Genomic DNA, 224,665 nt, shown 5'->3' on the forward strand with positions numbered 1-224,665 from the left:
CAATTATGTGGTTGTCTATTTTGTTTATGCATTCTTTAGATTTTTAACCCAGATTTTGATTTTTCTTACATTAAACCTGTATTTACTTTAAGTACCAGTCTGTGTTAGAATCAGGCAATGGGTGCTACATCATTTTTCCCAATTTAGTCATTTTTGCCTAGAATATATTCAGTACATATAGAAAACAACAAAGAAGCTGTTTAAATTAATCCTGACGCGTCTGTGACATAGATAATTTTTGACTACTCAAAAAAAAGTGCAGGAAAATTTTCACACCATTTTTCAACAGTGCATTTCAACTAAATTTGACCTATCAATATCTTAAAAAGGCAAACTTGACGAACTCTTTGATGGTTGTTTCTGGAGGTTATGAGGTATAAATACTTGAATAATGCAATACAATCTCTACATTTTTTTCTTCATGTGCCACACCTTATACACATCTTGCCTGATTCTTAGACAGAGAATACTGAAGTTTCTTGCATTTTGTTATTGGAATATCCAAATTTTGTTGCTAATAACTAAGAATCAATCTTTATACATAGACAAATACTATCACATACAATTCATGCCAATTGAGATTAACATGAAATTCACAGGGAATTGATGTGATTTTCACATGAAATTCACTTAAGATATAATTTACATGATAGCTCCATTCATATGAATTTCATATGAACTTATAAATTGTATTTATTCAATTCAAGTGAAAATCATGTGAAATAATTTTGCCTCTGTATGAGATCAAAAGCAAAAATGAAAGCTTTTAAGGAGGTAGACCTAGGGTAAGGGACACAACCCAAAAAATCATTGGAACGTTTTATGCAGCATTTTACATCACTCTTATGTAAGCATCTAATTAACTTGGATTCATTTTATTCTGCTTCAAACGAATGCTTGAGAGCCTTCGGTCAAATTGAATATAATACAAACATATCACTGATTCTATGAGTTATGTCCCTTACCCTAGGTCTACCTCCTTAAAGTATATTAGTATAGCTAGACTAGAACCCTATTTTATGTTTATTTATCATAGCATGGGCTGGTACCACTGCTTTTATATTTAAAAAAACACCAAAGGTGTTAAGAGGGTTTTGCTTTTGTTTCTTGTGATAAATTTCGTCCAGTTCTCAGGAACAATTATGACTGTGATATTTGATGATATTGTTTAAATCCTTTTGTAGTAAAAACAATTTAAAAACAAGTTCGTGTTTGTTTTTTATCTGATCAATGTCATCAAACTCCCTGTCTATAATGATAATATAACCATGTACTGTTAAAGTATTATTGTTCATGGGGTACAAATTTTCGTGGGTTTGGTAAACCACGAAATTTGGTTCCCAATGAAGAAGAAAATTTCCATTTGTTTGTATGATAAAGTTATCCAATCCACAAATTAAAGAATCACTTGATAATTTTCCTTAGACCAAGAAAATTGGTATCCACAATGGAAAAAGTATAAACTAAAACATTGTGACATGAATTAAAGCACACACACACACACACAAAAAAAAATACAACAAAATTTACAAAAAGTGAATGAGTCCAGGGACATAACATGTAAATATGTGATACTGTGAAAGTACTATTGTTTGTGGGGTGTTAATTTTTGTGGTTTTGTGGGTAGGCCAAAGCACGGAATTTGGTTCCCAAATGAGAGGGGATTTCCTTTGATGTGTATACTGAAAACTTCAAAACCATGAATTCAAGAATCCACAAACTTGTGTTTCTTCCTTTCACAGTATTACATTTTCTTAATTATAAGTCTGGTAAAGATCTCTTCCTTAGACCAATATTTTATGCATTTCAAAAAAATAAATTAGACTTGTTGATAAATTTCATTACAAAAATCTGATATTAATCCCTATGAACTTAACTTATAGAGCTCTGGTCAATTTCACAGAATGATGAAAGTGTAATATTAATCCTAAGTTCTGAGTGAACAATGTTTTTTTTATTGATTAATGTTTAACGTCCTATGGCAGATATTTCATGCATTTTAGGACAAGAATGATTTACCAATCAAACAGACCCTGCTTTGTTCTAGTCAAGCACTCTGAGCCAGATTTTTATTGTGCCAGCCCATAGAGGAAAAAGCCAGGAAGCATGCTACCCTACTCAACACCATTACTGTGAAATTTCTTTAATTCTTGAATACACAAGTTTGTGGATTCTTGAATTTGTGGTTTTGTGGTTTTCAGTATACACATAATGAAAATCTCCTTTTCGTTGGGAACCAAATTTTGTGGTTTGGCCTACTCACGAAAACCCCTAAAATTGATATCCAACGAACAATAGTACTTTCACAGTATTCTGACTCCAAGCTAACCAGTTGTCACTCTGTTCCTTTAAATAATACATGCTTGGGGAAGAACCAGTGACAACCAATTTTAAAGTCTTTCATGGTACTCAGCCAGGGATTAAAACTATTTACCTAGTGTACTCAAGGCCAGCATGCAACCATAAGACCAGAAAGAGAAAGAGAACAATGGAAAATGTATTGTGAAGTTCAAAACTTACATTTTGTGAAACTAATTGTAGATTTTCCAAATCCTTGTAGTGTTTCCATAATTTACTTAGGTTCAATCTCAACACTTTTTGTTCTAACTAGGTGTCTTACTTGAAAGTGAAAAGGTATTGGATAAATGTAAAAACTAAAGGCTATAGAAATACTTACAACTTCAACCAAACAACTTTATTAAAATATTTCTAAACGATTCTGTATTTTTTTAACATCCTTAGCAGACCAAGTCTGTTTTACTGACCTGTGAAAAATGGAAAAGAAGTAAAATTAGAATATAGTATGGCTCTCCTTTAGAAGGTCACATAACAAAGATTTACATGTAATAGCACTGGTTACAGAAAGTCTTTTCTTTTGGATCAATATCTACCAAATTTGCATGTAGATTAGACACACTGTAAAGCAAAAAAAGTTTCTTGTTTCTAAAAATACCCATCTAGTTCTTCTAATATCAGATAATGATCTATACAAGATGTTGTTATACTGAATTAGTTAATACATGTACATGCAGCCAATGTAGGTTAGTGTTTTTCCCAGAAATTTGTGAAAACATAAAACTTCATGTATATTTACAGCACTAGACCATAACAAAAGGGGCATCCCACCTATAAATGAGATCCTGCAATAAACAGCCTTCACCGTTGTGTGATGTTGTAAAAGTGTTGTTACATGTGAATGCCAACACCACAGAAGTATATGTTTAATTGCAAACCAGGAAAAATGAAATGCTTTGCTGGCACAGCTTATTACAACCACAGAGGTCGAACCCTGAACCGTTGAGGCCTGTACGGACACACAATTCAAACTTGATACGGCTTTGAATTTTGATTATGATTAGATATTTGACACAGTATAAGAATTTCACCATAATTGAAGCAATTACTTTTTGGCTCCCTTTTTTGGCCTCAAATTTCTAAAATGTTCACGTCTTAACCCCCAAATCAATACCAGTCTGACCATTGTGGAATAGAATGGATATTGTGGAACAATAACATAGACATTCCTATGCTTTCATTGGAGTTATATATTTAAATTCTATGAAACGCTTGTTTTTTGGTCCCCAATTCTAAAACAGTTGTGGCTATAACCCCCAAAAAAATCAATACCAACCTTCCTTTTGTGGTTTTGAACCTCGTTATAAAGTTTTATAAAGATCAAACAAGTAACATTCAAGTTAAAGCATGAATACAAATGTCTTTGGATAACGACAGGGACAAAGACGACAGCACCATACCATTATAATCTATTGTGGTCATATATAAATGATAAAATCAATCTAAAACTGAAAGCAAGGTTTGGCCAATGGGGCAGCACATGGTAAAATTCATGATGAGGGTAGCATGGTGCTTGAAGATGAAGGTACAGTGCAGTGCCATGCTAAATTGGTCTAGGGAAGCCTCTATAGGTATCAACTTTCATTATTTGTGCTTTGATGCACCTTGTTTCATGATTAACCCCCTCACCAATCATGTAAAATCAGAATATATTATGTGCATTTATTATTGCAATTTGTAGCTTTTGCTGAAAATTTGAACTTCAATTTTTTTTTAAATTTAAAGAAATATTATCTATAATGTATTCCATAATGTGATTTTATTATAAATTAAGCCAGCCCATTTTCAGCCAAAATAAAAACATTGCAACAATTTATGAATTTCCTCTTTATAAAATAATTTCCTGGCTTTCTTCCTATTCAAAACCATATTCTGCTTTTTATCTCAATTTTAGTTACTTTTTTTAATAGTATTTTTCTACTGAATTCCCCATCTTTGCCTCTAATTAAATCATGTCTGAGTAACCAAGTGAGTCTACATTAACAGTTTACAGTGTATTAACCACTTACTCTGTATCTTCAGAGTCCTTAACTTCCTCCAAGTATTCCTCCACCTCCATACAACCATCACTTGAGTCTCCTATGCAGTCATCTATTTCAGTTTCTGAATTATTACTATTCAATCTGAGGTTGTTATATGTAACTGAACTATTAGGACAACTACCCAAAGGAACAGTATTTACTTCTGAAATATACATGTATTTTAATTTTAACAATGGTTTGACCTAAATGTACTGTTGTGAGGTGCTAATTTCCTGCATTACAAGATTTGAGGTTTAACGCCCGAGCAGCAATATTTCAGCTATATTCAGGTGATGAAAAATGAAAGTGATGATAAAATGAACATGAAATGATGATGTTAAAACGAAAAAAGAGACGGGACGAAAGGACAAAAGGGTCAACAAATTTTTATTGTCAAAAGATAAGAGGCAGGGATGGGTAGGATTGGGCAATTTAGCCTCCTGTGGCGGAGCGCAAAGGTTCCTACTCCTATTGAATACCATAGCAGGATTCTTTAATGTGCGAGGAACATGGCATCTTTCCCAACATGGTGCACCGCTATGGTTTGTGGTCAGGTTTTCCGTATTATAGCCTGACAATCCCAGCATGTAAAAAGCCAGGGGTACCCCATTCCACCACCTGGGGCACACATCCCAGTTGCTCTGTGGGCAGAGCGCCTAGCCCCGGTTAGGTTTCTGAGCACTATTTAGTCGCCTTTTACGACAAGGTTAGCGGTGTTGCAGGCCTATTCTTTTAACAAGCGGACCTGCATGGGACGGATCTTTGCAGATAAATTGGTGTCCATCCCTTTGTCTGTCCACTCCCTCCATACTCTGTACAATACTGAAGGAAAACTATTATTTGGGTACAAATTTTTCAGTTTTTTTCAGTTCAATCCAAAAATATCTCTAACAATATTTTTACTTCCAACTGGAAACAGACTAATGAAATCTACAGAAAATCTGTAAGAGGAAACGGAAGAAGGTCTGTGACCGAAACGTTTTTCCAAGAGGTTGAAAAAAGACAATTGTATACTGTAAATGTTCCAATAGAGAAATTTAAACACAATGATTAAAAAAATTACAACATAACAAAGTTTTGATACGCAATGAAAAACTAATGCCCACCAATTAAAGTACCTCAAGAGTAACTCAAGTGTTTTGAAGGGTTTCAATAAACTACACCTTTTACAGATCTGACAAGGTATCAACTAAGTAATCATTTATATAAACAGTACCTGTAAGAACTTTCCATTCAAGGTTTGGACAAGATTGTACTCCAACATTCAAATCTGAAATTAAAAAAAAATCATGATGGCTCATTCTTTTTTTAGGTTTAATTACTATGTGACAATGACATCACTTAATGTTTTGAATGATTAACTAGTTAAATGGAATTGTTATACATTAAATGACTGTAATATAATTCCTGATGATTTAAAGCTTATGATTACAAATTAATTGACCATAATCACAAAAATACAAAACAGTAGCACCTAATTATGATTGCAATTTGAACATACAGGCATAAGTGAAACAACGGCTGTGATACCAATGTCTAATGCTTGTATTCCTGAGACAATGTCAAAGCAAAGAAAACTGACAGTGAAACAATGGCCAGTGTGATAGCAATGTCTAAAGCTTGTATTCTAGAGACAATGTCAAAGCAAAGAAAACTGACAGTGAAACAATGGCCACTGTGATAGCAATGTCTAAAGCTTGTATTCCGGAGACAATGTCAAAGCAAAGAAAACTGTCAGTGAAACAATGGCCACTGTGATAGCAATGTCTAAAGCTTGTATTCCAGAGACAATGTCAAAGCAAAGAAAACTGTCAGTGAAACAATGTCCACTGTGATAGCAATGTCTAAAGCTTGTATTCCTGAGACAATGTCAAAGCAAAGAAAACTGACAGTGAAACAATGGCCAGTGTGATAGCAATGTCTAAAGCTTGTATTCCAGAGACAATGTCAAAGCAAAGAAAACTGTCAGTGAAACAATGGCCACTGTGATAGCAATGTCTAAAGCTTGTATTCCAGAGACAATGTCAAAGCAAAGAAAACTGACAGTGAAACAATGGCCATTATGATAGCAATGTCTAAAGCTTGAATTCCAGTGACAATGTCAAAGCAAAGAAAATTTACAGTAAAACAACAAACAAAATATAACTCACAAAATGTATAACAGTAAAAGAGCAACCCTTACTAAAAAAATGTGAGCATGGACCAGTTGTACCGGTAGGGTATATATATTCATCCTCTGCATTTTTACAACCACCCAGCTAGTTTCTTATGTTAAGTATGATATAATTTATGGTATCATTCAACTTAATGGTTAAAGCAATGTCATCCTTTTTAAAAAGGTTATTTGCACCCAAGCAAATTTTATACCTCTAATGTTATAAACGTAATGAGAATTCATGCCAGTGTACTGTGAACAATCTGATGTATGAATACCAATGACTTTCTCCAATAGATCAGCTTTGTCCTCAGATAAAAGGTAACTGAAATCTAGCTTACCAAACCTGTAAAATTTAAGTAAACATTAATAGCTACAGACCAAACAACATGATAAAAGGCTTTTACTATTGAGTGTTTACTTGATAAAAAAACTGAACACATTCAGTTATTTAAGACTTGACATACTACTAGAGAAACATCAAACATAGTGAGCACATAAGCCTGATATAGAACCAGTTTTAGCAAACGTCTTGTGGTTTGAAAGATTAGAGCACAAATACCCATAATAGTTGTTTGGCAAGAATAAGAAAACCCTATATATGCTATAGCAATCGAAAATCACTGAACAGCAAAATCTGTCTTAACTATAGAAAAGGGAACAGATATGGTGAAATGCAACAAATGCACAAACACATAAACCCTATAAATAGTACCTGCAGAGATCTAAACTTTTGGACTGAAGTAATGGATCTATTTACACGGGCATTTAGTTTTTATGGTTTTAAAAATGAGCTGGAACAGATAAAACAAGACTGCTGAAGGCAGGTTCCCAGTTTGGTTTACACAGCGGTAACCTGGAAGCCCAAGTAATTTTTTGGTTTCACAAGTTTCTCTCAAATATAATCCCAGGTCACTAGCGACATCTTCTGTCTTTTGATTGGCTGAGTAAATATGAAATTATTTCATTTACTTTTATACGCTTTTAATTTTTAAATTTAAAAAAAGAAATGTGTAAACACTTTTTTCAAATTACTTATATCATCTTTCAATATGAATGCCCAATGATTATGTTAATTTAGATAATCTCATCTTTTTTTTTTTAATTTTATTTCCTAAGCAGTAATTTACTCATATATTGTGCAAATCAGAGTCTATATTCTTAGTGATCCTAGCGTTGCTCATGATATTGACCTGGCAACCAGATTAACACGGCAGTAACTCAAACCCACCTCCTTTTTATTTGGTTGAACATATAAGTATCCATTGGTCCAGGAGAGCTAATAAAACAGTTTGTTGGGGTTTAACGTCCGAGCAGCAATATTTCAGCTATATTCAGACGATGAACATGAAATGGATGATAAAATGAACATGAAATGAGAAAAAAAAACCCAAAAAAAACGATGGGACACAAAGACAATAGGGTCGACAAATTTCGATTGCCACTGGAAAAAGGGTGGGGGGGGTGGGTAAGGTCGGCAATTAAGCCTCCTGTGGCGGAGCGCAAAGGTTCCTACTCCTATCGAATACCACAGCAGGGTTCTTTAATGTGCGAGGAACGTGGCATCTTTCCCAACACGGGGCACCACTATGGTTTGCAGTCAGGTTTTCCGTATTATAGCTTGACAACCCCAGCATGTTACATGCCAGGGGTACCCCATTCCACCACCTGGGGCACACATCCCAGTTGCTCTGTGGGCAGAGCGCCTAGCCCCCGGCTAGGTTTCTGAGCACTATTTAGTTGCCTTATACGACAAGCTTAGCGCTGCTGCAGGCCTATTCTTTTAACACCCGGACCTGCACAGGGCCTAATAAAACAGAGAATGGTTGCAAGCTCAGAGGAATTTTGGACAACACTACTATATTCAATCTATTGTAACTGCATGTATTGATATCTAGTTAAAAATGTTCAGAAGTAAAAATTATATATGATATCATATATAATATTTACTGCTGAACATTTTTATGATATCCATTTACAATCACTAAACTTACAACTGGCCAACATTGTAAATGTCTGGGTTTTTCAGGAGATGGTCCATGCATTCCACTACTTTTTCTTTATTTCCTGTGTAATAAAATTGTTCATGTTGTAAGATAACACATTAAAAAGACACAAATAAGTATTTCCTGAAGTTATCTTTAATGACACAAATTCGACTAATTTTTATAGTTCGTTTTATTGTTGTAATTTCCCACCACTGCCCCAGGTTAGGGGAAGGGTTGAGTACTCACAAACATATTTAACCCCGCCACATACTTTATATGCCTGTCCAAAACCAAGAACCTTTAGTCCAGTGGTTGTTGTTGTTTTATATTCATTGTTATTTGTATTATGTTTTTTTTTCTATAGATTATCGATTTTCATCTTTTATGAATGGTTTCACATCATTTACTTTAGAGCCTTTTACAGCTTGCTTTATGGTATGGGTTTTGCCCATCACTGAAGACAGTGTGGTGATCTGTAGAAGTTTTAATTGTTTGTTGCTTGGTATTTGGTGGATGACTATCTCACTGGCAATCATACCACATCTCCAATTTTTATAATACATTGATAGGACCACAGCTTTTTTTCACATATTTTAATTACTTAATCTTTAGAAATCAACAAACTTGAGGGTTAAAAACTCCACAAGGAGGTTAAGTTTATCTTCTCTTTAAATGGACATTTACATTAAATCAGAGCAAGTAGATATGGCCAAGTGCACTTTTCGTACATGGGCAAAGGATATATAAAAAAATGATTTAAGTACCAATTATTTCCCAATGTTAAGACTCCAGCTAAAAATCATGCAAAATGTGATACATGGTTGGAAAGCCTACATATTTTTATTTTTGATATTTTGTTTAAAATGCTTTAGCAAACAGAAATTAATATTTGGTTTTTCATAAAACCCGTGCTCATAGGAGATAAAAATTATATAGAATACACTGTGGATTTCCAAATTAAGGGAGATAACTCTATAAATGACGCTGAAATACAATAGAATCTACTGGATTTTCAATGTTGATTATCTCCTAAGAGCAAGCATATTTGAATGAATAATTACACATTTCATAATATAGACCCATAAAACAAGTCAATTACAAAAATAGAAATATGTAGCCTTTTTTGGGGTGTATCACATTTTTCAGATTTTGCATGATTCTTACAAAGACAGCTACTTAATAATTTTATTTATTTATTTTCTTAGATATAACTACCAACGTCAGACGGACAGGTAGCTTAGATATAACTACCGGTCCATATAACGTCATATGGACAGGTAGGTAATTATATGGACCATTAAGAGCACGAGGTCATGATGTAAGAAGTTGTGTATATTTTCTCTTAAAGTATAAATAGCAAATAGTTCATGTAACTTTGGGTCAAATTGCAATATATGGACTGGTTGTTCACCCCAAAAAATTCAATGGACCTACGCTAGCCTTTGGTTCAAATAATTTTTTTGGGGGACCAACCAGTCCATATATTGCCATATGACCCTCAGTATGATGAACTATTTGCTAATTAGTTTTTTCTCAATGGTAGATATCCAGGTACAACATCAAATATTCTTACAGTCATGTCTATTGCTGGTTATGTAAATTCTGTACCTCTCATTTTTGAAAATGACTTCTGAAAAAATATTCAGATGTCACTCACTGGATAAAACAAATCAGTATTACGTTTTTTTTTATAATAGTGGCACTGAATGTTAGTATTCCTTAATATGTAATTTAATCATGTTTTACATACCACAATCAGCCAAATGGTAGAGGAATGTTGATATGATGCTGTGATAATTCTCTGTAATAGGAAGACACTTCAACACTGACAATGTCAAACCACACTGGTGATAAATATTAAATACAGCATCCCATATGGACAGAACATCATCTGAAAAATATAAATAATGAGGTATTAAAATCATATTTTACATACAGTATCTAAACAGGATTTTACAAAAAATGACTTTGATATATAGGCTAGCAAACATTTCACAAGCATAACTTTAATGAATGGAATGCCTTCACACTAAACTAAATAAAAAAAAAAGAAATTTAGAAAATTGATCATACAGAAAAGTAAGTGTAGAATGAAGAAATCAAGAGTAAGACAATGGAATTAAACCATCATTACAAACAAGGGTAGGTCCTTGGGGAAAAAAAGGACATCTAGTAGGTCAATAAAGGATCTCCTATCTATAACTATTACCCTACATATACATTCACTCCAATTAATTTCAAGAATTATTACAAGCAAACATTTCACAAGCATGACTTTGATGAATGGAATGCCTTCACACTAAACTAAATTAAAAAAAAGAAATTAAGAAAATTGATCATGACATCTAGTAGGTCAATAAAGGATATCCAACCATGTAGCAAACCATAAAACTTAAAAGGCAATAACTTTTGAGTAAATAATCCAATCAAACTGAATTTGAATGCAATCTTTATTTTATGATACTAAATAACTATACAAAGTTTTAAAAGGATCCTTCAATATCTTCAAAATTTATCATCTGGAAACTGTTGGGGGACCAGCAGATGTTTGGACAGACATGCAACTTTTAACTTTTGAGTAAATAATCCAATCAAACTGAATTTGAATGCAATCTTTATTGTATGATACTAAATAACTATACAAAGTTTTAAAAGGATCCTTCAATATCTTCAAAATTTATCATCTGGAAACTGTTGGGGGACCAGCAGATGTTTGGACAGACATGCAACGTACATAATAACTTGCCTATTGCCTGGCTGACTATAACATTGCAGGAACACCAAAATGACCACATACTTACATAATAACTTGCCTATTGCCTGGCTGACTATAACAATGCAGGAACACCAAAATGACACATAAATGAACTAAGAAAGTATACACAGAAAAATAATTGGCATGAAACTATTTGGATATGTGGAAGATACTCAAATGTGAAAATTATTCTTCTGATTTTTATTTCCCAGAAATTATTAACTTAATGGAAGCTGGACGTTTAGCGCACTGGTTTAACCCAACAGTTCTATCTGAAATGTCTGAACCAACTTAGGACCATTTCGGTGGTTTCCAACTTTCCATTTGTTATACAGACTTCCTTTTGACTAATGCCTACAGTTTATCAGTTTGGTAAGTTTGTTATTACTCTTCATGCAAAACATACTCTTACCTTCATCCACATTTTTGCTGATGTCTTCCTTTATAAGGTCTGTCAAAATCTTTATTGAACTTTTTCTACAATTCAATAAATATTCATTTTTGACATTTAAATGAAAATAAATTAATTTGAGATAAATACTGTAATCTGATTGGTTAAAATAGTTTTGTTATATCTCAATGAATAAAAAAAAATATTGACATGCCCCTATTCAGTTAAATTCAGTGCTACTTTTCTCATGTTTAAAAATAAAAATATGTTTTAAAATTAATTTATAAGAATTGGCAATAATAAAAAAAATTGTCGATAGAAAAATAACATAAATTTTCCATGTGCATATTTTGTTTACTGCACTTCGCGCAATAAACAATATGCACATGGAAAATTTATGTCATTTTTCAATTTCAATTTTTTTTATTATTGCCAATTCTTCAGGATTTTAAAACTATAACAAGTATGTCAAAGCAAAAACTATGTCAAGAACATGATGAAAACATGCAATTAAAGTTTTTAAAGGAAAAAAAATGACCACTTCACATTGTTTCATTATTCTTAAACTTTGCTTTTATGACATAGATGTCTGCTATTCACTGTATGTTTAGGAAATATCTGTTCAATGAGTAATGAATGCATTTTGTAAATTATTCTTTGTACTGATATCAAATTTACCTATTATGACACTATATAATGGAAATGCCACCTAACAACCACCAGCATATTCACGCCACAATAGAAGACGGAGGTTTGATGAACTGTAAAACCTAGATTTAAGCTACCGTTTTGTATGAAATGCCTAACCCAAGTCAGGATCATTGCGGTGCCAGCTACTCTAGAGATGTAATATCTATTTTGTCAGATTTATTTTGAACTTGACTTGATTATGGATTGGATTAATGTTTGGTAATTTTGTTGTTACCCTTTTTTACTAGAGAACACAATCTTTAAAGAAGTTACAAATAAATAACTATACCTATCTGACAGCACCAAGTTTTCTATACTATGCAACATTTTATTCTGTTGTTGTCTCTTCTTACTCTTTACCTTCTAAACACAAAAAAGTCTTTCTTGTAAGTAGCATTTTATATTTTCATTAGATCCAGTATACGATTCACTTTTATGTATTAACCCAACTCAACTGCAAGGCACTGAGCAGTTCATTTGAAAATGATTCTTTATCTAGATATGATCTGCTTAATGTTTTGTTATTTGCTGAACACCACAAGATGTAAGGAGATCCATAAAAACTTGGTCAAATGTGCAATAAACAAAAAAGACAATATAGTATTACAATTAACCAGTACAAATGCATCTAACCATATTTTGCAGTAACTTCAACATTTCTCATTTGTTCAAACAGACTGCTCTTTTCTATCTCAGAAAATTCTAATAAATAATTATGGCAATTTCCAAAGAAAAATCTTGTGTCAATATAAATGATATTGTCGATTATCAGAGTATTTAATGTCTCCGCAAAACAATACAACTTGCCAGGTCAGTTTTTTTTTACAACAATTCCTGATTCAACTTAAAAAATTATTCTGAATGTACCTTTGAACCAGAGAACTGTCTCAGGATATTTTTCAGACTTGTTTTAGCTTTACTTTCACTTATTGATGATGAAGTTTTCACCTCCTGTGAATCCATCCCCTGCAACTGTTTGTCCCAATACTCATCCTACAACACACATTTAAGGAGGTAGACCTAGGGTTAGGGTCACAAGTCTTACAAATCATTGGAACGTTTGTATTCAGCAATTTACATCAGTCTCATGTAAGCATCATAGTAACTTGGACTAATTCCATTCTGTTTCAAATGGAAGCTTCATAGGCTTTGGTGAAATTAAATATGATACAAACATATCACTGATTTTTAGTGTTATGTTCCTTACCCTAGGTCTACCTCCTTAATGCACACTGATTATGAGGGTTTTTTTTTTCAAAATGGTAAACTTAAGAATAAAGTATAGGGAAATAATGATATACCACAATGTATTACATGTTCCATTGCTAATTATGTTAAATTCAACCATTTTCAAGGTCAATAGCTCTTCTAAAATTTGTTAAAATAAACTTTCAACAGCTTTCATTACAGTAGCGACCCCTTTAAGACACTCTCATTAAAAAAATCAGTTTTACTGTAATGGTGTCCAAGAAAGAATGCTATAGTGAAAGTAGATAGGTACTATAAATACTATTTTTGTTTTGAAAATTAGAAATATTAAATTAGTTAAAGGTTCTCATACAAACATTTATCTCAACATCTAAGTTGAAAAAGATAATTAATGTAAGCATGATACTAAGTTTGCATTTACTGGCTACCCAGTTATCCAGAATCAAAAACAGTCCCTGAACCTATACGCACAATGATTTGACAGATTGATGACTGCTAACTGATTGATCACTGACAGACTGATAACAGATGACCTGTCACCTATCTGATTGTAGTTTTGTTATGTAAAATGACTGATGATCTCCTTTAAATAAAACAAATGAGAAATAAAAGTATAAATTAATGTATAAATCTACTGCATTATGTAAATATGTGAAAAATTGACAAATGAAACAACAGAATCCATAAACTATATTAACCGCTCTTCGGTCACATGATACAATCACAGGTTTAATGGATCAGTTTGACAGATCGATGACTAATAAAAAACTGATTGATGATCGATGACAGATAGCAATTTTTGTTGCACAGATTGGTTCAGGTACTGTATTACGAACAGAAACATTTTGAATTTACAAAGTAGGCATTTAATCTGTCAACTTTTGTCATCCTCTAAACCATCTTTTAATATCTAAAGCTTATTTCACCTATACCAACCTTGAGCCATTGGATACAGAAGTCAGTGGCTGTCTTTAATAGATCCATTGATGGGAGATTTCCATGTGTGGCATCATGTCTTATGTTGACTATCCACTCGGGAACACCTAGCTACAAACACATAAGTAAACAGAAATCTATTGTGTTAATATGATGCTGGATCTTCTTGTTTTTATAACACTACCATGAGCTGATAAAAACTTGATAATGACTGACCAACCTAATTTTGGGAGCGATTGAAATTTAATAATTTTGCAAGAAAAAAAATTTGGTAATTTTGCAAGAAAAAAATTTCTCTTTAGAAAATAATACATATTTGAGAGAGTGTTAAACATGAAATTAAACTGGATTGAAATTCTTGTGAAAATAAGTATTAACGGAAATAGGTTTACCGTCCATCACAATTTTATAAGTTTTCCTAGAGTTTTCAAATAATTCTTAAAGTGGGGATGAACTATTAGATCCTTCCTCAAATAACAAATACTTTACCAACATACAGCACAAAAATAATACAAACTTAACCCTCTGTTTGGTGGCCAATAAGTTTTAAATTCCTTTTTCTATGGTTTATAATTTGTAGTGTGTATACTAAAGAAAAATTAACTCTTACCTCTCTAGCTAGAATATGAACAGGCTGTATTTTTAATTTCACTTGGCTTCTCTCTGTTATATGGTTGACAAATCTACATGTATACAACATATGGGTTAGGTCTAATAAGAAATGACCAGTTTTTCTGCATACCTAACCAACCCTATTTTTGTGCCTAACCTAAAGATTTTTGCCATTTTTGACAAGCACTAAAACATCTGAATGTGTTTCCAAAGCAAACCAGTAATTACCTTTGGAAAAATAACAAGTTTTGCCTGGTACTTACCAAAGCATGTTTTTTAAAGCAAAAATTTAGGTATTTTTTTCTTCACCTTAATGATCTAATGTCTGAAAAAACTCAAGAAGCTGGTAACATGACTCGTATTAAGTTTTCCGAAAATGTTTAAAGGCAATTTTTCAATAAAAAATGAATTACATTACTACAAACACTTAAGGCTAAAAATGTTTGGAAATTTTTATGAAAAAAACACAAAATTGAATGCAAATTCTTCTGTTCTTTTGATCTGTGTGTTTTTATTATTCACATTTAAATAGTGAACAGCCTGACATGATAGTAAAATGGTGACAAATATCAATTATTCAAACATAGTAAGAATTGCTCTGTTGTTTTTGTTTGTTTGTTTGTTTGTTTGTTTTTTCTACCATTACTTCAATCTCAACTTTTCTTTAAACTTTGACCCTTGAATTTTAAACTTTCATTAATTAATTCACCTTCACTGGCCATATCTACCTGATAATTGCTAAACTGTATGCATTCCTGAGAGATTCTCCTAAATTTTGTCCAGATTTTATCCCATCAAAATGTCTGATTATAACATTAAATAGTGCAGCAGTGCTGTCTACAGCTACAGGTAAAACACACCTGCAAAAAAACATAATATTGAATTCATTTTCATATGCTAGGTATACCCCCTCTTTGTTCCAAGTGGTGAAAAACAGATAAGTCCTATGAGACACTAAGTTGGCATCGGACAGCAACCAAATCTCTTACAATCACAACGTAATAACTATATAAAGCCATATACCAGATTTGAAACCAACCCATCCATTGGGAGTTGAGATAATTGTGATGACAGATGGATGGATGAAACGACAGACAGAATGACTGAATGAAGACTAACAATGTGGTTCCAATATATACCATACACTTGTTGAGTTGGAGTATAAAATATACAATAGATTTTAACAATAATCTTTACAGTAATACCAAATGCTTTAGAGATTTCTTAGAGTCTGTCTGGAATAAAGAATCTATTTTTCAAAGTGGGAAATTGTTTGTACATTTTCGTGATCATCACATCAGAAAAATCAAAACCATGAGGGGCAAGATCTTATAAAATAATTTCAAATTTCTCATGAACTCTAGATTAATAGTGATATTTTTGTTTTTATATGGATATCAACCTAATAGACATTGTGTAACATAGATGTACACCATACATGTATACATATATACACAGGCAAATATTTTTCACGTGAAATTCATGTTAATCGAGCTTCACATGAAATTCATGTGAAATTCACATGAAATTAACATGATTTTCATGTGAAATTAGCTAAACACAAATTTTATGTGAATATTTCGTGTGAATTTCACGTGAAATAATTTTGCCTGTGTAAATTGTATGCTAAATAGTTCTTTAAAAAAATGATTTAATTAAAGATAATGTAAAAAAAGTAACATAAAGAAAGAGGAACTAGTGGAAAAGGACATATCAGCATTCTAAATTAAAGAGCAAAGAAAAGGGACCATTAGTCCTAAATTGTAAATTCAAAATATATTCACAACTAAACTTGAACTGTATCAAAGGTTTAAGTGTAAGTATCTGTAAGAATCAGGCAAAATGAGGAAAATTCAAAACAGTCATATCAAAAAACCATGGATATGGCAATATTTTTCACTGTAGGATGTCTTGTTTTTTTTTAAATTGCCACTATTTGATCTCTGCATCACTGTATTTGTTAAGAATCTTAGAAAAATCAGGTTTTGACAGAGTTACCTGCCCTTGAAATGCTCATTTCTAGTTCATTTCAATGAAATTATAACTCAATTTACCAAAAAGGATAGAAAATCATCTGTTTTTCCCTGATTCTAATGGTGCAAGTAGTCAAATGGTGGATATTTTCATACCATGTTTCACTCACTGACTGCATCTTACAGAGAAAAGATTTGATTGTGAAATGGTTAGGTGGAGGATCAGAACAACTGCACCCTCAATTCGTCCATCAGGGTTATGAAATACAATGTGACTTATATTTGGTTGATAGGATACCTGCTTTTCCAGGTACTTATTCTAGCTGCAGCCCTCTTCTGTCGTGATATCTCACCACTAAATAACCCATTGTACACAGCCTCAAACTCAAACCTGTAATAAAAATGGATATGATTGGATCTTTTTCATATATATATTTATCATATAGTGTAGATATCAGCATGGAAACATATAAGTTGTCTGTTCAGGCTTCTTTCCCTTTTGAGCTAACAAATCGGTAAACGGACGGAAAGTCACAGGACAAAAAGTCACAGGACAAAAAGTCACAATTTCGGTAGGACAAAAAGTCACAGGACAAAAAGTCACAATTTTAGTAGGACAAAAAGTCACAATACTTTATATAGCACCATAGACATTTTATACAAAACAATAAACAAACAACAATATAAGCACAGAAAGTCAATAAATAAAACAATAATAACAAATCCTAGTGCAGTATAGAAATGAAGGTTCTGTTGGATGTGTCATGTCATATAACAAAAGACAATTAAATGTCACATTCACTTTCAAAGAGAGATGAACTAGATAAAATCAGATAAATAAAAAAAGAAAGCAAATGGAACAGGAATTTGAATTGATTTTTTTTCAAAAATTTGTTTAAACAGACATTGATATGGAAGCAAATAAGATATCTTTAATTTATTTTAAGCGTGCTTAAACTGATCTTGCAGTCATAAAATCCAAAATCAATTAGAACTGTATACCAGTTTCAAGTAAATTTCAGGTAAATGACAAATATACAATTGGTCTATCAAAAATAGTCATAAATGTGTTGAATGACTGTACATTACAATTGAAACAAATTTAATCAAGAGCTCTGCAGAGTGCAGCATGATACAAATGTACAATTGCAGTAGTCGAACCCTGCACAGTTGGAGTAAATGTGGACAGTTTTTTCTGACACACTTAAGCATAGGGGCTTATAGTTCATTATGGACAAAACAACTGGTTTGGACACAATAAAGCACAAAATTTGAAATTAATTGTAAGTTTACAAAATGAGACAAAAAATAAAATAGTTGATTTTTGGGGTGTACCTTAGACCCCTTATGACTCAAAATCTGTAAGAGATATCTGAAATGCAGGCGGGATTTTCATGAGGAATCCCAAAAATAAAACAAAAAAATTTGAAATCAGACCAAAAATACAAAGGTTATTTTTTTTTGGTAAGGCTGAATTTTGTACATAAACTGTCAAAGACAAGCCTACCCTGAAACAAATTTCAAAAAAGAGTTTCAAAAATGATAGATTGACATCTAAATCATAAAAATCAGATCAACAAAAAGCTTTTCCTATCAATTTTAATGATAACATATATTTTCCCCCTTTTAGCCCCTCATTTCCGAAAGAGTGAGGCAAAACCCCTTCAGCATGTCTCTACGATATGTTAAAATTTAAGAGAGATTAGATAAATTCACTGAAGTTTTCGTAAATAAGCAAAAAGTTAACAGATGCCAACAAGACAACTACAGTACAGCTCGCAGCATAGTCTGATAAATACCTGGCATCCAATGCCAGGTATTTATTGCTTATTGGCTGCTAATTAACATGACCCCCATCCCCAAGCATCACCTGTATTCAATATACAACAGGAAATGACTAATTAACTGAACAGGTACATGGACCTACCTGTTCAGTTAATTATCACACACAGGTGGCTTACCTCAGTATTTTAGAATATAGAATAAGTAAAAAAATGTGTTAAAAGCAATTTTTTTTTTGTAATTTTCATAATTACAAAATTTTTAAATATAAATCATACCATTTTTTTTCTTAATGTTATTCTTGAGTAAATATCCAATTTGGCATTTAAGTAAATATTGTTTTTTTTTCTGAAAAAGGCAAATTTTGAATATACGAACACAATGTGTATTGGTCTCCATAACATTATATTGACTTCTTTCCTACATAGTTTGGTAACATTTCAAAGTCATTAGGTTTATTGATAAAAACATCAAATCTCTTGTTAAAATTATAGTTTTTCATTATTATTTTTTTAATTTACTGTTTAATGTTAATGTTTTATGTAAATTCATTTTTAAAACTTTTATTCTGGTCTACTTTATCAATTTCATTTTTAGTACAAATTTGAAAACCAAAACTGTGACAATTGTAACTTTTTACTTCACTTTTCACTTTTCCACTTTGAAATTGAATAAATAAAAGCATTGCATTGGAAGAACTGAAAATAACAACTTTTTGCATTTTATGCACTATCTTTCTAAAGGAAAAACCATTCTCTTGAATGAAAATATATAGATTTATTTTTATAAAACTAAAAATTTCAATATTGTTGTTGCTCTTATTATGATAAACTATCACATTAATTACTTCAAGTATTTTATGTCATGAAATAATAATCATCTTATTCCTAATACCTATTTAACTTAGCCACTCGTACCTGGCCAGGTGAACAGGTAAAATTTACCTGAGATACCAAAATTTACTTTCAATTAATTAATGAATTGTATATTAGAAATAACTGAGATAAACTTCTAAGAGTTATACCAGGTATGCCAGGTATTGGAGGTATACATGGCATTTATCAGACTATGCTGCGAGCTATACTGTATGACTGCTGAAAGGGTTATACCCTTAAATGACCAAATAAAAATTCACTTTTTAAATGGTTTACATTTGTATGAAGGTTTACTTGTCATTAAAAAAAAACTATAGCTACTACATGTATTAATTTAAAAATAAAATGTTATGAATTATGACCAAAATGTGAGTAAATAAAAAGTTATTTGTACCCCCACGTATTGAGAAGGAAATATAAAAATTTCCATTATCAAAAACTACCTTCCCCGCTTTAGTTCGTCCTGTATGACTTTAAATTTACATAAAACTAAAGATAAATGAAACTTCTTTCAATTCTTATTGCATATTAATGACTTAGATACCTAATTAACAGTTAGACTTTAACCGTATTCACAAATTTTCCCTAAGGCAATTACCCAAAAATGATTTTTACAGGTAAATATGGATATTTATATAATACTTTTGTCTTTTGAGAACCCACCCTCTATTTTGCTGTTAAATAATACTCCTTACTGTTAATTGGTATCACCTTTTAAATTAACTACTACTATTAAAGATAAAAGAAACCAGTACTTTTCAATTATATAAATTTTATAGCATTTTAATGAGTTTAAAATGTTACAAGAAATTTCATACGAAATACAAGATTTTAAAAGTAAGAAATTGACCATTAAGGCATTTTCACTAGTTTTTCTTGGGAAATTACTGATAACTCGATCGTAAACAACTACTGATTTACTTTATATATTAATTGATTTATAAAATATATTTATTTTGTTTTGAGAACACATTTTTTCCTAGTATTTCCATAAGAAATTTCTTACTACTAATTTGTTAGTTTCATAAATAAGTTATATAACTATTTATTCCTAAATAATTTTTATTTCTTGCAGGACAAATGTATGTAAATTCCAAATTATAGTACACAAGTTTTAAGTTGATCCATCTTTAAGACCAAGGCGGTGCCAATACTTAAGTACATATTATAGATTTATGTGTGATCAGTTTTTGTATTAAAGTCTTTAGTCAAATAAATACGATCTACATGTACATGTGTCTATCATATACATTTAACAGTGAAATAGAATTTACATTTACTGAACATAAAGACTGAAGAGGAACTGAAGCTTTTCTACATTTTGTACACATTTTCAGTAATGAGATCTCTGCTTGGGTACCTATAGTTCTAACTTCTACATTCCTGATACTAATATAGAATCAAGATTTCAAGTTTGTTTTTTGCAGGATAAACATTAATTAAAAAAATTTGATAAAGGCACCAAAACCAAAGACTAAATAAATGGAATTTTAAAAAGTATAAAATGTTGCCAAAACAGCTTTAAAATGCTTTAGTTGGCAATATTGCTGTTTTAACCCATTCTGACCCGCTTGAGGGTGTTTTATCCTACTAGACTGCCCACAAGGCTATCGCATGGACAGACTTAGGCTAGTTATCACATATTAATCGTCACTGTAATCACTCTTGAGATTCACTGTTCAAGCTATTTTCAAATATGACCAAACAGAAAATAGCTTGGGACACAGAATTCCTAAAGGAATTACATGGTATGGTCTAAATGTGTAACCCGTACCTGCATAATGTTTTGCTAAAATATTCATTCTTACGGTATGTTAAGAACTGAAAATTGCATGAGATGTGAAAAAGTCTGTTTCAATTCATTTCTCATCAAGAAAATGATGTATATTTTTTCTGATATTTTTTGTTTACTCCGTTTTCTGAGGTCAAAAGGTCTAAAATGTGTAACCAGAAGTTACCATATCCAACTATTTATTGATTATTTCTAACTATTCTGTCTGTTTTTACATTTTTCTACAGTCTTTAATAGGTTAAAACTGCACCTTAAAACTTTGGATAAAGTTTTGTAAGATTTTATATTGTTTTAAAAAAGAAGTGATTGTGTTTGGTTTCCGCGTCGTACCTAGCGTCAATCCCATACCAGCAAAGCTTGGATACAATCTTATCCTGAATGAAAAACAAAGTCTCAAAAACAGAGTCTGATGCGATTTTAATTTAACGTCAATTAAAATTTTGATAATATTATACTGTTCTAATGTCAAATATGCACTGAATTAGCAAAGATAACAAAAATACCGGACTTTGATTTTTGGGTATGGGAATTACGGGTTACACATTTTTTAGACCTTTTGAATACTTAAATTCGAATAAAATCAATTTTTTCGACGAACATTTCACAAACCGAATTACATGCAATAGTAATTGTTTGAAATAGAAGTTCACCTGTTTATCCATGGAACAACTGTGCTCATTTTGACAATATACTGTTTTAACGAACTCGTGAGAATTAAAAGGGAAATATAATACCAGGGAAAGAAACGATCATTTTTATTTATAGGTGTACCTAAATTCAGTAACTTTGTTCCGCAATTGGTCATCGCCCCAACATACATGACAAATCAGTTCACGTTGGTGGAGCCAAAGGGAATTGAACAATTAAAAAATATATTATTTACTGTTAAAACATATATGCATTCTTAGAAAGCAATACATATAAATGAGTAATCAAACAAGTCCGTTATCAAGTTATCCCCCCACCTTTCTTGGATAAAAAAATTTAAACATCTGGGTCTATCAATAGTTCTTCCTAAAAATTCCCGCTTATCTCACACCTTTCATATTTTAAGATGAATTCTCCTATGCTTCAGAAGTGTTCATATGATACTATCTATGCAGACTTATATAGCTTTATTGTTGAAAAGTTAGAATTAAAATTTTCTCGTGTGATTGGTACTCTCATCTGACAAATAGCACGTGGAGCAAAATACATATTACCCACAATACTACTAGCAAATTCACAAACAATTGTTCTAGAACAGGGACTGTATATTAGTTTAATATAAAATCCCTGTCTACAACAATAATAAAAACAGAACTTTTATTCTTAAAAATAACCCTCATTACAGTCATGGAATTTATTGAGATATTAAAAATCGAAATTATGCATGTGTTTTTAAAATGATTTGTGGCGTAATTTTGGTGTTTTACTAAGTGTTTTATGAGACATTCTTAATGTAAAATAATCGCAATACCGAAGATCAAATATTCAACAAAATTTCACCAGATTTTTTTTTAAGTTTCCATTAAAAATATCAAATCTCAATAGAAAATATGTTTTTTGTGGTATTCTGTGGTATTTGTGATGTTCTAAGTTGAGTATTTTGGGGTATTCTCTATATGGACCCTCGAAACGCTAACATTACTAAAATACTTTAATCATCCTAAATATGTAGCTGAAGTATTGGTGCACTTTATAGTAAATCTATTAATGATGGGTCAATGGAAAGGGATTGGAGCGCCGAGGTTATACCAAATTTGTTCTAATTTATTTTTAAAAAATTATCTTTATTCCCATAGAAAAATGTTAAGGCTGAGTACTGCTTAACCAAATTGTGATTTTTTTTATAATTTTCTTAAGACCAGAAACAAATCTATAAAACAAGCACAAGTGAAAATCACAGCTTCTTGGTAATGGCACGGTTGGTAACTAATAATTCATACACAACAATTCAATCCTACACAATAAAAAAAATCCAATATATATGTAAGACTCGGAAGTGCGATGGGGACGCCGAAGTGCGATGGTCAACGCTGAAGTACGTTTGATGTTTAACGCAACGGCGCGGAAGCGAATCATTGAGCGTATTCTATAGTTGAAAGGCGAAATAGAAACTGCAATATACGAGTTAAAACTGTAATAGAATGTCGAAGTTCCGGTGGATCAGACTGACACGTTTCTCTTCATATTACGTATAGTCCGTTAATCCATCAAATCTAGTAAGACCTCTGATAACCTTAGCAGTAATGTATATGATGACACACATGCAGAAAAAAGCACCGTCTTATACAACATTACATTTGTATTTGCAGATTCTGCAGGTACAATAGATAAGTTTTTATGTAGTACATGTAGTTTATACGCTAATACAGATGTCTTAAAGCTATCCACAACCATTCTATAGCTGAGCTAGTCAAGAAACATTTTCATATTAAAGAGTACTCGTCCTTCTAAGAGACTGCCAGTTTTATTCAATTTTCAACTGGGTGTAGGAAAAAAAAAATGGAGAAAAATTATTAAATTTGTTTTTATAATTTCCTCTATAGTTGCAAGTATGAACGAAATGAAAGCAGTTTTTTTTCTGATTGCATGTAGACTAATATCATATCAGAAGAAATTCAAGATAATCGTATATTTACGGTATTGATCAAGGGAAAAAAATCTACATGATAGTCAAAACATTTCAGCGAAGTACACAACAAAACCGCACATCCTCGTAGTGACCAACGCATTTATGCATTGCTATTGGCAGAAAACAATCATGTCTAACCATCGCAGTTCATAAATGCACTTCGGCGTACTACCATCGCACTTCCGGGCGACCATCGTAACTCCGCGTCTCATCTCTCATCGCGGTTCCGAGTCTTACATATAAGTCATATTTTATCCACATTTATCATATTAAAAACTTGAAAATTGTTACCTTTTTAAAACGATCAATCTTCTTTCTGTTATAAAACAGAGAGTTTAGAAGTGCTTCCCCGAAAAAAAAAAGTTTTTTTATGCTTCATTTCCGCCGTATAGCTTCATCTTACTTTAATATCAATCATGGAATTGATTGTATAAGGAACTCCATCAACTAATTACATGAAGTTGTTTATCGTTGAAAACGCGTTAATTAAACAGGATATACTCGTGAAATGGAGTACAAGCAATATATGTTATAACACAGAAGAAGAATAGTTCAAATAGCAATAAACAAGACAAATTCACACAGCAAATTCACAGTCTAGTCAATTTGATGTTAAATGTTGGTTTTAGTATATGGCAAAATTCTGTCTGTTCGAGACCGAAAGAGTAGTCAAGGACGTTAAAAACCCTCAATCAGACAAATTCACATACTCGCTATGTTATATACGTGATCCTGAGGATTCACTATTTGTGAGATTATACAGATATTTGGACTTGAAATTAATAGGTATTCATGACGTCTCTCAACTTCAGAGAGTGAGCTCATTTTGTTTGGATAACCTCTCGGTTACAAAATGTTCCGATACTACAAGTTAGAGCTATGCAGAGATCGGTGTTTCTTAGACGTGTATCGTAAATTAACATTTGAAAAGAAACTTTTTCATAAGTAGTAGTGAATGATCTAATAAGAACAGCTAATATTTTAGGGGTTCATTAAGTTATTCTGAATCTTGAAAGAGTAGGTAAGGCACTTCAATTAGAAGTTTGTACATGCCATTTTGAAGTATGGTGGAATTGAAATCTCAATTCATACTTTGTAGGAGCAAGGCCAGGGATACAAAGCGTACAGATAGTTATAATATCTTATATGTACATCAGGGCATATGTGTACAGCGGAAATTTATTATTTCTGAAGATTTTTTTCTTTTTATGTTGTTTTTAATGCAGAAATTCAGAGACATAAACACATAGAATATATTTATGTCTCCGAGAAATTTTAGTTAGTCCGGATAAAGTTAATTACTTTGGTATTTTATTTGATATGACTCCTCAGGAGCGGAAACAGTCAATTTTACTCATGAAAACGACAAATTTTCCAAATAAAAGTGGGTGCCAAACCCCTGCACCTCCTCTTGAACTGCAATTGTTCCTTTGGTTAAACAAATGTTTAATTTTTATAGTTGCTTTCAAATCGGTATCTATGTTTTTTACGGGACTGATAAAAAGGAGTTAGTCAGCCTATTCGTGCTCACAGAACAATATTCATGTCTCCGTCCGAATGCCTGTTCGACTTGTAGTAAATAGTACTGTATAAAGGATGTAAAAAAACTCCCGATCATCGGTATATGTATATATCTATCGGTTGGAGGAGGAACGAATTTAAGACATCTTGGATCCCACGGAACATTTTTTTTGTGTGGAAAAGATGACAATGATAAACTCTGTTAATTTTTTGAAGTATAAAGTGAAACGCATCTACAAATGTATATGTATATGAATCCCTTTGGATATTTTTTAATTATGTTAAATCGAATTTCAATTTCTGTTGTTGATTGTTTTACATTCAGATTCTTCACGTGTTCACTGCCCTTATTTGTTGTAGTTCGATTTGAAAATGATTTGGCAATCATTTTCTTCAAAAAGAAACTAGTTTGAAGCATAGTACAAACCATATGTCCTCACAATGAATTTAAAATAGATGTAAAGGTTAGGTAGGCATAGAGAAAAAAACTATGTTACATTAACACTGGATCCAGATGAATACAATTGGGGGTGAGGGTGGATTGGGGCTCCAATTTGTCTTAATAATAAATGTGGAAAAAATTGCATCATAATCTCTTGTGTTAAATAATGAATTTGACTGATTGGTTGATGAACTTTATTTCTGAGTGTTTTCAATCTTTGAAAAAAGGATATATTTAAGTAGCAGTCTTTGTAAGAATGACGCAAATTCTGAAAAATGTGATACATCCCAAAATAGGCTACATTATTTTTATTTTTATGATTAAGTTGTCTTATGGGTTTATATTGTGAAATGTGTAATTATGCATTCATATCTGCCTGTTCTTAGGCAATAATCAACATTGAAAATCCAATAGATTCTATTGTATTTGAGTGTCATTTACAGAGTTATCTCCCTTAATTTTGAACTCTACAGTTCATTCTATATAATTAGTATCTCCTATGAACATGGGTTATATGAAATACCACATATTACTTTCTGTTTACTATGAAATGTTAAACAAAATATCAAAATAAAAAATGTAGACTTTCCAACAATGAATCACATTTTGCATGATTTTCATCTGGAGTGCTACTTAAAAACTAGAAAAAGTGATGCCTCTGCACTCTTTATGGACCCAATTGTTTAGCCAAAACACTCAAAGTAGGATTACTCTGGAAAATCATTGTGTCTGGGAGAAACAGATGAATACACAGATACCCCTGCAAATGAAATACTGAAGCAACACAATAAATAAACAACTTTCCACCAAGATGATAAGCTGCAAAGTAGAGTTAGGACCAATCCTCCATAAATACATATAATGTGCAAAAAACTGGATAACACTCCCTTTCTTAGGAATAAATTTCCTTAACTCCAAAAAGAACAAAATGGAATTTTTAAAAAATTAAAGGGATATTTCCACTATAGATATATTCACTTCCCCAAAGTTTCAACTTTGTTGGTGCAAGCATTTCAGAGTCAATGTGCAAAGCTAGAAAAACCACTTTCTAAGAATTTTTCAGGGTAAAAAATGGAAGTATTAAAAAAAATAAAGGGAGATTCTCACTGAAGATATACACACTTCTCTGAAGTTTTAGTTGAATTTGTGCAAGCATTTTGGTGCAGAAACTTGTGGAATGGACAACTTTTATTTGCAGGGTATAAAAATTAGATTTCATATGGGGACAGCTCTCCAATCTTTTGATTGGTCAAACTATTAATTGTCAATTTGCAATGAAAATGTCCTTTGAAGTACACATCTACAACAAACTAGTCGATCTAGGCTAAAATACAAAACAAGACATTTCTACGAAAATATATTATTTATTCCCTCAGATAAACATACAAATTTTATAACAGTCTGCTGTAAACAGTACATTGTCAATTAACAATTCCACTTAGAAATATTTTAATTCAATTTTTAAAAAAAAATGAAAGGCTGGTAGTCAAAAGGTCACAATTATAGCAGCATATAGCTTAATAAACTGATAAGAAACAAATACTCAAGATATATATATATATTTTTCTTTTCAGCAGTCATTATATAAATATGTTACATTTCAATTAAACTAAAAAATACAAATGTTTTGAAATACTGTTAATAATTTTCATAAAAATAGAAAAATAAAAGATTTCTATGCAAATCGTAAATGGCTACTTCATGATTTTTTTTAATGATTTTGTATGCATTGTACTAAAAATTTCATCCCCAATTGTTTATAACATTTTTTTTTAATTTTGGATATGATAAAGACACACAGTATCTTTGAAAATTATGGTCGTGAAACTTGAAGAAAAAAAATACAGTGATTTCAAAAGATGAGGGTATGACGATTAAATTTCAATGTAGCCAAAATATAACAATATTCAATATGTTAAACTGACCTTTTCAAGGTAACTTAAAATATTATAACACCTGCTGCCCATAGTACTAACTCAAAATAACTTACTCAACACAATGATACACAAATCCATAAAACTTAAATCATTAAAAACTTTTAAAAAGAAAAAAAAATTACAATCAATTAATTTTCTGATGTCATCAGTTGATAATAACATTAATAATAAAATACAAATACAGTATCACAAACAACATTTCGTTACAGATTGTCTTCCTTTATTTTAGAATTCATGCATCATACATTAGTTTCATAAGTGGAATGTTTAAAGAAGTCTTATACTTAAATTCTTATTCTTAACGATGACTGATTTTGTTTGCCTTTCTCCAAACAATGTTAATGAAATAGAAATATGATTTATTTTGATAATTGTTATATTTTTTTAACATCAATATCATAAAATTTAAAAACGAAATTTCCTTGAATAATAATAACTATGTTGCCCTCTTCATTTAATTCAAAATATGTTTACTTAAAAAACATATAAACCAAACAAATGCATCTGTGAAGAATTTTTTATCATATAAACATTTCATATTTACGATATATTTCCTTGAATAATAATAACCATGTTGCCTTCTTAAATTAATTTAAAATATGTTTACTTGTATATTAAAAAACATATAAACCAAACAAATGCATCTGTTGAAGAATTTTTTATCATATAAACATTTCATATTTACGATGTATTTTATAATTAAAAAAAAATATTGTTTAGTATTACATATACATTTTGTTTATTCTTTGATGTGAAAGTTCTGTTGAATGGAGAAAGGCAATCAAACATGGTAAACAAATGTAAATAATATAACATTAGAAAACTAACTTATTATAAATGCCCCTCTTTTCATAGTAGGCAATATACATTTAAATAATATTCTAATTTTGAAGACAACAAATTAAAAGCACTATAATCCAAAATACAAAAAAAAAAAAAAAAATACCCAAATATTCATATTGATATATAAAAAAAATGAATTCCCTCACATTTATCATTATATAAAAAAAGCCAACACAAGTTCAAATAAAACAAGATTTAATTCCATTTAATGGAATGTTATGGGGATAAAATAATATACTGTAAAACATCCCCACATTTTTTTCTCAAGAAATTCGTCAACAGCATCAAGAACATCAACACAATTAAATGAGTAATTCATAAAAATGAAGAAAAAAAAATCATCACATTGTAAAAAAGGTACAGTGTGTATCAATAAATATTAGTCCTGAGTCGTGTCCCCAATCAATTCACAAGTTAAACAACCTGATAAATTGGGGGAAGTGTGGGGTAAAGCTTATAATTAGTCTTATTCACAAGCCTATCCATTATAGACTAGTAGATTCTTACCTCTAGTTCATAATCTTTCCTTTCATGATAGGTTAAATATCACAGATTTTTTGTCAAATGTTCAGTGACCTTTATTTTAATCTATTTTTCAGGCTATGATCTCAGATCTTCAATACAAGATTAATGTACAATAGTCTGGGTTTGTCTTACATTTCAAAGGCATTTTAATGCAAGTCTGTATATATATGTTTGTTAACTTCCTAGGCCTGTGTTTAAATTTGTCATTTCTGAAAATTATGATCTGTTTTACATTATCTTCAGTACAGTATACAACTATAATATTTTCTCTTTTCCTTCTTTCATCTCCTTTTATTACATAATTTGGGAAGACATTGTCATAAAAATCTTACGTTGTTTACTTTCTTCTTTGAAAGTATAAAAATAAATCAATGCAAGGAAAATTCATAACTGGGCAGTCTTGACTAAGTTACATGTAATGTTGATGGTTAAACATGTGCTTTATGGGTCATAAAGTAAAACAAACATCAAAACAGCACTTTGATTACATTACAATTTTTTTCACTTATATTACAAACAAAACCAAGTAAAGTTCATCTTTATTTTCCTCATTAAACCTACTCCAAATGGTAGATTTCAAATAGGGAAATTAAGACAAATATTACCATGTCTTTGCTTTATCATATGAACAATTTATGGTATCTTTGATTACATTTTTTATACTGACCACTTAGGAAAAAACAAAATGGTTTGACACATATGTATTTTAATTAAGTTAAAAAGAAAAGTTTTAATCATAGTTTTCAAAATTTGTCATATTATCTAGTATTTTTTAAAATATATTCATTCATTTTTTTGGTGTAATATTATCTATGCTTTCAAACAAATGATTCAGAAACAAAATTCTATAATTTCGAATTGTGCCTTTTTTTCAAATTTCTTCCAATTCATTAAATTTTACTGGTATAATTTTTTAAAACCTATTTAACAAACAGAATATCAATATCTTTGAAATAAATATTTAACTACTTGTATTTTATACTCTTATTGTAGAGTTTCTAAAAGTTTAAAATAATAGAAAAATATCCCTAAGTGGTCAGTGCAAGATTTAATATGTATATAACTGAGAGTTATCATTTCAATTTTTATAACAATTAATTCAATAATTGGTAAAATTGTCTTTCTTGTTTAATGCAATGTAACATATCTTCTTTGTCTTTTGTTATTATTCTTAATCTGTATTTATCTGAAAATATAAAAAAAAGATACATGATTTTATAGAAATCTCACTAATTAGTCCATGTACAAATTAAATAAATAATAAAAATAGAAATAAAAGAGACAATAATAAACAATCTGATATAATAATTTTATGATTTAAACAAACAGAATAAGGTTTTTATTTTACAATAAGATGAAGTGAAAATTTTTTTTAGGGGTATATAACTCAGCAAAAAGCATAATTTTAAACATTATGATTTATTTAAAGACAGACCATAAATAACACTTTACAGCAATAGGAAATATTTTGTTTGCATGGAAACATGTTACATTGTACTTTTTATAAAGCAAGATTTGATCAATTCAAAAGTTTAATTAGACTTATTATCTCAAACTTACATCAGGGAATACTGGTATGTTTGAGAAGTTTGGCCTTGGAATGTTGAACTGAAAAAAAGGTCAGAAGAAAATGAAAAAATAAATACTATCCATTAGCAGCTAGACATACAATTATACTGTAATTTTTAAAAGGCCATTAAACATGAATTATCTCCCTTTAACAAAAAAAATTTAAAAAATGATATTTTTGATTAATTAATACAGTATTTCTTTTAAAATGATCCAGCTTTCTGTTCTGGCGTTTGATTTCCATTATGATGCTGTATAGTTTAACAATATAATGTTTTTCCAATAATTATTGCGATTATGTAATTTCAGTGAATATTACTACTTCAATATTTGCAATTTTGAAACAATATCATATTAGTTATGTTAAAAATTCTACAATGGGAGTTTCAATTGCTATGTCAATCACATTTTCCACATCAATAAACACATCTCTAAAATGCCCAATATTACAGTACATGCATTTCATCTTTCCAATAATTGGTGCTACATTAAAAGTAACAAAGACAAGTTAAATGAAATACTTACATCTGGTTCATTAGTAAGGGCATCATTGAACCAGTCTGCATCTAAACCTATAAAAAGAAACATACATTATATGTAAAACTGCATTGAACAGGTACATGTATTATCATATCCATGAACCTAAGGTTTAACTCTCAGTTTTTAGAGGAGTCTGGGTTGATCACTTTCTAGTACTCTTTAGTTTCTGTGTGTATTTTAGTCAATTTGTTTAGTGGAGTATGGATAGCTCACTAATACTAGTATTTTTTAGTTTCTGTGTGTATTTTATAAGCCAATTTATTTAAAGCAGTGTGGGTTGCACACTTACTAGTACTCTTTAGTTTCTGTGTGTTTTATATTAGCCAATTTGCAGTGTTTTGTGTTTTATTGGTTTGATCTTTGTCCATAAATTATGAGTAATACCTTGTCCTTAGTTCTAACCTCTGACCTTTCTCAAATGAACTTACTTATATTATCATCAAGGCTGTTGTCATCATCATCATCGTCATATTGGGCCATTTCCTCCATATCATATGGGTACGTAATGGGGAATTCAAAAAGTCTATCATCTGGGGGTTCGTTATCATCAATTTGACTGGATGAGAACGGTGACAGGGCTTTGGTGTAGTGTGGCAAATACATGGTTGATGGCATGCCAAATACTGGGATTCCGTCGCTGGAATTGAGAAAAAAAAATGCATTAAATGCAATCATGTAAGAATTAAGGCCATTCAAAGTTTTTTTGGGGGTTCTCTGATCATTTATCCAATGAGTGAGGTAGGGATTTTTCCTAGCTCTTTTATTACCTTAATAAGATAATGAGGTTGCTTTATACATAGTTTGTAGCCAGAAAAATTATGGGTCTGAGATCATAGAAATATTCTAAATGGGTCTAATATACACTCAATAGATTTTCGTTTTAAATGCAGGTGTTAATAGGCAACTGTTAAAAAGTGTTTATTTGGTTTATTTTGTTCAATAAAAGCTTAAAAAATTGAAAAAACAAATATAATACAGTCTGAAAAGTATACAAAACTTTGTCATAGTGACAAATTTTCGACTACATGGTAATCATACATATATAGAGTAGATATGCTAGATGTCTGTGAAATTATCTTTTAAAACAAACAAAAAATAATTGTAACAAAACTCTTAAGGTTCATTTATAGTAAAAAAAACTGTAAAAGACTAGATGTGCACCAATTATTCTTTACTATTAAATACCTTGATGTTGAGGGCTCATCTTCCTCATCCTTGTTACCTCTTCTAAGTGCAAGAATGAGGCATGTCAGAGCGGCCAGGGCTGCAGCAGCAGCAAGAATTGGTACCCCTATGTTAAGTAGATCATCCTCTTCAGTATCGGCTGCCTGACGTTCATACTGACAATATTCTCCTACATATCCTGCAGCACAACTAAAAAACAAAAACAGTGTTAAATTCAAAGAGTAGTCAAACCTGCCTAAAATGAAACCTGAATAATCCCAAAATCTGCCAAAACTATAACCTGAATAATCTAAAAAACCTGTCTAAACTGAACCCTAAATAATCCAAAAACCTGTCTACACTGAAACCTGAATCATAAAAAAACCTGTCTAAACTGAACCCTGAATAATCCAAAAACCTTCTAAACCTGACACTTTATAAAGTATCTTCATATCAAAATCTTACTGCTGTGATACTAAAAACACTGGCAATTTCCTAAGACAATGATACATCAAACTGACTGTAATATCACAGATAAACAGTATAAAGCCATTTTTGTCTTAAACCGCTTGACAAAACATCACTTATCCCCCTATTGAATTTACTGTGAAATAGTCTGTCTTGCCTTCAATACTGCCATTATTTTGCATGTTAAAATTATCCTATATTACTTACGAGCAGGTTGGTTTTCCTTTACTATCTAACACACAAGGCTGTCCATTTTTACATGTTCCTTTGGTATTATATATATCACATCCATCTGTTGTACTGTTTATACCGAGTGGAACTGAAAAAAAATCAACAAAACTTTCTGATTACCAATCATGGCACTATATGCATTCATAACTTTTATATTACATATAAACAGTGGCTTCCCCATATCCTATAAAAAATCTGACCTCCTGACCTTGACAAAACTTAAGGTTCTAGATTTTCCTCAGGACTAAAATTACACATGTACATGCAAAGTTTCCTTGAAATTCATTGAAAGAAAGTTCAGTCTACATGGTTCACAAGGATGTTACAGACATATAGACAGTGGCATTACTATATCCAATCACAACCGTATTGACAAGGGGTTACTAAGATTTTTAACATCCCACTTTGACAACTACTGTGAAAGTATTATTGTTCATGGGATATCAGTTTTCATGGTTTTCGTGGGTGTGGTTAAGCATGAAAGTTGGATCCCAATGAAAAGGAAATTTCCCATTCATTTGTTTGATAAAGTTTCAAATCCAGGAATTCAAGAATCCACCAACTGATATTTTCCCCCTAAACCACGAAAATTGGTACCCACGAATAAAAGTATCTTCACAGTACTATCTCATTCATTAAAAAGTTGATTTTTTTTTCAGCTGAATCCAAAAAGACTAAAGCAAATTCTGATGACCTATGGAAATCAAATTTTCTCAGTAAAAAAAGATATCCTTGATCTCTCTGTAAGGACTGTTCCATTAAAAGATATCAGGTACCCAGGGAAGGCACTTTCTCACCAGGGGAGCCACCCATAGAAGTTCTGTTGATGTTTTGTATTAAACTTTATATTTTGTCAAGAGACCTGAACACCCACTCATATACAAAGAATAAAAAGTGCTTTTCCCACCCCTTACATGTTTCACTGGAACAGCCATAACTATTCTTTCCATCTGACACTACTCTATACTAAATATAGCGAAATATGTCTGAACCAAACCTTGAAAAAAATTGTCTAAACCAGACACTTTTTTAAGTCCTTTTATATCATTTAAAATGTATTTGAACCTTCTGTCTTTACTGAACCAATTTTAAAGGGCTTCAGTTTAGACAGGCTTCAATGTATTGCATGGAATTGTTAAGAATAACTTACCTTTGACCTCTGTTCCATTAGGAGCTTGAATGTAAATATAGGGAGAATCCTGTAATACAGGAACTGTCACTTCATCTACCACCAGAGGAGTGTTTTGTAGTACTGCTTCACTCATGGCTCCAGCAATCTTTTCTTCATCCTTAGGTTCAACAGGCGAGTTCAGGGTTACATTGAAGTTTACTTTGGTCTTGTTGGTTTTTGGGTCAAACCTGAAAAATAATTAAAGTTACTTACTATTGAAAAAATAACAATTGTTCCTCCAAAACTAAATTAATCTGAGGTAAAAAATTAAGTTTTGTGATATAATGAATAAAGGCAGAGATCAGACCAAATGGGCCAAATAAACCATTTAAAGAAACATGGAAATGCTTTTTTGGCTTACCGTTTAGCCATGGTGTCATTTCCATTGTCAATAGTATGAAAAGATGCACTCCCCTTTTTACCAAATTATGGGAATATGACCCAAACTTCCTTCAAAATGATCCCTGTTTAAGTAAGGAAGGGCACTATAACTTTTAATTACCAGTATATACAGTAAAAGAAGTTGATGAAGTAATTTTACCTGATGGCCTCTGGTGGAATTTTCACTGAGTCAAGATCCAAGTCAGTTACATTTCTGAATAATTTTGTTAACTGAAATAAACAAGATATAAATGTTTAAAACTATATACTGTGTTTTTAAAATTTTAGAAAATTATACAGACAGTAGAGCAATACACAAAATATAATTCCTGTACTGAACAAATATATATCTAAATTTTAAGCAAACTAACCGAATGGTAGTTAACATAATACCGGTAATTGGAAGAAAAAAGGGGTTGATATACATTGAAGCACTAGATTTTTTCATAACGTCATTGAATAATAAACAGTAATAAACTATTACCAGTAACTGTTTAACAACTTAGCACCTCAAGACAGACCAAATTTTCAGTAAAAATATATTTAAAAATAACTTGAGATATCAGACATTTGCCTAAATGTTGATAGAACTACTTACAGCATCAGCAATACTTTTGTTGTCAGAGCCAGAGAACTCCCCGTCTAATGACAGTTCTAGTTCTACATCCTTATCTATTGGTTTTGGTTTTATTACTGTAAAATAAAAGAACAAAATATCTTAATAGCTTGTATGTCATACAACTTGGTGTTTTATTTATTGACTCTGTTTTTAGGCATTATTTTGTTTATAATAATTTAAATTTATCCTCAATGTATATTTGTATCAAAACTTGTCAAATCCTTAAACTGTATATTTAATCTTAGGTTCAAATTTACTATGAAGAGTGAAAAGTCCTTGACATTTGCAAGTTTCAAACCAAAGCTTCACTTGAGGCAAAGCAAAAGTCTACATTGAAGTGTCAATTTAAGTGTTGATGGTCCAGGATCCATGTAAATAAAAGTTCAAAGTCATAAACTGAGGGTCACAGACAATAGACCACCATCTTTTTTTGCACCACTGAATATAACATATTGGTATTTTTTTCTGATGCACAATTTTTTATATTGTTTTACCTTTTGCACACTGGCCCTTCTCATCAGTGTTGTATCCTTGTTTACATTCACATTTGTGTGTACCCTTTTTGTTCAAACAGTTATGTATGCCACACACACCACCATCTTGGAAACATTCATTTATGTCTGTAAAAAATAAAAGCACAAGTATAAATACACTGTAAGCAGGGTTGCAAAATTTTTTTTTCTCCATGACTTCAACTTGAACTTGGAACTTTAGGCTGGATTTTAATCTTTTTTAAGCATTTGACAGTTTCTATCTTTACTCATGCACATTTAATTTATTATGCCTAACCGTCATACGAAGTTTCATGAAAATCCATTGAACAGTTCAGGATGATTTAGGCTACGCTGATATAAGGTACATAAATGGATGGGTAGATAGACAGCTAGACACAGTGATTTCTAAATAGCCCTGAAATATGGTTGGTTTAATCAGGGTAATGGTTTAGTCTGGTTTGGATTAGAGACAATTTTTAAATTTGAAATTTTAAATTAAATCAACTTCTTAAAGAAAGATAAAATTATGAAAAGAACATACACTGGCAAAAATGCCACATATATGTACAAGAGTTACATGTATATGTGTATCATATGCACGTTAACACATGTGCACCATGCATTATTCCATGTATGGCAAGAAATGTGCATCATGCAAATGAAGCATTTTTACCCTTAAGTATACCAAAATAACAACATTAGTGTCTCTTCATCGTAAAATAAATTAAAAATCAAACAAAACATATCATAGATGTTAGGAGCAATTCTACATACAGAACTATGAGTTAAAACAACTTAGATACAAGCAACTTGTAGCCAGCCATATGTATCCCTCCCCCAAAAAAGATGAAGTGCAACAGTCCCATAACTCCTGTAAACATTGTCAAATCATAATGATCACCTACAGATGGTGACTAACAATCCTACAAAATTTGAAGAAAATCAGTCCAGTGGTTTCCAAAGTGTGACCAGACGGACACTGGTATTTCTATGTCCCCTTTCGCATAGCAGCAGGAGACAAAAAACATTTGTCATGTGGAGCCAGTCTTGGTATGCAGTTAAAAAACTTACCATAACATTTGGTCTTGTTGATACCACCATGTTGGTAGCCTTTACCGCATGCCCTACATTTGTAGGGGTATTTGTTAGCCTTGTGTGACTTTGGATCTAGATCTTGACAAGTGGTTCCTCGTGATTCACAGGGAGCACCTTCACAACCATTGAAGTCAAGATCACAGTGGGTACCTGGAAATAGAAACAATTTCGTAGCTTTATGATATCTACTTTTATGGTGAAACCTACGTTATTGCAAAATTTTCAATTGAGCGATATTTGGTTTTAGTTGTAAAACCTACGAATTATTGCAATGTTTTTATTTGCGCAAGAATAAGAAACAGTACAATGAGACTAGAATTCATCAAGATCAAGTGGAAAAATGTTCCAAAATCATGTTAGAATATGATTTTCCACCAAGGTATGGCCAATTTCACTAACAATCAACTCATCAAAAATATTGCACACGAAATTTGAACCTTCCACTTAAAATATACATCTTACACAAAGAAACATAACTTCAACCAATGAAAATTGAGTTCGGAGAAAGTTCATGCAGTCTTCTCCACAAATAAGAATTTAATAACTAATATTATTATGATAATTAATATGCCATACCTGTCCAACCCTCCTCACAAGTACACTTGACTTTACGGAAGTAACTATTAGGGTTCTGATCATACAGCAGTTTGTTGAAGTCACATGTTCCATGGTTGTTACAATTACATATGTTAATTACAATGTCTAGTGCCTGACTTACGCCTTCCAGGGCGTCCTCTCCAATAAATCTGAAAAATGTACATTAGATCAAGTTTACTTCAGACGATCACTTTCATAATTCATAGTGAATATAAAGGGTGACTTGTACAAGAAAAAGTAAAAAAAGTCATCTTTTTTGACTAGATAGGCTAAAACAAAATAGTTTTCTTATTAAAAATAACCATATATTTACACTTAATTGGTTAAATCACTATTTGTGTGACTGCAATATACTGTGAAACCCATATAAATGAAACCTCGAATAATCGGAAAACCTTTAAACCAGACACTTCTTACAGTCTTTTTATATCATTTTAAATGTAATTAGAACCTTGGTAAACCAAACACCTGTCTAAACAAAACAGCTAAACCAAACATCTGCCTAAACTACACCTGTCTTAACCTTTGTCTAAACCCAACACCTGTCTAAACCTAACACCTGTCCAAAGTAATTATTGGTCAAAATCCAGTTCTGCTATGACAGGTTTCACTGTACTGAATGATTTTCATGCTTTTATTACATTGCATAAGAATGTGACTGGCTTAATACCAAAATATTCAAACTAGCATTGTAAAATTTTGAACTTTTACTAAATATCCCTAAAATTCATATGATATTTTGTCTAAAATAATAAAATCACAACAATAGATGTATACAATAATTTTAGAGTTTACTGTTTAGTTATTAATTATATCAAGATTGATTACCTTAGCACAGTTTTGTCAAAACTTGTAGGAGTCCATACAACTGTGACAGAGGAATTGGTTTCATTTACACACTGGGCATTGTTTGGGAGCTGACAGAAGATGGACATCCCTGGTATAGATTTGTCAACTTTAAATCGTATTTCTTCATCAATGGTGACATTTACTACTGGTGTTCCTTGGGGTGGAGGAACATAGTTATCTGAAAAATAAGATAGAGGGTGATAGGTACATTTTTCTAAGGGCTTTTAATCTTTAACCTTGAAATTTTATCAGCATTTGTTGTGGAAATCATTTTAATAATAGTTTCATTATTACTATACTAAAAATTGTGATTTAAGTATATGCAGCTGATGTTTGATCAATTCAATGAACAAAATCCAAATTTGCCAGCCTTTTGTTAATGCGCATATAAGAACTGAATTAAAATGGCTACCAATGAGTAATTATTAACCTCAGAATAGAGCACAAAACAAATAATAGATTTATTACAGTTTAATGTCCTAAATAATGGTAGGTATTCCATGCATTCCAGGTGAATCATTTTATCAATGGAACATTAAACCCAGTTTTGTACTTGAATGACAAGTAAATGAGACTTAAATGTTCAATTCCTACAAGGGAACTCATAAGTGAATGAAATAAGTGACCTACCTAAAGATTTTTTGTGAAGCTTTGATTATTTTGATAAAATAATGGCATTCAATCTAAAATCAAAAGCCTTTTCATTCCACAACACCCCTTTTCTAATATCAAAACAAATATATCTGAATTACATGAAAACAGCTAAAAATGAAAAGGGTTCATTAAAACACAGAATCCTTTTTTGATAATTTTGCTATCAACAAATACCCAGTAGTATTAGCTGAAGTTTCCATAGAGATATATAAATACCTTTGACCTTCTCTTTCTCTGTAATATCATCTTTCTGTTTCTTAGTATTAGTTCCTACAACATCTGATATTACATTCGTGTCATATTGACAGAGTTTGTTGTCACCACATGTTTTGTTTACTCGTGCAATATCTGCATCCGAAATGTCATCATAGAATTTGGGAACAAATTTATCATCCGTGAAATTTACATTGGAATAACCATCAGGGTACCAGAATTTTGTGTTGTTTGGATTTACTTCCCCTGTAACAACATAAAACACAACTTTTTAATATTTAACATTACCAACTGACATAGAATCAGATCACAAATCAACCAGTTTTACATTGTCACAGTTTGTCAACTAATGTCAACTAACATTACAACAATTTGTCATCATATACCAACTTACATTATGAAAATATTATTGTCATTACATAACAACTTACCCTACCAGTGCACCTGGTCCATGCTCCCAGTTTTTAGTGGAGTCCGAGTCGCTCATTTCCTTTTTTATACTTTGTATGTATGATTTTAGTAACTGTACGTTGTGTATGTCTGTTTTCTATGTCTGGTCTTTGTCTCTAGATTACATTCTTTTGATTACCGTTATAACCTTGGTTCCCTTGATTATTCTTATATTTTGACAATCAACTTACATTGTGACAGTTTGTCAAACAGTTCAGGGTTAGTAATGTTTGACGGTAGTTGTTCGATTGGGGTCTGCCAGTCATCATCTTGGTTATCATTAGGTGTTCCCAGTAATCCTGTTGTACCATTGATAGATTTGGGGTCAGAACACAAGGTCATTTGCATAGTTTTGGCAGCATGGCAAAACTCAGCTGAAAAGCCTGTATTATCCATGAAATAAAAAGTAAAAAAAAAACAACTATACAAATGAATTCAATTTTGCCAGCTAACAAAAAAAATCTCTTTTTACATAGAACACATCATATCCTTCACATAATATCTTTTCTAGAACTTTTAAATTTTTAAATTATTAAATTTTGTTATCACAGATTCAAAGTGTCTTTCCTCTCTGTATTTCACCATTTGTGAAAAAAAATTACAACCTTCACTTTGTTGAATTTCTGATTGCAACAATTAAGTATTGCAAAGTTGTCAACTGATAGCCTCACTAATTATTACAATAAAAACACTGCAGTATTAAGTACTATAGACATTAGCTACAATTCACGACTTGGAATGAACAGGAAATAAATTCAACACTAAAAATTGGAAGGTCACAGATTTCTATATTAAAAATCCTTAAAATCCTGCAACCATTGGAAATAACTGTAATCATATTAATTTCATGGTTGGAATCGTATGCAGATTCTCTCAAATGAATGTATGTGTTGATAATGATTTTCCTTGTTTTGAAAAAAATATTCTTTTTTCCAACCCCAGGACATGTGGGAGATTCTCCCAAATTGTCACTGTCTCATGTGGGAGATTCCCCCAAATTGTCACTGTCTCATGTGGGAGATTCCCTCAAATTGTCACTGTCTCATGTGGGAGATTCCCTCAAATTGTCACTGTCTCATGTGGGAGATTCTCCCAAACTGTCACTGTCTCATGTGGGAGATTTTTACATAAAAGAAAATTTTGGGTGTAAAAATTCAATTATTTAGTATTTTTCACAAAAAAATATAATAACTTCAACCTAAACCTCTCCCAAATCTTACTAGTACATTTTCTATATGGGAGATTCTAACTTTTTTATTGACTTTGTGTGAGTCTTCTCCCTAATGTGGAAGGGTTGACAGGTATTAGGACCCCCGTCCCCAATTTGGATTTTAAAGTTTCCTTCTACTGACCAAAGTTATAAGTTACGATATAACAGTCTCCTTCCTTCCTTACTGCTCCCTGTGTAAAATCATATACATCTCCTGAAGCTAGCTGACTGGTAACTTGAACACCATTAACAATAACTTCAATTCCTAATGAAAATTAAAAATGTAAAATGTAATGATACATGTTTGAAAGGATTTTTAGCTACCATTTATTGAATCCAACTATTGCTCAAAAGCTTTTATTTTGATGCATTGCAGCCTTTTTTAAGTCTGTACATTTGAGATATCTTTATTCTGGTAAATACTTTGTCTGTACCACCTCTGTTTGTATCCTTGGTATCCATGTATCCATACACCCAAATGTGTGCCTGTACACAGTGTGTATGCATTTAAGACTTTAAAAACAAAATTCAGCAAGTTTCTAAAAACACTTACACTCTAAAAATGGCTGTGATACCAAGGAATAGAAAAAGATAGGCCACCCAAAGTTTATTTCTTTGTTCCAAGCCATTTTTCCATGACAACCAATACAGAAAGGAGGTATTACTTTTATCAATTTATTGCAATGAGGAAGTGATAAAGGTGTCTTTTTACATTGTTTACAGCCAGAATTAAAGATTAGGAAGGGGCATTTTTTCATTTTAATGTTATCAATATGATGATAAAAATGGGAAATGAGGGCTCATTATACTATGAAGCACCCTTAAAATAGACCACAAAGTGCCTGAGATGCAAGAAATTAATTATGGTAGGCTTTAATGAGTTAATGTACCTGTTCTCTTCTCATTAAACATCATAGTAATATTTGCTGACCCCTCTTGGTAAAGAGAATAAGCTGTGAATACAGTTGTATTTGTATTTTGTTCAGTAGGTGCCCCGTTCAGCCAGGGATGCTCCATTCTTCCCTGGAGTTGTAATCCTGAGGGTCCTGTAGCCAGGATAAATTCTCCTTTGTTGCTGAAGGTATAGTCTAGTCCATCAAATGTGGTGATATGTGGAGAGCCATACACATGTGCTGTATTAAAATAGAGCATACATATATTGTTAATAAAGTATTTTATGGTGTAGTTTATTGGCTTTTTTATCCTTATATTAACTTCAAAAATTATTCAATAAATATTTTCATTTACCAAAAAAAAAAAAGACAAAAATTACTGAGATAACTGATAAGTACAGTTGCAATACACAATATTGTTCCAAAACCATCTGAAGAAGCATGTGTACCTAGCTGGACATAACCAGCTTATTTTTCTGTTTTCCTGAACATAACTTATATATTTTAGTGTTTTCTTGGACATAACTAACACATTTTAGAATTTTCTACATAAACAATTAATCCCACTCAGGTTATATTACAACCAAAATACTGTCTCTACTATAGTAATAGGTTGAATCACTAGTACAAACCCTTTTGATGGAACAAACATTTGGTGCTAGCCAGATAAAGTATTTAATCAGGCCTGATTTTTTCTTTTTTAAGTACTGGTCCATATAAAATTCAGACACTGCCTATGGTAAGTGGTGATTCATTGTGTAGAAAAACCCATGGATCAGACAATGCTTATTTGGTCTAAATATGCTATATTTTTACGTGACAATAGTCCTTTCTGTATTCGGATCTGTACTTTTGAGAAAACTATACATTAACCTCCAACTAAAATCAACCAACTCAAGAAGGATAACTCATGAAAAGTGTTAATTTCATGGACAATCCATATGACTATTATCTCAAAACTGCAACAACCCACAAATGAAAAAACTGAGACTGGTTATGTGATCGTATAACAGTCAAGAAATAAAACTGAATTTGATGGGTTTTTGACATGCATGAATCACTTCCTGTCTGATTTTATAAAGACTGCTACTAAATTACTGACCTGCGATTTTTTTTCATTTACTTCTGTCCTATATTTATATGTAGGGTTGAATTCTATAAATTATCTAAATTTTTTTTAACAAAAAATTTCTGATATTAGTTATTTTGACTGGTGGCAAATTGATGCTGCCCATTTGTGTTAAATAAACCGGACCTGTAATGGAAGCAGGAGATTTAGGGCGCCATAAAACCAGGTTTAACCAACCTTTCATTTTAAAATGCCGTTCCAAGTCACGACCATTACAGTGGTTTTTCAACTTTATGGTTTTTGCTCTGTTTTATACACTTTCCTTTTAGACTATTTCTTTTGACTACTACCTAGATTTTATCTGTTCAGTTATTTTGTTATTACCCTTCATTTCGGTTAACGAACAGAAAGTCACAGGACAGAAAATCACAAGACTAAAGTCACAAATCATAATTTGAATATCCGTAGGAAAAAAAATCACAGGACAAAAAGTCACAGAATCAGAAAGTCACAACAATTAGTTACTGAAATCTGATAGGATAAAAAGTCAGACAGAGTCATAAGTTTTAAGCAAACTAGAGGCTCTTTAAGAACCTAAATTGCTCACCTGGCTTGATTAGCAGCATTCTATTTTTTGTAAAAGTGTTTCTCTTGGATAAAATTTCTAATGCTCAAACCTCAGAAACAATCAAATCAATTTTCTCTCCAGTAGTTTTTGAGGAAAAATAACATTAAAAATAGCGAAAAGACGTCATAAAATGCCAATAATTCCAACATGGCTAAACAGATTTACACAAAATTTAACCACAGATAGATCTCATGATGTTGAACACTTTCATCTTGTCAAAATTTTGATGAACTCAACAGTTATGAAGTTATATGCAAAAAGGTTCTGTCTGACACCTATGTTCTATTTTTAGTAACAATGATCATGCATTTAGACATATCAGAAATCTCCAAATCAGTTCTATGCAGAATACTCTAAGAAACATTCATATAAGTTTAGTTCTAATTGGTCCAGTAGTTTTAGAGGAGAAGAGCTTTGAAAAATTGTTAACAAACACAATGATGACAAACAAACAAATAAGCAAAAAAATAAACTTTTTTTACTGGATTTTCCCATAAAAATGTATTTGCAAAGTTAGATAAGTTTTCTATAAAACAATGATAAAATAAATATTGAGATTTATGATATAAAAATCAATAAAACAACACAATTTTTATAAATGGATCATCCCCCAAAATATTATTTGTGACTTTTTGACAAGGACATGTAAACAGAAGATTTTTGAATTTATGACCAGATTATAACCTGTTTAATAAATAAATATGATAAATTGCCATATTCAATACAATAAATTTAACAGATTAGGGTAGTTTTTTGTTTTTCTTTTTCTTTGAAATTAGGGGGGGGGTATGCCCATTACCCATTATACCGTCACCTGGACCCGCCTCTTTGGACAGGCACCTATAAAAGGTATATGGTATTTACCACATTTCCTTGGAGCGTAGTCAGTGCATGTTGGAGAAGGTCTATACTGATAATAATCATCACATGTTTTGTCCAGTTTACAACAGGATGTTTCTGGTTCAAGGTCATTCTGCTGTTGTTGTGCTGGGAAGAGTCTAGGGTGGTATCGATATACTTTACTAGTTCCTCTCAAACCTGTTAGTAGGGCTCCAGTACCTGGGTGGTCATAGCAACATTTCTGAAATACAAAACCAAGCACATTTTCAACAAAGAAACCACAAACAGCAAATAAAACCTGATATTTTGTACATACATTGTAAATAAACTGAACTGGTCTATAGATTAAGATATGAATTAAGCTACAGAACTTCAAGATGCATGATATTCATACTTATACTTTTATTCAATCCTTATGTGAACCTTATAATTATGAGAGAGATACTTAACTGCTTCTCTTCTTCCATGAAATATATTTTTTCCATGGTAGATTTTATTTTTGGCTTGAGCAAGTTCACAAAAAAAATAATATCCTTGCTTCAATTGGATTGATAACATCTAGCATACATTTATTTACTTCCATACAACAATATTGCATACATTTTTCATTTATCTTCTTTCTTCATGCATTAATATATATAGGAAATTATACATTCCTATGAAATGTCATTGTAATTTGTTGACTAGTTTCATAAAAGTTGCTGCATGAGTGAGATTAATCCCAAAAGGGATTAGAGTGAGATACAAGATGAGAACATGTAAACCCTAAAATTGAACTATCTTCCTGTACAGGGATCCACAAATATTTTTCTACTTTTAGGCACATCTAACAGCTTAGGCTAGTATATCTGATGAGTTATCTGCCTAAGAAGATGCATCAAAAACCAACAAGCAAGTTCAGAGAAGTTGGCCTTACAAGATGTGTGAACAAACAGACAGACAGACAGACAGACAATCTGAAGTCATTTAACCCTAATATTTTGTTATTGGTGGCGTAAAAATAATTCCTGGTCTAAGCAAAATAGGATAGAAAAATAGAATAGAGAAGATCATGCTTTATTTTGTGCCTAAAATTTAAATAAAAGGTTTCTATGTTAAGTCTGTTCCCCCTTTAACCTCCATCACATTTAAGTGGGCCAGTTCAAAGAAAATTAGTGGAGAACCCTGCAAGGCAGTGTTGCACATATTTTTAAAGAAAGTTTTTCATCTTCTTCAGGGAAGGCATGATTATATGTAAGTACTTACCATTCCATAGCCCTCTTTTGTTGGAGATACCAAATCAGCACAAGAACTTGATGAATCCATGGCCATTGTTTTGTCTAACAGTGCTTGGTTGTAGTTACAAGGACAAGATAATTTGGGTACATCTTTTGACAATTCAATATTCTTCCATTTCCGACAAGTTGCTGCATTTGTGGGAAGTGGTTTACTCTCATTAAACAATGGAAATACCCATATTCCTTTCTCTCCTGTGTTTCCAATTTGATCGAAGATTTTAACACCATCAGGACTGCCTGACAGTGGGGTGTGGAAGCTGCTGTTTTCAGCTGTATAACCAATGAAAATATCTCTTGCACCATCAAGGGGTAGTGAAGTACCATTGTAGTTGTATACTGCATATGTTCTGTCACCATCAGAAAATAAAATCACTTGGAAGCTGGTGTTCTGAAATTTGAACAACAATCAAACTAAATTTTTATTGTTTCTCTGAGTATCCAACTAAGGATCAAATTTTTTGTGTCCTGTATTTTTCCATTATAGCTTCTGAGTCAGATTTTGATTCTAGCCTGTTCTTGATTGATCATAGTGACCTAAAAATCAAATGGTAACTAAGTTGCAGCATAAAGAAAATCTTGTACTTGTTGGAAACTCTTTTTGGGAAAATGTCTGTAAATATCTGGGCTGAACTGAGCAAGCATTTAATAGGCAGGAACACCCTTACACAATCTCTGGGTCTGGGCCTGCATGAGAAGCGTACGGGGACAACCATTGGATTCTTATTTTAGGGCGTGGAGAGAAAGTAAATATTCATTTAACAAAACAAAACAAAACAAAAAAAAAAAAAAAAAAAAAAAAACGTAGACCAGAATGTTACTCCCAACATATTTAATTTCAAAACTTAGTTCAGTTTCACCCAAAGTTTCAATATGTTTATGCTGGACGTGGATTGTGAACGATTTGGTTATAGCAAGGGAATGAAACGACAAGAAATGATACACTTACTTGCGAAGATCCATATTTGTTGGACGGAAATGGTGACACGTAATTCCAAGAAATTTCGACTGCCCATGTTGGATCGAACGATGGATCTAGGAAAGGTCGCCATTTCCTAGTAATGTTAGTTGTAGGTTGAAGTTTGTCGTAGACAGTGTAGTAAATAGACGAATCGTCAAGATTCGTTGTGTCCATATCAGTCCAGTAAGGTTCTAAGAGCACAGTATCGTCCATTTCAATTTCCGTAGAATTCTGGGGAGTATATCCAATTGTGTTGTTTCCAAATGTCACCAAACCATTACTGCTGACCTGGAATAAAAGTTACGTAAACATATGTTACATCATTTTACTTAATTTTCAGAAATATTTTATCCACTTTACTGCCACATCCCATTGATTTGATTGAGAATACTTGTGGTAAGGAAGCAAACCACCCCAAAAATAAATCCATAAAAAGCAACCCCCACAAAACAAAAACAAAAACAAAAACAAACAAACAAAAAACAAAAAACAAAAAAGCAAAACAAAATTAAAAAAAACCCATAACCTCCATAAAATAAAAGAACAAATATAAAAAGCAAATGACAAAAACACTATTAAAAACTCACATGAATACACTGATATTGCTGGTCAAAAGCAGGTACAGAACTGTGGATTGGAACTGAGTCGGATACAATATCATCACCTTGCGGTAATGCAAACGAAGATATCACTGATGTTTCCCCGGATACGCCTGTTGTAGTTATACCAACTTCTGTAGTTTGTATATTAATTATTACTTCGCTGGTGGTCACAGGAGTGGCTGCTGTGGTACTTTCCGATGTGCCAGGTGTGGGAGTGCTTGCCGCGGTGCTTGTCTCAGTGGTACCAACAGTAGGTGTGGTGCCAGGAGTCTGAGTGACAATTGTCCCTTCGCTGGTGATCACAGGAGTGGCTGCTGTGGTACTTTCCGATGTGCCAGGTGTGGGAGTGCTTGCTGCGGTGCTGATCTCAGTGGTGCCAGCAGTAGGTGTGGTGCCAGTAGTCTGTGTGACAGTTGTCCCTTCGCTGGTAGTCACAGGAGTGGCTGCTGTGGAACTTTCCGATGTGCCAGGTGTGGGAGTGCTTGCCGCGGTGCTTGTCTCAGTGGTACCAACAGTAGGTGTGGTGCCAGTAGTCTGAGTGACAGTTGTCCCTTCGCTGGTGGTCACAGGAGTGGCTGCTGTGGTACTTTCCGATGTGCCAGGTGTGGGAGTGCTTGCTGCGGTGCTGATCTCAGTGGTGCCAGCAGTAGGTGTGGTGCCAGTAGTCTGTGTGACAGTTGTCCCTTCGCTGGTGGTCACAGGAGTGGCTGCTGTGGAACTTTCCGATGTGCCAGGTGTGGGAGTGCTTGCCGCGGTGCTTGTCTCAGTGGTACCAACAGTAGGTGTGGTGCCAGTAGTCTGAGTGACAGTTGTCCCTTCGCTGGTGGTCACAGGAGTGGCTGCTGTGGTACTTTCCGATGTGCCAGGTGTGGGAGTGCTTGCCGCGGTGCTTGTCTCAGTGGTGCCAGTAGTACGTGTGGTGCCAGTAGTCTGAGTGATAGTTGTCCCTTCGCTGGTGGTCACAGGAGTGGCTGCTGTGGTACTTTCCGATGTGCCAGGAGTGGGAGTTCTTTCCGCAGTGCTGGTCTCAGTGGTGCCAGCAGTAGGTGTTGTGCCAGTAGCCTGAGTGACAGTTGTCCCTTCGCTGGTGGTCACAGGAGTGGCTGCTGTGGTACTTTCCGATGTGCCAGGAGTGGGAGTGCTTGCCGCGGTGCTTGTCTCAGTGGTACCAGCAGTAGGTGTTGTGCCAGTAGTCTGAGTGACAGTTGTCCCTTCGCCGGTGGTCACAGGAGTGGCTGCTGTGGTACTTTCCGATGTGCCAGGTGTGGGAGTGCTTGCCGCGGTGCTTGTCTCAGTGGTGCCAACAACAGGTGTGGTGCCAGTAGTCTGAGTGACAGTTGTCCCTTCGCTGGTGGTCACAGGAGTGGCTGCTGTGGTACTTTCCGATGTGCCAGGTGTGGGAGTGCTTGCCGCGGTGCTTGTCTCAGTGGTGCCAACAACAGGTGTGGTGCCAGTAGTCTGAGTGACAGTTGTCCCTTCGCTGGTGGTCACAGGAGTGGCTGCTGTGGTACTTTCCGATGTGCCAGGTGTGGGAGTGCTTGCTGCGGTGCTGATCTCAGTGGTGCCAGCAGTAGGTGTGGTGCCAGTAGTCTTAGTGACAGTTGTCCCTTCGCTGTGGGTCACAGGAGTGGCTGCTGTGGTACTTTCCGATGTGCCAGGTGTGGGAGTGCTTGCCGCGGTGCTGGTCTCAGTGGTGCCAGCAGTAGGTGTTGTGCCAGTAGTCTGAATGACAGTTGTCCCTTCGCTGGTGGTCACAGGAGTGGCTGCTGTGGTACGTTCCGATGTACCAGGTGTGGGAGTGCTTGCCGCGGTGCTTGTCTCAGTGGTACCAACAGTAGGTGTGGTGCCAGGAGTCTGAGTGACAGTTGTCCCTTCGCTGGTGGTCACAGGAGTGGCTGCTGTGGTACTTTCCGATGTACCAGGTGTGGGAGTGCTTGCTTCGGTGCTGGTCTCAGTGGTGCCAGCAGTAGGTGTTGTGCCAGTAGTCTGTGTGACAGTTGTCCCTTCGCTGGTGGTCACAGGAGTGGCTGCTGTGGTACTTTCCGATGTGCCAGGAGTGGGAGTTCTTTCCGCAGTGCTGGTCTCAGTGGTGCCAGCAGTAGGTGTTGTGCCAGTAGCCTGAGTGACAGTTGTCCCTTCGCTGGTGGTCACAGGAGTGGCTGCTGTGGTACTTTCCGATGTGCCAGGAGTGGGAGTGCTTGCCGCGGTGCTTGTCTCAGTGGTGCCAGCAGTAGTAGTTGTGCCAGTAGTCTGAGTGACAGTTGTCCCTTCGCTGGTGGTCACAGGAGTGGCTGCTGTGGTACTTTCCGATGTGCCAGGTGTGGGAGTGTTTGCCGCGGTGCCTGTCTCAGTGGTGCCAACAACAGGTGTGGTGCCAGTAGTCTTAGTGACAGTTGTCCCTTCGCTGGTGGTCACAGGAGTGGCTGCTGTGGTACTTTCCGATGTGCCAGGTGTGGGAGTGCTTGCCGCGGTGCTTGTCTCAGTGGTGCCAATAACAGGTGTGGTGCCAGTAGTCTGAGTGACAGTTGTCCCTTCGCTGGTGGTCACAGGAGTGGCTGCTGTGGTACTTTCCGATGTGCCAGGTGTGGGAGTGCTTGCTGCGGTGCTGATCTCAGTGGTGCCAGCAGTAGGTGTGGTGCCAGTAGTCTTAGTGACAGTTGTCCCTTCGCTGTGGGTCACAGGAGTGGCTGCTGTGGTACTTTCCGATGTGCCAGGTGTGGGAGTGCTTGCCGCGGTGCTGGTCTCAGTGGTGCCAGCAGTAGGTGTTGTGCCAGTAGTCTGAATGACAGTTGTCCCTTCGCTTGTGGTCACAGGAGTGGCTGCTGTGGTACTTTCCGATGTACCAGGTGTGGGAGTGCTTGCCGCCGTGCTGGTCTCAGTGGTGCCAGCAGTAGGTGTTGTGCCAGTAGTCTGAATGACAGTTGTCCCTTCGCTGGTGGTCACAGGAGTGGCTGCTGTGGTACTTTCCGATGTGCCAGGTGTGGGAGTGCTTGCCGCGGTGCTTGTCTCAGTGGTGCCAACAACAGGTGTGGTGCCAGTAGTCTGAGTGACAGTTGTCCCTTCGCTGTGGGTCACAGGAGTGGCTGCTGTGGTACTTTCCGATGTGCCAGGTGTGGGAGTGCTTGCCGCGGTGCTGGTCTCAGTGGTGCCAGCAGTAGGTGTTGTGCCAGTAGTCTGAATGACAGTTGTCCCTTCGCTGGTGGTCACAGGAGTGGCTGCTGTGGTACTTTCCGATGTGCCAGGTGTGGGAGTGCTTGCCGCGGTGCTTGTCTCAGTGGTACCAACAGTAGTTGTGGTGCCAGGAGTCTGAGTGACAGTTGTCCCTTCGCTGGTGGTCACAGGAGTGGCTGCTGTGGTACTTTCCGATGTGCCAGGTGTGGGAGTGCTTGCCGCGGTGCTTGTCTCAGTGGTGCCAACAACAGGTGTGGTGCCAGTAGTCTGAGTGACAGTTGTCCCTTCGCTGGTGGTCACAGGAGTGGCTGCTGTGGTACTTTCCGATGTGCCAGGTGTGGGAGTGCTTGCTGCGGTGCTGATCTCAGTGGTGCCAGCAGTAGGTGTGGTGCCAGTAGTCTTAGTGACAGTTGTCCCTTCGCTGTGGGTCACAGGAGTGGCTGCTGTGGTACTTTCCGATGTACCAGGTGTGGGAGTGCTTGCCGCCGTGCTGGTCTCAGTGGTGCCAGCAGTAGGTGTTGTGCCAGTAGTCTTTGTGACAGTTGTCCCTTCGCTGCTGGTCACAGGAGTGGCTGCTGTGGAACTTTCCGATGTGCCAGGTGTGGGAGTGCTTGCCGCGGTGCTGGTCTCAGTGGTGCCAGCAGTACGTGTGGTGCCAGTAGTCTGAGTGATAGTTGTCCCTTCGCTGGTGGTCACAGGAGTGGCTGCTGTGGTACTTTCCGATGTGCCAGGTGTGGGAGTGCTTGCCGCGGTGCTTGTCTCAGTTGTACCAACAGTAGGTGTGGTGCCAGTAGTCTGAGTGACAGTTGTCCCTTCGCTGGTGGTCACAGGAGTGGCTGCTGTGGAACTTTCCGATGTGCCAGGTGTGGGAGTGTTTGCCGCGGTGCTTGTCTCAGTGGTGCCAGCAGTACGTGTGGTGCCAGTACTCTTAGTGATAGTTGTCCCTTCTCTGGTGGTCACAGGAGTGGCTGCTGTGGTACTTTCTGATGTACCAGGTGTGGGAGTGCTTGCCGCGGTGCTTGTCTCAGTGGTACCAACAGTAGGTGTTGTGCCAGTAGTCTGAGTGACAGTTGTCCCTTCGCTGGTGGTCACGGGAGTGGCTGCTGTGGTACTTTCCGATGTGCCAGGTGTGGGAGTGCTTTCCGCGGTGCTGGTCTCAGTGGTGCCAGCAGTAGGTGTGGTGCCAGTAGTCTGAGTGACAGTTGTCCCTTCGTTTGTGGTCACAGGAGTGGCTGTTGTGGTACTTTCCGATGTGCCAGGTGTGGGAGTGCTTGCCGCGGTGCTGGTCTCAGTGGTGCCAGCAGTAGGTGTTGTGCCGGTAGTCTGAATGACAGTTGTCCATTCGCTGGTGGTCACAGGAGTGGCTGCTGTGGTACTTTCCGATGTACCAGGTGTGGGAGTGCTTGCCGCGGTGCTTGTCTCAGTGGTGCCAGCAGTAGGTGTGGTGCCAGTAGTCTGAGTGATAGTTGTCCCTTCGCTGGTGGTCACAGGAGTGGCTGCTGTGGAATTTTCCGATGTGCCAGGTGTGGGAGTGCTTGCCGCGGTGCTGGTCTCAGTGGTGCCAGCAGTACGTGTGGTGCCAGTAGTCTGAGTGATAGTTGTCCCTTCGCTGGTGGTCACAGGAGTGGCTGCTGTGGTACTTTCCGATGTACCAGGTGTGGGAGTGCTTGCCGCGGTGCTTGTCTCAGTGGTGCCAGCAGTAGGTGTGGTGCCAGTAGTTTGAGTGACAGTTGTCCCTTCGCTGGTGGTCACAGGAGTGGCTGCTGTGGTACTTTCCGATGTGCCAGGTGTGGGAGTGCTTGCCGCGGTGCTTGTCTCAGTGGTGCCAACAGTAGGTGTGGTGCCAGTAGTCTGAGTGACAGTTGTCCCTTCGCTGGTGGTCACAGGAGTGGCTGCTGTGGTACTTTCCGATGTGCCAGGTGTGGGAGTGCTTGCCGCGGTGCTGGTCTCAGTGGTGCCAACAGTAAGTGTGGTGCCAGTAGTCTTAGTGACAGTTGTCCCTTCGCTGGTGGTCACAGGAGTGGCTGCTGTGGTACTTTCCGATGTGCCAGGTGTGGGAGTGCTTGCCGCGGTGCTGGTCTCAGTGGTGCCAGCAGTAGATGTGGTGCCAGTAGTTTGAGTGACAGTTGTCCCTTCGCTGGTGGTCACAGGAGTGGCTGCTGTGGAACTTTCCGATGTGCCAGGTGTGGGAGTGCTTGCCGCGGTGCTTGTCTCAGTGGTGCCAACAGTAGGTGTGGTGCCAGTAGTCTGAATGACAGTTGTCCCTTCGCTGGTGGTCACAGGAGTGGCTGCTGTGGTACTTTCCGATGTGCCAGGTGTGGGAGTGCTTGCCGCGGTGCTTGTCTCAGTGGTACCAACAGTAGATGTTGTGCCAGTAGTCTGAGTGACAGTTGTCCCTTCGCTGGTGGTCACAGGAGTGGCTGCTGTGGTACTTTCCGATGTGCCAGGTCTGGGAGTGCTTGCCGCGGTGCTGGTCTCAGTGGTGCCAGCAGTAGATGTGGTGCCAGTAGTCTGAGTGACACTTGTCCCTTCGCTGGTGGTCACAGGAGTGGCTGCTGTGGTATTTTCCGATGTGCCAGGTGTGGGAGTGCTTGCCGCGGTGCTGGTCTCAGTGGTGCCAGCAGTAGGTGTGGTGCCAGTAGTCTGAGTGACAGTTGTCCCTTCGCTGGTGGTCACAGGAGTGGCTGTTGTGGTACTTTCCGATGTGCCAGGTGTGGGAGTGCTTGCCGCGGTGCTTGTCTCAGTGGTGCCAACAGTAGGTGTGGTGCCAGTAGTCTGAATGACAGTTGTCCCTTCGCTGGTGGTCACAGGAGTGGCTGCTGTGGTACTTTCCGATGTGCCAGGTGTGGGAGTGCTTGCCGCGGTGCTGGTCTCAGTGGTGCCAGCAGTAGGTGTTGTGCCAGTAGTCTGAATGACAGTTGTCCCTTCGCTGGTGGTCCCAGGAGTGGCTGCTGTGGTACTTTCCGATGTGCCAGGTGTGGGAATGCTTGCCGCGGTGCTTGTCTCAGTGGTACCAACAGTAGGTGTGGTGCCAGGAGTCTGAGTGACAGTTGTCCCTTCGCTGGTGGTCACAGGAGTGGCTGCTGTGGAACTTTCCGATGTGCCAGGTGTGGGAGTGCTTGCCGCGGTGCTTGTCTCAGTGGTGCCAACAGTAGGTGTGGTGCCAGTAGTCTGAATGACAGTTGTCCCTTCGCTGGTGGTCACAGGAGTGGCTGCTGTGGTACTTTCCGATGTGCCAGGTGTGGGAGTGCTTGCCGCGGTGCTTGTCTCAGTGGTACCAACAGTAGATGTTGTGCCAGTAGTCTGAGTGACAGTTGTCCCTTCGCTGGTGGTCACAGGAGTGGCTGCTGTGGTACTTTCTGATGTTCCAGATGTGGGAGTGCTTGCTGCGGTGCTGGTCTCAGTGGTGCCAGCAGTAGGAGTTGTGCCAGTAGTCTCTGTGACAGTTGTCCCTTCGCTGGTGGTCACAGGAGTGGCTGCTGTGGAACTTTCCGATGTGCCAGGTGTGGGAGTGCTTGCCGCGGTGCTTGTCTCAGTGGTACCAACAGTAGGTGTTGTGCCAGTAGTCTGAGTGACAGTTGTCCCTTCGCTGGTGGTCACAGGAGTGGCTGCTGTGGTACTTTCCGATGTGCCAGGTGTGGGAGTGCTTGCCGCGGTGCTTGTCTCAGTGGTGCCAGCAGTAGGTGTGGTGCCAGTAGCCTGTGTGACAGTTGTCCCTTCGCTGGTGGTCACAGGAGTGGCTGCTGTGGTACCTTCCGATATACCAGGTGTGGGAGTGCTTGCCGCGGTGCTGGTCTCAGTGGTGCCAGCAGTAGGTGTTGTGCCAGTAGTTTGAGTGACAGTTGTCCCTTCGCTGGTGGTCACAGGAGTGGCTGCTGTGGTACCTTCCGATGTACCAGGTGTGGGAGTGCTTGCCGCGGTGCTTGTCTCAGTGGTGCCAACAGTAGGTGTGGTGCCAGTAGTCTGAGTTGTCCCTTCGCTGGTGGTCACAGGAGTGGCTGCTGTGGTACTTTCCGATGTGCCAGGTGTGGGAGTGCTTGCCGCGGTGCTTGTCTCAGTGGTACCAGCAGTAGGTGTTGTGCCAGGAGTCTGAGTGACAGTTGTCCCTTCACTGGTGATCACAGGAGTGGCTGCTGTGGTACTTTCCGATGTGCCAGGTGTGGGAGTACTTGCCGCGGTGCTGGTCTCAGTGGTACCAACAGTAGGTGTTGTGCCAGTAGTCTGAGTGACAGTTGTCCCTTCGCTGGTGGTCACAGGAGTGGCTGCTGTGGTACTTTCCGATGTGCCAGGTGTGGGAGTGCTTGCACCGGTGCTTGTCTCAGTGGTACCAACAGTAGGTGTTTTGCCAGGAGTCTGAGTGACAGTTGTCCCTTCGCTGGTGGTCACAGGAGTGGCTGCTGTGGAACTTTCCGATGTGCCAGGTGTGGGAGTGCTTGCCGCGGTGCTTGTCTCAGTGGTGCCAACAGTAGGTGTGGTGCCAGTAGTCTGAATGACAGTTGTCCCTTCGCTGGTGGTCACAGGAGTGGCTGCTGTGGTACTTTCCGATGTGCCAGGTGTGGGAGTGCTTGCCGCGGTGCTTGTCTCAGTGGTACCAACAGTAGATGTTGTGCCAGTAGTCTGAGTGACAGTTGTCCCTTCGCTGGTGGTCACAGGAGTGGCTGCTGTGGTACTTTCCGATGTGCCAGGTCTGGGAGTGCTTGCCGCGGTGCTGGTCTCAGTGGTGCCAGCAGTAGATGTGGTGCCAGTAGTCTGAGTGACACTTGTCCCTTCGCTGGTGGTCACAGGAGTGGCTGCTGTGGTATTTTCCGATGTGCCAGGTGTGGGAGTGCTTGCCGCGGTGCTGGTCTCAGTGGTGCCAGCAGTAGGTGTGGTGCCAGTAGTCTGAGTGACAGTTGTCCCTTCGCTGGTGGTCACAGGAGTGGCTGTTGTGGTACTTTCCGATGTGCCAGGTGTGGGAGTGCTTGCCGCGGTGCTTGTCTCAGTGGTGCCAACAGTAGGTGTGGTGCCAGTAGTCTGAATGACAGTTGTCCCTTCGCTGGTGGTCACAGGAGTGGCTGCTGTGGTACTTTCCGATGTGCCAGGTGTGGGAGTGCTTGCCGCGGTGCTGGTCTCAGTGGTGCCAGCAGTAGGTGTTGTGCCAGTAGTCTGAATGACAGTTGTCCCTTCGCTGGTGGTCCCAGGAGTGGCTGCTGTGGTACTTTCCGATGTGCCAGGTGTGGGAGTGCTTGCCGCGGTGCTTGTCTCAGTGGTACCAGCAGTAGGTGTTGTGCCAGGAGTCTGAGTGACAGTTGTCCCTTCACTGGTGATCACAGGAGTGGCTGCTGTGGTACTTTCCGATGTGCCAGGTGTGGGAGTACTTGCCGCGGTGCTGGTCTCAGTGGTACCAACAGTAGGTGTTGTGCCAGTAGTCTGAGTGAAAGTTGTCCCTTCGCTGGTGGTCACAGGAGTGGCTGCTGTGGTACTTTCCGATGTGCCAGGTGTGGGAGTGCTTGCACCGGTGCTTGTCTCAGTGGTACCAACAGTAGGTGTTTTGCCAGGAGTCTGAGTGACAGTTGTCCCTTCGCTGGTGGTCACAGGAGTGGCTGCTGTGGAACTTTCCGATGTGCCAGGTGTGGGAGTGCTTGCCGCGGTGCTTGTCTCAGTGGTGCCAACAGTAGGTGTGGTGCCAGTAGTCTGAATGACAGTTGTCCCTTCGCTGGTGGTCACAGGAGTGGCTGCTGTGGTACTTTCCGATGTGCCAGGTGTGGGAGTGCTTGCCGCGGTGCTTGTCTCAGTGGTACCAACAGTAGATGTTGTGCCAGTAGTCTGAGTGACAGTTGTCCCTTCGCTGGTGGTCACAGGAGTGGCTGCTGTGGTACTTTCCGATGTGCCAGGTCTGGGAGTGCTTGCCGCGGTGCTGGTCTCAGTGGTGCCAGCAGTAGATGTGGTGCCAGTAGTCTGAGTGACACTTGTCCCTTCGCTGGTGGTCACAGGAGTGGCTGCTGTGGTATTTTCCGATGTGCCAGGTGTGGGAGTGCTTGCCGCGGTGCTGGTCTCAGTGGTGCCAGCAGTAGGTGTGGTGCCAGTAGTCTGAGTGACAGTTGTCCCTTCGCTGGTGGTCACAGGAGTGGCTGTTGTGGTACTTTCCGATGTGCCAGGTGTGGGAGTGCTTGCCGCGGTGCTTGTCTCAGTGGTGCCAACAGTAGGTGTGGTGCCAGTAGTCTGAATGACAGTTGTCCCTTCGCTGGTGGTCACAGGAGTGGCTGCTGTGGTACTTTCCGATGTGCCAGGTGTGGGAGTGCTTGCCGCGGTGCTTGTCTCAGTGGTGCCAGCAGTAGGTGTTGTGCCAGTAGTCTGAATGACAGTTGTCCCTTCGCTGGTGGTCCCAGGAGTGGCTGCTGTGGTACTTTCCGATGTGCCAGGTGTGGGAATGCTTGCCGCGGTGCTTGTCTCAGTGGTACCAACAGTAGGTGTGGTGCCAGGAGTCTGAGTGACAGTTGTCCCTTCGCTGGTGGTCACAGGAGTGGCTGCTGTGGAACTTTCCGATGTGCCAGGTGTGGGAGTGCTTGCCGCGGTGCTTGTCTCAGTGGTGCCAACAGTAGGTGTGGTGCCAGTAGTCTGAATGACAGTTGTCCCTTCGCTGGTGGTCACAGGAGTGGCTGCTGTGGTACTTTCCGATGTGCCAGGTGTGGGAGTGCTTGCCGCGGTGCTTGTCTCAGTGGTACCAACAGTAGATGTTGTGCCAGTAGTCTGAGTGACAGTTGTCCCTTCGCTGGTGGTCACAGGAGTGGCTGCTGTGGTACTTTCTGATGTTCCAGATGTGGGAGTGCTTGCTGCGGTGCTGGTCTCAGTGGTGCCAGCAGTAGGAGTTGTGCCAGTAGTCTCTGTGACAGTTGTCCCTTCGCTGGTGGTCACAGGAGTGGCTGCTGTGGAACTTTCCGATGTGCCAGGTGTGGGAGTGCTTGCCGCGGTGCTTGTCTCAGTGGTACCAACAGTAGGTGTTGTGCCAGTAGTCTGAGTGACAGTTGTCCCTTCGCTGGTGGTCACAGGAGTGGCTGCTGTGGTACTTTCCGATGTGCCAGGTGTGGGAGTGCTTGCCGCGGTGCTTGTCTCAGTGGTGCCAGCAGTAGGTGTGGTGCCAGTAGCCTGTGTGACAGTTGTCCCTTCGCTGGTGGTCACAGGAGTGGCTGCTGTGGTACCTTCCGATGTACCAGGTGTGGGAGTGCTTGCCGCGGTGCTGGTCTCAGTGGTGCCAGCAGTAGGTGTTGTGCCAGTAGTTTGAGTGACAGTTGTCCCTTCGCTGGTGGTCACAGGAGTGGCTGCTGTGGTACTTTCCGATGTGCCAGGTGTGGGAGTGCTTGCCGCGGTGCTTGTCTCAGTGGTGCCAGCAGTAGGTGTTGTGCCAGTAGTCTGAGTTGTCCCTTCGCTGGTGGTCACAGGAGTGGCTGCTGTGGAACTTTCCGATGTGCCAGGTGTGGGAGTGCTTGCCGCGGTGCTGGTCTCAGTTTTGCCAGCAGTAGGTGTGGTGGCAGTAGTCTTTGTGACAGTTGTCCCTTCGCTGGTGGTCACAGGAGTGGCTGCTGTGGAACTTTCTGATGTGCCAGGTGTGGCAGTGCTTGCCGCGGTGCTTGTCTCAGTGGTGCCAGCTGTACGTGTGGTGCCAGCAGTCTGAGTGACAGTTGTCCCTTCGCTGGTGGTCACAGGAGTGGCTGCTGTGGAACTTTCCGATGTGCCTGAAGTGGGAGTTCTTTCCGCAGTGCTGGTCTCAGTGGTGCCAGCAGTAGGTGTTGTGCCAGTAGTCTTTGTGACAGTTGTCCCTTCGCTGGTGGTCACAGGAGTGGCTGCTGTGGAACTTTCCGATGTGCCAGCTGTGGGAGTGCTTGCCGCGGTGCTTGTCTCAGTGGTGCCAGCAGTACGTGTGGTGCCAGTAGTCTGAGTGATAGTTGTCCCTTCGCTGGTGGTCACAGGAGAGGCTGCTGTGGTACTTTCCGATGTGCCAGGTGTGGGAGTGTTTGCACCGGTGCTTTTCTCAGTGGTACCAACAGTAGGTGTGGTGCCAGGAGTCTGAGTGACAGTTGTCCCTTCGCTGGTGGTCACAGGAGTGGCTACTGTGGTACTTTCCGATGTGCCAGGTGTGGGAGTGCTTGCCGCGGTGCTGGTCTCAGTGGTGCCAGCAGTATGTGTTGTGCCAGTAGTCTGAATGACAGTTGTCCCTTCGCTGGTGGTCACAGGAGTGGCTGCTGTGGTACTTTCGGATGTGCTAGGTGTGGGAGTGCTCGCCGCGGTGCTTGTCTCAGTGGCACCAACAGTATGTGTGGTGCCAGGAGTCTGAGTGACAGTTGTCCCTTCGCTGGTGGTCACAGGAGTGGCTGCTGTGGTACTTTCCGATGTGCCAGGTGTGGGAGTGCTTGCCGCGGTGCTTGTCTCAGTGGTACCAGCAGTAGGTGTTGAGCCAGTAGTCTGAGTGATAGTTGTCCCTTCGTTTGTGGTCACAGGAGTGGCTGTTGTGGTACTTTCCGATGTGCCAGGTGTGGGAGTGCTTGCCGCGGTGCTTGTCTCAGTGGTGCCAGCTGTTCGTGTGGTGCCAGTAGTCTGAGTGACAGTTGTCCCTTCGCTGGTGGTCACAGGAGTGGCTGCTGTGGAACTTTCCGATGTGCCTGAAGTGGGAGTTCTTTCCGCAGTGCTGGTCTCAGTGGTGCCAGCAGTAGGTGTTGTGCCAGTAGTCTTTGTGACAGTTGTCCCTTCGCTGGTGGTCACAGGAGTGGCTGCTGTGGAACTTTCCGATGTGCCAGCTGTGGGAGTGCTTGCCGCGGTGCTTGTCTCAGTGGTGCCAGCAGTACGTGTGGTGCCAGTAGTCTGAGTGATAGTTGTCCCTTCGCTGGTGGTCACAGGAGTGGCTGCTGTGGTACTTTCCGATGTGCCAGGTGTGGGAGTGCTTGCCGCGGTGCTTGTCTCAGTGGTACCAACAGTAGGTGTTGTGCCAGTAGTCTGAGTGAGAGTTGTCCCTTCGCTGGTGGTCACAGGAGTGGCTGCTGTGGTACTTTCCGATGTGCCAGGTGTGGGAGTGCTTGCCGCGGTGCTGGTCTCAGTGGTGCCAGCAGTAGGTGTGGTGCCAGTGGTCTGTGTGACAGTTGTCCCTTCGCTGGTGGTCACAGGAGTGGCTGCTGTGGTACCTTCCGATGTACCAGGTGTGGGAGTGTTTGCCGCGGTGCTGGTCTCAGTGGTGCCAGCAGTAGGTGTTGTGCCAGTAGTTTGAGTGACAGTTGTCCCTTCGCTGGTGGTCAAAGGAGTGGCTGCTGTGGTACTTTCCGATGTGCCAGGTGTGGGAGTGCTTGCCGCGGTGCTTGTCTCAGTGGTGCCAGCAGTAGATGTTGTGCCAGTAGTCTGAGTTCTCCCTTCGCTGCTGGTCACAGGAGTGGCTGCTGTGGAACTTTCCGATGTGCCAGGTGTGGGAGTGCTTGCCGCGGTGCTGGTCTCTGTTTTGCCAGCAGTAGGTGTGGTGGCAGTAGTCTGAGTGACAGTTGTCCCTTCGCTGGTGGTCACAGGAGTGGCTGCTGTGGAACTTTCTGATGTGCCAGGTGTGGCAGTGCTTGCCGCGGTGCTTGTCTCAGTGGTGCCAGCTGTACGTGTGGTGCCAGCAGTCTGAGTGACACTTGTCCCTTCGCTGGTGGTCACAGGAGTGGCTGCTGTGGAACTTTCCGATGTGCCTGAAGTGGGAGTTCTTTCCGCAGTGCTGGTCTCAGTGGTGCCAGCAGTAGGTGTTGTGCCAGTAGTCTGACTGACAGTTGTCCCTTCGCTGGTGGTCACAGGAGTGGCTGCTGTGGTACTTTCCGATGTGCCAGGTGTGGGAGTGCTTGCTGCGGTGGTGGTCTCAGTGTTGCCAGCAGTAGGTGTTGTGTCAGGAGTCTGAGTGACAGTTGTCCCTTCGCTGGTGGTCACAGGAGTGGCTGCTGTGGTACTTTCCGATGTGCCAGGTGTGGGAGTGCTTGCCGCGGTGCTGGTCTCAGTGGTGCCAGCAGTAGGTGTTGTGCCAGTAGTCTGAATGACAGTTGTCCTTTCGCTGGTGGTCACAGGAGTGGCTGATGTTGTACTTTTTGATGTGCCAGGTGTGGGAGTGCTTGCCGCGGTGCTTGTGTCAGTGGTACCAACAGTAGGTGTGGTGCCAGGTGTCTGAGTGACAGTTGTCCCTTCGCTGGTGGTCACAGGAGTGGCTGCTGTGGAACTTTCCGATGTGCCAGGTGTGGGAGTGCTTGCCGCGGTGCTGGTCTCAGTGGTGCCAGCAGTAGGTGTTGTGCGAGTAGTCTGAATGACAGTTGTCCCTTCGCTGGTGGTCACAGGAGTGGCTGCTGTGGTACTTTCCGATGTGCCAGGTGTGGGAGTGCTTGCCGCGGTGCTTGTCTGAGTGGTACCAACAGTAGGTGTGGTGCCAGGAGTCTGAGTGACAGTTGTCCCTTCGCTGGTGGTCACAGGAGTGGCTGTTGTGGTACTTTGCGATGTGCCAGGTGTGGGAGTGCTTGCCGCGGTGCTTGTCTCAGTGGTGCCAACAGTAGGTGTGGTGCCAGTAGTCTGAATGACAGTTGTCCCTTCGCTGGTGGTCATAGGAGTGGCTGCTGTGGTACTTTCCGATGTGCCAGGTGTGGGAGTGCTTGCCGCGGTGCTGGTCTCAGTGGTGCCAGCAGTAGGTGTTGTGCCAGTAGTCTGAATGACAGTTGTCCCTTCGCTGGTGGTCACAGGAGTGGCTGCTGTTGTACTTTCCGATGTGCCAGGTGTGGTAGTGCTTGCCGCGGTGTTTGTCTCAGTGGTACCAACAGTAGGTGTGGTGCCAGGTGTCTGAGTGACAGTTGTCCCTTCGCTGGTGGTCACAGGAGTGGCTGCTGTGGAACTTTCCGATGTGCCAGGTGTGGGAGTGCTTGCCGCGGTGCTGGTCTCAGTGGTGCCAGCAGTAGGTGTTGTGCGAGTAGTCTGAATGACAGTTGTCCCTTCGCTGGTGGTCACAGGAGTGGCTGCTGTGGTACTTTCCGATGTGCCAGGTGTGGGAGTGCTTGCCGCGGTGCTTGTCTCAGTGGTACCAGCAGTAGGTGTGGTGCCAGTAGCCTGAGTGACAGTTGTCCCTTCGCTGGTGGTCACAGGAGTGGCTGCTGTGGAACTTTCCGATGTGCCAGGTGTGGGAGTGCTTGCCGCGGTGCTTGTCTCAGTGGTGCCAACAGTAGGTGTGGTGCCAGTAATCTGAATGACAGTTGTCCCTTCGCTGGTGGTCACAGGAGTGGCTGCTGTGGTACTTTCCGATGTGCCAGGTGTGGGAGTGCTTGCCGCGGTGCTTGTCTCAGTGGTACCAACAGTAGATGTTGTGCCAGTAGTCTGAGTGACAGTTGTCCCTTCGCTGGTGGTCACAGGAGTGGCTGCTGTGGTACTTTCTGATGTTCCAGGTGTGGGAGTGCTTGCTGCGGTGCTGGTCTCAGTGGTGCCAGCAGTAGGAGTGGTGCCAGTAGTCTGTGTGACAGTTGTCCCTTCGCTGGTGGTCACAGGAGTGGCTGCTGTGGTACTTTCCGATGTGCCAGGTGTGGGAGTGCTTGCCGCGGTGCTTGTCTCAGTGGTGCCAGCAGTAGGTGTGGTGCCAGTAGCCTGTGTGACAGTTGTCCCTTCGCTGGTGGTCACAGGAGTGGCTGCTGTGGTACCTTCCGATGTACCAGGTGTGGGAGTGCTTGCCGCGGTGCTGGTCTCAGTGGTGCCAGCAGTAGGTGTTGTGCCAGTAGTTTGAGTGACAGTTGTCCCTTCGCTGGTGGTCACAGGAGTGGCTGCTGTGGTACTTTCCGATGTGCCAGGTGTGGGAGTGCTTGCCGCGGTGCTGGTCTCAGTGGTGCCAGCAGTAGGTGTTGTGCCAGTAGTCTGAGTTGTCCCTTCGCTGGTGGTCACAGGAGTGGCTGCTGTGGAACTTTCCGATGTGCCAGGTGTGGGAGTGCTTGCCGCGGTGCTGGTCTCAGTTTTGCCAGCAGTAGGTGTGGTGGCAGTAGTCTTTGTGACAGTTGTCCCTTCGCTGGTGGTCACAGGAGTGGCTGCTGTGGAACTTTCTGATGTGCCAGGTGTGGCAGTGCTTGCCGCGGTGCTTGTCTCAGTGGTGCCAGCTGTACGTGTGGTGCCAGCAGTCTGAGTGACAGTTGTCCCTTCGCTGGTGGTCACAGGAGTGGCTGCTGTGGAACTTTCCGATGTGCCTGAAGTGGGAGTTCTTTCCGCAGTGCTGGTCTCAGTGGTGCCAGCAGTAGGTGTTGTGCCAGTAGTCTTTGTGACAGTTGTCCCTTCGCTGGTGGTCACAGGAGTGGCTGCTGTGGAACTTTCCGATGTGCCAGCTGTGGGAGTGCTTGCCGCGGTGCTTGTCTCAGTGGTGCCAGTAGTCTGAGTGATAGTTGTCCCTTCGCTGGTGGTCACAGGAGTGGCTGCTGTGGTACTTTCCGATGTGCCAGGTGTGGGAGTGTTTGCACCGGTGCTTTTCTCAGTGGTACCAACAGTAGGTGTGGTGCCAGGAGTCTGAGTGACAGTTGTCCCTTCGCTGGTGGTCACAGGAGTGGCTGCTGTGGAACTTTCCGATGTGCCAGGTGTGGGAGTGCTTGCCGCGGTGCTTGTCTCAGTGGTGCCAACAGTAGGTGTGGTGCCAGTAGTCTGAATGACAGTTGTCCCTTCGCTGGTGGTCACAGGAGTGGCTGCTGTGGAACTTTCTGATCTGCCAGGTGTGGCAGTGCTTGCCGCGGTGCTGGTCTCAGTGGTGCCAGTTGTACGTGTGGTGCCAGCAGTCTGAGTGACACTTGTCCCTTCGCTGGTGGTCACAGGAGTGGCTGCTGTGGAACTTTCCGATGTGCCTGAAGTGGGAGTTCTTTCCGCAGTGCTGGTCTCAGTGGTGCCAGCAGTAGGTGTTGTGCCAGTAGTCTGAATGACAGTTGTCCCTTCGCTGGTGGTCACAGGAGTGGCTGCTGTGATACTTTCGGATGTGCTAGGTGTGGGAGTGCTTGCCGCGGTGGTGGTCTCAGTGGTGCCAGCAGTAGGTGTTGTGTCAGGAGTCTGAGTGACAGTTGTCCCTTCGCTGGTGGTCACAGGAGTGGCTGCTGTGGTACTTTCCGATGTGCCAGGTGTGGGAGTGCTTGCCGCGGTGCTGGTCTCAGTGGTGCCAGGAGTATGTGTTGTGCCAGTAGTCTGAATGACAGTTGTCCCTTCGCTGGTGGTCACAGGAGTGGCTGATGTTGTACTTTCCGATGTGCCAGGTGTGGGAGTGCTTGCCGCGGTGCTTGTCTCAGTGGTACCAACAGTAGGTGTGGTGCCAGGTGTCTGAGTGACAGTTGTCCCTTCGCTGGTGGTCACAGGAGTGGCTGCTGTGGAACTTTCCGATGTGCCCGGTGTGGGAGTGCTTGCCGCGGTGCTTGTCTCAGTGGTGTTAGCAGTAGGTGTTGTGCGAGTAGTCTGAATGACAGTTGTCCCTTCGCTGGTGGTCACAGGAGTGGCTGCTGTGGTACTTTCCGATGTGCCAGGTGTGGGAGTGCTTGCCGCGGTGCTTGTCTGAGTGGTACCAACAGTAGGTGTGGTGCCAGGAGTCTGAGTGACAGTTGTCCCTTCGCTGGTGGTCACAGGAGTGGCTGCTGTGGAACTTTCCGATGTGCCAGGTGTGGGAGTGCTTGCCGCGGTGCTTGTCTCAGTGGTGCCAACAGTAGGTGTGGTGCCAGTAGTCTGAATGACAGTTGTCCCTTCGCTGGTGGTCACAGGAGTGGCTGCTGTGGTACTTTCCGATGTGCCAGGTGTGGGAGTGCTTGCCGCGGTGCTTGTCTCAGTGGTGCCAGCAGTAGGTGTTGTGCCAGGAGTCTGAGTGACAGTTGTCCCTTCACTGGTGATCACAGGAGTGGCTGCTGTGGTACTTTCCGATGTGCCAGGTGTGGGAGTACTTGCCGCGGTGCTTGTCTCAGTGGTACCAACAGTAGATGTTGTGCCAGTAGTCTGAGTGACAGTTGTCCCTTCGCTGGTGGTCACAGGAGTGGCTGCTGTGGTACTTTCCGATGTGCCAGGTGTGGGAGTGCTTGCCGCGGTGCTTGTCTCAGTGGTGCCAACAGTAGGTGTTTTGCCAGGAGTCTGAGTGACAGTTGTCCCTTCGCTGGTGGTCACAGGAGTGGCTGCTGTGGAACTTTCCGATGTGCCAGGTGTGGGAGTGCTTGCCGCGGTGCTTGTCTCAGTGGTGCCAACAGTTGGTGTGGTGCCAGTAGTCTGAATGACAGTTGTCCCTTCGCTGGTGGTCACAGGAGTGGCTGCTGTGGTACTTTCCGTTATGCCAGGTGTGGGAGTGCTTGCCGCGGTGCTTGTCTCAGTGGTACCAACAGTAGATGTTGTGCCAGTAGTCTGAGTGACAGTTGTCCCTTCGCTGGTGGTCACAGGAGTGGCTGCTGTGGTACTTTCCGATGTGCCAGGTCTGGGAGTGCTTGCCGCGGTGCTGGTCTCAGTGGTGCCAGCAGTAGATGTGGTGCCAGTAGTCTGAGTGACACTTGTCCCTTCGCTGGTGGTCACAGGAGTGGCTGCTGTGGTATTTTCCGATGTGCCAGGTGTGGGAGTGCTTGCCGCGGTGCTGGTCTCAGTGGTGCCAGCAGTAGATGTGGTGCCAGTAGTCTGAGTGACAGTTGTCCCTTCGATGGTGGTCACAGGAGTGGCTGTTGTGGTACTTTCCGATGTGCCAGGTGTGGGAGTGCTTGCCGCGGTGCTTGTCTCAGTGGTGCCAACAGTAGGTGTGGTGCCAGTAGTCTGAATGACTGTTGTCCCTTCGCTGGTGGTCACAGGAGTGGCTGCTGTGGTACTTTCCGATGTGCCAGGTGTGGGAGTGCTTGCCGCGGTGCTTGTCTGAGTGGTACCAACAGTAGGTGTGGTGCCAGGAATCTGAGTGACAGTTGTCCCTTCGCTGGTGGTCACAGGAGTGGCTGCTGTGGAACTTTCCGATGTGCCAGGTGTGGGAGTGCTTGCCGCGGTGCTGGTCTCAGTGGTGCCAGCAGTAGGTGTTGTGCGAGTAGTCTGAATGACAGTTGTCCCTTCGCTGGTGGTCACAGGAGTGGCTGCTGTGGTACTTTCCGATGTGCCAGGTGTGGGAGTGCTTGCCGCGGTGCTTGTCTCAGTGGTACCAACAGTAGGTGTGGTGCCAGGAGTCTGAGTGACAGTTGTCCCTTCGCTGGTGGTCACAGGAGTGGCTGCTGTGGAACTTTCCGATGTGCCAGGTGTGGAAGTGCTTGCCGCGGTGCTTGTCTCAGTGGTGCCAACAGTAGGTGTGGTGCCAGTAGTCTGAATGACAGTTGTCCCTTCGCTGGTGGTCACAGGAGTGGCTGCTGTGGTACTTTCCGATGTGCCAGGTGTGGGAGTGCTTGCCGCGGTGCTGGTCTCAGTGGTGCCAGCAGTAGGTGTTGTGCCAGTAGTTTGAGTGACAGTTGTCCCTTCGCTGGTGATCACAGGAGTGGCTGTTGTGGTACTTTCCGATGTGCCAGCTGTGGGAGTGCTTGCCGCGGTGCTTGTCTCAGTGGTGCCAGCAGTAGGTGTTGTGCCAGTAGTCTGAGTTGTCCCTTCGCTGGTGGTCACAGGAGTGGCTGCTGTGGAACTTTCCGATGTGCCAGGTGTGGGAGTGCTTGCCGCGGTGCTGGTCTCAGTTTTGCCAGCAGTAGGTGTGGTGGCAGTAGTCTTTGTGACAGTTGTCCCTTCGCTGGTGGTCACAGGAGTGGCTGCTGTGGAACTTTCCGATGTGCCTGAAGTGGGAGTTCTTTCCGCAGTGCTGGTCTCAGTGGTGCCAGCAGTAGGTGTGGTGCCAGTAGTCTGTGTGACAGTTGTACCTTCGCTGGTGGTCACAGGAGTGGCTGCTGTGGAACTTTCTGATGTGCCAGGTGTGGGAGTGCTTGCCGCGGTGCTTGTCTCAGTGGTGCCAGCTGCACGTGTGGTGCCAGTAGTCTGAGTGACAGTTGTCCCTTTGCTGGTGGTCACAGGAGTGGCTGCTGTGGAACTTTCCGATGTGCCTGAAGTGGGAGTTCTTTCCGAAGTGCTGGTCTCAGTGGTGCCAACAGTAGGTGTTGTGCCAGTAGTCTGAGTGACAGTTGTCCCTTCGCTGGTGGTCACAGGAGTGGCTGCTGTGGAACTTTCCGATGTGCCAGGTGTGGGAGTGCTTGCCGCGGTGCTTGTCTCAGTGGTGCCAGCAGTACGTGTGGTGCCAGTAGTCTGAGTGATAGTTGTCCCTTCGCTGGTGGTCACAGGAGTGGCTGCTGTGGTATTTTCCGATGTGCCAGGTGTGGGAGTGCTTGCACCGGTGCTTGTCTCAGTGGTACCAACAGTAGGTGTGGTGCCAGGAGTCTGAGTGACAGTTGTCCCTTCGCTGGTGGTCACAGGAGTGGCTGCTGTGGAACTTTCCGATGTGCCAGGTGTGGGAGTGCTTGCCGTGGTGCTTTTCTCAGTGGTGCCAACAGTAGGTGTGGTGCCAGTAGTCTGAATGACAGTTGTCAATTCGCTGGTGGTCACAGGAGTGGCTGCTGTGGTACTTTCCGATGTGCCAGGTGTGGGAGTGCTTGCCGCGGTGCTGGTCTCAGTGGTGCCAGCAGTAGGTGTTGTGCCAGGAGTCTGAGTGACAGTTGTCCCTTCGCTGGTGGTCACAGGAGTGGCTGCTGTGGAACTTTCCGATGTGCCAGGTGTGGAAGTGCTTGCCGCGGTGCTTGTCTCAGTGGTGCCAACAGTAGGTGTGGTGCCAGTAGTCTGAATGACAGTTGTCCCTTCGCTGGTGGTCACAGGAGTGGCTGCTGTGGTACTTTCCGATGTGCCAGGTGTGGGAGTGCTTGCCGCGGTGCTGGTCTCAGTGGTGCCAGCAGTAGGTGTTGTGCCAGTAGTTTGAGTGACAGTTGTCCCTTCGCTGATGGTCACAGGAGTGGCTGTTGTGGTACTTTCCGATGTGCCAGGTGTGGGAGTGCTTGCCGCGGTGCTTGTCTCAGTGGTGCCAGCAGTAGGTGTTGTGCCAGTAGTCTGAGTTGTCCCTTCGCTGGTGGTCACAGGAGTGGCTGCTGTGGAACTTTCCGATGTGCCAGGTGTGGGAGTGCTTGCCGCGGTGCTGGTCTCAGTTTTGCCAGCAGTAGGTGTGGTGGCAGTAGTCTTTGTGACAGTTGTCCCTTCGCTGGTGGTCACAGGAGTGGCTGCTGTGGAACTTTCTGATGTGCCAGGTGTGGCAGTGCTTGCCGCGGTGCTTCTCTCAGTGGTGCCAGCTGTACGTGTGGTGCCAGCAGTCTGAGTGACAGTTGTCCCTTCGCTGGTGGTCACAGGAGTGGCTGCTGTGGAACTTTCCGATGTGCCTGAAGTGGGAGTTCTTTCCGCAGTGCTGGTCTCAGTGGTGCCAGCAGTAGGTGTTGAGCCAGTAGTCTGAGTGATAGTTGTCCCTTCGTTTGTGGTCACAGGAGTGGCTGTTGTGGTACTTTCCGATGTGCCAGGTGTGGGAGTGCTTGCCGCGGTTCTTGTCTCAGTGGTGCCAACAGTAGGTGTGGTGCCAGTAGTCTGAATGACAGTTGTCCCTTCGCTGGTGGTCACAGGAGTGGCTGGTGTAGTACTTTCTGATATACCAGGTGTGGGAGTGCTTGCTGCGATGCTGGTCTCAGTGGTGCCAGCAGTAGGTGTGGTGCCAGTAGTCTGTGTGACAGTTGTACCTTCGCTGGTGGTCACAGGAGTGGCTGCTGTGGAACTTTCTGATGTGCCAGGTGTGGGAGTGCTTGCCGCGGTGCTTGTCTCAGTGGTGCCAGCTGCACGTGTGGTGCCAGTAGTCTGAGTGACAGTTGTCCCTTTGCTGGTGGTCACAGGAGTGGCTGCTGTGGAACTTTCTGATGTGCCTGAAGTGGGAGTTCTTTCCGAAGTGCTGGTCTCAGTGGTGCCAACAGTAGGTGTTGTGCCAGTAGTCTGAGTGACAGTTGTCCCTTCGCTGGTGGTCACAGGAGTGGCTGCTGTGGAACTTTCCGATGTGCCAGGTGTGGGAGTGCTTGCCGCGGTGCTTGTCTCAGTGGTGCCAGCAGTACGTGTGGTGCCAGTAGTCTGAGTGATAGTTGTCCCTTCGCTGGTGGTCACAGGAGTGGCTGCTGTGGTATTTTCCGATGTGCCAGGTGTGGGAGTGCTTGCACCGGTGCTTGTCTCAGTGGTACCAACAGTAGGTGTGGTGCCAGGAGTCTGAGTGACAGTTGTCCCTTCGCTGGTGGTCACAGGAGTGGCTGCTGTGGAACTTTCCGATGTGCCAGGTGTGGGAGTGCTTGCCGTGGTGCTTTTCTCAGTGGTGCCAACAGTAGGTGTGGTGCCAGTAGTCTGAATGACAGTTGTCCCTTCGCTGGTGGTCACAGGAGTGGCTGCTGTGGTACTTTCCGATGTGCCAGGTGTGGGAGTGCTTGCCGCGGTGCTGGTCTCAGTGGTGCCAGCAGTAGGTGTTGTGCCAGGAGTCTGAGTGACAGTTGTCCCTTCGCTGGTGGTCACAGGAGTGGCTGCTGTGGAACTTTCCGATGTGCCAGGTGTGGAAGTGCTTGCCGCGGTGCTTGTCTCAGTGGTGCCAACAGTAGGTGTGGTGCCAGTAGTCTGAATGACAGTTGTCCCTTCGCTGGTGGTCACAGGAGTGGCTGCTGTGGTACTTTCCGATGTGCCAGGTGTGGGAGTGCTTGCCGCGGTGCTGGTCTCAGTGGTGCCAGCAGTAGGTGTTGTGCCAGTAGTTTGAGTGACAGTTGTCCCTTCGCTGATGGTCACAGGAGTGGCTGTTGTGGTACTTTCCGATGTGCCAGGTGTGGGAGTGCTTGCCGCGGTGCTTGTCTCAGTGGTGCCAGCAGTAGGTGTTGTGCCAGTAGTCTGAGTTGTCCCTTCGCTGGTGGTCACAGGAGTGGCTGCTGTGGAACTTTCCGATGTGCCAGGTGTGGGAGTGCTTGCCGCGGTGCTGGTCTCAGTTTTGCCAGCAGTAGGTGTGGTGGCAGTAGTCTTTGTGACAGTTGTCCCTTCGCTGGTGGTCACAGGAGTGGCTGCTGTGGAACTTTCTGATGTGCCAGGTGTGGCAGTGCTTGCCGCGGTGCTTCTCTCAGTGGTGCCAGCTGTACGTGTGGTGCCAGCAGTCTGAGTGACAGTTGTCCCTTTGCTGGTGGTCACAGGAGTGGCTGCTGTGGAACTTTCCGATGTGCCTGAAGTGGGAGTTCTTTCCGCAGTGCTGGTCTCAGTGGTGCCAGCAGTAGGTGTTGAGCCAGTAGTCTGAGTGATAGTTGTCCCTTCGTTTGTGGTCACAGGAGTGGCTGTTGTGGTACTTTCCGATGTGCCAGGTGTGGGAGTGCTTGCCGCGGTTCTTGTCTCAGTGGTGCCAACAGTAGGTGTGGTGCCAGTAGTCTGAATGACAGTTGTCCCTTCGCTGGTGGTCACAGGAGTGGCTGGTGTAGTACTTTCTGATATACCAGGTGTGGGAGTGCTTGCTGCGATGCTGGTCTCAGTGGTGCCAGCAGTAGGTGTGGTGCCAGTAGTCTGTGTGACAGTTGTACCTTCGCTGGTGGTCACAGGAGTGGCTGCTGTGGAACTTTCTGATGTGCCAGGTGTGGGAGTGCTTGCCGCGGTGCTTGTCTCAGTGGTGCCAGCTGCACGTGTGGTGCCAGTAGTCTGAGTGACAGTTGTCCCTTTGCTGGTGGTCACAGGAGTGGCTGCTGTGGAACTTTCTGATGTGCCTGAAGTGGGAGTTCTTTCCGAAGTGCTGGTCTCAGTGGTGCCAACAGTAGGTGTTGTGCCAGTAGTCTGAGTGACAGTTGTCCCTTCGCTGGTGGTCACAGGAGTGGCTGCTGTGGAACTTTCCGATGTGCCAGGTGTGGGAGTGCTTGCCGCGGTGCTTGTCTCAGTGGTGCCAGCAGTACGTGTGGTGCCAGTAGTCTGAGTGATAGTTGTCCCTTCGCTGGTGGTCACAGGAGTGGCTGCTGTGGTATTTTCCGATGTGCCAGGTGTGGGAGTGCTTGCACCGGTGCTTGTCTCAGTGGTACCAACAGTAGGTGTGGTGCCAGGAGTCTGAGTGACAGTTGTCCCTTCGCTGGTGGTCACAGGAGTGGCTGCTGTGGAACTTTCCGATGTGCCAGGTGTGGGAGTGCTTGCCGTGGTGCTTTTCTCAGTGGTGCCAACAGTAGGTGTGGTGCCAGTAGTCTGAATGGCAGTTGTCCCTTCGCTGGTGGTCACAGGAGTGGCTGCTGTGGTACTTTCCGATGTGCCAGGTGTGGGAGTGCTTGCCGCGGTGCTGGTCTCAGTGGTGCCAGCAGTAGGTGTTGTGCCAGGAGTCTGAGTGACAGTTGTCCCTTCGCTGGTGGTCACAGGAGTGGCTGCTGTGGTACTTTCCGATGTGCCAGGTGTGGGAGTGCTTGCCGCGGTGCTGGTCTCAGTGGTGCCAGCAGTAGGTGTTGTGCCAGTAGTCTGAATGACAGTTGTCCCTTCGCTGGTGGTCACAGGAGTGGCTGCTGTGGAACTTTCCGATGTGCCAGGTGTGGGAGTGCTTGCCGCGGTGCTTGTCTCAGTGGTGCCAACAGTAGGTGTGGTGTCAGTAGTCTGAATGACAGTTGTCCCTTCGCTGGTGGTCTTAGGAGTGGCTGCTGTGGTACTTTCCGATGTGCCAGGTGTGGGAGTGCTTGCCGCGGTGCTTGTCTCAGTGGTGCCAGCAGTAGGTGTTGTGCCAGGAGTCTGAGTGACAGTTGTCCCTTCACTGGTGATCACAGGAGTGGCTGCTGTGGTACTTTCCGATGTGCCAGGTGTGGGAGTACTTGCCGCGGTGCTTGTCTCAGTGGTACCAACAGTAGGTGTTGTGCCAGTAGTCTGAATGACTGTTGTCCCTTCGCTGGTGGTCACAGGAGTGGCTGCTGTGGTACTTTCCGATGTGCCAGGTGTGGGAGTGCTTGCCGCGGTGCTTGTCTGAGTGGTACCAACAGTAGGTGTGGTGCCAGGAGTCTGAGTGACAGTTGTCCCTTTGCTGGTGGTCACAGGAGTGGCTGCTGTGGAACTTTCCGATGTGCCAGGTGTGGGAGTGCTTGCCGCGGTGCTGGTCTCAGTGGTGCCAGCAGTAGGTGCTGTGCGAGTAGTCTGAATGACAGTTGTCCCTTCGCTGGTGGTCACAGGAGTGGCTGCTGTGGTACTTTCCGATGTGCCAGGTGTGGGAGTGCTTGCCGCGGTGCTTGTCTCAGTGGTACCAACAGTAGGTGTGGTGCCAAGAGTCTGAGTGACAGTTGTCCCTTCGCTGGTGGTCACAGGAGTGGCTGCTGTGGAACTTTCCGATGTGCCAGGTGTGGAAGTGCTTGCCACGGTGCTTGTCTCAGTGGTGCCAACAGTAGGTGTGGTGCCAGTAGTCTGAATGACAGTTGTCCCTTCGCTGGTGGTCACAGGAGTGGCTGCTGTGGTACTTTCCGATGTGCCAGGTGTGGGAGTGCTTGCCGCGGTGCTGGTCTCAGTGGTGCCAGCAGTAGGTGTTGTGCCAGTAGTTTGAGTGACAGTTGTCCCTTCGCTGGTGGTCACAGGAGTGGCTGTTGTGGTACTTTCCGATGTGCCAGGTGTGGGAGTGCTTGCCGCGGTGCTTGTCTCAGTGGTGCCAGCAGTAGGTGTTGTGCCAGTAGTCTGAGTTGTCCCTTCGCTGGTGGTCACAGGAGTGGCTGCTGTGGAACTTTCCGATGTGCCAGGTGTGGGAGTGCTTGCCGCGGTGCTGGTCTCAGTGGTGCCAGCAGTAGGTGTTGTGCCAGTAGTTTGAGTGACAGTTGTCCCTTCGCTGGTGGTCACAGGAGTGGCTGCTGTGGAACTTTCTGATGTGCCAGGTGTGGCAGTGCTTGCCGCGGTGCTTCTCTCAGTGGTGCCAACAGTAGGTGTTGTGCCAGTAGTCTGAGTGACAGTTGTCCCTTCGCTGGTGGTCACAGGAGTGGCTGCTGTGGAACTTTCCGATGTGCCTGAAGTGGGAGTGCTTGCCGCGGTGCTTGTCTCAGTGGTGCCAGCAGTACGTGTGGTGCCAGTAGTCTGAGTGATAGTTGTCCCTTCGCTGGTGGTCACAGGAGTGGCTGCTGTGGTATTTTCCGATGTGCCAGGTGTGGGAGTGCTTGCACCGGTGCTTGTCTCAGTGGTACCAACAGTAGGTGTTGTGCCAGTAGTCTGAGGGACAGTTGTCCCTTCGCTGGTGGTCACACGAGTGGCTGCTGTGGTACTTTCCGATGTGCCTGAAGTGGGAGTTCTTTCCGAAGTGCTGGTCTCAGTGGTGCCAGCAGTAGGTGTTGTGCCAGTAGTCTTTGTGACAGTTGTCCCTTCGCTGGTGGTCACAGGAGTGGCTGCTGTGGAACTTTCCGATGTGCCAGGTGTGGGAGTGCTTGCCGCGGTGCTTGTCTCAGTGGTGCCAGCAGTACGTGTGGTGCCAGTAGTCTGAGTGATAGTTGTCCCTTCGCTGGTGGTCACAGGAGTGGCTGCTGTGGTATTTTCCGATGTGCCAGGTGTGGGAGTGCTTGCACCGGTGCTTGTCTGAGTGGTACCAACAGTAGGTGTGGTGCCAGGAGTCTGAGTGACAGTTGTCCCTTCGCTGGTGGTCACAGGAGTGGCTGCTGTGGAACTTTCCGATGTGCCAGGTGTGGGAGTGCTTGCCGTGGTGCTTTTCTCAGTGGTGCCAGCAGTAGGTGTGGTGCCAGTAGTCTGAATGACAGTTGTCCTTTCGCTGGTGGTCACAGGAGTGGCTGCTGTGGTACTTTCCGATGTGCCAGGTGTGGGAGTGCTTGCCGCGGTGCTTGTCTCAGTGGTGCCAGCAGTAGGTGTTGTGCCAGGAGTCTGAGTGACAGTTGTCCCTTCACTGGTGATCACAGGAGTGGCTGCTGTGGTACTTTCCGATGTGCCAGGTGTGGGAGTACTTGCCGCGGTGCTTGTCTCAGTGGTGCCAACAGTAGGTGTTGTGCCAGTAGTCTGAGTGACAGTTGTCCCTTCGCTGGTGGTCACAGGAGTGGCTGCTGTGGTACTTTCCGATGTGCCAGGTGTGGGAGTGCTTGCACCGGTGCTTGTCTCAGTGGTACCAACAGTAGGTGTTTTGCCAGGAGTCTGAGTGACAGTTGTCACTTCGCTGGTGGTCACAGGAGTGGCTGCTGTGGAACTTTCCGATGTGCCAGGTGTGGGAGTGCTTGCCGCGGTGCTTGTCTCAGTGGTGCCAGTAGTCTGAATGACAGTTGTCCCTTCGCTGGTGGTCACAGGAGTGGCTGCTGTGGTATTTTCCGATGTGCCAGGTGTGGGAGTGCTTGCCGCGGTGCTGGTCTCAGTGGTGCCAGCAGTAGGTGTGGTGCCAGTAGTCTGAGTGACAGTTGTCCCTTCGGTGGTGGTCACAGGAGTGGCTGTTGTGGTACTTTCCGATGTGCCAGGTGTGGGAGTGCTTGCCGCGGTGCTTGTCTCAGTGGTGCCAACAGTAGGTGTGGTGCCAGTAGTCTGAATGACAGTTGTCCCTTCGCTGGTGGTCACAGGAGTGGCTGCTGTGGTACTTTCCGATGTGCCAGGTGTGGGAGTGCTTGCCGCGGTGCTTGTCTGAGTGGTACCAACAGTAGGTGTGGTGCCAGGAGTCTGAGTGACAGTTGTCCCTTCGCTGGTGGTCACAGGAGTGGCTGCTGTGGTACTTTCCGATGTGCCAGGTGTGGGAGTGCTTGCCGCGGTGCTTGTCTCAGTGGTGCCAGCAGTACGTGTGGTGCCAGTAGTCTGAGTGATAGTTGTCCCTTCGCTGGTGGTCACAGGAGTGGCTGCTGTGGTATTTTCCGATGTGCCAGGTGTGGGAGTGCTTGCACCGGTGCTTGTCTCAGTGGTACCAACAGTAGGTGTGGTGCCAGGAGTCTGAGTGACAGTTGTCCCTTCGCTGGTGGTCACAGGAGTGGCTGCTGTGGAACTTTCCGATGTGCCAGGTGTGGGAGTGCTTGCCGTGGTGCTTTTCTCAGTGGTGCCAACAGTAGGTGTGGTGCCAGTAGTCTGAATGACAGTTGTCCCTTCGCTGGTGGTCACAGGAGTGGCTGCTGTGGTACTTTCCGATGTGCCAGGTGTGGGAGTGCTTGCCGCGGTGCTGGTCTCAGTGGTGCCAGCAGTAGGTGTTGTGCCAGGAGTCTGAGTGACAGTTGTCCCTTCGCTGGTGGTCACAGGAGTGGCTGCTGTGGTACTTTCCGATGTGCCAGGTGTGGGAGTGCTTGCCGCGGTGCTGGTCTCAGTGGTGCCAGCAGTAGGTGTTGTGCCAGTAGTCTGAATGACAGTTGTCCCTTCGCTGGTGGTCACAGGAGTGGCTGCTGTGGTACTTTCCGATGTGCCAGGTGTGGGAGTGCTTGCCGCGGTGCTTGTCTGAGTGGTACCAACAGTAGGTGTGGTGCCAGGAGTCTGAGTGACAGTTGTCCCTTCGCTGGTGGTCACAGGAGTGGCTGCTGTGGAACTTTCCGATGTGCCAGGTGTGGGAGTGCTTGCCGCGGTGCTTGTCTCAGTGGTGCCAACAGAACGTGTTGTGCCAGTAGTCTGAGTGACAGTTGTCCCTTCGCTGGTGGTCACAGGAATGGCTGCTGTGGTACTTTCCGATGTGCCAGGTGTGGGAGTGCTTGCACCGGTGCTTGTCTCAGTGGTACCAACAGTAGGTGTTTTGCCAGGAGTCTGAGTGACAGTTGTCACTTCGCTGGTGGTCACAGGAGTGGCTGCTGTGGAACTTTCCGATGTGCCAGGTGTGGGAGTGCTTGCCGCGGTGCTTGTCTCAGTGGTGCCAACAGTAGGTGTGGTGCCAGTAGTCTGAATGACAGTTGTCCCTTCGCTGGTGGTCACAGGAGTGGCTGCTGTGGTATTTTCCGATGTGCCAGGTGTGGGAGTGCTTGCCGCGGTGCTGGTCTCAGTGGTGCCAGCAGTAGGTGTGGTGCCAGTAGTCTGAGTGACAGTTGTCCCTTCGGTGGTGGTCACAGGAGTGGCTGTTGTGGTACTTTCCGATGTGCCAGGTGTGGGAGTGCTTGCCGCGGTGCTTGTCTCAGTGGTGCCAACAGTAGGTGTGGTGCCAGTAGTCTGAATGACAGTTGTCCCTTCGCTGGTGGTCACAGGAGTGGCTGCTGTGGTACTTTCCGATGTGCCAGGTGTGGGAGTGCTTGCCGCGGTGCTTGTCTCAGTGGTGCCAGCAGTAGGTGTTGTGCCAGGAGTCTGTGTGACAGTTGTCCCTTCACTGGTGATCACAGGAGTGGCTGCTGTGGTACTTTCCGATGTGCCAGGTGTGGGAGTACTTGCCGCGGTGCTTGTCTCAGTGGTACCAACAGTAGGTGTTGTGCCAGTAGTCTGAGTGACAGTTGTCCCTTCGCTGGTGGTCACAGGAGTGGCTGCTGTGGTACTTTCCGATGTGCCAGGTGTGGGAGTGCTTGCCGCGGTGCTTGTCTCAGTGGTACCAACAGTATGTGTGGTGCCAGGAGTCTGAGTGACAGTTGTCCCTTCGCTGGTGGTCACAGGAGTGGCTGCTGTGGTACTTTCCGATGTGCCAGGTGTGGGAGTGCTTGCCGCGGTGCTTGTCTGAGTGGTACCAACAGTAGGTGTGGTGCCAGGAGTCTGAGTGACAGTTGTCCCTTCGCTGGTGGTCACAGGAGTGGCTGCTGTGGAACTTTCCGATGTGCCAGGTGTGGGAGTGCTTGCCGCGGTGCTTGTCTCAGTGATGCCAACAGTAGGTGTGGTGCCAGTAGTCTGAATGACAGTTGTCCCTTCGCTGGTGGTCTTAGGAGTGGCTGCTGTGGTATTTTCCGATGTGCCAGGTGTGGGAGTGCTTGCCGCGGTGCTTGTCTCAGTGGTGCCAGCAGTAGGTGTTGTGCCAGGAGTCTGAGTGACAGTTGTCCCTTCACTGGTGATCACAGGAGTGGCTGCTGTGGTACTTTCCGATGTGCTAGGTGTGGGAGTACTTGCCGCGGTGCTTGTCTCAGTGGTACCAACAGTAGGTGTTGTGCCAGTAGTCTGAGTGACAGTTGTCCCTTCGCTGGTGGTCACAGGAGTGGCTGCTGTGGTACTTTCCGATGTGCCAGGTGTGGGAGTGCTTGCACCGGTGCTTGTCTCAGTGGTACCAACAGTAGGTGTTTTGCCAGGAGTCTGAGTGACAGTTGTCCCTTCGCTGGTGGTCACAGGAGTGGCTGCTGTGGAACTTTCCGATGTGCCAGGTCTGGGAGTGCTTGCCGCGGTGCTTGTCTCAGTGGTGCCAACAGTAGGTGTGGTGCCAGTAGTCTGAATGACAGTTGTCCCTTCGCTGGTGGTCACAGGAGTGGCTGCTGTGGAACTTTCCGATGTGCCAGCTGTGGGAGTGCTTGCCGCGGTGCTTGTCTCAGTGGTGCCAGCAGTACGTGTGGTGCCAGTAGTCTGAGTGATAGTTGTCCCTTCGCTGGTGGTCACAGGAGTGGCTGCTGTGGTATTTTCCGATGTGCCAGGTGTGGGAGTGCTTGCACCGGTGCTTGTCTCAGTGGTACCAACAGTAGGTGTGGTGCCAGGAGTCTGAGTGACAGTTGTCCCTTCGCTGGTGGTCACAGGAGTGGCTGCTGTGGTACTTTCCGATGTGCCAGGTGTGGGAGTGCTTGCCGCGGTGCTGGTCTCAGTGGTGCCAGCAGTAGGTGTTGTGCCAGGAGTCTGAGTGACAGTTGTCCCTTCGCTGGTGGTCACAGGAGTGGCTGCTGTGGTACTTTCCGATGTGCCAGGTGTGGGAGTGCTTGCCGCGGTGCTGGTCTCAGTGGTGCCAGCAGTAGGTGTTGTGCCAGTAGTCTGAATGACAGTTGTCCCTTCGCTGGTGGTCACAGGAGTGGCTGCTGTTGTACTTTCCGATGTGCCAGGTGTGGGAGTGCTTGCCGCGGTGCTTGTCTCAGTGGTACCAACAGTAGGTGTGGTGCCAGGTGTCTGAGTGACAGTTGTCCCTTCGCTGGTGGTCACAGGAGTGGCTGCTGTGGAACTTTCCGATGTGCCAGGTGTGGGAGTGCTTGCCGCGGTGCTGGTCTCAGTGGTGCCAGCAGTAGGTGTTGTGCCAGTAGTCTGAATGACAGTTGTCCCTTCGCTGGTGGTCACAGGAGTGGCTGCTGTTGTACTTTCCGATGTGCCAGGTGTGGGAGTGCTTGCCGCGGTGCTTGTCTCAGTGGTACCAACAGTAGGTGTGGTGCCAGGTGTCTGAGTGACAGTTGTCCCTTCGCTGGTGGTCACAGGAGTGGCTGCTGTGGAACTTTCCGATGTGCCAGGTGTGGGAGTGCTTGCCGCGGTGCTGGTCTCAGTGGTGCCAGCAGTAGGTGTTGTGCGAGTAGTCTGAATGACAGTTGTCCCTTCGCTGGTGGTCACAGGAGTGGCTGCTGTGGTATTTTCCGATGTGCCAGGTGTGGGAGTGCTTGCCGCGGTGCTTGTCTGAGTGGTACCAACAATAGGTGTGGTGCCAGGAGTCTGAGTGACAGTTGTCCCTTCGCTGGTGGTCACAGGAGTGGCTGCTGTGGAACTTTCCGATGTGCCAGGTGTGGGAGTGCTTGCCGCGGTGCTTGTCTCAGTGGTGCCAACATTAGGTGTGGTGCCAGTAGTCTGAATGACAGTTGTCCCTTCGCTGGTGGTCTTAGGAGTGGCTGCTGAGGTACTTTCCGATGTGCCAGGTGTGGGAGTGCTTGCCGCGGTGCTTGTCTCAGTGGTGCCAGCAGTAGGTGTTGTGCCAGGAGTCTGAGTGACAGTTGTCCCTTCACCGGTGATCACAGGAGTGGCTGCTGTGGTACTTTCCGATGTGCCAGGTGTGGGAGTACTTGCCGCGGTGCTTGTCTCAGTGGTACCAACAGTAGGTGTTGTGCCAGTAGTCTGAGTGACAGTTGTCCCTTCGCTGGTGGTCACAGGAGTGGCTGCTGTGGTACTTTCCGATGTGCCAGGTGTGGGAGTGCTTGCACCGGTGCTTGTCTCAGTGGTACCAACAGTAGGTGTTTTGCCAGGAGTCTGAGTGACAGTTGTCACTTCGCTGGTGGTCACAGGAGTGGCTGCTGTGGAACTTTCCGATGTGCCAGGTGTGGGAGTGCTTGCCGTGGTGCTTTTCTCAGTGGTGCCAACAGTAGGTGTGGTGCCAGTAGTCTGAATGACAGTTGTCCCTTCGCTGGTGGTCTTAGGAGTGGCTGCTGTGGTACTTTCCGATGTGCCAGGTGTGGGAGTGCTTGCCGCGGTGCTTGTCTCAGTGGTGCCAGCAGTAGGTGTTGTGCCAGGAGTCTGAGTGACAGTTGTCCCTTCACTGGTGATCACAGGAGTGGCTGCTGTGGTACTTTCCGATGTGCCAGGTGTGGGAGTACTTGCCGCGGTGCTTGTCTCAGTGGTACCAACAGTAGGTGTTGTGCCAGTAGTCTGAGTGACAGTTGTCCCTTCGCTGGTGGTCACAGGAGTGGCTGCTGTGGTACTTTCCGATGTGCCAGGTGTGGGAGTGCTTGCACCGGTGCTTGTCTCAGTGGTACCAACAGTAGGTGTTTTGCCAGGAGTCTGAGTGACAGTTGTCACTTCGCTGGTGGTCACAGGAGTGGCTGCTGTGGAACTTTCCGATGTGCCAGGTGTGGGAGTGCTTGCCGCGGTGCTTGTCTCAGTGGTGCCAGTAGTCTGAATGACAGTTGTCCCTTCGCTGGTGGTCACAGGAGTGGCTGCTGTGGTATTTTCCGATGTGCCAGGTGTGGGAGTGCTTGCCGCGGTGCTGGTCTCAGTGGTGCCAGCAGTAGGTGTGGTGCCAGTAGTCTGAGTGACAGTTGTCCCTTCGGTGGTGGTCACAGGAGTGGCTGTTGTGGTACTTTCCGATGTGCCAGGTGTGGGAGTGCTTGCCGCGGTGCTTGTCTCAGTGGTGCCAACAGTAGGTGTGGTGCCAGTAGTCTGAATGACAGTTGTCCCTTCGCTGGTGGTCACAGGAGTGGCTGCTGTGGTACTTTCCGATGTGCCAGGTGTGGGAGTGCTTGCCGCGGTGCTTGTCTGAGTGGTACCAACAGTAGGTGTGGTGCCAGGAGTCTGAGTGACAGTTGTCCCTTCGCTGGTGGTCACAGGAGTGGCTGCTGTGGTACTTTCCGATGTGCCAGGTGTGGGAGTGCTTGCCGCGGTGCTTGTCTCAGTGGTGCCAGCAGTACGTGTGGTGCCAGTAGTCTGAGTGATAGTTGTCCCTTCGCTGGTGGTCACAGGAGTGGCTGCTGTGGTATTTTCCGATGTGCCAGGTGTGGGAGTGCTTGCACCGGTGCTTGTCTCAGTGGTACCAACAGTAGGTGTGGTGCCAGGAGTCTGAGTGACAGTTGTCCCTTCGCTGGTGGTCACAGGAGTGGCTGCTGTGGAACTTTCCGATGTGCCAGGTGTGGGAGTGCTTGCCGTGGTGCTTTTCTCAGTGGTGCCAACAGTAGGTGTGGTGCCAGTAGTCTGAATGACAGTTGTCCCTTCGCTGGTGGTCACAGGAGTGGCTGCTGTGGTACTTTCCGATGTGCCAGGTGTGGGAGTGCTTGCCGCGGTGCTGGTCTCAGTGGTGTCAGCAGTAGGTGTTGTGCCAGGAGTCTGAGTGACAGTTGTCCCTTCGCTGGTGGTCACAGGAGTGGCTGCTGTGGTACTTTCCGATGTGCCAGGTGTGGGAGTGCTTGCCGCGGTGCTGGTCTCAGTGGTGCCAGCAGTAGGTGTTGTGCCAGTAGTCTGAATGACAGTTGTCCCTTCGCTGGTGGTCACAGGAGTGGCTGCTGTTGTACTTTCCGATGTGCCAGGTGTGGGAGTGCTTGCCGCGGTGCTTGTCTGAGTGGTACCAACAGTAGGTGTGGTGCCAGGAGTCTGAGTGACAGTTGTCCCTTCGCTGGTGGTCACAGGAGTGGCTGCTGTGGAACTTTCCGATGTGCCAGGTGTGGGAGTGCTTGCCGCGGTGCTTGTCTCAGTGGTACCAACAGTAGGTGTGGTGCCAGTAGTCTGAATGACAGTTGTCCCTTCGCTGGTGGTCTTAGGAGTGGCTGCTGTGGTACTTTCCGATGTGCCAGGTGTGGGAGTGCTTGCCGCGGTGCTTGTCTCAGTGGTGCCAGCAGTAGGTGTTGTGCCAGGAGTCTGAGTGACAGTTGTCCCTTCACTGGTGATCACAGGAGTGGCTGCTGTGGTACTTTCCGATGTGCCAGGTGTGGGAGTACTTGCCGCGGTGCTTGTCTCAGTGGTACCAACAGTAGGTGTTGTGCCAGTAGTCTGAGTGACAGTTGTCCCTTCGCTGGTGGTCACAGGAGTGGCTGCTGTGGTACTTTCCGATGTGCCAGGTGTGGGAGTGCTTGCACCGGTGCTTGTCTCAGTGGTACCAACAGTAGGTGTTTTGCCAGGAGTCTGAGTGACAGTTGTCACTTCGCTGGTGGTCACAGGAGTGGCTGCTGTGGAACTTTCCGATGTGCCAGGTGTGGGAGTGCTTGCCGCGGTGCTTGTCTCAGTGGTGCCAACAGTAGGTGTGGTGCCAGTAGTCTGAATGACAGTTGTCCCTTCGCTGGTGGTCACAGGAGTGGCTGCTGTGGTATTTTCCGATGTGCCAGGTGTGGGAGTGCTTGCCGCGGTGCTGGTCTCAGTGGTGCCAGCAGTAGGTGTGGTGCCAGTAGTCTGAGTGACAGTTGTCCCTTCGGTGGTGGTCACAGGAGTGGCTGTTGTGGTACTTTCCGATGTGCCAGGTGTGGGAGTGCTTGCCGCGGTGCTTGTCTCAGTGGTGCCAACAGTAGGTGTGGTGCCAGTAGTCTGAATGACAGTTGTCCCTTCGCTGGTGGTCACAGGAGTGGCTGCTGTGGTACTTTCCGATGTGCCAGGTGTGGGAGTGCTTGCCGCGGTGCTTGTCTGAGTGGTACCAACAGTAGGTGTGGTGCCAGGAGTCTGAGTGACAGTTGTCCCTTCGCTGGTGGTCACAGGAGTGGCTGCTGTGGAACTTTCCGATGTGCCAGGTGTGGGAGTGCTTGCCGCGGTGCTTGTCTCAGTGGTACCAACAGTAGGTGTGGTGCCAGTAGTCTGAATGACAGTTGTCCCTTCGCTGGTGGTCTTAGGAGTGGCTGCTGTGGTACTTTCCGATGTGCCAGGTGTGGGAGTGCTTGCCGCGGTGCTTGTCTCAGTGGTGCCAGCAGTAGGTGTTGTGCCAGGAGTCTGAGTGACAGTTGTCCCTTCACTGGTGATCACAGGAGTGGCTGCTGTGGTACTTTCCGATGTGCCAGGTGTGGGAGTACTTGCCGCGGTGCTTGTCTCAGTGGTACCAACAGTAGGTGTTGTGCCAGTAGTCTGAGTGACAGTTGTCCCTTCGCTGGTGGTCACAGGAGTGGCTGCTGTGGTACTTTCCGATGTGCCAGGTGTGGGAGTGCTTGCACCGGTGCTTGTCTCAGTGGTACCAACAGTAGGTGTTTTGCCAGGAGTCTGAGTGACAGTTGTCACTTCGCTGGTGGTCACAGGAGTGGCTGCTGTGGAACTTTCCGATGTGCCAGGTGTGGGAGTGCTTGCCGCGGTGCTTGTCTCAGTGGTGCCAACAGTAGGTGTGGTGCCAGTAGTCTGAATGACAGTTGTCCCTTCGCTGGTGGTCACAGGAGTGGCTGCTGTGGTATTTTCCGATGTGCCAGGTGTGGGAGTGCTTGCCGCGGTGCTGGTCTCAGTGGTGCCAGCAGTAGGTGTGGTGCCAGTAGTCTGAGTGACAGTTGTCCCTTCGGTGGTGGTCACAGGAGTGGCTGTTGTGGTACTTTCCGATGTGCCAGGTGTGGGAGTGCTTGCCGCGGTGCTTGTCTCAGTGGTGCCAACAGTAGGTGTGGTGCCAGTAGTCTGAATGACAGTTGTCCCTTCGCTGGTGGTCACAGGAGTGGCTGCTGTGGTACTTTCCGATGTGCCAGGTGTGGGAGTGCTTGCCGCGGTGCTTGTCTCAGTGGTGCCAGCAGTAGGTGTTGTGCCAGGAGTCTGTGTGACAGTTGTCCCTTCACTGGTGATCACAGGAGTGGCTGCTGTGGTACTTTCCGATGTGCCAGGTGTGGGAGTACTGGCCGCGGTGCTTGTCTCAGTGGTACCAACAGTAGGTGTTGTGCCAGTAGTCTGAGTGACAGTTGTCCCTTCGCTGGTGGTCACAGGAGTGGCTGCTGTGGTACTTTCCGATGTGCCAGGTGTGGGAGTACTTGCCGCGGTGCTTGTCTCAGTGGTACCAACAGTAGGTGTTGTGCCAGTAGTCTGAGTGACAGTTGTCCCTTCGCTGGTGGTCACAGGAGTGGCTGCTGTGGTACTTTCCGATGTGCCAGGTGTGGGAGTGCTTGCACCGGTGCTTGTCTCAGTGGTACCAACAGTAGGTGTTTTGCCAGGAGTCTGAGTGACAGTTGTCCCTTCGCTGGAGGTCACAGGAGTGGCTGCTGTGGAACTTTCCGATGTGCCAGGTCTGGGAGTGCTTGCCGCGGTGCTTGTCTCAGTGGTGCCAACAGTAGGTGTGGTGCCAGTAGTCTGAATGACAGTTGTCCCTTCGCTGGTGGTCACAGGAGTGGCTGCTGTGGAACTTTCCGATGTGCCAGCTGTGGGAGTGCTTGCCGCGGTGCTTGTCTCAGTGGTGCCAGCAGTACGTGTGGTGCCAGTAGTCTGAGTGATAGTTGTCCCTTCGCTGGTGGTCACAGGAGTGGCTGCTGTGGTATTTTCCGATGTGCCAGGTGTGGGAGTGCTTGCACCGGTGCTTGTCTCAGTGGTACCAACAGTAGGTGTGGTGCCAGGAGTCTGAGTGACAGTTGTCCCTTCGCTGGTGGTCACAGGAGTGGCTGCTGTGGAACTTTCCGATGTGCCAGGTGTGGGAGTGCTTGCCGTGGTGCTTTTCTCAGTGGTGCCAACAGTAGGTGTTGTGCCAGTAGTCTGAATGACAGTTGTCCCTTCGCTGGTGGTCACAGGAGTGGCTGCTGTGGTACTTTCCGATGTGCCAGGTGTGGGAGTGCTTGCCGCGGTGCTGGTCTCAGTGGTGCCAGCAGTAGGTGTTGTGCCAGGAGTCTGAGTGACAGTTGTCCCTTCGCTGGTGGTCACAGGAGTGGCTGCTGTGGTACTTTCCGATGTGCCAGGTGTGGGAGTGCTTGCCGCGGTGCTGGTCTCAGTGGTGCCAGCAGTAGGTGTTGTGCCAGTAGTCTGAATGACAGTTGTCCCTTCGCTGGTGGTCACAGGAGTGGCTGCTGTTGTACTTTCCGATGTGCCAGGTGTGGGAGTGCTTGCCGCGGTGCTTGTCTCAGTGGTACCAACAGTAGGTGTGGTGCCAGGTGTCTGAGTGACAGTTGTCCCTTCGCTGGTGGTCACAGGAGTGGCTGCTGTGGAACTTTCCGATGTGCCAGGTGTGGGAGTGCTTGCCGCGGTGCTGGTCTCAGTGGTGCCAGCAGTAGGTGTTGTGCGAGTAGTCTGAATGACAGTTGTCCCTTCGCTGGTGGTCACAGGAGTGGCTGCTGTGGTATTTTCCGATGTGCCAGGTGTGGGAGTGCTTGCCGCGGTGCTTGTCTGAGTGGTACCAACAATAGGTGTGGTGCCAGGAGTCTGAGTGACAGTTGTCCCTTCGCTGGTGGTCACAGGAGTGGCTGCTGTGGAACTTTCCGATGTGCCAGGTGTGGGAGTGCTTGCCGCGGTGCTTGTCTCAGTGGTGCCAACAGTAGGTGTGGTGCCAGTAGTCTGAATGACAGTTGTCCCTTCGCTGGTGGTCTTAGGAGTGGCTGCTGAGGTACTTTCCGATGTGCCAGGTGTGGGAGTGCTTGCCGCGGTGCTTGTCTCAGTGGTGCCAGCAGTAGGTGTTGTGCCAGGAGTCTGAGTGACAGTTGTCCCTTCACTGGTGATCACAGGAGTGGCTGCTGTGGTACTTTCCGATGTGCCAGGTGTGGGAGTACTTGCCGCGGTGCTTGTCTCAGTGGTACCAACAGTAGGTGTTGTGCCAGTAGTCTGAGTGACAGTTGTCCCTTCGCTGGTGGTCACAGGAGTGGCTGCTGTGGTACTTTCCGATGTGCCAGGTGTGGGAGTGCTTGCACCGGTGCTTGTCTCAGTGGTACCAACAGTAGGTGTTTTGTCAGGAGTCTGAGTGACAGTTGTCACTTCGCTGGTGGTCACAGGAGTGGCTGCTGTAGAACTTTCCGATGTGCCAGGTGTGGGAGTGCTTGCCGCGGTGCTTGTCTCAGTGGTGCCAACAGTAGGTGTGGTGCCAGTAGTCTGAATGACAGTTGTCCCTTCGCTGGTGGTCACAGGAGTGGCTGCTGTGGTATTTTCCGATGTGCCAGGTGTGGGAGTGCTTGCCGCGGTGCTGGTCTCAGTGGTGCCAGCAGTAGGTGTGGTGCCAGTAGTCTGAGTGACAGTTGTCCCTTCGGTGGTGGTCACAGGAGTGGCTGTTGTGGTACTTTCCGATGTGCCAGGTGTGGGAGTGCTTGCCGCGGTGCTTGTCTCAGTGGTGCCAACAGTAGGTGTGGTGCCAGTAGTCTGAATGACAGTTGTCCCTTCGCTGGTGGTCACAGGAGTGGCTGCTGTGGTACTTTCCGATGTGCCAGGTGTGGGAGTGCTTGCCGCGGTGCTTGTCTCAGTGGTGCCAGCAGTAGGTGTTGTGCCAGGAGTCTGAGTGACAGTTGTCCCTTCGGTGGTGGTCACAGGAGTGGCTGTTGTGGTACTTTCCGATGTGCCAGGTGTGGGAGTGCTTGCCGCGGTGCTTGTCTCAGTGGTGCCAACAGTAGGTGTGGTGCCAGTAGTCTGAATGACAGTTGTCCCTTCGCTGGTGGTCACAGGAGTGGCTGCTGTGGTACTTTCCGATGTGCCAGGTGTGGGAGTGCTTGCCGCGGTGCTTGTCTGAGTGGTACCAACAGTAGGTGTGGTGCCAGGAGTCTGAGTGACAGTTGTCCCTTCGCTGGTGGTCACAGGAGTGGCTGCTGTGGTACTTTCCGATGTGCCAGGTGTGGGAGTGCTTGCCGCGGTGCTTGTCTCAGTGGTGCCAGCAGTACGTGTGGTGCCAGTAGTCTGAGTGATAGTTGTCCCTTCGCTGGTGGTCACAGGAGTGGCTGCTGTGGTATTTTCCGATGTGCCAGGTGTGGGAGTGCTTGCACCGGTGCTTGTCTCAGTGGTACCAACAGTAGGTGTGGTGCCAGGAGTCTGAGTGACAGTTGTCCCTTCGCTGGTGGTCACAGGAGTGGCTGCTGTGGAACTTTCCGATGTGCCAGGTGTAGGAGTGCTTGCCGTGGTGCTTTTCTCAGTGGTGCCAACAGTAGGTGTGGTGCCAGTAGTCTGAATGACAGTTGTCCCTTCGCTGGTGGTCACAGGAGTGGCTGCTGTGGTACTTTCCGATGTGCCAGGTGTGGGAGTGCTTGCCGCGGTGCTGGTCTCAGTGGTGCCAGCAGTAGGTGTTGTGCCAGGAGTCTGAGTGACAGTTGTCCCTTCGCTGGTGGTCACAGGAGTGGCTGCTGTGGAACTTTCCGATGTGCCAGGTGTGGAAGTGCTTGCCACGGTGCTTGTCTCAGTGGTGCCAACAGTAGGTGTGGTGCCAGTAGTCTGAATGACAGTTGTCCCTTCGCTGGTGGTCACAGGAGTGGCTGCTGTGGTACTTTCCGATGTGCCAGGTGTGGGAGTGCTTGCCGCGGTGCTGGTCTCAGTGGTGCCAGCAGTAGGTGTTGTGCCAGTAGTTTGAGTGACAGTTGTCCCTTCGCTGGTGGTCACAGGAGTGGCTGTTGTGGTACTTTCCGATGTGCCAGGTGTGGGAGTGCTTGCCGCGGTGCTTGTCTCAGTGGTGCCAGCAGTAGGTGTTGTGCCAGTAGTCTGAGTTGTCCCTTCGCTGGTGGTCACAGGAGTGGCTGCTGTGGAACTTTCCGATGTGCCAGGTGTGGGAGTGCTTGCCGCGGTGCTGGTCTCAGTGGTGCCAGCAGTAGGTGTTGTGCCAGTAGTTTGAGTGACAGTTGTCCCTTCGCTGGTGGTCACAGGAGTGGCTGCTGTGGAACTTTCTGATGTGCCAGGTGTGGCAGTGCTTGCCGCGGTGCTTCTCTCAGTGGTGCCAACAGTAGGTGTTGTGCCAGTAGTCTGAGTGACAGTTGTCCCTTCGCTGGTGGTCACAGGAGTGGCTGCTGTGGAACTTTCCGATGTGCCTGAAGTGGGAGTGCTTGCCGCGGTGCTTGTCTCAGTGGTGCCAGCAGTACGTGTGGTGCCAGTAGTCTGAGTGATAGTTGTCCCTTCGCTGGTGGTCACAGGAGTGGCTGCTGTGGTATTTTCCGATGTGCCAGGTGTGGGAGTGCTTGCACCGGTGCTTGTCTCAGTGGTACCAACAGTAGGTGTTGTGCCAGTAGTCTGAGGGACAGTTGTCCCTTCGCTGGTGGTCACACGAGTGGCTGCTGTGGTACTTTCCGATGTGCCTGAAGTGGGAGTTCTTTCCGAAGTGCTGGTCTCAGTGGTGCCAGCAGTAGGTGTTGTGCCAGTAGTCTTTGTGACAGTTGTCCCTTCGCTGGTGGTCACAGGAGTGGCTGCTGTGGAACTTTCCGATGTGCCAGGTGTGGGAGTGCTTGCCGCGGTGCTTGTCTCAGTGGTGCCAGCAGTACGTGTGGTGCCAGTAGTCTGAGTGATAGTTGTCCCTTCGCTGGTGGTCACAGGAGTGGCTGCTGTGGTACTTTCCGATGTGCCAGGTGTGGGAGTGCTTGCACCGGTGCTTGTCTGAGTGGTACCAACAGTAGGTGTGGTGCCAGGAGTCTGAGTGACAGTTGTCCCTTCGCTGGTGGTCACAGGAGTGGCTGCTGTGGAACTTTCCGATGTGCCAGGTGTGGGAGTGCTTGCCGTGGTGCTTTTCTCAGTGGTGCCAACAGTAGGTGTGGTGCCAGTAGTCTGAATGACAGTTGTCCTTTCGCTGGTGGTCACAGGAGTGGCTGCTGTGGTACTTTCCGATGTGCCAGGTGTGGGAGTGCTTGCCGCGGTGCTTGTCTCAGTGGTGCCAGCAGTAGGTGTTGTGCCAGGAGTCTGAGTGACAGTTGTCCCTTCACTGGTGATCACAGGAGTGGCTGCTGTGGTACTTTCCGATGTGCCAGGTGTGGGAGTACTTGCCGCGGTGCTTGTCTCAGTGGTGCCAACAGTAGGTGTTGTGCCAGTAGTCTGAGTGACAGTTGTCCCTTCGCTGGTGGTCACAGGAGTGGCTGCTGTGGTACTTTCCGATGTGCCAGGTGTGGGAGTGCTTGCACCGGTGCTTGTCTCAGTGGTACCAACAGTAGGTGTTTTGCCAGGAGTCTGAGTGACAGTTGTCACTTCGCTGGTGGTCACAGGAGTGGCTGCTGTGGAACTTTCCGATGTGCCAGGTGTGGGAGTGCTTGCCGCGGTGCTTGTCTCAGTGGTGCCAGTAGTCTGAATGACAGTTGTCCCTTCGCTGGTGGTCACAGGAGTGGCTGCTGTGGTATTTTCCGATGTGCCAGGTGTGGGAGTGCTTGCCGCGGTGCTGGTCTCAGTGGTGCCAGCAGTAGGTGTGGTGCCAGTAGTCTGAGTGACAGTTGTCCCTTCGGTGGTGGTCACAGGAGTGGCTGTTGTGGTACTTTCCGATGTGCCAGGTGTGGGAGTGCTTGCCGCGGTGCTTGTCTCAGTGGTGCCAACAGTAGGTGTGGTGCCAGTAGTCTGAATGACAGTTGTCCCTTCGCTGGTGGTCACAGGAGTGGCTGCTGTGGTACTTTCCGATGTGCCAGGTGTGGGAGTGCTTGCCGCGGTGCTTGTCTGAGTGGTACCAACAGTAGGTGTGGTGCCAGGAGTCTGAGTGACAGTTGTCCCTTCGCTGGTGGTCACAGGAGTGGCTGCTGTGGTACTTTCCGATGTGCCAGGTGTGGGAGTGCTTGCCGCGGTGCTTGTCTCAGTGGTGCCAGCAGTACGTGTGGTGCCAGTAGTCTGAGTGATAGTTGTCCCTTCGCTGGTGGTCACAGGAGTGGCTGCTGTGGTATTTTCCGATGTGCCAGGTGTGGGAGTGCTTGCACCGGTGCTTGTCTCAGTGGTACCAACAGTAGGTGTGGTGCCAGGAGTCTGAGTGACAGTTGTCCCTTCGCTGGTGGTCACAGGAGTGGCTGCTGTGGAACTTTCCGATGTGCCAGGTGTGGGAGTGCTTGCCGTGGTGCTTTTCTCAGTGGTGCCAACAGTAGGTGTGGTGCCAGTAGTCTGAATGACAGTTGTCCCTTCGCTGGTGGTCACAGGAGTGGCTGCTGTGGTACTTTCCGATGTGCCAGGTGTGGGAGTGCTTGCCGCGGTGCTGGTCTCAGTGGTGCCAGCAGTAGGTGTTGTGCCAGGAGTCTGAGTGACAGTTGTCCCTTCGCTGGTGGTCACAGGAGTGGCTGCTGTGGTACTTTCCGATGTGCCAGGTGTGGGAGTGCTTGCCGCGGTGCTGGTCTCAGTGGTGCCAGCAGTAGGTGTTGTGCCAGTAGTCTGAATGACAGTTGTCCCTTCGCTGGTGGTCACAGGAGTGGCTGCTGTGGTACTTTCCGATGTGCCAGGTGTGGGAGTGCTTGCCGCGGTGCTTGTCTGAGTGGTACCAACAGTAGGTGTGGTGCCAGGAGTCTGAGTGACAGTTGTCCCTTCGCTGGTGGTCACAGGAGTGGCTGCTGTGGAACTTTCCGATGTGCCAGGTGTGGGAGTGCTTGCCGCGGTGCTTGTCTCAGTGGTGCCAACAGAACGTGTTGTGCCAGTAGTCTGAGTGACAGTTGTCCCTTCGCTGGTGGTCACAGGAATGGCTGCTGTGGTACTTTCCGATGTGCCAGGTGTGGGAGTGCTTGCACCGGTGCTTGTCTCAGTGGTACCAACAGTAGGTGTTTTGCCAGGAGTCTGAGTGACAGTTGTCACTTCGCTGGTGGTCACAGGAGTGGCTGCTGTGGAACTTTCCGATGTGCCAGGTGTGGGAGTGCTTGCCGCGGTGCTTGTCTCAGTGGTGCCAACAGTAGGTGTGGTGCCAGTAGTCTGAATGACAGTTGTCCCTTCGCTGGTGGTCACAGGAGTGGCTGCTGTGGTATTTTCCGATGTGCCAGGTGTGGGAGTGCTTGCCGCGGTGCTGGTCTCAGTGGTGCCAGCAGTAGGTGTGGTGCCAGTAGTCTGAGTGACAGTTGTCCCTTCGGTGGTGGTCACAGGAGTGGCTGTTGTGGTACTTTCCGATGTGCCAGGTGTGGGAGTGCTTGCCGCGGTGCTTGTCTCAGTGGTGCCAACAGTAGGTGTGGTGCCAGTAGTCTGAATGACAGTTGTCCCTTCGCTGGTGGTCACAGGAGTGGCTGCTGTGGTACTTTCCGATGTGCCAGGTGTGGGAGTGCTTGCCGCGGTGCTTGTCTCAGTGGTGCCAGCAGTAGGTGTTGTGCCAGGAGTCTGTGTGACAGTTGTCCCTTCACTGGTGATCACAGGAGTGGCTGCTGTGGTACTTTCCGATGTGCCAGGTGTGGGAGTACTTGCCGCGGTGCTTGTCTCAGTGGTACCAACAGTAGGTGTTGTGCCAGTAGTCTGAGTGACAGTTGTCCCTTCGCTGGTGGTCACAGGAGTGGCTGCTGTGGTACTTTCCGATGTGCCAGGTGTGGGAGGGCTTGCCGCGGTGCTTGTCTCAGTGGTACCAACAGTATGTGTGGTGCCAGGAGTCTGAGTGACAGTTGTCCCTTCGCTGGTGGTCACAGGAGTGGCTGCTGTGGTACTTTCCGATGTGCCAGGTGTGGGAGTGCTTGCCGCGGTGCTTGTCTGAGTGGTACCAACAGTAGGTGTGGTGCCAGGAGTCTGAGTGACAGTTGTCCCTTCGCTGGTGGTCACAGGAGTGGCTGCTGTGGAACTTTCCGATGTGCCAGGTGTGGGAGTGCTTGCCGCGGTGCTTGTCTCAGTGATGCCAACAGTAGGTGTGGTGCCAGTAGTCTGAATGACAGTTGTCCCTTCGCTGGTGGTCTTAGGAGTGGCTGCTGTGGTATTTTCCGATGTGCCAGGTGTGGGAGTGCTTGCCGCGGTGCTTGTCTCAGTGGTGCCAGCAGTAGGTGTTGTGCCAGGAGTCTGAGTGACAGTTGTCCCTTCACTGGTGATCACAGGAGTGGCTGCTGTGGTACTTTCCGATGTGCCAGGTGTGGGAGTACTTGCCGCGGTGCTTGTCTCAGTGGTACCAACAGTAGGTGTTGTGCCAGTAGTCTGAGTGACAGTTGTCCCTTCGCTGGTGGTCACAGGAGTGGCTGCTGTGGTACTTTCCGATGTGCCAGGTGTGGGAGTGCTTGCACCGGTGCTTGTCTCAGTGGTACCAACAGTAGGTGTTTTGCCAGGAGTCTGAGTGACAGTTGTCCCTTCGCTGGTGGTCACAGGAGTGGCTGCTGTGGAACTTTCCGATGTGCCAGGTCTGGGAGTGCTTGCCGCGGTGCTTGTCTCAGTGGTGCCAACAGTAGGTGTGGTGCCAGTAGTCTGAATGACAGTTGTCCCTTCGCTGGTGGTCACAGGAGTGGCTGCTGTGGAACTTTCCGATGTGCCAGCTGTGGGAGTGCTTGCCGCGGTGCTTGTCTCAGTGGTGCCAGCAGTACGTGTGGTGCCAGTAGTCTGAGTGATAGTTGTCCCTTCGCTGGTGGTCACAGGAGTGGCTGCTGTGGTATTTTCCGATGTGCCAGGTGTGGGAGTGCTTGCACCGGTGCTTGTCTCAGTGGTACCAACAGTAGGTGTGGTGCCAGGAGTCTGAGTGACAGTTGTCCCTTCGCTGGTGGTCACAGGAGTGGCTGCTGTGGTACTTTCCGATGTGCCAGGTGTGGGAGTGCTTGCCGCGGTGCTGGTCTCAGTGGTGCCAGCAGTAGGTGTTGTGCCAGGAGTCTGAGTGACAGTTGTCCCTTCGCTGGTGGTCACAGGAGTGGCTGCTGTGGTACTTTCCGATGTGCCAGGTGTGGGAGTGCTTGCCGCGGTGCTGGTCTCAGTGGTGCCAGCAGTAGGTGTTGTGCCAGTAGTCTGAATGACAGTTGTCCCTTCGCTGGTGGTCACAGGAGTGGCTGCTGTTGTACTTTCCGATGTGCCAGGTGTGGGAGTGCTTGCCGCGGTGCTTGTCTCAGTGGTACCAACAGTAGGTGTGGTGCCAGGTGTCTGAGTGACAGTTGTCCCTTCGCTGGTGGTCACAGGAGTGGCTGCTGTGGAACTTTCCGATGTGCCAGGTGTGGGAGTGCTTGCCGCGGTGCTGGTCTCAGTGGTGCCAGCAGTAGGTGTTGTGCCAGTAGTCTGAATGACAGTTGTCCCTTCGCTGGTGGTCACAGGAGTGGCTGCTGTTGTACTTTCCGATGTGCCAGGTGTGGGAGTGCTTGCCGCGGTGCTTGTCTCAGTGGTACCAACAGTAGGTGTGGTGCCAGGTGTCTGAGTGACAGTTGTCCCTTCGCTGGTGGTCACAGGAGTGGCTGCTGTGGAACTTTCCGATGTGCCAGGTGTGGGAGTGCTTGCCGCGGTGCTGGTCTCAGTGGTGCCAGCAGTAGGTGTTGTGCGAGTAGTCTGAATGACAGTTGTCCCTTCGCTGGTGGTCACAGGAGTGGCTACTGTGGTATTTTCCGATGTGCCAGGTGTGGGAGTGCTTGCCGCGGTGCTTGTCTGAGTGGTACCAACAATAGGTGTGGTGCCAGGAGTCTGAGTGACAGTTGTCCCTTCGCTGGTGGTCACAGGAGTGGCTGCTGTGGAACTTTCCGATGTGCCAGGTGTGGGAGTGCTTGCCGCGGTGCTTGTCTCAGTGGTGCCAACATTAGGTGTGGTGCCAGTAGTCTGAATGACAGTTGTCCCTTCGCTGGTGGTCTTAGGAGTGGCTGCTGAGGTACTTTCCGATGTGCCAGGTGTGGGAGTGCTTGCCGCGGTGCTTGTCTCAGTGGTGCCAGCAGTAGGTGTTGTGCCAGGAGTCTGAGTGACAGTTGTCCCTTCACCGGTGATCACAGGAGTGGCTGCTGTGGTACTTTCCGATGTGCCAGGTGTGGGAGTACTTGCCGCGGTGCTTGTCTCAGTGGTACCAACAGTAGGTGTTGTGCCAGTAGTCTGAGTGACAGTTGTCCCTTCGCTGGTGGTCACAGGAGTGGCTGCTGTGGTACTTTCCGATGTGCCAGGTGTGGGAGTGCTTGCACCGGTGCTTGTCTCAGTGGTACCAACAGTAGGTGTTTTGCCAGGAGTCTGAGTGACAGTTGTCACTTCGCTGGTGGTCACAGGAGTGGCTGCTGTGGAACTTTCCGATGTGCCAGGTGTGGGAGTGCTTGCCGTGGTGCTTTTCTCAGTGGTGCCAACAGTAGGTGTGGTGCCAGTAGTCTGAATGACAGTTGTCCCTTCGCTGGTGGTCTTAGGAGTGGCTGCTGTGGTACTTTCCGATGTGCCAGGTGTGGGAGTGCTTGCCGCGGTGCTTGTCTCAGTGGTGCCAGCAGTAGGTGTTGTGCCAGGAGTCTGAGTGACAGTTGTCCCTTCACTGGTGATCACAGGAGTGGCTGCTGTGGTACTTTCCGATGTGCCAGGTGTGGGAGTACTTGCCGCGGTGCTTGTCTCAGTGGTACCAACAGTAGGTGTTGTGCCAGTAGTCTGAGTGACAGTTGTCCCTTCGCTGGTGGTCACAGGAGTGGCTGCTGTGGTACTTTCCGATGTGCCAGGTGTGGGAGTGCTTGCACCGGTGCTTGTCTCAGTGGTACCAACAGTAGGTGTTTTGCCAGGAGTCTGAGTGACAGTTGTCACTTCGCTGGTGGTCACAGGAGTGGCTGCTGTGGAACTTTCCGATGTGCCAGGTGTGGGAGTGCTTGCCGCGGTGCTTGTCTCAGTGGTGCCAGTAGTCTGAATGACAGTTGTCCCTTCGCTGGTGGTCACAGGAGTGGCTGCTGTGGTATTTTCCGATGTGCCAGGTGTGGGAGTGCTTGCCGCGGTGCTGGTCTCAGTGGTGCCAGCAGTAGGTGTGGTGCCAGTAGTCTGAGTGACAGTTGTCCCTTCGGTGGTGGTCACAGGAGTGGCTGTTGTGGTACTTTCCGATGTGCCAGGTGTGGGAGTGCTTGCCGCGGTGCTTGTCTCAGTGGTGCCAACAGTAGGTGTGGTGCCAGTAGTCTGAATGACAGTTGTCCCTTCGCTGGTGGTCACAGGAGTGGCTGCTGTGGTACTTTCCGATGTGCCAGGTGTGGGAGTGCTTGCCGCGGTGCTTGTCTGAGTGGTACCAACAGTAGGTGTGGTGCCAGGAGTCTGAGTGACAGTTGTCCCTTCGCTGGTGGTCACAGGAGTGGCTGCTGTGGTACTTTCCGATGTGCCAGGTGTGGGAGTGCTTGCCGCGGTGCTTGTCTCAGTGGTGCCAGCAGTACGTGTGGTGCCAGTAGTCTGAGTGATAGTTGTCCCTTCGCTGGTGGTCACAGGAGTGGCTGCTGTGGTATTTTCCGATGTGCCAGGTGTGGGAGTGCTTGCACCGGTGCTTGTCTCAGTGGTACCAACAGTAGGTGTGGTGCCAGGAGTCTGAGTGACAGTTGTCCCTTCGCTGGTGGTCACAGGAGTGGCTGCTGTGGAACTTTCCGATGTGCCAGGTGTGGGAGTGCTTGCCGTGGTGCTTTTCTCAGTGGTGCCAACAGTAGGTGTGGTGCCAGTAGTCTGAATGACAGTTGTCCCTTCGCTGGTGGTCACAGGAGTGGCTGCTGTGGTACTTTCCGATGTGCCAGGTGTGGGAGTGCTTGCCGCGGTGCTGGTCTCAGTGGTGCCAGCAGTAGGTGTTGTGCCAGGAGTCTGAGTGACAGTTGTCCCTTCGCTGGTGGTCACAGGAATGGCTGCTGTGGTACTTTCCGATGTGCCAGGTGTGGGAGTGCTTGCCGCGGTGCTGGTCTCAGTGGTGCCAGCAGTAGGTGTTGTGCCAGTAGTCTGAATGACAGTTGTCCCTTCGCTGGTGGTCACAGGAGTGGCTGCTGTTGTACTTTCCGATGTGCCAGGTGTGGGAGTGCTTGCCGCGGTGCTTGTCTGAGTGGTACCAACAGTAGGTGTGGTGCCAGGAGTCTGAGTGACAGTTGTCCCTTCGCTGGTGGTCACAGGAGTGGCTGCTGTGGAACTTTCCGATGTGCCAGGTGTGGGAGTGCTTGCCGCGGTGCTTGTCTCAGTGGTACCAACAGTAGGTGTGGTGCCAGTAGTCTGAATGACAGTTGTCCCTTCGCTGGTGGTCTTAGGAGTGGCTGCTGTGGTACTTTCCGATGTGCCAGGTGTGGGAGTGCTTGCCGCGGTGCTTGTCTCAGTGGTGCCAGCAGTAGGTGTTGTGCCAGGAGTCTGAGTGACAGTTGTCCCTTCACTGGTGATCACAGGAGTGGCTGCTGTGGTACTTTCCGATGTGCCAGGTGTGGGAGTACTTGCCGCGGTGCTTGTCTCAGTGGTACCAACAGTAGGTGTTGTGCCAGTAGTCTGAGTGACAGTTGTCCCTTCGCTGGTGGTCACAGGAGTGGCTGCTGTGGTACTTTCCGATGTGCCAGGTGTGGGAGTGCTTGCACCGGTGCTTGTCTCAGTGGTACCAACAGTAGGTGTTTTGCCAGGAGTCTGAGTGACAGTTGCAACTTCGCTGGTGGTCACAGGAGTGGCTGCTGTGGAACTTTCCGATGTGCCAGGTGTGGGAGTGCTTGCCGCGGTGCTTGTCTCAGTGGTGCCAACAGTAGGTGTGGTGCCAGTAGTCTGAATGACAGTTGTCCCTTCGCTGGTGGTCACAGGAGTGGCTGCTGTGGTATTTTCCGATGTGCCAGGTGTGGGAGTGCTTGCCGCGGTGCTGGTCTCAGTGGTGCCAGCAGTAGGTGTGGTGCCAGTAGTCTGAGTGACAGTTGTCCCTTCGGTGGTGGTCACAGGAGTGGCTGTTGTGGTACTTTCCGATGTGCCAGGTGTGGGAGTGCTTGCCGCGGTGCTTGTCTCAGTGGTGCCAACAGTAGGTGTGGTGCCAGTAGTCTGAATGACAGTTGTCCCTTCGCTGGTGGTCACAGGAGTGGCTGCTGTGGTACTTTCCGATGTGCCAGGTGTGGGAGTGCTTGCCGCGGTGCTTGTCTCAGTGGTGCCAGCAGTAGGTGTTGTGCCAGGAGTCTGTGTGACAGTTGTCCCTTCACTGGTGATCACAGGAGTGGCTGCTGTGGTACTTTCCGATGTGCCAGGTGTGGGAGTACTTGCCGCGGTGCTTGTCTCAGTGGTACCAACAGTAGGTGTTGTGCCAGTAGTCTGAGTGACAGTTGTCCCTTCGCTGGTGGTCACAGGAGTGGCTGCTGTGGTACTTTCCGATGTGCCAGGTGTGGGAGTACTTGCCGCGGTGCTTGTCTCAGTGGTACCAACAGTAGGTGTTGTGCCAGTAGTCTGAGTGACAGTTGTCCCTTCGCTGGTGGTCACAGGAGTGGCTGCTGTGGTACTTTCCGATGTGCCAGGTGTGGGAGTGCTTGCACCGGTGCTTGTCTCAGTGGTACCAACAGTAGGTGTTTTGCCAGGAGTCTGAGTGACAGTTGTCCCTTCGCTGGTGGTCACAGGAGTGGCTGCTGTGGAACTTTCCGATGTGCCAGGTCTGGGAGTGCTTGCCGCGGTGCTTGTCTCAGTGGTGCCAACAGTAGGTGTGGTGCCAGTAGTCTGAATGACAGTTGTCCCTTCGCTGGTGGTCACAGGAGTGGCTGCTGTGGAACTTTCCGATGTGCCAGCTGTGGGAGTGCTTGCCGCGGTGCTTGTCTCAGTGGTGCCAGCAGTACGTGTGGTGCCAGTAGTCTGAGTGATAGTTGTCCCTTCGCTGGTGGTCACAGGAGTGGCTGCTGTGGTATTTTCCGATGTGCCAGGTGTGGGAGTGCTTGCACCGGTGCTTGTCTCAGTGGTACCAACAGTAGGTGTGGTGCCAGGAGTCTGAGTGACAGTTGTCCCTTCGCTGGTGGTCACAGGAGTGGCTGCTGTGGAACTTTCCGATGTGCCAGGTGTGGGAGTGCTTGCCGTGGTGCTTTTCTCAGTGGTGCCAACAGTAGGTGTTGTGCCAGTAGTCTGAATGACAGTTGTCCCTTCGCTGGTGGTCACAGGAGTGGCTGCTGTGGTACTTTCCGATGTGCCAGGTGTGGGAGTGCTTGCCGCGGTGCTGGTCTCAGTGGTGCCAGCAGTAGGTGTTGTGCCAGGAGTCTGAGTGACAGTTGTCCCTTCGCTGGTGGTCACAGGAGTGGCTGCTGTGGTACTTTCCGATGTGCCAGGTGTGGGAGTGCTTGCCGCGGTGCTGGTCTCAGTGGTGCCAGCAGTAGGTGTTGTGCCAGTAGTCTGAATGACAGTTGTCCCTTCGCTGGTGGTCACAGGAGTGGCTGCTGTTGTACTTTCCGATGTGCCAGGTGTGGGAGTGCTTGCCGCGGTGCTTGTCTCAGTGGTACCAACAGTAGGTGTGGTGCCAGGTGTCTGAGTGACAGTTGTCCCTTCGCTGGTGGTCACAGGAGTGGCTGCTGTGGAACTTTCCGATGTGCCAGGTGTGGGAGTGCTTGCCGCGGTGCTGGTCTCAGTGGTGCCAGCAGTAGGTGTTGTGCGAGTAGTCTGAATGACAGTTGTCCCTTCGCTGGTGGTCACAGGAGTGGCTGCTGTGGTATTTTCCGATGTGCCAGGTGTGGGAGTGCTTGCCGCGGTGCTTGTCTGAGTGGTACCAACAATAGGTGTGGTGCCAGGAGTCTGAGTGACAGTTGTCCCTTCGCTGGTGGTCACAGGAGTGGCTGCTGTGGAACTTTCCGATGTGCCAGGTGTGGGAGTGCTTGCCGCGGTGCTTGTCTCAGTGGTGCCAACAGTAGGTGTGGTGCCAGTAGTCTGAATGACAGTTGTCCCTTCGCTGGTGGTCTTAGGAGTGGCTGCTGAGGTACTTTCCGATGTGCCAGGTGTGGGAGTGCTTGCCGCGGTGCTTGTCTCAGTGGTGCCAGCAGTAGGTGTTGTGCCAGGAGTCTGAGTGACAGTTGTCCCTTCACTGGTGATCACAGGAGTGGCTGCTGTGGTACTTTCCGATGTGCCAGGTGTGGGAGTACTTGCCGCGGTGCTTGTCTCAGTGGTACCAACAGTAGGTGTTGTGCCAGTAGTCTGAGTGACAGTTGTCCCTTCGCTGGTGGTCACAGGAGTGGCTGCTGTGGTACTTTCCGATGTGCCAGGTGTGGGAGTGCTTGCACCGGTGCTTGTCTCAGTGGTACCAACAGTAGGTGTTTTGTCAGGAGTCTGAGTGACAGTTGTCACTTCGCTGGTGGTCACAGGAGTGGCTGCTGTAGAACTTTCCGATGTGCCAGGTGTGGGAGTGCTTGCCGCGGTGCTTGTCTCAGTGGTGCCAACAGTAGGTGTGGTGCCAGTAGTCTGAATGACAGTTGTCCCTTCGCTGGTGGTCACAGGAGTGGCTGCTGTGGTATTTTCCGATGTGCCAGGTGTGGGAGTGCTTGCCGCGGTGCTGGTCTCAGTGGTGCCAGCAGTAGGTGTGGTGCCAGTAGTCTGAGTGACAGTTGTCCCTTCGGTGGTGGTCACAGGAGTGGCTGTTGTGGTACTTTCCGATGTGCCAGGTGTGGGAGTGCTTGCCGCGGTGCTTGTCTCAGTGGTGCCAACAGTAGGTGTGGTGCCAGTAGTCTGAATGACAGTTGTCCCTTCGCTGGTGGTCACAGGAGTGGCTGCTGTGGTACTTTCCGATGTGCCAGGTGTGGGAGTGCTTGCCGCGGTGCTTGTCTCAGTGGTGCCAGCAGTAGGTGTTGTGCCAGGAGTCTGAGTGACAGTTGTCCCTTCGGTGGTGGTCACAGGAGTGGCTGTTGTGGTACTTTCCGATGTGCCAGGTGTGGGAGTGCTTGCCGCGGTGCTTGTCTCAGTGGTGCCAACAGTAGGTGTGGTGCCAGTAGTCTGAATGACAGTTGTCCCTTCGCTGGTGGTCACAGGAGTGGCTGCTGTGGTACTTTCCGATGTGCCAGGTGTGGGAGTGCTTGCCGCGGTGCTTGTCTGAGTGGTACCAACAGTAGGTGTGGTGCCAGGAGTCTGAGTGACAGTTGTCCCTTCGCTGGTGGTCACAGGAGTGGCTGCTGTGGTACTTTCCGATGTGCCAGGTGTGGGAGTGCTTGCCGCGGTGCTTGTCTCAGTGGTGCCAGCAGTACGTGTGGTGCCAGTAGTCTGAGTGATAGTTGTCCCTTCGCTGGTGGTCACAGGAGTGGCTGCTGTGGTATTTTCCGATGTGCCAGGTGTGGGAGTGCTTGCACCGGTGCTTGTCTCAGTGGTACCAACAGTAGGTGTGGTGCCAGGAGTCTGAGTGACAGTTGTCCCTTCGCTGGTGGTCACAGGAGTGGCTGCTGTGGAACTTTCCGATGTGCCAGGTGTAGGAGTGCTTGCCGTGGTGCTTTTCTCAGTGGTGCCAACAGTAGGTGTGGTGCCAGTAGTCTGAATGACAGTTGTCCCTTCGCTGGTGGTCACAGGAGTGGCTGCTGTGGTACTTTCCGATGTGCCAGGTGTGGGAGTGCTTGCCGCGGTGGTGGTCTCAGTGGTGCCAGCAGTAGGTGTTGTGCCAGGAGTCTGAGTGACAGTTGTCCCTTCGCTGGTGGTCACAGGAGTGGCTGCTGTGGTACTTTCCGATGTGCCAGGTGTGGGAGTGCTTGCCGCGGTGCTGGTCTCAGTGGTGCCAGCAGTAGGTGTTGTGCCAGTAGTCTGAATGACAGTTGTCCCTTCGCTGGTGGTCACAGGAGTGGCTGCTGTTGTACTTTCCGATGTGCCAGGTGTGGGAGTGCTTGCCGCGGTGCTTGTCTGAGTGGTACCAACAGTAGGTGTGGTGCCAGGAGTCTGAGTGACAGTTGTCCCTTCGCTGGTGGTCACAGGAGTGGCTGCTGTGGAACTTTCCGATGTGCCAGGTGTGGGAGTGCTTGCCGCGGTGCTTGTCTCAGTGGTACCAACAGTAGGTGTGGTGCCAGTAGTCTGAATGACAGTTGTCCCTTCGCTGGTGGTCTTAGGAGTGGCTGCTGTGGTACTTTCCGATGTGCCAGGTGTGGGAGTGCTTGCCGCGGTGCTTGTCTCAGTGGTGCCAGCAGTAGGTGTTGTGCCAGGAGTCTGAGTGACAGTTGTCCCTTCACTGGTGATCACAGGAGTGGCTGCTGTGGTACTTTCCGATGTGCCAGGTGTGGGAGTACTTGCCGCGGTGCTTGTCTCAGTGGTACCAACAGTAGGTGTGGTGCCAGTAGTCTGAATGACAGTTGTCCCTTCGCTGGTGGTCACAGGAGTGGCTGCTGTGGTATTTTCCGATGTGCCAGGTGTGGGAGTGCTTGCCGCGGTGCTGGTCTCAGTGGTGCCAGCAGTAGGTGTGGTGCCAGTAGTCTGAGTGACAGTTGTCCCTTCGGTGGTGGTCACAGGAGTGGCTGTTGTGGTACTTTCCGATGTGCCAGGTGTGGGAGTGCTTGCCGCGGTGCTTGTCTCAGTGGTGCCAACAGTAGGTGTGGTGCCAGTAGTCTGAATGACAGTTGTCCCTTCGCTGGTGGTCACAGGAGTGGCTGCTGTGGTACTTTCCGATGTGCCAGGTGTGGGAGTGCTTGCCGCGGTGCTTGTCTCAGTGGTGCCAGCAGTAGGTGTTGTGCCAGTAGTCTGAGTGACAGTTGTCCCTTCGCTGGTGGTCACAGGAGTGGCTGCTGTGGTACTTTCCGATGTGCCAGGTGTGGGAGTACTTGCCGCGGTGCTTGTCTCAGTGGTACCAACAGTAGGTGTTGTGCCAGTAGTCTGAGTGACAGTTGTCCCTTCGCTGGTGGTCACAGGAGTGGCTGCTGTGGTACTTTCCGATGTGCCAGGTGTGGGAGTGCTTGCACCGGTGCTTGTCTCAGTGGTACCAACAGTAGGTGTTTTGCCAGGAGTCTGAGTGACAGTTGTCCCTTCGCTGGTGGTCACAGGAGTGGCTGCTGTGGAACTTTCCGATGTGCCAGGTCTGGGAGTGCTTGCCGCGGTGCTTGTCTCAGTGGTGCCAACAGTAGGTGTGGTGCCAGTAGTCTGAATGACAGTTGTCCCTTCGCTGGTGGTCACAGGAGTGGCTGCTGTGGAACTTTCCGATGTGCCAGCTGTGGGAGTGCTTGCCGCGGTGCTTGTCTCAGTGGTGCCAGCAGTACGTGTTGTGCCAGTAGTCTGAGTGATAGTTGTCCCTTCGCTGGTGGTCACAGGAGTGGCTGCTGTGGTATTTTCCGATGTGCCAGGTGTGGGAGTGCTTGCACCGGTGCTTGTCTCAGTGGTACCAACAGTAGGTGTGGTGCCAGTAGTCTGAGTGACAGTTGTCCCTTCGCTGGTGGTCACAGGAGTGGCTGCTGTGGAACTTTCCGATGTGCCAGGTGTGGGAGTGCTTGCCGTGGTGCTTTTCTCAGTGGTGCCAACAGTAGGTGTTGTGCCAGTAGTCTGAATGACAGTTGTCCCTTCGCTGGTGGTCACAGGAGTGGCTGCTGTGGTACTTTCCGATGTGCCAGGTGTGGGAGTGCTTGCCGCGGTGCTGGTCTCAGTGGTGCCAGCAGTAGGTGTTGTGCCAGGAGTCTGAGTGACAGTTGTCCCTTCGCTGGTGGTCACAGGAGTGGCTGCTGTGGTACTTTCCGATGTGCCAGGTGTGGGAGTGCTTGCCGCGGTGCTGGTCTCAGTGGTGCCAGCAGTAGGTGTTGTGCCAGTAGTCTGAATGACAGTTGTCCCTTCGCTGGTGGTCACAGGAGTGGCTGCTGTTGTACTTTCCGATGTGCCAGGTGTGGGAGTGCTTGCCGCGGTGCTTGTCTCAGTGGTACCAACAGTAGGTGTGGTGCCAGGTGTCTGAGTGACAGTTGTCCCTTCGCTGGTGGTCACAGGAGTGGCTGCTGTGGAACTTTCCGATGTGCCAGGTGTGGGAGTGCTTGCCGCGGTGCTGGTCTCAGTGGTGCCAGCAGTAGGTGTTGTGCGAGTAGTCTGAATGACAGTTGTCCCTTCGCTGGTGGTCACAGGAGTGGCTGCTGTGGTATTTTCCGATGTGCCAGGTGTGGGAGTGCTTGCCGCGGTGCTTGTCTGAGTGGTACCAACAATAGGTGTGGTGCCAGGAGTCTGAGTGACAGTTGTCCCTTCGCTGGTGGTCACAGGAGTGGCTGCTGTGGAACTTTCCGATGAGCCAGGTGTGGGAGTGCTTGCCGCGGTGCTTGTCTCAGTGGTGCCAACAGTAGGTGTGGTGCCAGTAGTCTGAATGACAGTTGTCCCTTCGCTGGTGGTCTTAGGAGTGGCTGCTGAGGTACTTTCCGATGTGCCAGGTGTGGGAGTGCTTGCCGCGGTGCTTGTCTCAGTGGTACCAACAGTAGGTGTTGTGCCAGTAGTCTGAGTGACAGTTGTCCCTTCGCTGGTGGTCACAGGAGTGGCTGCTGTGGTACTTTCCGATGTGCCAGGTGTGGGAGTGCTTGCACCGGTGCTTGTCTCAGTGGTACCAACAGTAGGTGTTGTGCCAGTAGTCTGAGTGACAGTTGTCCCTTCGCTGGTGGTCACAGGAGTGGCTGCTGTGGTACTTTCCGATGTGCCAGGTGTGGGAGTGCTTGCACCGGTGCTTGTCTCAGTGGTACCAACAGTAGGTGTTTTGCCAGGAGTCTGAGTGACAGTTGTCACTTCGCTGGTGGTCACAGGAGTGGCTGCTGTAGAACTTTCCGATGTGCCAGGTGTGGGAGTGCTTGCCGCGGTGCTTGTCTCAGTGGTGCCAACAGTAGGTGTGGTGCCAGTAGTCTGAATGACAGTTGTCCCTTCGCTGGTGGTCACAGGAGTGGCTGCTGTGGTATTTTCCGATGTGCCAGGTGTGGGAGTGCTTGCCGCGGTGCTGGTCTCAGTGGTGCCAGCAGTAGGTGTGGTGCCAGTAGTCTGAGTGACAGTTGTCCCTTCGGTGGTGGTCACAGGAGTGGCTGTTGTGGTACTTTCCGATGTGCCAGGTGTGGGAGTGCTTGCCGCGGTGCTTGTCTCAGTGGTGCCAACAGTAGGTGTGGTGCCAGTAGTCTGAATGACAGTTGTCCCTTCGCTGGTGGTCACAGGAGTGGCTGCTGTGGTACTTTCCGATGTGCCAGGTGTGGGAGTGCTTGCCGCGGTGCTTGTCTCAGTGGTGCCAGCAGTAGGTGTTGTGCCAGGAGTCTGAGTGACAGTTGTCCCTTCACTGGTGATCACAGGAGTGGCTGCTGTGGTACTTTCCGATGTGCCAGGTGTGGGAGTGCTTGCCGCGGTGCTTGTCTCAGTGGTACCAACAGTTTGTGTGGTGCCAGGAGTCTGAGTGACAGTTGTCCCTTCGCTGGTGGTCACAGGAGTGGCTGCTGTGGTACTTTCCGATGTGCCAGGTGTGGGAGTGCTTGCCGCGGTGCTTGTCTGAGTGGTACCAACAGTAGGTGTGGTGCCAGGAGTCTGAGTGACAGTTGTCCCTTCGCTGGTGGTCACAGGAGTGGCTGCTGTGGAACTTTCCGATGTGCCAGGTGTGGGAGTGCTTGCCGCGGTGCTTGTCTCAGTGGTGCCAACAGTAGGTGTGGTGCCAGTAGTCTGAATGACAGTTGTCCCTTCGCTGGTGGTCTTAGGAGTGGCTGCTGTGGTACTTTCCGATGTGCCAGGTGTGGGAGTGCTTGCCGCGGTGCTTGTCTCAGTGGTGCCAGCAGTAGGTGTTGTGCCAGTAGTCTGAGTGACAGTTGTCCCTTCGCTGGTGGTCACAGGAGTGGCTGCTGTGGTACTTTCCGATGTGCCAGGTGTGGGAGTGCTTGCCGCGGTGCTTGTCTCAGTGGTACCAACAGTAGGTGTTGTGCCAGTAGTCTGAGTGACAGTTGTCCCTTCGCTGGTGGTCACAGGAGTGGCTGCTGTGGTACTTTCCGATGTGCCAGGTGTGGGAGTGCTTGCACCGGTGCTTGTCTCAGTGGTACCAACAGTAGGTGTTTTGCCAGGAGTCTGAGTGACAGTTGTCCCTTCGCTGGTGGTCACAGGAGTGGCTGCTGTGGAACTTTCCGATGTGCCAGGTGTGGGAGTGCTTGCCGCGGTGCTGGTCTCAGTGGTGCCAACAGTAGGTGTGGTGCCAGTAGTCTGAATGACAGTTGTCCCTTCGCTGGTGGTCACAGGAGTGGCTGCTGTGGTACTTTCCGATGTGCCAGGTGTGGGAGTGCTTGCCGCAGTGCTGGTCTCAGTGGTGCCAGCAGTAGATGTGATGCCAGTAGTCTGAGTGACACTTGTCCCTTCGCTGGTGGTCACAGGAGTGGCTGCTGTGGTATTTTCCGATGTGCCAGGTGTTGGAGTGCTTGCCGCGGTGCTGGTCTCAGTGGTGCCAGCAGTAGGTGTGGTGCCAGTAGTCTGAGTGACAGTTGTCCCTTCGGTGGTGGTCACAGGAGTGGCTGTTGTGGTACTTTCCGATGTGCCAGGTGTGGGAGTGCTTGCCGCGGTGCTTGTCTCAGTGGTGCCAACAGTAGGTGTGGTGCCAGTAGTCTGAAAGACAGTTGTCCCTTCGCTGGTGGTCACAGGAGTGGCTGCTGTGGTACTTTCCGATGTGCCAGGTGTGGGAGTGCTTGCCGCGGTGCTTGTCTCAGTGGTACCAACAGTATGTGTGGTGCCAGGAGTCTGAGTGACAGTTGTCCCTTCGCTGGTGGTCACAGGAGTGGCTGCTGTGGTACTTTCCGATGTGCCAGGTGTGGGAGTGCTTGCCGCGGTGCTTGTCTGAGTGGTACCAACAGTAGGTGTGGTGCCAGGAGTCTGAGTGACAGTTGTCCCTTCGCTGGTGGTCACAGGAGTGGCTGCTGTGGAACTTTCCGATGTGCCAGGTGTGGGAGTGCTTGCCGCGGTGCTTGTCTCAGTGGTGCCAGCAGTAGGTGTTGTGCCAGGAGTCTGAGTGACAGTTGTCCCTTCACTGGTGATCACAGGAGTGGCTGCTGTGGTACTTTCCGATGTGCCAGGTGTGGGAGTACTTGCCGCGGTGCTTGTCTTAGTGGTACCAACAGTAGGTGTTGTGCCAGTAGTCTGAGTGACAGTTGTCCCTTCGCTGGTGGTCACAGGAGTGGCTGCTGTGGTACTTTCCGATGTGCCAGGTGTGGGAGTGCTTGCACCGGTGCTTGTCTCAGTGGTACCAACAGTAGGTGTTTTGCCAGGAGTCTGAGTGACAGTTGTCACTTCACTGGTGATCACAGGAGTGGCTGCTTTGGTACTTTCCGATGTGCCAGGTGTGGGAGTACTTGCCGCGGTGCTTGTCTCAGTGGTACCAACAGTAGGTGTTGTGCCAGTAGTCTGAGTGACAGTTGTCCCTTCGCTGGTGGTCACAGGAGTGGCTGCTGTGGTACTTTCAGATGTGCCAGGTGTGGGAGTGCTTGCCGCGGTGCTTGTCTCAGTGGTACCAACAGTATGTGTGGTACCAGGAGTCTGAGTGACAGTTGTCCCTTCGTTTGTGTTCACAGGAGTGGCTGTTGTGGTACTTTCCGATGTGCCAGGTGTGGGAGTGCTTGCCGCGGTTCTTGTCTCAGTGGTGCCAACAGTAGGTGTGGTGCCAGTAGTCTGAGTGACAGTTGTCCCTTCGCTGGTGGTCACAGGAGTGGCTGCTTTGGTACTTTCCGATGTGCCAGGTGTGGGAGTACTTGCCGCGGTGCTTGTCTCAGTGGTACCAACAGTAGGTGTTGTGCCAGTAGTCTGAGTGACAGTTGTCCCTTCGCTGGTGGTCACAGGAGTGGCTGCTGTGGTACTTTCCGATGTGCCAGGTGTGGGAGTGCTTGCCGCGGTGCTTGTCTCAGTGGTGCCAGCAGTAGGTGTTGAGCCAGTAGTCTGAGTGATAGTTGTCCCTTCGTTTGTGGTCACAGGAGTGGCTGCTGTGGTATTTTCCGATGTGCCAGGTGTTGGAGTGCTTGCCGCGGTGCTGGTCTCAGTGGTGCCAGCAGTAGGTGTGGTGCCAGTAGTCTGAGTGACAGTTGTCCCTTCGGTGGTGGTCACAGGAGTGGCTGTTGTGGTACTTTCCGATGTGCCAGGTGTGGGAGTGCTTGCCGCGGTGCTTGTCTCAGTGGTGCCAACAGTAGGTGTGGTGCCAGTAGTCTGAAAGACAGTTGTCCCTTCGCTGGTGGTCACAGGAGTGGCTGCTGTGGTACTTTCCGATGTGCCAGGTGTGGGAGTGCTTGCCGCGGTGCTTGTCTCAGTGGTACCAACAGTATGTGTGGTGCCAGGAGTCTGAGTGACAGTTGTCCCTTCGCTGGTGGTCACAGGAGTGGCTGCTGTGGTACTTTCCGATGTGCCAGGTGTGGGAGTGCTTGCCGCGGTGCTTGTCTGAGTGGTACCAACAGTAGGTGTGGTGCCAGGAGTCTGAGTGACAGTTGTCCCTTCGCTGGTGGTCACAGGAGTGGCTGCTGTGGAACTTTCCGATGTGCCAGGTGTGGGAGTGCTTGCCGCGGTGCTTGTCTCAGTGGTGCCAACAGTAGGTGTGGTGCCAGTAGTCTGAATGACAGTTGTCCCTTCGCTGGTGGTCTTAGGAGTGGCTGCTGTGGTACTTTCCGATGTGCCAGGTGTGGGAGTGCTTGCCGCGGTGCTTGTCTCAGTGGTGCCAGCAGTAGGTGTTGTGCCAGGAGTCTGAGTGACAGTTGTCCCTTCACTGGTGATCACAGGAGTGGCTGCTGTGGTACTTTCCGATGTGCCAGGTGTGGGAGTACTTGCCGCGGTGCTTGTCTCAGTGGTACCAACAGTAGGTGTTGTGCCAGTAGTCTGAGTGACAGTTGTCCCTTCGCTGGTGGTCACAGGAGTGGCTGCTGTGGTACTTTCCGATGTGCCAGGTGTGGGAGTGCTTGCACCGGTGCTTGTCTCAGTGGTACCAACAGTAGGTGTTTTGCCAGGAGTCTGAGTGACAGTTGTCACTTCACTGGTGATCACAGGAGTGGCTGCTTTGGTACTTTCCGATGTGCCAGGTGTGGGAGTACTTGCCGCGGTGCTTGTCTCAGTGGTACCAACAGTAGGTGTTGTGCCAGTAGTCTGAGTGACAGTTGTCCCTTCGCTGGTGGTCACAGGAGTGGCTGCTGTGGTACTTTCGGATGTGCCAGGTGTGGGAGTGCTTGCCGCGGTGCTTGTCTCAGTGGTACCAACAGTATGTGTGGTACCAGGAGTCTGAGTGACAGTTGTCCCTTCGTTTGTGTTCACAGGAGTGGCTGTTGTGGTACTTTCCGATGTGCCAGGTGTGGGAGTGCTTGCCGCGGTTCTTGTCTCAGTGGTGCCAACAGTAGGTGTGGTGCCAGTAGTCTGAGTGACAGTTGTCCCTTCGCTGGTGGTCACAGGAGTGGCTGCTTTGGTACTTTCCGATGTGCCAGGTGTGGGAGTACTTGCCGCGGTGCTTGTCTCAGTGGTACCAACAGTAGGTGTTGTGCCAGTAGTCTGAGTGACAGTTGTCCCTTCGCTGGTGGTCACAGGAGTGGCTGCTGTGGTACTTTCCGATGTGCCAGGTGTGGGAGTGCTTGCCGCGGTGCTTGTCTCAGTGGTGCCAGCAGTAGGTGTTGAGCCAGTAGTCTGAGTGATAGTTGTCCCTTCGTTTGTGGTCACAGGAGTGGCTGTTGTGGTACTTTCCGATGTGCCAGGTGTGGGAGTGCTTGCCGCGGTGCTTGTCTCAGTGGTGCCAACAGTAGATGTTGTGCCAGTAGTCTGAGTGACAGTTGTCACTTCGCTGGTGGTCACAGGAGTGGCTGCTGTGGAACTTTCCGATGTGCCAGGTGTGGGAGTGCTTGCCGCGGTGCTGGTCTCAGTGGTGCCTGCAGTAGGTGTTGTGCTAGGAGTCTGAGTGACAGTTGTCCCTTCACTGGTGATCACAGGAGTGGCTGCTGTGGTACTTTCCGATGTGCCAGGTGTGGGAGTACTTGCCGCGGTGCTTGTCTCAGTGGTGCCAACAGTAGATGTTGTGCCAGTAGTCTGAGTGACAGTTGTCACTTCGCTGGTGGTCACAGGAGTGGCTGCTGTGGTACTTTCCGATGTGCCAGGTCTGGGAGTGCTTGCCGCGGTGCTGGTCTCAGTGGTGCCAGCAGTAGGTGTGGTGCCAGTAGTCTGAGTGACAGTTGTCCCTTCGCTGGTGGTCACAGGAGTGGCTGCTGTGGTACTTTCCGATGTGCCAGGTGTGGGGATGCTTGCCGCGGTACTTGTCTCAGTGGTGCCAACAGTAGGTGTGGTGCCAGTAGTCTGAATGACAGTTGTCCCTTCGCTGGTGGTCACAGGAGTGGCTGCTGTGGAACTTTCCGATGTGCCTGAAGTGGGAGTTCTTTCCGCAGTGCTGGTCTCAGTGGTGCCAGCAGTAGGTGTTGTGCCAGTAGTCTTTGTGACAGTTGTCCCTTCGCTGGTGGTCACAGGAGTGGCTGCTGTGGAACTTTCCGATGTGCCAGGTGTGGGAGTGCTTGCCGCGGTGCTGGTCTCAGTGGTGCCAGCAGTAGGTGTTGTGCCAGGAGTCTGAGTGACAGTTGTCCCTTCACTGGTGATCACAGGAGTAGCTACTGTGGTACTTTCCGATGTGCCAGGTGTGGGAGTGCTTGCCGCGGTGCTGGTCTCAGTGGTGCCAGCAGTATGTGTTGTGCCAGTTGTCTGAATGACAGTTGTCCCTTCGCTGGTGGTCACAGGAGTGGCTGCTGTGGTACTTTCGGATGTGCCAGGTGTGGGAGTGCTTGCCGCGGTGCTTGTCTCAGTGGTACCAACAGTATGTCTGGTGCCAGGAGTCTGAGTGACAGTTGTCCCTTCGCTGGTGGTCACAGGAGTGGCTGCTGTGGAACTTTCCGATGTGCCAGGTGTGGGAGTGCTTGCCGCGGTGCTTGTCTCAGTGGTGCCAACAGTAGGTGTGGTGCCAGTAGTCTGAATGACAGTTGTCCCTTCGCTGGTGGTCACAGGAGTGGCTGCTGTGGTACTTTCCGATGTGCCAGGTGTGGGAGTGCTTGCCGCGGTGCTGGTCTCAGTGGTGCCAGCAGTAGGTGTTGTGCCAGGAGTCTGAGTGACAGTTGTCCCTTCACTGGTGATCACAGGAGTGGCTACTGTGGTACTTTCCGATGTGCCAGGTGTGGGAGTGCTTGCCGCGGTGCTGGTCTCAGTGGTGCCAGCAGTATGTGTTGTGCCAGTAGTCTGAATGACAGTTGTCCCTTCGCTGGTGGTCACAGGAGTGGCTGCTGTGGTACTTTCCGATGTGCCAGGTGTGGGAGTGCTTGCCGCGGTGCTTGTCTCAGTGGTACCAACAGTATGTGTGGTGCCAGGAGTCTGAGTGACAGTTGTCCCTTCGCTGGTGGTCACAGGAGTGGCTGCTGTGGTACTTTCCGATGTGCCAGGTGTGGGAGTGCTTGCCGCGGTGCTTGTCTCAGTGGTGCCAGCAGTAGGTGTTGAGCCAGTAGTCTGAGTGATAGTTGTCCCTTCGTTTGTGGTCACAGGAGTGGCTGTTGTGGTACTTTCCGATGTGCCAGGTGTGGGAGTGCTTGCCGCGGTTCTTGTCTCAGTGGTGCCAACAGTAGGTGTGGTGCCAGTAGTCTGAATGACAGTTGTCCCTTCGCTGGTGGTCACAGGAGTGGCTGGTGTGGTACTTTCTGATATACCAGGTGTGGGAGTGCTTGCTGCGATGCTGGTCTCAGTGGTGCCAGCAGTAGGTGTGGTGCCAGTAGTCTGTGTGACAGTTGTCCCTTCGCTGGTGGTCACAGGAGTGGCTGCTGTGGAACTTTCCGATGTGCCTGAAGTGGGAGTGCTTTCCGCAGTGCTGGTCTCAGTGGTGCCAGCAGTAGGTGTTGTGCCAGTAGTCTTTGTGACAGTTGTCCCCTCGCTGGTGGTCACAGGAGTGGCTGCTGTGGAACTTTCCGATGTGCCAGCTGTGGGAGTGCTTGCCGCGGTGCTTGTCTCAGTGTTGCCAGTAGTCTTAGTGATAGTTGTCCCTTCGCTGGTGGTCACAGGAGTGGCTGCTGTGGTACTTTCCGATGTGCCAGCTGTGGGAGTGCTTGCACCGGTCCTTGTCTCAGTGGTACCAACTTTAGGTGTGGTGCCAGGAGTCTGAGTAACAGTTGTCCCTTCGCTGGTGGTCACAGGAGTGGCTGCTGTGGAACTTTCCGATGTGCCAGGTGTGGGAGTGCTTGCCGCGGTGCTTGTCTCAGTGGTGCCAACAGTAGGTGTGGTGCCAGTAGTCTGAATGACAGTTGTCCCTTCGCTGGTGGTCACAGGAGTGGCTGCTGTGGTACTTTCCGATGTGCCAGGTGTGGGAGTGCTTGCCGCGGTGCTTGTCTCAGTGGTACCAACAGTAGATGTTGTGCCAGTAGTCTGAGTGACAGTTGTCCCTTCGCTGGTGGTCACAGGAGTGGCTGCTGTGGTACTTTCCGATGTGCCAGGTCTGGGAGTGCTTGCCGCGGTGCTGGTCTCAGTGGTGCCAGCAGTAGGTGTGGTGCCAGTAGTCTGAGTGACAGTTGTCCCTTCGCTGGTGGTCACAGGAGTGGCTGCTGTGGTACTTTCCGATGTGCCAGGTGTGGGAGTGCTTGCCGCGGTACTTGTCTCAGTGGTGCCAACAGTAGGTGTGGTGCCAGTAGTCTGAATGACAGTTGTCCCTTCGCTGGTGGTCATAGGAGTGGCTGCTGTGGTACTTTCCGATGTGCCAGGTGTGGGAGTGCTTGCCGCGGTGCTTGTCTCAGTGGTGCCAGCAGTAGGTGTTGTGCCAGGAGTCTGAGTGACAGTTGTCCCTTCGCTGGTGGTCACAGGAGTGGCTGCTGTGGTACTTTCCGATGTGCCAGGTGTGGGAGTGCTTGCCGCGGTGCTGGTCTCAGTGGTGCCAGCAGTAGGTGTTGTGCCAGTAGTCTGAATGACAGTTGTCCCTTCGCTGGTGGTCACAGGAGTGGCTGCTGTTGTACTTTCCGATGTGCCAGGTGTGGGAGTGCTTGCCGCGGTGCTTTTCTCAGTGGTACCAACACTAGGTGTGGTGCCAGGTGTCTGAGTGACAGTTGTCCCTTCGCTGGTGGTCACAGGAGTGGCTGCTGTGGAACTATCCGATGTGCCAGGTGTGGGAGTGCTTGCCGCGGTGCTGGTCTCAGTGGTGCCAGCAGTAGGTGTTGTGCGAGTAGTCTGAATGACTGTTGTCCCTTCGCTGGTGGTCATAGGAGTGGCTGCTGTGGTACTTTCCGATGTGCCAGGTGTGGGAGTGCTTGCCGCGGTGCTTGTCTCAGTGGTACCAGCAGTAGGTGTGGTGCCAGGAGTCTGAGTGACAGTTGTCCCTTCGCTGGTGGTCACAGGAGTGGCTGCTGTGGAACTTTCCGATGTGCCAGGTGTGGGAGTGCTTGCAGCGGTGCTTGTCTCAGTGGTGCCAACAGTAGGTGTGGTGCCAGTAGTCTGAATGACAGTTGTCCCTTCGCTGGTGGTCACAGGAGTGGCTGCTGTGGTACTTTCCGATGTGCCAGGTGTGGGAGTGCTTGCCGCGGTGCTTGTCTCAGTGGTACCAACAGTAGATGTTGTGCCAGTAGTCTGAGTGACAGTTGTCCCTTTGCGGGTGGTCACAGGAGTGGCTGCTGTGGTACTTTCCGATGTGCCAGGTCTGGGAGTGCTTGCCGCGGTGCTGGTCTCAGTGGTGCCAACAGTAGGTGTGGTGCCAGTAGTCTGAGTGACAGTTGTCCCTTCGCTGGTGGTCACAGGAGTGGCTGTTGTGGTACTTTCCGATGTGCCAGGTGTGGGAGTGCTTGCCGCGGTGCTTGTCTCAGTGGTGCCAACAGTAGGTGTGGTGCCAGTAGTCTGAATGACAGTTGTCCCTTCGCTGGTGGTCACAGGAGTGGCTGCTGTGGTACTTTCCGATGTGCCAGGTGTGGGAGTGTTTGCCGCGGTGCTGGTCTCAGTGGTGCCAGCAGTAGGTGTTGTGCCAGGAGTCTGAGTGACAGTTGTCCCTTCGCTGGTGGTCACAGGAGTGGCTGCTGTTGTACTTTCCGATGTGCCAGGTGTGGGAGTGCTTGCCGCGGTGCTGGTCTCAGTGGTGCCAGCAGTAGGTGTTGTGCCAGTAGTCTGAATGACAGTTGTCCCTTCGCTGGTGGTCACAGGAGTGGCTGCTGTTGTACTTTCCGATGTGCCAGGTGTGGGAGTGCTTGCCGCGGTGCTTGTCTCAGTGGTACCAACAGTAGGTGTGGTGCCAGGTGTCTGAGTGACAGTTGTCCCTTCGCTGGTGGTCACAGGAGTGGCTGCTGTGGAACTTTCCGATGTGCCTGAAGTGGGAGTTCTTTCCGCAGTGCTGGTCTCAGTGGTGCCAGCAGTAGGTGTTGTGCCAGTAGTCTTTGTGACAGTTGTCCCCTCGCTGGTGGTCACAGGAGTGGCTGCTGTGGAACTTTCCGATGTGCCAGCTGTGGGAGTGCTTGCCGCGGTGCTTGTCTCAGTGGTGCCAGTAGTCTGAGTGATAGTTGTCCCTTCGCTGGTGGTCACAGGAGTGGCTGCTGTGGTACTTTCCGATGTGCCAGGTGTGGGAGTGCTTGCACCGGTGCTTGTCTCAGTTGTACCAACATTAGGTGTGGTGCCAGGAGTCTGAGTAACAGTTGTCCCTTCGCTGGTGGTCACAGGAGTGGCTGCTGTGGAACTTTCCGATGTGCCAGGTGTGGGAGTGCTTGCCGCGGTGCTTGTCTCAGTGGTGCCAACAGTAGGTGTGGTGCCAGTAGTCTGAATGACAGTTGTCCCTTCGCTGGTGGTCACAGGAGTGGCTGCTGTGGTACTTTCCGATGTGCCAGGTGTGGGAGTGCTTGCCGCGGTGCTTGTCTCAGTGGTACCAACAGTAGATGTTGTGCCAGTAGTCTGAGTGACAGTTGTCCCTTCGCTGGTGGTCACAGGAGTGGCTGCTGTGGTACTTTCCGATGTGCCAGGTCTGGGAGTGCTTGCCGCGGTGCTGGTCTCAGTGGTGTCAGCAGTAGGTGTGGTGCCAGTAGTCTGAGTGACAGTTGTCCCTTCGCTGGTGGTCACAGGAGTGGCTGCTGTGGTACTTTCCGATGTGCCAGGTGTGGGAGTGCTTGCCGCGGTACTTGTCTCAGTGGTGCCAACAGTGGGTGTGGTGCCAGTAGTCTGAATGACAGTTGTCCCTTCGCTGGTGGTCACAGGAGTGGCTGCTGTGGTACTTTCCGATGTGCCAGGTGTGGGAGTGCTTGCCGCGGTGCTGGTCTCAGTGGTGCCAGCAGTAGGTGTGGTGCCAGTAGTCTGAGTGACAGTTGTCCCTTCGCTGGTGGTCACAGGAGTGGCTGCTGTGGTACTTTCCGATGTGCCAGGTGTGGGAGTGCTTGCTGCGGTACTTGTCTCAGTGGTGCCAACAGTAGGTGTGGTGCCAGTAGTCTGAATGACAGTTGTCCCTTCGCTGGTGGTCACAGGAGTGGCTGCTGTGGTACTTTCCGATGTGCCAGGTGTGGGAGTGCTTGCCGCGGTGCTGGTCTCAGTGGTGCCAGCAGTAGGTGTTGTGCCAGGAGTCTGAGTGACAGTTGTCCCTTCGCTGGTGGTCACAGGAGTGGCTGCTGTGGTACTTTCCGATGTGCCAGGTGTGGGAGTGCTTGCCGCGGTGCTGGTCTCAGTGGTGCCAGCAGTAGGTGTGGTGCCAGTAGTCTGAATGACAGTTGTCCCTTCGCTGGTGGTCACAGGAGTGGCTGCTGTTGTACTTTCCGATGTGCCAGGTGTGGGAGTGCTTGCCGCGGTGCTTGTCTCAGTGGTACCAACAGTAGGTGTGGTGCCAGGTGTCTGAGTGACAGTTGTCCCTTCGCTGGTGGTCACAGGAGTGGCTGCTGTGGAACTTTCCGATGTGCCAGGTGTGGGAGTGCTTGTCGCGGTACTTGTCTCAGTGGTGCCAACAGTAGGTGTGGTGCCAGTAGTCTGAATGACAGTTGTCCCTTCGCTGGTGGTCACAGGAGTGGCTGCTGTGGTACTTTCCGATGTGCCAGGTGTGGGAGTGCTTGCCGCGGTGCTGGTCTCAGTGGTGCCAGCAGTAGGTGTTTTGCCAGGAGTCTGAGTGACAGTTGTCCCTTCGCTGGTGGTCACAGGAGTGGCTGCTGTGGTACTTTCCGATGTGCCAGGTGTGGGAGTGCTTGCCGCGGTGCTGGTCTCAGTGGTGCCAGCAGTAGGTGTTGTGCCAGTAGTCTGAATGACAGTTGTCCCTTCGCTGGTGGTCACAGGAGTGGCTGCTGTGGTACTTTCCGATGTGCCAGGTGTGGGAGTGCTTGCCGCGGTGCTGGTCTCAGTGGTGCCAGCAGTAGGTGTTGTGCCAGTAGTCTGAATGACAGTTGTCCCTTCGCTGGTGGTCACAGGAGTGGCTGCTGTTGTACTTTCCCATGTGCCAGGTGTGGGAGTGCTTGCCGCGGTGCTTGTCTCAGTGGTACCAACAGTAGGTGTGGTGCCAGGTGTCTGAGTGACAGTTGTCCCTTCGCTGGTGGTCACAGGAGTGGCTGCTGTGGAACTTTCCGATGTGCCTGAAGTGGGAGTTCTTTCCGCAGTGCTGGTCTCAGTGGTGCCAGCAGTAGGTGTTGTGCCAGTAGTCTTTGTGACAGTTGTCCCCTCGCTGGTGGTCACAGGAGTGGCTGCTGTGGAACTTTCCGATGTGCCAGCTGTGGGAGTGCTTGCCGCGGTGCTTGTCTCAGTGGTGCCAGTAGTCTGAGTGATAGTTGTCCCTTCGCTGGTGGTCACAGGAGTGGCTGCTGTGGTACTTTCCGATGTGCCAGGTGTGGGAGTGCTTGCACCGGTGCTTGTCTCAGTGGTACCAACATTAGGTGTGGTGCCAGGAGTCTGAGTAACAGTTGTCCCTTCGCTGGTGGTCACAGGAGTGGCTGCTGTGGAACTTTCCGATGTGCCAGGTGTGGGAGTGCTTGCCGCGGTGCTTGTCTCAGTGGTGCCAACAGTAGGTGTGGTGCCAGTAGTCTGAATGACAGTTGTCCCTTCGCTGGTGGTCACAGGAGTGGCTGCTGTGGTACTTTCCGATGTGCCAGGTGTGGGAGTGCTTGCCGCGGTGCTTGTCTCAGTGGTACCAACAGTAGATGTTGTGCCAGTAGTCTGAGTGACAGTTGTCCCTTCGCTGGTGGTCACAGGAGTGGCTGCTGTGGTACTTTCCGATGTGCCAGGTGTGGGAGTGCTTGCCGCGGTGCTGGTCTCAGTGGTGCCAGCAGTACGTGTGGTGCCAGTAGTCTGAGTGACAGTTGTCCCTTCGCTGGTGGTCACAGGAGTGGCTGCTGTGGTACTTTCCGATGTGCCAGGTGTGGGAGTGCTTGCCGCGGTACTTGTCTCAGTGGTGCCAACAGTAGGTGTGGTGCCAGTAGTCTGAATGACAGTTGTCCCTTCGCTGGTGGTCACAGGAGTGGCTGCTGTGGTACTTTCCGATGTGCCAGGTGTGGGAGTGCTTGCCGCGGTGCTGGTCTCAGTGGTGCCAGCAGTAGGTGTTGTGCTAGGAATCTGAGTGACAGTTGTCCCTTCGCTGGTGGTCACAGGAGTGGCTGCTCTGGAACTTTCCGATGTGCCAGGTGTGGGAGTGCTTGCCGCGGTGCTGGTCTCAGTGGTGCCAGCAGTAGGTGTTGTGCGAGTAGTCTGAATGACTGTTGTCCCTTCGCTGGTGGTCACAGGAGTGGCTGCTGTGGTACTTTCCGATGTGCCAGGTGTGGGAGTGCTTGCACCGGTGCTTGTCTCAGTGGTACCAGCAGTAGGTGTGGTGTCAGGAGTCTGAGTGACAGTTGTCCCTTCGCTGGTGGTCACAGGAGTGGTTGCTGTGGAACTTTCCGATGTGCCAGGTGTGGGAGTGCTTGCCGCGGTGCTTGTCTCAGTGGTGCCAACAGTAGGTGTGGTGCCAGTAGTCTGAATGACAGTTGTCCCTTCGCTGGTTGTCACAGGAGTGGCTGCTGTGGTACTTTCCGATGTGCCAGGTCTGGGAGTGCTTGCCGCGGTGCTTGTCTCAGTGGCACCAACAGTAGATGTTGTGCCAGTAGTCTGAGTGACAGTTGTCCCTTCGCTGGTGGTCACAGGAGTGGCTGCTGTGGTACTTTCCGATGTGCCAGGTCTGGGAGTGCTTGCCGCGGTGCTGGTCTCAGTGGTGCCAACAGTAGGTGTGGTGCCAGTAGTCTGAGTGACAGTTGTCCCTTCGCTGGTGGTCACAGGAGTGGCTGTTGTGGTACTTTCCGATGTGCCAGGTGTGGGAGTGCTTGCCGCGGTGCTTGTCTCAGTGGTGCCAACAGTAGGTGTGGTGCCAGTAGTCTGAATGACAGTTGTCCCTTCGCTGGTGGTCACAGGAGTGGCTGCTGTGGTACTTTCCGATGTGCCAGGTGTGGGAGTGTTTGCCGCGGTGCTGGTCTCAGTGGTGCCAGCAGTAGGTGTTGTGCCAGGAGTCTGAGTGACAGTTGTCCCTTCGCTGGTGGTCACAGGAGTGGCTGCTGTTGTACTTTCCGATGTGCCAGGTGTGGGAGTGCTTGCCGCGGTGCTGGTCTCAGTGGTGCCAGCAGTAGGTGTTGTGCCAGTAGTCTGAATGACAGTTGTCCCTTCGCTGGTGGTCACAGGAGTGGCTGCTGTTGTACTTTCCGATGTGCCAGGTGTGGGAGTGCTTGCCGCGGTGCTGGTCTCAGTGGTGCCAGCAGTAGGTGTTGTGCCAGTAGTCTGAATGACAGTTGTCCCTTCGCTGGTGGTCACAGGAGTGGCTGCTGTTGTACTTTCCGATGTGCCAGGTGTGGGAGTGCTTGCCGCGGTGCTTGTCTCAGTGGTACCAACAGTAGGTGTGGTGCCAGGTGTCTGAGTGACAGTTGTCCCTTCGCTGGTGGTCACAGGAGTGGCTGCTGTGGAACTTTCCGATGTGCCAGGTGTGGGAGTGCTTGCCGCGGTGCTTGTCTCAGTGGTGCCAGCAGTAGGTGTTGTGCCAGTAGTCTTTGTGACAGTTGTCCCCTCGCTGGTGGTCACAGGAGTGGCTGCTGTGGAACTTTCCGATGTGCCAGGTGTGGGAGTGCTTGCCGCGGTGCTTGTCTCAGTGGTGCCAGTAGTCTGAGTGATAGTTGTCCCTTCGCTGGTGGTCACAGGAGTGGCTGCTGTGGTACTTTCCGATGTGCCAGGTGTGGGAGTGCTTGCACCGGTGCTTGTCTCAGTGGTACCAACATAAGGTGTGGTGCCAGGAGTCTGAGTAACAGTTGTCCCTTCCCTGGTGGTCACAGGAGTGGCTGCTGTGGAACTTTCCGATGTGCCAGGTGTGGGAGTGCTTGCCGCGGTGCTTGTCTCAGTGGTGCCAACAGTAGGTGTGGTGCCAGTAGTCTGAATGACAGTTGTCCCTTCGCTGGTGGTCACAGGAGTGGCTGCTGTGGTACTTTCCGATGTGCCAGGTGTGGGAGTGCTTGCCGCGGTGCTTGTCTCAGTGGTACCAACAGTAGATGTTGTGCCAGTAGTCTGAATGACAGTTGTCCCTTCGCTGGTGGTCACAGGAGTGGCTGCTGTGGTACTTTCCGATGTGCCAGGTCTGGGAGTGCTTGCCGCGGTGCTGGTCTCAGTGGTGCCAGCAGTAGGTGTGGTGCCAGTAGTCTGAGTGACAGTTGTTCCTTCGCTGGTGGTCACAGGAGTGGCTGCTGTGGTACTTTCCGATGTGCCAGGTGTGGGAGTGCTTGCTGCGGTACTTGTCTCAGTGGTGCCAACAGTAGGTGTGGTGCCAGTAGTCTGAATGACAGTTGTCCCTTCGCTGGTGGTCACAGGAGTGGCTGCTGTGGTACTTTCCGATGTGCCAGGTGTGGGAGTGCTTGCCGCGGTGCTGGTCTCAGTGGTGCCAGCAGTAGGTGTTGTGCCAGGAGTCTGAGTGACAGTTGTCCCTTCGCTGGTGGTCACAGGAGTGGCTGCTGTGGTACTTTCCGATGTGCCAGGTGTGGGAGTGCTTGCCGCGGTGCTGGTCTCAGTGGTGCCAGCAGTAGGTGTGGTGCCAGTAGTCTGAATGACAGTTGTCCCTTCGCTGGTGGTCACAGGAGTGGCTGCTGTTTTACTTTCCGATGTGCCAGGTGTGGGAGTGCTTGCCGCGGTGCTTGTCTCAGTGGTACCAACAGTAGGTGTGGTGCCAGGTGTCTGAGTGACAGTTGTCCCTTCGCTGGTGGTCACAGGAGTGGCTGCTGTGGAACTTTCCGATGTGCCAGGTGTGGGAGTGCTTGCCGCGGTGCTGGTCTCAGTGGTGCCAGCAGTAGGTGTTGTGCGAGTAGTCTGAATGACTGTTGTCCCTTCGCTGGTGGTCACAGGAGTGGCTGCTGTGGTACTTTCCGATGTGCCAGGTGTGGGAGTGCTTGCCGCGGTGCTTGTCTCAGTGGTACCAGCAGTAGGTGTGGTGCCAGGAGTCTGAGTGACAGTTGTCCCTTCGCTGGTGGTCACAGGAGTGGCTGCTGTGGAACTTTCCGATGTGCCAGGTGTGGGAGTGCTTGCCGCGGTGCTTGTCTCAGTGGTGCCAACAGTAGGTGTGGTGCCAGTAGTCTGAATGACAGTTGTCCCTTCGCTGGTGGTCACAGGAGTGGCTGCTGTGGTACTTTCCGATGTGCCAGGTCTGGGAGTGCTTGCCGCGGTGCTTGTCTCAGTGGTACCAACAGTAGATGTTGTGCCAGTAGTCTGAGTGACAGTTGTCCCTTCGCTGGTGGTCACAGGAGTGGCTGCTGTGGTACTTTCCGATGTGCCAGGTCTGGGAGTGCTTGCCGCGGTGCTGGTCTCAGTGGTGCCAACAGTAGGTGTGGTGCCAGTAGTCTGAGTGACAGTTGTCCCTTCGCTGGTGGTCACAGGAGTGGCTGTTGTGGTACTTTCCGATGTGCCAGGTGTGGGAGTGCTTGCCGCGGTGCTTGTCTCAGTGGTGCCAACAGTAGGTGTGGTGCCAGTAGTCTGAATGACAGTTGTCCCTTCGCTGGTGGTCACAGGAGTGGCTGCTGTGGTACTTTCCGATGTGCCAGGTGTGGGAGTGTTTGCCGCGGTGCTGGTCTCAGTGGTGCCAGCAGTAGGTGTTGTGCTAGGAGTCTGAGTGACAGTTGTCCCTTCGCTGGTGGTCACAGGAGTGGCTGCTGTGGTACTTTCCGATGTGCCAGGTGTGGGAGTGCTTGCCGCGGTGCTGGTCTCAGTGGTGCCAGCAGTAGGTGTTGTGCCAGCAGTCTGAATGACAGTTGTCCTTTCACTGGTGGTCACAGGAGTGGCTGCTGTTGTACTTTCCGATGTGCCAGGTGTGGGAGTGCTTGCCGCGGTGCTTGTCTCAGTGGTACCAACAGTAGGTGTGGTGCCAGGTGTCTGAGTGACAGTTGTCCCTTCGCTGGTGGTCACAGGAGTGGCTGCTGTGGAATTTTCCGATGTGCCAGGTGTGGGAGTGCTTGCCGCGGTGCTGGTCTCAGTGGTGCCAGCAGTAGGTGTTGTGCGAGTAGTCTGAATGACAGTTGTCCCTTCGCTGGTGATCACAGGAGTGGCTGCTGTGGTACTTTCCGATGTGCCAGGTGTGGGAGTGCTTGCACCGGTGCTTGTCTCAGTGGTACCAACAGTAGGTGTTTTGCCAGGAGTCTGAGTGACAGTTGTCCCTTCGCTGGTGGTCACAGGAGTGGCTGCTGTGGAACTTTCCGATGTGCCAGGTGTGGGAGTGCTTCCCGCGGTGCTTGTCTCAGTGGTGCCAACAGTAGGTCTGGTGCCAGTAGTCTGAATGACAGTTGTCCCTTCGCTGGTGGTCACAGGAGTGGCTGCTGTGGTACTTTCCGATGTGCCAGGTGTGGGAGTGCTTGCCGCGGTGCTTGTCTCAGTGGTGCCAACAGTAGATGTGGTGCCAGTAGTCTGAGTGACAGTTGTCCCTTCGCTGGTGGTCACAGGAGTGGCTGCTGTGGTACTTTCGGATGTGCCAGGTGTGGGAGTGCTTGCCGCGGTGCTGGTCTCAGTGGTGCCAGCAGTAGATGTGGTGCCAGTAGTCTGAGTGACAGTTGTCCCTTCGGTGGTGGTCACAGGAGTGGCTGTTGTGGTACTTTCCGATGTGCCAGGTGTGGGAGTGCTTGCCGCGGTGCTTGTCTCAGTGGTGCCAACAGTAGGTGTGGTGCCAGTAGTCTGAATGACAGTTGTCCCTTCGCTGGTGGTCACAGGAGTGGCTGCTGTGGTACTTTCCGATGTGCCAGGTGTGGGAGTGCTTGCCGCGGTGCTGGTCTCAGTGGTGCCAGCAGTAGGTGTTGTGCCAGGAGTCTGAGTGACAGTTGTCCCTTCACTGGTGATCACAGGAGTAGCTACTGTGGTACTTTCCGATGTGCCAGGTGTGGGAGTGCTTGCCGCGGTGCTTGTCTCAGTGGTGCCAGCTGTACGTGTGGTGCCAGTAGTCTGAGTGACAGTTGTCCCTTTGCTGGTGGTCACAGGAGTGGCTGCTGTGGAACTTTCCGATGTGCCTGAAGTGGGAGTTCTTTCCGCAGTGCTGGTCTCAGTGGTGCCAGCAGTAGGTGTTGTGCCAGTAGTCTTTGTGACAGTTGTCCCTTCGCTGGTGGTCACAGGAGTGGCTGCTATGGAACTTTCCGATGTGCCAGCTGTGGGAGTGCTTGCCGCGGTGCTTGTCTCAGTGGTGCCAGCAGTACGTGTGGTGCCAGTAGTCTGAGTGATAGTTGTCCCTTCGCTGGTGGTCACAGGAGTGGCTGCTGTGGTACTTTCCGATGTGCCAGGTGTGGGAGTGCTTGCACCGGTGCTTGTCTCAGTGGTACCAACAGTAGGTGTGGTGCCAGGAGTCTGAGTAACAGTTGTCCCTTCGCTGGTGGTCACAGGAGTGGCTGCTGTGGAACTTTCCGATGTGCCAGGTGTGGGAGTGCTTGCCGCGGTGCTTGTCTCAGTGGTGCCAACAGTAGGTGTGGTGCCAGTAGTCTGAATGACAGTTGTCCCTTCGCTGGTGGTCACAGGAGTGGCTGTTGTGGTACTTTCCGATGTGCCAGGTGTGGGAGTGCTTGCCGCGGTGCTTGTCTCAGTGGTGCCAACAGTAGGTGTGGTGCCAGTAGTCTGAATGACAGTTGTCCCTTCGCTGGTGGTCACAGGAGTGGCTGCTGTGGTACTTTCCGATGTGCCAGGTGTGGGAGTGTTTGCCGCGGTGCTGGTCTCAGTGGTGCCAGCAGTAGGTGTTGTGCCAGGAGTCTGAGTGACAGTTGTCCCTTCGCTGGTGGTCACAGGAGTGGCTGCTGTGGTACTTTCCGATGTGCCAGGTGTGGGAGTGCTTGCCGCGGTGCTGGTCTCAGTGGTGCCAGCAGTAGGTGTTGTGCCAGTAGTCTGAATGACAGTTGTCCCTTCGCTGGTGGTCACAGGAGTGGCTGCTGTTGTACTTTCCGATGTGCCAGGTGTGGGAGTGCTTGCCGCGGTGCTTGTCTCAGTGGTACCAACAGTAGGTGTGGTGCCAGGTGTCTGAGTGACAGTTGTCCCTTCGCTGGTGGTCACAGGAGTGGCTGCTGTGGAATTTTCCGATGTGCCAGGTGTGGGAGTGCTTGCCGCGGTGCTGGTCTCAGTGGTGCCAGCAGTAGGTGTTGTGCGAGTAGTCTGAATGACAGTTGTCCCTTCGCTGGTGATCACAGGAGTGGCTGCTGTGGTACTTTCCGATGTGCCAGGTGTGGGAGTGCTTGCACCGGTGCTTGTCTCAGTGGTACCAACAGTAGGTGTTTTGCCAGGAGTCTGAGTGACAGTTGTCCCTTCGCTGGTGGTCACAGGAGTGGCTGCTGTGGTACTTTCCGATGTGCCAGGTGTGGGAGTGCTTCCCGCGGTGCTTGTCTCAGTGGTGCCAACAGTAGGTGTGGTGCCAGTAGTCTGAATGACAGTTGTCCCTTCGCTGGTGGTCACAGGAGTGGCTGCTGTGGTACTTTCCGATGTGCCAGGTGTGGGAGTGCTTGCCGCGGTGCTTGTCTCAGTGGTGCCAACAGTAGATGTTGTGCCAGTAGTCTTAGTGACAGTTGTCCCTTCGCTGGTGGTCACAGGAGTGGCTGCTGTGGTACTTTCGGATGTGCCAGGTGTGGGAGTGCTTGCCGCGGTGCTGGTCTCAGTGGTGCCAGCAGTAGATGTGGTGCCAGTAGTCTGAGTGACAGTTGTCTCTTCGGTGGTGGTCACAGGAGTGGCTGTTGTGGTATTTTCCGATGTGCCAGGTGTGGGAGTGCTTGCCGCGGTGCTGGTCTCAGTGGTGCCAGCAGTAGGTGTGGTGCCAGTAGTCTGAGTGACAGTTGTCCCTTCGGTGGTGGTCACAGGAGTGGCTGCTGTGGTACTTTCCGATGTGCCAGGTGTGGGAGTGCTTGCCGCGGTGCTGGTCTCAGTGGTGCCAGCAGTAGGTGTTGTGCCAGGAGTCTGAGTGACAGTTGTCCCTTCACTGGTGATCACAGGAGTGGCTACTGTGGTACTTTCCGATGTGCCAGGTGTGGGAGTGCTTGCCGCGGTGCTGGTCTCAGTGGTGCCAGCAGTATGTGTTGTGCCAGTAGTCTGAATGACAGTTGTCCCTTCGCTGGTGGTCACAGGAGTGGCTGCTGTGGTACTTTCGGATGTGCCAGGTGTGGGAGTGCTTGCCGCGGTGCTTGTCTCAGTGGTACCAACAGTATGTGTGGTGCCAGGAGTCTGAGTGACAGTTGTCCCTTCGCTGGTGGTCACAGGAGTGGCTGCTGTGGTACTTTCCGATGTGCCAGGTGTGGGAGTGCTTGCCGCGATGCTTTTCTCAGTGGTGCCAGCAGTAGGTGTTGAGCCAGTAGTCTGAGTGATAGTTGTCCCTTCGTTTGTGGTCACAGGAGTGGCTGTTGTGGTACTTTCCGATGTGCCAGGTGTGGGAGTGCTTGCCGCGGTTCTTGTCTCAGTGGTGCCAACAGTAGGGGTGGTGCCAGTAGTCTGAATGACAGTTGTCCCTTCGCTGGTGGTCACAGGAGTGGCTGGTGTGGTACTTTCTGATATACCAGGTGTGGGAGTGCTTGCTGCGATGCTGGTCTCAGTGGTGCCAGCAGTAGGTGTGGTGCCAGTAGTCTGAGTGACAGTTGTCCCTTCGCTGGTGGTCACAGGAGTGGCTGCTGTGGAACTTTCTGATGTGCCAGGTGTGGGAGTGCTTGCCGCGGTGCTTGTCTCAGTGGTGCCAGCTGTACGTGTGGTGCCAGTAGTCTGAGTGACAGTTGTCCCTTTGCTGGTGGTCACAGGAGTGGCTGCTGTGGAACTTTCCGATGTGCCTGAAGTGGGAGTTCTTTCCGCAGTGCTGGTCTCAGTGGTGCCAGCAGTAGGTGTTGTGCCAGTAGTCTTTGTGACAGTTGTCCCTTCGCTGGTGGTCACAGGAGTGGCTGCTGTGGAACTTTCCGATGTGCCAGCTGTGGGAGTGCTTGCCGCGGTGCTTGTCTCAGTGGTGCCAGCAGTACGTGTGGTGCCAGTAGTCTGAGTGATAGTTGTCCCTTCGCTGGTGGTCACAGGAGTGGCTGCTGTGGTACTTTCGGATGTGCCAGGTGTGGGAGTGCTTGCCGCGGTGCTTGTCTCAGTGGTACCAACAGTATGTGTGGTGCCAGGAGTCTGAGTGACAGTTGTCCCTTCGCTGGTGGTCACAGGAGTGGCTGCTGTGGTACTTTCCGATGTGCCAGGTGTGGGAGTGCTTGCCGCGATGCTTTTCTCAGTGGTGCCAGCAGTAGGTGTTGAGCCAGTAGTCTGAGTGATAGTTGTCCCTTCGTTTGTGGTCACAGGAGTGGCTGTTGTGGTACTTTCCGATGTGCCAGGTGTGGGAGTGCTTGCCGCGGTTCTTGTCTCAGTGGTGCCAACAGTAGGGGTGGTGCCAGTAGTCTGAATGACAGTTGTCCCTTCGCTGGTGGTCACAGGAGTGGCTGGTGTGGTACTTTCTGATATACCAGGTGTGGGAGTGCTTGCTGCGATGCTGGTCTCAGTGGTGCCAGCAGTAGGTGTGGTGCCAGTAGTCTGTGTGACAGTTGTCCCTTCGCTGGTGGTCACAGGAGTGGCTGCTGTGGAACTTTCTGATGTGCCAGGTGTGGGAGTGCTTGCCGCGGTGCTTGTCTCAGTGGTGCCAGCTGTACGTGTGGTGCCAGTAGTCTGAGTGACAGTTGTCCCTTTGCTGGTGGTCACAGGAGTGGCTGCTGTGGAACTTTCCGATGTGCCTGAAGTGAGAGTTCTTTCCGCAGTGCTGGTCTCAGTGGTGCCAGCAGTAGGTGTTGTGCCAGTAGTCTTTGTGACAGTTGTCCCTTCGCTGGTGGTCACAGGAGTGGCTGCTGTGGAACTTTCCGATGTGCCAGCTGTGGGAGTGCTTGCCGCGGTGCTTGTCTCAGTGGTGCCAGCAGTACGTGTGGTGCCAGTAGTCTGAGTGATAGTTGTCCCTTCGCTGGTGGTCACAGGAGTGGCTGCTGTGGTACTTTCCGATGTGCCAGGTGTGGGAGTGCTTGCACCGGTGCTTGTCTCAGTGGTACCAACAGTAGGTGTGGTGCCAGGAGTCTGAGTAACAGTTGTCCCTTCGCTGGTGGTCACAGGAGTGGCTGCTGTGGAACGTTCCGATGTGCCAGGTGTGGGAGTGCTTGCCGCGGTGCTTGTCTCAGTGGTGCCAACAGTAGGTGTGGTGCCAGTAGTCTGAATGACAGTTGTCCCTTCGCTGGTGGTCACAGGAGTGGCTGCTGTGGTACTTTCCGATGTGCCAGGTGTGGGAGTGCTTGCCGCGGTGCTTGTCTCAGTGGTACCAACAGTAGATGTTGTGCCAGTAGTCTGAGTGACAGTTGTCCTTTCGCTGGTGGTCACAGGAGTGGCTGCTGTGGTACTTTCCGATGTGCCAGGTCTGGGAGTGCTTGCCGCGGTGCTGGTCTCAGTGGTGCCAGCAGTAGGTGTGGTGCCAGTAGTCTGAGTGGCAGTTGTCCCTTCGCTGGTGGTCACAGGAGTGGCTGCTGTGGTACTTTCCGATGTGCCAGGTGTGGGAGTGCTTGCCGCGGTACTTGTCTCAGTGGTGCCAACAGTAGGTGTGGTGCCAGTAGTCTGAATGACAGTTGTCCCTTCGCTGGTGGTCACAGGAGTGGCTGCTGTGGTACTTTCCGATGTGCCAGGTGTGGGAGTGCTTGCCGCGGTGCTGGTCTCAGTGGTGCCAGCAGTAGGTGTTGTGCCAGGAGTCTGAGTGACAGTTGTCCCTTCGCTGGTGGTCACAGGAGTGGCTGCTGTGGTACTTTCCGATGTGCCAGGTGTGGGAGTGCTTGCCGCGGTGCTGGTCTCAGTAGTGCCAGCAGTAGGTGTTGTGCCAGTAGTCTGAATGACAGTTGTCCCTTCGGTGGTGGTCACAGGAGTGGCTGCTGTTGTACTTTCCGATGTGCCAGGTGTGGGAGTGCTTGCCGCGGTGCTTGTCTCAGTGGTACCAACAGTAGGTGTGGTGCCAGGTGTCTGAGTGACAGTTGTCCCTTCGCTGGTGGTCACAGGAGTGGCTGCTGTGGAACTTTCCGATGTGCCAGGTGTGGGAGTGCTTGCCGCGGTGCTGGTCTCAGTGGTGCCAGCAGTAGGTGTTGTGCGAGTAGTCTGAATGACAGTTGTCCCTTCGCTGGTGGTCACAGGAGTGGCTCCTGTGGTACTTTCCGATGTGCCAGGTGTGGGAGTGCTTGCCGCGGTGCTTGTCTCAGTGGTACCAGCAGTAGGTGTGGTGCCAGGAGTCTGAGTGACAGTTGTCCCTTCGCTGGTGGTCACAGGAGTGGCTGCTGTGGAACTTTCCGATGTGCCAGGTGTGGGAGTGCTTGCCGCGGTGCTTGTCTCAGTGGTGCCAACAGTAGGTGTGGTGCCAGTAGTCTGAATGACAGTTATCCCTTCGCTGGTGGTCACAGGAGTGGCTGCTCTGGTACTTTCCGATGTGCCAGGTCTGGGAGTGCTTGCGGCGGTGCTTGTCTCAGTGGTACCAACAGTAGATGTTGTGCCAGTAGTCTGAGTGACAGTTGTCCCTTCGCTGGTGGTCACAGGAGTGGCTGCTGTGGTACTTTCCGATGTGCCAGGTCTGGGAGTGCTTGCCGCGGTGCTGGTCTCAGTGGTGCCAACAGTAGGTGTGGTACCAGTAGTCTGAATGACAGTTGTCCCTTCGCTGGTGGTCACAGGAGTGGCTGCTGTGGTACTTTCCGATGTGCCAGGTGTGGGAGTGCTTGCCGCGGTGCTGGTCTCAGTGGTGCCAGCAGTAGGTGTTGTGCCAGGAGTCTGAGTGACAGTTGTCCCTTCGCTGGTGGTCACAGGAGTGGCTGCTGTGGTACTTTCCGATGTGCCAGGTGTGGGAGTGCTTGCCGCGGTGCTTGTCTCAGTGGTGCCAACAGTAGGTGTGGTGCCAGTAGTCTGAATGACAGTTGTCCCTTCGCTGGTGGTCACAGGAGTGGCTGCTGTGGTACTTTCCGATGTGCCAGGTGTGGGAGTGCTTGCCGCGGTGCTGGTCTCAGTGGTGCCAGCAGTAGGTGTTGTGCCAGGAGTCTGAGTTACAGTTGTCCCTTCGCTGGTGGTCACAGGAGTGGCTGCTGTGGTACTTTCCGATGTGCCAGGTGTGGGAGTGCTTGCCGCGGTGCTGGTCTCAGTGGTGCCAGCAGTAGGTGTTGTGCCAGTAGTCTGAATGACAGTTGTCCCTTCGCTGGTGGTCACAGGAGTGGCTGCTGTTGTACTTTCCGATGTGCCAGGTGTGGGAGTGCTTGCCGCGGTGCTTGTCTCAGTGGTACCAACAGTAGGTGTGGTGCCAGGTGTCTGAGTGACAGTTGTCCCTTCGCTGGTGGTCACAGGAGTGGCTGCTGTGGAACTTTCCGATGTGCCAGGTGTGGGAGTGCTTGCCGCGGTGCTTGTCTCAGTGGTTTCAGCAGTAGGTGTTGTGCGAGTAGTCTGAATGACAGTTGTCCCTTCGCTGGTGGTCACAGGAGTGGCTGCTGTGGAACTTTCCGATGTGCCAGGTGTGGAAGTGCTTGCCGCGGTGCTTGTCTGAGTGGTACCAACAGTAGGTGTGGTGCCAGGAGTCTGAGTGACAGTTGTCCCTTCGCTGGTGGTCACAGGAGTGGCTGCTGTGGAACTTTCCGATGTGCCAGGTGTGGGAGTGCTTGCCGCGGTGCTTATCTCAGTGGTGCCAACAGTAGGTGTGGTGCCAGTAGTCTGAATGACAGTTGTCCCTTCGCTGGTGGTCTTAGGAGTGGCTGCTGTGGTACTTTCCGATGTGCCAGGTGTGGGAGTGCTTGCCGCGGTGCTTGTCTCAGTGGTACCAACAGTAGGTGTGGTGCGAGGAGTCTGAGTGACAGTTGTCCCTTCGCTGGTGGTCACAGGAGTGGCTGCTGTGGAACTTTCCGATGTGCCAGGTGTGGGAGTGCTTGCCGCGATGCTGGTCTCAGTGGTGCCAGCAGTACGTGTGGTGCCAGTAGTCTGAGTGATACTGGTCCCTTCGCTGGTGGTCATAGGAGTGGCTGCTGTGGTACTTTCCGATGTGCCAGGTGTGGGAGTGCTTGCCGCGGTGCTTGTCTCAGTGGTGCCAACAACAGGTGTGGTGCCAGTAGTCTGAATGACAGTTGTCTCTTCGCTGGTGGTCACAGGAGTGGCTGCTGTGGTACTTTCCGATGTGCCAGGTGTGGGAGTGCTTGCCGCGGTGCTGGTCTCAGTGGTGCCAGCAGTAGGTGTGGTGCCAGTAGTCTGAGTGATAGTTGTCCCTTCGCTGGTGGTCACAGGAGTGGCTGCTTTGGTACTTTCCGATGTGCCAGGTGTGGGAGTGCTTGCCGCGGTGCTTGTCTCAGTGGTACCAATAGTAGGTGTTGTGCCAGTAGTCTGAGTGACAGTTGTCCCTTCGCTGGTGGTCACAGGAGTGGCTGCTGTTGTACTTTCCGATGTGCCAGGTGTGGGAGTGCTTGCCGCGGTGCTTGTCTCAGTGGTACCAATAGTAGGTGTTGTGCGAGTAGTCTGAGTGACAGTTGTCCCTTCGCTGGTGGTCACAGGAGTGGATGCTGTGGTACTTTCCGACGTGCCAGGTGTGGGAGTGCTTGCCGCGGTGCTGGTCTCAGTGGTGCCAGCAGTAGGTGTTGTGCCAGTAGTCTGAGTGACAGTTGTCCCTTCACTGGTGGTCACAGGAGTGGCTGCTGTGGAATCTTCCGATGTACCAGGTGTGGGAGTGCTTGCCGCGGTGCTGGTCTCAGTGGTGCCAGCAGTAGGTCTTGTGCCAGTAGTTTGAGTGACAGTTGTCCCTTCGCTGGTGGTCACAGGAGTGGCTGCTGTGGTACTTTCCCATGTACCAGGCGTGGGAGTGCTTGCCGCGGTGCTGGTCTCAGTGGTGCCAGTAGTCTGTGTGACAGTTGTCCCTTCGCTGGTGGTCACAGGAGTGGCTGCTGTGGTACTTTCCGATGTGCCAGGTGTGGGAGTGCTTGCCGCGGTGCTGGTCTCAGTGGTGCCAGCAGTAGGTGTTGTGCCAGTAGTCTGAGTGATAGTTGTCACTTCGTTTGTGGTCACAGGAGTGGCTGTTGTGGTACTTTCCGATGTGCCAGGTGTGGGAGTGCTTGCCGCGGTGCTTGTCTCAGTGTTGCCAACAGTAGGTGTTGTGCCAGGAGTCTGAGTGACAGTTGTCCCTTCGCTGGTGGTCACAGGAGTGGCTGCTGTGGTACTTTCGGATGTGCCAGGTGTGGGAGTGCTTGCCGCGGTGCTGGTCTCAGTGGTGCCAGCAGTAGGTGTGGTGCCAGTAGTCTGAATGACAGTTGTCCCTTCGCTGGTGGTCACAGGAGTGGCTGCTGTGGTACTTTCCGATGTGCCAGGTGTGGGAGTGCTTGCCGCGGTGCTGGTCTCAGTGGTGCCAGCAGTAGGTGTGGTGCCAGTAGTCTGAATGACAGTTGTCCCTTCGCTGGTGGTCACAGGAGTGGCTGCTGTGGTACTTTCCGACGTGCCAGGTGTGGGAGTGCTTGCCGTGGTGCTGGTCTCAGTGGTACCAACAGTAGGTGTGGTGGCAGTAGTCTGAGTGACAGTTGTCCCTTCGCTGGTGGTCACAGGAGTGGCTGCTGTGGTACTTTCCGATGTGCCAGGTGTGGGAGTGCTTGCCGCGGTGCTTGTCTCAGTGGTGCCAGCAGTAGGTGTGGTGCCAGTAGTCTGAGTGACAGTTGTCCCTTCGCTGGTGGTCACAGGAGTGGCTGCTGTGGTACTTTCCGATGTGCCTGGTGTGGGAGTTCTTGCCGCGGTGCTTGTCTCAGTGGTGCCAACAGTAGGTGTGGTGCCAGTAGTCTGAGTGACAGTTGTCCCTTCGCTGGTGGTCACAGGAGTGGCTGCTGTGGTACTTTCCGATGTGCCAGGTGTGGGTGTGCTTGCCGCGGTGCTGGTCTCAGTGGTGCCAGCAGTAGGTGTTGTGCCAGTAGTCTGAGTGATAGTTGTCCCTTCGCTGGTGGTCACAGGAGTGGCTGTTGTGATACTTTCCGATGTGCCAGGTGTGGGAGTGCTTGCCGCGGTGCTTGTCTCAGTGGTGCCAACAGTAGGTGTTGTGCCAGTAGTCTGAATGACAGTTGTCCCTTCGCTGGTGGTCACAGGAGTGGCTGCTGTGGTACTTTCCGATGTGCCAGGTGTGGGAGTGCTTGCCGCGGTGCTGGTCTCAGTGTTGCCAACAGCAGGTGTTGTGCCAGGAGTCTGACTGACAGTTGTCCCTTCGCTGGTGGTCACAGGAGTGACTGCTGTGGTACTTTCCGATGTGCCAGGTGTGGGAGTGCTTGCCGCGGTGCTGGTCTCAGTGGTGCCAGCAGTAGGTGTTATGACAGTAGTTTGAGTGACAGTTGTCCCTTCGCTGGTGGTCACAGGAGTGGCAGCTGTGGTACTTTCTGATGTACCAGGTGTGGGAGTGCTTGCCGCGGTGCTGGTCTCAGTGGTGCCAGTAGTCTGTGTGACAGTTCTCCCTTCGCTGGTGGTCACAGGAGTGGCTGCTGTGGAACTTTCCGATGTGCCAGGTGTGGGAGTGCTTGCCGCGGTGCTGGTCTCAGTGGTGCCAGCAGTACGTGTGGTGCCAGTAGTCTGAGTGACAGTTGTCCCTTCGCTGGTGGTCACAGGAGTGGCTGTAGTGGAACTTTCCGATGTGCCAGGTGTGGGAGTTCTTTCCACAGTGTTGGTCTCAGTGGTGCCAGCAGTAGGTGTTGTGCCAGTAGTCTTTGTGACAGTTGTCCCTTCGCTGGTGGTCACAGGAGTGGCTGCTGTGAAACTTTCCGATGTGCCAGGTGTGGGAGTGCTTGCCTCGGTGCTGGTCTCAGTGGTGCCAGCAGTAGGTGTAGTGGCAGTAGTCTGAGTGACAGTTGTCCCTTCGCTGGTGGTCACAGGAGTGGCTGCTGTGGTACTTTCCGATGTGCCAGATGTGGGAGTGCTTGCCGCGGTGCTTGTCTCAGTGGTGCCAACAACAGGTGTGGTGCCAGTATTCTGAGTGGCAGTTGTCCCTTCGCTGGTGGTCACAGGAGTGGCTGCTGTGGTACTTTCCGATGTGCCAGGTGTGGGAGTGCTTGCCGCGGTGCTGGTCTCAGTGGTGCCAGCAGTAGGTGTGGTGCCAGTAGTCTGAGTGATAGTTGTCCCTTCGCTGGTGGTCACAGGAGTGGCTGCTGTGGTACTTTCCGATGTGCCAGGTGTGGGAGTGCTTGCCGCGGTGCTTGTCTCAGTGGTGCCAACAGTAGGTGTTGTGCCAGTAGTCTGAATGACAGTTGTCCCTTCGCTGGTGGTCACAGGAGTGGCTGCTGTGGTACTTTCCGATGTGCCAGGTGTGGGAGTGCTTGCCGCGGTGCTGGTCTCAGTGGTGCCAGCAGTAGGTGTTGTGCCAGGAGTCTGAGTGACAGTTGTCCCTTCGCTGGTGGTCACAGGAGTGGCTGCTGTGGTACTTTCCGATGTGCCAGGTGTGGGAGTGCTTGCCGCGGTGCTGGTCTCAGTGGTACCAATAGTAGGTGTTGTGCCAGTAGTCTGAGTGACAGTTGTCCCTTCGCTGGTGGTCACAGGAGTGGCTGCTGTGGTACTTTCCGATGTGCCAGGTGTGGGAGTGCTTGCTGCGGTGCTTGTCTCAGTGGTGCCAACAACAGGTGTGGTGCCAGTAGTCTGAGTAGCAGTTGTCCCTTCGCTGGTGGTCACAGGAGTGGCTGCTGTGGTACTTTCCGATGTGCCAGGTGTGGGAGTGCTTGCCGCGGTGCTGGTCTCAGTGGTGCCAGCAGTAGGTGTTGTGCCAGTAGTCTGAGTGATAGTTGTCCCTTCGCTGGTGGTCACAGGAGTGGCTGCTGTGGTACTTTCCGATGTGCCAGGTGTGGGAGTGCTTGCCGCGGTGCTGGTCTCAGTGGTGCCAACAGTAGGTGTTGTGCCAGTAGTCTGAGTGACAGTTGTCCCTTCGCTGGTGGTCACAGGAGTGGCTGCTGTGGTACTTTCCGATGTGCCAGGTGTGGGAGTGCTTGCCGCGGTGCTGGTCTCAGTGGTGCCAGCAGTAGGTGTAGTGGCAGTGGTCTGAGTGACAGTTGTCCCTTCGCTGGTGGTCACAGGAGTGGCTGTTGTGGTACTTTCCGATGTGCCAGGTGTGGGAGTGCTTGCCGCGGTGCTTGTCTCAGTGGTGCCAACAGTAGGTGTTGTGCCAGTAGTCTTTGTGACAGTTGTCCCTTCGGTGGTGGTCACAGGAGTGGCTGCTGTGGTACTTTCCGATGTGCCAGGTGTGGGAGTGCTTGCCGCGGTGCTGGTCTCAGTGGTGCCAGCAGTAGGTGTTGTGCCAGGAGTCTGAGTGACAGTTGTCCCTTCGCTGGTGGTCACAGGAGTGGCTGCTGTGGAACTTTCCGATGTGCCAGGTGTGGGAGTGCTTGCCGCGGTGCTGGTCTCAGTGGTGCCAGCAGTAGGTGTTGTGCCAGGAGTCTGACTGACAGTTGTCCCTTCGCTGGTGGTCACAGGAGTGGCTGATGTGGTACCTTCCGATGTACCAGGTGTGGGAGTGCTTGCCGCTGTGCTTGTCTCAGTGGTGCCAGCAGTAGGTGTTGTGCCAGTAGTTTGAGTGACAGTTGTCCCTTCGCTGGTGGTCACAGGAGTGGCTGCTGTGGTACTTTCTGATGTACCAGGTGTGAGAGTGCTTGCCGCGGTGCTGGTCTCAGTGCTGCCAACAACAGGTGTGGTGCCAGTAGTCTGAGTGACAGTTGTCCCTTCACTGGTGGTCACAGGAGTGGCTGCTGTGGTACTTTCCGATGTGCCAGGTGTGGGAGTGCTTGCCGCGGTGCTGGTCTCAGTGGTGCCAGCAGTAGGTGTTGTGCCAGTAGTCTGATTGATAGTTGTCCCTTCGTTTGTGGTCACAGGAGTGGCTGCTGTGGTACTTTCCGATGTGCCAGATGTGGGAGTGCTTGCCGCGGTGTTTGTCTCAGTGGCGCCAACAACAGGTGTGGTGACAGTAGTCTGAATAACAGTTGTCCCTTCGCTGGTGGTCACAGGAGTGGCTGCTGTGGTACTTTCCGATGTGCCAGGTGTGGGAGTGCTTGCCGCGGTGCTGGTCTCAGTGGTGCCAACAGTAGGTGTGGTGCCAGTAGTCTGAGTGACAGTTGTCCCTTCGCTGGTGGTCACAGGAGTGGCTGCTGTGGTACTTTCTGATGTGCCAGGTGTGGGAGTGCTTGCCGCGGTGCTGGTCTCAGTGGTGCCAACAACAGATGTGGTGCCAGTAGTCTGAATGGCAGTTTTTCCTTCGCTGGTGGTCACAGGAGTGGCTGCTGTGGTACTTTCTGATGTGCCAGGTGTGGGAGTGCTTGCCGCGGTGCTGGTCTCAGTGGTGCCAGCAGTAGGTGTAGTGGCAGTGGTCTGAGTGACAGTTGTCCCTTCGCTGGTGGTCACAGGAGTGGCTGCTGTGGTACTTTCCGATATGCCAGATGTGGGAGTGCTTGCCGCGGTGCTTGTCTCAGTGGTGCCAACAACAGATGTGGTGCCAGTAGTCTGAATGGCAGTTTTTCCTTCGCTGGTGGTCACAGGAGTGGCTGCTGTGGTACTTTCCGATGTGCCAGGTGTGGGAGTGCTTGCCGCGGTGCTGGTCTCAGTGGTGCCAGCAGTAGGTGTGGTGCCAGTAGTCTGAGTGGCAGTTGTCCCTTCGCTGGTGGTCACAGGAGTGGCTGCTGTGGTACTTTCCGATGTGCCAGGTGTGGGAGTGCTTGCCGCGGTGCTTGTCTCAGTGGTGCCAACAGTAGGTGTTGTGCCAGTAGTCTGAGTGACAGTTGTCCCTTCGCTGGTGGTCACAGGAGTGGCTGCTGTGGTACTTTCCGATGTGCCAGGTGTGGGAGTGCTTGCCGCGGTGCTGGTCTCAGTGGTGCCAGCAGTAGGTGTGGTGCCAGTAGTCTGAGTGACAGTTGTCCCTTCGCTGGTGGTCACAGGAGTGGCTGCTGTGGTACTTTCCGATGTGCCAGGTGTGGGAGTGCTTGCCGCGGTGCTGGTCTCAGTGGTGCCAGCAGTATATGTTGTGCCAGTAGTCTGATTGATAGTTGTCCTTTCGTTTCTGGTCACAGGAGTGGCTGTTGTGGTACTTTCCGATGTGCCAGGTGTGGGAGTGCTTGCCGCGGTGCTTGTCTCAGTGGTGCCAACAGTAGGTGTGGTGCCATTAGTCTGAATGACAGTTGTCCCTTCGCTGGTGGTCACAGGAGTGGCTGCTGTGGTACTTTCCGATGTGCCAGGTGTGGGAGTGCTTGCCGCGGTGCTGGTCTCAGTGGTGCCAGCAGTAGGTGTGGTGCCAGTAGTCTGAGTGACAGTTGTCCCTTCGCTGGTGGTCACAGGAGTGGCTGCTGTGGTATCTTCCGATGTACCAGGTGTAGGAGTGCTTGCCGCGGTGCTGGTCTTAGTGGTGCCAGCAGTAGGTGTGGTGCCAGTAGTCTGAGTGACAGTTGTCCCTTCGCTGGTGGTCACAGGAGTGGCTGCTGTGGTACTTTCCGATGTACCAGGTGTGGGAGTGCTTGCCGCGGTGCTGGTCTCAGTGGTGCCAGCAGTAGGTGTGGTGCCAGTAGTCTGTGTGACAGTTGTCCCTTCGCTGGTGGTCACAGGAGTGGCTGCTGTGGAACTTTCCGATGTGCCAGGTGTGGGAGTGCTTGCCGCGGTGCTTGTCTCAGTGGTGCCAGCAGTAGGTGTGGTGCCAGTAGTCTGAGTGACAGTTGTCCCTTCGCTGGTGGTCACAGGAGTGGCTGTAGTGGAACTTTGCGATGTGCCAGGTGTGGGAGTTCTTTCCTCAGTGATGGTCACAGTGGTGCCAGCAGTAGGTGTTGTGCCAGTAGTCTTTGTGACAGTTCTCCCTTCGCTGGTGGTCACAGGAGTGGCTGCTGTGGAACTTTCCGATGTGCCAGGTGTGGGAGTGCTTGCCTCGGTGCTTGTCTCAGTGGTGCCAGCAGTAGGTGTAGTGGCAGTGGTCTGAGTGACAGTTGTCCCTTCGCTGGTGGTCACAGGAGTGGCTGCTGTGGTACTTTCCGATGTGCCAGATGTGGGAGTGCTTGCCGCGGTGCTTGTCTCAGTGGTGCCAACAACAGGTGTGGTGCCAGTAGTCTGAGTGGCAGTTTTTCCTTCGCTGGTGGTCACAGAAGTGGCTGCTGTGGTACTTTCCGATGTGCCAGGTGTGGGAGTGCTTGCCGCGGTACTGGTCTCAGTGGTGCCAGTAGTAGGTGTTGTGCCAGTAGTCTGAGTGATAGTTGTCCCTTCGCTGGTGGTCACAGGAGTGGCTGCTGTGGTACTTTCCGATGTGCCTGGTGTGGGAGTGCTTGCCGCGGTGCTTGTCTCAGTGGTGCCAGCAGTAGGTGTTGTGCCAGTAGTCTGAGTGACAGTTGTCCCTTCGCTGGTGGTCACAGGAGTGGCTGCTGTGGTAATTTCCGATGTGCCAGGTGTGGGAGTGCTTGCCGCGGTGCTGGTCTCAGTGGTGCCAGCAGTAGGTGTGGTGCCAGTAGTCTGAGTGACAGTTGTCCCTTCGCTGGTGGTCACTTGAGTGGCTGCTGTGGTACTTTCCGATGTGCCTGAAGTGGGAGTTCTTTCCGCAGTGCTGGTCTCAGTGGTGCCAGCAGTAGGTGTTGTGCCAGTAGTCTTTGTGACAGTTGACCCTTCGCTGGTGGTCACAGGAGTGGCTGCTGTGGAACTTTCCGATGTGCCAGGTGTGGGAGTGCTTGACGCGGTGCTGGTCTCGGTGGTGCCAGCAGTAGGTGTAGTGGCCGTAGTCTGAGTGACAGTTGTCCCTTCGTTGGTGGTCACAGGAGTGGCTGCTGTGGTACTTTCCGATGTGCCAGATGTGGGAGTGCTTGCCGCGGTGCTTGTCTCAGTGGTGCCAGTAATCTGAGTGACAGTTGTCCCTTCGCTGGTGGTCACAGTAGTGGCTGCTGTGGTACTTTCCGATGTGCCAGGTGTGGGAGTGCTTGCCGCGGTGCTGGTCTCAGTGGTGCCAGCAGTAGGTGTGGTGCCAGTAGTCTGAGTGATAGTTGTCCCTTCGCTGGTGGTCACAGGAGTGGCTGCTGTGGTACTTTCCGATGTGCCAGGTGTGGGAGTGTTTGCCGCGGTGCTTGTCTCAGTGGTACCAACAGTAGGTGTGGTGCCAGTAGTCTGAGTGACAGTTGTCCCTTCGCTGGTGGTCACAGGAGTGGCTGCTGTGGTACTTTCCGATGTCCCAGGTGTAGGAGTGCTTGCCGCGGTGCTGGTCTCAGTGTTGCCAGCAGTAGGTGTTGTGCCAGGAGTCTGACTGACAGTTGTCCCTTCGCTGGTGGTCACAGGAGTGGCTGCTGTGGTACTTTCCGATGTGCCAGGTGTGGGAGTGCTTGCCGCGGTGCTGGTCTCAGTGGTACCAATAGTAGGTGTTGTGCCAGTAGTCTGAGTGACAGTTGTCCCTTCGCTGGTGGTCACAGGAGTGGCTGCTGTGGTACTTTCCGATGTGCCAGGTGTGGGAGTGCTTGCCGCGGTGCTGGTCTCAGTGGTGCCAGCAGTAAGTGTTGTGCCAGTAGTCTGAGTGACAGTTGTCCCTTCGCTGGTGATCACAGGAGTGGCTGCTCTGGTACCTTCCGATGTACCAGGTGTGGGAGTGCTTGCCGCGGTGCTGGTCTCAGTGGTGCCAGCAGTAGGTGTTGTGCCAGGAGTCTGAGTGACAGTTGTCCCTTCGCTGGTGGTCACAGAAGTGGCTGCTGTGGTACTTTCCGATGTGCCAGGTGTGGGAGTGCTTGCCGCGGTGCTGGTCTCAGTGGTACCAATAGTAGGTGTTGTGCCAGTAGTCTGAGTGACAGTTGTCCCTTCGCTGGTGGTCACAGGAGTGGCTGCTGTGGTACTTTCCGATGTGCCAGGTGTGGGAGTGCTTGCTGCGGTGCTTATATCAGTGGTGCCAACAATAGGTGTGGTGCCAGTAGTCTGAGTGGCAGTTGTCCCTTCGCTGGTGGTCACAGGAGTGGCTGCTGTGGTAATTTCCGATGTGCCAGGTGTGGGAGTGCTTGCCGCGGTGCTGGTCTCAGTGGTGCCAACAGTAGGTGTTGTGCCAGTAGTCTGAGTGACAGTTGTCCCTTCGCTGGTGGTCACAGGAGTGGCTGCTGTGGTACTTTCCGATGTGCCAGGTGTGGGAGTACTTGCCGCGGTGCTTGTCTCAGTAGTGCCAGCAGTAGGTGTTGTGCCAGTAGTTTCAGTGACAGTTGTCCCTTCGCTGGTGGTCACAGGAGTGGCTGCTGTGGTACTTTCTGATGTACCAGGTGTGGGAGTGCTTGCCGCGGTGCTGGTCTCAGTGCTGCCAACAACAGGTGTGGTGCCAGTAGTCTGAGTGACAGTTGTCCCTTCACTGGTGGTCACAGGAGTGGCTGCTGTGGTACTTTCCGATGTGCCAGGTGTGGGAGTGCTTGCCGCGGTGCTGGTCTCAGTGGTGCCAGCAGTAGGTGTTGTGCCAGTAGTCTGATTGATAGTTGTCCCTTTGTTTGTGGTCACAGGAGTGGCTGCTGTGGTACTTTCCGATGTGCCAGATGTGGGAGTGCTTGCCGCGGTGTTTGTCTCAGTGGTGCCAACAACAGGTGTGGTGCCAGTAGTCTGAATAACAGTTATCCCTTCGCTGGTGGTCACAGGAGTGGCTGCTGTGGTACTTTCCGATGTGGCAGGTGTGGGAGTGCTTGCCGCGATGCTTGTCTCAGTGGTGCCAGCAGTACGTTTGGTGCCATTAGTCTGAATGACAGTTGTCCCTTCGCTGGTGGTCACAGGAGTGGCTGTAGTGGAACTTTCCGATGTGCCTGAAGTGGGAGTTCTTTCCGCAGTGCTGGTCTCAGTGGTGCCAGCAGTAGGTGTGGTGCCATTAGTCTGAATGACAGTTGTCCCTTCGCTGGTGGTCACAGGAGTGGCTGCTGTGGTACTTTCCGATGTGCCAGGTGTGGGAGTGCTTGCCGCGGTGCTGGTCTCAGTGGTGCCAGCAGTAGGTGTGGTGCCAGTAGTCTGAGTGACAGTTGTCCCTTCGCTGGTGGTCACAGGAGTGGCTGCTGTGGTACTTTCCGATGTGCCAGGTGTGGGAGTGCTTACCGCGGTGCTGGTCTCAGTGGTGCCAGCAGTAGGTGTTGTGCCAGTAGTCTGAGTGATAGTTGTCCCTTCGTTTGTGTTCACAGGAGTGGCTGTTGTGGTACTTTCCGATGTGCCAGGTGTGGGAGTGCTTGCCGCGGTGCTTGTCTCAGTGGTGCCAACAGTAGGTGTTGTGCCAGTAGTCTGAATGACAGTTGTCCCTTCGCTGGTGGTCACAGGAGTGGCTGCTGTGGTACTTTCCGATGTGCCAGGTGTGGGAGTGCTTGCCGCGGTGCTGGTCTCAGTGTTGCCAGCAGTAGGTGTTGTGCCAGGAGTCTGACTGACAGTTGTCCCTTCGCTGGTGGTCACAGGAGTGGCTGCTGTGGTACTTTCCGATGTGGCAGGTGTGGGAGTGCTTGCCGCGATGCTTGTCTCAGTGGTGCCAGCAGTACGTGTGGTGCCAGTATTCTGAGTGACAGTTGTCCCTTCGCTGGTGGTCACAGGAGTGGCTGTAGTGGAACTTTCCGATGTGCCTGAAGTGGGAGTTCTTTCCGCAGTGCTGGTCTCAGTGGTGCCAGCAGTAGGTGTTGTGTCAGTAGTCTTTGTGACAGTTGTCCCTTCGCTGGTGGTCACAGGAGTGGCTGCTGTGGTACTTTCCGATGTGCCAGATGTGGGAGTGCTTGCCGCGGTGCTTGTCTCAGTGGTGACAACAACAGGTGTGGTGCCAGTAGTCTGAGTGGCAGTTGTCCCTTCGCTGGTGGTCACAGGAGTGGCTGCTGTGGTACTTTCCGATGTGCCAGGTGTGGGAGTGCTTGCCGCGGTGCTGGTCTCAGTGGTGCCAGCAGTAGGTGTTGTGCCAGTAGTCTGAGTGATAGTTGTCCCTTCGTTTGTGTTCACAGGAGTGGCTGTTGTGGTACTTTCCGATGTGCCAGGTGTGGGAGTGCTTGCCGCGGTGCTTGTCTCAGTGGTGCCAACAGTAGGTGTTGTGCCAGTAGTCTGAATGACAGTTGTCCCTTCGCTGGTGGTCACAGGAGTGGCTGCTGTGGTACTTTCCGATGTGCCAGGTGTGGGAGTGCTTGCCGCGGTGCTGGTCTCAGTGTTGCCAGCAGTAGGTGTTGTGCCAGGAGTCTGACTGACAGTTGTCCCTTCGCTGGTGGTCACAGGAGTGGCTGCTGTGGTACTTTCCGATGTGCCAGGTGTGGGAGTGCTTGCCGCGGTGCTGGTCTCAGTGGTGCCAGCAGTAGGTGTGGTGCCAGTAGTCTGAGTGACAGTTGTCCCTTCGCTGGTGGTCACAGGAGTGGCTGCTCTGGTACCTTCCGATGTACCAGGTGTGGGAGTGCTTGCCGCGGTGCTGGTCTCAGTGGTGCCAGCAGTAGGTGTGGTGCCAATAGTCTGTGTGACAGTTGTCCCTTCGCTGGTGGTCACAGGAGTGGCTGCTGTGGAACTTTCTGATGTGCCAGGTGTGGGAGTGCTTGCCGCGGTGCTTGTCTCAGTGGTGCCAGCAGTAGGTGTGGTGCCAGTAGTCTGAGTGACAGTTGTCCCTTCGCTGGTGGTCACAGGAGTGGCTGTAGTGGTACTTTCCGATGTGCCAGGTGTGGGAGTTCTTTCCACAGTGCTGGTCTCAGTGGTGCCAGCAGTAGGTGTTGTGCCAGTAGTCTTTGTGACAGTTCTCCCTTCGCTGGTGGTCACAGGAGTGGCTGCTGTGGAACTTTCCGATGTGCCAGGTGTGGGAGTGCTTGACGCGGTGCTGGTCTCGGTGGTGCCAGCAGTAGGTGTAGTGGCAGTAGTCTGAGTGACAGTTGTCCCTTCGTTGGTGGTCACAGGAGTGGCTGCTGTGGTACTTTCCGATGTGCCAGATGTGGGAGTGCTTGCCGCTGTGCTTGTCTCAGTGGTGCCAGCAGTAGGTGTGGTGCCAGTAGTCTGAGTGATAGTTGTCCCTTCGCTGGTGGTCACAGGAGTGGCTGCTGTGGTACTTTCCGATGTGCCAGGTGTGGGAGTGTTTGCCGCGGTGCTTGTCTCAGTGGTGCCAAGAGTAGGTGTGGTGCCAGTAATATGAGTGACAGTTGTCCCTTCGCTGGTGGTCACAGGAGTGGCTGCTGTGGTACTTTCCGATGTGCCAGGTGTGGGAGTGCTTGCCGCGGTGCTGGTCTCAGTGGTGCCAGCAGTAGGTGTGGTGCCAGGAGTCTGAGTGACAGTTGTCCCTTCGCTGGTGGTCACAGGAGTGGCTGCTGTGGTACTTTCCGATGTGCCAGGTGTGGGAGTGCTTGTCGCGGTGCTGGTCTCAGTGGTGCCAGCAGTAGGTGTGGTGCCAGTAGTCTGTGTGACAGTTGTCCCTTCGCTGGTGGTCACAGGAGTGGCTGCTGTGGAACTTTCTGATGTGCCAGGTGTGGGAGTGCTTGCCGCGGTGCTTGTCTCAGTGGTGCCAGCAGTAGGTGTGGTGCCAGTAGTCTGAGTGACAGTTGTCCCTTCGCTGGTGGTCACAGGAGTGGCTGTAGTGGAACTTTCCGATGTGCCAGGTGTGGGAGTTCTTTCCACAGTGCTGGTCTCAGTGGTGCCAGCAGTAGGTGTTGTGCCAATAGTCTTTGTGACAGTTGTCCCTTCGCTGGTGGTCACAGGAGTGGCTGCTGTGGAACTTTCCGATGTGCCAGGTGTGGGAGTGCTTGCCTCGGTGCTTGTCTCAGTGGTGCCAGCAGTAGGTGTAGTGGCAGTGGTCTGAGTGACAGTTGTCCCTTCGCTGGTGGTCACAGGAGTGGCTGCTGTGGTAATTTCCGATGTGCCAGGTGTGGGAGTGCTTGCCGCGGTGCTGGTCTCAGTGGTGCCAGCAGTAGGTGTGTGAGTGACAGTTGTCCCTTCGTTGGTGGTCACTTGAGTGGCTGCTGTGGTACTTTCCGATGTGCCTGAAGTGGGAGTTCTTTCCGCAGTGCTGGTCTCAGTGGTGCCAGCAGTAGGTGTTGTGCCAGTAGTCTTTGTGACAGTTGTCCCTTCGCTGGTGGTCACAGGAGTGGCTGCTGTGGAACTTTCCGATGTGCCAGGTGTGGGAGTGCTTGACGCGGTGCTGGTCTCGGTGGTGCCAGCAGTAGGTGTAGTGGCAGTAGTCTGAGTGACAGTTGTCCCTTCGCTGGTGGTCACAGGAGTGGCTGCTGTGGTACTTTCCGATGTGCCAGGAGTGGGAGTGCTTGCCGCGGTGCTGGTCTCAGTGGTGCCAGCAGTAGGTGTGGTGCCAGTAGTCTGTGTGATAGTTGTCCCTTCGCTGGTGGTCACAGGAGTGGCTGCTGTGGTACTTTCCGATGTGCCAGGTGTGGGAGTGCTTGCCGCGGTGCTGGTCTCAGTGGTGCCAAGAGTAGGTGTGGTGCCAGTAATATGAGTGACAGTTGTCCCTTCGCTGGTGGTCACAGGAGTGGCTGCTGTGGTACTTTCCGATGTGTCAGGTGTGGGAGTGCTTGCCGCGGTGCTGGTCTCAGTGGTGCCAGCAGTAGGTGTGGTGCCAGGAGTCTGAGTGACAGTTGTCCCTTCGCTGGTGGTCACAGGAGTGGCTGCTGTGGTACTTTCCGATGTGCCAGGTGTGGGAGTGCTTGTCGCGGTGCTGGTCTCAGTGGTACCAGTAGTAGGTGTTGTACCAGTAGTCTGAGTGACAGTTGTCCCTTCGCTGGTGGTCACAGGAGTGGCTGCTGTGGTACTTTCCGATGTGCCAGGTGTGGGAGTGCTTGCCGCGGTGCTGGTCTCAGTGGTGCCAGCAGTAGGTGTGGTGCCAGTAGTCTGAGTGACAGTTGTCCCTTCGCTGGTGGTCACAGGAGTGGCTGCTCTGGTACCTTCCGATGTACCAGGTGTGGGAGTGCTTGCCGCTGTGCTGGTCTCAGTGGTGCCAGCAGTACGTGTGGTGCCAGTAGTCTGAGTGACAGTTGTCCCTTCGCTGGTGGTCACAGGAGTGGCTGTTGTGGAACTTTCCGATGTGCCTGAAGTGGGAGTTCCTTCCGCAGTGCTGGTCTCAGTGGTGCCAGCAGTAGGTGTTGTACTAGTAGTCTTTGTGTCAGTTGTCCCATCGCTGGAGGTCACAGGAGTGGCTGCTGTGGAACTTTCCGATGTGCCAGGTGTGGGAGTGCTTGCCGCGGTGCTGGTCTCAGTTGTGCCAGCAGTAGGTGTAGTGGCAGTAGTCTGAGTGACAGTTGTCCCTTCGCTGGTGGTCACAGGAGTGGCTGCTGTGGTACTTTCCGATGTGCCAGATGTGGGAGTGCTTGCCGCGGTGCTTGTCTCAGTGGTGGGAACAACAGGTGTGGTGCCAGTAGTCTGAGTGGCAGTTGTCCCTTCGCTGGTGGTCACAGGAGTGGCTGCTGTGGTACTTTCCGATGTGCCAGGTGTGGGAGTGCTTGCCGCGGTGCTGGTCTCAGTGGTGCCAGCAGTAGGTGTTGTGCCAGTAGTCTGAATGACAGTTGTCCCTTCGCTGGTGGTCACAGGAGTGGCTGCTGTGGTACTTTCCGATGTGCCAGGTGTGGGAGTGCTTGCCGCGGTGCTGGTCTCAGTGGTGCCAGCAGTAGGTGTTGTGCCAGGAGTCTGAGTGACAGTTGTCCCTTCGCTGGTGGTCACAGGAGTGGCTGCTGTGGTACTTTCCGATGTGCCAGGTGTACGAGTGCTTGCCGCGGTACTGGTTTCAGTGTTGCCAGCAGTAGGTGTTGTGCCAGTAGTCTGAGTGACAGTTGTCCCTTCGCTGGTGGTCACAGGAGTGGCTGCTGTGGTACTTTCCGATGTGCCAGGTGTGGGAGTGCTTGCTGCGGTGCTGGTCTCAGTGGTGCCGGCAGTAGGTGTGGTGCCAGGAGTCTGAGTGACAGTTGTCCCTTCGCTGGTGGTCACAGGAGTGGCTGCTGTGGTACTTTCCGATGTTCCAGGTGTGGGAGTGCTTGCCGCGGTGCTGGTCTCAGTGGTTCCAGCATTAGGTGTTGTGCCAGTAGTCTGAATGACAGTTGTCCCTTCACTGGTGGTCACAGGAGTGGCAGTTGTGGTACTTTCCGATGTGCCAGGTGTGGGAGTGCTTGCCGCGGTGCTTGTCTCAGTGGTGCCAACAACAGGTGTGGTGCCTGTAGTCTGAATGACAGTTGTCCCTTCGCTGGTGGTCACAGGAGTGGCTGCTGTGGTACTTTCCGATGTTCCAGGTGTGGGAGTGCTTGCCGCGGTGCTGGTCTCAGTGGTGCCAGCAGTAGGTGTTGTGCCAGGAGTCTGATTGATAGTTGTCCCTTCGTTTGTGGTCACAGGAGTGGCTGTTGTGGTACTTTCCGATGTGCCAGGTGTGGGAGTGCTTGCCGCGGTGCTTGTCTCAGTGATGCCAACAGTAGGTGTTGTGCCAGTAGTCTGAATGACAGTTGTCCCTTCGCTGGTGGTCACAGGAGTGGCTGCTGTGGTACTTTCCGATGTGCCAGGTGTGGGAGTGCTTGTTGCGATGCTGGTCTCAGTGGTGCCAGCAGTACGTGTGGTGGCAGTAGTCTGAGTGACAGTTGTCCCTTCGCTGGTGGTCACAGGAGTGGCTGTAGTGGAACTTTCCGATGTGCCTGGAGTGGGAGTTCTTTCCGCAGTGCTGGTCTCAGTGGTGCCAGCAGTAGGTGTTGTGTCAGTAGTCTTTGTGACAGTTGTCCCTTCGCTGGTGGTCACAGGAGTGGCTGCTGTGGAACTTTCCGATGTGCCAGGTGTGGGATTGCTTGCCGCGGTGCTGGTCTCAGTGGTGCCAGCAGTAGGTGTTGTGCCAGTAGTCTGAGTGATAGTTGTCCCTTCGCTGGTGGTCACAGGAGTGGCTGCTGTGGTACTTTCCGATGTGCCAGGTGTGGGAGTGCTTGCCGCGGTGCTTGTCTCAGTGGTGCCAACAGTAGGTGTGGTGCCAGTAATCTGAGTGACAGTTGTCCCTTCGCTGGTGGTCACAGGAGTGGCTGCTGTGGTACTTTCCGATGTGCCAGGTGTGGGAGTGCTTGCCGCGGTGCTGGTCTCAGTGGTGCCAGCAGTAGGTGTGGTGCCAGGAGTCTGAGTGACAGTTGTCCCTTCGCTGGTGGTCACAGGAGTGGCTGCTGTGGTACTTTCCGATGTGCCAGGTGTGGGAGTGCTTGCCGCGGTGCTGGTCTCAGTGGTGCCAGCAGTAGGTATTGTGCCAGTAGTCTGATTGATAGTTGTCCCTTCGTTTGTGGTCACAGGAGTGGCTGTTGTGGTACTTTCCGATGTGCCAGGTGTGGGAGTGCTTGCCGCGGTGCTTGTCTCAGTGGTGCCAACAGTAGGTGTTGTGCCAGTAGTCTGAATGTCAGTTGTCCCTTCGCTGGTGGTCACAGGAGTGGCTGCTGTGGTACTTTCCGATGTGCCAGGTGTGGGAGTGCTTGCCGCGATGCTGGTCTCAGTGGTGCCAGCAGTACGTGTGGTGCCAGTAGTCTGAGTGACAGTTGTCCCTTCGCTGGTGGTCACAGGAGTGGCTGCTGTGGAACTTTCCGATGTGCCTGAAGTGGGAGTTCTTTCCGCAGTGCTGGTCTCAGTGGTGCCAGCAGTAGGTGTTGTGTCAGTAGTCTTTGTGACAGTTGTCCCTTCGCTGGTGGTCACAGGAGTGGCTGCTGTGGAACTTTCCGATGTGCCAGGTGTGGGATTGCTTGCCGCGGTGCTGGTCTCAGTGGTGCCAGCAGTAGGTGTTGTGCCAGTAGTCTGAGTGATAGTTGTCCCTTCGCTGGTGGTCACAGGAGTGGCTGCTGTGGTACTTTCCGATGTGCCAGGTGTGGGAGTGCTTGCCGCGGTGCTTGTCTCAGTGGTGCCAACAGTAGGTGTGGTGCCAGTAATCTGAGTGACAGTTGTCCCTTCGCTGGTGGTCACAGGAGTGGCTGCTGTGGTACTTTCCGATGTGCCAGGTGTGGGAGTGCTTGCCGCGGTGCTGGTCTCAGTGGTGCCAGCAGTAGGTGTGGTGCCAGTAGTCTGAGTGACAGTTGTCCCTTCGCTGGTGGTCACAGGAGTGGCTGCTGTGGTACTTTCCGATGTGCCAGGTGTGGGAGTGCTTGCCGCGGTGCTGGTCTCAGTGGTGCCAGCAGTAGGTGTTGTGCCAGTAGTCTGATTGATAGTTGTCCTTTCGTTTGTGGTCACAGGAGTGGCTGTTGTGGTACTTTCCGATGTGCCAGGTGTGGGAGTGCTTGCCGCGGTGCTTGTCTCAGTGGTGCCAACAGTAGGTGTTGTGCCAGTGGTCTGAATGACAGTTGTCCCTTCGCTGGTGGTCACAGGAGTGGCTGCTGTGGTACTTTCCGATGTGCCAGGTGTGGGAGTGCTTGCCGCGGTGCTTGTCTCAGTGGTGCCAACAGGAGGTATTGCGCCAGGAGTCTGAGTGACAGTTGTCCCTTCGCTGGTGGTCACAGGAGTGGCTGCTGTGGTACTTTCCGATGTGCCAGGTGTGGGAGTGCTTGCCGCGATGCTGGTCTCAGTGGTGCCAGCAGTAGGTGTGGTGCCTGTAGTCTGAATGACAGTTGTCCCTTCGCTGGTGGTCACAGGAGTGGCTGCTGTGGTACTTTCCGATGTGCCAGGTGTGGGAGTGCTTGCCGCGGTGCTTGTCTCAGTGGTGCCAACAGTAGGTGTGGTGCCAGTAGTCTGAATGACAGTTGTCCCTTCGCTGGTGGTCACAGGAGTGGCTGCTGTGGTACTTTCTGATGTACCAGGTGTGGGAGTGCTTGCTGCGATGCTGGTCTCAGTGGTGCCAGCAGTAGGTGTGGTGCCAGTAGTCTGTGTGACAGTTGTCCCTTCGCTGGTGGTCACAGGAGTGGCTGCTGTGGAACTTTCCGATGTGCCAGGTGTGGCAGTGCTTGCCGCGGTGCTTGTCTCAGTGGTGCCAGCAGTACGTGTGGTGCCAGTAGTCTGAGTGACAGTTGTCCCTTCGCTGGTTGTCACAGGAGTGGCTGCTGTGGAACTTTCCGATGTGCCTGAAGTGGGAGTTCTTTCCGCAGTGCTGGTCTCAGTGGTGCCAGCAGTAGGTGTTGTGCCAGTAGTCTTTGTGACAGTTGTCCCTTCGCTGGTGGTCACAGGAGTGGCTGCTGTGGAACTTTCCGATGTGCCAGGTATGGGAGTGCTTACCGCGGTGCTGATCTCAGTGGTGCCAACAGCAGGTGTGGTGCCAGTAGTCTGAGTGACAGTTGTCCCTTCGCTGGTGGTCACAGGAGTGGCTGCTGTGGTACTTTCTGATGTGCCAGGTGTGGGAGTGCTTGCCGCGGTGCTGGTCTCAGTAGTGCCAGTAGTCTGAGTGACAGGTGTCCCTTCGCTGGTGGTCACAGGAGTGGCTGCTGTGGTACTTTCGGATGTGCCAGGTGTGGGAATGCTTGCCCCGGTGCTCGTCTCAGTGGTGCCAGCAGTAGGTGAGGTGCCAGTAGTTTGAGTGACAGTTGCCCTTTCGCTGGTGGTCACAGGAGTGGCTGCTGTGGTACTTTCCGATGTGCCAGGTGTGGGAGTGCTTGTTGCGATGCTGGTCTCAGTGGTGTCAGCAGTAGGTGTGGTGGCAGTAGTCTGAGTGACAGTTGTCCCTTCGCTGGTGGTCACAGGAGTGGCTTCTGTGGTACTTTCCGATGTGCCAGGTATGGGAGTGCTGATTGCGGTGCTTGTCTCAGTGGTGCCAACAGTAGGTGTGGTGCCAGTAGTCTGAGTGACAGTTGTCCCTTTGTTTGTCGTCACAGGAGTGGCTGCTGTGGTACTTTCCGATGTATTCGATGTAGGTGTGTTTGTCTCAATGCTGGTTTCAATGGTATTAGTACTGAGTAAGGTGCCTGTTGTCTGTGTGGCAGTTGTTTTGTTGTCTTTGTCTAGTGAAAAATATTAGTAATGAATTGTTGCCATTTTTTTTTATTTGAATGTATTTGATTTTTTCCTAATTGATACTACTTTAGCTGGGATAAAGTGGTTCATATCTATCCTTTACCTACCTTTCTACGATAAGAATTCTGATGACGTAACAGATAAGTATCTCCATACGAAATAAACTTAAAGAATTCAGATGTCCAAAACAGATATTGGTACCAGGGTAACGAATTTCGTTACATTCACTGTCAAATTGGAAGACTATAATAATGTATAATTTTTAGCATGGTTTGCACTTACATAAAAAGGCAAAAACTCCGTTTGTAATTAATTTGTGTTATTTTGCAGAAATTGCCGTTTTGTCATGTTATACTTATGTGATTGTACATTATTGTGCCAAAATGAGTCACTTTTAATTTTCTAATGAATTCTATTAAGAATTTTAGTTCGAAAACAAATGGGTTAATTCCTTTATATCATTTTCCGGCCCTGTAATTTACTGAAAACTCATTCTAGTCTTACCCACTATAAATTCTTATTGGCATATTTTTATTTTACAAAGCTAGAGTACCAAACCAAGTAGAAAAAGATTAACAACATTAACGTATCGGAATGACGTCTCAGAGTATTACTTCAATGCATCTATAATTAATTTAATTCTCATGAATAAATACGTTTGGAGGTGATTTTTTGTTCCTGACATATAGGCCATATGTTAAACTAAACTAACTTTATAATTTGTCAAATGTTGTTTCCATACGAAAAGTGCTTTTGTTCGGAATATCTAGGGTTTCGAAGGATGTGGCAAAATATCCTGCAAAAGTACAACAAATTCAAGAGATATTTTCTTTTTTACCAAATTAAGAAAAGATTTATACACTTTGGTTCAATTTCGTGTTATTCCTGCATGAAAGATAAAAAGAGCATTAGGGTAGTAGACCTGGGGTAAGGGAGGGAATCTAAATTGAAAGGATTTTAGTCACTAGAGTACTTGAATAACTCCTAATATACAAGCTTCAAAGCGATTCTGATGTTAAAGGGAAATAACTCCAAAAAATGGTTCAACTTCTAGAACAAATATGCCAGCCCTAGTAACTGATTTTTTTTAAGTATTGATTAAATGTTTCAAATGGGTACATTGAGGAATATATTTTATAAGGTGGGAAAAGGTTTCAAATGATACCTTTTACGGCAAATCAAGATTCCTTTAGATATAATATTAAAATTAAAATATGAAATGAACTCTGTCATGAGAAAAAACGGCTAACCAATAATATTTTAATGTTTTATAACTCCTTAATCTTTTAGTGTTAAAAGTATACCCTTTGCTATAATTCCTGATAAGACCATAAGCTTTCTGTTTTCATTTTGTTGCTTTGGTCAGCATATGCCTCTATCCAGCATTGAACTACGTTGAGTATATAAGTTTGTCCCTTCGTGCAGAAGTATAAATATTTGTGCGACATTAATTTGCAAACGTAGTTGACTGAAGCTGTGCCTGGCAATGCTTTTGCATCAATATTAGTCATCATAATTTGATACTTGGCAACCTTATTGAATATTAACATGATTTTAGCCATAATGATTAATTATCAAAAAATATTTCAATGCCTTACCCTACTATCATTAAAACATTAAAACAAAAACTACATGGTAAATTTTTGTGAAAATTTGTTTATTGATTAGCATAAGAATAGTCCATATAATATTAGTTTTGCACGAAAATTTAATTATGAATTTTTTAAGTTTTTTTTATATAAGCCAATTGTTGAAAAATAATTGGTAAATTAAAAGCCTAGTATCTCTTCCACAAAATGGAAAGAATACAATTCGATATTGAATATGATATATTAATTCTTTTAAAGTGTATTTGACTTCATATTCAGTTATTTATTTAAATATATTGTCAAAATGACCCTAAAATACCAGATATGGTTCAGTTTGGCCAATGATTAAAATTTGAAAAAAAAAAGCAATATTTTAGTCTTCATTGCTCTAAATCTGAACGGTGAATTTTCTATAAAATTTGACAAATGATGCCACACAATTAGTGTAATATCATGTGCAAATTTGTAGAAAATTGAATTATTGGAAATTTTTTTGGGGTACCCCAGGTCTACTACCATAAATATCATTCAATATCCATACTGATTTTCATGTCCGAATTTGCTATATGCCGAACATACCCCTTCAAAGATATCTCCCAAAATTATATCTATTATTTTTGGGAAAAAAATCAATTTACTGTCTGAAAAAAAGGTAATGAAAGAATGACGTAAATATAATAGTTCTACAGTCAACATTTAAACAAAACTAAATCATTAAGTTTGGAAGTAAACATTAAAATGGTTTACCCGTTCAAACTGTAAATATTCATTCTTGTATAAGAATTGATGGTAAAATGCTTTCTTTTTGAATTTTTGAAATCACAAGGACAATGTATGGGAAATTACCCCCACCCCCACCCCCCAAACCCCCCCCCCCAAAAAAAAAACAAAAAAACAAACAAACAACAACAAAAAAACCACAACAATATTTTGGCATGGACCTATATGATGCATCATCAATCGATTATACGGATTAATCCTGTCGACGAAGCGCTTTTTTGAATCATAATCATTGATGTACCAAGTATTATATTGATTATAGATTGTTTTCATACTATCGATATCTTGTCAAAACCAATGTACAGTCTCTTGTTTGAAGCTCGTTTTCGCAACTTTTGATTACTTCCTAAAACATCCATTGATCTTCCTATTTGTATGATGTATTTAAATGTTCCATTAAATCGAAGGTAATACAGAAGTACGGTGAAAGAAAAATATTGTATACTAAGGATTCGGAACAAGAACTAAAAACTTTAAAATCTGGGACAAAAACTCAAAGATTTACAGAAAAATAAAAACACAAATGAAACTACAGATACAGATCAACCCAGAACACACAAAAGAAGATGACACATCATACCTGAACTCAGCGACGAGGTACAAAATTGGGAAAACTGAAAAGTATATCTGTTTTTCTAGAAACACTCTCACTGGGTACAGCTCTTTTATTGAATAAACAGCCCAATCACGAATTACATATGAGTTAAAATTAATTACATGCTTTTTTTGTTTTATTCAATATCCTTTTTACATTGATATAAATAAAAAAAACAAATGAATAATTTTAAATTTCTATGCATCGTTTCATGAAAAGCAAAGCTTTGTGTATAAACACATATTTGACTTTTGCCACATTTCCCATTTCCTGATTCTTCAACGCCCTTTGTCACATTTCCTATTGGCTGTCCCCCCAGTCCCAGTAAAAAGGAAAATTATTCTGTTCAGCTAATGCATTACTGAATCACAGATATAATCCTTTGATTCAGCATGCTAATGTATTACCTTTTTGGTTTACTTTCTGTCGATGTTTTGCAGCTTGGAATTTTCATTAAAGAACATTCTAAGTAGCAGTCTTTATAAAAATCAGACAGTAGGTGATTCATGCATGTTAAATAAAACCCACCAAATTCAGTTTTATTTCTTGTTCAGAAACAGTTACTGATCACATAACCAGTCTTAGTTTTTCATTTGGTTGTTGCGCTTTTGGGAAGAAAACTATAGATTGTACATGACATTGGCACTTTGCCAGAGCTATAGTTTTTGATTTGGTTTTATTTAGTTGATTTTAGCGGTAGAAAAATGTATGATTTTCTACAAAGTGCTGATTTGAATGCAGAAATGATTATCGTTGTGTGAAAGTATAGCATATATAGACTGAATAAGCATTGTTTGTTTGGTGGGGTTTTATACACGATGGAACATTTTACCATTGGCAGTGTCTGAATTTTATATGGACTGGTACTTAATAATTATATTTTATTTTTTTTCATATTGTTGAAAAAGTTTAAAAAGTTTAAAATTTCTAGCATAATGTCTGGTCCTTGTTTTTTGAGAAATTAAGTTGATTATGTAGTACATTTACCAAGACTGCAATAGAACTGCATAACCCCTTTTAAAAATTCATCTTAGTTGTAAAATAATCATATTTTTTTAAAATCGTGTAGTATCAACAAGCACAACTTCCAGAACAAACGAATTTAAAATATTTACGTTGATTTTAATATGGAGTAGGCATTGCCTATAAGTGAGCACATCATTTTTTTTTTCAACCAGTATTAGATTTCACTGTAAATGACAAATTGTAACAGTGAACATTGACTGTTCATATGTATTTGAATATATTGTTTTCAGAATTAATAAATTATTATAAAACTTAATATATAATATTTTTTGTCTTCTGAACTGAGTTTGGGAAGAAAGTAAAAGGGAAGAAATTACTAGTAATGTCACATTCTCATAATAAATACTCCTAATCATCTTTTGCTATTTAAGTTGGATTTTTTGGACATTCAAGAAATCATTTAAGTTTTTGTAATAATTATTGGGGACACTTATTGTTTCATAACATTTTCTCCGCGACGTATCACTGCTAGACGATAATTTTTGTTCTCATCACCCTGCACCCGCTGACTTACACGTTTATATTGCCGAAGAGCTGTGGTCGCCATTACTGTAACAAATACTGAACATTGCAATAATACACCTTACATTATTGAAATTTCAACAATATTGATGCAGCAGATTTCGATTACCGCAAACATTTAATTACCTTTACGGTAACCGTTTTTATATTACAATAGCCTGTTTGTTTTATTCAGTTTTTTTTTCTTTGTTTGAAAAAAAAAGGACAAACGGCTAATAAGTTTGAAAACATAGCATTTCTTGTGTACATGACCAAGCTCATCAAAGGAAGCTAACAATCTGTTACATTTGTCAAATACAAAACTAATAAAATCTGAAGTATACATGCTAAACACTTCCTTATAACACTATTTTTTGTCAATCTAGAAATGAGTGTAGTAATTTAATTTGTATGTTTCTACAGAACGCTATTAAAGTAAATTTTGAATTTTACATTACTCTTTCCTAATCGTTATATATATTCCGTGTCTACCGTTGCAGATAATCTTCTGTCTTACCCGATACCATCAGAGATTTTCCTATTAAGTTACATCATGTGCTAATGTTTGCGCTCTCGATTTATTTCCGAGAAAGAATCATATATAATATTAACATTCTATGTTGATCCTCGTCGTGCATGCTGTGTATCTACATAGTAATTCACTAGCAAGTAACATGGTAGAGTTCCCACATCCCATTAGACTTTTAATATATATTTTAACTTAACCATATCTTCATGTCTTACCCGTTTGTCTAGAAGCACTACCCGTGGTTAAACTAACGGTAGTGTGCGTATTTATTGAAGCTTTTACAGAGGTTTCATTAGTTGTCAATGTCGATGTGATTAGCGTCGTTGGAGTCAAAGTTTCTTCACTAGTAACGCTTGCATTAGTAGTGATTCCGGCTTGTGTAATTTTGTCGGTGGTCGTGCTTGAACTTGCACCTGTGTTAGTTGTTTTTACAGTGCTGTTGGTCGATACTCCAGGAGATGTTGTCGGTGCCGATGAAGCAGTTTCAGACTCAGTTGCAGACTCAGTTGCAATTGTGTTCGCTGCTATGGTAGAACTTTGAACCTGAGAAGTAGTACCTTCTGTTGTGGTAGTTATTACAGTTCTTTTAGTCGTTCTCCCTGTCAGTGTGATTGGCATAGTTGATGTCGATGCAACTTCGGTTGTGCTCGAAGTTGCTGCATTAGTAGTGATAACGGCTTGTGTAATTTTGTCTGCATTAGTGCTGGAACTTGCAGCTGTAGTTGATGCTACTACAGTGCTTCCAGTCGATGCCTCTAGCGATGTTGTCGGTGCTGAAGAAGTCGTAGAAGACTTAGTTGAACTTGTAATTTCTGCTATTGTAGTGTTTGCAGCTTGAGAAGTGGTGTCTTCAGTTATGGTTGATAATTTAGTTGTTTCAGTCGTTGTCCCTGTTGATGTGATTGGCAACGGCGATGACGATGCAGCTTCGGTTGTGCTTAAAGTTGTTGTATTAGAAGTGGTAGCGGCATGTGTAGTTATGTCAGCGTAAGTGCTGGAACTTGCAGCTGTAGTAATTCTTTCTGCAGTATTTTCGGTCGATGCCCGCGGAGATCTTGTCGGTGCCGATGAAGCAGTTGCAGACTCAGTTGAAATTGTCCCTGCTATGTTAGAACTTTCAGCCTGAGAAATAGTACCTTCTGTTGTGGTAGATTTGACAGTCGATTTTATCGTTGTCCCTGTCGATGTGATAGGCAACGTTGATGTCGATGCGGAATCGATTGTTGTCGAGGTTGTTGCAGTAGGAGTACTGGCTCCTTGTGTAATTGTGTCTGCGGTAGAACTCAAACTTGCAGCTGTAGTTACTACAGTGCTTTCGGTCGATACCTCCAGAGATTTTGTCGCTGCTGACAAAGTCGTTGCAGACTCAATTAAACTTGTAGTTGTTGCTATGGTAGTGCTTGCAAATTTAGAAGGGGTGTCTTCATTTGTAGTTGTTTCTACAGTTGTTTTGCTCGTTGTCCCTGTCGATATGTTTGGCAACGTTGATATCGATGCAACTTCGGTTGCGCTCGAAGTTGCTGCATTAGTAGTGGCAAAAGCTTGTGTATTTGTGTTGACGTTAGTGCTGGAACTTGCAGCTGTATTTGATGTTACTACAGTGCTTTCGGTCGAAGCCGCCGGAGATGATGTTTGTGGCAAATAAGTCGTTGTAGATTCAGTTGAACTTGTATTTGCTGATATAGTAGTGCTTGCAGCTTGAGAAGTTGTTTCTCCGGTTGTGGTTGCTTCTATATTTGTTTCACTCATTGTCCCTGTCGATGTGATTTGCAATGTTGAGGTCAATACTGCTTCAGTTGAGCTCGAAGTTGCTGCATTAGAAGTGATTAGGGTTTGTGCAGTTGTGTCAGTATAAGTGCTTGAACTTGGAGCTGTAGTTGATGTTATTACAGTGCTTTCGGTCAATGCTTCCGGAGTTGTTGTCGGCGCCGATGAATCAGTTGCAGACTCAGTTGTGATTATTGTCGCTGCTATAGCAGTACTTCTTGTTTGAGAAGTAGTACCTTCTGTTGTGGTAGTTTCGACAGTTGATTTTGTTGTTGCGGCATGTGTAGTTGTGTCAGCACTGGCGGTGGAACTTGCAGCGTCTAGAGATGTTTTCGGTGCCGAATAAGGCGTTGTAGATTCAGTTGAACTTGTAGTTCCTGCTGTGGTAGTGCTTGCAGCTTCAGAAATGGTGTCTCCAATTGTGGCTGTTTCTACATTTGTTTCACTCGTTGTCCCTGTCGATGTGATTGGCATCGTTGATGTTGATGTAGCTTCGGTTGAGCCCCAAGTTGCTGCATTAGTAATGGTTACGGCTTGTGTAGTTATGTCAGTGTTAGTGCTGAAACTTGCAGCTGTAGTTGATGTTACTACAGTTTCGATTGTCTCATGAGATGTTATCGGTGCCGACAAAGTCGTTGCAGACTCAGTTGAACTTGCAGCAACTGCTATGGAAGTGCTTGCAGGTTTAGAAGTGGTGTCTCCGGTCGTGGTTGTTTCTACAGTTGTTTCACTCGTTGTCCCTCTCGATTTGATTGGCAATGTTGATGTTGATGCAGATTTGGTGGTGCGCAAACTTGTTGCATTAGTAGTGATTTTGGCTTCTTTACTTCTGTCAGCGTTAGTGCTGGAACTTGGAGTTGTAGCTGATGTTACTGAAGTGCTTTCGGTCGATGCTTCCGGAGATGTTGTTGGTGCCGAAGAAACAGTTGCAGACTCAGTTGTAATTGTTGTCGCGGCTATAGCAGTACTTCCAGTCTGAGAAGATTTACTTTCTATTGAGGTAGATTTCACAGCTGATTTTGTGGTTGCGGCTTGTGTTGTTATTGCAACATTAGTATTGGAACTTGCAGCTGTAGTTGATGTTCCTAGAGTGTTTTCCGTCGTTTCCTCTAGAGATGTGATCGGTGCCGAAGAAGTTGTAACAGATTCAGTTAAACTTATAGTCGCTGTTATGGTTGTGCTTGCAGGTTTAGAAGTGGTTTCTCCGGTTGTGGTTGTTTCTACAGTTGTTTCACTCGTTGCGGCTTGTGTAGTTGTGTCAGTGTTAGTGCTTGAACTTGCAGCTGTAGTTGATGTTACTACAATGCTTTCGGTCGAAGCCTCCACAGATATTGTGGTTGGTGAAGAAGTCGTTGTAGACTCAGTTGAACTTGTAGTCGCAGCAATAGTAGTGCTTGCATCTTGAGAAGTAATGTCTTTTGTTATTGTTGTTTCTACAGTTGTTTCACTCGTTGTGCCTGTCGACGTGATTGGCAATGGTGATTTCGATGCAGCTTTGGTTGTGATCAAACTTGCTACATTAGTAGTGGTTGCGGTTTGTGTACTTCTTTCAGCTTTAGTGCTTGAACTTGAAGTTGTAGCTGATGTTACTGCAGTGCTTTTGTTCGATGCTTCCGGAGATGTTGTCGGGGCCGACGAAACAGTTGCAGACTCAGTTGTAACTGTTGTCGCTGATATAGCAGTACTTCCTGTCTGTGAAGAAGTACCTTCTGTTGTAGTAGTTTTGACAGCTGATTTTGTGGTTGCGTCTTGTGAAGTTGTTACAGCGTTAGGGCTGGATCTTGCAGCTGTAGTTGTTACCACATTGCTTTTAGTCGAAGCCTCCGGAGATGATGGTGACGAATAAGTCGTTGTAGACTCAGTTGTACTTGTAGCTGCTGCTATGGTAGTGCTTGCAGCTCGAGAAATGGTGTCTCCATTTGTGGTTGTTTCTACATTTGTTTCACTCGTTGTCACTGTCGATGTGATTGGCAACGTTGCTGTCGTTGCAGCTTCGGTTGAGCCCAAAGTTGCTGCATAGGTAGTGGTTGCGGCTTGAGTAGTTGTATCAGCGCTGGTGGTGGAACCTGCAGCTGTAGTCGATGTTACTGCAGTGCTTTCGGTCGTTGCCTCAAGAGATGATGTCGGTGCCGAAGACGTCGTTGCGGACTCAGTTGAATTTGTAGTAGCTACTATGGTAGTTTGAGAAGTGGTGTCTTCTGTTATGGTTGCGTCTACACTTGTTTCACTCGTTGTCCCTGTCGATGCGATTTTCAACTTTGATGTCGATGCAGGTTCGGTTGGGCCCGAAATTGCTGCATTACTAGTGGTTTCGGCTTGTGTAGTTGTGTCAGCGGTGATGGTGGAACTTGCAGCGTCTAGATATGTTGTCGGTGCCGAATAAGTCGTTGTAGATTCAGATGAACTTGTAGTTGATGCCATGGTAGTGCTTGCAGGTTTAGATGTCGTGTCTTCTGTTGTGGTTGATTCTACAGTTGTTTCACTCGTTGTCACTGTCGATGTGATTGGCAACGTTGATGTCGATGCAGCTTCGATTGTGCTCGAAGTTGCTGCATTAGTAGTGTTTGCATTAGTAGTGGTTGTGTCAGCAGCATCAGTGCTGGATCTGGCAGCTGTAGTTGATGTTAATACAGTGCTTTCGGTCGTTGCCTCAAGGGATGTTGTCGGTGCCGAAGAAGTCGTTACAGACTCAGTTGAACTTGTAGTAGCTGCTATGGTAATGCTTTCATCTTGAGAAGTGGTGTCTTCTGTTATTGTTTTTTCTGGAGTTGTTTCACTCGTTGTTCCTGTCGATGTGATTGGCAACGTTAATGTCGATGCAGCGTCGGTTGTGCTCGAAGTTGCTGCATTTATAGTGGTTGCGGCTTGCGTAGTTGTGTCAAAGCTGGTGGTGGGACTTGAAGTTGTAGCTAATGTTACTACATTGCTTTCGGTCGAAGCCTCCGGAGATGATGGTGATGAATAAGTCGTTTTAGACTCAGATGTACTTGTAGTTGCTGTTATGGTAGTGCTTGCAGCTTGAGAAGTGATGTCTCCAGTTTTCGTTGTTTCTACAGTTGTTTCACTCGTTGCGGCTTGTGTAGTTGTGTCAGTGTTAGTGCTTGAATTTGCAGCTGTAGTTGATGTTATTACAATGCTTTCGGTCGAAGCCTCCACAGATATTGTGGTTGGTGAAGAAGTCGTTGTAGACTCAGTTGAACTTGTAGCCGTAGCTATAGTAGTGCTTGCAGCTTGAGAAGTGGTTTCTCCGGTTGTGGTTGTTTCTACAGTTGTTTCACTCGTTGTGCCTGTCGACGTGATTGGCAATGGTGATTTCGATGCAGCTTTGGTTGTGATCAAACTTGCTGCATTAGTAGTGGTTGCGGTTTGTGTACTTCTTTCAGCTTTAGTGCTTGAACTTGAAGTTGTAGCTGATGTTACTGCAGTGCTTTTGTTCGATGCTTCCGGAGATGTTGTCGGGGCCGACGAAACAGTTGCAGACTCAGTTGTAACTGTTGTCGCTGATATAGCAGTACTTCCTGTCTGTGAAGAAGTACCTTCTGTTGTAGTAGTTTTGACAGCTGATTTTGTGGTTGCGTCTTGTGAAGTTGTTACAGCGTTAGGGCTGGATCTTGCAGCTGTAGTTGTTACCACATTGCTTTTAGTCGAAGCCTCCGGAGATGATGGTGACGAATATGTCGTTGTAGACTCAGTTGTATTTGTAGCTGCTGCTATGGTAGTGCTTGCAGCTCGAGAAATGGTGTCTCCATTTGTGGTTGTTTCTACATTTGTTTCACTCGTTGTCACTGTCGATGTGATTGGCAACGTTGCTGTCGATGCAGCTTCGGTTGAGCCCAAAGTTGCTGCATAGGTAGTGGTTGCGGCTTGAGTAGTTGTATCAGCGCTGGTGGTGGAACCTGCAGCTGTAGTCGATGTTACTGCAGTGCTTTCGGTCGTTGCCTCAAGAGATGATGTCGGTGCCGAAGACGTCGTTGCGGACTCAGTTGAATTTGTAGTAGCTACTATGGTAGTTTGAGAAGTGGTGTCTTCTGTTATGGTTGCGTCTACACTTGTTTCACTCGTTGTCCCTGTCGATGTGATTTTCAACTTTGATGTCGATGCAGGTTCGGTTGAGCCCGAAATTGCTGCATTACTAGTGGTTTCGGCTTGTGTAGTTGTGTCAGTGGTGATGGTGGAACTTGTAGCATCTTGATATGTTGTCGGTGCGGAATAAGTTGTTGTAGATTCAGGTGAACTTGTAGTTGGTGCCATGGTAGTGCTTGCAGGTTTAGATGTCGTGTCTTCTGTTGTGGTTGATTCTACAGTTGTTTCACTCGTTGTCACTGTCGATGTGATTGGCAACGTTGATGTCGATGCAGCTTCGGTTGTGCTCGAAGTTGCTGCATTAGTAGTGTTTGCATTAGTAGTGGTTGTGTCAGCAGCATCAGTGCTGGATCTGACAGCTGTAGTTGATGTTAATACAGTGCTTTCGGTCGTTGCCTCAAGGGATGTTGTCGGTACCGAAGAAGTCGTTACAGACTCAGTTGAACTTGTAGTAGCTGCTATGGTAATGCTTTCATCTTGAGAAGTGGTGTCTTCTGTTATAGTTGTTTCTACGGTTGTTTCACTCGTTGTTCCTGTCGATGTGATTGGCAACGTTAATGTCGATGCAGCGTCGGTTGTGCTCGAAGTTGCTACATTTATAGTGATTGCGGCTTGCGTAGTTGTGTCAAAGCTGGTGGTGGGACTTGAAGTTGTAGCTAATGTTACTACATTGCTTTCGGTCGAAGCCTCCGGAGATGATTTCGCCGAATAAGTCGTTGTAGACTCAGATGTACTTGTAGTTGCTGTTATGGTAGTGCTTGCAGCTTGAGAAGTGGTGTCTCCAGTTTTCGTTGTTTCTACAGTTGTTTCACTCGTTGCGGCTTGTGTAGTTGTGTCAGTGTTAGTGCTTGAACTTGTAGCTGTAGTTGATGTTACTACAATGCTTTCGGTCGAAGCCTCCACAGATATTGTGGTTGGTGAAGAAGTCGTTGTAGACTCAGTTGAACTTGTAGCCGTAGCTATAGTAGTGCTTGCAGCTTGAGAAGTGGTTTCTCCGGTTGTGGTTGTTTCTACAGTTGTTTCACTCGTTGTGCCTGTCGACGTGATTGGCAATGGTGATTTCGATGCAGCTTTGGTTGTGATCAAACTTGCTGCTTTAGTAGTGGTTGCGGTTTGTGTACTTCTTTCAGCTTTAGTGCTTGAACTTGAAGTTGTAGCTGATGTTACTGCAGTGCTTTTGTTCGATGCTTCCGGAGATGTTGTCGGGGCCGACGAAACAGTTGCAGACTCAGTTGTAACTGTTGTCGCTGATATATCAGTACTTCCTGTCTGCGAAGAAGTACTTTCTGTTTTGGAAGTTTTCACCGTTGATTTTGTGATTGCGTCTTGTGAAGTTGTTACAGCATTAGGGCTAGAACTTGCAGCTGTAGTTGTTACTACAGTGCTTTTAGTCGAAGCCTCCTCAAATGATGGTGACGAATAAGTCGTCGTAGACTCAGTTGCACTTGTAGCTGCTGCTGTGGTAGTGCTTGCAGCTCGAGAAATGGTGTCTCCATTTGTGGTTGTTTCTACATTTGTTTCACTCGTTGTCACTGTCGATGTGATTGGCAACGTTGATGTCGATGCAGCTTCGATTGTGCTCGAAGTTGCTGCATTAGTAGTGTTTGCATTAGTAGTGGTTGTGTCAGCAGCATCAGTGCTGGATCTAGCAGCTGTAGTTGATGTTAATACAGTGCTTTCGGTCGTTGCCTCAAGGGATGTTGTCGGTACCGAAGAAGTCGTTACAGACTCAGTTGAACTTGTAGTAGCTGCTATGGTAATGCTTTCATCTTGAGAAGTGGTGTCTTCTGTTATTGTTTTTTCTGGAGTTGTTTCACTCGTTGTTCCTGTCGATGTGATTGGCAACGTTAATGTCGATGCAGCGTTGGTTGTGCCCGAAGTTGCTGCATTTATAGTGATTGCGGCTTGCGTAGTTGTGTCAAAGCTGGTGGTGGGACTTGAAGTTGCAGCTGATGTTACTACAGTGCTTTCGGTCGAAGCCTCCGGAGATGATGGTGATGAATAAGTCGTTGTAGACTCAGTTGTATTTGTAGTTGATGCTATGGTAGTGCTTGCAACTTGAGAAGTAGAATCCTCTTTTGTTGTAGTTGTTAGATTTGTTTCACTTGTTGTCCTTGTCGATATGAATGACAACGATGAAGTCGGTGCAGCTTCGAATCTGCTCGAAGTTTCTGCAATAGTAGTAGTTGTGGCTTGTAATGTACCGGTGACAGTCCCTGAACTTGCTGCTGTAGTTGTTGATGCTACAGTGCTTTTGATCGATGCCTTCGGAGATGTTTTCGATGCTGAAAACAATGTTTCAGACCCAGTTGAACTCGTTGTGGCTGCTATGGCTGTGCTTACAGCTTTGGAGGTAGTATAATCTGCAAAGGTTAAACTTGCAGGTCTGTTAAGAATTTAAGTATGAAAAATATTTTTTACTATATTAAACATCGGATGTGATGCATAACTTCTTCCCCGTTGTGTTCGTGTTTACAATACATTTACAAATATTTTCTGATAGTTTGCAATACGAAAGCATAATCAGTATCTTTTTAGATTTATACACATACATTGAATTATATTCTGTTACTATAGTGGGAATAAGTAAATTTATCAAAAATGGTTGAAAGTCAAGTATGAATTGGTTATGAAAAATTCGAAAACTGTTTTATTGGGATATTAAGATATTTTGTTCCCGTAAAAGAACACATATTGTATCTCATTATGTCAAAACAACTTCATTTTTCAGGTTTTTGTAAATAAATGGTCAGTTCTTTATTAAGTTGGAAAGTTTTCATTTGCACTGATATGTATTCCTCTAAAAAAAGGTTTAAGTCACTATCTTAAAATATATATGCATCTGAATTTTAAATACCATTTAAATTCATATTTTAAAGTAACGTTATTGGTGGATTTCTCTGATTGCTGGAAACATTATTATTGTCTTAAATGTTTTTTTATTCATTCTTGATTTGTTGTAGCTTCGGTTTGCGAATAAGCAAAGGCAACCGTATTGATAGGCATGTTATTGGTTTTGTAATTTCCTAGAATATATATATATATTTTTTAGGGTGATGAATAAAAGGCAAATTTGTGCAAAACTGGATACAAACATGAACTCCAATAGAACTTGAAATTATAATGATAAGAGTGAGGGAGTATTTTAGCGTTTCAAACTGCTTTTCCCAATTTTGTAAATGGAACATGTATACCTTAAATTTTCATAGAAATAATATGACAAACCTTTACTACTGTGGTTTAAAAGTTTGATATTTGCTAAGAAAAATTATCATCAATTTAAACAAAGTTCCAAATTTGTAAACAAAAAATGAAAGCTTTCTCGCACAAGACGAAAGGTAAATGGATGACAAAAGGTAAATTTCTAGTTAATACTTGAACAAGCTACATGTAAGTATTCAACGTCCGTGTTTATCGAACTAAATAAGATGTCTAAAAACATTTAACATGATTATAAGTTATTATTCATTTTTAGATCTGTTTTCTCGTTTTAATTGTACAGTAAAGAAGAAGATGGCTATCTTACCTTCCTAAGTTTTGGTACATTTGTTTGTTCAAGTATTTTCATAATATCGCTGTAAAAGTGCCTTAAGGTATTTTCAGCCACCTAATCACAATCATTAACGCGGAAGTCTATAAGATACCGATTCTTTAACACATTAATGACAGCTGAAAGTGATGTTTATATTTCAGGGCTAGCATATCAATTCAAACTGAGTACAATTCTATGTAAGAATCAGGCAATGGATGGCACATTATTTTTCTTAAATTGTTTTTGTTTTTGTCTAACGTATGTCAAATATACCTTTTATAGCACCCAACAACCATTTAAATTAATATTGAAAATTCAATTTGGTTGAAATACACTATGGAAAAATTGCATGAAATTGCAGACAAAACATCTATGTCACACATGCTTTAGGATAAATTCATGTGGCTTTTGGGTTGGTTACCAAATGCACTCAATATATTGAGGCAAAAGACAAAACTGAGAAAAAATATGTTCCACTATTTTTAGATTCATTCACCAAATAGTAATTAAAACCCTTCAGGCACCCCTCTGTCTTTTAATTCTCTTATAGTTTCATTTAAATTGATGTTTTTTTTTCCAAATTCTATCCCCTTATAACCTGGAGATACACATTAATCTGAAAGTTTTTCCTAAGGTTTATAAGAGATGAGGAAGTGTTCCTTGGTGTGATAAAATAAAATCATTTTTTGTTTATCACGTGGCATCAATCCTATAGGGCATATCATCGATTTTTCATGTACTGATACCGATATATATTATGGATGTAGCACGTTTAGTTTTACCACATATGCAGAAAACCCTTCTTATTTACTTAACTTTGAATAATTTAAAAACTATTAACCACTATACATTACATTAGTTTTGACAAACATTTTACGTGATGTTACATGTTAGTGACATTTTTTTCATCCTAAAGACACCCTCTTGAAAAGCCCTCTTTGTTTTTACTTAAGTACCATTTTGTTGAAGAATCAGGCAATGGGTTGCAAATATTTTTTTTCAATTGGTCTTTTTTGCCTCAAATATATCAAGTACATCTAGAAAACAACCAAAAATGCTATTTAAATTTATCCTGAAGAATCCTTGAAATAGACTGATAACTGCAGATATTTTCCGCCATTTTTCCATATTGCATTTAAACAAACTTAGACCTATCTTTTTTTAAAGCAAACTTTTTTACCATTTTGTTTTCGATTTCTTGAAGTTATGAGGTGTAAATACTTGAATAATGCTATACAATTTGTGGGTTTTTTTTTCCTCATGAGCTACCCCTTATACACGTTTTGCCTGATTCTTAGAGAAATAAGAACTTTGAAAAATGGAACTGAAACTCGTTATCACTTGTTAATAAAAATAAATGTGTGGCATGACATAACTAAAATTGCAAGTTATACTTCATTTGGTGTTTTTCTTAAAATTCAATTTACTAAACGAACATTTCTTAAATTCCATTGTTTTTCCCTAAATCCATTGCTTTCTACCATCTATATTTGCAAAATATCATGCCTTTCTGCGATTTGCACTACTTTCTTAACGTACAGTTTAAAGAATACCATGATAGTAACACATACAATAATAATCATCGGGGGCAGTGTTGGTCTTTAGGTAATTAAATTACAATCACCTTATGAACTTCATTGGGTAGTTAACTGGACACTTAGAGATATTTAAACATTGGCTATAGTACATTAAAATTTATATTGATAGAAATGTGCATCTCTTCTCAAATGCTTCTATTTACTTTTGTTGCTTTGTACGTATTATGTTGGTTATTTCATGTTCTTTGTTTTCCCTGTCTGGTCTCTGTTTGTCCCTGTCTGGTCTCTATTTGTCCCTTGCATACATTCTTTTGATTTCCGCTAGAATCTTGGTTTCCTAGATTTCTCTCTCCGAAGAAAGTCATCTGGCGATGGTCATTTGAACAACTCATCCCATAACTCCATAATTGTACGTACTTGGAGATATTAAGCATGACTTACTTTTCTCTGTTGCTATACACAAATTATATGAATTATCTTTCAACAATTTAGAAGTCAATGAGTCATACTAAAATATTGTCAAAGTTTCAAAGAAACTTTTCAACAATAATTAAGGTACATGAATAATATTGAAAATACAATCTGGTACAAGGACGGTTCGAACGACATTGATTACGAATTTCGAAGCAATATCAAGAAACAGTAGCTACAAAATAAAAAAGGTTCCCAATCTAATTAAAATCAGATTTACAAGTTCTAACATAATCTCTTTTTACTTGCTGTTTAAATTACTTAATAAATAATTGTGTTTTTTTCCTTTTAATAATGCATTCCCGAAAACGAAAACAGGAACTTGATTCCCTGAATAGAGGTAGAGCGGAGTATTATTGGATCTTACATGCAGTGACTGAATGGAACAATTATTAGGTACAATTTTTGACCTCACCTACACGTTAATGTTAGTTTTGAGTAAGTAAACTTAGAAATCGTAAGACAAGTACTCCTTGGAAGAAAAGTTATATGAATAATTGCATAATGACTCACGTGAATTTTATGACGTCATTTTCCAATTTTAGTTGTCAACGTATTAATTTTTGCAGTGGACAGAAAAATGCAATAGACATATTTGCTAGCTAATGTTGAACACTACATAACAATAAATATTTTTTTGACCCGCGAATATCTTCGAGTGACAGAATCAGCCAATTTTGGAATCGGCAAAAATAATACGTTTACAGTAGCCTTTCTGATATTTTTTATATAAATGACTTACATTCGTGGTATTTATCCTTTATGGTTTGATGTAAATATGGTTTGATGTAAATTATTTGTTCATTAAAAATTGGCTACAGAGTCAACAAGAAACAAAATTAATCTATATTCTAGAACTTTTCAATTTAATGTTTCATTTAATGTGTTGCAAAATAGCTTTTTATTAACCCTAACTTTGTTTTACAATAATTTTAATGGTCTGTTATATCTAGCTTGTTGGAGATAACAAAGGATGCCCAAAACTTTACCACTTTTAAACCACATTATTATTAAAAGAAAAAGTTCGGGAGATTTTTATGACAGTATTTGTGCTGAGTAAAATTGGTTTGTAATTCCGATGTAAACATTGTTGATATACAAATGAACAGCGAATGTCACCAACTTACATGTCGTTTACACATATACCATTGAATATCACGACAAAGGCCCTTACTTAGATTGTGTCAGATATTTATCAACCTACGTGGTTTTCATGGGTAGGCCAAACCACGAAATTTGGTTCCTAACGAAAAGGAGATTTCCGTTGATTTGTATACTAAACACCTCAAATCCACGCATTCAAGAATCCACGAACTAGTGTTTCATCCCTTATTCACGAAAATTGGTATCCACGAATTATAGTACTTTCACAGTAACTTTACCATTTTGATATATATTTTGGTTTAATTTGTCTTTTTTGTTTCGCTATTAAGAGTACAATTCAACTTTCAAATCTCCAAAAGTACATATTAATACTGAAAAATAAATGTTATCAAATATCTTTATGTACACTATTGTCATTGAAAGCTGAATTTAACGGGGCAAATGACTATACCTCTTTGTGTTATGTTTAATCAGTTAAACTTTTCATTCATTTCGTTTAAATGTGATTTATCTATAATGGTTTAAAAAGACTATTTATTGTCTTTTATCATAGAAAACACTTCTTTAATTTCATTTTATCACTTAGTAAATAAAAAAATGAATATCAAAAATATAATGTTTCGATTACTTTTGATTTTTTTATCTCATGAATTAACTTGCTAAGCAGATATGCCCAATAATACAGAAAGTTCACTGCATTTTTTTTATATTTATACGTGTATTCGTATATGAAAACAGGATTAAAAACAGGCTAGGACATTCCTTATATACATGTATGTGTAATTTCAAAACATTCGATATATATCGATATATATTTTGGTACTGCGTAAATAAAACAATAAACTAAATGTCCAATTAAATTATTACCTTCCGTATCAGAACTAAAAGTAATAGGGGTTGATCTTGTCGGTTTAGTTGTATCCTCAAGAAGCGTAGATGTCGTTGAAATTGCAGAATTGTCAAATGAATCTGTAGTAAAAGTGGCTTCAGCTTCGGAAAATGTTCCTATAGTGGTTTCTGGTGTTATTTCCGCCGATGTGAAAGGCAACGATGAATAAGATAACGCTTCACTTGAGCTTAAAGTTCTTGTACTAGTAGCGGTTGCGGCTTGTGTAGTTGTATCAGTGTTTGTGCTGGAACTTATAGCTGTAGTTGATGTTACTACAGTGCTTTCCTTTGTTGCATATAGAGATGTTGTCGATGCCGAATAAGTCGTTGTAGATTCAGTTGAACTTGTAGTCCCTGCTATGGTAGTACTTGCAGCTTGAGAAGTGGTGTCTTCAGTTGTGGTTTTTTCTACAGTTGTTTCACTCGTTGTCCCTGTTGATGTGATTGGCAACGTTGTTGTTGATGCAGCTTCGGTTGTGTTTGAAGTTGCTGAATTAGTAGTGGTTGTGGCTTGTGTTGTCATGTCAGCATTATTGCTGGAACTTGCAGCTATAGTTGATGTTATTGCAGTGCTTTCTGTCGATGCTTCTGGGGATGTTGGCGGTGCCAAAGAAGTCGTTGCCGACGCAGTTGAACTTGTAGTTGCTGCTATGGTAGTGTTTGCCGCTTCAGAAGTGGTTTCCTTTTTTGTGGTTGTTTCTACAGTTGTTTCACTCGTTTTCCCAGTCGATGTGATTGGCAACGTGGTTGTAGATACAGCTTCGGTTGTGCTTGAAGTTCCCTCAGTAGTAGTGGTTCCGGCTTGTGTAGTTGTGTCAGCATTAGTGCTGGAACTTGCAACTGTAGTTGATCTTACTACTGTGCTTTCGGTCGTTGTCTCTGGAAATGTTGTCGGTGCCGAAGAAGTCTTTGCAGACTCAGTTGAACTTGTTGTCCATGCTATAGTAGTGCTTACAAATTTTGAAGTGATGTCTTCATTTGTGGTTATCTCTACAGTTGTTTCACTCGTTGTCTCTGTCGATGTGTTTGGCGACGTGGTTGTCAATGCAGCTTCGGTAGTGCTTGAAGTTGCTGCATTATTAGTTGATGCTGCTTGTGTTGTTATGTCAGCATTAGTGCTGGAACTGGCAGCTGTAGTTGATGTTAATACAGTGTTTTTGGTCGTTGTCTCTGAAAATGTTGTCGGTGCCGAAGAAGTCGTTGCAGACTCAGTTGAACTTGTAGTTCCTGCAATGGTAGTGCTTGCCGCTTGAGAAGTGGTTTCTTTATTTGTGGTTGTTTCTACAGTTGTTTTACTCGTTGTCCCTGTCGATGTTATTGGCAACGTTATTGTCGATGCAGTTTCGGTTGTACGCTGCAAGGTTGTACTCGAAGTTGCTGCATTAGTAGTTGTTGCGGTTTGTGTAGGGGTTTCTGCGTTAGTGCTGGAACTGGCATCTGTAGTTGATGTTACTACAGTGCTTTCGGTCGTTATCTCTGGAGATGTTGTCGGTGCCGAAGAAGTCGTTGCAGACTCAGTTGAGCTTGTAGTTGCTGCTATGGTAGTGCTTGCCGCTTGAGAAGTGGTTTCTGTATTTGTGGTTGTTTCTACAGTTGTTTTACTCGATGTCCCTGTCGATGTGATTGGCAACGTTATTGTCGATGCAGCTTCGGTTGTACTCGGAGTTGCTGCATTAGTAGTTGTTGCGGTTTGAGTAGTTGTTTCTGCGTTAGTGCTGGAACTTGCAGCTGTAGTTGATGTTACTATTGTGCTCTCGGTCGTTGTCTCTGGAGATGTTGTCGGTGCCGAAGAAGTCGTTGCAGACTCAGTTGAGCTTGTAGTTGCTGCTATGGTAGTGCTTGCCTCTTGAGAAGTGGTGTCTTCATTTGTGGTTGTTTCTACAGTCGTTTCACTCCTTGTCTCTGTCGATGTGTTTGGCAACGTTGTTGTCGATGCAGCTTCGGTTGTGCTTGAAGTTCCTGCATTAGTAGTTGTTACGGCTTGTGTAGTTGTTTCTGCGTTAGTGCTGGAACTTGCAGCTGTAGTTGATGTTACTATAGTGCTCTCGGTCGATGCTTCTGGTGATGTTGTGCTTGCGGAAGAAGTCGTTACCGACTCAGTTGAACTGATAGTTGCTGCTATGGTAGTACTTGCCCCTTGAGAAGTGGTGTCTTCATTTGTGGTTGTTTCTACAGTTGTTTCACTCGTTGTCTCTGTCGATGTGTTTGGCAACGTTGTTGTCGATGCATCTTCGGTTGTGGTTGTAGTTCCTGCATTAGTAGTTGTTGCGGCTTGTGTAGTCGTGTCAGCATTAGTGCTGGAACTGGCAGCTGTAGTTGATATTACTACAGTGTTTTCGGTCGTTGTCTCTGAAAATGTTCTCGGTGCCGAAGAAGTCGTTGCAGACTCAGTTGAACTTGTAGTTCCTGCAATGGTAGTGCTTGCCGCTTGAGAAGTGGTTTCTTTATTTGTGGTTGTTTCTACAGTTGTTTTACTCGTTGTCTCTGTCGATGTTATTGGCAACGTTATTGTCGATGCAGCTTCGGTTGTACGCTGCACGGTTGTACTCGAAGTTGCTGCATTTGTAGTTGTTGCGTTTTGTGTAGTGGTTTCTGCGTTAGTGCTGGAACTTGCAGCTGTAGATGATGTTACTACAGTGCTTTCGGTCGTTATCTCTGAAGATGTTGTCGGTGCCGAAGAAGTCGTTGCAGACTCGGTTGAGCTTGTAGTAGCTGCTATGGGAGTGCTTGCCCCTTGAGAAGTAGTGTCTTCATTTGTGGTTGTGTCTACAGTTGTTTTACTCGTTGTCCCTGTCGATGTGATTGGCAACGTTATTGTCGATGCAGCTTCGGTTGTACTCGGAGTTGCTGCATTAGTAGTTGTTGAGGTTTGTGTATTTGTTTCTGCATTAGTGCTGGAACTGGCAGCTGTATTTGATGTTACTACAGTGCTTTCGGTCGTTATCTCTGGAGATGTTGTCGGTGCCGAAGAAGTCGTTGCAGACTCAGTTGAGCTTGTAGTTGCTGCTATGGTAGTGCTTGCCGCTTGAGAAGTGGTTTCTGTATTTGTGGTTGTTTCTACAGTTGTTTTACTCGTTGTCCCTGTCGATGTGATTGGCAACGTTATTGTCGATGCAGCTTCGGTTGTACTCGGAGTTGCTGCATTAGTAGTTGTTGCGGTTTGTGTAGTTGTTTCTGCGTTAGTGCTGGAACTTGCAACTGTAGTTGATGTTACTACTGTGCTCTCGGTCGATGCTTCTGGTGATGTTATGCTTGCAGAAGAAGTCGTTACCGACTCAGTTGAACTTATAGTTGCTGCTATGGTAGTGCTTGCCGCTTCAGAAGTGGTATCTTCATTTGTGGTTGTTTCTTCAGTTGTTTTACTCGTTGTCCCTGTCGATGTGATTGGCAACGTTGTTGTCGATGCAGCTTCGGTAGTGCTTGACGTTCCTGCAGTAGTAGTGGTTGCGGCTTGTGTAGTTGTGTCAGCATTAGTGCTGGAACTTGCAGCCGTAGTTGATGTTACTATAGTGCTTTCGGTCGTTATCTCAGTGCTTGCTGCTTGAGAAGTGGTTTGTGTATTTGTGATTGTTTCTACAGTTGTTTTACTCGTTGTCCCTGTCGATGTGATTGGCAACGGGGTTGTCGATGCAGCTTCGGTAGTGCTTGAAGTTCCTGCAGTAGTAGTGGTTGCGGCTTGTGTAGTTGTGTCAGCATTAGTGCTGGAACTGGCAGCTGTAGTTGATGTTACTACAGTGCTTTCGGTCGTTATCTCTGGAGATGTTGTCGCTGCCGAAGAAGTCGTTGCAGATTCAGTTGAACTTATAGTTGCTGCTATGGTAGTGCTTGCAGCTTGAGAAGTGGTTTCTGTATTTGTGGTTGTTTCTACAGTGGTTTTACTCGTTGTCTCTGTCGATGTGTTTGGCAACGTTGTTGTCGATGCAACTTCGGTTGTGCTTGAAGTTGCTGCATTAGTAGTTGTTGCTGCTTGTGTAGTCGTGTCAGCATTAGTGCTGGAACTAGCAGCTGTAGTTGATGTTACTACAGTGCTTTCGGTCGTTATCTCTGGAGATGTTGTCGGTGCCGAAGAAGTCGTTGCAGACTCAGTTGAGCTTGTAGTTGCTGCTATGGTAGTGCTTGCCCTTTGAGAAGTAGTGTCTTCATTTGTGGTTGTTTCTACAGTTGTTTCACTCGTTGTCTCTGTCGATGTGTTTGGCAATGTTGTTGTCGATGCAGCTTCGGTTGTGCTTGAAGTTGCTGCATTAGTAGTTGTTGCGGCTTGTGTAGTCGTGTCAGCATTAGTGCTAAAACTTGCAGCTGTAGTTGATGTTACTACAGTGCTTTCGGTCGTTATCTCTGGAGATGTTGTCGGTGCCGAAGAAGTCTTTGCAGACTCAGTTGAGCTTGTAGTTGCTGCTATGGTAGTGCTTGCCGCTTCTGAAGTGGTTTCTGTATTTGTGGTTGTTGTTTTACTCGTTGTCCCTGTCGATGTGTTTGGCAACGTTGTTGCCGATGCAGCTTCGATTGTGCTTGAAGTTGCTGCATTAGTAGTTGTTGCGGCTTGTGTTGTTATGTCAGCATTAGTGCTGGAACTTGCAGCTGTAGTTGATGTTCCTGCAGTGCTTTCTGTCGATGCTTCTTGAGATGTTATGCTTGCCGAAGAAGTCGTTGCCGACTCAGTTGAACTTGTAGTTGCTGCTATGGTAGTGCTTGCCGCTTCAGAAGTGGTTTCTGTATTTGTGGTTGATTCTACAGTTGTTTTACTCGTTGTCCCTGTCGATGTGATTGGCAACGTGGTTGTCGATGCAGCTTCGGTAGTGCTTGAAGTTCCTGCAGTAGTAGTGGTTCCGGCTTGTGTAGTTGTGTCAGCATTAGTGCTGGAACTGGCAGCTGTAGTTGATGTTACTATAGTGCTTTCGGTCGTTATCTCAGTGCTTGCCGCTTGAGAAGTGGTTTGTGTATTTGTGGTTGTTTCTACAGTTGTTTTACTCGTTGTCCCTGTCGATGTGATTGGCAACGTGGTTGTCGATGCAGCTTCGGTAGTGCTTGAAGTTCCTGCATTAGTAGTGGTTGCGGCTTGTGTAGTTGTGTCAGCATTAGTGCTGGAACTGGCAGCTGTAGTTGATGTTACTACAGTGCTTTCGGTCGTTATCTCTGGAAATGTTGTCGGTGCCGAAGAAGTCGTTGCAGACTCAGTTGAGCTTGTAGTTGCTTCTATGGTAGTGCTTGCCCCTTGAGAAATAGTGTCTTCATTTGTGGTTGTTTCTACAGTTGTTTCACTCGTTGTCTCTGTCGATGTTTTTGGCAACGTTGTTGTCGATGCAGCTTCGGTTGTGCTTGAAGTTGCTGCATAAGTAGTTGTTGCGGCTTGTGTAGTTTTGTCAGCATTAGTGCTGGAACTAGCAGCTGTAGTTGATGTTACTACAGTGCTTTCGGTCCTTATCTCTGGAGATGTTGTCGGTGCCGAAGAAGTCGTTGCAGACTCAGTTGACCTTGTAGTTGCTGCTATGGTAGTGCTCGCCGCTTGAGAAGTGGTGTCTTCATTTGTGGTTGTTTCTACAGTCGTTTCACTCGTTGTCTCTATCGATGTGTTTGGCAACGTTGTTGTCGATGCAGCTTCGGTTGTGCTTGAAGTTGCTGCATAAGTAGTTGTTACGGCTTGTGTAGTTGTGTCAGCGTTAGTGCTGGAACTTGCAGCTGTAGTTGATGTTGCTATTGTGCTCTCGGTCGATGCTTCTGGTGATGTTATGCTTGCTGAAGAAGTCGTTACCGACTCAGTTGAACTTACAGTTGCTGCTATGGTAGTGCTTGCCCCTTGAGAAGTGGTGTCTTCATTTGTGTTTGTTTCTACAGTTGTTTCACTCGTTGTCTCTGTCGATGTGTTTGGCAACGTTGTTGTCGATGCAGCTTCGGTTGTGCTTGAAGTTGCTGCATTAGTAGTTGTTGCTGCTTGTGTAGTCGTGTCAGCATTAGTGCTGGAACTAGCAGCTGTAGTTGATGTTACTACAGTGCTTTCGGTCGTTATCTCTGGAGATGTTGTCGGTGCCGAAGAAATCGTTGCAGACTCAGTTGAGCTTGTAGTTGCTGCTATGGTAGTGCTTGCCCCTTGAGAAGTAGTGTCTTCATTTGTGGTTGTTTCTACAGTTGTTTCACTCGTTGTCTCTGTCGATGTTTTTGGCAATGTTGTTGTCGATGCAGCTTTGGTTGTGCTTGTAGTTGCTGCATTAGTAGTTGTTGCGGCTTGTGTAGTCGTGTCAGCATTAGTGCTAAAACTTGCAGCTGTAGTAGATGTTACTACAGTGCTTTCGGTCGTTATCTCTGGAGATGTTGTCGGTGCCGAAGAAGTCGTTGCAGACTCAGTTGAGCTTGTAGTTGCTGCTGTGGTAGTGCTTGCCTCTTGAGAAGTAGTGTCTTCATTTGTGGTTGTTTCTACAGTTGTTTCACTCGTTGTCCCTGTCGATGTGTTTGGCAACGTTGTTGTCGATGCAGCTTCGGTTGTGCTTGAAGTTCCTGCAGTAGTAGTGATTGCGGCTTGTGTAGTGGTGTCAGCATTAGTGCTGGAACTTGCAGCTGTAGTTGATGTGACTACAGTGCTTTCGGTCGTTATCTCTGGAGATGTTGTCGGTGCCAAAGAAGTCGTTGCAGACTCAGTTGAGCTTGTAGTTGCTGCTATGGTAGTGCTTGCAACTTGAGAAGTGGTGTCTTCATTTGCGGTTGTTTCTAAAGTTGTTTCACTCGTTGTCTCTGTCGATGTGTTTGGCAACGTTGTTGTCGATGCAGCTTCGGTTGTGCTTGAAGTTCCTGCATTAGTAGTTGTTGCGGCTTGTGTAGTCGTGTCAGCATTAGTGCTTGAACTGGCAGCTGTATTTGATATTACTACAGTGCTTTCGGTCGTTGTCTCTGAAAATGTTGTCGGTGCCGAAGAAGTCGTTGCAGACTCAGTTAAACTTGTAGTTCCTGCAATGGTAGTGCTTTCTGCTTGAGAAGTGGTTTCTGTATTTGTGGTTGTTTCTACAGTTGTTTTACTCGTTGTCCCTGTCGATGTGATTGGCAACGTTGTTGTCGATGCAGCTTCGGTAATGCTTGAAGTTGCTGCATTAGTAGTTGTTGCGGCTTGTGTTGTTATGTCAGCATTAGTGCTGAAACTTGCAGCTGTAGTTGATGTTCCTGCAGTGCTTTCTGTCGATGCTTCTGGAGATGTTATGCTTGCCGAAGAAGTCGTTGCCGACTCAGTTGAACTTTTAGTTGCTTCTATGGTAGTGCTTGCCGCTTCAGAAGTGGTTTTTGTATTTGTGGTTGATTCTACAGTTGTTTTACTCGTTGTCCCTGTCGTTGTGATTGGCAACGTTGTTGTCGATGCAGCTTCGGTAGTGCTTGAAGTTCCTGCAGTACTAGTGGTTGCGGCTTGTGTAGTTGTGTCAGCATTAGTGCTGGAACTGGCAGCTGTAGTTGATGTTACTACAGTGCTTTCGGTCGTTGTCTCTGGAGATGTTGTCGGTGCCGAAGAAGTCGTTGCAGACTCAGTTGAGCTTGTAGTTGCTGCTATGGTAGTGCTTGCAACTTGAGAAGTAGTGTCTTCATTTGTGGTTTTTTCTACAGCTGTTTCACTCGTTGTCTCTGTCGATGTTTTTGGCAATGTTGTTGTCGATGCAGCTTCGGTTGTGCTTGAAGTTGCTGCTTTAGTAGTTGTTGCGGCTTGTGTAGTTGTGTCAGCATTAGTGCTGGAACTAGCAGCTGTAGTTGATGTTACTACAGTGCTTTCGGTCGTTATCTCTGGAGATGTTGTCGGTGCCGAAGAAGTCGTTGCAGACTCAGTTGAGCTTGTAGTTGGTGCAATGGTAGTGCTTTCTGCTTGAGAAGTGGTTTCTGTATTTGTGGTTGTTTCTACAGTTGTTTTACTCGTTGTCCCTGTCGATGTGATTGGCAACGTTATTGTCGATGCAGCTTTGGTTGTACTCGGAGTTGCTGCATTAGTAGTTGTTTCGGTTTGTGTAGTTGTTTCTGCGTTAGTTCTGGAACTTGCAACTGTAGTTGATGTTACTACTGTGCTCTCGGTCGATGCTTCTGGTGATGTTGTCGGTGCCGAAGAAGTCGTTGCCGACTCAGTTGAGCTTGTAGTTGCTGCTATGGTAGTGCTTGCCCCTTGAGAAGCGGTGTCTTCATTTGTGGTTGTTTCTACAGTTGTTTCACTCGTTGTCTCTGTCGATGTGTTTGGCAACGTTGTTGTCGATGCAGCTTCGGTAGTGCTTGCAGTTGCTGCATTAGTAGTTGTTGCGGCTTGTGTTGTTATGTCAGCATTAGTGCTGAAACTTGCAGCTGTAGTTGATGTTCCTGCAGTGCTTTCTGTCGATGCTTCTGGAGATGTTATGCTTGCCGAAGAAGTCGTTCCCGACTCAGTTGAACTTGTAGTTGCTGCTATGGTAGTGCTTGCCGCTTCAGAAGTGGTTTCTGTATTTGTGGTTGATTCTACAGTTGTTTTACTCGTTGTCTCTGTCGATGTGTTTGGCAACGTTGTTGTCGATGCAGCTTCGGTTGTGCTTGAAGTTCCTGCATTAGTAGTTGTTACGGCTTGTGTAGTTGTGTCAGCATTAGTGCTGGAACTTGCAGCTGTAGTTGATGTTGCTATTGTGCTCTCGGTCGATGCTTCTGGTGATGTTATGCTTGCGGAAGAAGTCGTTACCGACTCAGTTGAACTTATAGTTGCTGCTATGGTAGTGCTTGCCCCTTGAGAAGTGGTGTCTTCATTTGTGGTTGTTTCTACAGTTGTTTCACTCGTTGTCTCTGTCGATGTGTTTGGCAACGTTGTTGTCGATGCAGCTTCGGTTGTGCTTGAAGTTGCTGCATTAGTAGTTGTTGCTGCTTGTGTAGTCGTGTCAGCATTAGTGCTGGAACTAGCAGGTGTAGTTGATGTTACTACAGTGCTTTCGGTCGTTATCTCTGGAGATGTTGTCGGTGCCGAAGAAGTCGTTGCAGACTCAGTTGAGCTTGTAGTTGCTGTTATGGTAGTGCTTGCCCCTTGAGAAGTAGTGTCTTCATTTGTGGTTGTTTCTACAGTTGTTTCACTCGTTGTCTCTGTCGATGTTTTTGGCAATGTTGTTGTCGATGCAGCTTTGGTTGTGCTTGTAGTTGCTGCATTAGTAGTTGTTGCGGCTTGTGTAGTCGTGTCAGCATTAGTGCTAAAACTTGCAGCTGTAGTAGATGTTACTACAGTGCTTTCGGTCGTTATCTCTGGAGATGTTGTCGGTGCCGAAGAAGTCGTTCCCGACTCAGTTGAACTTGTAGTTGCTGCTATGGTAGTGCTTGCCGCTTCAGAAGTGGTGTCTTCATTTGCGGTTGTTTCTTCAGTTGTCTCACTTGTTGTCTCTGTCGATGTGTTTGGCAACGTTGTTGTCGATGTAGCTTCGGTTGTGCTTGAAGTTGCTGCATTAGTAGTTGTTGCGGTTTGTGTAGTTGTGTCAGCATTAGTGCTGGAACTGGCAGCAGTAGTTGATGTTACTACAGTGCTTTCGGTCGTTATCTCTGGAGATGTTGTCGGTGCCGAAGAAGTCTTTGCAGACTCAGTTGAACTTATAGTTGCTGCTATGGTAGTGCTTGCTGCTTGAGAAGTGGTTTCTGTATTTGTGGTTGTTTCTACAGTTGTTTTACTCGTTGTCTCTGTCGATGTTTTTGGCAACGTTGTTGTCGATGCAGCTTCGGTTGTGCTTGAAGTTCCTGCATTAATAGTTGTTGCGGCTTGTGTAGTCGTGTCAGCAATAGTGCTGGAACTAGCAGCTGTAGTTGATGTTACTACAGTGCTTTCGGTCGTTATCTCTGGAGATGTTGTCGGTGCCGAAGAAGTCGTTGCAGACTCAGTTGAGCTTGTAGTTGCTGCTGTGGTAGTGCTCGCCGCTTGAGAAGTGGTGTCTTCATTTGTGGTTGTTTCTACAGTCGTTTCACTCGTTGTCTCTATCGATGTGTTTGGCAACGTTATTGTCGATGCAGCTTCGGTTGTGCTTGAAGTTCCTGCATTAGTAGTTGTTACGGCTTGTGTAGTTGTGTCAGCGTTAGTGCTGGAACTTGCAGCTGTAGTTGATGTTGCTATTGTGCTCTCGGTCGATGCTTCTGGTGATGTTATGCTTGCGGAAGAAGTCGTTACCGACTCAGTTGAACTTATAGTTGCTGCTATGGTAGTGCTTGCCCCTTGAGAAGTGGTGTCTTCATTTGTGGTTGTTTCTACAGTTGTTTCACTCGTTGTCCCTGTCGATGTGATTGGCAACGTTATTGTCGATGCAGCTTTGGTTGTACTCGGAGTTGCTGCATTAGTAGTTGTTGCGGTTTGTGTAGTTGTTTCTGCGTTAGTGCTGGAACTTGCAACTGTAGTTGATGTTACTACTGTGCTCTCGGTCGATGCTTCTGGAGATGTTGTCGGTGCCGAAGAAGTCGTTGCCGACTCAGTTGAGCTTGTAGTTGCTGCTATGGTAGTGCTTGCCCCTTGAGAGGTGGTGTCTTCATTTGTGGTTGTTTCTACAGTTGTTTCACTCGTTGTCTCTGTCGATGTGTTTGGCAACGTTGTTGTCGATGCAGCTTCGGTTGTGCTTGAAGTTGCTGCATTAGTAGTTGTTGCGGCTTGTGTAGTCGTGTCAGCATTAGTTCTTGAACTGGCAGCTGTATTTGATGTTACTACAGTGTTTTCGGTCGTTGTCTCTGAAAATGTTGTCGGTGCCGAAGAAGTCGTTGCAGACTCAGTTAAACTTGTAGTTCCTGCAATGGTAGTGCTTACCACTTCAGAAGTGGTTTCTGTATTTGTGGTTGATTCTACAGTTGTTTTACTCGTTATCCCTGTCGATGTGATTGGCAACGTTGTTGTCGATGCAGCTTCGGTAGTGCTTGAAGTTCCTGCAGTAGTAGTGGTTGCGGCTTGTGTAGTCGTGTCAGCATTAGTGCTAAAACTTGCAGCTGTAGTTGATGTTACTACAGTGCTTTCGGTCGTTATCTCTGGAGATGTTGTCGGTGCCGAAGAAGTCGTTGCAGACTCAGTTGAGCTTGCAGTTGCTGCTATGGTAGTGCTTGCCCCTTGAGAAGTAGTGTCTTCATTTGTGGTTGTTTCTACAGTTGTTTCACTCGTTGTCTCTGTCGATGTGTTTGGCAACGTTGTTGTCGATGCAGCTTCGGTTGTGCTTGAAGTTGCTGCATTAGTAGTTGTTGCGGTTTGTGTAGTTGTGTCAGCATTAGTGCTGGAACTGGCAGCTGTAGTTGATGTTACTACAGTGCTTTCGGTCGTTATCTCTGGAGATGTTGTCGGTGCCAAAGAAGTCGTTGCAGACTCAGTTGAGCTTGTAGTTGCTGCTATGGTAGTGCTTGCCGCTTGAGAAGTGGTGTCTTCATTTGCGGTTGTTTCTTCAGTTGTTTCACTCGTTGTCTCTGTCGATGCGTTTGGCAACGTTGTTGTCGATGTAGCTTCGGTTGTGCTTGAAGTTGCTGCATTAGTAGTTGTTGCGGTTTGTGTAGTTCTGTCAGCATTAGTGCTGGAACTGGCAGCAGTAGTTGATGTTACTACAGTGCTTTCGGTCGTTATCTCTGGAGATGTTGTCGGTGCCGAAGAAGTCGTTGCAGACTCAGTTGAACTTATAGTTGCTGCTATGGTAGTGCTTTCTGCTTGAGAAGTGGTTTCTGTATTTGTGGTTGTTTCTACAGTTGTTTTACTCGTTGTCCCTGTCGATGTGATTGGCAACGTTGTTGTCGATGCAGCTTCGGTAGTGCTTGAAGTTCCTGCAGTAGTAGTGGTTGCGGCTTGTGTAGTTGTGTCAGCATTAGTGCTGGAACTAGCAGCTGTAGTTGATGTTACTACAGTGCTTTCGGTCGTTATCTCTGGAGATGTTGTCGGTGCCGAAGAAGTCGTTGCAGCCTCAGTTGAGCTTGTAATTGCTGCTATGGTAGTGCTTGCCCCTTGAGAAGTAGTGTCTTCATTTGTGGTTCTTTCTACAGTTGTTTCACTCGTTGTCTCTGTCGATGTTTTTGGCAACGTTGTTGTCGATGCAGCTTCGGTTGTGCTTGAAGTTGCTGCATAAGTAGTTGTTGCGGCTTGTGTAGTTGTGTCAGCATTAGTGCTGGAACTAGCAGTTGTAGTTGATGTTACTACAGTGCTTTCGGTCGTTATCTCTGGAGATGTTGTCGGTGCCGAAGAAGTCGTTGCAGACTCAGTTGAGCTTGTAGTTGCTGCTATGGTAGTGCTTGCCCCTTGAGAAGTAGTGTCTTCATTTGTGGTTGTTTCTACAGTTGTTTCACTCGTTGTCTCTGTCGATGTGTTTGGCAACGTTGTTGTCGATGCAACTTCGGTTGTGCTTGAAGTTGCTGCATAAGTAGTTGTTGCGGCTTGTGTAGTCGTGTCAGCATTAGTGCTGGAACTAGCAGCTGTAGTTGATGTTACTACAGTGCTTTCGGTCGTTATCTCTGGAGATGTTGTCGGTGCCAAAGAAGTCGTTGCAGACTCAGTTGAGCTTGTAGTTGCTGCTATGGGAGTGCTTGCCGCTTGAGAAGGGGTGTCTTCATTTGCGGTTGTTTCTACAGTTGTTTCACTCGTTGTCTCTGTCGATGTGTTTGGCAACGTTGTTGTCGATGCAGCTTCGGTTGTGCTTGAAGTTGCTGCATTAGTAGTTGTTGCGGCTTGTGTAGTCGTGTCAGCATTAGTGCTAAAACTTGCAGCTGTAGTTGATGTTACTACAGTGCTTTCGGTCGTTATCTCTGGAGATGTTGTCGGTGCCGAAGAAGTCGTTGCAGACTCAGTTGAACTTATAGTTGCTGCTATGGTAGTGCTTGCTGCTTGAGAAGTGGTTTCTGTATTTGTGGTTGTTTCTACAGTTGTTTTACTCGTTGTCTCTGTCGATGTTTTTGGCAACGTTGTTGTCGATGCAACTTCTGTTGTGCTTGAAGTTGCTGCATAAGTAGTTGTTGCGGCTTGTGTAGTTGTGTCAGCATTAGTGCTGGAACTAGCAGCTGTAGTTGATGTTACTACAGTGCTTTCGGTCGTTATCTCTGGAGATGTTGTCGGTGCCAAAGAAGTCGTTGCAGACTCAGTTAAACTTGTAGTTCCTGCAATGGTAGTGCTTACCACTTCAGAAGTGGTTTCTGTATTTGTGGTTGATTCTACAGTTGTTTTACTCGTTATCCCTGTCGATGTGATTGGCAACGTTGTTGTCGATGCAGCTTCGGTAGTGCTTGAAGTTCCTGCAGTAGTAGTGGTTGCGGCTTGTGTAGTCGTGTCAGCATTAGTGCTAAAACTTGCAGCTGTAGTTGATGTTACTACAGTGCTTTCGGTCGTTATCTCTGGAGATGTTGTCGGTGCCGAAGAAGTCGTTGCAGACTCAGTTGAGCTTGCAGTTGCTGCTATGGTAGTGCTTGCCCCTTGAGAAGTAGTGTCTTCATTTGTGGTTGTTTCTACAGTTGTTTCACCCGTTGTCTCTCTCGATGTGTTTGGCAACGTTGTTGTCGATGCAACTTCGGTTGTGCTTGAAGTTGCTGCATAAGTAGTTGTTGCGGCTTGTGTAGTCGTGTCAGCATTAGTGCTGGAACTAGCAGCTGTAGTTGATGTTACTACAGTGCTTTCGGTCGTTATCTCTGGAGATGTTGTCGGTGCCAAAGAAGTCGTTGCAGACTCAGTTAAACTTGTAGTTCCTGCAATGGTAGTGCTTACCACTTCAGAAGTGGTTTCTGTATTTGTGGTTGATTCTACAGTTGTTTTACTCGTTATCCCTGTCGATGTGATTGGCAACGTTGTTGTCGATGCAGCTTCGGTAGTGCTTGAAGTTCCTGCAGTAGTAGTGGTTGCGGCTTGTGTAGTCGTGTCTTCATTTGTGGTTGTTTCTACAGTTGTTTTACTCGTTGTCCCTGTCGATGTGATTGGCAACGTTATTGTCGATGCAGCTTTGGTTGTACTCGGAGTTGCTGCATTAGTAGTTGTTGCGGTTTGTGTAGTTGTTTCTGCGTTAGTGCTGGAACTTGCAACTGTAGTTGATGTTACTACTGTGCTCTCGGTCGTTATCTCTGGAGATGTTGTCGGTGCCGAAGAAGTCGTTGCAGACTCAGTTGAGCTTGCAGTTGCTGCTATGGTAGTGCTTGCCCCTTGAGAAGTAGTGTCTTCATTTGTGGTTGTTTCTACAGTTGTTTCACCCGTTGTCTCTCTCGATGTGTTTGGCAACGTTGTTGTCGATGCAGCTTCGGTTGTGCTTGAAGTTGCTGCATTAGTAGTTGTTGCGGCTTGTGTAGTTGTGTCAGCATTAGTGCTGGAACTAGCAGTTGTAGTTGATGTTACTACAGTGCTATCGGTCGTTATCTCTGGAGATGTTGTCGGTGCCGAAGAAGTCGTTGCAGACTCAGTTGAGCTTGTAGTTGGTGCAATGGTAGTGCTTTCTGCTTGAGAAGTGGTTTCTGTATTTGTGGTTGTTTCTACAGTTGTTTTACTCGTTGTCCCTGTCGATGTGATTGGCAACGTTATTGTCGATGCAGCTTTGGTTGTACTCGGAGTTGCTGCATTAGTAGTTGTTGCGGTTTGTGTAGTTGTTTCTGCGTTAGTGCTGGAACTTGCAACTGTAGTTGATGTTACTACTGTGCTCTCGGTCGTTATCTCTGGAGATGTTGTCGGTGCCAAAGAAGTCGTTGCAGACTCAGTTGAGCTTGTAGTTGCTGCTATGGGAGTGCTTGCCGCTTGAGAAGGGGTGTCTTCATTTGCGGTTGTTTCTACAGTTGTTTCACTCGTTGTCTCTGTCGATGTGTTTGGCAACGTTGTTGTCGATGCAGCTTCGGTTGTGCTTGAAGTTGCTGCATTAGTAGTTGTTGCGGCTTGTGTAGTCGTGTCAGCATTAGTGCTAAAACTTGCAGCTGTAATTGATGTTACTACAGTGCTTTCGGTCGTTATCTCTGGAGATGTTGTCGGTCCCGAAGAAGTCGTTGCAGACTCAGTAGAGCTTGTAGTTGCTGCTATGGTAGTGCTTGCCCCTTGAGAAGTAGTGTCTTCATTTGTGGTTGTTTCTACAGTTGTTTTACTCGTTGTCTCTGTCGATGTGTTTGGCAACGTTGTTGTCGATGCAGCTTCGGTTGTGCTTGAAGTTGCTGCATAAGTAGTTGTTGCGGCTTGTGTAGTCGTGTCAGCATTAGTGCTGGAACTAGCAGCTGTAGTTGATGTTACTACAGTGCTTTCGGTCGTTATCTCTGGAGATGTTGTCGGTGCCAAAGAAGTCGTTGCAGACTCAGTTAAACTTGTAGTTCCTGCAATGGTAGTGCTTACCACTTCAGAAGTGGTTTCTGTATTTGTGGTTGATTCTACAGTTGTTTTACTCGTTATCCCTGTCGATGTGATTGGCAACGTTGTTGTCGATGCAGCTTCGGTAGTGCTTGAAGTTCCTGCAGTAGTAGTGGTTGCGGCTTGTGTAGTCGTGTCAGCATTAGTGCTAAAACGTGCAGCTGTAGTTGATGTTACTACAGTGCTTTCGGTCGTTATCTCTGGAGATGTTGTCGGTGCCGAAGAAGTCGTTGCAGACTCAGTTGAGCTTGCAGTTGCTGCTATGGTAGTGCTTGCCCCTTGAGAAGTAGTGTCTTCATTTGTGGTTGTTTCTACAGTTGTTTCACTCGTTGTCTCTGTCGATGTTTTTGGCAACGTTGTTGTCGATGCAGCTTCGGTTGTGCTTGAAGTTGCTGCATAAGTAGTTGTTGCGGCTTGTGTAGTTGTGTCAGCATTAGTGCTGGAACTAGCAGTTGTAGTTGATGTTACTACAGTGCTATCGGTCGTTATCTCTGGAGATGTTGTCGGTGCCGAAGAAGTCGTTGCAGACTCAGTTGAGCTTGTAGTTGGTGCAATGGTAGTGCTTTCTGCTTGAGAAGTGGTTTCTGTATTTGTGGTTGTTTCTACAGTTGTTTTACTCGTTGTCCCTGTCGATGTGATTGGCAACGTTATTGTCGATGCAGCTTTGGTTGTACTCGGAGTTGCTGCATTAGTAGTTGTTGCGGTTTGTGTAGTTGTTTCTGCGTTAGTGCTGGAACTTGCAACTGTAGTTGATGTTACTACTGTGCTCTCGGTCGATGCTTCTGGTGATGTTGTCGGTGCCGAAGAAGTCGTTGCCGACTCAGTTGAGCTTGTAGTTGCTGCTATGGTAGTGCTTGCCGCTTGAGAAGTGGTGTCTTCATTTGTGGTTGTTTCTACAGTTGTTTCACTCGTTGTCTCTGTCGATGTGTTTGGCAACGTTGTTGTCGATGCAGCTTCGGTTGTGCTTGAAGTTGCTGCATTAGTAGTTGTTGCGGCTTGTGTAGTTGTGTCAGCATTAGTGCTGGAACTAGCAGCTGTAGTTGATGTTACTACAGTGCTTTCGGTCGTTATCTCTGGAGATGTTGTCGGTGCCGAAGAAGTCGTTGCAGACTCAGTTGAGCTTGTAGTTGCTGCTATGGTAGTGCTTGCCGCTTGAGAAGGGGTGTCTTCATTTGTGGTTGTTTCTACAGTTGTTTCACTCGTTGTCTCTGTCGATGTTTTTGGCAACGTTGTTGTCGATGCAGCTTCGGTAGTGCTTGAAGTTCCTGCAGTAGTAGTTGTTGCGGCTTGTGTAGTCGTGTCAGCATTAGTGCTGGAACTAGCAGCTGTAGTTGATGTTACTACAGTGCTTTCGGTCGTTATCTCTGGAGATGTTGTCGGTGCCGAAGAAGTCGTTGCAGACTCAGTTAAACTTGTAGTTCCTGCAATGGTAGTGCTTACCACTTCAGAAGTGGTTTCTGTATTTGTGGTTGATTCTACAGTTGTTTTACTCGTTGTCCCTGTCGATGTGATTGGCAACGTTGTTGTCGATGCAGCTTCGGTAGTGCTTGAAGTTCCTGCAGTAGTAGTGGTTGCGGCTTGTGTAGTCGTGTCAGCATTAGTGCTAAAACTTGCAGCTGTAGTTGATGTTACTACAGTGCTTTCGGTCGTTATCTCTGGAGATGTTGTCGGTGCCGAAGAAGTCGTTGCAGACTCAGTTGAGCTTGCAGTTGCTGCTATGGTAGTGCTTGCCCCTTGAGAAGTAGTGTCTTCATTTGTGGTTGTTTCTACAGTTGTTTCACTCGTTGTCTCTGTCGATGTGTTTGGCAACGTTGTTGTCGATGCAGCTTCGGTTGTGCTTGAAGTTGCTGCATTAGTAGTTGTTGCGGTTTGTGTAGTTGTGTCAGCATTAGTGCTGGAACTGGCAGCAGTAGTTGATGTTACTACAGTGCTTTCGGTCGTTATCTCTGGAGATGTTGTCCGTGCCGAAGAAGTCGTTGCAGACTCAGTTGAACTTATAGTTGCTGCTATGGTAGTGCTTTCTGCTTGAGAAGTGGTTTCTGTATTTGTGGTTGTTTCTACAGTTGTTTTACTCGTTGTCCCTGTCGATGTGATTGGCAACGTTGTTGTCGATGCAGCTTCGGTAGTGCTTGAAGTTCCTGCAGTAGTAGTGGTTGCGGCTTGTGTAGTTGTGTCAGCATTAGTGCTGGAACTAGCAGCTGTAGTTGATGTTACTACAGTGCTTTCGGTCGTTATCTCTGGAGATGTTGTCGGTGCCGAAGAAGTCGTTGCAGCCTCAGTTGAGCTTGTAGTTGCTGCTATGGTAGTGCTTGCCCCTTGAGAAGTAGTGTCTTCATTTGTGGTTCTTTCTACAGTTGTTTCACTCGTTGTCTCTGTCGATGTTTTTGGCAACGTTGTTGTCGATGCAGCTTCGGTTGTGCTTGAAGTTGCTGCATAAGTAGTTGTTGCGGCTTGTGTAGTTGTGTCAGCATTAGTGCTGGAACTAGCAGTTGTAGTTGATGTTACTACAGTGCTATCGGTCGTTATCTCTGGAGATGTTGTCGGTGCCGAAGAAGTCGTTGCAGACTCAGTTGAGCTTGTGGTTGGTGCAATGGTAGTGCTTTCTGCTTGAGAAGTGGTTTCTGTATTTGTGGTTGTTTCTACAGTTGTTTTACTCGTTGTCCCTGTCGATGTGATTGGCAACGTAATTGTCGATGCAGCTTTGGTTGTACTCGGAGTTGCTGCATTAGTAGTTGTTGCGGTTTGTGTAGTTGTTTCTGCGTTAGTGCTGGAACTTGCAACTGTAGTTGATGTTACTACTGTGCTCTCGGTCGATGCTTCTGGTGATGTTGTCGGTGCCGAAGAAGTCGTTGCCGACTCAGTTGAGCTTGTAGTTGCTGCTATGGTAGTGCTTGCCGCTTGAGAAGTGGTGTCTTCATTTGTGGTTGTTTCTACAGTTGTTTCACTCGTTGTCTCTGTTGATGTGTTTGGCAACGTTGTTGTCGATGCAGCTTCGGTTGTGCTTGAAGTTGCTGCATTAGTAGTTGTTGCGGCTTGTGTAGTCGTGTCAGCATTAGTGCTGGAACTGGCAGCTGTATTTGATGTTACTACAGTGTTTTCGGTCGTTGTCTCTGAAAATGTTGTCGGTGCCGAAGAAGTCGTTGCAGACTCAGTTAAACTTGTAGTTCCTGCAATGGTAGTGCTTACCGCTTCAGAAGTGGTTTCTGTATTTGTGGTTGATTCTACAGTTGTTTTACTCGTTATCCCTGTCGATGTGATTGGCAACGTTGTTGTCGATGCAGCTTCGGTAGTGCTTGAAGTTCCTGCAGTACTAGTGGTTGCGGCTTGTGTAGTCGTGTCAGCATTAGTGCTAAAACTTGCAGCTGTAGTTGATGTTACTACAGTGCTTTCGGTCGTTATCTCTGGAGATGTTGTCGGTGCCGAAGAAGTCGTTGCAGACTCAGTTGAGCTTGCAGTTGCTGCTATGGTAGTGCTTGCCCCTTGAGAAGTAGTGTCTTCATTTGTGGTTGTTTCTACAGTTGTTTCACTCGTTGTCTCTGTCGATGTGTTTGGCAACGTTGTTGTCGATGCAGCTTCGGTAGTGCTTGAAGTTGCTGCATTAGTAGTTGTTGCGGCTTGTGTAGTTGTGTCAGCATTAGTGCTGGAACTAGCAGCTGTAGTTGATGTTACTACAGTGCTTTCGGTCGTTATCTCTGGAGATGTTGTCGGTGCCGAAGAAGTCGTTGCAGACTCAGTTGAGCTTGTAGTTGCTGCTATGGTAGTGCTTGCCGCTTGAGAAGGGGTGTCTTCATTTGCGGTTGTTTCTACAGTTGTTTCACTCGTTGTCTCTGTCGATGTGTTTGGCAACGTTGTTGTCGATGCAGCTTCGGTTGTGCTTGAAGTTGCTGCATTAGTAGTTGTTGCGGCTTGTGTAGTCGTGTCAGCATTAGTGCTAAAACTTGCAGCTGTAGTTGATGTTACTACAGTGCTTTCGGTCGTTATCTCTGGAGATGTTGTCGGTGCCGAAGAAGTCGTTGCAGCCTCAGTTGAGCTTGTAGTTGCTGCTATGGTAGTGCTTGCCCCTTGAGAAGTAGTGTCTTCATTTTTGGTTGTTTCTACAGTTGTTTCACTCGTTGTCTCTGTCGATGTTTTTGGCAACGTTGTTGTCGATGCAGCTTCGGTTGTGCTTGAAGTTGCTGCATAAGTAGTTGTTGCGGCTTGTGTAGTTGTGTCAGCATTAGTGCTGGAACTAGCAGCTGTAGTTGATGTTACTACAGTGCTTTCGGTCGTTATCTCTGGAGATGTTGTCGGTGCCGAAGAAGTCGTTGCAGACTCAGTTGAGCTTGTAGTTGCTGCTATGGTAGTGCTTGCCCCTTGAGAAGTAGTGTCTTCATTTGTGGTTGTTTCTACAGTTGTTTCACTCGTTGTCTCTGTCGATGTTTTTGGCAACGTTGTTGTCGATGCAGCTTCGGTTGTGCTTGAAGTTGCTGCATTAGTAGTTGTTGCGGTTTGTGTAGTTGTGTCAGCATTAGTGCTGGAACTGGCAGCAGTAGTTGATGTTACTACAGTGCTTTCGGTCGTTATCTCTGGAGATGTTGTCGGTGCCGAAGAAGTCGTTGCAGACTCAGTTGAATTTATAGTTGCTGCTATGGTAGTGCTTGCCGCTTGAGAAGTGGTTTCTGTATTTGTGGTTGTTTCTACAGTTGTTTTACTCGTTGTCCCTGTCGATGTGATTGGCAACGTTGTTGTCGATGCAGCTTCGGTAGTGCTTGAAGTTCCTGCATTAGTAGTTGTTGCGGCTTGTGTAGTTGTGTCAGCATTAGTGCTTGAACTGGCAGCTGTATTTGATGTTACTACAGTGTTTTCGGTCGTTGTCTCTGAAAATGTTGTCGGTGCCGAAGAAGTCGTTGCAGACTCAGTTGAACTTGTAGTTCCTGCAATGGTAGTGCTTTCTGCTTGAGAAGTGGTTTCTTTATTTGTGGTTGTTTCTACAGTTGTTTTACTCGTTGTCCCTGTCGATGTGTTTGGCAACGTTGTTGCCGATGCAGCTTCGATTGTGCTTGAAGTTGCTGCTTTAGTAGTTGTTGCGGCTTGTGTTGTTATGTCAGCATAAGTGCTGGAACTTGCAGCTGTAGTTGATGTTCCTGCAGTGCTTTCTGTCGATGCTTCTGGAGATGTTATGCTTGCCGAAGAAGTCGTTGCCGACTCAGTTGAACTTGTAGTTGCTGCTATGGTAGTGCTTGCCGCTTCAGAAGTGGTTTCCTTTTTTGTGGTTGTTTCTACAGTTGTTTCACTCGTTGTCCCTGTTGATGTGATTGGCAAGGTTGTTGTCGATGCAGCTTTGGTTGTGCTTGAAGTTCCTGCATTAGTAGTTGATGCGGCTTGTGTAGCTGTGTCAGCATTAGTGCTGGAACTAGCAGCTGTATTTGATGTTACCACAGTGCTTTCGGTCGTTGTCTCTGGAATTGTTGTCAGTGCCGAAGAAGTCGTTGCAGACTCAGTTGAACTTGTAGTTTCTGCTATTGTACTTTTTGCAGCTTGAGAAGTGGTGAGTTCAGTTGTGGTTGTTTCTACAGTTGTTTCACTCGCTGTCCCTGTTGATGTGATTGGCAACGTTGTTGTCGATGCAGCTTCGATTGTGCTCAAAGTTGCTGCATTAGTAGCGGTTGTGGTTTGTGTAGTTATGTCTGCGTTAGTGCTGGAACTTGCAGCTGTAGTTGATTTTACTATAGGTCTTTCGGTCGTTGTCTTTTGAGATGTTGTTGTCGAAGAAGTCGGTTCAAACTCGGTTGAAACGGTTGTGGCTACAGTGAGGTTGATTAGATAGGTGTAGGTAATAAATCAATATTGTTTTAAATAATGCAGCTTAGCATTTAGGTTGAAGATGCTTAGTTACTTACTCTTTAATGGAATTTGTTACGATTTGTTTGCTGGAATATGAATTATTATGATACTTCTTTTTTTAATATATAAAATTATCTTAATTCGATAAACATTCACTGGATCTATATAAATACAGAGTATTTTTGTGAATACGCCATGACACCGTTCTTTATGTAAAGTAGGATCCACTCATTCTTTTATATGTGTAATAAAATAGGTTAAAATTTATTTTAATTTTTAAAATTGTATTTCCTTGTATTTTATTGAAATTTGTATATCGCTCAAAACATCGAGGTCTTTTGTTTAGGAGTGTCTGAACTTGAAGGTAATGAGTAGATTTTCTTTGGAACTTAATGACCAAATTATTGGTTTGTTTGTTTGTTTTAAGTCGAGGGACATATTCATGTCTATATGATTTTTAACTTGATGCACAGGGTGAAAGTTAATCACCTATTGTTCTTAATTTACAAAAAATACCGACTATTTGATACCATGTAGCAGATTTTTTTTAGTTAGGATAAAAATATTTAAAATAGTAATAATTTTTCCAGTGATCATATGAAAATAAAACTTTATTAGAAAAAAAAATGACAATATGAAATATATACTATGTGATTAATGTAGTTTTATTTATATGTTTCTACCCTGGACTTGACTTTTTATGAGCAACTCGGCGGTTGTTTGTAGAAAATCAGAGGACGCTTACCCTACCGGTGCACCTGGTCCATGCTCCCAGTTTTTAGTGAAGTCCGAGTTGCTCAATTGCTTTTGTTACTTTGTATGTATGATTTTAGTAACTTTATGTTTTTTGTTGTGTATGTTTGTTTTCCATGTCGGGTCTTTGTCCCTGGATTTTTAACAATAAATATATCTTTGTCAAAGTTCATGAAAAAAGTATATTGTTATTTAGTACCATAACAAGAGTATATTAAGATCTTAACAATCTGAGATATTTTATATGGGACCTATTTTTTGTTTAAGAAGGAGAAAGCTGAGCATACGGAAAGTCTTTTGTTTAGTTTTATGCTATGTAAACCAAAAATAAGGTGCCAGATTTGTTGAGACAGTATAGATAAGTAGTGAAATGTTAATAGGACATAAAAGTCAATATTCCAATCATTACTTTTGCAATAAACGCTTAAAAATTGAGCAAATAACCCGTGCATTCAACGTATTTTTCACAATTCATTTGCTTTTTGTTATTTTTTAAGCGCTGTCGTTGTTGTTTTTTATCTTCAAATTTTCACATATATATATATATATTATTTGTGTCTATTTGTATGCATGTATGTTTGTATGTATGCATTTCTTATAAAAATGAAATCTGTATGTATACAATTCCAGTGAATGATTCATCTATTGGTTATGAAAAAAAAACATAGATACTACTTTAAATGTTTTGCTGGCTGTGGGTTTCTTTCCGTTATCTCAGTATCTCATTTAATAAATGAGAATAAAAAAATAGTAAGAGTGCTGTATGAAAAAAGATATTCTTCAAAGGAAGAAACTATCTACACAGTTAATATATCTATTCTACTCGCTAAAATGATATTTGGTGTTTACTAACTTCTCAATATCACAATGTTGAAATGTCTTTAAGCATAAAAACTCACTAGAAATTTTAAAAAAAGCCAAAGCCATAAAAAGCCAAATGCACGTATGATATGCATGAATATATGAATTAATGTCAATGTATTTTTTTAGCGATTCCAATAATCAGTTTGAAATATAATTTAAAAAAAAAAGAAAAAAACAGATTACAAAGTTTTGCGTATTATTTTGTTTTTACTATCTAATACACCTGTATACTGTGAACCATTTTTAATGGCTTCCCTATTTTTTTTTCTTTTTATCACTATTATTTCAATTTCGTAGTTGTTAATAGGCTTGTGCAAAAAATCTCCATTTTAAAGTTTTACATTTTACGTCTAATCTTAAAGATTGCATTCAGTTAGATCTTTTACAACCTTCGGTTATTTCAACCTGTCGATTCTAGTCTTTGGTCGAAATCGTCAGGGATAATACTGGTAAGTGGTGAAATTTCCATAAATAGTTCCGTTTTAGAATTATCGGTATCCGTCTTGAGTCCTAACATAATTGTCATAATTCTTTGGTTGCCAATAAAAGTTCTAGAACCGTCATCTTGATTGATGACGGTTGTACAGAGAGGTTAAAATTGATCCCTACTGTATTCGCATTCACTTTATAGCTGTACCATTATTAGTCTAGGTTATAATAGGTGGAGACCCCTAGAATTCTGACATACTTAGGAATATCACGCCTCTAAGATCAAATAAGGAGCAAAGCAATTATCCTGGTTCCCGGGACTACGTTCTAGGTATTAGCTACTAGCAATACACTCTCTTATATTTGTATATGTGTAACATACTGAATATTGCGGTCGGGAACCAGTCTACAAAGCAATAAACTCCATTTACATGTTGTCAAATGACCAATCCCTTCAATTACTTCAGTCCACTACTACTACTATATTGACAGTTGCACATGTTTAAGGAGGTAGACCTAGGGTATGGGACATTGGAACGTTTGTATTAACCATTTTACAACAATCTCATGTAAGCATCAGAGTAACCTGAACTGATTTCATTCTGTTTCAAAGGAAAGCTTAAAAGACTTTGGTGAAATTGAATATGATACAAACATATCACTGATTTCATGAGTAATGTCCCTTACCCTAGATCTACCTCCTTAAATTATAATAAAAGTCTTTTCATTCCGTTTATGTTTTCTTTCCGATTCCACTTCATTTTGAATACATATTGGGTTTATATGATGTTCTATCTATCCATGCTTGCATTAGGAAGAAAATGGTAATTTTGATCTCGTAAAGATTTTTCTTTCAAATACTTAGTAATTACTTTTGTAGATGTACAAATTCTGATTTATTTTTTTCAAGAGAACGGTTTCCTATTCTCAACAAGCGCTAGTGCCACGGAAAGAAAACGGAAACCAAATCATTCCAGAGAAAAGAAATAACCATAAACAACCGATATAGTTACAATTAACCGATTTAGAAACTGTATGGCATTCTGGGATAGCTATCTGATTGATCAAGACGTATTTCATGAGTACGCTGTGCGACGGTGTAACGAGCACGTAATTTGAATTTCTGAATTGGTCCATTAAAGAAACATTTATATGCAGTCGTCATAACTTGGTATCATTTTGGGTTCATGTGTAAAAAAGATTATGTAATTTGTCCTCTTGTACACCAGTTGTATCTGTGGTTATTTAAGTAAATAAAGTTACATTGTAATTTCCTTTTCATTGTCATATTATTATGTCTTGTTATTGTCATATTATTATGTCTTATCAGTGTCATATTATTATGTCTTATCAGTGTCATATTATTATGTCTTGTCACTGTCATATTATTATGTCTTGTTATTGTCATATTATTATATCTTGTTATTGTCATATTGATATGTGCTGTTATTGTCAAATTAATATGTCTTGTCAGTGTCATATTATCTTATGTATATCTATATCTATTTATACTTATCATTGTCATATCATTATGTCTTGTCAGTGAGAGAGTAATCAAGAGAACCAAGGTTATAGCGGTAACCAAAAGAATGTAATCCAGGGACAAAGACCAGACATGGAAAACAAACATACACAACAAAGAACATAAAGTAACTAAAATCATACATACAAAGTAACAAAAGCAAATGAGCAACTCGGACTCCACTAAAAACTGGGAGCATGGACCAGGTGCATCGGTAGGGTAAACGTCTTCTGCTTTTGTAGAATCACCCGCGGAGTTGCTCATAAAAGGTCAAGTCCGGGGTAAACAAACGAGGAAAGGAAAACTATGACCCGTTGAATAAATCAGTTTTCATGGCGCAGATGGATACACCATAACGATCCACGAGTTCATGATGCCATAAAACTTTTGTAGTGATAACTTCAATCTTGTAGCAACATAACCCTGTTCCGGAAGCCTATCTGTTAGAGGTCTAGCGCGATACAAAAAGTCTGCGTTGTTTCGGCATGCTCTGGCATTACGCATGAGTTTTGATATGAATACTCCATACGCAGGTGGTGAAGGGATGTTGCCACAGATGAAAGGAAAGTTGACAATTCTGAATGAAAAGTCATCAAGTTTGTCGTAAAGTTTGGTCAATAGGTTTCCTTTATCATCCATTTCTAAGTGTAGGTCAAGATATGAGGCTGACTTCACAGTGTCTGTAGTATCCTTTATCTCAAGTTGTTTGGGGTAGATGCGGTGTATCAAATCCCCGAAATTAGGATTGTTTAAAGATAATACGTCATCTATATAGCCAAACGATATTCTTTCTTTCGGATCAGATCAGCTATAAAGTCAGCCTCATAAGAGTGAAGGAATAGGTCAGCAAGTAAATGAGCACAATTTGTTTCCATTGGAATGCTTACTGTTTGTTTAAAAGGACGTCCACCACACTGGACAAATATGTTGTCGAGTAAAAATTCCAGCATTTTGTAACCATCTTCCTCTGTATATTTGGAAGATGATTTGGAATTATTTCTTATAAAGTATGAGGAATCTCTACCAAGAACTATATATTTGTATTTAGGTGTACCATCTGTTTTGGAAAAACAACGATGTATGATGTTTTTAAGTCGGGATTTTAACTGAGTATGGGGAATAGAAGTATACAGTGTTGAAAAATCATAGATTTTAATGCTATTATATTCAAATAATAGTCTTGAACTGATTGTCTCCAAAAGATCTTTCGATTTTTTCAGGATCCACATTAAATTAAAACCCCTACGGGAGTAACAAATGTTGTGGTAGGACTGCAGACCCCTTTTGACAGTCCTTGGTAGAGAAAGCAAAAGAGGATAGCACAGATTTATGGTTTTCCACAATCTGTTCTTTGGAGAGTGTGGTAGCAATATAGGTCTTATCACTGCTATTATTTTTTGCGTCTACATCTGAGAATAAACATTGGATGTAAAACGTTTTGCAGACAAAAACAATGTTGTTTTGGGCTTGGTCTGCTGGTACGACAACATACTTATCATGTATAGTAGACAATGTTTTTGTTACATCGGGGTCTTTGAAAACTGATGTAGCCTTGGCACTCATTGACCTACTTAAAACTTTCATTCGTTTCAAAATTCAAAACCTCACGGTCTTTAACCACTCTGACAGAGAATCAATGTCTTCTTGTTCTCGTTTTATCAATTTTCTTACATAGTCCTCGACGGCATCCATAAGAAATTTAAAGCTATAATTCCAATTTATGGAGCGTGGTTCACTGTACTTGGAACCTTTAGAAAGAATATTACGCAGAGATTCGTTTTCGATGATGGTTAAATCTGCCGTAACCAGAAGGAGTTTTTGCAAGAACAGTCAGGTGGTCTAGCCTTGAAGTCCTCAATCTCGAGGTTCTGCAATAGCCTTTTATAATTGAAAATTTTGGATGCAATGGGTGAAGTATAGGAATATGAAATAATTGGTATGGACTTGTCTTTGAAATATGGGGGAATTTGTTGGTAACGTTTTTGTGATGGAGGATGTTAGCCAAATTAATTGCATGTATACCTTTGTTGACAAACGGTAGTGGAAGAAATGATCGTTTTTCTTCATCTTGACTTTTCACACAGACTGGTTTAAAGAGGCTGTGGAAACTAATATCCAAAATGATAGCAACAAGTCTGTATAATGATGTGGTGGGGTCAGAAACAGGAGTGTCAAGACTTGTTTTGTAACGGGAGTGTAGTAGGGAGGTATATAATAAAGTTTGGTTCTAATGTGATGAAGTCCAAGAGGTTTTGGATGATCTTGTTGATTAAAGTGTTGATAAACTGTCGGAAATTTCGTAACTTTCTTACATATTCAAGTATGAATCGTTTGACAATCGAATAACATTGCGTAAAATCATTAACATTTTACCGACTTTGCAAGATTCTTGAATTTTCTGAGAGGGCTGGCTGCAGCGTCTAGAGTGAATTTCGAAAGTCAGACACTGTTTCGGAGCTTACCGCATCGCCTGCTTATTATTATGTCTTGTCAGTGTCATGTTATCATCTTTTCAACGATTTCAATTATGTTTATTGTATTAATATTTGCCAATATTGTCTGTCACAAAACACTGGTTATAGTATTCTATACATGATGTTTGCAATATCTATACTATATTATAACTCTTTACTGGTATTCATTTCTTTTTTGTTTTCAAACTATATAGAACTTTGCTTGTATAGCATTATTGAATTTTATTATTAAAAATTGATTTAAGACATAGATAGAACAGTAAAAACCTATTGTCCGTTTGAATGTTATATAAATACAAAACATAATTCGAAAATAAATTCTTGTAAATTATTTTTTCCCACTGAACTTGCCTTTTAAGTGAATATGAATTCTGAAAAAAATATTCAGAATTTTATCTCAGCAGACGGAGGAAATAGGCTTACTGCGATTCTTAATTTTAAATGTTTTTTATTTAATTTGACAGGCTACATACATTAGCTAAGTTTCTTCAAACTCTCTAGAATCTTGGTTCCTTTGATTACTCTTTCAAATAATGGTCAATATCTAGATATTCAAATTAGTATGTCACATGACAAAGTTATGATTTTGATTATTCAAATAGCTATTCTAATTACTTACGCATGCAGAAAAGGATATATAAAAATAAATTAGCATTACTCCTAATAGGATTTTAATTGCTCAGATAAATATCTGAAAGTATTTTCCTGAGATCCTATGTACTCAAGAAAAGGATCTACGGTAGAAAAGTTCAATTAGGAATTTGTTTTTCAATGATTTAGAAAACCTTAACGGAATAGTCATGGATAGCAATAAAAAATCACTGATCTATATTTGTTGTCAGAATTTAAAAAAAAGGCTCTTGATCTAACCGTCATCTTTTAAGGGTTGTATGCAGTTGTATTGCATGTTCTATTATATTTTACCATTGGAATATAGTTTACTTCTTAGTTTATTATTCATTAGTTTTAAAATATTCATTCAAACCTATTGATATGCACGATTAGTATAAATACATTCATTTTCTACAGAGTAATGTTTATACATGTTACTGTTAAGTGAAACGATAGTGATTACACAATATACACATTATGACTTCTGCTTACTTCGTATGCTCCTGGTTTTTTTTTATCATGTATCCGGAATGCAATTATGTTCACGAGGAAGTAACCGATACGTAATTAAAATATTGACACGGTACCCTGATATCTGTAAGCTTCTTAGTTTGTTTATTTGTTTGTTTGTTTGGGGTTTTTTTTGTGAGATACGTAGTTTTATGCCCTCTAACAATTTACCAATTTGCTATACGGTTTAAGTACCCAGTATATTACCTAACTGTTTCGAGAGAATATAATTATGAATCTCACAAAAAGAAATCTAAAACAATGATAATGAGGGGACGTTGCGATGCCTAGTTTAGCTTGCTGGGAAATCTTGTTGTTACAAAAAAGACTTAATAAGTATGGTCATGTGCGACAATACATTGCATTACAAAGATTGGGAAACTGAATGAAATGAGCCTACCTGTCGTTGTCTTTGGTTCTGCAGTTGACACTAAAATACAAAAAGACATTACATGGAAAGCTTGAAGGCTTTGGTGACAGTACTTAATGCAATCTACCATTTTTCTAAATGACATATCGCATCTACATAAGAAGTACAAACTTCATAATGTCATTAAAATCCACTGAACGGTTAATTGAAAGTTGTGCTTATTTGGTGTAGACGTGTACAGTCCTACTTCTTTCCCATTTCAGGCATTTTAAATTAGTAATCATGCACGTCTACACCAATACGTTGTCTATCAAAATTTCATAAAAAAACCGATCGAATGTTGAAGAAGTTGCGCTTACGAACAGGGGAACGGATAGGACGGGCAAAGAGTTTTATCTTATGTGTCGGAGCCGGTGCTTAAACAAATTCTACTCGAATAAATAAATACATCAGAAGGACAAAAATTTAAAAAAAATCGAATGAAATCGGATATCCATAAAAAAGGAGGCTTTGACTTGGTGAACTGGTAGGAAAGTGTGTTATTTAAAGTAAAAAAATAAGACACAAAACTTAGAATGTTTATCCCGTTAAACTCAAGAGAAAAGAATAAATATGAAGATTTTGCCTCAATTTCAATGTCTTTTCTAAATCTGGCATTTTTTTTCATCAAGAGCGTTATGTGTTCTCTATATTTTTAGTAGTTTATGAAATTTATTATGCATAAACTTACACAGAAATGAGAAAAGGCTGAGTAATATATCATTATATATATATTGTAAGTAAGTACAAGTGTTAAGCATAAAATGTTTATCTTGAAGGAAAGTTAATAACAAATTCCTCATTTTCTAATAATATGAAGTATTCCGGTACAGACAGGCCTTTCGAAACTTTCTTACATATTCAACTCGTTTGACAATCGAATAACATTGCGTAAAATCATTAACATTTTACCAACTTTGCAAGATTCTTGCATTTGCTGAGAGGACTGACTGCAGCGTCTATTTCGAAAGTCAGACACTGTTTTGGAGCTTACCGCATCGCCTGCTCATTAATGAGGTTTGAGATAATTGCGTTCCAGAAACGCCTTTTCTACATTCTCCCTCTTTGTGTTATGCCCATGGTATATCAGATTCGTAATTTGTATTTTTACATGTTTGTTCTCTATCATTTAGCTCACTTCGAAAACATATTTTAGATACCTAATGTAGTGCCATTGTCCTGTCCAGTTGTTGCCTGGACTGTTGTTGGTTCTGTTGACGAAATGGATGATTGTGTTGATGCTGTAGGCGATGTCTCTGACGTTGCTGCAAAAGTCAATTTTAAATATTGTAATATCATGTGAAATTTGCTTATCCACACAGTTGCATTAATGTTATTATTAAGACAGTGAACCACCGGAAATCACATATCCGTGAAATTTAATTTCAACTATCGACTTAACTAAACACCTATTTGGGGAATCAGGTCACCATAAACTCACAAAACCCAATTCAAAAAGCAATAGATTAAGAATTTATTTAGTTCTTGCTTTACTAGAAACAACTTTTTTTCAAAAGAGAAAAAAAATACAGACATTTTGTCAAAGATTCTTGAATTTATATGTAAATGATAACCTTGTTAAATAGATGTACTGCTGGCGTGACACAAGGTTTTTTTTTCGGATACCATTGTTGTAGCAGAATTGATGAAAAGCACAGTCGGCAAGGAGATGTTTGACAACAAACCGTGCTGAATTTTGAATATTTACCATAGGAGTTATATAATTTTAATTCAATTATGCGAATCAAACAAATATGTAACAACAAAAAACTGTCATATTAGCAGCAAACCGGAATATCAGCCAAATTCCTTTTTTTCTCTTTAAAAAGCCTATAAGTTAGAAACGAAATTAGCAAAGAAAATGAAAAACGATGCAAACTTTTATATGTTTCAGGAAACAGCATATTTATATTGAAAAGATTCCTTAAGTAAAGGCAGTTTACTTTACAGCACAGACAAGTTAGCCGCCGTACAGATGTTTTCCTCTGGATAAACCGGTTTCAAATCATGACGTACCTGTTGTACTTAAATTGGTGATTTGTTGGTTGGTGGAGGTCGGTCCGTTGGTTGGACTTGTGGTAGACCACGTAGAAGGTGTTTCTGCTGTGGTGACATCGGTGGTTGATGATGATGCGAAAACTAAACTAGTGAATACTGAAACTGTAAGAAAAATCATAACTGTAGCTACTAGTGTATATATCGTCATCATTCTTTCTATGATACATTTTGTTTCAATCTTGTCTTTATTTGTTTGTATTTGTGTAATTTTATCAGTTGGTATTCATGTTTGTTACAGCAGACGATATACTTCGTTGACCCTAAACGTGTTGGTGACAGCAACAAAATTAAGTAAAAAAGATACACAAATGAATTATATATTCATCAATTCGTCATTTTGTAATTTTTAGATGGATTCTTCAATATTTATTCATCTATTTATTATGTTTGCACTGTGAATATTTGTCGACGATTCATTATATTTGAATATAATAGCATTAAAACCTATGATTTTTCAACACTGTATACTTCTATTCCCCATACTCAGCTAAAATCCCGACTTAAAAACATTATACATCGTTGTTTTTCCATAAAAGATGGTACACCTAGATACAAATATATAGTTCTTGGTAGAGATTCCTCATACTTTGTAAGAAATAATTTCAAATCATCTTCCAAATATACAGAGGAAGATGTTTACAGAATGCTGGAATTTTTAATCTACAACATATTTGTCCAGTGTGGTGGACGTGTTTTTCAACAAACGGTCGGCATTCCAATGGGAACAAATTGTGTTTATTTACTTCACTTTTATGAGGCTGACTTTACAGCTGATCTCATCCGAAAGAAAAAATATCGTTTGGCTAGAACCTTTAATCTCAGTTTCCGCTATATAGATGACCTATTATCATTAAACAATCCTAATTTCGGGGATTTGATACATCGCATCTACCCCAAACAACTTGAGATATCTTCATGTCTTGACCTACACTTAGAAATCGATGGTAAAGGAAAACTATTGACCAAACTTTACGACAAACGTGATGACTTTTCATTCAGAATTGTCGACTTTTCTTTCATCTGTGGCAACATCCCTTCAGCACGTACGTATAGAGTGTTCATTTCACAACTTATACATTTTGCCAGAACTTGCCGAAACTACGCAGACTTATGTTTCACGCTAGAACTCTAACAAATAGACTTCTGGAACAGGGTTATGTTGCTACAAGATTGAAGTCATCACTACAGAAGTTTCATGGTCGTCATCATGAACTCGTGGATCCTTATGGTGTATCCATCTGCGCCATGAAAACTGATTTATTCAACGGGTCATAGTTTTCCTTTCCTCATTTGTCTACCCTGGACTTGACCTTTTATGAGCAACTCGGCGGGTGTTTCAAGAAAAGCAGAGGACGCTTACCCTACCGGTGCACCTGGTCCATGCTTCCATTTTGTAGTGGAGTCCGAGTTCGTCATTTGCTTTTGTTATTTTGTATGTGTGATTTTAGTTACTTTATGTTCTTTGTTGTGTATGTCTGTTTTCCATGTCTGGCCTTTGTCCCTGGATTACATTCTTTTGATTACCGCTATAATCTTGGTTCCCTTGATTACTCTTTCAAACTTCAGCGCTTTAGTTCAAACTAAGTTAGCCCCAAAATATTGACACATGAAAATGTCACATGACACCATTCTTTAATGTGGTTATGAATAGCGGATAAAATATATTGTGTTGGTATTATCTTATACATGAGTTTCATATTTAATACTCTGTAAAAATCTAATGGATAGTCAAAATTTCAGTTTCGTATTTATGAAATGTACTGCTGATTCAATAAACAAAAAATATAACCAAAAATTACAATCAACCCAGAATAATCGCTTTGGAAGTCGAAGTTGGAAGAATGGCAACAGACAAGGTATGACAAGAAGTGATGTTCTGTCGAGCTGCTCAAAACTGGCGTTATTATGTGAAGCTAATTTGACAGAATTTTGTGTAGAAAACAAATCTTAAAGATGTCGATAAAACATGGTGAAATATATGTACGACTGTAATGCCAACATTCAACACATAACTGTGATTCTGAGAAAATATTTCTATCTCTTTAAAATACGGAACATAACATGGGTGCATATTTTGCTCTGATACTGTTGTTACTTTTTAGAACCGATTTTTTATATTGATATACATGTAAGCAAAGAAGCGTTTTAATTGGTTTTACCTATTTTATGTTTTGTTTTAAATTTGTTTTTAAAGATATATGTATCTCCTTGTAATTTATCTTGATAGTTTCTGTGTTTTGCGTATGAATAGTGTTATGATACACGTGTATTAATGATAAGTGTATCATAGAAAGGGTACACGTGTACGTAATCAGTGGCGGATAGAGACATGCACGCAGTTTGGTATGATGTATTTGCAATCTAGTAAATTTTTATTCCTACTAATTTCGTTATATGAAAAGAGATTCAATGTGTATGTATGTCCATATAATAAGACGTGTGTTTTATTGTATAAAATGATTTCAATTTACGAATAGAAAATGAAAAAAATATTTTATATTTTATATCACGAGTAAACTTAATGTAATGAAGACAAAGTATAGTTCTCCTAAAATACCATATTGAGCATGTTCTACTATACGACCATGTTGCCAAATAAAAACAATGATGACAACAACAAATTTGGTATATCAAAGATCATTGGGCTATGGAATGCAAACTTATTCGATTTCTTTTTTTTTTTAAAAAACTCATTAAATAAGATTTTTTTGGTCATATTTCTGAAGCTGTGTATTGGCTACTGATATGGTTTTCTTTGCAGTATCATGCTATTCAACTTAACCAAATTTTTTTGATATTGTTCTGAGTCGTATTGTTCTTGATTTCAACATAGCAAACCTATTAAAGATATAGAAATCTACCTGTGAAGAAACACCTCCATGTTATATGCTTCATATCACGAAATAATTCCTGTAGTCAAACTGGACATTGTTGTTACCCTTTCGAAATTTCTGCAATTAAAAATATTGTTTACGTTAGTACTTGATTTTTATTGTAAAGTTTTAAAAAATGAAATCTTTTTCTCTGTAGAATTCTTTTTAATGTACCGGTCCATATCAAATGCAAACGCTGACTATTGTAGAGGTTATTCATGGTGTAAAAAAAAAACACCGAACAAGTCATCTATATATTCTATATTTTAATGTAGTCCTTTCGTTATTTCGACCTGCATTTTTAGAAAACCACATAATCATCTCCCACTGAAATTCAAACAAAATCAAGAACGATAAGCCTGCAAAGTATTAATTTTATACACAATCTATATGATTATTATCTCGAAAGCGTAACAACCAAATGACAAAACTAAGATTGGTTATGTATTCTGTAACTGTTTCTCTATTAGAAAAAACAATGGGTTCGGTGGGTTTTTGAAATAAATGAATCACCCCGTCTGAATTTTATAAGGACTGCTACTAGTATCTAACACTACCAACTAATTGCCTACTTGTTGTAATAACTGAAAATAAATTAAGGTCTCTCAACACTCAACACTCCCTTATTCAGCATTTGCACCTTTTTTGTTTTGAGAGTTTGCAGGTAATGGGAATAGGTAAGTTCTATATGAAAAATGTATTTTTGTTTTATTTTTTTTCGAATGTTTATTAGGTGAATTCCAATTTAATTTCTGTGTAAAACGTGGCATAGAATAAATCGTGATAATACTATAGCGGATATTGCATAAAGTGGGTATCGGGGTTTTAAGTCAGTCTTATTTTGTTGTTGTTTTTTTTGTTTTGTTTTGTTTTTGTTTTTGTTTGTTTTTGTTTTTGTTTTGTTTTAGACATTTGTGGCAATGAACATGCTCCGATGATTAAAAACACATGAAAAACATATGAATATATAAATCATCTTGTATTTACATGTATTCAATAGGATTTCATATATGAAAAGGGTATGGTTTTCATATGATTTTCTATAATATATGATTTCATGTATTTTTAAAAGCACAAACACACTTTGTTACCATAATGGTCCTAAATATATGAAAACATATGTTGCAATTATCCTGTGTAAATGAAACGTAGATTTTGAGCAAAAAATACTGGAACATTAACGATTTGCATTCAAGGATTTTCCGTGAATTTTAACCGAAGTGTTCTTCAAATGCATTCAGGGGAACAAAACGAAAACAATTTAAAAGAAATGGACGTTAATGAAAGGATAGATCTATTAAAACTGCATGCATATTGACACTTTCAAGTTTGTTCATTGTATTTTGTTTCAAAAGTTTTTCACTATAAGATATGATAGATAAGGAATGACTTGTTTTATACAGACAAAGTTTTATATAACGTGTATGAGCTGATGAAAAATATTGTTGTCTTGTCTCGATCAATATATTCTGAGTTTCTCTAAAGCAGTCACATAACAGTCGCTACAGCAACAAAGGGATAAATAGTACAGTACCTCCTCATCAGTAAGTATAAACTCGGATTCGTTTGTCTAAACATTTTCTCCTTTTGTAATTATCTCAACGACTCAACAAAAGTTAAGCCCAACGACATTTATTGTTCGTATGTTAAGTGAAAATCATACGAATTATCATATACAGGCAAAAAAAGTACCGAAGTGTAAAAAATAATCAAGGAAACCAAGGTAATAGCGGTAATAAAAAGAATGTAATCCAGGGACAAAGACCAGACATGGAAAACAGACATACACAATGAAGAACATAAAGTAACTAAAATCATACATACAAAGTAACAGAAGCATGAATAAGCAACTCGGACTCCACTAAAAAAAAGGACAATTTATATACATCTAAGTCCAAATATATTGCCAAAACATGAAAACATGAAACAGAAACGATCAACATACAAAATGTTGCTAACAGAATAAAATGCAATTGCATATTAAAACAAAAGATAAGTAAAACAAGACACAACACAAAAGGTGGATGTACAATAAAAAAGTTCCATGGGCAGAATGGCCAATAGTTCGATAATATTGATAAATAAATGAATACATCTTTACCTTTTTACTGGCTGTTAAGATCTGTGGGTGAGATTTAAATTAATTCAATAATCTTTTGAAAAGTCTGGGTGTGCACATACGTTTCATGCAACACTAACTGTCAGAAAAAGTGATATTGTATCAAAAGACTTGCATAATGTTCTCAAGAATTAAAAATAAAGACCTGTTTTCTGGAAATATAAATGCTACTTTTGGTTTTGGGCTGCACATTAGAACATTTTTATATATGATAATAAAACGAAGCCGGAAAAGCAAATTATTTTTTTTTTGAAAATCCTAGAACAATTTATTAATTATGCAATAAGTCTTGGTCACGTAGTCTACATTGTTGTGTGCAAAAACTGCAAAAATTGCTGAAATAAATGTTACCCGATTAAATGGTCATTGTTGGAGGAATACATTTGGACAAACACAGAAGAAATTTAGATTTTAGATCTTAAATTTAGATTAACTGAGTTACATTGTACAACCGTTTACGAGCTTGATAAGTTCCTAAACTCGCCAAGCAGGCGGACGAATTCTATCAAAGAGTAATCAAGGGAACCAAGATTCTCGCGGAAATCAAAAGAACGCAATCCAGGGACAAAGACCAGGCGGAAAACAGACACAAACAAACAAAGGACATGAAATAACCAAAATGATACGCACAAAGAAACAACTGTAAATGAACACCTAGGACTCAACTAAAAACTGGGAGCATGCGTTTAATTTGTCCTTATGTTAAGGATCACCACACTATATCATTATAATCGAGAAATATAAATCACGGAAACTCCATTTTATCATTGTTTTACCACGGTCTGGCCATTTATGCCCCATTGTTTCCCCGAGCGATAGCCAGCCCGTGTTAAAACAATGATAAAATGGAGTTTCCGTTATTTATTTCGATTCTAATAGGACTAGTTTCTTTATACTTTTAAATTGACGCAGCCTATATGTTGCGCGAAATGTTGGTCTAAAGAGTTTTAAAGCACGCCATATTAGAATGATAACTTACTATGTAGAAATGATAATCTTGAGCAATGGACATGTACTAAATAAAATCATTGGCCATGGGTTTATCAAGTCAATCAGCCACGCAACTGAACAATTATGTTGCAAGACATACACAATTGTTCAGATCTATTTGACCGCGAAGTAGTAGACGAACTAATTCATTTTTGGTTGAAATCTGTTGGAAATGGTTCCATTTCGCGAAAACGAAAAACAAAAATGCTACACGACGTTCTATAAAGTGTAAATGTTTGTAAGAATGAGGCAAATGGGAAAAATAAGAAATATGCATGTCCAAAAACCACCGATCTGACAATGTAATATCACTCAGTGATACTTCCTCTATTATATAAATAACATTGTTTAATCTCAGCATCACTGGCTTTGCCCAGAAATTTTTCAATAGATTGTTAGAAAAATGAGGTTTTTGACAGAGTTGTCTGCCCTTTAAATTTTATTTTCAGTGCAACTCAATGAAATTATAACTCAATGCACCAACATGATATGGAAAATATTGTCTTTTTTCTTTGGTTCTGGCGGTGCAAATAGTCAAATGGCATTATAAAATTTATGGGTTTTTTTCATACCATGTCTCATCCACTGCCTGATTCTTACAAAGACTGACACTTAAATATGATACGCATTCTGAACTAATTGGCCCATTAGGCTTCGTCCTTAAAGAATGCGACGAATTGAAAACGTTTAATGCTCATGAGGACATTTTAATATTATCATGTAGCTATGTCTTCGTGTGTCGACTAACGTTGGGATTTCGAGTGCATCTTTTACTATGATTATCCATGAATAAAACCTATCTACTGTATTCATACCTAAAACATTCTTTCAAAGATTTTTTACCTTATGCCCACAAATAACGTACCGTTATGTTTCAATTTTATAATAAGTGACGAAAGCGATGATCATTACTCGAAAATCAATGGCCAAAGATGATGAAAGAAACAATTATAGTATGTTACATAAAAAAGAGAAAAACACACGGAACTAGAATTAAACAAGTTATCAGGATTAGAAACATTTCGACAACAACACTTTCAGGGTAATAACAAAATTACCGAACACTAATCCGATTCATAATCAAGTCAAGTTCAAACTAAATCTGAGAAAATAGATATTACACCACTGGAGCAACTGGTACCGCAATGGTTCTGACTTGGTACAGGCACTTCAAACGAAATGATCCATAGTAAGTGATTGGATTCACTTTTATTAATAATTACATGTAATTATTATATTTATTTTTACCGGCAACCTTATCAATTTGCCATTGTTCTGGCATGTTCATCCCGGTGGGGTTGTTGTCTCTCTGTGGCAATATCTTCGTATGGAGTGTTCATATCACAACTCATACGTTATGCCAGAGCTTGCCGAGACTACGCCGACTTTTTGTATCGCGCTAGAATGCTAACAAATTCTGCTTCTGGAGCAGGGTTATGTTGCTACAAGATTGAAGTCATCACTACAAAAGTTTTATGGCATCATGAACTCGTGGATCTTTACGGTGTATCCATCTGCGCCATGAAAACTGATTTGTTCAACGTGTCATTGTTTTCCTTTCCTCTTTCGTCTACCCTGGACTTGACTTTTTATGAGCAACTCGGCGGGTGTTTCTAGAAAAGCAGAGGACGCTTACCTTACCGGTGCACATGGTCCATACAGTTTTTAGTGGAGTCCGAGTTCCTCATTTGCTTTTGTTACTTTGTATGTATTATTTTAGTTACTCTATGTTCTTTGTTGTGTATGTCTGTTTTCCATGTCTGATCTTGTCTCTGAATTACATTCTTGTGATTTCCGCTATAGAATTGGTTCCCTTGATTACTCTTTGACATATACATCATACATACTCTCGTTATATAATGAGTCAGTTTTGAACATCTCGACAAAACATTCCATCTCGCCTTGTCGAACTCTCAATGATAATTTCTGTGTCGACTTTAAATTTGCCGTTATTCTGTACTTAAGAACTTGATAATGTTTTGGTTTAAAGAAGTTTGATTTGAAATATAATTGTACAACATTGTGATCAAATTGGCAGTGTGCCTGTTAATTTATTGACGTCGTAAATGTTCATGCTTTTAGTTTTTTTACGTATTATCTCAGTGATGTAGTGATATTATCTGATTGAAGGATGCCTTAGATATAAATGTAATGCATTTTCAACCATACTTCAGATTTATTTGTATTCTCATAGGGTAATATGTGTTTTACAGGGTTAATAAATTGAGTTAACAGAAATGGTATCACCTCGTGAACACACTTTTATTAACGGAAGAGGCATTGACACTTGGTACGTGCCAGACAAATATTCACATTTGTTCGTCTCTAAACGATATAAGCTAGAAAGAAAATGCAATTTTTTAATATTTAGGTTGTTGGCCGAATTTTAGAGGTTTTATCGTTTGAAGTTTTCCTTTGTCATTGTCTGTAGCTGTAACATTTTTTCATATGTATGCACTTTCCATATTGTTTTAGTTTTTACCATTTTCTCAAGAAGACCATTTTAAGTGAACAAACTACATTGTAATTTTGTACTCGATATGTGCAACCATTTTAAAATAATAATCGAGTGATGTCTTGTAAATTAACACAAATTAAAAATACTATTGCTTTTCGATGCATTTAAAGTGACAGAAGTATTAACTTGAAAAAAAAAACAATTGGGAAGTCCAGACCTAATTGCAATATTTGTTTTATTATTGCGTACATCGTGGCTATGTTGTAATTGCAATAATTTGAACTTGGACTATTGATTTTTAGCCTAATGAAGTGGGATTTTTCACAAAACTTGGAATCGTATTTCTTGGCAATATAAATCATAATAAATATCCGATTTCTGATTTCCTATAAAGAACTAATCACTTATCACTTGAAAACTAATGTAATAACATCATGACTATTACTAACTATTTTGTTATTTGTGTTAACGATATTCTTTATCTCACACTCTGTAATGTGGTGAACTTCAAGGAATAGAGTTGGTATTCCGTTGACCGAATGACCATTACCTGATGAAATATTTAGTGAGTTAACAGGACCATCAATTAACAAGGAGATTTAAACATTCTCGGTGGGTGTTTATAGGAAAGAATAGTATGCTTACACAACCAGAGCACCTGGTACATGCTCCTAGTTTTAATTTAGTCCCAGACGCTTATTTGCCTATTGTTTCTTTGCACGTATTATTTTGGGTATTTCGTGTTCTTTTGCTTAAAACATTACCAGAATCATCAAAAAATGGCAATGGTGTAAACATAAATCGCTAAACACAAAATCTAAGACAACTTGAATTAACGGAAAAATAATATAGTACAATTCCTACAAAACACTTTGGATATCTCATGTGTGTCAATTGGAGTCAAGATTCCTCAAATAAACATCCAACAGTTCTTATTTTTATATTTATTTTTATTTTTTGACAAGCACATGCGTGTGTTGAGTTAGCTCATGTATCCAGTACAATAGCAAAGTACTTTTTTTTTATTAAAAAGTCATTTAGCAAAACTGATTCACACAATAAGATACAACCCGCTTCAAACAGAACAAAAATTGGATAAATTTATTCATACCTTCAAAAGAAATATTCAAAATAGTTATCCCAATTGTTCTAAAAATTAAAAATGAGTATAATTGTCTTAAACTTATCTGAGACAAGAATTTCTATTTCTTTCAAATGTTTGTCAATACTTCACAGATAAGCAATTTATTTTTTTTATTTTTTCATCTGTATAAACAAATTTAGGAGAAAAAATGACAAATCATCATACAAGGCTTGAATATTAAATTAAGTCCAGCAGTTATTTATGTCAAAATGTACCCTAGATATCAAGATTTTATTCACTTGAGCAACTTAACCATACATAAATGTTTTGTAAGGCCTGTGCAGTGGTATAATGCAAGCAGGTTTTCACAATTTCTAATAGAAGTGAATTTTATACATATCAGAATGTCATTTGCATCGATGCACAAGCTATTGTTGATGTCAAATTAATAATGGAACTACCAAATAATTATATGATACTAATGATTTATCGTGTATAAAATCACATAATTTTGATGGAAGCCTAAATATTAAAAAAGGATTTTTTTTGCTCTCATAAATTGGCGATCAAATGACAAACAAGATAATTGGAATATGTCGTGAGAATTTCGTACATGAAATAGTTTATATGAAAATGATGTTAAGGTGATGGGAACAAGAAAATAAACTATTTTCCAGATAACTTTACTTCGAGAACTTCAAATGTCAATGAATGTTATCAATTGTGAAAATTCAATTAATAGTTTTCTTCTAAGAAATGCCATTATGAAACAAACGTATAATTATGTTTAAATTAAAAGCTGGGTAGTAAGGCGGGAAAATTACTACAACGCAAATTCATCACCAAAGACACCCCCAAAAAAAGCAAACAAAGGGTGCAAAACGCAATATCCTGATTATCTGTAAACCAACTAATTTTGTTACAATTTAAGGAGGTAGACCTAGGGTAAGGGACACAACTCTCACAAGTCATTGGAATGTTTATATTCAATTGTTTTACATCAATCTCAAGTAAGTATCAAAGTAACATGGAATTGCTTTCATTCTGTTTCAAATAAAATCTTGATAGGTTTTAGTAAAATTGAATATGATACAAACCTTTCACTGATTTCAAGAGTAATGTCCCTTACCTTAGGTCTACCTCCTTAAACCCTCGAAAAGTATTAATTGTAATATGATTTCTTCAATTGCACCCGAGGCCCCTTCACATAGAAAATGAAATTTTCTATAATTGCATAACCTTTCGACATATCAAATGTAAATTTGATACGTAAAAAATTTCCTCAAGCCAAGTGCAAAATTCATTATTTCTATATCGCAAAAACTGAAACAAATCAGAGTTATTTGACAAACATATTTACACATTTTTGTAACAAATCTGCAACACCGAATGTAGATTTGCACGCTATTGGGCGTTACAAGGAATTTCATTTTAACAATGCAAGGAAACGGGCGTTTTTACAAATTTGTCTCACCTAACATATATTATTGAAGAATATTACTATTTGATTGCAATAATATGTTTATAGTGTGATCTGATTGAATATCAATAGTTGTATAACTTTCAATTCTGGTCCACGCCCTCATTTTGTTATGTATTTGAAATACATTATAATTCTCATATTTCCGCTTCCGTTCATAAGCATGTCACATCAATTTCTATATGCATCCAAACATGTTAAGATTTAAGTCAAAATTTCTTTTTTTACTCTATGCAAGTAAATGCTTTGTTGAGTTGGAATGTTTAGCGTTGATATATTTTGATAAGAATTAAGCGTATAATGATAATGTTTCTCATGTAGTATTTAATTTCAAAAATATTGCTGGAACAGAAAAAAAAGTCAAAAAAATATATCAAAACTACTGATACATATTGAATTGATTAAAAGGTAAATTAAATATAAACACATTGCAATAGTGAAACAGCAAACAAGGAGAGCACCTTAAGGCTGCATACTTTTGATTAAGAACAGAATATTGTAAAAATAAATATGAAAAGCTAGGAAAAACAACCTTCATCTAATGTAAACTGTACCAATCTAAAGACATCGTTGTGAGATCCATTTTAAGATTTTTTTTTCGTCAAAATGTTTTGTTTATCAGAAAAAGGGTATATATTCAACTTCTTAAGGTCAGTTTCTTCCTGGAATACCTATAAGTCAAGTACGTAACGAATATGGATAACTTTTTTGAGATGGTATTTCCTTTCAAATCTTTAAGTAAAATATTCAAGTATCAAAAAAGAAGGGCAGTTGTTTTTAATCAAATTCAAAATCCCTTAGATAAAATCTGGTTTGGCAAAAAAAATGACAATCCTTGCGTAGTGGTTTCAAGTGATGCTATTCTCCTACTGATAAAAAGTTTTAATAAGCTGACGCATCGAACTGTAATTTAATCAAATATGTATAAAGTGGTATTATATGTACACGTTATGGGAATAGCCTTCAAATTTAATAACATATGCATCAATACTGCAATAGGGGAGCTTTCATTTTTACATTTATATGTTCGATCTAATTGTCAAGAATGGGCGTTTCCATGTTTATTTGATGAAACGGAACATTAGATGTATTCAACATTTTAAAGCAATAAAAATTAATTTTTTACTTGTTGCATAAAGTATTGGATTTTGATCTGATTGCTACCTTTCTATACATATGTTATTCTTATCCTTTTTCGAATGATAACATTGCATCCCCTTGGTGGATTATGTAATTTTCAAATTTGTATCTGTAGGTACAAACAACTGTTAGTCTAGTTTGGCTCCAGATTGATGGGAAAGTCCTTCAAATGATAAGTACAAGCATAATTTGTATATAATGATAATTTATTAAATTTTCAAAAAGCTAAAATATAGTAAATACTCATATGTTAAAATTTGCATATTGGAATTCAGGTGCGTATCAAAAGGATTTGGAAAAAGGGGGTCCAGATAAAGGATAGAGATCCATGCTTTTATTCGTTCATTTTTTACCAAATTTGCACAAAGTTAACTTTTACAACAAAAAGTTGGGGATCCATTCCCCAGAATTCCCTACCTTATTAGGAGGAACTGTCTTTCTGTACTAATGTTGGACACCCATTCTTTAATACGCATGAATTATTTTTCTAAAGGCAGAATTATTTCATAAATTGTGCAGATGTATTGTAAAGATTGTAAAGGGTTATATATAACTCGTATATGTTTTTAAAATATAATACGTCGAAAAGGTACACTCTATTCGATTCCATTAAATGAACAAAAAACAATGTTGCATTGATTGCTCGTTTAGGCACTATAGAAGTCTTAAATAAAAAACGCAATTTCCAAATTAAAGGTCTAAATTACTGGAATAGACGCGTAATAGAACTATTATAAAAATATACATCAAGAAAGGCTTTCAAATCAATTTTTGCTCTTTTCCTCAGATATAAATCAAACTCAAGTCTGTATCACTGTATCAATTCATCATTATAGTTAAGGATTTGGTTTGAAATTTTGCTACAGTTTTTCGGTACATAGGATTCGCTATATTTTCATAAACAAATTTAAATAGAAAATATTTAAGTTAACAACATGCAAGCTACTCAAAATCATAGGTAAATTGTGGCTAGAGACTATTTTCGACGATATATTTCTATCACAAACCATTAAAAATTAAGTTAATGTGATAAACTTTCTGTTGGAAAAATTTTTACTATATGTATAAATTATTCAAGCAATCGAACAAACATCAGATTGTCAAGTCATAATTGACATTTTTAAATATATATTAATTTGTCATCTGTGACCTTTTCGCAATAATTTAAGTAGTAGTGTTTATAAGAATCATGCAAATTCTGTATTATGTGATACACCCAGAAAAAGCCACACATTTTTATTTTTGTTACACAATGTATTCAGTTGCTTTATAGGTCTATATGATGAAATGTATAATTATTCATTCCAATCTGTCTGCTCCTAGGAGATGATCCATATTAAAAACCAACAGTTTCTATTGTATTTTATGGTCATTTACATGTACATAGTTATCTCCATTTACATTACGTGAGTTTAAACCTTATTTTACTTAGACATAACAACAAGCTAAAAAACTTTATATGTATGATTTTATTTAGTTTATGTTCTTTGTTGTGTATGTCTGTTTTCCATGTCTGGTCTTTGTCCCTGGATTGCATTATTTATATTATAGCTATAACCTTGATTTCCTTGATTATTCTGGCATGATTCTTATCTTGGGTGCTACTTAAAATACAATATTCACAGTTAAGTTAAATAATATACCAAAGTGCGACAGTTTACCTTGTGTCGGTTGATAACGATGTGATAAAGTCACTAACTAGTAAAAAACTTAACTACATGGAAAATTGATTTTTAGTTTGTTGTTATGTCTAAGTAAACTAAGGTGTAAACTCATCGTAATGTTTATGTTTTATTCCATAGCAATAAGGAAAAGAAGTTGATCGAGTAAATCTAATGTTCTAGTACATAATTGATAACATATGTATGTTGATTGGTAATTATGAAATAACCCACGAGTTTCTATAGAATATTCTATAGGGCTAATAACTAGGATTCATTGTCGTTGTGTTGAAAACTAGCTATAAAAAATAAAATTATCTAGATCACTCTAATACATTGTGTAAAATTCACCCGTTAATGGCAAAATTGGACATTGACGTCTACCCACAAATTAATGTCGGAAAGCAGCAGACATTAAGTACGTCCTTTATTTCTTTTTCAAATATATTCTATTTCCATATTTTGAAAGTGAAACCTAGAACCTCACCACAAATACTTATTTTATCTTAAAATATATCGGTGCAGACTATTCTTATGTAAAATGGTAAAATGTTAGCTACAAATTGCATTCCCTGGTTATGCCGGTATTTTCTTCACGAAGTGGCATTAAACAGGCCTTCTATGTGCCTTTTAATTGAACAGATTTTACGATTTCCCTGGTAAATAATTATTTAAACCTGTCTAGACCAAACCCGAGATAAACTGGAATTCTGTGATAACCAGACATCTTCTGAAGTCCCTTCTAAATATCGGATTCAATGCGTTTGAACATGTGTAAACTGATTACCAGCCCAAACTGAGCGAATCTGTATTCCAATTTTTTTATTGAATTCTTAGCTGCACCATTTTGCTCTGAGCTGACTAATTTTTAGTTTTTTACATTTTGCCAGTTTCGGAACTTCTATATGATATAAGTAAATGAGTCTAATCTAACGTTTTTATTTTAATTATGGGACTATTTATATAAAAATAGCATAAGACCCTTATTCCCCAATCATCTGTTTGATCTTATACATAAAGAACATATGTCAGTATATTCGTGTAATGGGGGAACTATACTCACTATCTGATGTTTAATTGTTTTTTAATTAATGTTAATCAAGGCTCATACATTTATAGCTTGATTTGTCATTATTAAACACACGTGCATGCAGATTCTGCGTAAACGTTTTTAAACTGCAAATCATCGTGTAATACATTCGAAGTCATACAGTGCTGTATATTTTTGACTTTTTATTTTATTTTTCTGCATATTTTGGTTTCTTTTTTCTATCCGTGTTCAATACATTCAATGGAGGTTGACGGTCATGTATGGTTTGATCATATCAACGAATTAAGGGCGTTGTCGAATATACATCCTTTTAAATTCGTTGATCAAAAGTGAAAATCACTCTATAATTCAAAAATTCTCATAAATCTAATACAAAATGCTCTACAGCCGATTACACATGCTTTAATATAATTCTATTCTGCTTGTGTTATCCCATCAAAGTATTGCGGTTTAAAAATGATCCGGTCAAAATATTTCCGCACCAAATAATTTGAATGTATACTAGATCTTCACATTTGTATAACGTATGCGCAGAGCATTTTTCATCAATCTATCATTATATTTTTCTTTGTTTTTTTTTCAAAGACGGTTGTGCAGAGACGTTTAGAAATTACCTATCACCTATAATGTATGTAGTTAGTCCATGTTTGGACAGAAACATCATGTAAAATTTTGCGGTTATTTACATTCCAAAACTATATAAAATGTCACAAATTAAAGCCAATAGTAAGGTCAGATAGGGTACAGACACGAAAATAGCTTTTGTTCCACTATAGTTTCTTTTAAAATCTATTTTGCATTGCCTTTATGTACAAATATTCTGGTGGCCACTGTTATGTAACATTTGTTAAACAACAAAATGATCATCATCACGAAATTGCCTCATACGTTGCACCCACGTGTGGTCGATATTACCATACATGTTTTCATGCTACCAGCTAAAAGAGCAGGGCACATAGGTAGGAACTTTATATTATATTTCAAAACTATTTTACATTGAGTTAATTGTGAATCAATCAAGACTATATTTACTGTGTTTAGGAGAGTCACATAAAATAGGGTAGGTAGAGTAGCAGGAAACAGACATACTATATAGGGGCACCATCATAAAACAAATCCCTGAACCATCTAATTACTCATCTGTGTGACGTATGAGAACCGTGAGATTGTTTGAACGCCCACACTTGATACACACTTAAGGAAAACCGTTTCTATTCGACAGCCAATTTAAAAACCGCGTTTCAGTATTGTACAATCTTAGAGCCTATCCTTCTTGGAGTTTTGTTGCAGTTTAACATAATTGTTTTTGATGCACAACTGCTTACAAATGCATACTATACGTTATTTACATATTGTTTTCAAGTTGAATTGTTTCTATACCTTTGAAAAATCTCATGATAATTCTTATTCCCTGCAAATACAGTATTTAACCATACCATACATGCTCAAAGCCCCCATTTCCCTAAAATCGAATTACATATAACTGACATCAAGGCAAAACTGACGTGAATTACAAATTTATGTGGGTTAAGCCATCTACATTGACATGACAACTTAAGAAACTTTGTTAAAAACACTCCTAGCAACACGTGAACAGCATATCGAAGTTTGCAATATATATGCTTGGTATTTTTTTTAATTATTTTATTTGGTTATATGAGGCATTCATAAAGGCAATTACAGTGATACCTATCTTAATCGAATCACCTTATAAAACAATTAAGAAAGATGTTAAGTTTCATCACGTTCATTATACATTAAGCTGATATGATGAGATTTCAAATCGTGTCTGGTTAAGACAAGTTTTCGGTTTATTCAGGGTTCGACTTAGACAGATTTAACTGGTTCTTTTTCTTTTTATTTGTATTTAACATTGTCCATTCCATGTACGTCGTGTCATGCTGGACCTACGTACTTGCCACTATATATTTCATATTCTTTCCGAGTCATAACACAGTGTAATCAAAGGTAATATTCACGATCAATACCCTACGCGACGTTTTTCCTTGACCATTTTCCTTCATTGAAATATACACCCATATATCTTTATGGATGGGAAACTGAAACATTTTTTTACTTATGACCTTTAAATTTGATTTTCTTTCAGCAGAATAGAGTAATTTATAATTGATGTGTTAATCATACTCCGGGAATAAAAAAATAAAACGCAACGGACATCTTTAAAAACCTATAAAATTTTTAAATGGGGTTAATGTTTTTTTTTATATTTGAAGGAACAATTAACTGCTGAATCCGAATAAATGTTTCCTACCAATATATTGTTGTAGTGATTGTGTAGATAAGAAAACAAAACATAATTCTCATTTATTATGATAATAAAACTTGAATGAAGAAGTCGTAATTAGAATTTGTCCTTACATATAATAGTAGAAAAACTTATATAACAAAATGTTAAGTAAAATTTGGTATTAGCAGTCTAGTCTTCTAACTCCATACATATCATGCAACTGATTGATGACTTAAAATACCGTTAATATTATCATTTAAAAAATTACAATAATATGCAGTTCTGCCTTTTGTTTCAATTACAGAGTTTATTTGTTTCCTCATTTACTGTGTGTAGTACTCAATTTTCGGGTTTGTTTCGCAAACATTTATTGTTGTAAAGTGACTGTCTATCAATATCACAATTTTTTTGCTGTTATCCGTGTTTTGAATACTATTGTAACCTAGATCCCTTTTTTAAAGATGTGATAATTATCAAGGACGTTGTATAATTGCACAAGGACTTTCAACCAAAGACATTAAACATTGAAAACTAAATAGATTCATACAAGTATAATATATATAGACCAGCGTCCTCTGCTTTTCTAGAAACACCCACCGAGTTGCTCATAAAAAGTCAAGTCAGGGGTAGAAGAATAAGGAAAAATGTATACAAGAGAAACTCAACTTGTAGTATAAATTTGATAAAAACAACACACGAAACAACTAATTACAAACAAACAGAAAAGCATAGAAAAATATCCAATTTTGAATTATAAACAAACTTGCATATGAACTCATTATATATAGCGTCAATTATTTCAAAATCGTCTTACGATCGGTTGTAAATAAAAATTATGATATAAGGTGAATGTTAGTGTTATTTTACCTAGTATGAATCTATTCAGAAAGTTAGTTGGTTCTTTATGTTATTGTTTTCATAGCCATTTTAAAGCTGATGCTACTTTGACATTTATGAAAATCTATGTCATGACATGGTAATTAAAGTAATTTCGGTATCATCACCTTTCATTGAATGTAGAGTATTTGAAAAATAATAAACTTCACTTTCAATACAAAGCAAGATTATTAAACTAAAATGGGCGTAATCCATACAAAAACAAGTACATATGGTATTCAAAATTAGTGCGAAAACAGGCTAAAGGTGAAAGCAATCTTAAGATGTACTTTAAGTGTGAGTATTTGTAAGAATCAGGCAAAATGGGAAAAATCAGAAACATGCAAGTCAAAAATCATGTAATATCACTCAAGGATACTTTCCCTATTTGAAAAAAAAATTGTTTGATAGCTGCATCACTGGCTTTGCTCAGAAATTTTTCAATAGAAGCTTAAATAATGAGGTTTTTGACAGAGTTATCTGCCCTATAAATGTTCATTTTCAGTGCATTTCAATGAAATTGTAACTCAATGGTCCAGCATGATATGGAAAATTTTGTCTGTTTTCCTTGATCCTGATGGCGCAAATAGTCAAGTTACACTACCAAAATGACGTTTTTTTTATACTATGTTTCACCTACTGCCTGATTTGTACAGGGACTGACACTTAAATTTAAATTGTATTAAAAGTTTCCATCTGAAAATACTCCAGGGATTTATTTATTACATAGGGACATTATAGTCTCCAATACTAGGATAGGATTTAAAACAGGAGTCTCTTCTTCTAATTTCTCTTTCTATTTCACTTAAAAGTTAAAGATTAGGGTTATGATTTTTTTTTTATAACTTATACAAAAAGCTCTTTAATAATTAATTACGTCACACATACTTAATAATAATAATCTAATTTTGTATCTCCGCGGTCTACTCGAATATTCGTTTAGGTACCGATAACATTGATTTGCTTCATCGAAACCAAAACACTAATATCGGAAAACGTATGCAGTGTTAATCATAGCTGTCCATTAAATGCCATCTGTTTTGTGGTTACTATCATTTACCCTGAAGGATATAACGGGACCATGACACTTGCTAAGGATGATGCGCAGATCAGATTAAAATACCGTTCTTATTTATATCGAAGGTATGCTAATTGGCGGTATTGCGCTAGTAAAAACTGAATTTACATGCGTGCATCAAACTTTAAAATAATTCTGTGATTTTGGGAATTGCACAAAAAAGGCTTGATATGCAAAATCTAGTTATATATAACATTAAACTGTATTTAATTTAATCACATGCACGAAGAAATCTTTAAATTTTCTCTTTTTCGTTATTCCAGTTTATAGGGTTTTTAGAAACAAATTTAGTACTTTGATTAAATGTATTAATAGAAATGTAAACGTCCTATAAACATGATCATTTCAGTCAACGCTAATAACCAACTTCATCAAAGATATGTATATAGGACGCTATTTCTTCATATATTTGAGCACCTCTCCCTATTTCCAGTGGCAATCAAAATTTGTCGACCCCAATGTCCTTGTGTCCCATCCCTTTTTCATTTCATCATTTCATGTTGATTTTATCATGAATTTCATGTTCATTGTCTGAATATAGCTGAGATATTGCTGCTCGGACGTTAAACCCCAACAAACATCATATATTTGAGTGCCTTTGAATATATACCCAAAACTTTGTCCGCGGTATTCAAGTCTTATGGTCAAATCAATTATCAATGTAACGCGACACATCTTATATCTATCATTCATAATAACGGACCAGTCATTCGAAATCTTTATTACTAAAAAAGCTGGAAAGTCTTGATAACAAGGAGTTTACACATATCAATTGATGATGTTTAAGTGAATCCTATCTCTTGATTTTCCGTCGAAAAAAAAACTGCGAAAATATATGCGAAAAATACATTTCCCACACCCATTTCATGCAATATAAAGGAAAGGTGGCAGGTAAATTCATTAATAACATTCGTCATTTTCGGTCTGTTGATGTAAGAACTATGTCTTTTTATCGTAATAATTATATAGAATATATTATTAAATATATTACTATCTGTAAACTAAAGTTTGTTTTGCAGGACTGCATATCCGAAGTGACGAACCATAAAAACTGAATTGATTTAATCATTTATTTATTATATGAACTTGGTGCGACGACAGTTATTTTGTCTACGGATAGCGTTATATGTCCTTATATTTAATTGATGCATCTGTTTCCTCATCTATCAAACATTTATTTTCAAATTCAATGTGTTTTCTGTTTTATACAGAACCAATCAATCCAGAACATTTGAAAAAATGTATTTTTCTTATTCTATTATAAAATAGCTGTGTATGAAATTAAAGTAAACCACTTTGAGCAACGATAAAAAAGAAATTTTATCTGCAAAATAAATGGGAGTATAAGAGACAGTGAAATGCAGCGGAAAGTACGTATACACGTACACATATGGTCTGACTAGCAACTGAATCTTCTCAAAATTGTGAGCATGGACATAGAATATAAGGAGGGTAGACTTCGCTCGAATAACTCTAAAAGTCCCATTCGTCAAACCCGGTACTAAACGTGAGAAAAAAACCTATGAGAGCATTGATATGTGTCAATGGGATGAGATGGGCTAACCAAAAAAGATTGATGACGATGGGGGACAGTCTTAAAGTTCCAACCTCTTTTCGAGCGTATCTGTAAGAAATTAAAATGACCTTTTAAGTATCTCTTTTTTTCTGGTTTTGAAGCCAAACATATTTTGTCAGTTGATGTTTTCTCTTTTTTTACTCCAGGTATTTTTCATTTTTTTAAGAGTAGAACAAACACAAAAGTTTAATAAAACATTGGAACATAAACTAAATGATTTACACCAGATCTGGATACCCTTTCACAGGTTTAAATTATGTTTGAATAGAATATTGAATACATTTTATGAACACAAATTTTTTATGAGAGTTTGTATAATAATCAGTGAAAACATTCTAACAGAAAGGACAATGCAATGATCAGCATAGCTGTCTATCAGTAGACGTATATGTGTTGAAATGAATAGTCGAAACAACTTTATCCACAATTTTGCAGCAGTAAATTTTCCAATAAAATGTTTTATGATATCATTTATTTTCTTGGTCGTTTATAAACATTAAATTTATTATTATATTATTGTGTGAACATGAAGAAGATTAGTCCCGTTGTAAATCTCAACGGACACTATCGTCGTGAAAAATTGCTTCCTATGAAATTTTGCATTATACAATGACATAGCCTTATCTGACTTTAATTAAAAAGCATTTTTTCATAAAAGAAAGATGAGGTCTAGATTCGTCGTAAAAATACATAACGGTATTTTCCGTATCAGCGCATACTACCATGGTAATAAGATCAAACATTGACTTCGACATTTACAAAATGAAAGAAACTTATCTGATTGATGTTTTACTTATGACTGTAAAGTGTACATCGACTATCAGCATCAATATCTAGAAAATTGTAAATTAACTATTAGCTACCCACCAGGTTCATTCTGATAATTAAACGTTTGACCGGACATACATGTACTAAGATGCCTGATGGAAAAGTTCATATTTTGATGCTTCAATATTTCCGTGACACAAAAAAACTGGGATATCCCCACTTTTTTGCATGAAATTAGGTTTTTAACTTTTAATGAGTAAATGCTAAATGTATATGATTGTAGAACTTGACTTGTACTTTTAGCATTGATATTGAGTTAAAAAAATTAAAAAGATGTCATATAGTGGAACTTTGCATATTGACAACTCAAAATAAAATATAAGAATACACACAGAAACTAAATAATAAATGAGAAACCCGGTAGGGTAAGCATCATATCTTCTGTTTTTCAAAATGCAACACCCACCGAGTTGTCCGTATGATGTCAAAATTGGGGATAAACGAATGAGGGATACTTTGGAATAGAAAACAAATCTGTTTTCGTTGTCGAAATTGTCACACCAAAAAGATCATCGAGTTCATAAAGTTGACGGTGCTTGTTGGCCGTGCATAGAACATTATTTTTGATAATGACAAATACAGGTTTAATCAGTATAATTTAATGGAAATGACATAGAATTTGCAAGAAAGCTTGGAATTTAAAAAATCTTCCTAACTGATATGTATAAACTTTAAAAGGTGTTATCCATGAACTCGTGGATCGTTATGATGTATCCATCTGCACCATGAAAACTGATTTATTCAACGGGTCATAGCTTTCCTTTCCTCGTCTGTCTACCCCGGACTTGACTTTTTATGAGCAACTCGGTGGGTGTTTCTAGAAAAGCAGTGGACGCTTACCCTACCGGTGCACCTGGTCCATGCTCCCAGTGGAGTCCGAGTTGCTCATTTGCTTTTGCTACTTTGTATGTATGATTTTAGTTACTTTATGTTCTTTGTTGTGCATGTCCGTTTTCCATGTCTGGTCTTTGTCCCTGGATTGCATTCCTTTGATTACCGCTATAACCTTGGTTTCCTTGATTACTCTTTCAACAGAAACGATTAATGGACATTCAAATCAATCTATGAATGAATTTTGATCGCTTTAATAAAAAAACATGGAATACGTATTGTTTTCTATGTGAACCATGGTCGTTGCAACATTTTAAAACTATATTATGTGAAGTAATTATTGTGCATCTCATTATTAATCAAGAGTTTTTGACACATCTTTCATACAGATAATAAAATCACTTGAGTGATAAAATACAGTTTCGAGACAGCTCAATCATGGTACTAATTAAGACATTTCTAACCATAATTTGCATCTATTACTCATTTGATGCATTTCTGTGCACTAAAAGTACATTTCCATTTGAATGAAATGGTACTCAGGGTGTAAATAAAGCTACACCCGATGATAATTTAGATGTTCTGTTACATCACCAATAGTCTTGGTATTAAACAAATTAAAACTACTCATATGTAGACCGAACCAAGAAAAAAAAGGATTGAAACGCCCCTCACTGTTCTCTTCGTCAAGTATGCAATACTTGTACGACTTTGTTTAATTGTACCATTTTCGATTTGAACATTTACTATCGAAAAATATATATTTTTGCTAAAGGTGCATATTATTTGCATTAACTTTATTTCATTGTGGCAATATCAAATTGTTTAAATTTAAGTGCCTTATTGTGCGACCCACCTATGTAGTTAATACCCACAAAAGTGATCTACTCCATATCAGTACATCTTAAACGAAAATCCCAATTTGAATTATTACTATGCGTCATGGTTCATTATAGTCAAAATTGGCGTTCGATTTAACTTATAACATTCACACACTCTACCTTCAGAGGAAAATAAATTAGGTTCACAGCAGTTTTATATAAGGAGAAGACTGCAAACTAAGCGAGAACATCCTTTGCCATTTATCCCACCTACCATACTGATTGTTAAAAAAAAAGTATATCACCTTAATAATACACCTGCACTTTTGTACGAAGAGGACTTTCTGAGTTGCACTGCAATGAATGGGAGGAATAATTAAATTAACCTCTGACTTTTCAGGGATCAAATTGTAACAAAACCAATAACTTGTTCGTTGATGTTAAATGTTAGAATATCGGCGATCATAGATTAAATCTAGATGTTATTACTTACAAGAGTACATTACATTTCATTATGTTTTCACTTGCAAATGATAAAAGGTTTAAATGTAAGGCATTAAAGAGTTATCAAGGGAGCCAAGGGAAATCAAAAGAATGTAATCCAGGGACAAAGACCAGACATGGAAAACAGACAAACACAACCAACAACATAAAATAACCAAAATAAAACATTTAAAGTAACAACAGTAAATTAGCAACTCGGACTCCACTAAAAACTGGGAGCATGGATCAGGTGCACCGGTAGACATTAGAGCGTATCTTGGAAAGTAACCGTTAATCTTCAACACCCTAGTATGTTATATTGTTTAGTTCTAGTATATCTTTCTTCTCTTTTTTTAAAGACTTTATTAATTCCAAATAGATTCATATTGATGTAAGGCATTATTCCCTGCCTGGATGATTCCGTACAAAGGTTAGTATTTTAAAATTTACTCAATTATCGTCTTCAGTAGATAAATGCCTCATTACATGTTGAACGTAACTAATTTAAGGGCAAAAGGTGTTGGGGTCGTGTGAAGAGAAAATGTTGAATTGTTGTGAAGATCATTTTAAAAAACGTGAGCATCAAAAATAACAAATAACTGCTACACATACAACTTGGTTTAAAACAATATAAGTAAATAGAACACAGAAGTAAGATGTGGCTCATTTTGTTTTTTTTTTCTTTTTTTTTTTGTAACCACACATCATTTTGTTTTGTGTTAATAAGAGGGTACTGTGTTATCCCCATGTTATCCTAGAAACGGCTAATCGGTTGTCTCATTTTAAGTACGGTATGTAGAAAAGGGGGAAAATGTGATCAAGTTTCTTAAATAAATCCAAGACACTTGAATTAAAGTAGATGGTGATGATGTTCTATTAGTATAGATTACTATAACTTCATATATGTGTATTACTATAAAATGCAACTTCAGACGCACCCCATATTTTCCTTGAAACCGCTCATTTAATATCTCATTTCAAGTCCGGTATGTAAAATATGGTGGAAACTGTGATCAAGTTTCTTATACAAATCCAAGCCATTTCAATTTGAGTAGATGGGTCATGATGTTCTCTTAGAATAACTTACTATAGCATCAGATAAATTGGCGGGTATTGCAGTGGTGTATTACTATTAAATGCAAATTCGGACGCACCATATGTTTTCCTAGAAACCGCTAATTGAATGTCTCATTTCGAGTCCGGTACGTAGAAAATGGGGGCACTGTGATTAAGTTTCTTATACAAATCCAAGTCATTTGAATTGAAGTCAATGGTTGATTATATTCTGTTAAAATCGTTTACTATAACGTCAATCATTTTAAACGTCCGCACAAAAAATGCACGAATGCAGCCACACAAAGGAGCTATATAGAATTCGATCATTACTAACACGAAAATGGTCGCTTTATTTCAATTGATAAATTAAGAAAGAAACGTAAAATTTAAAGATGTCATGTACAATTTCCGATATGTATACAGTCGCTTCAGAAGAAGGGGGGGGGTCGCTCAAGGCCCCCAGTGAGTCCGGCAAGGCAAAGCCCTGAGGGAAACTCCTGAGTTTTAACGATTTTGGAGCCAGTTTTTCAGAGCCTATACTACGTTCATGGTATGCATTTGTGATAAATAACCTTTATTTTATCTTTAAAATGTGTGTTTTTAATTTTGTTACTTTTTCCGAAAGCACGCAATTGCGTATTTGCGTATACGCAGCTACGACCCTGATATTTAACAAGATATTGATGCAACATTAACAAAGCGTCTTTGGTATCTCCATACCACTTTGATAATATGACTTCAAATCCAGAGTTTTTCATGATTTAAATTTCAAAAATTCCGGTGTTATGAGTACCGAAGATTCAAATGAACGAATATTTTCTAAAACTTTTCAATAGAAAATGATTTCATTGACTTGGGGATTCCAGCGTTTGTACCCGTACCTCTTGTTAAAAATTTTGTAATTGTATGCATTGTAATAAGATACTGACCAACAATTCCAAAATGTCTTGATTTCCGCCTGAATTTTACTTTCTATGTTCATTAATATTATGTGACAGCATTACCATTACGTGTGTATATATCGAGTTGACCGTGGGTTCTTTCATTGTCTCCTGGTATGCCATTGTTTTTTTTTTTTTTGTTTTTGTTTTGTTTTTGTTTTTGTTTTTGTCTTTTTTTGATAATTTCTTGGAGACTTATAGACAAAACCATTCAATTACATACATAAAGTTCATTACAGAGTATTATGAGAGATTTTACTTTTTTACATGTTAAAGTGAAGTTTTCCTAACCATTTAACACATCAAATACGGTGTTTCTTAACCTTATGTTAAAAGCATACTAACTAAACTGGTCATATTCACTCTAGTACATTGATCCGTATTGTCCTTTTACTACATAATGCGCTATTCTTACCTTTTGGTGTTTTTGTTGTTTTGGGGTTGCGAAATCTGTTTTAACTTTATCCAATATAGTTGTAGTTAATCCTGTTTCAGTATAAAATATAATTATTATCTTTGATCACTATTATTTTTGTATTTTGTCACCACTATTTTTTGTTTTCTCTTTCTAAACCCTGATGTAATCTCGCTTTTACCTTTTCTCATTCAAAAGATAGATTTCTTATTTTCTCACGGAAAGAATTAGAAAATCAATTTTAATTGGTTAAAACAGATATGCATGAATATTCATGACTGAAGAATATACATCAAAGTATGTTCAAATTTTCATTCAAATCCTCTCATTGCATGAATAAGTAACAAATGATATTTTTTTCCCCATGACCAAATTTAATTTTAACGCATGCAATACGAAGGTGTGTTATTCAGTAATAATATAAAAGTACACAAACTGATGTGGTTGGGTTACTACTAATCATATAAAATATTGACAAATATTTTCAATAAGTACTTTGCAGTTTATATGGTATTCAAAATATAGAACAAAATATTATGCAAATTGTCATGAAAGACAGGGATGATTAGGTATACGGATGAAGTGAAATGGAAAATTTTGAAAAATTATTTCAAAGCACTAATAATCAGGAGTATATATATGGAAAAAGTATTCAATAGTGCTCACTGGTGATAGGTAATGCAGGATTTAAATGACGTTTAAATATTTGCAGTTGAAACCTACTACTGCAAGGTTAATGGACCTAACGGAAACACACTGTGTTTTTAAACATCAGACCACCGTAAATTACAGTGAAATCGGATTACATTAGACAATTTTCTTGCATCGTTATTATTTCACATGGTGCGTTCCTCGACAAATTTGCCAACAACTTCAGAATACATTTAATATATAGGTCATATTTTGAATTAATGAAAGTTTTTTATTGATTATACAGTTCTTATTTTTACTTATTTTAGACTATTTTTTATTGAAACAAGTTTATGCTTCAAATATACATATATTTTTTATTCATGTATTTGCAGTAACCGATTGCCTAAAACACCATTTTCGCAAAACACGACCCGGGCTATATTGAAAGTCTTCTGTATAGTATTGATCATTGCCACTATGATACTGCACGTTGCCACTATAATATTACACGTTGCCACTATGATATTGCTCGTTGTCCGTATGTCATTATCCATTATCATAAACGTCATATACCTTTGAATGTTACACTATTTGTCAAACCGAAGGTCAGTAAGCTATTCATCTATACATTCATGCACAACAATTATTTTTACACAGTACCAATACCATATGCATATTCCGATCTGTTCAATACATATTCCCTAATATAACATTACCTTGTTGCTAGATTCAGCCTATCTCATTGTCATACCCAATACATTTCCCACAATTTCCGCTTCCCCATTAAAACATCACTTTTTGCATAATTCGATATAAGTTCACTTGATTTCATTCCATGTTAACATTTTCCCAATAATTCACTTCCATGTTCCGCTCGCGAACACATGTTTACAATACATTCACTTTTAACCCATAGTCTTACAGTTTTGATGATATCATATGATCAAAGGTTGGATTTTTAGGAATTGCAGATTTTACCGTTTTTTTTTCCCCAAAATAAGCTTGTGTAGAGGCGAATTATCATTTTGCTAACTAATTAATTCAAAGACTATTTTTGTGTTAAAAGCACTTTAGGTCGCATTGATTTTTGATAACCAGAATTATATTTTAATTAAGTAGAATTCTAGCTAGTCCTAGAAGACCACTGTTGCTTAAAACACATCTTCCCTAGCCTATGAAATAAGTACGTACGACAGTAACAAAATTTCGATAATCTGGGTTTATCGCGCGTAAACTATAAATAGCGGCCGCTAAACCTAATTTATCGTATGCAAACTATAGTTTGCGATCGATAATGATAATTATACTTATTTTATGTATTTTCATCGTTCGTTAATTTAAATTTAGAAAATGCTAATTTAGAATTAAAGTTTTATCAAATCGTTCAGCAAGATTCTTAGAACGTAAATTTAGTTTTAAAGTATAACCAATCAAATGTCAGGATTCGGGTCAGATGATATGAATTCTATAATGAAATTAAAGTACCATTAATGTGAGTTAAGTTTGACCAATCATCATGTGCCATAATTAACACATGCCTTTTAACCGCGTTAAAAAGTTCAATTCCGAAATACGTCATTTCTGACAGATTCATGTTTCAAAGCATCCCCATGTTTAGGAAGTCGCTGACGCTCGACCCGTCTCTATAATCATCGTAGTTAACGATGTAATATAATCATTGAATATTTTGCTGTGATACATCGGTTATGTATTCAAATAATGACTAAAATCAGTCAAATATCACAAACTCCCGGAACGTTACTCGAATCCCAGACAGCATTCTTAAGTTGGGCCAACGTAGGGTACCCAATGTTGGCCCAACGTTGTAAGTGCAAAGAGAGCCAACGTTGGCCCAACGTAATGCCAACATTGACCCAACGAATCCCCAATGTTGGCACAACAAAAGCCCAACGTTAACCCAACCATTAGTCCGATAATTGTATTTTTTAAGATATTAGAACATAATTTAATTATGTATTTCCTTGACATGTCGCAGATTGCTGATGCTGTACACTCCTTCATAATAACGCTCACATTCTCCCTCAGTTTATCATATAAATTCTTTACAGTTTGAATGTACCAATGACAAGCTGATTGTAGTTAACAAGATTAAGCAAGAAAATCTATTATAAAATTAGCAGATACTACGAGCATTGGCATACTAATTATTGAAAATTTGCAATTTTTTTTTCATTTAATAGACATATGATAATACCTGTCACTGTTTTGTGTTTAGGATAAATTTTACATTGAAAATATGTATACATTTGTTCAAAATGAAAGACAACTTTTGTTTTGTTAAAAGCGTATTATGCTCTCAGTTACAAAGCTGCATAAGGGGGAGATAATCATGTACACTATTGTCATCATAAATCAGATTTGGTTATTCATGATAATTTTTTTGTGTTATTAACTTCTAAATATTAAATGCGAATACTTGTTGCATGAATATTAAATATGCAGTTAACAGAATTCGAGAAAAGAGCCAACAATACTTTTTTTTGTAAAGAAGTAAAATCGTATTATTGGATATATACATTTTGGTGTTTAAACGTTGGGCCAACGTTGGCCCAAATTGGTATCGCAGTTTAGATGCAACACAATATTTGCTTTCATACATCCGGATTTGCTTTTAGTTTTATTTTCTTGAGACCGACATACATTTTTGCATTTTTCATATATATCAAAAAGAAATATTTCCATAACTACTACATTAGGCCAACGTTGGGCCGACGTTGTATTGCCAACGCCAACTAAAAGCAAACGACCCAAACATCAGCCAACGTTGGTCCAACGGAGGCATGCTGTCTGGGATTGTACATTATCGTGTTTTGGAGTTTCTCAACGTCATGAATTGTCGTAATGTCAACCACTGGGAGTGATTGATTGACTAAGGTTTTTGTTAATCGGTCGGGTTTCCACGGACCTGTCCCTTCTATTAAGGCGCCGACTATGTTTATACTGAGAGGTTCTGGGATTATTTTAAAGAAAAAAAAATTATTACAAATTTGAGCAAAAAAACAAAAGTACTCAGGCATGGACAGAAAAATATGATTCAGTATTTCCCCCATTTCTTAACAATTTTCAAATATAATTTTTTTTAAAACTCTGCCTGCTGCTGAAGAAAAATAAATCATTGACGCGTTATCAAAGGAAAAAAATTCAAACTCAACACGAAATCCCAGCGCCCCCACGTCCACCCCCTCCCCCCAAACAGAAAATGGTCTGTGCCTAGGCGACCTTTGCTCCTTTTGCAGATTCGTCATATTTGTATCATTTGCTCAAGCATATTATATGTAAAGATGTAGATGTATTGATATAAATTCTATAAAGCATATTATTTATCTTATCGTAATTGGATAAAACTCCAATGATTAGAAAAATCTACCTGCTAGGAATTTTAAACGTCGTTGCCGCTTGTTAGGATACCTATTCACCAACTGTGATAAATGAGTTGTGGATGTCATCGCTTTTTGCAAACCTGTGTTAATTAACCAGAGGCTCAATACAGGACTTAACTGACTAACATTTAAATATTGACCTTAATATGATCAAAACTATCAATA

The 224,665-nt window shown here is 44.5% G+C and overlaps 3 protein-coding genes across 3 annotated transcripts; all 3 read right to left on the reverse strand.

The window, feature by feature from the left end:
- Window positions 1-2,680: 2,680 nt before the first annotated feature.
- LOC148614136 (uncharacterized) lies at window positions 2,681-22,282 on the reverse strand. Its single transcript, XM_088587985.1, has 14 exons — window positions 22,185-22,282; window positions 17,384-17,476; window positions 15,841-15,972; window positions 15,111-15,183; window positions 14,501-14,611; window positions 13,223-13,348; window positions 12,645-12,718; window positions 11,687-11,751; window positions 10,270-10,410; window positions 8,526-8,598; window positions 6,744-6,877; window positions 5,593-5,646; window positions 4,365-4,539; window positions 2,681-2,765 (listed from the first exon to the last, which is right to left on the reverse strand). The coding sequence occupies exons 1-14, from the start codon at window positions 22,211-22,213 to the stop codon at window positions 2,699-2,701; spliced, it is 1,347 nt and encodes a 448-aa protein (XP_088444111.1). The 5' UTR covers window positions 22,214-22,282; the 3' UTR covers window positions 2,681-2,698.
- A 5,176-nt stretch (window positions 22,283-27,458) lies between these two features.
- LOC148614137 (mucin-like protein) lies at window positions 27,459-52,790 on the reverse strand. The gene is made up of 21 exons (XM_088587986.1): window positions 47,377-52,790; window positions 46,778-47,077; window positions 45,800-46,219; window positions 44,579-44,795; window positions 42,015-42,257; window positions 41,267-41,389; window positions 40,106-40,297; window positions 39,468-39,710; window positions 38,577-38,775; window positions 37,728-37,897; window positions 37,128-37,301; window positions 36,057-36,182; window positions 35,542-35,636; window positions 35,104-35,174; window positions 34,542-34,750; window positions 33,368-33,479; window positions 32,714-32,902; window positions 31,957-32,165; window positions 31,514-31,560; window positions 30,980-31,027; window positions 27,459-30,605 (listed from the first exon to the last, which is right to left on the reverse strand). The coding sequence occupies exons 2-21, from the start codon at window positions 47,000-47,002 to the stop codon at window positions 30,591-30,593; spliced, it is 3,327 nt and encodes a 1,108-aa protein (XP_088444112.1). The 5' UTR covers window positions 47,003-47,077; window positions 47,377-52,790; the 3' UTR covers window positions 27,459-30,590.
- On the reverse strand, window positions 47,067-220,764 carry LOC148614138 (uncharacterized). Its single transcript, XM_088590432.1, has 9 exons — window positions 220,467-220,764; window positions 197,319-197,408; window positions 194,416-194,559; window positions 193,560-193,664; window positions 192,391-192,420; window positions 163,730-184,786; window positions 150,583-158,580; window positions 125,511-145,334; window positions 47,067-47,077 (listed from the first exon to the last, which is right to left on the reverse strand). Exons 2-9 carry the CDS (start codon window positions 197,350-197,352, stop codon window positions 47,067-47,069), a joined length of 49,203 nt encoding a protein of 16,400 aa, XP_088446558.1. The 5' UTR covers window positions 197,353-197,408; window positions 220,467-220,764.
- Window positions 220,765-224,665: the final 3,901 nt, after the last annotated feature.

Source organism: Perna viridis, chromosome 6, assembly GCF_037379345.1.
Source record: "Perna viridis isolate PV_CMFRI_1.1 ecotype Kerala chromosome 6, ASM3737934v1, whole genome shotgun sequence".
NCBI lineage: Eukaryota > Metazoa > Mollusca > Bivalvia > Mytilida > Mytilidae > Perna > Perna viridis.

What these genes read in the sequence shown, in the direction of transcription:
- LOC148614136 (XM_088587985.1), bottom strand. Translation starts at nt 22,213, where the DNA reads ATGAGCACAGTTGTTCCATGGATAAACAG. An exon ending in ATAAGTACCTGGAAAAGCAG is followed by an intron (nt 15,973 to 17,383) that starts GTATCCTATCAA and finishes GTTTTTTTGCAG; the next exon opens with GTGTGTTTTACCTGTAGCTG. An exon ending in GACAGTTCTCTGGTTCAAAG is followed by an intron (nt 12,719 to 13,222) that starts GTACATTCAGAA and finishes TTTTGTGTTTAG; the next exon opens with AAGGTAAAGAGTAAGAAGAG.
- LOC148614137 (XM_088587986.1), bottom strand. Translation starts at nt 47,002, where the DNA reads ATGGACGATACTGTGCTCTTAGAACCTTACTGGACTGATATGGACACA. An exon ending in TAATGGAACAGAGGTCAAAG is followed by an intron (nt 33,480 to 34,541) that starts GTAAGTTATTCT and finishes ATTTTTTTTCAG; the next exon opens with TTCCACTCGGTATAAACAGT. An exon ending in CAGCCTTGATGATAATATAA is followed by an intron (nt 31,561 to 31,956) that starts GTAAGTTCATTT and finishes TTCTTTTTATAG; the next exon opens with GTTTAGATGCAGACTGGTTC.
- LOC148614138 (XM_088590432.1), bottom strand. Translation starts at nt 197,352, where the DNA reads ATGAAGCATATAACATGGAGGTGTTTCTTCACAG. An exon ending in ATGGAGGTGTTTCTTCACAG is followed by an intron (nt 194,560 to 197,318) that starts GTAGATTTCTAT and finishes TTTTTCTTACAG; the next exon opens with TTTCAGTATTCACTAGTTTA. An exon ending in CACCAATTTAAGTACAACAG is followed by an intron (nt 193,665 to 194,415) that starts GTACGTCATGAT and finishes TGACTTTTGCAG; the next exon opens with CAACGTCAGAGACATCGCCT.